At 35.5% G+C, this 288358-nt stretch overlaps 1 protein-coding gene across 1 annotated transcript; it reads left to right on the top strand.

Moving 5' to 3' along the window:
* The first annotated feature begins 16270 nt into the window (after positions 1–16270).
* LOC150099913 (ATP-dependent RNA helicase DDX42) lies at positions 16271–234275 on the top strand. Its single transcript, XM_090403173.1, has 13 exons — positions 16271–16392; positions 38839–39153; positions 68720–68885; positions 85595–85638; positions 106836–106989; positions 137782–138042; positions 144498–144605; positions 149209–149277; positions 156532–156660; positions 192006–192105; positions 209228–209275; positions 210338–210529; positions 234187–234275. Exons 2-13 carry the CDS (start codon positions 38861–38863, stop codon positions 234273–234275), a joined length of 1653 nt encoding a protein of 550 aa, XP_090259299.1. The 5' UTR covers positions 16271–16392; positions 38839–38860.
* The last annotated feature ends 54083 nt before the right edge of the window (positions 234276–288358 follow it).

A 288358-nucleotide genomic window follows, 5' to 3' on the forward strand; every position in this document is an offset into this window, starting at 1 on the left:
ACGAAAAAGTATTTGATTCAGTTAAAACATCTGCAACACTAAAAGCTCTTGAAACCCAGGGAACTGAGAAACACTAAAACATATTTCGAATAATGCAACTTCTGTAATTAAATTATATAAAAACAGTGAAAAGTTTCCAGTACAAAAAAGGCATCTGGCAAGGTGATACTATATATATCCCAAACTATTTACAGCTGCATTAGAAGTCTTTAGAAGCCTTGATTGGAAACAAAAAGAATACACATAAATGGAGAAAGGCTGCATCATATCATCTGAAATTTGCAGATGATATTGTCCTGATAGCAGATAATCTTGAAGATCTGTAAAAAAGGCTAAATAAGCTAAATGAAGCCTCCAGAGTAATTGGATTAAAAATAAATAGAGAAAAAACAAAAATAATGATGAATAAATATATTAACCATAGAACTGTCAAAATTGATAACCATGAAATAGAACAAGTTACTTCACATGTATATTTGGGACAATTGGTATCCTTTGAGGAGTGCCAAAGAAAAGAGATTAAACGAAGAATTCACCTTGGATGGATGGCTTATGGGAAAATGAGACATATCCAGAAGTGACTTCCCTATGAGTCTAAAAGGAAAGCTTTCGACTAGTGCATACTTCCTGTCCTAACAAATGGAGGAAAAACATGGACTTTAGCAGAAGTCATAAACAAAAAGCTGAGAACATCACAACATCGCATGGAAAGAAGTATGCTAAAAATAACATTAAGAGATAGGAAGACAAACACCTGGATAAGATCTCAAACAAGTGTCATGGATATTGTATTGTAAAATACATTAAAAAGGCTAAGTTGAGATGGGCTGGCCATATTGCCAGATGCAGTGACGGGAGATGGACTAGAAAAACAACAGAGTGGAGACCAATGGATAGAGGAAGACTGAGAAGAAGGTGGGGGGATGAACTAGAACAAATTGCAGGAGTGAGATGGATGGGAGAGGCAGAAAACCAAGTGATCCGGAAAATCATGGGAGGGACCTTCGTCCAGCAGTGGAGAGAATCAAAAGGTTGAAGAAGAAGAATTGAGCATGCTAGAGATTTTGGCGTTTTATGGTAGGTAGAAAGTTGAAGTTCAAAGGTCACGTAAGAAAATTTGCAAATACATACTCAGAGGATAATTGTGATGGAAATTATTTTGTCTTTTTACAAGGTCTTGATTCAACAGGAAAGATCCCACAAGAACGGAAGAATATATGATAGTCCCATTCCACAACGGTGGTGTAAAGACTAATACGACTGTTGGCGTCTGATAAAATGGACTACTTCGAATTACTTTTCGCAGTAGTCCAGGTACAGTCTGCTATTCTCAGATTTTTTCCCCTGGGTTTCGTAAGGATATAAGCTGCAAAGAGTAAAAAAAATGTTCTGTGGATTATGGAATGTAGATTGCGAGGCAAGATTAATATTATATGGATTTCATACTTTGGTAGACAGGATAAATGGATGGGATATGATCGAGGTCTATAAAATATTGAGAGGGCTTCGTGAGATACCGGTGAATACAATTTTTTACTATACTGAATATGGGAAGAAGACAAAGGGAAGTTGAGTTTGTGCAATTAAGTCATTTTGCCTATTGAAATAATAAGTGCATCTAGTGTGAATGAACTTAAGAGAAGTATGACAGCTGGGGTGGGGGATAGCCTCCCTCGATGAGTACTTAACTTCCTGAAGTTCTAATAATAATAATAGTTTTGCAAAAACAATTTCTAACACTCTATGGATTCCAAATATGCTCGGGCTTGGAATTTTGTCCTCATTTTTGGAGTTGTGTGCGAAATAGTTTCAGAAATATTCTTGATATCATGTGTCTACTCCATTTCTAAACTGATAATATATTTATTATTATTATTGTTATTATTATTATTATTATTATTATTATTATTATTATTATTATTATTATTATTATTATTATTATTATTAGTTGCAAGATAAAACGATAAAAACTGATATTCTGGGAACAACCCACTCTTATGCAGGAAGCATGGACAAAACACAAAATATTTAAGGTGAAACACTTATGCCACTACACAGTCATGTTAAAACACTACTACAGCCCAACATATAGAGTAACCAGAACAACATATCAAATAACAAGACCACAGTCAACAAACTACATAACATATAAGTACAACAATCACCACGGCAAAGCCACCCGAAACTTCTACGTACCTGACATGATAAACAAACTGCCGTTCGACAACAGAAACCTAGGAATATACAGAGAGCTGAAACAGGCACTATATAAATATTATAGCGAGAATGAAAATTAGAGCAATTCCTGTCTCTCTCTCCCCCACCACACATGCACACATACACACAAATCTATGACAACCCCCCCCCCCTTTCAAAAACTATCACTACAAGAACACAAAGAAACAAACACACCACGTCTAAATCCAACCCTACTTGCACAAAAATAAAAAAAATTAAAAAAAAGTTAAACTGTAATAGTCGAAGTCGAAGTCTTTCAAGCACGTACCAACAAACAGTAAAATCAACACCTGGCTTGTGACCAGTATAGGAACACAACCATGAAACCATCACCCTCTTTCAATTATTATCTTCCTCAGATAAGCTCTGCTAAGCTTCGAGGAAGAAAATTACTAACTTGCAAGAATCCGTTATACACACTTGTAATGCGTTATTAAAATTATATATATATAATTACTACAGCAACTATGAATGCAATTCATCTGAGACATAAAAAAAATAATGATAATAATAATTAAATGAATAAAATAAATAAATTATTATTATTATTATTATTATTATTATTATTATTATTATAAAATCAAAAATTCTGTATATGCCTTATAGTAATTACTGTAAATATTAATATTGTATGTAACTTATACTGAGACATAATAAATTGTTTTTTTTTTTTAAATAAAAAAAAATTTTAAAAAATAAAATTATTACTATTATACTCAAGATAACTATTGTATATATGTACTGTATCTGTAAATATTTTAGCAGTGAACAAAAATATTATTTATTTAAAAAAAAAATTATTATAGCTTTGCTAAAACATTATTTCGTTGCCAACTACAGGATAGTCAGAAATACATACCGTATAACAAGACCTCAGACTACTAATTATATCACACATAAATACAATAATCACTACGGAAAAGCCACGCGAAATTTCTACATCCCAGACATGATAAACAAATTACCTTTTGAATACAGAAACCTTACTAACTACAATAGCCTGAAAAGAGCTCTAAGGAGTGCGTGTTTCTTGTTCATACTATGAACAAGAAACACACTCCCAAAATACCATACAAACTTAATGAAACACAATATATTCGTTCAGGCTTCCAGTTCAGCGATGCATCAATACATTCCGAGTTATTGTGTGTGTGTGTGTGTGTGTGTGTGTGTGTGTGTGTGTGTGTGTGTGTGTGTGTGTGTGTGTGTGTGTGTGTGTGTGTGTGTGTGTGTGTGTGTGTGTGTGTGTGTGTGTGTGTGTGTGTGTGTGTGTGTGTGTGTGCGTGCGAATTTCTCAATCATAGATTTCGTAGCTTTCCAACACAGCAAAAAAAAAAACAATAAATAATAAATAACTAACTGGTGTCATCCTCAGATAAGCTTACATATAAGCTTCGAGGATGAAAGCAGAGAAATTAGTTCTCATCCAAGATGTATCATATGTAACCAAGTGCATGTAATGTACGTATCACATGAAAACCAAAGTATGTAATGTATGTATTATATGTAAACAAATGTATGTAATGTAACAATCATATGTAAACAAATGAAAGTAATGTATCATATGTAAAGAAATGTAAGTAATGTATCATATGTAATCAAATGTATGTAATAACTGTAACAAAAGTATTCAATATAGAGTGATTATATCCATTGATATTGTATATATAGAGTGTAAAATTGCAAAGAAACATCTGTAATAATCATCATTATGAATATTATAATAATATATGTTGTGAACAGTTATTGTTATTATTATTATTTTAAAAAAAACTTTATGTACGAGAAAGTATTTGTTATGCATAATTGTCTTCATATAATGTTTGTAATTTAAAAAAAAAAAAAAAAAAAAATCAGCTAACGCCTTTTTATTCCCGTATATACGGGAGTAGGCGAGGCCATTTAGCCCTATCTAACTTTTGGAGACTGAGTGGGCAGTTCAATCTCCACTGGTACCCAATCAGAGACAGATGGCCCAAGGCTATCACTAATTAAGCGGTACGCAGTGAAGAGAGACGGCTCAAATGTGCCGCCATCTCGTGGTCTCTAACCCTAACACAATATATTTAATGTCTGAAATAATGTGGGTTCTACGGTCGATTTTCTTGAGTTTACAGGACGAAAAACCCGAGTTTCTGGGAGGAAAAACCTGCTTACCCGTGCCAGAGATCGACTAACTCGGGAACCGGTCGAAAAAAGGCTTAGAAAAATTTCCTCTAGTCGCCGACTAGACTCGAAACCAAGACTTCCTTCGTGCGGCCTAGCGCGGTGGTGTGCAAACGCCACATCCACTGAGCTACACAGGCTCCTAATTTTGTAATTTATCTGAGAAATAATAATAATAATAATAATAATTTTTTTTTTTTTCTATTTTTTATTTTTATTTTTATAAACGACTTATTTATTTTTACAATGAAAATGATAAGGTTTACTATCACACAGAGTATCTGCACACACACACAATGAAAAACATATTATCTTTGCTGTACAGTACGAAAATTCGATATACAAAATGCAGAGTACATTTTATAAATATGAATATACATTTTTTTAAAATAGCTAAATATGGATTGGCACCAATATGCACACAATTCACGATACAATGCAGTAATGCAACATACAGACACAATTCACTACACAATTCAATAATAATAATAATAATTTTTTTTTTTCTAACATTTTATTATGTCTCAGTATAAGTTACATACAATAATAATATTTACAGTATTTACAATAAGGATTATACAGATTTTTCTTTTTTTTAATTTTATTTTTTTTATGTCTCAGATGAATTGCATACATAGTTGCTGTAGTAATTATATGTATATAATATTTATAACGCATTACAAGTGTGTATAACAGATACTTGCAAGTTAGTAATTTTCTTCCTCGAAGCTTAGCAGAGCTTATCTGAGGAAGATAATAGATGACAGAGGGTGATGGTTTCATGGTTGTGTTCCTATAGTGGTCACAAGCCAGGTGTTGATTTTACTGTTTGTTGGTACGTGCTTGAAAGACTTCGACTGCTATTACAGTTTAACTTTTTTTTTTTTTGTGCAAATAGGGTTGGATTTAGACATGGTGTGTTTGTTTCTTTGTGTTCTTGTAATGATAGTTTTTGAAAGGGGGGGGGGTTTGTCATAGGTTTGTGTGTGTGTGTGTGTGTGTGTGTGTGTATGTGTGGTAGGGGAGAGAGAAACAGGAATTGCTCTAATTTTCATTCTCGCTATAATGTTTATATAGTGCCTGTTTCAGCTCTCTGTATGTTCCTAGGTTTCTGTTGTCGAACGGCAGTTTGTTTATCATGTCAGGTACATAGAAGTTTCGGGTGGCTTAGCCGTGGTGATTGTTGTACTTATATGTTATGTAGTTTGTTGACTGTGGTCTTGTTATTTGATATGTTGTTCTGGTTACTCTATATGTTGGGCTGTAGTAGTGTTTTAACATGACTGTGTAGTGGCGTAAGTGTTTCACCTTAAATATTTTGTGTTTTGTCCATGCTTCCTGCATAAGAGTGGGTTGTTCCCAGAATATCAGTTTTATCATTTTATCTTGCAACCATTGTAGCCTGTTAAGTCTGTAGTCTGCGCAGAATGCGTATGATGTGATTGCATATCTTAAAATGTTTTCACATAATGCTTTATAGATTAGTATTTTTATGTGGGTTGGGGCAATGTCTTTTAATCTGTATAGTTTGCTTGCTATTATCCTAACCTTGGTATGTAGGTAGTTTGTATTGCTATTCCAACTTTGATCTGCATCGAAGTGAAGTCCAAGGTAGCGTATTGTTTTTACCTGTGTGATGGTTGTGATTTTAGGTTCAGCACTTTGTGTATAGGAGGATGTATGTTTGATAGTGAGATATTTAGTTTCTATGGGCAGGGTTTGGGGGTTTTTGAATATCATTAGCTTTATTTTTCACGGGGTTATATATATGCCATTTTCGGTTAACCAGTTAGTGATTTGATTGATGTCGTGTTGCATATTTTTGTAAGCGATTTTTGCAGTGTTGTGAATGGCTACTATGGCAGTGTCGTCTGCATACTGGAAGATTTTACTTTTTAGGGGGAGTTGGCTTATGTGGTGTGTGTATATGTTAAACAGAATGGGAGATAGGACAGCTTCTTGCGGTACTCCACAGGTTACATGTACCTCTTTGCTGTGTGCTGATCCTATACGTGTGATGTGCTTTCTGTTTTTCGTGTATGCTTTAAACCACTGGAGTAGACGACCTACAATTCCGATATGGGTAAGTTTCGTTAACAAGGTTTTATGTGTTAGTGAGTCAAATGCTTTTGTTAGCTTAATGAATACCACTAATGTTATTCTGTTTTTATCCAATGCAGCGTTTATTAGATCTCTGAAATCTTCCAGGAGTGTTGCTGTTCTTTTATTTTTTTGAAAGCCATATTGTGTTTTGGGTATGATTTGAAATTTTTCTACGTATGTGGAGAGTTTCTGATGTATACATTGTGCTCCATGATTTGGTTGATTACAGGCAGCGTGGCGATAGGTCTGTAATTACTTATTATGTTTCTTTTTCCCTGTTTGTGTATGGGTGTGATTAATGCAGTCTTCAGTGTTTCAGGTATGTGTCCCGTTTCGAAGATTTTATTTAACAGTTTTTGTATAACTGGAAGTAGGTCGGTTGAGTGTTTCTTGATGTCTTTTGGTCTGATTCCGTCTATCCCCAGTCCTTTGTTAGGATTAATTTGTTGAATTGCCAGTGATAGTTCTTCTTTTGTTACTGTGGGGAACCACATCGACTGGGTTGCTCGTGGACCTAGTGGAGAATGTTCGTATGTGTGAGGAAAGGTTGTTTCTTGTAGCTTTTGGACAGAGTTCACGAAGTGCTGATTAAAGTTGTTTGCCAACTGTTTGAGGGATTTGGGGTCGCAGGCAAAGCTGTGTTTTATTGTTTCTGTGGTAGTGGTTCTGTGTATATTGTCCAGTATTTCATTAATCAGGTGCCAGGTTTCCTTTATGTCATTCTGTGCTGTTGTTAATTTGTTGCTGTAGTAGTTTCTTTTTGCCGTTCGAATCTGGGTTGTTAGGAGATTCCGTTTTCTTTTGTATTCAGCTTTTAAAGCGATATTGTTCGGTGACTTCTTAAGTTGTTTCCATAGGGCATCTTTTCTTTGTATTTCTGTAAGTATGTTGTCTGTTATCCATGGATTTTGTTTCGTTTGGGGGCATATTTTTATTTTTGTTAATGCTTTGTTGTATATTTTGTTAAATGCAAGTCTAAGTTTATTATATACAGCTTCAGCAGAGTCTAAAGATGCTATCTGCATCCAGTCTGTTTTTCTGATTTCATCGTTCACTATTGCTTCGTTTACAATGCTATGATAATGTTTTGTAGTCTCAGTGATTTTTATGGGTTCTGGTTCAGTGTGTAACTGCAATGCTGTGAAATAATGGTCTGCTAGTTTGCTTGTTATGACGGCTGCTGTGTGGCTGTTTGGAGGGGCCCTTATATTTATATGATCAATGCAGGTTGAGGTTGTTGTGTTTCCGACTATCTCTTCTCCTGTATACGACTGTATGGATGGGGTTATGTTATATGCCGATAATAGGCCTAGGTATTGTTCTGTGTTGTTATTTATGTTCCTAATGTTTATATTAATGTCTCCTATTATTATCAAGTATTTTGAGGTGCCTACTTTCGTGGCTGAAAGCCATCTGTTTAGTTCTTCTAGGAATTTTTTGGTGCTTAAGTTGGGTGGTCTGTATATTGCGTTTAATATCAGGGAGTTTTCTTGTTTGATGTTTTTAATTTCGATGCATATGTTTTTTGCGTATTCTAATTTATAGTTTATTTCTGTTACTTCTAGTTTATGTTTGGTAAATATTATTATACCACCGCCTCGTTTTGTTTGTCTGCAGTGTTTGTGTTGTTGGAAGTGTGGCATTTGGTAGGAGGATGCCTCTTCGTTTGTCGTAGATACTTCAGTCAGTATTAAAATGTCTATTTCGTCTATATCTTCCTTCAGATAAGCTTGCAGGTTCAGCCAGTATTTTTGAATACTTCTGATGTTGATGTGGAGAATCGATAGTCCTTTTTTGGGGATTGTCAGTTGTTTCCATTCTGATATTGATTTCAGAATGTGGCAATTATCATGTTCCAGGGTGATTACGTCTGCTTGATGGTGTGCATTCATGTTGGTTGGGGTGCTGTTCCTTCTTTACGAGTTGTCAATATTCTTTTCAATGTGACAGCCTGTTGAGATCATCTACGGATTTTATTTCGATTGGTTTTGAGTCTTGTGTCTTTCTAAGGAATATTTTGCTGTCTCTTATCCATATAAACTGGTAATTGTTTTCTGTTTTTACTTTCCTTGCTTGGTAGAATATTTTCTGATAGTGTGGAGTAAGGTATTCAGACAAATATATTGAGGTGTTGTCGTGGTCTCCTTTCAGATCCTTTACTACTGGATTTTTAATCCTGCTAGCTTTTATAAGTGTAGTTTTTGTTAGGCTGTTGGTGAGTCGCACTACGAGGGGAGAAGGACGGGTATTATTTTCTCTTTTCCTTTTTTGTGGTAACCGATGCACTGACTGGATGTCTCTTGGTTCAATGGGGGAGCCGATTTTTTGGCTTAGTTGTATTACAGTGTCTCTTAGAGGTTCCGTAGCTATTTCTGGGAGACCATTTATGAGGAGGTCATTTTTGTGCTGCTGTTGGTTTGAGAGCTCGTACTGTTGCTTTAGAGAGTTTAGTTCTTGCCGTAGGTCCGTTGTCTCTTTAATTAAATTATGCTGTCTTTCATAATTTCGTAATTCTCGTAATTCATAATAAATTACGGGCAACTCCAAGGAGTCCTTGGAGTCATCGAGTGAGGCCCTAAACATCATTACAAGAACAACTATTCAACATCCCCACAGTATCTATCATACTTTACTTTGATCTCATTCATAGTCATGGCACCCACATCAGACTCTGGTAGTTTATTCCACTGATTCACCACTCTCCAACTAAAAAACCTAGTTCTAACACACTTGTTAACCACACTCTTGCACAGTTTCCATGGATGCCCCTATTCCTCCCACCAGTCCTGTTCTGAAAAATATCCTCTGAATTATTCTTATAGAAACCCTTCAGTAATTTGAATGTCTCAATCATATCACCCCTTTTCCCTATCATCCAATTACTGCAACCCACAAATCTTCAATCTGTTCTCGTAAGGTTCATTCTATAGAGCAGCTATCATCTTGATCACTCGCCTCTGGATCCTCTCTACCCCATTCCCATCAAGAATATACCCAGGGGCCCAGATCGGGGCACAGTAATCATGATGGGGTTTTATCAAGGCTCGATGCAGAATAACAATAACTTGCTTGTCTCTCGTCAAAATATTCTTCAGTAACCTAGTGATTTGATAAGCTGATTTAGCCATTTTCCACCAACACTCCCAAATCCCTGCCCTCGTCAATCTTCTGCAGCAGAATTTCACCAATGTGGTATACTGCTGCTAATCTGTTCACCCCAAAATGCATAACCTTACACTTTGCCACATTAAAATGACATCCATTCCCCTTAGTCCAGTCCTCCAATCTATCCAAATCACCCTGCAAAATTTTCACATCATGTGCATTCACTATTGCTGTACTCAACTTTGCATCATCAGCAAACAAATGAACAGTTCCTCTCAGATACTTTTCTATATCGTTAATGAACAAATTAAATAGTAGAGGTCTAAGTACAGAACCTTATGGCACATCACTAGTCACAGGCCGTCTTTTGGACTCTACTCCTGAATAAACTTCTCTCTGATATCTCTCCATCAACCACCCTCCTATCCATCTTACCAACCCTTATACCCATCCTCATATACTGCAGTTTACTGATTAAAATTTCATGTGGTATCCTGTCAAAGGCCTTAGCAAGGTCCAGCAGTAACACTGTAAACCAATTACCCTTATCCAGTTCAGCCGTCACTGTTATAAAAAACGTGATCAAGTTACTGAAGCATGCTCTACCCATCACAAAACCATGCTTTTCCCATACAGTATCCCATTTTCATCTATCTATTCCTGTATTTTTCTCTTGACTACTTTCTCCAAAACCTTGAGAACGACTCTTGATATTCTGATCGGTCGGTAATTTGCAACAGCATTCTTGGAAACTCATTTATGCAGTGGAAATATTTTACCATCTTTCCACCCCTTCGGGACTAACCCAGACCCGAGACTCAAATTAAACAAAATGGTCAAGGGTACTGACAGTCCTTTAGCTGCTTCACTTAAGACCCGAGTTGGTATACCATCCAATCCCTCAGATGTATTCACATTAAGCTTTTGTAAAATACTATTCACCTCCATTTCATTCACCTCAATTTACATATAAGCTATTGGTTCCTTCATTCCTGCAATATCACCACCTGGATGATATACTCTTGCAAAGTGCTAGGTCAGTAATTCCACTATATTACTGATTCAGTTACCTCCCTACCATCGGCGTTCCTTAAAATCATTCTGCCTTATACATTTTTTCTTTTACTTGCAGCATATCGAAAAAACTGTTTGGGATTCTCTTTAGCTTGCGTGGCTAATTTCTTTTCATAATCCGCTTTTGCTTTTCTTAAGCACTCGTTACCCTTCTGGCCTGTGCTTTATACTGTTCTTGTGTCTGCAGGTTATCTTCCTCATTAAATTCCGTCCGCAGTTGTTTATTTTTTGCAGCTGAAGCTTAATGCTGTTATTCATCCATTTAACTACTACTTGATTTACTATTCGGACTTTATGTGTACAGTCAGCCATTACCTCCATCAAGCGATCCTTTACCGCTTCCCATGCACTGAACCAAGCAATCTCCTAAGCTTCTCATACTTACCAGCCCGGTAACTCCACATGTACCCTGTCTTAATTGAAAATTTCAAGCATTTAGCCACCTCCCAGGTCAAGACCTTATGATCACTCCCATCAATTGGTGGCAACGTAGTCATATTGAATACAGTCAAATTCTCAGATGCAATTACTAGGTCATGCACTCTCGAACTGTTAGTATATTCCATTACATGCTGTCTCAGGTAGTTATCTCTTAATAACTTCATAAAATCCAATGCCTTCCTCCCATGTGTTCTCTCTTCCTTCCAATCAATGTTACCATAGATGAAATCTCCAATAATAATTACCCTTCTTCCACTCATTGCGTCTATTTTCTTATGCACACTATCAGAACCATCTATTCCATCACCTGGTCTATAGTAGCACCCAACTGTATATTTTTTGTTCTGCTAGTCTCAGTCTCACACCAAATAGCCTCAAATATGCTCCGTTCACTAACCTGCAGTTCAACTTCTATTCTCCTTGGCTGCAGTTCATCAGCTATCATCAATAACACTCCTCTCCCTCTTTTTTCCTCTCTGTCCCCCCTGAACACACTATACCCTTCACATTCTATCCCACTTGCTATATTGTCTTCTGTAAGCCATGTCTCACTAATGCCAATATCATGTGGTCTGGAGGAGCCAATCAAGGTAAAAAAATTTTCTTTCTTGTTCCTAATACTGCTGGCATTAGTATACATGAAGTGCGGAAGCCCGTTCGTTCCACCCCTAATTTGATACCTTATACTAACTATCCCATTCTGAATTTTTAACTATCCCATTCTGAATTCATATCCACTTTCACTTAATTCAGCAACACTTTTTCCAATCTCCACACACCAAATCCGTTCAGATGCAAACTATCCATCTTGTATAAGTCCTTGTGTATGGACTGTTCCACGTAATGCTGTTTTTTGTAGAGCATATGGGGTCACTTCGTTAATGTTTAATTGCTGTAAATAGTTGGATAGCTTCTTTGAAGTTGCACCAAGTACATCAATAACTATTGGGATGAATTTTGTGTGCTTAAGCCAGAGTCGGCCAACTTCGATTGCCAGATCTCGATATTTAGTAATTTTTTCCAGTGCTTTGTTGTTAATGTTGCTATCACTGGGTACTGCGATATCGATAATCCAAACCTGTCGATGTTCGATAATTATGATGTCAGATCTATTGTATTCCAAATGCCAATCAGTTTGTATTCGAAAGTCCCAGAGAATTTTTGCTGTTTCGTTTTCCAATACTGTCTCTATTTTATGCTGCCACCAGTTATCAGATTTAGGAAAACCATATTTTTTGCATAATGTCAATGAGTTATTTCGCCACTTGATCATAGCGGTATTTATAGTCAGTTTGAGCTATTTTGCTGCAGGCACTGATTAGATTTTCTACAGTCTCGTCTTTCTGATCGCATAATATGCGTTTGCTGTTATTATTGATGTTCAAAATTTTTGCATTCATTGCATTAGTTTGTAATGCTTGTTCTTGAGCTGCTAGAGTAAACATTTCTGTTTCTTTTTTAATGTATTGTAGCCATTGTCACGTCAATTCCAGTGCACATATCGGTTATTTTGCTGTTACTTTTTGTAATCGCATTTGTTTCCTTTTGCTTTCAGGAGGTCCTCTTGTGCAATTGCTTGAAACATTGGTTCAGAGCTATTGTCGATGCAACTTCTTAAACTAATTTCTTCTTCTTCCACAGTCTGTGTCACTTGCAGCAGATCCCGTCCACCTATTTTCCTCGGTAGGTACAACAGGTCAGATCACTTCGTGGATGTAATGCATAATGCATAGTCATTAGTTTTCTAATTTTGGTTTATCCAGGTCTTCTTTTGTTCAATCTATTATGCCAGCTGTGTATCAGATCAATGGTATAGCCCAAGAATGTATCGCTTTAATTGTGTTTAATCCATTTAGTTTTGTTTTCAGAATATTTCTAACTCTTTTGATGTATTCTGATGCTATCTGTTGTTTAATTTTCGAGTGGAGAATGTCACTGGCTTCTAATATTCCTAGGTATTTATGGTGTTAGTCAGCTGAAATTGCTTTTATATATTTCTCCTGATCAAAAATTAAAATTGCTAGTGTCGTTAATTTTTCCTCGTTTAATAGATAAAATTTCACATTTATCTAAATTCTAAACCAAATTTCGTTTTGATGTCCTACCTGTTCACGAACTATAAACTGTTCAATAAAGAGTCTATTTGCTGCGTCGATTTTCCATATAACTTCAAGTCATCCATATAGAACAGATGCGAAATTTTAATATTACATTTAGTAATTTCATATCCAAGTTTTGGTTTCTTCAGAATCATAGACAAGGTATCAAAGGAATATTGAAGAGCAATGGTGAGAAGGAATCACCTTGGCAAATTCCACGTTTAATGCTGATATCTCCGAATAGTTCATTATTCACTAATAAAGTGAATAATTCCATGATTTCATTGCAGCAGCCAGAAACGAACACATGTTTTCGCTAATTCCAAATATTTTTAGTGATTTTAGGATCCAGGCATATGGGAGGGAATCGAATGCTTTCTTGTAGTCTATCCGTGCCATGTTTAAGTTAGTTTTTCGTCTTTTTGAATTTCTGAGAATCATTTTATTAATAAGGATCTGGTCTTTTGTTCCTCCAGAATTTTAAAAATTGCCTTTTTATTCAATCGGATAAATCTGATTATCTGATAAGTAGTGGTATATGGAATTTGCTATGATTGCAGTGATCAGCTTAGGCACAGTTGGTAGATATGTTATTGGACGATAGATTCTTGGGTCTGAACCCTTACCCTTATCGTTCATGAAGAAAAAAGGGCGCCCAATTATCATTCATCTTCCACTGAGCCTGACTGCAACAAATAATTAAATTGTTCTGCCATTCGATCACGTAGAGGGGTTAGATGTTTTAACCAAAATCCATATAGTTCGTCTTTGCCAGGTGCACTCCAGTTTTTTAATTTTCTAGCTTGTGCACTGACCATTTCTTTAGTGATAATGACATTTTGCCTTTGTTTTTGTTTCATTTCTGTGTAATATATTTATTATTATTATTATTATTATTATTATTATTATTATTATTATTATTATTATTATTATTATTATTATTATTATTTCGGGCAACTCCAAGGAGTCCTTAGAGTCATCGAGGGAGGCCCAAACATCATATCAAGAACAACTATTCGGCATTCGTACTTTGCTTTGAACTAATTTAGTCATGGCACCCACAACAAATTCTGGCAGCTTATTCCACTCATTCACCACTCTGCAAGTAAAAAACCTAGTTCTAACACCCTTGTTAACTGCACTCTTGCTCTTTTTCCATGGATGGTGCCTAGTTCTCCCATTACCAGTCCGGTTCTGAAAAATTTCCTATTAATTAATCTTATAGAAACCCTTCAGTAATTTGAATGTCTCAATGATATCACCCCTTTTCCGCCTGTCAACCAATTTCTGTAACCCACAGATCTTCAACCTGTTCTCCTAAGGTTCATTCCATAGAGCAGCTATCAACTTGGTCACTCGCCTCTGGATCCTCTCTACCTCTTCCCCATCAAGAAGAATCCCAGGGCACCGATCTGGGCACAGTAGTCAAGATGGCGTCTTATCAATGCTCGATAAAGGGGAAGAATAACTTGCTTATCTCTGCTCGCCAAAGTATTCTTCAGTAACCAAGTGATCTGATGAGCTAATTTAGCGACTTTTGCTATGTGCCCCTAAACGTCAACTTCCTATCCACCAACACATTCAAATCTCTGGCTTCGTCAACCTCCTGGAGTACAATTCAACCAATGTGATATACTGCTGCTAATTTTCTTACCCCAAAATGCATAACTTTACACATTGCTACATTAAACTGACATCCATTGTCATTAGCTCAGACTGCCAATCTATCCAAATTATCCTGTAAAATTTTGACATCATGTGCATTTACTATTACTCTACCCTACTCTGCATCATCAGCAAATAAATGAACAGTTCCTCCCAGATCCTTTCCTATATCATTAATGAACAAATTAAATAGCAGTGGTCCATAAACAGAACTCTGCGGCACACCACTTTTGGAGTCCACTTCTGAATAAACTACTCTCTCTGATATCTCTCCATCAACCACCCTCCTATCCATCTCACCAACCCTATATCCATCCTACATGTGCTGCAGTTTACTGATTATAATTCCGTGTGGTATCCTGTCAAAGGCCTTAGCAAAGTCCAGCAGTAACACTATAAACCAATTACCCTTATCCAGTTCATCTGTCCCTGTGTTATACAACGTGAGCAAGTTACTGAGCATGATATACCCTTCACATAATCGCGCTGTCTTCCACACAGTATCCCATTTTTATCTTTCCATTGCCCTTGACTAATATCTCGAAAAAGTTCTAAATTATCTTCTAAATGTAAATGTAAAGTGGAAACAAATGCGAAAACGCTTGATATTTCCAAATTTTTAGTTTTCTTACAGTACAGATGATATAGCTCTAATATCCTTCAGATACTCCCTCAGAAGGCAATTGTAGGTTCAATGCACAGGATAAGGAATGATGCTTTGTGTACGATGCGATTACGAAAGGCACCTTTTTTTTATGATTATCTGAGATCATTTTCCTTGTCTTTTAAACGCACAATAAAATTATAAAACTAATTATTTTCAGTTTTAATATTTAAAGTAACTTAAATTATATCAGCAAAGGTTGGTCTATTGGCAGAGCTTTTGCTACTAATGGCTCACGCAAAAAGTTAAGCAAGTTTGAGCGTGGTTAGTTGGAAGGGGATTCGTTCGATGCTTGGCACAGTCTCCCTCAATGAGTCTTTGGACTTCCTGGAGGTGTCACTTGATAATAATAATACTCCCTCCCCCTTTTACTTTCATGAGTGAATGATCAATATTGAAGTATGGTGTTGTTTTAGTAGCACATGGAGTTTTATCCTGGCAGGTGGCAGTAAATTATAATCATGGCGTTTGTCTGAGTGAAATGTAATTGTCTGTTTGGTTTTAACATTTATATAATTTTTTAATTGAAAAAATACATTGTTTTTATACTATAGGTAAAACGTAAGCAGAACAGTTTTGTGGTGAATAAATGGATTCGTGAAGAATTTGTATTCCGTGGTTCTCCCACAAGGTGTAGTAAATGTTTCATAACTAACTTTCTAAATGGTTTAAGATAATGTAAACATCAAAATGTTGCTTTGAATCCCCCCCCCACCAAATTCTACATAACAAAGATTAATTGATTAGAAATCCTGTTACTTTATCTGTCCATTTATTCCGAGTTTCTGCAAGTATATTACTAGGGAAGTTCTGGCTCTATCACTTTTCGAGCGAAAAGTAATTTATTTATTTATTTTTTTGTTGCTGAGCATTTTAGCATTTTTTAATTATTGAAAACTTTTCATTATAGTGCTATTAATGGTTCAGATGCAAAATTTAAACCAGTGTTGACATATGAGTTAGTCTTATGATAGCATTTTTAAGTCCCGAACAGTGGTACGCTGTGAAGGAACTCAGGCATTATCGCATTTTATGTGATGTTGAGTAGTGAGGAAATATAATAGACGCTCCATATCTGTTCACACGTTGTGGTTAAACATTTAATATATATAGCTTTGTGTTGTAGAATTTCATCAGACACAAACATATCATATTTACATATATACACAGACCCTGCATAAGGTAAAAAGTTACAGTAACTATACTGTTAAATGCTTACTAAGAGTACTTGTAATGATCTTGACTATCAAGTTTATGGTCTTATAATGAAGGTTTTACAGATTTTAGGGACTTGAATATACAGTTTAATTTTCTAAAAAATTGACATTTTAATACTGAAGCTGATTGTAAGAAGATGCCATTTGCTTTATATCTGTTTCCTAGGGTAGTGGCTGAATCAAAACTGCTTTCTGTTATGCTCAGACCTGTTTATGTATATTTATGCTTATGTATGTATGTATGTATTATTATCATCATTAGAGACCTCCAGATTCAAGGACTCACTGAGGGAGGCCATACATCACTTACACACCTTCTCTTAAATTCATTATCACTAAATGTACTCAACAGGCTGACTATTCTACTTACTCGCTCATTCACTGCTCTGTTAGAGAAAAATCTAGCCCTTAGCCCTTTCTTAATTGTAACTTCCATGAATCCCCTCTTGTCCTCTCTACTTTACATATAACAAAAAATTTCATCAGCTGATATCCTATAAGAACCTTTCAGAAGTTTATAGGCCTCGACTACATCACTTCTCTTTACCATTGTCTGCATTCCACATATTTCCAATATATCCTTATAGTCTATATTCCACAATCCCAACCATCATCTTTGTAACTCTTCTTTGTATCCTCTCCACAGCATATTTCCCTCAAAACCAACACCTATATGACCTATGAACCTCTTATCCTCACCTCCAAAATCCCTAGCTTTGTTATAATTTCACCAGTATAATGTGCTGTTGGAAACCGCATCATGTCAAAGTGCATTGCTTTACACTTACAAACATTGAATTGAATTGACAGCCATTATCTTTTGCTCCCACTTTTAGCTTTTCATATCATTCTGTAAATGCTGTATATTAGTAGCATCCCTGATTGTCCTGCCTACCTTTGCATCGTCAGCAAACAGTTGAACACCTCCTGACAGGTCTTTTCCAGTATCATTCATGTGTGGATTGGCCAACAGTGTCCAAGGACTGATCCCTTGAGTATTCGATTGGTCACCTTAAATCTGGCAGATTAGCATCTCCTTCCCCTCTCTATATACCACTTTCTGATACCTATCCATCAGCTACTTATTTATCCAAGTTAATAGTTTATATTTCAATAAATATCCCATAACCTCCAATTTATGCAACAGCCATTTGTGTGGTATCCTGTCGAATACCTTAGCAGAACCCAACAGTATCACAGTGTATCCATTTCAGCCATAAAATTATTATAAGATATGAGCAAATTGCCCAGATATAAACTCCTTTTAATAAACTCATTGCCCTTTTCAAAGTATAGCTTGTATGTCAACCCATTTCTCTAAGTTCTTATCTCTAAAATCTTCACCACTATTTTATGCAACAGCTGTAGAACCACCTCATACACCTCTGGCTCCTTGTCTAATCTAGTGGTGGTACTGTGTTCTATGTTGCATACACCAGGTTTATAAACCCTAGTGAAATGAGCACATATTATTTGAACTGTTGCATCTGTTTCTGCATTGAGTAAAGTTATTCTTACACATTCTTTCTTTTTCTTGCAGAATAATGATAAAATTCTTTTTGGTTGTCTTTAGCCTGCACATCCAGTTTTACTCCAACACAGTTTCCCATATAATACTCATAAATTTTCTAGCCTATGGATTATATATTTCATATCCCCTCTCATCCTTATTCTCACTATACAATAGAGTGTGGTTATTCTGTCCATCAGGTAATCAGGGCAGCCATATTATCAGGACAAGTATAGTTGATCAAATACAAAAGTCGAATTTAATATGAATTTGCTTCATTTATTTGAAACATAATGCTGTTTATTTTGGCCAGTCGGTAACTTCTATCACATGGAGTATTAGAAATATTACATAATCTTCCTTCAAAATATTTAGTGCTGATTAACATCTGCAATGCTGGTGAAACAGAGCTAATTTATCATGCCACACTAGATAGTTCCCTGAATTATAAAAATGCTACACTGTTTGGATCAAAGAAAGCAATGGATCATGTAACAGTGTTATGCTGTTCACATATGTCAGGACTAATAAATAGAAGTTATTGGAAAAATGAGCCAGTCTTCAATGCTTTAAAGGGATTAAAATGGAGAGTTTACCACTTCAGTACAATGCCAACAAAAATGCATCGATTAGTTGGGACATAGAATAAATGGAAATAAGAAAAAATTGATTAGTTCATAACTGCTAAGAAGTTAATCTTTTATAAGCAATACAGTTTAAGGTTGATAGTTGGCTTTGAATCAGGAACAAGACCATTCTAAACTGTTTTGCTCACTTTTTATGCTTTCTGCTGTGATTTACATCTAATCGGATGTCATTTTTACTATCGGCTGTATCTGGCAAGTCTCTGACTGAATTTGCATCCATTGATTACAGTCTTCAGTGCTATAATGAAAATGAAGGTTTTGTGGAGAAAATTGCAGAAAAACAGCAGATGTTAGAAAAAAATAAAGGGATGAGGATGACTCTCCTGATCTTGAATGCATAACTACACAGGAAATTTATTGCTGGATAAAAAAAAATGAAGAGTGAAAAGATAAAAATTGTAAGTCTCCTGCTGTGCTGCACAAGTTGCAGCAGTTTGTGGACCTATGTCCTGTGAAGGATTGTATAAAGCTGACGAACTGTATCTAAATGATTTTGGTAGGTGTCTGGAGAGAGCTTTGTTCACCCAGCATTATGTAGTATATTGATGGTACCATACTGCAGGAAATGGATGAAAAATTGGGAGTGATAGTTGATAGTAGGTTGAAGTTGAGGGCATATTGCAATTGTTGCAAAAACTGCACATTGTAGTGCTGCTATGATAAGAAGTACTCTAACATGTAGGGATAAGAAAGTGGTTGTGCTACTGTATAAAGTGCTGGTCAGACCACACTTGGACTATTGTGCTCAGATTTGGTCACCTGGTTTTCAATGTGATGTGGAAACATTGGAGAGGGTCCAGAGATGACAGGAGCTTAGAATGCTGGCTCTGGAGAGAGGTTGAAGAAATGTAGATTGCTGAGTTTGGTGAATAGGAGGAAAAGAGGTGATATAATAGAGACATTTAAGTTGGTGATAAGATTTTATCAGATTAATCCTGAGGGAATTATAAAAAGAGTAGAAGGTGAAAGGGGAAAAACCAGAGGCCATCCGTGAAAATTATGTAAGAGTGAGGTGAAGAGGGTGTGAGGAGTGAATTTTTTTACATAGACAATTGTCAATGAATTGAATTACCAGAATATGTTGTTAATGCAAAGAGTGTTAAGGATTTAAGATTCAGTATGATAAATATGTTGTCAGTTGAATGAACCTCCCACGATGAGTCTGCCAACTATATGGAGGGTTGAATAATAATGATGAAGCTCAAATTCAATTTGAGCTTCATCATTATTATGGATAGATGCAGGTGAATGTGTGAAGGTACCCATAAGGTGAGTAAGTGTAATCAAGTGCAGAATCTAGTCTCTCAAGCATAAATATTGAATAGGGTAGTCAATTCAGGAACTAAAGGGATGCTTCAGTTTCTATATATAATACTAATGCCAGAAGTATCAGGAACAAAAGAGAGAAGTTTTTGGTATTGGTTACTGCAACCTCACCAAAAGTTATAGGCATTAGTGAGACTTTGTGAAGGGTTTAGTATTTTCAGGGAAGCTAGGTTAGGGAGAGAGGTGCTGCTGATGATAACAGCTGAATTTTAGCCAAAAAGGATAGGACATAGGCAGGTGGCTGTTCATGTGAAAGCAGTCTGGTGTGAGATCAAGGCCAATAAGACAAAATATACAGTTGGTTGCTGCTAAGGACCAGGGGATTCCAGGATTGAGTGGATGCAGATTGAGTAATTATTATTGGGAACTTCAGCTATGGAGATACAGACTGGAAGAAAGAGAGATCATATGACAGGAAGGAAATGGAATTTATACACCTACTGAGAGATAATTACTTGATGCAGCATGTGATGGAGGGGATTAGGTTCAAGAGTATTTGACCTGGTCATAGGATCAGAAGAGCTATCCATAACTGAAGTGGCCACCTTGTCTCTGGGGAAAGTGACCATGTGGTTTTGACTTGGGAGATTGTAAAAAATTAGGAATATTCTTTCAAGAAGGGGTACATGTGGAATTACAAGGGCAGGTGATCATGTGTGGAAGTGGTGAAAAAGAAAGAAGGAGCCTGTTGATGTGTTTTTTGAACAACTGGAGATTGTTGAAAACTGTGGGGACAATTGGTCAAGAAGATCACTTATCCACACAGTTTTTCTTGCACAGTCTTCCCCACAAGTGATCCTGACACTTGGGGAAGACTGTTCAAGAGCATAGAGGAGAAAGCATGAGAGAGGAGGATTAGAAATTAGGTGGTATGTTTGGAGCTGAAGATTGAATTGATCTTGATGGTTAGCTGCTTTTTTTTCCTTCTTTTTTCTTCTCAACCATAGCCAAGTTAGCTGGTCTTGGGCATGGACAGTAGGGTCCCCCCCCCCCAAATTTATCTAGGGTTTTCCATCTCGCAAGCAGGTAAACTGGCCCCCTGTGCACACAAGCTACAGTCATAGGATATAGTACTTAATCCCTCATTAGGAGGGCTCAACCAGTCCTAAGGAGTGATCTAGGAATGTGAGAAACCCCACATGAATGAATAAATAAATAAATTTACTAATGTACTGCTAATAGACACTTGATTTAATAAATTTGAATCCCCTGCCCCCACTGTCTTCGAATTATTCAAATTTACTGTGTGCAGGTTACTTTACATGGTAAGGAATAATCTACAAACAGTCCTTTCTTTCAAAATGTAATCTACAAACAGATTAATGGTACTGCTATGACCCCCCCCATATCTTTTTAGCTAACTTTTACATGGACCATTTTGAAAACAAAATACCATAGCTACATACAAGTTTTAGTTTGTCTATGCTTTGATGATGTGTTTGCCATTTAGTCCCACGGGTAAGACACTTTGGATTCTTTTGTTACCTACCTAAACAGCCAACACCCCAAAATTCACTTCACAGTAGAAAAAGAATCTAAGAACTGTTTGTCTTTTCTTGACATATTAGTCTCTTGCCTTTCTGATGGTTCACAATCTTTTTCCATTTATAGAAACTGTGTGTAGAGGCTTAAGTGCTGTGAGGATATCATGTTGGAGGCGTAATGGATTGTATACAGCACTCAGAAGGGATTAAAACAGAATTTAATTCTTCCTATATTTCGTCTCAGTCACTGAAACATCTTCAGGGATTACAAAAAAAACTAATGTAACATAAATACAAATACCAAACAATACTAAGCCCAACCACATGGAGGACACTAAAGTCCTATCTAGGTGGAGTGCCCTCTAAGGGCAGTTGTAGGTGGCCTGGAATGTAAAGTGGGACATCTAGCGATAAGCGTTTCCCAAATCTTAGGAAGCTTAATGCAACCAATTTGTTAAGATTTGGTTGATTCCTGAGAGCTGCTGCTGATTCTAAGAATAGTCTCTCTCTTTTGAATTTGCTGTGGTGGAGCATGGTGGTTTTTTCCCATGAGATTCTCTGGGTTGTATCCAAGACATGGTCAGTCATGCCTGGCAAGTAGGATTTCCTTCCAGAGATTCTGGTTTTAACACTGCATCTCAAGAAAAATTATCATAGAAAACACACTATTAGACAGTAATATTTATGTTAAGATTTAGGGCCATGAGATGGCAGCAGTTGTCTACCTTTCTCTCTGTCTCTCCTGAAAAGCTTTGATTTATTGATCAATAAATGCTTGAGGGATGGATGGACACTGACTGCCCACTAGTCTTCAAAACGTTAGTCCTAAAGGATCTCCACTACTCCCTTTGGGGAATAAAAGGCAGAGGATTTTTTTTTTTTTTTAATTTATTTTTAATCTTCCTTGCCAAAATCGGACTCTCCAGCACAGGGATTTGATTTCCATCCCACATATTTGAAACCTAATATCATTGGAGTTCCTTACAGATAACAGATTAACCAAGATGAAGAACAAATGTTGTCAAATGTTGGAGCAAAACTTGTTGATAAGAAGTTAGTAATGATGTAAACTTTTCATGTAATGCTATCATAATATCCTTTCTTTTAGGGTTACATGGTGATCAGCATTCATTTTAAAAATTTTATGGAATTTACAACTGTGTTAAAAAAAACTTTTTTATTATCCCGATGTTTCGATCTTCACATCAAGATCGTCATCTAGAGCATACATAAATATACAGGACAAGCTGAGTTACATCATTAACTGTAAGCTAGAGAAACAATGATTTGATCACATGTTATTCTACTGGCGCGACCTCTGGTGAAAAAAAAAAAAAAAAAAAATATATATATATATATAAATTACATCAAGCTAAATTCTATTTTATGATTACAGGAATAAACATTCTTTCAGATGGTTTTCTTTCAGAAACAATTGGTGTCCCCTATTTTAGTATTACAATTCTTATTTTTGATTTACAATACTGGATTTTTTTTCCCACAGTCCTGTTTATAGTTGTTCTTAGTGAGTAAGGTTCCGTGGGTTGAATATATACCTTCCATATGCTTAGGATTTTTTAGACCATCATTATTGTTCAGATTGGGGTGGTTGATAATAATCTCACAGGCTTCCTTGAATTTCCGTTCATACCATGTTTTAGTGTGATGTAGACAGCTAGTGGTTTTCCAGTCAATTTGGGTAAGGTATTCAGGGCATGATCAGAAAGGATCATGCCCTGAATCATTACTAACTTCACCATAATTATTATATTTAATGTGTCGTTTATGTTCCTTTTGTCTAATAGGAATTGTGCGTCCTGTTTCTCCTATATATGGTATGTTACAAGTACAATAAATCTGGTATACTCCAGGGATAATAAAAAAGTTTTTTAACACGGTTGTAAATTCCATAAAATTTCTATCATAATATCCTGCCCTCCCTCCCCACGGGGTGGTACATATCTGGAATTTGATGATATTTGTAATCTGTCCATCAAGATTGTTGACATGCTCAAGGATTATAACATTCAAGTATCATACAAGCTGATCCAAACAGTTCAAGCCATCTCAGATCTTCAGTGTTCGGTTTTACAAGCATCTAAGTCAGGGGTGGGCAATCTTTTTAAGTGTGCATGCCAAAATCGCCAAATCTTTGATGCAAAATTTTCTCACATGTCAACCGAAGTTTTGGGGAACATATTATTATTTGGTGTCTTTTAAGTAATGGGAGAACCTTTTCAAATAATCAAAAATCACACTAGAGCTGTAAAATCAAAGAATATTGTAAGAGTGATTATTGTAAGTCATATAAGATTGAATGAATGTAAAAAACTGAAGTCCTACCATGTTGATAGCATGGATATTTTTTATTTGCCTTTAAATGCAATTCTAGCTGCCACATACAGCCACACAATTTAAAAATGCAGTTTTTGACATCAGCAAAAGCGTAAACAATAATTCTGAATTTTTATATATACCGTATATGCTGGCATATAAGACGCACTTTTTTTTCTTTGAAAAAAGGTCTGAAAAACAGGGTGCGTCTTATATGCCGATACTCAGTTTTTTATTATTTTCATTTCTGGAAATTTTCTCTGTTCCAAATTATGCGATTTCTTTATTGCTTCCTTGCAGTCTGTGTGAGAGCATTCCAGTTACGTAGAGCAGTGTTTCTCAAACTTCAGACATCTCTATGATTGGTGCGGTATTAACAAAAGATCGTGCTACTAAATGACAAAGACAAGCTGACAGTTGAGTTGAAATGCTAATTCTCTTCATCCGAATTCCTTATATAATATCTGAAACACATTCACTATATATTTCTTAGTTTTAACACGTTCACTCAAACAAAACCATATTCTGCTGGTGCAACATATGGTTTTGCTTGAGTCTACTATACAGCATTTTATGTGGGAGGGGACGTGCGAGTCATTAGTTAGTGCCATTTTTATCCCAGTTGTCTCTAATTGCACTGTTTGTTAAGAAACATATTACATAGCTTGCAGATGTCTCTGTACCTTATTCAGTGATACAACAGGAATGTTTTACGATCTCGAACTTCACAGATCCATTAAATTTTATTCCGTGCATTAATGATGCATAGCCGAAAATTGCCACGGACCTGAAGACCTTTCATGTACCCCTGGGCGATGCATACCATACTTTGAGAAACACTGATGTAGAGTTCAATGGATGCACATGCACTGTCATCGATGATCACAGCTGTGTCCTGTTTGTGTAAACTTTCCAATTGTTGTCGCAGTTGTGAATGGTGATAAATTTCTGCCGTTAAATTTTCTCTAAATTTCTTGGCAAATTATGGCTGAAAACGTCGGCATTGTTACAGTATTGCATACAAGCTACGTGTGATTGCATATGCATGAAAACATGGAAACAGGGCTGCAGAGAGGCATTTCGGACCATCCCCAACTGAGAAAATGGTAAGAACTTGGCAGAATCAGGAAGAGGATTTAAAAAAAGCAACTCACAGTAAACATAACATACTAAGTGGAACTGCAAAATGGCCAGAACTTGAGGAAGAACTGAATACTTGGATTTTAGACCACAGAAAAGCAGGACTTTCAGTGTATAAAAAAATGATTATTCGTCAAGCGAAAGCCACTAACAGAGGGATCGCCAACTTTACTGGATCAACATCATGGTGTTCAAGATTCATGAAGAGAAACCAGCTATGTATGCTAAAACAAAAATATTACAAAAGATGCCATCTGAATATGAAGAAAAATGATTGAATTTCATTGATTCGTCATTAACGCAAGGAAACGAGAAAATTTTTAACTTGCGCAAATAGGAAACATGGACGAGGTTCCGATGACTTTTGATGTGCCCTCAAGAAAACTACAGATTCCAAGGGCACTGAAAGTGTTACTATTAAAACTTCAGGGCATGAAAAAACTCACTATAGGGTTGTTTTATCCTTCTGTGCTGATGGGGAAAAAATTGCCGCCACTATTGATTTTTAAAAGGAAGACGCTTCCCAAAAAAAAACTGCTTAAAGGAGTGTTTGTACATGTTCACGCAAAAGGCCAGGATGGATGGATGGAGGAGGAATGAAGTTATGGATAGATAAAATTTGGTCTAGGCGCCCTGGTGGACTGTTGAAGAAGCCTGCCATGCTAGTATGGGATCAGTTTCGTTCTCACAGAACAGACGATGTTACAAATAAACTCAAGGAATTGAAAACTCAGTTAGCTATAATTCCAGGAGGTCTAACTAGTCAGCTTCAACCTTTAGTTGTTTGTATTAATAAACCATTTAAGGGGTTTATGAAGGAGAAGTAGAACAGCTTGATGCAGTCTTCAGAATTTGAGATTACGTCAGGAAGAAGGAAAAGAGAAAAGACCTAGCATTTTGCAAGTTTGTGAGTGGGTCAAAGCTTCATGGGATGCTGTGAAAACTGAGACAGTGGTTAAATCATTTAAGAAGTGTGGAATTACTAATGCACCGGATGGTACAGAGGACAACTTATTGTACGAGGACTCAGATTCTGATTTAGTTAGGAGAGGTTTCAAGTGTCTCTTCATTTAGCTCTGAAGATGAGTTTCTGGGTTTTGACGATTAAAAGGCGGGTACCTTTTCCTAGTTAGATTAGGTATTTGTTGAAAGTAGAGCTACTTATTACATTATATTTGAAACACTGTAAATTCATTATAATATTCAGTGATAAAGTTTTTTTCCTAAAAAATATGTCCTATGCGCCTGTGCATTTTATACGCTGGCAAATACGTTATATATATATATATAAATATAAAGATCGATTAGACAAGTTTTTCCAATATGTTACAGTGCACAATCTCGTAATTGTTTTTCTTGAATAAAGCAAAATAAAAGAATAAAATTAAAGATATTCTTTTATTAATTCTTAATCCCTTATGAATAATACATAAAAATTACAGATAAAATAAAAGATTATTTTACCTATATAATATGTTAAACGGAAGTTAATCTTTACCAAAATATCAAATCAAAACTAGAGAAAGAAAAATAGTGGACTTTTTTTATTTAGCATCAATGAGACTTCTGCTGTTGCTTCACTGATGACAGATAATTTATATCAGGTTTATATTTTGTAACCTTTAGAGATATGCATGCATTACTAGTTTCATCTGTAAGGCTACTCCTATTACGAGAGTTTATCACTGCAAACAATGATTCACAAGAATATGTAGATGCAAAAATGATAGTAATGCTGTTGCAAGAGTTTTTAAACATACAAAAGTTTCTGGAATAGTATTCCAAGTCCTTAGTACCTCATTTTCCGCAGTTCTCTCTGTTACTCCTGTCTCTAATCACACCTTTTCAATATTTTCCAAGTCAACTCTGAGGTCAACAAATTTCTGCTTCCAAATTGAGCTACTTTGAAAATCAATCAACTTCATTTCAAAATCATCGATGTTTATCCACAAAAACTTTTGCTAATTTAATTCATCCAGTTTTATAGTATCTGGAAACTTAATGAATTTTGCAGTCTCTTTTAATTCTCTGAACTTAACAAATCTTAGAGAGAACTGCTCAACATTTGACACAATGCCATTTTTAAAAATAGCATTTGAAGACATTAGCAGTTTGTTTTGTCATCCTTTTGGAGATCATTGATGTATTTCTTTAGGTTTGGAAAATATTTGAATCTCTCACTGTCTATATCTCTCTTAAAAACTCGTAATTTCATTTCAAATGCATTTGTCATCAAACATAACATCCAGAGTCTTACCAGAGCCCTGTAGTTTAAGGTTCAAGTCATTTAAATGTTCGCAAAAAATCTGCAAAAAAAATATCAGTTTACAAACCCACATGATGTCATACATTTCTTTATAAGACATTTGTTGATTAGTCAAAAAGAGATTTATCTCATCCAGGCATTCAACAGATCATTTCAGAACAATATCTCGACTAAGCCAGTGAACATTGTTGTACATTATTAGTCCTTTGTACATCGAATCCACCTCATTCAATAGAGTCTGAAATTGTCTTTTATTCAAAGCATGTGCAGAAATGTAATTCACAACCATGGTTACTGTTTGCATCACTTCTTGAAGTTCCTTTAGTTTAAGATGTTGGATATATATATATATATATTTATTTATTTTTTAAGTGAGCCCTAGGTTACATGACAGAAAAAAGTCGTTGATGTGCCACGTTTAGCATGCGTACCAAGGGTTCCCCACCCTTGATCTAGGTGTTCATAGGATCCCATGTTATTGTGGTCCAGCTTATATAGGTGTCAGACACGAAGTTTTGAATTGTCCAAAAAAGAACATGTTAGCAGTGTTGATTGCAAAAGATAAAAAAAAAAGTCTGGCCTTGTTCATCATAGTAGTATACATTCATTCATTCAGGAACACCTTATCTTGAATGATGTCTGGAAATCACTCATTAGATCTTTGGACATCAGAATTTAACTTCTTCAACAATCATCTATAGACTCTCTAAAAGAGATAGCTGATGCATATCACACTACTATGGTCCCATTTAATATATTTTTATTATATCTGTTCTAATGATTTATTTGTGTTTTAATGTGGAGATTATATTGTGAGTGGTCGTGTAATTTAGCGCTCCTGTAAAATTGGAGATTTTTATCTGTTTTGTGTTTTTTCACTAGAAAATTAGTGTATTAGTGTAGATTTTCGTGTTTTTAGAGTATTTCATGTATTTATAACATTTTTATTGTGATATTGTTGGCATGGCACCAGTGCGAAGAACAATGGCAGCAATGACCATGTTGTCCGCCGATTTGAATTTGCAGGATTTTATTCAGTGCAGTTTGTGTGTGTGAGAAATGTATTTGTCGAGAAAATTAAAGAATATGTGGAAGGAAATTGAAACTTGAGAGAGAGAGAATGTATTAAGCATTTCAAAAGTGAGTGTCTGTTAGGTGATGAGAAAGCAGCAAATACCGACAGTAAGATGGAAAATGGTGTTATTAATGTCGAATGTGTGGCTGTGGAAATAGAGGAGAATGAAATGGACATTAATAACAAATAGTGTGCTTAAATGTTATCGTTCATAGGACATAGTGTAAAATTGAAAAATTGCAGAAGTGGCAAGAGATTAAATTTGCTGAATATATTCAATATTATAACCATTTGATTGACAGAAGTTCTTTCTGCAAAAAACCAAGATGAAGAACAAATGTTGTCAACAAGAACTAGTCAATGTGTTAAATCCTGAAATGTGGACTGTCATACATCACATCTCCAAAGTTGCAGCAAAAAAAGAATTTACAGAAGTAAAAAGCAGACACTTGAAGAAATATGAACTCTTACAACAGCGCCAACATACGAAGTCCCGTCCGCAACTTCGACGAGACCACGTGATCATAAACCTATATTAGGAAACACTCACTGAAGAAGCCAAAAATGCTCTCAGTCTAGGGCATAACTTTGCTGTCACACCCAAACAAATTCCTAAATTAGAAATTATGATGAAAGTAGAACGGGGTATCCACGATCTTCTGCCGGCAATGGCCGATAACGGGCGACTAGATTTAGCAAGTATTCTAAACAAGGCTAAGCCTCCAAAAAGCAATATGCCACGTAATCAAATAACTGCCCTAAAAAGTTATATAAGGATAAAAATATTATTATTACAAAAGCTGATAAAGGAAATGCAACAGTTATCATGAATCAAGAAGAGTATAATAGAAAAATGCAAGATTTCTTTTGTGACAGTTTCACATATCAAATTATACATCGCGACCCCATGATGTCTCAAAGGAAAAAAGTCTGAAAATTACTGAAAAAAGTGACGTCGTGGCAAAAAAAATCATCAGGAAATAAAACCAATTCATGTTAAACTACCCCATATTTATGGATTACCAAAAATCCACAAAACTAATATCCCCCTACGCCCCATAGTTGATAGCATAGATAGTGCCACATATAAACTGGCCCGGCATTTAGCCAAGTCACTTGCCCCCCCCCCTTACTGACAACTCCTCTACTTTTGTAAAAAATTTAGTCCATTTCAAAACACTGGTTAAAAATCTTATCCTAAAAAATTCGGACATATTGGTTAGTTTTGATGTCACCTCTTTATTTACCAATGTACTAGACACTCTTGATTTAATCAAGTCTAAATTTCCCCCTGATATTTTTGAATTATTTAAATTTACTATGAATGCAAGTTACTTTACATGGGGAGGAAAATTCTACAAACAGATTAATGATACACTTATGGTTCCCCCCCCGTTAGCAAATTTTTACATGGAACACTTTGAAAACAAAGTACTTACCACAGCTACATACAAGCCACAAGTGTGGTGTTATGCTATGTACATGATGTGTTTGCCATCTGGCCCCATGGACAAGACACTTTGGATGTGTTTGTCACCTACCTAAACAGCCAACACCCCAAAATCCACTTCACTGTAGAAAAAGAATCGAATAGCTGTTTACTATTTCTTGACACATTAGACACCTGCCTTTCAGATGGATCACTGTCTTTTGCCATTTACAGAAAGCCTACACACAGGAAAATATGTACATAAAGAATCACATCATCATCCAGTCCAACAGTATGGCATTTCAAAAACACTTACACACAGAGCCATTTGTTCTAATGATACATCTCTGACCACACAGCTCAAATATCTCCCTACAAAATAGATAAAATACTATATAGGACCATTACTCTGCCCTCCCCTAATACACAAGAACACACCCATTTCTATTCTCTCTGTCAGAGGTACATCAGAAAAGATAACCAAAGTGGCCTTCGCACCAGTTTCAAACCTCATGTCAAACTAGCAACTCTGATCCGCTTGCCTAAGGATAAACTTCGCCCTTTAGCACACCCAGGAGTGTATGAAGTTCCCTGTGACGTGGCCTATTATGGGCAAACAGGAGGATCAGTTAGCATCCACCTGGAAGAATATGAAAAATACATTCGCTACTATTATTACGGCAAGTCATGATTGGCAGACCATGCTTTGGACACTCCTTCGCACAAGATCAGATTTAGGAAAACGAATGTGCTATTTAGGCGTCTTTACAGATCTGAAAGATTATTTTTTGAGTCAGCAATGGTGTTGAAGAATTCTTTCAACCTAATTGGGAGACTGTTATCCTAAGAGAAATTCCCTCATAGCTGTTTTATTTTTCTTTCTTTCTTTTTTTTTTTTTTGTTTGCAGGTGCCAAAAAATAGGAGTTTAGATCTTTTGTCCATTCCAATTGCATTGTTTCGCTCACTCACTGTTGCGTGTACAAGTGTATTGTGCTCTAATGATGCCGAGTTGAAATTCAGGGAAATATTATTATTATCCAGGCCTCCATGGAGTCAAAAGACTCATCGTGGGAGGTCCTTCCTAAGAAACACAAAGTGTATCAAGACTCATCGAGGGGAGGACCCCCTAAGAAACACAAAGTCTATCATACCACTCCTTAAACTCATTGACTGTTCTCACTCTCACCACTCCATCAGTCAATGCATTCCATGGTTCAACCACCCTCCATGAAAAGAAACCACTCCTCACCCTCTTGCTCACGGTTTCCTTTCGTAACTTCCAGGGATGGCCTCTTGTCATCACTCCTTCCCTCTGTTCAACCAAGTGAAAGAACTCCCCAGTGTCAACCCTGTAACCACCTTTCAACAGTTTAAAAGTCTCAATCATATCACCTCTCCTTCTATCCATCAAACTCTGCAGTCCACTTTCCCTCAGCCGATCCTCATAACTAACATTGTACAGTCCTGAAACCATCTTTGTTATCTGCCTTTGTACCCTTTCTACAGTTAATTTATCCCCTTCAAATCCTGGGGACCAAATCTGAGAACAATTGTCTAAGTATGGTCTGATCAGAGTCTTATACAACCGAATGATAACCCTTTTATCTCTACAGGTCAGTGTCCTTCTCATTATTGCAGCAATCCTCTGTGTTACCTTCACCACCTTTGCAATTTGTCCCCTAAATTTCAGGTTTCTATCAATCATCAATTCCAGATCTCTTGTCTCCCTTACTTCCTCCAGTATAACTCTTCCCATAGAGTATGCAGCATCCAATCAATGTTTCCCAAACCTCAAGACCTTACATTTTGCTGCATTAAACTGACACCCCCCATTCATTTGCCCATCTGTTTAGCTTATTCAAATCCTCTTGCAGGACAACCACCTCTGCACTATTACTAATAATTCTTCCCAGCTTTGCATCATCCACAAACAACTGAATATCCCCTTGCAATCCACTGACAACGTCACGGATATAAAGGTTAAACAATATAGATCCCAGTACTGAGCCCTGTGGGACCCCACTTGTAACCCTCTGCCTCCTTGAAACAGCCCCACCATACACAACTCTCTGATACCAATCGGACAGCCAATCCTGAATCCAGTTGACCAATCTGACATCCAGACCCATGTACTGCAACTTAAATATCAGCTTATCATGTGGCACCCTGTCATATGCCTTTGCTAAATCCAGGAAAATGGCAGTATATGCCTTTCCCTCATCTACTGCTCTTGTAACTTTATTATAAAAGGCTAACATATTACTAAAACAAGAGCACCCCTTCAAAAATCCATGTCGACTCTCACAGATAACATCAACCCTCATCTGGCCAATGCTGCATATCGTCACTAACTAATTTCTCCAAGATCTTAACAACTACTGATGATGATTAACAACTACTGATATAATTAGACACTTCCAGTCTGCTATCGCCCTTACGCAATGGCACTCACTATCTTACCTTCCGTCCATTCCCTGGGACCTTTCTGGTAGCCAGATGTTCATTGAAAAGCCAGGTTAAAGGCACTGTCAGTTCCCTAGCACATTCTCTCAAAACTCCTGAAATACCATCCAGACCCACAGCTTTACTAACATCCAGAGTACTCAGTATTTGAAACACACACTCCTCCTGTTCCTCTAAACCTCGAACTTGCCCTATCCCTCTAGTATTAAAACTTACTCCTCCAGGTTGAAATACTCCAATAAAGTGTTCATTGAACAATTCCACTATGTCCTCTGCATCAGTCACTCTATTCCCATTTTTAAGCAGAAATATAAGCAGTTAATAAAACATCTCTTTGATAAAATTGTGTGGTGTTGTTAATACCGTTAAAAATAAGTCATGAATAACCGTCAACACCTAAGCTTATCTGTTAGATAGTATTACTAGTGTGCTCTTTAGATAAGAATATATATACACAGACATTTGGTTTATATTTTAAAGAAATCTACATTTGGAAACCTTACTGACAATTGGGTAATAAACATATCTTGATGCCCATTAATATTTGTAGAAATGCAAGTTCTAACTAAAAGACATGATTTTTTTATTCAACCCAAACACATTTTGTAACTAGATATTATGCACAAGATTGAGCCCAATCTATTAGATTTGTGAAGTGATTAGGTTGTTTAAACATCATGTCATCTTGTTTAATGCCAAGCTAACTCCTCCATATTTATTCGCTACTGGATTCTGTGTTTCACCTAAATGGAACTATCTTTTAACTATTTTAAAACTTGATATAGGAAAAGTTGTAGTGAGCATTGATTATGATTATTGTCCTCCTACAGGTTAGATCTGCATGCTAAGATATCAGTCATAACCCCACAAAAAAAAAAAAGTCTGTTTTCCTTCTGTGATGAATCTTCTGACTCCATTGATGCCTATAAATAATACAAATACTGTTGGGGCATGTGAGTTAAATAATGATTTAATGATTTTGGGTTTTCATGGTTGTTGTTTCAGATTAAGTTGAAATGGGAAGAACATGGAATGGATAGTAATGGATCGCTAGGCTATTCATACATATGGAGAATTAAAGCTGTTTCCCTGAAAAAAATAAATGTTGAGGTTCTCCATAATATGTGATGCAACTCTAGAAACATCTTTCATATTTGCATGCAAAGTAATTTGGCGTAGAGTCCAAAATTTTTTTTGGCCTTTTCAAGCTTTTAAGCAAGTGGTTGTGGTACTGCAAAGTACTCATATTGATAAAGTACTCAAAGCAGTTAAGGTGTATGAGATAGTTATCTTAAGTGACAAATCTGGTTCTGACAATTTCTTTCCAAAATTTGTTTTCAGTGATTTTTCTCAGATTCTTTTTAATTATATATTCTTATATAGATCTTGTATAAGAAACTGAATAAGGAAATCTTATAACTTCCAAATGCATTGCCAGCATCATTTATTGAATGGATTGCCAAGTTTTCTCTCATGTCATTCATATGCATAATGATGGAAGGTGTTCTTTCTTCAGATTTTTCTGTTAATGCACGTGTCCCTTAGGGTTCTGTTATTTCACCCACTCTCTTCCTCGTATACATAAATAACTTGCTATGACTTCAAATGATATTGGTGGTCTGATAGGTTTCAGCAAGTTATTTATGGGGAGTAATATCCCAGAAGAGGAAAGTCACTAGTGGTGTGCCTGAGGGATCTATTTTTGCAGTTTAACCTATATGATATTGGGGAGGATTTGAATGGGGATATTCATTTGTTTGAAGATGATGTAAAGTCTTGTGGCCTTACAAGAAGAGTAGGGTTTCTCAACATGATGTATACATACCCTTTGGTGGTATCTGGTAAAATTTTTTTTTTTGGGGGGGGGGTATGCCATGAGAGCTCAAAAGTCATTAGATCTAGTAACAAAGTCGTTAAGTTGGCAACACTGATACTGATTAATTTCTGAGAACTGAGTGACGAAGCTCAGTGCTGTAGTTCATGTCTTTACACATTTGTCAATCTTCCCTACCTGAGAGCCGAACCTACTCGAATAGCTGATTGCCCAGTCATAACATCCATTTTAAGTGAGTGAATGTGATTTATTTCACTTGCTGTGCTTAGTTATTTTTAGTCTTCAGTTTACTATGAAGTTAAATGTTTCTAAAAATGCCTTGAAACATGGATAAATGGATAATTAAGAAGAAAAGTAACATGGAGCCGATTGCTTCTACATCTATGACTATATCATCATACCATGGTAGTAAAGAGGTGGATTCAGCAGTAAGTAAAAGAACATTAAATGTTAAGCAATTAAGTGATAAAAAAAATTAAAAAAACATAAATATCATGAATCATATTTATAATTTGACTTTACATGGACAGGAAATTTAGCAGAACCAAATCCACAGGACATTTGCTCTGAAGTCCTATCACAAAATTCTATGAGACTGTCTCCTTTACAGTGACACTTTGAAACATAACATGAGCATTTAAAAAATAAGCCCTTAAGCTATTTTGAACATCTTTTGGAAGATTTGAGTAGTAAAAAACCCCCCATAATTTAACATTTTTCTTGCATAGAAGAAAATGAAAGTGCACTTAAAGTGTCTTACAAAAGTAAGCCTTCAAATTGCCAAAGCTTGAAAGGCTCACACAATAGGCGAGTCACTCATTCTTCCAGCTGAGGAAGAAATAGCTTCTTATATGTATGGTCAAAAAGAGGCAAACCTTGTCAGAACCATTCCTTTGTCAAACAACAGTTTCCAGGAGAATTATAGCCTGTAATATTAAGTACCAACTCATTCAAGCTATTCAATGTAGCCCATGGTTTTGCCATACAAGGGGACGAGTCGACAGACGTTGCTGGGCTAGCTTAATTACGTGGTTTTGTGTGTGTGTGGAAAATTTCAGGTTGCAATATTCGAAGATATTTTATTTTGTAAGCCTCTCAAAACTTCTACTACAGGTGAGGATATTTTTAATATGATTGATTCATTTTTTTGCTGAAAACAACCTTGAATGGGAAAATTGTATTTCTGTATGTATTGATAGAGTAAGAGCAATGAGTGATTATATCACAGGACTAGCAGGTTGTATAAAACAAGTTGCACCAGAATGTAAGTTCACTCATTGTTGTCTTCACCATGAAGCACTGATAGCTAAATTTCTCCTTGATGATTTATAGAGTTCTGGATGAAAGTGTACAAATGGTTAATTTCATCAAAACCTGACCATTGAATTCTTGACTTTTTTTCAATTATCTGTGAAGAAATGGTTAGCCTGCATAAGAGATTGCTGCTTCATACAGAAGTACGTTGGATGTCACGAGGAAATGTTCTTTGCCTTTTATTTGAACTCCACAATGAAGTATGCCTTTTTTTCATGGATCATGAGTTTCGACTTTCTTTGATACAAGGTTTAGAATGGCTTCTGCCGTTAGCATATTTAGCTGATATTTTTGAAAAAAATGAATATTTGGAACTTATCATTGTAAGGAGACAACATTGGTGTGTTCTATGTTGAGAAGAAAACAGAGGGCCATGGTAAAAAAAAAAAATATATCTCTGGGAAAATGAAATTAAAAGGAACAGCCGTGACCAATTTCAGTGACTAGATTCATTTCTTAAAGAAAATGATCAAATGATTGCAGACTTGGAAGACATTAGACAACAAATAATTGTTTTCACTTAAGCACTCTAAAAACTCTTATAAGGCAGTATTTTCCACCCATGATGAAATGCAAGAATGGATTCGAGACCCCCTTCACATTTGTTTTGGATAAATATAAGCTTCCATTGTCCAATAAAGAAGAGTTGAGATATCTTGTGACAATAATTTATAAAACATTCATTACAAAAAGCCATTAATAATTTTTGGATTGGAATGGAGAAGGAATATCCGACTTTGTCAAAAATTGCAGTCAAATCAAATATTTGTTACCGTTTACAACTTGTTTATGTGAACTGGTTTTTCATCTTTAACTACTTTAAAAAATAAATATAGGAACAGGCTAGATGTTGATGATGACTTACAACTTTACTTTAACAAGATAACCCCAACCATTGATGAACTGTGCAAGTGTAAACAAGTGCAACCATGTCACTGATTACTCAGTAAAATGTTTATAATTTTATAAGATTTGTTAAATTGTTTGTCACTCTTTGTGTTTATCGATATGTGTAATTTATGAATACAAAATTTAACGTGTGTGTATATATATATATATATATGTTTTATTTTATTCCCATTGTTGTTATACTATAACTGTAGTTTATCTATCTATACAAGGGGTATGCCAGTTACATACACATTTCCAGAGGATACATGAAGCATAAAAGGTTGAGAACCACTGAGTGAATGGGCATAGGATTGGGGAGGCCAGTTCAATGTTGCAAAATGTGAGGATTAAAAATTTTGAAAACAAAAATGGGATGTAGAATTTATTCTTGGTGATGGTATATAAGGATCTGAAATTTAGATGAGACATCATCAAAATTGTTAGGATAGCACAACAATTCTGGCAATGATGCAGAAGATACTGACTTATAGCAGTAAGGAGATTCTGGTTCCATTGTATAAGACCTTGATCAGGCCACATGTGGATTACTGTGCACAGATTTGGTTATCTGGTTTTCAAAAGGATGAAGCGATATTGGAAAGGGCTAGAGGGAATCGGGTCTCTGGAATGTATGTTGAATATGAAGAAAGGCTGAGAAGATGATGCAGTTTGTAGAGTTTAGTGGATAGGAGGAAGAAGGGTGATACAATAGAGATGTACAAGTAGTTATTATTAGGAGCAGGATTATTATTGTCATCTAACCTGAATGAAGTCAGAGACTTATTGTGGGAGGGACGCACTATTGCACACAATGCTCATCCAAACCATGCCTTAAACTGATTCATTGTGTCTACATTCACAACACTCGGACAATGCATTCCACTCACCAACCAATCTCCATGCAAAGAACCTGCTTCTCACTCCTTTGCTCCCCTCTTTATACAGTTTCCAGTGATGGCCTCTTGTTCTGCCTTCCCTCTCCCATTCCATTAATGTTGAAGAGGTTTTTCATAAAATAGTGGGAGGTAATGGGGGGGGGGAGAATAAGAGGTCATTCCTAGAAGTGGTATAAGGAGGGTATGATCAAGGGAGTGAGAAGCAGGTTTTTTGCATGGATAGTTGTGAATGTTTGGAATTCATTGCCTGAGAGTGTGGTGTCTGCAGAGAATGATGTGTGCATGACAAAGGGACTTCCTGCAATGAAACTTTGACTCCATGGGGATCTTGGGATAATGATAATATTCACAGTTTTGCTTATGATAGTACTCTTATCCTATTCATGTGGGAAACCTTGTAGTGCTCAAATATTTCAAGCTTCAAGGTCATTTAAATAAGTGCTCTAAACATTGATCTCCACATCCTGCAGTGAGGCAATAACAACCTAGTCACCTTAGATGATTCAACAGTTTGCCTTTATTCTTGCAAGAAAGACCTTAGTTTTCCACTTATTTTGATAATGCTCATTTTAACAGTCCAGACTATATCTCTTTTTTTTGACTGACTCTTACTCCTAGCCTTTCTTGGCATAATAATATCACTTCTGTTGTTTCCTTAGCTTCCAAAAACTTAGCATTCTCTTTCACTCAATGTTACTTTTCATCTGTCCAGCTACATACTCTGTATGGATCTCATTTCTGCTCAGCTGTAATATTGCTCTTTTCACTTGTTATTTGTTATGTGTTTTGTTATAAAACAAAGTGCATAATAAATGCGCTTTATTTTATAATAATCATAAGTGATAAATAATAACATAGAATAAATACAAGCAATGCTATCTTTGATAATATAAGTTAGGAATATTATAAAATATCTGGCAGATATGATGCATGTACTTGGCTTTGATATATGTGATTAGGGAATATCTTCCCTATGTCTTTGTCTTGTTTACAGTAGTATTCATTTTGTTCAATAAGTGATTTTGTTGATTTAGTGTATGAAATATTTATCCTTCTTCATTCTAGCAAAATCTTACCTGTGTTATTCCTCTCTTGGTACATTCTATTGGATGCCATGATTCATAGTGTGCATTCAAGAAGTGTATACAGTATTTAAAATGCCTTATTCTGTTTTATAATCAATCTTTTTTTTAATTAATGCATGTTTTACATCATATGACTTTATAGAAAAACCTTTTTGAAATTAATATACAAAATACTGTGTTAGCATAAATATTAAATGTTGCATAAAGTTTTAATTGATGTTTTCTATATATTAAATGAAATGCTTATATTTATGAAAAACCTGGGACTTTTTGAGAATTTTTACTATCATTAAAAATTCTGGCCACTAAAATTAGTGTACATATTGAAGTTAAATGTAATTTTCTAAATTGTTTTTTTTTTTTCTTTCTAGATTCATATCATACTTGTTAATCATGTTTCATAAGGGTGGTGATGGCCGGCCAAGAGGATTTGGTTTTGGTGGTTTTTCTTTAGGTGGTGGTGGAGGAGGAGGAAGCGATCGTGATCGTGGTGGAGGAAGCGATCGTGATCGCGATCGCGGAGGTGGTAGAAAATCTGAACCTGATATGAGTGATACTTCATTAAAAGCTGTTCCACCTCCTCCCATGGTCAACAAGCATGGGTATACAGGCCTTCAGGCCATTAGTCAGAATGCACTGGATGCTACTTATGGAATTCCTCGTAAACGGCCAAAGAGTGAGGAGGAGTAAGTAGTTTTTAATTTTTTTTTTCTTTTTCCGTTTGCCATTGAAATGATATTTTAAGAAATTCTGTTAATCACATGGATACACACAGATATATGAGATCCTGCCTGAAAGAAAATGAATGAATATTAGGTATTGTATCCATGCTAATACTGCATCTGTCATTCCAAGGGCAGTGATCATCTATCTAGGATGTGCTTTCGACTTGTTCTGCCAAAAAAAAAAAAAAAAAAAAGGATTAACAAGTTGTTAGGCTTGAAAATATGCATGACACATTGTAGAGTTATATTATATATACATGCACAGATTGTTATTTGTAAGTCTACTATTGATAGTCGTATCTTCTTTGTTGTAATGTCTTGTTTAAAAGAGAGAGAGAGAATTGAGGAATTTTCATGTTTTTTAGCTTCTTTTTGTGAAAAATTAGTTTTACTACCTCATGTCCATTTTTATTGCTGTTGTTTAAAAGTGCCATTCAGGTAAAATATATCATTGAAGCAAGAGAAATATACGTGAACTGGCACTAACCTTTCAGCAGAATACAAGAAGCAATACAAAAATAATGTATCCTTTTTCAATTTGAATATAACCAAAAGCTTTACACATTACTGCATGGACAGTACTGGTCTCCAGTTTGGTACAGTGACATGATTACAGCATTCAAGTTGTTCAAAACAGCAGCCAGTGTAGATGCACTTGTGAAGCAGAGAGTGGTGATTGAATTCCTTACTGTGGAAAATGAGCCTGATGGAAATTGATACATACTTGTTTGAAAAATGTGTATGGAGGCAATAATATTGATGTGAGTATACAGACACCAGGTCAGACACTTTAAGAGATGAAATTGCAGCAATGCTATCTTCACACCAGTTTATATACAAGGGATGCATTTGCAACATTTAGTTGTACTGATTTTCCTCTTACTATGGGTGTAGACAAATGGTGCCTGGATCTGCACCATTTGTCTACTTCCTGTTTGGCTCTCTGAAGGATGCATAATACGAATGCCATTTTATAGACAATGAGGAATTGAAACAAGTTGTTCATGAAGAGTTCAAACACCAAAATTAATGTTTTAGTCAGCATACTGATCTCAGTGATAGCAAGAGTGTATAGAATATCATGGAAACACTGTTGAAAAATGATGTATTTGTGCAAATGAAAGTTTAATTTATGTAAAAGCCATTGTTAATTAAATTAAATTTTATATTATTTTTATATTTATATTAAATAAATTATAGTTTCTGAGGAAAAGAATGTGGGATCATAGCAACATATTCAACGATATAGTACGCTGGGTGCATATATGCTTATTAGTCTCTTTAAATTCCTACCCAAACACATAATGCAGTTTCATTAATATTTTTTATGTGGTTCTTACCCCCTAAAAGGTAAACCTATAATATATTAATGCTATGGATTGGCTGAGCGATTTAATTTTAATTTGAATTAATTAGATATCCTGCAGTTTATTATAAATTTTATTACATCCTAATGTGCATGTTAAAAATATGAGGGTGGTCTGAAAATTTTGGGCTTCGACCATAGATGGCAACACTATCAGCAATATTTTTTTTTTCTAAGTTGGTACATCTGTCATAAGCATCCATGTGAAATTGCAAGTCATTCTATTAAGTAGTTTGTTTTATATAGCTGTCTGATGCAAAAGTGTTGTCTGTATCCCTTGAAATGGATAAAATTGAGTATCGTGCGGTTATAAAATTCTTTGTAAAAGAAAATTTAATGCCAGAACTTCATTCGAACTTCATAAAAGTTTATGGGCACTCTTTTCCTTCGTTTTCGATGATTAAGAAATGGGCTGCCGAGTTTAAACGTGGCCGTACCAACCTTGAAGATGATCCACGTGAAGGATATCCAAAAAGTGTAACAACACCAGAAATCATTGATCAAGTGCACAATATGATATTGAATGACTGGCGAGTCAAAGTGCATGAAATTGCTGAGACTATAGGCATTTGAAAAGAACGTGTAGGATATATTTTCCATGAAGAATTCACCTTGTGCAAAGCAAACGAAAAAGCTTTGCACAAGGTGGGTGACACGCTTGCTCACAGCAGATCAAAAATGCATTAACATGAAAATCTCTGAACAGTGATTGGAGCATTTTAACAAGAATAAAACTGATTTTGTGCTTTGATTTATTACTATGGATGAGACTTGGATTCACCATTACACACCAGAATCCAAAGCAGTGAAAACAGTGGACAGAAGCCAATCGTTCATCACCAAAGAAGACAAAGTCAGTTCCATCAGCAGGAACGGTCATGACATCGGTGTTTTGGGATGCTGAAGGCATTTTGTTTATTAATTATCTTGAAAAGGGTAAAACAATAACCAGGGAATATCATTCCGATGTTTTAACCAGACTAGGTGAAAAAATTCGTGAGAAAGACCCGATGTGCAGAAGAAAAAAAATCATCTTTCATCAGGACAATGCACCTGCCTTTTGGCAATGGGAAAATTAAGGGATCTGCACTATGAATTGTTGGAACATCCACCCTATTCCCCAGATTTGGCTCTTTCTGACTTCTATCTCTTCCCAAAACTAAAACTCTTCCTCGCTGGTCAGCGTTTTTCTTCGAACCAAGAGATGATTGCAGATGTAGAGGGGTATTTTGCAGATCTCACTGAGAACCACTACAGGGATGGGATAGTGGCTCTGGTTCATCACTAGAATAAATGTATTAGTCTTAAGGAAGATTATGATGGGGGGGGGGGGAATTGAAATTATAAATCGGGTTTTTCATTGTTAGGTCGAGAACTTTTCAGACCACCCTCGTATATATGCTTGAAAATAAATGCATTAAAATCACAATAATTGATGATCATAGCAGTAGTTACTGACCTATATAATAAGAAATTATATAGGTCTGAGAGAGAAAATGGTTTAAATGATAAAAATAATGAGGAATTATTTGTAGGAAGTGAGATCGCTAGGTTGCGCGCAGTGATACAAAATGCGCAGCGGCAATTAGAGCACCTGCAAAACTCTTTCCAGAGTGATTGGGATAACGTAAAAAAACAGTGCAAAAATGAGAGAGTTAATGAAATGAAGGAAAGAGTGTTGTATGGTGACTTGTTATTAAGAGGGGTGATAGATGGCAGTGTAACTAAATCGTACTTACCGGGTGCGAAATTTAAGGATGTAAGTGAGAGTATTAGAGTGCAAAAACATAGGGTGAAAGAATTAATAATTGTGGCGGGTACGAATGAATTGAAAGTTGATAAATTTTTTATGAGAGAGGACTTGAAAGTATTGTTAAAGGTAGTGAAAGAAAAGAGTGACAGAGTTAGAATGGTTAGTCTGTTGCCGCGGTATGACAGAGAGGAGTTTAGGAGCAGGGCCATAATTGCAAATGACATTATGCGTAGGTTATGCAGACGGTGTGGTGTGGAATGAGTTTGAAGGGCGAAAGGACTTATACAAGATGGATGGCCTGCATTTGAATGGACTTGGTGTGCGGAGACTGGAAAGAGTGTTGCTGAATGAAGGGAAAATGGATGTGCAAAACCAGGGAAACTAGAACTACAAAGGAGGGGGAGGAATGGATATGCAGACATCAGTGAGACAGATGAGTGTAAGAACGTATATAATGTACTCGAGCCAGCACTAAGGACAAAAATGGGAATGAGTCATTTAGAATAACGTATCAATATAGGGGTGGGACTAAGGGATCACTGCATTTCATGTATACTAATGCCAGGAGTATTAGGAACAAGAAGGAAGAATTTTTGGCCTTGATTGGCTCTTCCTGGCCACAGGTTATTGGCATTAGTGAAACATGGCTGACGGAAGAAGATATAGTTAGTGGGATAGAATGTGTAGGTTATAGTGTGTTTAGGAGGGACAGAGAGAATAAAATGGGGGAGGGGTATTATTGATGATAGCTGATGAACTGCAGCCAAGGAGAATTGAAGTTGTATCGCAGGATAGTGAAAGGAGCTCATTTGAGGCTATTTGGTGTGAGATTGAGACTGGCAGAATAAAATATACAGTTGGGTGCTGCTATAGACCAGGTGACGGAATAGATGGTGGAGATAGTATGCATAGGGAAATTGATGAAATGAGTGGAAGGAGGGTAATTATTATGGGGGATTTCAACTATGGTAACATTGATTGGAAGGAGGAGAGTACACATGTGAGGAAGGAAAAGGATTTTATTCAATTAAGGGATAACTATCTGAGACAGCATGTAATTGAAAATACTAGGGGTGTGAGAGTGCTCGACCTGGTAATAGCATCTGAGAATTTGACTGTAATGAATATGACCATGTTGCCACCTATTGGTGAGAGTGATCATAAGGTCTTGACCTGGGAGGTGGCTAAAGGTGTGGAATTTTCGATTAAGACAGGGTATATGTGGAATTACTGTGCTGACAAGTATGACAAGCTTAGGAAATTGCTTGGATCAGTGCCATGGCATGTACAACTGCAAGGGCTGGACATCGATAGAGCATGGGAAGTGGTCAAGGAGCATTTACAGGAGGTAATGGCTGATTGTATACCTAGGGTCCGAATAGTAAAACAAGTAGGGGTTAAATAGATGAATAACACCATTAAGCTTGAGCTGCAAAAAAAGAAACAACTGTGGAGGGAATCTAAAGAAAGAGGTGACCTGCAGGCACACGAACGGTATAAAGTGCATGCCAGAAAGGTAACGAGTGTGGTAAAAAAAGCAAAAGCAGACTATGAAAGGAAACTAGCTTTGCAAGCAAAAGAGAATCCAAAACAGTTCTTTCAATATGCTGCAAGCAAGAAAAAAACTGTACACGGTAAAATGATTTTAAGGAATGACGATGGTAAGGAGGTCACTGAATCAGTCGATATAGTGGAGTTACTGAGCGCGCACTTTGCAAAAGCATATCATCCAGGTGGTGACATTGAAAAAATGAAGGAACCATTAGTTTATTTGGGAATAGTGATGAATGAAGTGGAGGTGACTAGTCTATTACAGAACCTTAATGTGAACACATCTGTGGGATTGGATGGTATACCGGCACGGGTCTTGCGTGAAGCGGCTAAAGAATTATCAGTGCCCTTGACCATGTTGTTTAATCTGAGTCTCAGGTCTGGCTTAGTCCCGAAGGTGTGGAAAGAGGGGAAAATAGTTTCACTGCATAAAGGAGGATCCAAGACTACGGTTGCAAATTGCCGACCGATCAGCATATCAGGAGTCGTTGTCAAGGTCTTAGAGAAAGTAGTAAGGGGAAAAATACAGGAATGGATTGATAAAAATGAGATACTGTACAGGGGACAGCATGGCTTTGTGAAGGGTAGATCATGCTTCAGTAACTTGCTCAAGTTTTATAACAATGTGACGGCTGGACTGGATAAGGGAAATGGGTTTATTTACAGTGATACTGCTGGACCTGGCAAAGGCGTTTGACAGGATACCACATGGAATACTAATCCGTAAACTACAGCATATGGGAATGGATATAGGGTTGGTGAGGTGGATAGGTGGTTGGTTGATGGAGAGATATCAAAGAGTAGTTTATTCAGGAGTAGAGTTCAAAAGACGGCCTGTGAATAGTGGTGTGCCGCAGGGTTCTGTTCTTGGACCACTGCTGTTTAATCTGTTCATTAACGATATAGGGAAGGATCTAAGTGGAACAATTCATTTGTTCGCTGATGATGCAAAGTTGGGTAGGACAATAGTGAATGCAGAAGATGTCAAAGTCTTGCAGGATGACTTAGATAGATTGGAGTTCTGGGCTAAGGAGAATGGATGTCAATTTAATGTGACAAAATGTAAGGTTATGCATTTTGGGGTGAAAAGATTAGCAGCAGTATACCACATTGGTGGAACTGTACTCCAAGAGATTGATGAGGCCAGGGACTTGGGAGTGTTGGTGGATAGGGAGATGAAGTTTAGGGGGCACACTGCAAAAGTAGCTAAATCAGCTCATCAACTCACTTGGTTGTTGAAAAATACCTTGACGAGCAGAGACAAGCAAGTTATTGTACCTCTGTACCGAGCCTTGATATGACCTCATCTCGATTACTGTGCCCAGATTTGGTCACCTCGGTTCGGTTCCTTCTTGATGGGGAGGAGGTGGAGAGGATCCAGAGGTGAGTGACTAAGATGATAACAGGTCTATGGAATGAACCATATGAGAACAGGTTGAAGATTTGTGGGTTGCAGAAACTAGTTGATAGGTGGAGGAGGGGAGATATGATCGAGACATTCAAATTGCTAAAGGGATTCTATAGGATTAATTCAGAGGATATTTTTGAGATCAGGACTGGTGGTGGAAGAACTAGGGGACACCTATGGAAGCTGGGCAAGAGTGTGGTTAGCAGGGGTGCTAGAGCTGGGTTCTTTACTTTTAGAGTGGTAAATGAGTGGAATAAGCTGCCAGAGTCTGTTGTGGGTGCTATGACGGTGAACGAGTTCAAGACAAGGTATGATAGATACTGTGAGAATGTAATCGCATAGTTGTGTGGACATGATGTTTAGGGACTCCCTCGATGAGTCTAAGGACTCCTGGAGTCGCCCGAAATAATAATAATAATAATAAAAATTATACTTCACTTTTTTTTTTCTTTTTTTCTTCCATTAAGAAATTGCTTAGCTCTCTTATTAGCATATAAGTGGATTGTTTCACCATGCTACCGGCCAAGACGTATATATACATCCAGGTTATCATGGATGCAAAATGCATATTAAAATTGTAATACCATTGATATTAGATTGAAGTATGTGATGGATATGAAGCATATGAGGATGCGTATTTGATCCATAATGGCCAGTAAGGTGGTTTAGCTATATATAATTGCAAGGGCTGAGTTGTAGTACTGGAAGATATTTGACATAGCTTTGATGTATTGTTTGGTGTTGTCAGTAAAAAAAGTGAGCACCATCAGGACTTTAGGAAAAACAGTAGCTTCCTTGCTTCGTCCTTATTTGCTGTGTTAGTGCCTGTGTGCACGTGTCTTTATCTTAAGTTCCCATGAAGATGGCAACGTGACATTGCCGAAATATGGGAAATACATATTAAAGTTTAATTTAATTTATACTCTAATATACGTTGTGAATTCCTTAAGTTATTTAATAATCATGTTTAACCAATGTGTAAGTCTTTCTACATATATTAATATTAACATTTATATTTAGTTACAGTATTAGTGTTTTAATGAAATGCAAGCATAACTGTGTGTGGTTTGATATATTTTGAATTATTGAATTAGTTAGCACTTACAGTAATATAATGGAGTGGATAGTCCTTTATTTACTTTTGATATGAATAGTTCGTGTGTTGTGGCTTGTTCAACATGTATTTGTTTGACAGATGAGAAGATGGTATGAGAATTGTCAAAAATATGTGCTGATTATATAGGAATACATGGTTTTGAATACAAGTCAGCTTTCTAATGAAGGATCATATGAGCTGATTTGGCAAGTATTGACACATGCAAGAAAAAATGAGAGCATTGATCAATGTGGTTTCTGTTATGGATGCACCTACTGATCTCTGGTTAGAACTAGTAGTAACACTTATACGTTGGTTAGACATAACTGGTAATTAGTTTACGGAATTAACAACGTATATAAAGTATATTAATTAAAGGTAACTTTAATGAATAACTTCTATATTTCGGCAATGTCACATTGCCATCTTCAGGAACATAAAGATATGGTATGTGCACTCAGGAACTAACACAAAGCAAATGAGGAAGAAAGCAAGAAACTAATATTGTTCCTAAAGTCCTTATAGTGCCCTCTTGCGGGCTAATTTGGTAGTCTTGGCAGTTGGGCTGAAGTTCTCATAATGAAAGTCTCCCAAATTTGGGGCAGTTTCATGCACCCAAATTTGTTGAGGTTAGGAATGTTTTTTAGAGCTGCTGAAGATTCTTTGAATAATCTTTCGTATTTAAACTTGCTGCGATGGATTATTTTTGTTTTCTTCCAACGAATTTTATGGTGGGTATCTAAGGCATGGTCTGCCAGCCCAGAGCGGCTGTATTGGTGAAACCGGATGTAGTCTTGGTGTTCTGAAATCCTGATATTTGTTGTTCTGCCTGTTTGGCCAAAGTAGGACAATTTGCAGCTGCAAGGGACCTGGTATTCACCAGGTAGGTCTAGGGGAAGTGGTTGGTCTTTGGTAGAGCGGATAAGGGATGCCAACTTTTTATATGGTCTGTAACAGGAAGTAAGGTCATATTTTTTGAGGATATTGGTTATTTTTTCAGAGGTGCCCTGGATGTAGGGGATAGTGATAGACTTGGTGTAGTCTTTATTGTGGAGGGGGGTTGTGGTTTACAGGTTTTAGTATTTTTTGGATTTTTTTGAGGTTATAGCCATTGGCTAAGAAAGTGTTGAGGATGTGGTTTAGTTCAATAGTCAGGGCCTTGTCATCTGAGCAGATTAATTTTGCCCTGTTATATAGTGTTTTTATCACCCCATATTGTTGTGAGGGGGGGGGGGGTTGCTGGTGAATGTATCTGCCAATGTGGGTGGGTTTTCTGTAAACAGAGAAAACCAAAGATCCATCAAGCTGGCGGGTGGTTAAAGTGTCTAGGAAGGGGAGGGTGTTGTTTTCCTCTTTTTCTAAGATGAACTGGACTCTGGGATGTTGGTTGTTTAAGTGTGTTAGGAAGGAGTGGAGTGTGTCTGAGCCATGTGGCCAAATAGCAAACACATCATCCACATAACGAAACCAAATAGTGGGTTTTTGTGGGGTGGAGTTTAAGGCTTTCTCTTCAAATGTCTCCATAAAGAAATTGGCCAAGGGTGGGGAAAGTGGTGAACCCATGGCTGTCCCCTCTATCTGTTTGTAGAACTTTCCTTGCCAAACGAAATAGCCTGAGTTCATTGTGAACTGAAATAGGGCTGAGATATCGGGAGGAAACTTGGCTTGGATGAGCTCAAGGGTTTCTTTGAGTGGGACATTAGTGAATAGGGAGGAGACGTTAAAACTGACCATTATGTCAGTGTGTTGGAGTGTGAGGTTTTCTATACTGGCTTTAAAGTGGGCCGAGTTTTTTATGTGTGATGGTGTGTTGCCAGTGTAGTGTGTGAGCATTTTGGCTAAATGTTTGGCTAATTTATATGTGGGGGAATCAATGCTATCCACTATGGGACGCAATGGCACATTTTGTTTATGTATTTTTGGGAGTCCATATAATCGGGGGGGGGGTCTAGAGTTATAAGGTTTAAGTTTTTTGGTGGCTTCCACAGGCCAAGAAGTGACTTTCTTAAGGAGTCTGTGGATAGTTCTAATCTGAGAGCTGGTCAGATTATATTCAATGGGGAGGTAAGTAGTTCGGTCTCGTACTAAAGAATTTAGCTTACCTTTGTAGTCTTTTTGATTGAGTACCACAGTGGCGCTTCCCTTATCAGCTTTGGTGATTACTATTTTTTTGTTGTTTTTCAATTCTTGTAGGGCTGTATATTCGTTTTTGGATAAGTTGGATTTTGGTGGTTTGGCTTTAGTGAGAACACCGACTACATCCAGTCTCACGTTGTTGGCGATATGGTTAGGCAGGTTGCAAATTCCACGCTCTATTTGGATCATGATTTCTTCAGCAGGTATCCTTTTAGGAGCTAGGGCGAAATTGTGACCACGTGAAAGTGCGGTGAGTGCTTCAGGCTTTAAAACTGCTGACGAGAGGTTGACTACAGTGTTGAGTGGTGGCTGGGGTATAGAAGTAGAAGTCTTTGTCAGGTTTTCGTATTTTTACACGTGCTGACTATGTATTTTTTCGAATTCCTTTCTTGCCGATGCGCATGAGATGTCATGTAGTATAGACCATAGATCAAGGCCGAGTGTATTAGAAAGCTCTTCCTCTAGCGCCCGTAAGGTTTTGTTTTCATCGGCAATGAGAACGCGCGTCGCGGTAATTTGTTCTCTTAACAGGGCGAAGCTAGTGCGGTTATAAATGCGTAGAGCTTTCTTAGAAGTAAAACGGTGCTTCAACTGGTTAGAACTAATTGATCTTCACAATAGTGAAATGTGCTGAAAAGGAAATTTAAATAATTTACATAACTTTTATAAACTATTATCTGATTCACAAATATATATATATATATATATATATATATATATATATATAAAAAATTAAAAAAAAATCCAAGCAAACACTTTGTCATTTTTGGTAGTACTTATATGGATCAAGAGTTTTAAATGAAGTACATTAAAAATAAATTTTGTCACTAACTTAACACCAGATTTTGAAGCATTATGTGCTAGAATACAAGCTTGTTGCCCATTATGTTTTCTTTATTTTTTTTGTTGTTATTTTATGGTTATTATAGATGCAATCTTTCTGAAAAAGTTGTCATGTGGTTCCTCTAAATACAAATCAATATAACATTTAACATTGCAAAGCTTATTTTCTTAAGGAGCATCCCTCTTTATATATAATTATATTTTAAAAAGTATAATTTATTTATGTACACTTTATCATTTCTATGGTCCTATGGCCTTTTTTTTTTTTCTATTTTCAGTGTACATTTATATATGTAATATAAATATCTATATCTATCTATATTCCCCCCAAAAAAGGATGGGCACTCCTTATTTAAAGGATTAAATCACCATCTGAAGAATAAAATTTATTAACAAAAACATTATTTACACATGACATTTTAGCCTTCCTGTTGAAGTTATTTTCAGGGTATATATGCTGCAACACAAGCTTATGACAAAGTATCTTGTAAGCCGTGATAATTCTGTTCACTAACCATGAGAGAACCTTTCTCCTAGTGGAGAAGGGAAAAAAACAACAACAAAACATAAAAGAAGAAAATTTCACTGAATATTAATCTTAAACAAACAAGGAAATGAGATAGTTGAAGTCACAAAGATTCCCACTTGGCATTCTTATAATGCTAGACAACATGTTCAGAATGTCCGGTGAGTTTTGCTTCATGGAAGAAATCAAAAGTAAGTTATAATTATAATGTCTAGAGCAAGTAGGCTCAACATCGGGACTGGTGTCGAGGCTAGCTGGTGAACGGACGTGCTATCGGAGAGCTCTTGAGAGATTTGTGTTTTTTGTTGATTTATTGGTGTTTTGGATTGAATTTAATGGACTTAAGTGTTTAATTTTGGTATATTATTAGAGCTTTATTAACGTGGTTAGTGTACTAAAGTGTTTTATAACATAATCTATGTCGGGAAGTCGCCGCTAGATGAATTCGTAATGAGTAGTGTTCGTGCAAGCTCCAGATAAGATAAGTATCATTTTCAGTTATCGATACAAATTACTTAACATTGTGTAGTTTTGTTTTGTTTGCCTTGCGTATTTTAGTGCGTCTATTTTTGGTGTTATAACGTTTAATTTGACAAAACACGTTACAGATAAATATGGCACCTGTGCGTAGGAAAATGGCGGCCAGTAATGAAGGTTCGCCATCGTTATCAAAGAACGGTAGCATAAAAGAAATGGGTCAGTGTACTAGCTGTGAAATGTACGCTTTGCGGAGTGCGGTCGGAGTGTGGTTAGATGACGATCAAGGTTTGAATGTGTGTAGAAAATGTAGGGAGAATGCGGAATTGAAGTGTATTTCGGATCGTGAGTGTGATATTTTTGTCAACCTTCAGAATGAAGGAAATCGGGATATGACAAGAAACGGCTAGGTTGTACATGAAAATTGTGAGAGTGTGAATGTAGAAAGTGTGAATGATAGCATAAATGGTTTCTCAGAGAACAAAAAAGATGAGATAGATGCATTGAGTGAGATCGCGTTGTTGAATAGTGCGATAGAAAGAGCAAAACAGCAGCTAGAGTGCATGAACAAAAGTAGACTGAATGAACCAACCAATAATAAAAGGTATGACAGGAAAAATAGACGTATGAATGTGAACATGAACAAAATGAAGGATAGAGTGCTGTATGGAGACTCGTTAGTACGAGGTGTGTTAGTAGAGGATTTGACAAAATCGTACCAACCTGGTGCGACCATAAAGGACGTAACTGCGTCTATTAGAGAGCAAAAGGAAAGGGTGAAAGAAATGATTGTTGTGGCAGGTACGAATGATTTGAAAGGAGATAAAATGGAAATGATAGAAGACCTGAATGAATTGTTTGAGGTAGCAAAAGAAAAGAGTGAGAGAGTTAGAATGATTAGTCTTTTGCCACGGTATGACAGTGAAATGTTTAAAAGGAGGGCTATAATTGCAAATGACTTTATGCGTGGGTTATGTATGACGAGTGGTGTGGAATTTGTGGATGTGTGGAGTGAGTTTGATGGGCGAAAGGATCTATATAAGATGGATGGCTTGCATTTGAATGGTTACGGTGTAAGAAGACTTGAGAAAATGTTGCTGAATGTAGTGGATGTGCAAATTCAGGGAAACTAGATTTGTTAGGGGGGGGAGTAGAGATACAGTCCTTATGGAGGCAGTTGAATGTAAGAATGAATATAATATTCCAGAGCAAATAAGGACAACAAATCAGAGTGGGATAGTTAATATAAGGCATCAAGGTAGGGTTGGGGCTAATGGGGGTCTTAAATTCATGTACACTAATACTAGGAGTATTAGGAACAAGAAGGAAGAGTTTTTGGCCATGGTTGGCACTTCCAGACCACAGGTTATAGGTATTAGTGAAACATGGCTGACTGTAGATGATATAACTAGTGGGATTGAATGTGATGGGTATAGTGTGTTCAGGAATGACAGAGAGAATAAAATGGGGGGAGGAGTATTGTTGATGATAGCTGATGAGCTCCAGCCAAGGAGAATAGAAGTTGAATTGCAGGATAGAGAAAAGAGCACATTTGAGGCCATTTGGTGTGAGATTGTGGCTAGCAGAACTAAATATACAATTGGGTGATGCTATAGACCAGGTGATGGAAAAGATGGTGGTGACAGTATGCACAAGCAAATAGAAGAAATGGGTGGAAGGAGGGTGATTATTATGGGAGATTTCAACTATGGTCGCATTGATTGGAGTGAGGAGAGGACACACGGGAGGAAGGAACTGGATTTTATGCGGTTATTAAGGGATAACTATCTGCGACAGCATGTAATGGAAAATACTAGGGATCAGAGAGTGCTTGACCTAGTAATTACATCTGAGGATTTGGCTGTAACAAATATGACCACATTGCCACCAATCGTTGAGAGTGATCATAGGGTCTTAACTTGGGAGGTGGCTAAAGGTGTAGAATTTTCAATTAAGACAGGGTACATGTGGAATTATCGGGCGGGAAAGTATGACAAGCTTAGGAGTTTGATTGGTTCAGTGCCATGGCATGTACAACTGCAAGGACTAGAAGTTGATAGTGCATGGGAGGTAGTTAAGAAGTGCTTGCATGAAGCAATGGCTGACTGTATACCTAGAGTCCGAATAATAAATCAAGTAGGGGTTAAATGGATGAATAACACCATTAAGCTTGAGTTGCAAAAAAAGAAACAACTATGGAGGGAATTTAAGGAGAAGGGTGACCGGCAGGCACATGAACGGTATAAAGCGCAGGCCAGAAGGGTGACGAGTGTGGTAAGAAAAGCAAAAAAGGATTACGAAAGAACATTGGCTATGCAGGCTAAAGAGAATCCTAAACAGTTTTTTAGATATGTAGCAAGTAAAAGGAAAAATGTACATGGCAGATTGATTTTAAAGAATGCCGATGGTAGGGAGGTAACTGAATCAGTTGAGATAGTTGAGTTACTGAGTGAGCACTTTGCAAAAGTATATCATCCAGGTGGTGACATTGCAGAAACGAATAAACCAGTAGATTATACGGGAATTGTGGTTAATGAAGTGGAGGTGAGTAGTCTATTGCATAACCTCAATGTCAATACATCTGTGGGATTGGATGGTATACCAGCTCGTGTTGTACGAGAAGCAGCTAAAGAATTGTCAGTACCCTTGACCATTTTGTTTAATTTGAGTCTTGGGTCTGGGTTAGTCCCGAGCGGGTGGAAAGAGGGGAAAATAGTTCCACTGCATAAAGGTGGTTCCAAGACTGCTGTTGTAAATTACCGACCGATTAGCATATCAGGAATCATTGTCAAGGTCTTAGAGAAAATAGTCAAGAGGAAAATACAAGATTGGATAGAAGAAAATGGGATACTGTATCGGGGACAGCATGGTTTTGTGAAGGGTAGGTCATGCCTCAGTAACTTGCTCACGTATTATAACACAGTGACGGCTGAACTGGATATGGGTAATGGGTTTACAGTGATTCTACTGGACCTTGCCAAGGCCTTTGACAGGATTCCACATGGAATTCTAATCAGTAAATTGCAGCATATGGGAATGGACATAGGGTTGGTGAGATGGATAGGAGGGTGGTTGACGGAGAGATATCAGAGAGTGGTTTACTCGGGAGTAGAGTCCACAAGACGGCCTGTGACTAGTGGTGTGTCACAAGGATCTGTTCTTGGACCACTGCTGTTTAATTTGTTCATAAATGATATAGGAAATGATCTGAGAGGAACAGTTCATTTGTTTGCGGATGATGCGAAGTTGGGTAGGGCAATAGTGAATGCAGATGACGTCAAAATTTTGCAGGATGATTTGGATAGATTGGAGGTCTGGGCTAAGGAGAATGGATGTCAGTTTAATGTGGCAAAATGTAAGGTTATGCATTTTGGGGTGAAAAGATTGGCGGCAGTTTACTGCATTGGTGGAACCCTGCTCCAGGAAATTGATGAGGCACGAGATTTAGGAGTGTTGGTAGATAAGGAATTGAAATTTAGGGGACACATTGCAAAAGTGACCAAAACAGCTCATCAAATCACTTGGTTGCTGAAGAATACGTTGACAAGCAGAGACAAGCAGGTTATTGTTCCTCTCTATCGAGCCTTGATAAAACCCCATCTAGACTACTGTGCTCAGATTTGGTCACCTAGGTTTCTTCTTGATGGGGAGGAGGTGGAGAGGATCCAGAGGCGAGTGACCAAGATGATAGCAGGTCTGTGGAATGAACCGTATGAGAACAGGTTGAGGATTTGTGGGTTGCAAAAATTGGTTGATAGGCGGAGGAGGGGAGATATGATTGAGACATTCAAAATTACTGAAGGGTTTCTATAAAATTAATTCAGAAGATATTTTTGAGAACAGGGCTGGTTGTGGGATGACTAGGGGACATCCATGGAAACTGGGCAAAAGTGTGGTTAGTAAAGGTGTTAGAGCTGGGTTCTTTACTTTTAGAGTAGTGAATGAGTGGAATGCGCTCCCTGAGTCTGTAGTGGATGCTGTGACAGTGAATGAGTTTAAGGCGAGGTATGATAGATACTGTATGAATGTCAAATGGTTGTGATGAATATGATTTGGGCCTCCCTCGATGAGTCTAATGACTCCTGGAGTTGCCCGTAATAATAATAATAATAATAAATAATAATAACATATAGCGCACAGGCCAATTCTGGCCCATGTCATTTTAAACAGCTTGCCAGTTTATATCAGAATTCAAAATTTCATAAATTTTATAGTGGATAAAGATTAAGTACTTTAAAAACAAATTCTGTTATTAATCTATAGACAATGACTTTCAAGCAATTTGTAATGAACTTAATGAGATTTTAAAGTATCATGGGAAAAAGTAGAAGATCAGCCTGCCTATTAATGTTTTCTTTATCTAATTTTTAAAATTATAAATATAAGTATGTTTTAATTAAAGTTCTCATTGCCTTTATTTTATAATTATTATGTTATAAATATATTATTATTATTATTATTCAGGCCTCCATGGAGTCAAAAGACTCATTGCGGGAGGTCCTTCCTAGGAAACACAAAGTCTATCAAGACTCATTACGAGAGGTCCCTCCTAGGAAACACAAAGTCCATCATACCAATCCTTAAACTCATCAACTGTTCTCGCTCTCACCACTCTATCAGGCAATGCATTCCATGGTTCAACCACTCTCCATGCAAAGAAACCCACTCCTGACCCTCTTACTCACAGTTTCCTTTCGCAACTTCCAGGGATGGCCACTTGTCATCACTCCTTCCCTCTGTTCAACCAAGCGAAAGAACTCCCCAGTGTCAACCCTGTAACCATCTCTCAACAGTTTAAAAGTCTCAATCATATCACCTCTCCTTCTTCTATCCACCAAACTCTGCAGTTCACATTCCCTCAGCTGATCCTCATAACCAACATTGTACAGTCCTGAAACAATCTTTGTTATCTGCCTTTGTACCCTTCCACAATTATTTTATCCCCTTCAAATCCTGGGGACCAAATCTGAGAACAATAGTCTAAGTGTGGTCTGATGAGGATCTTATACAACGGAATGATAACTGTTTTATCTCTTCAGGTCAGCGTCCTTCTCATTATTGCAGCAATCCTGTGTGTTACCTTCACCACCTTTGCAATATGTCCAAAACCTGAATTTCAGGTTTCTATCAATCATCAATCCCAGCTCTCTTGTCTCCCCTACTTCCTCCAGTATAGCTCCTCCAATAGAGTATGTAGCGTAACATCAATGTGTCCCAGACCTCAAGACCTTACATTTTGCTGCATTAAACTGACACCCCATTCATTTGCCCACATGTTTAGCTTATTTATTCAAATCCTCTCGCAGGGATACCACATCTGCACTATTACTAATAACCCTTCCCAGCTTCACATCATCTGCAAACAACTGAATATCCCCTGCAATCCACTGATAATGTCATTGATATAAAGGTTAAACAATGCAGGTCCCAATACCGAGCCTATGGGACCCCACTTGTAACCCTCTGCCTCCTTGAAATTGCCCCACCATACACAACTCTCTGATATCTATTGAACAGCCAATCCTGAATCCATTTCACCAACCTTAACATCCAAACCCATGTGCTGCAACTTAAATATCAGCTTATCATGTGGCACCCTGTCAAATGCCTTTGATAAATCCAAGAAAATTGCAGTATATGTCTTTCCTTCATCTGTTGCTCTTGTAATTTTATTATAAAAGGTTAGCATATTACTAAAACAAGAGTGCTCCTTCACAAATCCATATTGACTCTCACAGATAACATTACCCTCATCTGCCCAATGCTGTAAATGGTCCCTCACTAATTTCTCCAAGATCTTAACAACTACTGATGACACACAAACTGGCCTATAATTAGATACTTCCAGTCTGCTACCGTCCTTATGCAATGGCACTATCTTACCTTCCTTCCATTCCCTGGGTACCTTTCCCGTAGCCAGACTTTCATTGAAAAGCCAGGTCAAAGGAGCTGTCAGTTCTTTAGCACATTCTCTCAATCGTGGTGAAATACCATCCAGTCCCAGAGCTTTACTGACATCCAGAGTACTCACCATTTGGAACACACTCTTCTCCTCCACCTCTAAACCTCTAATCTGTCCTATCCTTTTAGTACAGGTAACCCTCGTATAATGCAGATGTTAGACTCAGATCACATAGAAAAAGTAGGGTTATGTTCCAAAATCTTTTTCTTTTTTTTTTTAAATTATATAAACAACAATGACATATCTAACAAAAAAATATTTTTATTTAATTCAGGTAGTTCATGTAAGGTAAGGAAACATATAAACTATGAAACAAATACATAGTTTAAACTTACAAAATTACAAATTGTACGTAAACTTCGTTGCACATTATGCATAAATGTTTTAGGCGAAATAAAATGAAGTGCATATTTTAATGGTCATCGCTGTCTTCAAAACGAACATTTCATAGTTGTTCTTTATTTACGAGCGGCCAGACGTTGTCATCACTTGAAATCTCTTGGATATCATTTGTATAATTCTCATTGCATATTTTGGCTGGTTTAGTTCTCAAGAAGTCAGTAATAAGACCTTGCTTACCACTATGTTGCAATTTTTTTATTAAGTTCATAATATGGAGGCTAAACAAATATTGAATTGTCTCGTGAATTTTCTAGTCCGCTCCGTTAAGGGATCATTATCTGTAAAATAACTTCCTAACTTTCTTGCCACCTTCTGCTAATTTCTTTAAACTGAATTCTTTAACAGATTCATCATAATCAGAATCTTCGGCAGAACTTTTCCCGCCATTTGCTTCGACCTCATTTATTAATTTTACCAGTTCATCCTAATTTAAATCTATTTCCCCATCAATTAATTCACTAATTTCGCTTTCAACCATATCGCAAAAGCCCTCTAAGTGGCCATTACTATAAAAATAAATTTTTTTCATAAAAAAAGCATTATGTATTGTATTGAATTCGCCAGAAAATAAAGTGCTCAGCTTGAGATTAATATACTTATAATTTTTAATGTGCTTTCCTGGCAGAAAACGAAGACAATTTTCAACAATAAACACTTTATACGGTAAACATTTGATGTACATGCGTGCTAAAGGGTATTTCCCCTAATATAAATTCGTTACTTATAACTATATGTGCGATATGGGCAGACGCAAATTTAACGAAGATAAAATTTGATTTTTAAGTCTTGCGGTGAAAAATATATGAAAAGATAAAGGGTTACTACAATTTGTAGACCGCATTATACGAGAGTTACCTGTAATAAAATTTACTCTTCCAGGATGAAATACTCCAATAAAGGGTTCATTGAACAATTCCACTATGTCCTATGCATCAGTCACTCTATTCTCATTTTTATCCCATGACATCATTCTTCCACAATCATTTCTCCTCCTACTTGCCATAGCTAAAAAATACTCTAGGATTTTCTTTGGATCTTAGGACCAGTCTCTTCTCATATTCCAGTTTTGCCTTCCTTACCATACTAGTCACTCTCCTGGCCTGTGTCTTATATTCTTCATGCATCTGCTCTTCACCTTTTGCCTTATATCTCTTCCATAGCCTCTTTTTCACATGCAGTTCCTGTTTAATATTGTTTGTCCTGTTTAATATTGTTTTTCCTGTTTAATATTGATAAAATCACATTACACCAAATTGTGTACTCTTCTTTACTTGGGGAATAAAACTTACTATTGCTGCTAACCAATATTCCTTCACAATTTCCCAAGCACTAATGATATCCCAGCCTTCCAGTTCCTCCCTCCATGAAACTTCCCCAAGTTGATGTCTAAGACTATTATAATCACCTGCTTATAATTCCACATACATTCCCATCTCTTTGATACTCCTGCACGTCTATTCATCTTCCAAGTCAAAACCACATGGTCACTCTCTCTGACTGGTGGGAGAGATGTCATCTCAGTTATTATTAAATCTTCTGATGCTATGACCAAATCCAAAACTCTTGAACCTCTTGTTCCCTCTATTACATGTTGCCTAAGATATTTCTTCCTCAAGAATTTTAGAAATTCCATTCCCTTATTTGCTACATGCATCTTCCTTTCCCCAATCTATACTACTGCTGTAGTTAAAATCTCCCATAACAGTCATTCTTCTTGCACTTGCCAAGCTCATCTATCTAAACAATATCCTGGTCCCCACCCTCTGTGCTCCTTGGTTTTGTAGCAACACCCCACTAAATATCCTGTCTTGCCCACCTCTACCTCACACCATATGCTTTCAAAATCATTAGTGTCACTGCCTTCCAAAGCCTCCACTCTTAGAGGACATAAGTCGTCACTTATCATGAGCAGTACTCCACCACCACACTTTCCCTTCCTATCCTGCCGAAAAATGCTGTACCCTGCTACTTCTGTTCCTGTTATTATATCCTCTTCTGTCAACCACGTCTCAGCGATCCTAATAATCTTTGGCCAGGCTGATGCTATTAGCGCCACCAATTCCTCCCCTTTATTCCGGGTACTGCTAGCATTAGTATAAAGCATAAAAATGCCACTCTTTCTATACCCAGCATTATCCCCTTTAGATTCCACTGGGCTCAGCGTTACCTGATGTCATACCCATTCCCACAAGAGGCCACTCCTGCTACCATCCACCATGGGCATTCTAGTTTCCCTGCATTGACACATTGACTCGTTCAGAACAGCAGTCTCTCCGGATGCTTACGGCTTTCCTCATTCCAATGCAAGCAGTCTCTCGCATACAATTTCTTTCTGTCCTCAAACACTCTCCAAGCATCCACATATTCCAATCCTCTCTTCTGATACATTCTAGCTGTTATGTTATTCAGTATTACTGCTTTTCTGCTCAGCTCGTCACTATCATACCTAGGCAACACTCATACTATCTTTCCTCTGTGCGTCTTCTTTCGTACAACATCTCTTGCTGCCCAATTTACATTACCTCTCAAGTCATTTGTTCCTACCATCACAATCATCTCATCCACCCTTTCGTCCCTCTTAATTGCCATAGCCACACTGTCTATCATTCCTCCAGGCAAACTTTCCTCACTAATCCTATCTTGCACATCATGAGTCATCGAGTCCCCATATATTACACCTCTTATCACCCTGTTCCTCGATTGCTCACATGCATCCCTCACTCTCTCTCTCTCTCTCCTCTAACACTTCCTCTCTGTGTTCCCCTACTTACCTGCATTCCCGACATCGCTCTATCCGTTGTTCTAGTGCTCCCTCGCATTCTTCTTATTCTCTCTCTCTCCTACTATTTTCCATTCTCTCCTCTTCTATCATTCCCATAACTCTCTCTCATTCCCTCTCGTCTACTGTTCCTATTCGCTCCTCTTCTATCATTCCCATAACTCTCTCATTCTCTCTCTCTCCTACTGTTCCTATTCTCTCCTCTTCTACCATTCCCATAACTCTCTCTCTCTCTCATTCCCTGTCTTCTACTGTTCCTATTCTCTCCTCTTCTATCATTTCCATAACTCTCTCACTCCTACTCTGATTCACCTTGCATTTGTCTCTTCCATTTGATCTCATCTTTCACACTTCTCATCTCATTCCTTAGAGATTCCACCTGCTCTTTCAGCTCATCTATCTCTCTTTCTCTGCATGTCAGCCACTCTTATTTGCCATTCATCCTCCCAATTGAGACCATATCCGAAAACTTCACAATCATTCAACCTTTCCATACTCCCCAATCTCATTATTTTATTCATATTTCTCTCGCTATTCTCGTCCTCTATCATACCACTCATTTCTCTGCGTGGAGAATCTCCTGCCTCTGACTCAGTGAGGTCAGTTATAGTCATCTCTAACTCATCAAGTTCCTCCCATCGCCTGCATTTTGCACATATACGTATTTCCCCTTCTCTCACCTGCCACATATACAACTGCTGGGATGCATACATTCCACAAGTCCCGCATTCTACAAAATCCCATATGATATCACAAAATGGAGTCCTTAAATGGGGGAGGACTTGGTGATACGCCATTTGCAATTTTAACTGCCGTTGCAACCATTATTCAAAATAGTGTTAAGGAACTATTACAACTAAATGCTAAATAAGTATAAGGGAGTATAACTATAGGTATAACTATATAAGTAAAATTAGAAACAAATACAAACAAAACATTTAAGTATACTAAATATAAATAAAATAAAACTAAATAATGAAAACTTGTGCACCTTGGTCTAGAGAACAGCATATATATATATATATATATATATATATATATATATATACATATACAGGGTGTTCGGGATAAATTTGACAGTTTCGTAAGGAAAAAGAAAATCTTCTTTGTATCTATTAAATTTAATGAATTGACAAAAAAACATTACAGGCAGAGTTAATTACAATACTATCAACAAGATTTACTCAAAATAACCACCATTAGCATCGATCACAGCTTCAATTCTGCTTCGGAACCTCGAACAAGCTGATGCTACAGTCTCCCTGGGAAGGGCCGCAAAAACTGTTTTAATTTTATCCATTAACTGGGCTTTTGTATTACTGGAAGTGCGATTGGTGTCTTTTTCAACTGCGCCGCATACAAAATAATCCATGGGGTTAAGGTCTGGGGAGTTTGGAGGCCAAACATTTGGACTGGTGAAGTCGTAGAAATTTTCAGACAACCATTTTTGACTTTTCCCAGAGGTGTGGCAAGGGGCCGAATCCTGCTGCCATACATACGGCCTACCATTGGCTACCCTTGTTATCCAGGGCTTGACTACAGTTAGCAACTCCACGAACAAAGCCCGAATTCCAATGCCAGGGTTCTTCAACACCTGTTCCTGCAGATTTGCGAGGAATTCTGCTGTACGAACGCAATCAGATCGTCTGCTAGGGATCTTTCTTCTTGCTACATCCTCGTAGTCACCATTGCAAGTCTCTAGTTCATGCCTGATTGTTTTTACTGTATTCAGGGAGCATTGGGCAGCAGTCGTAATATCCTTATTTTGATGGCGGGCACGAATCATCATGATACAAGTTATTCTCTTCCATGATTCAGGTGGGTTCCAGCTATCCATCCTTTCTGACATCTTGTATATGAATGAAGAAGGGTCCAAACTTTTAAATGAAGAGAAGTGTGTGTTAATACATGTAACTTACGGAAAAATATAATTAATTATAAATATGTCAAATTTATCCCGAACACCCTGTATATAGTATATTTATAAAAATTAAACATGGAAACTTAAGCTTACATAAAATCAATTTATTAGCTGTAAAATTTCACATATGTTTAAGTTTCTTTGTTTAATTTTTCTAAGTATATCGACTTACGTACTGATATTAAAGCAAATACATGGTTACAAATGGATGGTTAGCATAACCAGCTGGCTATAGATTTCGATCCTACTATGAGCACTGATGTTTGTAATGGTGTTTAAATGAGAGATGAATCATGAATGGTGTGAGACCACTGTCCCACATAATTATTAGAGGCCTAAAATGGCTTGAAAAAAAATTCTGTGTTTTTGTCTCTAGAGCCAATTTCCTGATTATGTGAAAAATAAATAAAAATGCTAAAAAATTTTAAAAATAGAAAAAAATTTTTTTACTCCATCCACTATGCTAATATGCTATAGGTTTATGTAAATTTTCATGGGCAGAAGTCACATAATGCTTGAATGGTTGCTGTCGAGGGAGAGATCCAGAAAGAGTGCTTGGAGAGTGGTTAGGGCTATCTGGTATTCTGATAGGCATGTGAAGCTTTGTGTAATATAATATGATTACTGATAGCAGATGTCTTGATATTTCTGTGCTTGGTCATAGTGGAAAAAGAAGCCAGTTGGAGTTGTAAATTAAAAAAAAAAAATTGAAGGAAGATTACTATTAGGAAAGTAGGACTGGAGGAAATTGGCATTTTAAAAAAAAAAAGGGAATCAAGAAGTTCAGGATGGTTGATTTCATTAGGAGATTAATAGAGACAGCAAATGAATATGATAAAATGTTGCAGAATATAGCCAAAGAAGGTCAAAATTAGGAGATTCTTAGTTGGATGCCATCTGACATGGTAAATCAGAATAAACATGCTTATAAACATGTGCATTCTTTGAGATGAAAAGTGTCAGTATGTAATTGAGAAAGCTGATATGGATGGTGCTTGAAGCTGAAATTTGAGTTTCTTTTAAGAAACTCAAATTTCAGAATTTAAGTAAGAAAAATAAGTGTTTTTCAAATAGATGAAAATAAACATTATTGAGAAGGAACTTTGACCATGTACATTTGAGAAGTGAATCTTAAAGGTTTGATTTTTTTTATCTGCATATAATCTATCTATCTCTACTTGACTTTTTCTGATTGATTTGAAATTGGGAGAGAGAGCCAAAATATATAATAGTTTTTAAAAATATATAATAGATGAAAATAAACATTATTGAGAAGGAACTTTGACCATGTACATTTGAGAAGTGAATCTTAAAGGTTTGATTTTTTTATCTGCATATAATCTATCTATCTCTACTTGACTTTTTCTGATTGATTTGTGAAAATGAAAATAAACATTATTGAGAAGGAACTTTGACCATGTACATTTGAGAAGTGAATCTTAAAGGTTTGATTTTTTTATCTGCATATAATCTATCTATCTCTACTTGACTTTTTCTGATTGATTTGAAATTGGGAGAGAGAGCCAAAATATATAATAGTAGATCTTTTCCTCTGCTATGCATTTGGAAAATTTCACCTAGCTCCTCTACAGTTGTGACCTCAGCACTATCCTCCATATACCTTTACTTGGACTCTCAAGAGACAGCTGGCAGAATAGTGGCAGCAAGGTTATTTGCTAGTTAACCTACTCTACAGTGTTACCATTAGGTTCAGTCCAGTAACTAGTGGCTAATCTGTGCAATAATTTTTATAGCTGTACCTTCAAAAAGAAAGGAGAAATTTTAGGTCATGACTAAACAAACACACATAATAACCACAGTAATAAGTTTTAATAAATAATAAGCTCTTACCTCCTTAAAATGTAATAAAAACATCATCACCAGAGCTGACAAGGGAAATACCACTGTGGTTCTAGATACCAATTCATATGACCGAAAAATGAATTTACTACTCTGAGATCGAAATACTTATGCCAAACTTGATTATGATCCTACAAAAAGACAGCTCAAGAAACTGAACAAGTTACTTGATGAAACCACTTCCTTAGATGAAGAAACAATAAAAAAAACTCAGGACATACCTTGCTAGACCTCCTAGAATATACGGCTTACCTCTAAGCTTCATAAGAATAACGTTCCACTCAGACCCGTCTTGGATTCAATTAGCAGCCCAACATACAAGTTATCAAGATTTTTATCTAACCTTCTCCATCCTCTCAGCCTCATCAATTAAAAATTCCACAGAGTTTCATGCAAAAATAAAACATTCAACTATTGGAAACTGACACGCTAACTAGCTTTGACATTGTCTTCCTCTTCACTAACATTCCCCATAAGGAAACGGTAGACTTGTTAACTCAAAAATTTCCATCTGATATTGTTGGATTATTCAAATTTGTTATTACGTCCGGTTACTCGCTTCGAAAAAAAAGTACAAGCAAGAGGAAGGAACAGCAGTGGGGTTTCCCTTATCGCCAAACTTAGCAAACCTGTTTCTAGAATATCTTGAAGAAAAAATTTTCACGTTTAAACCCAAACCGAAAATTTGGCTACTATATGTCGATGACATCTTTGCTGTCTGGGGCGTCATTCCGAACAAGAATTACACCTGTTTCTAGATAAAATAAACCTCCTTCACCCTCGCATCACACAAGCCGACATTTTCAGGTCGCTACATTCACAATTCTTCTGCTTATCATCCATCTCAAAAATTTGGCATCATTAAATCATTAGTAACCAGAGCACACAGATTCAGCTCCTCTGAAGAATCTCTAAACCAAGAATTGGAAATAATCAAAAATACAGCCATACTAAATGGATACAATCTTAAAACAACTCAAAAAATCATCAGTCACTTTCCCACACATCAACGTAGACAAGAACAAGCCCATAGGATTCCCATACCTTATGTTAAAGGCATCTCTGAACGTCTTTCAAAAATTATGAAGAAATACAAACTTGCTACTATCTACAAACCCATCCACCAAATCTATAACTTGTTACCATCAGAGGTGAGACAAACTCTCACCTCTGATGCTACCTGGCTTGTACAAGGTTCCATGCTCCTGTAAATTGTCTTACTATGGACAGACAGGTAGATCTGTTCAGAAACATATTTCAGAACATCAAGACCATATCCATCTTATCAAACCGCAGAAATCTGGCCTCGCTCAACACAGTGTTGAAAACCCAAACCATAGGATCCATTGGGAAAAGACTAAACTTTTACATAGATTTTACAATATATATAAATTCATGTTTATACTTTATATAAACATGAACGTTTATATAAGGAAACTGCTGACACCCTACTTCACAGACCAAATCTAAATTGTAATGACGTTCTTGCTATTCCTAAAGTATGGGAAATTGTCATACAAATATAATTTGTATGACAATTACTTTAAATGTGTTAAATAATTTCTTTATATATGTTATCTTATTTTAATGTAATTTTTTTTTTTAAATTCTATAACACGCTACTGCACACATATTGGGATTCCATTGTAATCATGCGCTCTAACCAATGTTCCCGCTAAGCTGCGTGCATGTGCGTGTGCACATATCTTTTACAACTAGCGCACAAAGCAAAAAATATGTGCATACTAGATTTTCAAGATGAAATTAAAATTTATTAAAGAAGTTCCACCTAAACATTAACCTATAACATTTGTGTACACGCATTGAGATACAACCAAGTTAATTAAATCTAGCCTCTAGGCATATCTTTTAGCTCTTGTGTTGCCGTGTACACAAATGTTATATTAACCTATAACATTTGTGTACACGCATTGAGATACAACCAAGTTAATTAAATCTAGCCTCTAGGCATATCTTTTAGCTCTTGTGTTGCCGTCGACAATGTTTAGTGTTCGTTCAGCTTTTGCCTTGCCAAGTTATTCAGTGAATAGTGTACATTTGTAAATTTATAAAAACAATAAAAAACATTCTTCAAATAACAAAATTGCAAAAAACTGATGCACCATGTCAAATTCAAAGGAAGCAAAAGGTGTGAAGCAAAAACGAACTGCTAGCTGCTTTAAAAGTGAATGGCTGGATGAAATAGCGAAAACTGCTACGCCAAAAGCTCACGAGTTGATAAACATTCAACTGCGTGAAATATTTATGCATGATGGTACAATTGGTGTTGTTTGTATTTATTGTCGTGATGCAAAGGTTGCTGGTGATTTTCCTAATGGGAAGAAGTTTGATGTCACTTGGAAGTTAGACTTTTTGAAATGCCATTTGACAAGTAAAATACATCTGGATGGTGTACACAAGCTTAGGCAACAAAATTGTTCATTGCCAGCTACAGGAGTACTGCATATACTACGTGAGAGTTCAAATGACCGAGAGAGAAAACGATCAAACCCAGACCAGATTAAAGTTCTTATTGACAGTGTCTTATTAGTTGTTAAGATGAATAACTCTTTACTTTCAGTTCAACATATTAATGAACATATGGAAGCAAAGCAAAAATTATGCATTTGATTTTCTGGAAACAATCAATTTAATTGTTGAAAATGACATGTTTGAGCAAATTGCATCTGCAAATTTCCACACCTTAACCATTGATGAAAGCACTGATATAACTGTTAACAAATGTCTCATTCTCTATTTTAAGTTTAGACCTAAAGATTGTAATGAATATCAAACATATTTTGGCAGAATAATTCAGTTGCAGGCATGTGATGCCTCCTCCATTGTGTGAGCTATTAAACAGTTTTATCAAGAAAAGAAACTTGATCTCCAAAAAATTGTGATGTTTACCTCTGATGGAGCCACAGTGATGCTGGGCAAAGTTAATGAAGTTGCTGCATAACTTAAATTAGAAGATCCATATCTTATCCAGCAACACTGTGTAGCTCACCGTGAGGATCTGGGGATCCATGATCCGTGGAAGGAAAGTAAACTAATCAGAGATATTGATACATTAATGAGAACAATGTACACACTCTTTTCTCATTCCACAGTGAAAAGACATGAATTTAAAGAAATTGTCGAGGTGTCTGAAAATGAAGCTATTGCCTTCAGACCAATCAATGAATTGCGGTGGCTATCCAGACATCTTGCATTATAGGCAATAATAAGAAACTATGAGGGACTGATCTCATATTAAAAATGACAAATCAAAATCCCGTGGTTAATTATTGTCGCAATAAATTAACTAACGTGACCTTCAAAGTAGCTGTTAATGTTTTAAGTGATGTTTTTGAAGAAATGCCTTCCCTGTGCAAAATCTTACAAAGGAGTAACCTTACACCACTAGACAGTCATCATTTTGCCAGAGGGAAGATTAACAAAATCAGGAATCAGTATTTAGAAGGTGACGCTTGCTGGAGTGACAGAGTAAATGCTTTACTTAAACAAGAAGAGACTGAACCAGTAGATACTAGGCCCTTGTTAAATTTTATAAATTGTTTATGTACACATTTAGATGACAGATTCCCTGAGAATGAGATACAAGAATGGTCAGTGTTTGATATCTTGATATCTCCTCTATTTCACATTGTGATTTCTCATTTTGTAGTGAACATGTTAATGCCCATTGTCTTAAATATCATCATTTTCTGGATGATACTACAGAAATAATTAGTCAGTTTAATGATTTCAAATTTTCTGTACAAGAAAAAATAAAATGCAAAATGATATCAAATTTTACACAAATGGTTGTATTTGCTCTTCAAAATGAGCAGTTTTTTGATTTGGCAAAGTTGATGGATATTGGATGAACCTTCCTTGCATCTAGTGCAGACTGTGAGCGAGGTTTTAATCTAATGAATCAAATAAAAAACCAACTTAGAAACCGTTTAGGAGAATGTCATTTGGATATGCTGATGAGAGTGAAAAGTTATCAATTATATGGAAATTCAATTAATTTAGATAGTGTGTATAAAGAGTGGGTGAATGCCAAAGACAGAAGAGAGAAAAAATAAAGCGATAGAAGCTAGAACTAAACAAGATGAGAATTAGTAACGGACTTATTATGAATGTTTAACAAGGTGAGAATTAGTAATGGGAATATTTTATTATGTATGTTTAGAGTTATTTGCAAAGTTAGAAAATTTAATTAAAGGCAATCAGTTACTAGTGTTACCCTTTTTTTACTTTATTTCTTACTTCTAATCAGATCAATATTAAATACATATAAAATATTTATGTTAGCTCTGTGATTGATGTCACACAACTTACTTGGTGATGGTAATAACTGACACACTTAGAATCCTATCTAGTACAGTCGGTATCGTGTTGGCCTCACATGCGCGAAGTCCCCGGATCGAGTCCTGCCCAATGCTTGTGAATCATGATTTCCGACAGTTTACTGGGGAGGCTACTGCTGTGTGTGGGAACACGGTGGGGAGTTGGGGTGACCTGGCTGAATTCCCATTGACACCAGAAGGTAAAGAGTGAACTAAAATCTTTTAAGTTTTTTTTGCTTAAATGATCAGTATGGTGACTCGTACGAGTGCGCACATACTTTTCAAAAGAAGGCAAATTTTGCACACACAAAATTTTCTGCGCACACTCACAGCAAAAAATTAGAGGGAACATTGGCCCTAACTGTATGTTATTCCTAGTATTGTTTGAATTAACTCTACGATATCCTAAGATACTTAGGATGAAATATTTACTTATTAAAACTTATTACTGTGGTTATTACGTGTGTTTGTTTAGTCATGAATTCTCCACAGAGTTCATTATATAATAAAATTTTAGGTCATGTTTGACATAAATTTCAAAACATCACTCATTGTGTTTGTGCTCTTATAGAAATAGTGAAAATAAACTACATCTTTGCTCTAGAATCCAAGCATCTTTTTAGACTTCCTCAAGCTTCCAGTAGGCAGCAGAGTATTACAAAATATTACATTGGGCATTGGGATGAAACTTAGATAAGTTTAGATAGTTTGCTTCAGTCTGATTGTTTAATGTCTACTGGCTGGAAGATATATTCAGGGCCCATAAAGGACCTACCAACATTAAGATGTAGGCAGAAGTTTGGAATACCCTGAACAACATCAGTTCCATCAGCTTTTTAGGTTTAGCCCTAGATGTTATAATCATGCATTCTGTCTTTGCTGTTGTCTTCAGTCCCCTTTTAGGACTTTTTCTTGTAGGACTGGTGTTATGCACATTTTGTTTACATGCATTTTTCAGTTCTCCTCCTCTAGAGAGAGAGAGAGAGCATTGCAAATGTTTTTTCATCCTGCCAAACCATAGACTTATAAATTGCTAGACCTAACTCTGTGAGTGACATTGCATTTAATAGGTACATGTTATTTAGCATTCACAAACATTTTGTGTAGGTATTTTGAACAAGATGATGACGATGATGGCAACGGTAGTAATCTAGCTTATATTCCTGCTCCTGGGAGTCCCACTTTAGAGAACAGAAATTTCAACCAGAATAATAATAATAATAACTCTGATAGTGAAGAAGATCCTTTGGATGCTTATATGGCAGGAATCGAGGTAATTTTTGTTTTGTATGTTGCATAAGTATTATGTTATACACAATTTGATATAAGTAAGACATTTTTATGAAACTTTCATTTTGGTAGTTGGCTAATTTTAAGTTCTTAAGTTATTCAAATTTTATAAAGCTAAACTTTTTGTTCTTTGAAAATTATTATAGAAAGATTTGAATATGAAATATTAATGTTTTCTGTTTTCCCCAAACATTTAACTTTTTGAAGTTAGTGTAATACAGAGAAAATTGAGCAGTGTGATTTGTAACTGCTTCAGTTCCCTTTCAGATACCATGATTGAAGATGTAGATGATGTGTATATATATATATATGTATATATATATATATATACTATGCCAAAAATAAGATCACGCTTCAACAACTATAAACAACCTAACAACCTTCTACAATTCCCAGGTGTATACAAGGTCACTTGTGAATGCGGAAAGCCTTACTATGGGCAGACAGAGAAATCTATCTTACTACATCTCGAAGAGCACCAGCGCGACATTGCTTATAAAAGAACCAGAGCAACTGCTCTGTCAAGCCATGTCCTGTTTTCAATAAACACGAACAACGAAAGCCACCAACATGAAATAAATTGGACATCAACTTCAAACCTACACATCTGCCATGATGAGGTAGAGCACCGCATTGTCGAGTCAAAGGAAATCACCTTGGACCCTTTTCACATGAATAACAATCTTAGCTATAATTTGCCTGACTCTTTCAACTCTACTATTAGATACTGGAGATCGCGTGATTCCACACACGCACAGGTGTAAAACAATAGAACTTTAACTCGGACTGTAGTTCAAACTCATAATAACTGTAATTTACAGTCGAATATTATGGCTTTATAATTGTATAGCTTTAGAGTGTGTCAATGTTAATTTCAGTGTCTTTTAATATCTTTCTATGTTCTTATCGCCTGATGAAGTCATTCTTGACGAAACATGTTGCGTTTTTTCAAATAAATGTCATTGTGTTATAATTCTCGGGTTTTAAGTCAGTTAATTTAGAAAAATGAACATATCCCAACCCCGAGTTAATAGTACTAATCATATATATATATATATATTTGTGTGTGTGTGCGTGCACACGCTCAATGTAACTATTATGGAGAAGTCCTGATCTTGTCCCATAGGTACAGTGCTATTCTAAAAAGAATTTATATCAAACTATCTGTTGTAGCAACAATTCCCATAGTCTCTTTTTTGCTTTAGCAAAAGTTGAGAGTTGAAAAAGTTGCTGTAGTGAAAATACCTATTAGAAATAGTATTTGAACAAGAATTTGACATAAAAAGTAATTACTATATTAATTTTGAAAGTTCTGAATAGAATTGACCACACAAACATGCATATGGATCCAAATATATCAATTAATTTATACTTCATATCCATATTATTTCAGTTTCAAAAAAGCATTTCACATCCATGTAATTATCGGCATGTAAATGTATTAAGGCCACTTAGATGGTTAAAATGAATATCATAGAAAAAAAAAGGAGATGAGCTTTCCCATGAGCAGTACAAGATATAGGCAAAGAGAGTAATCTGTATGATAAGGAAAGCTAAAGCTAATTATGAGAGGAAGCTAGCTGATGAATCCAAAAGATACCCTATGGAGTTCTTTCGCTATATGGCAAGTAAAAGGAACAATAACCATGGAAGGATTACTTTAAAAAGTGTTGATGGTAGGGAAATTACAGAAGCAAATCAAATATGGAGTTGCTTAGTGATTATTTTGTAAAAGTGTACCATCTTGGTTGTGATATTGTAGTGTCTAATGTGTCATTGATTTCATCTATCTATAGATGAAATAGAGGTGCTTAATATATTACAGAACCTTAATGGGTTAGATGGCATATTGGCCCATGTGTCATGAGAATCTGCAAGAGAATTAGCACCTCCTCTAACCACACTATTTAATTTAAGCCTCAGTTCTGGTAAAGTACCAATAGAGTGGAAAGAGGGGAAAATAATTCCACTGCATAAGGAAGGCTCCAAGATGGAAGTTGCAAATTATAGACCAATCAATATATCTGATAACACAGTGGTAAAAAAATTCAACAGGCATACAATCTGAAATACATATCCATACTTGAAGTAGGAAAAGCCATCAAAGGCTTGAAATGTGGAAAGGCAGCAGAAGTAGATGATATTCGACCAGAAATGCTGAAGTATGGTGGTATAAAAGTCTTACAGTGGCTGCACTGCATAGTTCAGAAAGCCTGGACAGAGGGACAAATTCTTGATGATTGGAGTACAGCTCTCATAGTACCCATATATAAAAAGGGAAATAAAACTGAATGTGAGAATTAGAGGTATTTCCCTACTGAGTGTTCCTGGCAAGATCTATGCAAGTATACTTGAGAAACGGTTGAGAAGAATTGTGGAAGAAAAGCTTGGTGAAGAACAAACTGGATTCAGGGGCTAAATAGAGGCTGTCAGGATCAGATCTTCACTTTACGACAAATAGTTAAGAAAGCATGGGAATATAACAAAGATCTGTATTTAAGTTTTGTTGATCGGGAAAAGGCATATGACAAGGTTCCAAGAGAGAAGCTATTCAATACTCTTTAGTTATATGATATCAATGGGGCATTATATCAAACAATACTTAGTCTTTATTTGAGTTGATATTCAGCAGTTAAAATTGAAGGAAGTACAGGAAGATGGTTTAATGTTAAATCTGGTGTCAGACAAAGATGTACATTAGCCCCTCTGTTCATTATCTATATGGATCATATTATGAAGGAAAGTGGTATTAAACCTGATATCAAAATTGGAGATGTTAACGTTAGCTCTTTGCTTTATGCGGACGATGTTATACTTCTAAATAAATCCACTACAAGTCTGCAAGATTCCCTGACTAAATTGAATAACTGTTGTAATAGATATGGTATGAAGGTCAGCAATAAAAAGACAAAGACAATGAAAATAGGTAGTGTTATAACATTGTAGTATTTAATATTTACTTAATATGGTTTATCTCCTTTTCTTAACTATCTCCTGAATAATTTGTCCTATCTCAGCAGCGCCTATATGTGTCTGCCATTGCCTTGCTATTATATACTTCAGTCTCTTAGATGATCACGTGCACGAGTCTGATCTACAAAGGGATTGTCTCAAGGTTAAGCCAACTCCTTGGTAACAAAGCTTCTGAAGTTAACTTCTCTTAAGGTTCTGGGAAAATTTGTTTGTTCTGCTGCGCCACCCAGAACCCTTAGATTGGAAAAAACCTCTCAGTCAAGGAATGAACCTTCAGATATGCACATGGTTAATCTAATCTATTTCTATACTAAGTTATCAATTATCAATACCTTCTATAATCAACCATGTTTGCAGTCGTGGTCTTAATTAACAATCATCTCCTGCTTAGATCCGAATAATTTGAGTGGTGCATTGGATTCTTAGACACAGACAACCAAATTAATAAGAGCAAAAAGTTTATTTAACATAATGATCATCATACAGAATAAAGAACTTTCAATTATCACTGTACTACTAGATTACAAAGTAAAATTAATCAATCTATATCACACAGTAATTAATACTACAAAAACAATATGTTCAAAGATTCAAATCTCACATTCTTAGATTATAAAAATTAATAATGACTTTTAGGTGTTAATCAAGCAGTGTGGATCAACACAAGTACAATTATAATACATAGCACATATTGCTCACCGACTATGATTAAAATATCACAGTTCTGTTTTAATTTTAGATAGTCTCAAAACTTTATAAAGGTCTATGATTCTTAAGTTACAATTATCTTCCTCTCACACATTACTTGATTAAAGGTTTACTATACCGAACTCGAGGATTCCTCATGCTTGTCCTTTCGATTCTTGGGTTCTTTTCAAACGTTTTCTTCCCTCTATGTTAAGGCTAAAATTCCTGTTAGCTTAGGTTGGTCCTCATGGAGTCTGCATATCGATCATCTATGCCTAGAATATTCTTAGCTTGAGGCAATTCTGCATCCATAAGGCACACTACCTGGCCACTGTCTTTTCCAGGAGTTGCCTGTTGCTTCGAAAATCCTCTATTCGTTCATCGTAGGGTTGGAATCCGTGATCCCTCTAATCACGACTCGACACCTCCGACTTCTGTCACTGAGAGTGAACAGAGACTCCAGACAAAAAGGCTAAAAGTTCTTTAGGGGGGGGGGGGTTCATCCCTTTTATATCAACCCCTACCGGGACTACTTGTAACCCTAAATTTTCACCTGATACGTTATTCCTTTGCACTTGTGGGCCTTGCTTTTTCGTAGCGTCTTCCCCAAAAACTTGGGTCGCCACATGCCGTATGCATGCGTGACTGCTTGAGGCCATTTACTAATCCAGTGTCTTGCCCTGCACTTTGACCTTATAATCTCAGTTGGTTATATGCAATTTACACAGTAATTCTTTTATATCAATTCTAACAGAAAATATATATATAACAAATTCATTGTCTAACATACAATTTGGTAGGTATTCTACACGGGAATATTCACAAGTTTTACACTAATTACGGTATTCAATATTTGTCAGGCTATATACAACTTATACTAAAATACAAGCATATCCTTTTTAAGGGTTTTAACTTGTTAAATTATGAATGAAACATTCCTTAGTGAATTGTATTCATTCACAATTTAACAAAGGTTTTCCCTCCTTTTTAAAAATTTTTCTACTATTTTTTTTTTTTTTTCTGTTCCGCCTTTCAATTTGGGGTGGGTTGAATAAATCTGTTTCAAATTGCCATTAGCCATGACTATGTTTTCAGAATTCCTTCCTTCTGTTTTTTTCTCTCACATCATGCTGTGAACTCCTCTGATTATAAAAGTAACGTATATTACCTGTTTTTTTTTTTTTTTTTTTTTTTGTAAAATGCTCTGAATATGATTTATCTCACTGCAGGCTCTCCTAATCCTCTTTTTGATGCGAACATAATTAACCTCCAGCACTATAGGTTGAAATTCTTCCAAACTTATTTAGTCGCTATTTATTTCTGATACTCTTCCAATTAACGAATTATTGCATGCCGGATGACCTGTCTCTTCTGACAAAGAGGCCTTCTCCATGCTCAGTTGATTATATACTGGGTAAATCTCAGATCTATCAGCCTGCTCTTCATTACTCTGTTTCTGAAGCTTAAAGCTGAATGAGTTCTTGTCATCCCTGTAAGACCGTGATTTGCAATCTTCCTTGGTGATTCGCCTTCTTCCAAGAAGACATATCTTCCTCCTTGCATAATTACATGCGAAGTTATATCTTATCAGGAAATCATTCCCTAGAATCAACTTTATGTGTGGGAGAGAACTTCTACGCAGAACCAAAAACTCATGCCAAACACACAGATTGAATTCAGGTAAGTTTATTGACTTGGTTGCGTGAATTGTAGAGGCTGTAATTCCAGATATTCTCACGGATTTCCTGAGATACGAAACTTCCCCTTTTACATAAGGCACCAATATTCTAAAATAATCCCCTGAAATGATGGAGGTCTGAGAACCAGTGTCTATCATAGCTTACATCATTTCCCACAGACGCTTCCCTCTACTATCATTCCATATGATTGCCCTTTACGTCTTTGACCTCTATTCCAAGTCCTATTCACGTATACATGGGACCTAGGCTCCTCATTGTAACCTTTGTTGGAGCGCCTCTTACTGCTGAAACAATTGCAGGCAAGGTGCCCAATCTTGTCACAATTGTAACATCTTGGTGGTTCTCTCCTTTCATTCTGATCACTGGTCCTTCTTAGATTTGATGAATGTTCAGAGATGTCCTATACGGTCACTGCTGTCAGTTTCTGCATGACTGAGTCCAGCTGATCAAGCAGAGGCTTTTGTAACTTCTCAACCGTTTTGCGAATCCGCTTTGTAGTTCCTTCGTTCATGTTGCTGGATGGTTCTTGGGGTCTCATGGATATTGCTCCCAGTTGTTTCATTACTTCGTCTAGTCTTTCCATAACAAGTTGCTGGAGACGTTCTACTTCCTGTTTAATTATAGATCTGACATTACATAATTCAGGAATGGTTTCTGTTAATCGATTGATTGTCTCAATACCATTTCCCTCACTTCCCCTTTTATTCTTGGACTTATCCTCCCTACTTTCTTTCTCCTGTTCTTGTTGTTTAATTGAGCTGCAATCTTCCTCAACGATGTTAATAAGGCCGGCAGCAGGACGGATGTCCCCAAGCATCTGCTGCCTTTCTTTCACAGCATTATAGCACTCATCCAGATTGGATATTCCTTTGCTGAAAGCTGTCTCTCTTAACTCTTGTCTCACCCCCCAGTCTGAATTGTTGGAAGACAGCCCAGTCCAAGTGGGGGTCTTTCCTCATTCGAGACGTTCAACAGTTAACAATCTGTTCTGAAAATCGGACACACTTTTACTGTCCTTTTGAGAGCATCTCTGGAGCTTCCACAAGTTAGGCCCCAAACTTCTCAATTTAGAGAATTGAGAGATTAGGACTTCTTTAAATTTAGAATATTCCAGAGTCTCTTTAGAACAGGGGAGGAGTATAGGAAGGTTTTGGCCTTCCCTACCAGCTAACTGCAGAGTAGCACCGGTAGCTGAAAGTGTCCATCCTCCAGCCTTTCTTAGCTCTTCAATATAGGGAAAGAACGCTATGACGTTGTCTGTCTTTTCCCCCGAAAATTGCCGGAACACCTGTTGTGGGTTTATACACCTAAAGAATTCTGTATCGTTCATTCCTGAACTACTAGTAGGAGTGGACGTGCTTATACCTGAGTTTACAATGTACTACACTAGAAAATATTCAAATTACTCAAAACTTAACCTTTGCTCTTCAAATGCTTGGTCAGAATCCAAAACCTACTCACTGTGAACTGTCTAAGATTTCAATTTAATAGTACAATTCACATCCTACTGGCTGAGCCATTTGTTATAAAGTTGTAGTATTTAATATTTACTTAATATGGTTTATCTCCTTTTCTTAACTATCTCCTGAATAATTTGTCCTATCTCAGCAGCACCTATAATGTGTCTGCCTTTGCCTTGCTATTATATACTTCAGCCCCTTAGATTTTCACGTGCGCGAGTCTGATCTACAAAGGGATTGTCTTGAGGTTAAGCCAACTCCTTGGTAACAAAGCTTCTGAAGTTAACTTCTCTTAAGGTTCTGGGAAAATTTGTTTGTTCTGCTGCATTAATCTAATTGATTTTTATACTAAGTTATCAATTATCAATACCTTCTATAATCAACCATGTTTGCAGTCGTGGTCTTAATTAACAATTATCTCCCTCTTAGATCCAAATAATTTATGAGTGATGCATCAGATTCTTACACAGAGGCAACCAAATTAATAAGAGCAAAAGGTTTATTTAACATAATGATCATCATACAGAATAAAGAACTTTCAATTATCACTGTACTACTAGATTACAAAGTAAAATTAATCAATCTACATCACACAGCAGTATTAATTACTACATAAACAATATGTTCAAAGATTCAAAGCTCGCATTCTTAGATTATGAAACCAATAATGACTTTTAGGTGTTAATCAAGCAGACTGGAATAGACATCTCTACAGCAAGCTAGCAATCAACACAAGTACAATTATAATGCATAGCACATATTGCTCACCGACTACAATTAAAATATCACAGTTCTGTCTTAATTTTAGATAGAGTCTCAAAACTTTATAAAGGTCTATGATTCTTAAGTTACAATTATCTTCCTCTCACACATTACTTGATTAAAGGTTCGCTATATCGAACTCGATGATTCCTCATGCTTGTCCTTTCGATTCTTAGGTTCCTTTCCTTCCAAACATTTTCTTCCCTCTATGTTAAGGCTAAAATTCCTGTCAGCTTAGGTTGGTCCTCGTGGAGTCTGCATACCGATCATCTATGCCTAGAATATTCTTAGCGCGAGGCGATTCTGCATCCATAAGGCACACTACCTGGCCACTGTCTTTTCCGGGAGTTACCCATTCTTCGAGAATCCTCTATTCGTTCATCGTAGGGTTGGAATCCGTGATCCCTCTAATCACGACCCTACACCTCCGACTGCTGTCACCGATAGTGAACAGAGACTCCAGACAAAAAGGCTAAAAGTTCTTTGGGGGTGGGGTTTCAGCCCTTTTATATCAACCCCTACCAGGACTCCTTGTAACCCTATTCCTTTGCACTCGTGAGCCTTGCTTTTTCGTAGCGTCTTCCCCGAAAACTTAGATTGCCACGTGCCGTATGCGCGTGTGACTGCTTGAGGCAACTTACTAATCCGGTGTCTTGCCCGTGTACTTTGAACTTATAATCTCAGTTGGGTATATGCAATTTACACAGTAATTTTTTTATATCAATTCTAACAGAAAATATGTATATAACAAATTCATTATCTAACATACAATTTAGTAGGTATTTTATACGGGAATATTCACAGGTTTTACACTAATTACGGTATTCAATATTTGTCAAGCATATCTTTTTAAGGGTTTTAACGTGTCAAATTATGAATGAAACATTCCTTAGTGAATTGTATTCATTCACAGTTTATTAGTAGAATCGTTGAAAATGTCAACTGCATTGTGAACGGAGAACATGTGGAACAAGTAAAACATTTCAGCTACTTATGCACGATTTTTAGTGAAGATGGTAAATTAAAGGAAAAAAGAAAACCAGGTTGTCCTCTTAAACGATTCGATTACTTCTAAGGCCGGAACAGGCCATGCTAGGCCTAAATCCTTGATACACATGATGATGGTAAATTAAATATGCAAATAGACAACAGAATCAACAAAGCTGGTATGGTAGGAATCAACTGAATAAATTTATATGGAATAAGAGAGAAATTAGTCAGAACACTAAATTAGCTGTATACAAGACAGTGTTCAAACCAGTTTTAACTTATGGATCGGAGAGCTGGGTCAGAAGTAAAACACTTGACCAAAGACTAGAGACCGCAGATATGAGAGTCCTGAGAAAGATTAGAGGCGTGAACAGATGGCATCAATGGCAATATCATATTAAAAACGAAGATATTAGGAAAGAACTTGACATTGTCAGCATCCAGGAATGTGTTAGCAGAGCTAATCTCAGGTGGTATGGTCACTTAAACAGAATGGGCGAGGAAAGATTAGCAAAACAAGTGTTCTCTGCCAGGTTGGCAGGAAAATGACCCAGAGGAAGACCAAGATATGGATAGATTGATACTGTACAAAGTGCCTTAGACCATAGAAATATAAGATTTGATAATGTTGGAGCCTTAACAAGTTACAGACTGATTTAGAGGAAAATTGTAGATAAGAAGTTAGTAATGATGTAAATTTTTCATGTAGTACTATCATATCCTGTACACCCCTTGAGGATACATGTCAGGAATTTGATGATGATGATCAATATATCTGGAGAGACCTACCCTTCACATGGTTTTGTGAAGGGTAGGTCTTGCCTCAGTAACTTGCTTACTTTCTGTAATAAAGTAACAGTAGAGTTGGATAAAGGAAATCCTTACTCAGTGATACTGCTGGACTTTGCAAAGGCATTTGACAGTATTTCACACGGAACTCTGTTGCATAAATTAGAGCAAATGGGATGGATCCGAAGCTGGTGATTTGGATTAGAGGGTGGCTGGTGGATAGATATCAAAGAGTGGTTTATGGAGGCGCTGAGTCCAGGAGAAGGCAGGTGACTAGTGGTGTACCTCAGGGCTGAGTGCTTGTTCCTCTATTGTTTAATTTGTACATATTCACGGGTTCAGGTATTTTTTACAGTTTGTGCATTTTCAGCCAAGGAGACTTGGCATTAAAAAGAATTTTTGCACACTCGAATCCTGTTAGCTGTTTTTTGGGGTAAAGAACGAATACCTCTGTCTATGCTATGGAAAAAATCTATTATGGGTACCTTATTCAGAGCAACAGCAAAATTATGACTTTTTGACATAATGAAACGTTTGCTGTCTGTTAGTGGGCAGCTGGACACATTAATAACTACTCTATCCGTATCACTGACAATATTGCTTGATTTGGGGTGGCTCACCAGTAAATCAAACTTGTGTTTTAATCTATCACGGGAAGCATTAAAAACCTTTCGGTATGATGTCGATCATATGCGTAAAATGGTGTTAAATTTTTCAGCCTCTAATACTGGTTCTATAGCTTTATTGATGCCTACTATTTCTTTATTCAAGAGGGCAAGAGATTTCTTTGCTTCTTGTAGCTGATAATTTAACAGTAACCTACTGGCCTTTAAATAAATCCGATGGGCTCTTTGAGACCTCAAAACTTCTTTGTCTGCTCATGGTATTTCCTTACTGAAACTTATATCCAGTTGTTTTTACAGGGATGATTGTATATTATACTTGACAAGAAATTAGTTTTGATGGCACTTATGACATAATAAAGTTCATTACACACACACACACACATTCACAAGAATAATAAATTTATTATTGCAAATATTTCAACTAGAAAGTAGCTGGTACTATTCTGATATGGAGTATTTTGAAAAACATGCTCTTGATGCTGCCATTCTCAAACCTTCTATCTGGCTAAAATACATGAATGATGTGTCCTCCACCTCAAAAGCCAGCATCCCAGAATCTAGTTCACTGTAGAAAAAAGAAAATAACAATACAGTTTTTAATGGCACTTGCAACATAATAAAGTTTATTAGAGACATGTATTCACAAGAATAAATAATTTTTATTATCAAATATTTCTACCAGAAACTAACTAGTCATCTTTAGTACATCAGCATAATAACAAGGTGAAGCTAGAACAAAGAATATTAATCCTATTTAAAGACTGAGCCACATGCTGAAATTCCATGTTGCGGGTGGTTACAAAATAACATAAGATTACAATATATGCCAAACTTAAGTGATTGAAATAAAACTTAAATTTAGATAAGGAATTGAATGACACAGCATTATATTAGAGACAGTATTATTATATTGAATGACAGCATTATATCAGCATAAAAGGAGGAGGGGAGGAACTCACTATTTTTTGCCATTTAAGATTATGAAACTTCTCCAGATTTTGGTAAGAGAAGTCATTCCATTTAAATTTGGGCAACGTATAGAAGTGTTTCAGCTATCTTTAAATAACCACTCAAACCTAAACCTGCACTGATGCAAAAGGCAAGTATTGGACCAGAGTATTATTGTGGTCATTATCCACTCCATGGCCAAAGCAAGGCCAAATTTTTCAGGTTTATTCTTGTTGATATAAGATTGATGTTCTTATGTTGTTTTTCAACAGAACATCCTGTTTGTCCAAAATATGAGTTGATTCATTTATCGAGGTGAGTGAAAATACTAATATTGGTTTTCATTCAGTGCCAAAGTAAAAAGTAAATGTTTTTTTTTTTATCTGCAAATGTGCAAATTATCCATTGGAGCAAAAAAAAAAAAAAGCTTAGTCTGTAGGAAATATGGAGGTTTCATCTAAGCCTACATGAAAAAATGCATTTTCTACTCCTTTTTATTTTATTATTTGTATATATTATTATTTTAATATTTTAGCGGCTGAAATGAGGTTCCTTCGAGGGGTTGTGGGGCTGACAAGACTCGACAGAGTCAGAAGCTCTGCAATTCGGGAAACCCTCAATACTCAACCGCTGATTCTCCGTGTTGAGAGATCACAGTTACGTTGGTATGGGCACCTGGTCAGAATGCTACAAGAGAGGCTCCCTCAGCAGGCCCTCTTTGCCAAACCAGAGGGTGGAAGGCCAAGGACTCGCTGGATAGATTATATCCTAAACCTTGGGTGGACACGTTTGGGAATCCCACCAGAACACCTGAGCTTGGTTACAGAAGATCGTGACCATTGGAAGTTCCTCTTGCAGCTGTGTCCCCACAACCCAATTAGGAAAGGTAGGCCTTGAAGATGTATGTATGTTTATTTTTATTTTATTATTTTGTTTATTTTATTTTATTATTTATATTATTTTATTTTATTTATTTTATTTTATTTATTTTATTTTATTATTTATATTATTTTATTTATTTAATTTTTTGTTTAAAAACTAACATCTGGACATCTAGACAGGGCTTGCACTTCCCAAAATTTGGTGAGCTATAGCTTCTTTTTATTTCATGAAGAAAATAGCATAAAAGAAATATCCATTTGTTTTTATTTACCAAATGAAAAAACTATTGTATTTAAGGATGTTAACAAAATTTTGCATGTCTTAGGATTATTATCGTCTTCTTTCTCAGCCATTTTCTATCCACTGCTGAATGAAGGCCCCCCCCCCCCCCCCATGATCTTGCAATTTTCCTGGTCTTCCTCCATCCATCTCTTTCCAGCCAGTTTTTTAATTTCATCTGCCCATCTTGTTTTTTGGGTGTCCTTGTCTTTTCTTTCTGGTTGGTATCCAGTCTGTTACTTTTCTGGTCCATCTATTGTTCTGTCTCCATTTGGATGCTTTTACAATTTCTATTGCATCCAAGGCTTTTGTCTGTGATCTAATCCATTCCTTCCTCTTTTTTTCCATTAGTATTACTCCTAGGGTGATTCTCTCCATTCTTCTTCATAATTAGCCTGGTATTTCCCAAATAAATACCAGGCTAACTGTATTCTTCTTTTAATTTCTCTCTGTAATCTGTTTTCAATGTCAAAAAGTTGCCCCAAGTACACATAAGGAAGACTATTTCTGTTGTCTCATCATGTTTTATTGTTTTTGATCTTATGTACCTACTGAACATAGCTTTTGCTTTTCTCTATTTATTTTAAGACCTATCTTCTTGCTTTCTGTGTTCAGTATATTTATCATTTCCTGCAAGTTTTGTGCTGATTCTGAAATTAATAAAATATAATCTGGGAATCTTAAAGTGGTTAATTTTTCACTTTTTGTTGTCATGCCTTTGGAACTCTAGTTAATTTTTTGAATCATCTCCTGAAGTGCTGCTGTAAACATTTTAGGAGATATAGAATCTCTCTGTCCCCTTTTGTTAGGGATCTTGTTGCTTTCTATTTGTTGTCTTATAGTTGCTCTTCCAGTTTTGTATATTTCTTTTAACAGTTCCACATATTCACTTGGCATGGATTGATTTTCTAGTTTCTATTATTGCAGAAGCTTTGATGCTGTCAAAGGCTTTTTCATAATCTATAAATGCTAAGCAGAGAGAGTTTTTTATATTCTTCTGTTTTTTCCATGATTTGCCTCAGTGCATGTATATGGTCAATTGTACTATATCCTTTTCAGAATCCAGCCTGCTCTACTGGTTGTTTTAAATCCAGAATAGGTGTTATTGTTTTTGTATTTTATACAGAACTGATAATAAGCTAATTGATCTGTAATTTTTGGCTTCTTCTTTATCTCCTTTTTTATAAATTAATGTTAATATTGCATTATTCCAGATTGTACATATTTTCCCTTTATTGTACATATTTTCCCAGATTGTACATATTTTCCCTATGAGGTTTGTTAGATGTTTTATTAATTCTTCACCGGCAATCTTTATTAACTCAATCTGGATTTCATCTTCTGGAGTTTTTCCAGTTTTCATTTGGTATATAGCTTCATGTACTTCTTTATAGCTTATTGGTAGTTCAAAATTATCGTCAGTAGTGGAGTTACTTCAGTTATTCTGTTATTCATCTTTATAAAGTTCTTTGTAAAGTTCTTCCAGTCTTTTGATAATTCCTTTTGGATTTCTTGTTTTACTGTATTACTGTACCATTCTTTTTTTTTTTTATTGCTACTAAGTGTTTGTTTCCAATCATCAGGCTTCTTCTTAGAATTTTCATATTTTTGTTATTTTCTATTATTTGTTTGATTTTGTTAGTGTTTTTAGTGAAGTAGAGTTTTTATCTTGTTTCATATCTCTTCTCTTTTTCATCATGTTTATGGTTTCCTGTGAAAGTATGTGTTCTTTATTCTTTGATGATGTTCTCTTAAAATTATTTGAAAATATTACTATGATATCTGTTATTGCTTGATTTAGTTTATCAACATCCTCTTCAAAAATGTTTATCTGATTTTTTATTTATTGTGTTTCTATATTTTTTTTAGTTTTCAATTATTGTTTTAGGGTCAAGTTTTTCTGGTTGTATTTACTAATTTCTTTCTTTCTGATTTGATGGGCAGCATAACTTATCTCTTATTAGTCTATGATCACTTCCTGTTGTGAACTGATTTATGACTGATACATCATATATTATATATTTCCTGTTGCAGAGGATATAGTCTATTTCATTTTTGACTTCTCCGTTTGAACTTCATGTCCATTTCTTTTTGGGGGCATTTTTTAAAGAATGTGTTCATGAAGTAGGGTCTGCTGGCTTCTGTAAATTCTATTAAAATATTTCCATTTCTCTCCCCTAAAGCATGAGTTTCAATTTAGGAAAAGTTTTCTCCTATTTTTGCATTAAAGTCTCCCATTATGATCAAAAAATGTTTTTTATTATTATCATAGTATTGTTTAAAAGACAGTCTGAAGAATCCATATGTGACATAATGGAATACTTAATTAAAACACTAATAAAAGGTAAATATATGTACTCTTTGGAGTTTGTCTTTTAATGTATTATCAAGGAAACTCAAGGAGCTTCCTTGATAGTACATTACATTGATAATAATACATTGAGTTTTTTTTGCCTAAAGTTTGTAAAATTAAGCTTTTGTCACTTTGCCTACTGGATATAGAAAACAAATAGATATTTATTATCATCATGGTCATCATCATCATGCTTATCAAGGATTTAGGCCTAGCATGGCCTGCTCAGGCCTTAGAAGTCATCGTTTAAGAGGACGTCCTGGTTTTCTTTTTCCTAATGGCTTGTACTTTAAGGCTCATTTTGGTAATCTTTCTATTTTCATTCTTTGAATGTGTTCCCATCCATTTATGTTTATATTTTTTAATTTTTTTTATTACTGGTTCTTGGTTTAATTCTTTCATAATTTCTTCGTTTCTTTTGTGATCAAATAGGGTATACCTTGCAGTTTTTCTCATAAACTTCATTTCTGCTGTTCTTAATCTTTGTTTGTCTTTTTGTTTTATTGTCCAGATTTCGCTTCCATACATTAAGACTGCTAGGGTTAATATATTGTATACTTTTAGTCTGGTTTGTTTTTGAACTAGGTTTGGTTTAAATATAGAGTTAATTACACCTGTTATTTTTAAATATTTTTACGTTTATATCTTTTTCATTTTCGTATGTGATCATACATCCTAGGTAGTTAAATGAATTCACCTGGTCTAAGATCTTGTTATCTATCACTGTTTTAGTTCTTGTTGGATCTTGTCCTTTAAAGGCCATAGTTTTTAATTATTCTGTTGATATTATCATACCATAATCTTTGGCTATCTCATTTAAATCTAAAATAGCTTTCTGTAAGTTATCTTCAGAATTTGTAATTATTATTTGGTCGTCGGCAAAAAGTAGAGTGTTTAAGTTCACTATAGGAGAAAGTTTAATTCCTTGATGTAAATTTTTATTCCATTTTATTATTATTTCATTTAAGTAGACATTAAAAAGAGTTGCTGAGAGGGGACATCCCTGTCGAACCCCTTGGTTTATCTCTCTTGTATATGATAGCTCGTGATTTAATCTTATTTGTATTTGATTATTTTCATATATACTTGTGATAGCTTTTAGGATATTATTTGGTATTTGTCTTTCTTTTAATATGTTAAATAATATGTTTGTTTTAACTTTGTCAAATGCTTTTTCAAAGTCAATAAATGCAATATGTGTTTCTAAATTGTATCCTCTTCTTTTTTTTTATTATTAATTTTAGGCAAAAGGCCGGGTCTATACATGATCGTCCTTTTCTAAATCCATTCTGTACTTCTAAAATAAAGTTTTTGGAATATTTCATTAGTTTGCTATTTAAGATTTTGCTATATATTTTGTAACAGGAATTTAGTATACTGATACCTCTATAGTTTTTAGGGTAATCTCTATTACCTTTTTTAAAGATAGGAATCACAATTGCTTTTCTCCATTATATTCGTGGAATACCAGTTGAATAAATTTTATTTAAAAATAATAAGAGTCTTTCTTTGAATCTTGTTCCTGCATATTTATATAGTTCTGAACCTAGCTTATCTTCTTTAGGTGATTTTCCATTTCTTGTTTCTTTCAGGCTGATTTCTAATTCTTCTTTAGTTATTTCCTTTTCATTTTCGTTAATTGTTTGCCAGTTGTCTTTTTCAAAATATTTATCTGTCCACAATTCTGCGTAGTAATTTAGAAATTCTTCTAATTTCAATTTGGTGTTTAATTTTATGTTTTCTTTGGTATCTGCATTTAAGTGTTTCAAAATCTTATATACATTTTGTCTTATTTTATATAAATCATGTTCTAAATTAGAAACAAATTTGTTCCATGATTCGCTATGTCTTTTTCTGACTTTTCTTTTAGCTGTGGCTCTTATTCTTTTATATTCTATTTCATCTTCTAATCTTTTACTGCTTAACCATTTGTGATAGGCATCTTTTTTCTTTTTGATTATTTCTTTGATTGTATCATCCCAGATCTTCAGTTTTTTCCTTTTATTGAATTTTTTGGTCTTTCCTTAGCTTTCATTTGCTGCTGCATTTAGTATCGTTTTTATATTAAGCCATATTTATTATCCTTTCTTTTAATATTGGTATTTTATCTAAATATATATTATGTGAAATACCATTGATAGCATTTATGTGTTTAAAATTTTCATATCTTTCAGAATTGTTTGATGTTTTATTTTACTTGTGTGTGTGTTTTAATTACAAACTAATGGAATAATTGATTCTAGAAAGAAGTACTGAAGGAAAAAGAGAAACCTGAAAAGAATCTAAAGTAAGTTTTTAAATTATGCAGTGAAGTTAAAAACTCTAGAAAATACTCTGAATTATGGTATTATTCTCTGATTTGGTATTTACTTTACATACCATAAAATAGGATAGAGAAGGGTGATTGAAGGAGGGAAAAAAAGTTTTTGATAATGTGTATCTATTAAGTTACCCTAAATTCCAGTGTGTTTTTTTGTATAATTTTGAGGAATTTTTAATATAATTTTAGTAATTTCTTCCTTGACATTATCATTTTTTCCATAATAATTAAGTTAAAAATATAAATGTTCATTTACTGCATTCAAATCATGGATACTGAACAAATACCGAAGCACAGTTTTGTTTTTGATTCAAAAAAGATAATTAAATGCTTTTGCTTTTAAGATTTCCCCAAATCTTTTGTTTTCTTTTTGTTTTTTTTAAGAAGTCACCTTCCTACCATGAGCATTGCTTAATGTCATTCTATCATAGTCACTTTTCCTTTTACTTGCTACATAATGAAAAAAACTCTTTTGGGTTTACTTTGACCTCTTTGGCTAATTTTCTCTCATAGTCTGATTTGGCCTTCCTTACCATACTGGTCACCCTTCTTGCTTGCACTTTGTACTGCTCATGAGTATGCTGATCACTTTTTTTTCTTATATTTCTCCCACAATGTTTTTTTGCAGCTCTTGCTTTATATCCCTACTTAATTTCACTTGGTTTATCCTCCTGACCTTGGGTATGCAGTCTGATACTGCTACTCTCAAGCAATCTCTGACTACTTGCCATGCACTAATAACATTCTTTCTTTGTAGCTTCTCAAGCTATAGCACTCTTCCAGGATGACTCCTGAGGCTCATAATCACCAGCCTTATAGTTAAACATAAACCCTTTTGTGACTCCACAGGTTTGGCAACTTCCCAGAACAAGACTGCATGATCACTCTCCCAAAGTGAGGGACAGAGTGTCTGCCTTGGTTATGGATATATCTTCTGATGCTATTATCAGATTCAACCCCCTCAAACCGCTTGTTCCCTCTATAACATGTTTCATGTTATCCCTTAGCAACTGTAATGAATCCCACTTCCATCTTGCCATGCCCCCTTTCTTCCCTCCAATCGAAATCCCCATAGTTAAAGTATCTCATAATAATTGTTCAGCTTACACTCATTGTGATGATTTGCTGATACATGGTATCTACATCTTCTTGTGGATCTCCCTGGTCTATAGCAGCACCCAACAATGTATTTTGTCCTGTTTGCCTCTATCTGACACCAGACAGCCTCAAATGAACCATCTCCCTCAGAATTAAAATCCTCTTTAACTTCTAATTTTGATGGTTATAATTCTGCCACTATCATCAGCATTACCCGCACCTCCTGTCCTGTTCCTTCTATCTTCCCTGAAAATACAATACCCTTTACATTCTATCCTATCCCTGTAACTAAATCATTTTCAGTCAACCAGGTCTCACAGATTCCTATAATTTTTGGCCAAGTCAAACTTACCTATGCCAAAAAAACTCCTTACCCTTATTCCTAATACTTCTTGCATTTGTGTACATGCATTTCAACATCCCTTTGTACCCATAGTTATCCTTGTGAAAGTCATTACCAACCCATTTTTAGGTGTATTTTTATAAAGAATTTTATTGATGGTATTTTTGATATAGCTATTGTTTATAAATGTATTGTTAATAATTTGTAACTCTTGTTTAAGAGCTGGCTCATTAGAACAAATTATTATCATCATGATCAAATTCCTGCCATGTACCCCTCAAGGGATGTACAGGATATGATAGTACTACATGAAAAATTTACATCATTACTTACTTACTATCTACAATTTTCCTCCAAATCGGTCTGTTACTTGTCAAGACTCCAACATTATCAGATCTTACATTTCTATTGTCTAAGGCACTTTTTACCGTATCAATCAACCTATATCTTGGTCTTCCGCTGGGTCGTTTTCCTGCTTACCTGGCAGAGAACACCTGTTTTGCTAATCTTTCCTTGCCCATTCTGTTTAAATGACCATACCACCTGATATTAGCTCTGCTAATGCATTCCTGGATGCTGACAATGTCAAGTAATTTTTCTTAATATCCTCATTTTTAATATGATATTGCCATTGAAGCCATCTGTTCATGCCCTTAATCTTTCTCAGGATTCTCATATCTGCAGTCTCTAGTCTTTGGTCAAGTGTGTTACTTCTGACCCAGCTCTCAGATCCATAAGTTAAAACTGGTTTGAACACTGTCTTGTATACAGCTAATTTAGTGGTCAGACTAATTTCTCTCTTATTCCATATGAATTTATTCAGTTGACTTCCTACCATACCAGCTTTGTTGATTCTGTTGTCTATTTTGATATTTAATTTACCATCTTCACTAAAAATCATGCCTAAGTAGCTGAAATGTTTTATTTGTTCTATAGGTTCTCCATTCACAATGCAGTCGTTCATTGTCTGTCTTTTTATGACTGATTTTCATACCAAATTTATTACAATAGTTATTCAATTTTTGTCAGGGAATCTTGCATACTTCTAGCAGATTTATTTAAAAGTATAACATCGTCTGCATAAAGCAAAGAGCTGACATTAACATCACCAATTTTGATATCAGGTTTAATACCACTTCATAATGTGATCCATATAGATATGAATAACAGAAGGGATAATGTACATCCTTGTCTGACACCAGATTTAACATTAAACCATCTTCCTGTACTGCCTTCAATTCTAACTGCTGACATACAACTCAAATAATGACTAAGTATTGCTTGATATAATGCCCATTAACACCATATAACTGTAGCGTACTGAATAGCTTCTCTCCTGGCACCTTGTCATGTGCCTTTTTTCAGATCTACAAAACAAATACAGATCTTTGTTATATTCCCATGCTTTCTCAAATATTTGTTGTAAAGTGAAGATCTGATCCTGACAGCCTCCATTTGACCTGAATCCAGCTTGTTCTTCACCAAGCTTTTCTTTCACAATTCTTCTCAACTGTTTCTCAAGTATACTTGCATAAATCTTACCAGGAACACTTAGTAGGGATATACCTCTGTAATTCTCACATTTAGTTTTATTTCCTTTTTTATATATGGGTACTATGAGAACTCTACTCCAATCATCAGGAATTCATCCCTGTGTCCAGGCCTTCTGAACTATGCAGTGCAGCCGCTGTAGGACTTTTATACCTCCACACTTCAGCATTTCTGGTCGAATATCATCTATTCCTGTTCCACATTTCAAGCCTTTGATGGCTTTTTCTATTTCAAGTATGGATATGTATTCCTGACTGTATGCCTGTTGAGTGTTTTTTTACCACTATGCTGTTGCTGCTTGTTTCATTTCGCAATTTTTCGAAGTAATTACTCCATACTTCAAGGATATCATTTTCTCCTGTTTTCATGTCACCTTTATCAACTCTAATTCCTTTTACAACACTCTTTTCTTCATTTCTGAGCTTCAACAACCTGCAGAATATCTTGCCACCTTCTTGATATTTATTTTCTATGTTCGTACCAAAGTCTTCCCATGCCTTTTGTTTAGCTAGTTTTACATAGTGTTTAACTTTCTTACATTTGTCTCTGTATTCTCTAAGAGCACAAGCTGACTTATTTGCCAGGAACTTTTGATATGCTTTCTTTTTTTCCTTCACTGCCTCTTTAACTTCCTGTGTCCACCATGGGGTTATGATTTTTCTATCCTTGCAGACAACCTCACCACATGCCTCTCTGGCTGAATCAATCAATGTTTTCTTCAGGATTTGCCACTGACTCTCCAAGGTTTGGTTCCTGTTCTCAAACTCTTTCATTTCATATAACAAATTATTATAGCTCTGTTTTTGAAGGGGTTAATTTTGTAAATGGTTGTGGTAAGAGTTAGCATGTATTTATTAGTTGCTATATAGGCATCGGGTAGAGAGTGAAGGATAGACATGTGACCAACGTATCCAGGGGAAAAAAGTGAACTTTGATTTTCAGTTTCAGTGGTAAATTGTATGTGCTCATGTTGTTTGTTCAGATGGCTGAGGAAGGTGTTTAAAGTTTGATGGCCATTTGGCCAGATAAAAAAAAAAAAAAACACAATGAACATATGTAAGCCAAGCTGTAGGTTTTAAAGTAAAGGAATCTAGAGCACATTGCTCGAAAGCTTCCATATAAAAGTTAGCAATTGGGGGAGGGTGATAGTGATGAGCCCATGGCTGTACCTTCTTTTTGTAGGTAAAAATTTATTTTCCCACACTAAATAACCAGAATGTAGTATGTAGACAAAGAGAGCCATAATATGTGTATGTGGAAATTTGTTCTGGTTCTGTAAGAGAATTGTATCACTGATTGGGACAGTTGTAAAAAGGATAGAAATGTCAAAACTGATTAATAAATCATGTTTTCCATGCATTATGTTTTTAATTTTGTTTATGAAGTGTTGTGTGTGATTTTATATAGTAAGGGGAATGACCTATCTATTTCTTGAGTATCGACGCTAATTTCTTAGCTAGATGATAATTAGGGCTATATATATTTTCCACTATTGGCTGAAGTGGAACATTATGTTTGTGAACTTTGGCATAAATTCTGGGAGATCAGTCATAATGTCGTAATAGCTTTTTAAAGTTTCTTATGGCTAAGAAGTGCCACCTAGGTAATTTAATCCTTAGTTGGATTATAGCTCAGAAGTTGATAAGTGCAATTTATTAACAGTTCTAGGTTCTACTGCAAAGTTTATGCTTTTAAGAAATATAGCCAAATTTTCTTATAGCTAAATTTCATATATTAAAACAACGGCAAAATTTGAATGTCAGTGATATAAATATCATCTTCTTCTCTTCCTCTCATGGTGGGTTGAGTTCCTCAAAGACGAATTTTTGCCATTTCTTTCTGTCTGCTGTCTTTTATGAAGTTCTATTATGAAGTTTAAGTAGGTGCTTTCTTTAATGTTGTCAGTCCATTTCTTTCTTAGTGTTCCTCTGCTGGGCTGTCCTTCAATTCTACCATTTAATAATATGTTTGCTAGTCTTTCTGGGTTCATTCTTGAAACATGTCCAAAGCAGCTTAGTTGGCTCTTTTTTAGTGCTGCAATTATTGTTTCTTTAAAGTTAAGTTCTGCTCTGACTTTTTCATTTGCTTTTCTTTCTGTTCAATTTACTCTATTGATTTTTCTTAGGCATTTCATTTTAAAAGCATTGAGTTTATCCATTTCTTTTTTTTTTCTTAAGATCCAGCATTCTGAGCCATAGAGCTGTGGGAATTATCATTGTTTTATATATCTTTAATTTGAGTTTGCTTAATCTTTTATTGTTCCATATTTTTTGTAGTCTGCCCATTGTTATCCATCTATTATTGATTCTGTGTTTGATGGTTTTGAAATAGTCTAGATCAGGAGATGGCAATGCAGTGCCCGCAGTAAATTTTTAGTGTGCCCTCAGAGAAATTATTGTACACTGCTTTATTTGTGCCTATTAAGACGAGAGACCACTGATCATAAATAGTTTGAGTTGTTGACGTCATCTAGTTATCAATGCGACCACTCTCACTACCCTTCACACCACTTCTAAACGTTGTTAGAACCCTTTGTTTTTTAGTATGTGCGTTTGTTGAATCACTCCTGCTATCAGTGCAAATATGAAATACTTTGTTTACAAAGATATTTTTAACCCTTTATAATGGATAAATGTGAAAGGAAAAGAATGTACTATTTTAATGACGATTGGGAGGAAGAGTATTGCTTTATCAAACTTAATGCCAAATGTATTTGTTTATTTCTAAAAAAAAAGTAATATAGAAAGACATTTCAAAACCATTCATGTCAATTTTAATTTTGTCTATCCATTGAAATCCAAAATAAGAAAAAAAAAAAAAAAGAATTTATCTTTGAAATCATCCATTACTAAACAGCAAAGTTTTTTTATTAAACCGTTGCAACAGTCAACATCTTTTAAAATTTCACAGCAACAGTTGCATCTTTTAAAATTTCTTATTTGTTAGCTAAGAAGAAAAAAACGTTTACAGATGGAGATTTAATTAAAGAAGCTCTGTTAGAAGCTGCAGATTCACTTTTTGAAGATTTCAAAAATAAAACCGAAATAGTTTTTGATATAAATACATTGCAGTTATCAGCAAGAACTGTAACTAGAAGAATCGAATCAATTGCAGTTTATTTAGAAACAGAATTAGCAAATGATATGGGAAAAATGTGTTTTCTTTTCGCTATAGCAGGATGAATCGATAGACATAACAGATACATCACAATTAGCAATTTCAGTGAAAATGGTATTTGATGATTTTTCTACAAAAGAAGAATTTGTTAAAATTCTTCCATTGAAGGGGCACACTAGAGGAGAGGGTATATTTTCCCTTTTTTAAAGATTTTGTACTAAACAAAAAATTACCAATTCACAAATTAGCTTAAATTACTACTGACGATGCACGAGCAATGTTGGGTAAGGAAAATGGATTTATTGGTTTGTGCAGACAGGACCCTTTATTTCCTAAATTTATTGCATATTATTGACTTATTCATCAGGAAATGTTATATGCTAAAACTGTCGATTTTAAACATGTAATGTCAATTGTAACAAAAATTATTAATTTGATAAAATCAAAAGCAACTCAACACAGATTATTTAAATTGCTTTTGAAAGATGAAAACGCTGGAAATGATGACCTACTGTTACATACTGAAGTGAGGTGGATGAGCAGAGGTAAAATAGTTGAGCGATTTATTATTCTTTTGCTGCAAATAAAAGAATTTATTACATCAAGAGGCGATTTTTACAAAGAATTAGAAAATAAAAATTGGTTAATAGATTTTGGATTGCCATTATAACAGATATAATGACAAAGTTTAACGATTTAAAACTACAATTACAAGGGAAAAATTCCAATATTGCTGATATGATTAGTGCAGTCAATGCTTTCAAGTGTAAGTTGGAACTATTGAAATCCCATCTGATGAAAACTTCATTATCACATTTTCTAAATGTAAAACATATCAATAAAAGTTTGAATAATGAAACATTTAACACTACATCATATATAAAAATCATAGACACACTATTAGAAGAGTTTTCTTCCTGCTTTCAAGATTTTGCGACTTTAGAACCTGTTGTTAGATTTTTCCTAAATCCGTTTAACATTACTGAAGGTGATATACCTGCTAAAATTTCCAATTACTTCAAGCCAAGTAATACAGAAGACTTGGAAATAATTAATTTACAAAACAACATAATTTTAAAAGCTCATCATGATGACAAAATGTTCTGGAAGTTAGTAGATAGAAATACTTTTCCTATTCCGAGAAAATGCTCACTAAAAATGTATTCATATTGTGCAACTGCGAGACCCTGTTTTCAAATATGGCATATTTGAACTCAAAATATCGATCTCAACTTACAGACTCACATTTGGATAATTGTTTAGGAGCAGGTACTTCAAACTATATGCTTGATTATAAAAAATTAGCTGAGTATGTACAATTTCTCATTAAATCCTATTGAATTTATATTTTTTGTATTCATTTATTATTTTATTTTTTATGGTATTTTATATTCATTCATATATGACAAAAAGATGTTGTAAAAGCGAGTTAAATAAAATAATGTTAAAATTTGAAATCTAATTGTTTCTTAAAAACTACTAATCATAGAATCTCTTAAGCACTGAAATGAGAGAAAAAATGCCTGTGTCATGAACCATCCGTAATTTTCAAATTTTATATTGCACTCATCCTATTAAAAAGGTTGCCAACCTCTGGTCTAGATCTTCAGCGATCATTGATCCTAGGTAATTGAACTGCTTTACTTGTTCTATATTATTGTTTCCTATTTTCATTTGGATTGCTTCCCTTTTTCTTCCTATTACCATTAGTTTTGTTTTGCTAAAATTGATTTTCATATCATATTTGTTACTTGTTTGATGCAGCTTGGTCAGGATATTTTCTAATTTTTCTTGGCTGTATAGCTATATATAACTATATCATGATATAAATATAACCAATCAAGATATTGCTTCCTTGGTGTATCACTCCAGGAGCAGCCAACAAACCACAAACAAGGGAGATGGGGCGCGACCAACTATCTGCAAGTATTGGCCATGTTGTCAACCTATCAACCTATCCACAATCTAAATAACTATGAACTCTTGCTAGTTCATAAAGGCATATACTTCACTGATCGAAAGCTGAAAGTACTCCCTTTTTCCTATCTTGAGCCTTTCTATGCCACTGAGTTCCAACCATCTCTTAAATCTCATTCTCCAACTGTTTCTTTGGTCGTCCTGTAACTCTTTCCATCTCTGGGATACCATTCCGAGATCACATTTGTCCATTGTTGAGTGTTACTTCTCACATTATGACCTGTCCATTATAATGTCTCATCCAAGTCTGAGGTCTGACCCAAGTGTTGTCCTTTCTGTCTGCAGTGGTAATACCAAGTAAAGATCTTTTCATTTTCCTCTAGGTAATCCTCAACTTGTTGTCCAGATTTTTTAGTCAGTCCACATTTCACTTCCATGTCACAACTGGAAGTAAAGAACTGTTGAATATTTTTCTTTTAAGGCAGATATAATGGGTTGTTTTCTTCAAGTGCTTCACAGTGTTTTCCAAAGACTATCCAACCAAGTTGAATTCTATGTATAATTTCTTCTTCACAGTTCCCTCTACTGTGATATTTTGTCCTAGATAAACATAGGAGGTTACTATATCAATTTCATGGTGTTTCATTTGTACTGGCTTTTTGGTGATGTGTTTATCTTTCATTACTTTTGTTTTGTCTTTGTTTATATTTAATCCTTTCTTTTTACTTTCTGCATTCAGTTCATTGATGATTTGTTGAAGTTCTTCTGCAGAGTTTCCTAAAAGAATGGCATCAGCAAATTGTTTCTGTTTTAGTTCTTTTCCATAGCAAAACAAGTGTTCTCTGCCAGTTTGGCAGGAAAATGACCCAGAGGAAGACCAAGATATAGGTGGATTGATACGGTACAATGTGCCTTAGACGATAGAAATATAAGATCTCATAATGTTGGAGTCTTGACAAGTAATAGACTGATTTGGAGGAAAATTGTAGATAGGGAGTTAGTAATGATGTAAATTTTTCATGTAGTACTATCATATCCTGTACACCCCCTTGAGGGTACATCATCAGGAATTTGATGATGATATAATTCCTTTTATTTTTCCACTCCAGATTTTTAAAATTTTTTTCGATTGCTGCTGTAAATAATTTAGGTGAAATGGCATCTTCCTGTGTAACTCCCAGGAAATTTCATATTTCTTCTTGATTTTAAAGATTCAGTTGAATTTTTATATATATGGCTAAGTATATCAATGCAAGTTTTTTCATTTCCTTGATTTTCAAGTGCTTCTTAAATGAGAATTAATCAAATGACTTTTCAAAATCAATAAAATGCTAGACCTAATAATCCTAATATACCTAATAGACCTAATATTCATTTTGTCTTTTCAATGATTTGTCTTATTACATAAATATGATCAATAGTACTATTATGTTTTCAAAATCCTGCTTGTTCTGGAAGTTGGCAAAAATTTAGTTTGTTTTGTATTCCGTTGCTGATGATTTTTGTATATTGGTATATTGTTGAAAGGAAAATGATAGAGTGGTAATTTTTTTAATATTTTCTCTGTCTCCCTTTAAAAACTATAATAAAGATAGCATCATTCCACTCTTTGGTATTCTTTTCTGTCTTAGGCAGCATGTATAAATTTACTTAACATAATGACTGGTTCACTACCTGCTTCCAGAACTTCTATTGGTATCTCATCTTCACCTGGTGTCTTTCCACTCATGCTACCTATTGCATACCAAACTTTTAAAACATCCCACAATGAGTCTCTGGACTCCATGGAGATACTGTATAATAATAAACATCATGGCACATTTCTTTCTCTTCTGTTGAGGATATTACATTTTTGTTTTTATATTGGCTTAAGTCTTGGGAATCGTATAATTTGGCATAGAAGGATTCTATTCTAGAGACCAAATATGGAAAAATTTCCATATTTGGTCTAGAGTAGGGTTTCTGAATTATGTAAAAAATAAATAAAAACATAAACATCATATAAAATTAATAAAGATAGCAAAAAAGAAAAAAAAAATGACACACTTTATGGATCAAGATAAAGAATATGATAAGGTGCATTTTTGAAAATTATGGAGACAACTACCATGTTTGAATAAAAACTTTAATATAACTAAAATCTACATTCGACGTTTCGACCTTTATGTCAAGGTCATCTTCTGGAGCATACAACTATACACAGGAAACAAGCTACACTACAATCAAACTGGTTTGTTAAAGACACTGACCAACCGCTACAACAGTTGTTGGCCTGACCTCTGGTGGAGGAAAAAAAAATTATACATCAACACTAGAGTCCTATTATTAGTGTTATCTGTTGGTTGTAGAAATACATTGGGCACAACAACAAGTATCTATCTATATACATATATTAACATCATGTACACATTCCCGCCAGTTGGTAGTTCAGTCCTTTATTCAGTAGCGTAAGTTCGCTGTTGTTCAGGGTGTGGCTTGATAGGTTAATCACATGATTCTTGCTTGTCAGTGATTAGTCGCTCCTTGTCTCCCTTGTTTGTTGTTCATTGTTGGTGTTTATTGGGGAGGAAGTCCTCTGATTGAATGGATTCCTGTGATTGGCTGCCATATTTTGCCGTTGTTTCAAACTGTGGAATTTCGTCTTGAGTTTTTCTTTATTTTTTTCAGGTACTTTATTCTTTCAAGTACTTGTAGAATGTCTGGATTAATATAGTTCGGATTGTAATTTTGAAACCAGATTTTATGTTGTAGCTAGGTTTTGGGCTGTTTGAATCTGTTCTCTGAGCATTGCTTTTTCTGTGCGGTCATAAATACGGAGTGCCTTAGCGGACGTAAATTTCTTTTTTAGCCTGATGCAGATCTGATATTGTCTCTGCATCTCTTTAAAAAGGCCAGCCGATTGATCAAGAGAGAAATACAAATCTTTAGCTTACCATAGCGATTGCAGCACTTGTGGGTATCATTTCCATGGATGATCTGAATCCTTTCTTTTAGGCTTACACGGCTATCTGACTGTATTTTTGAAAATTATGGAAACAACTGCCGTGTTTGAATAAAAACTTTAGTTTAATATAACTAAAATCTACATTTGATGTTTTGACCTTTATGTCAAGGTCATCTTCTGGAGCATACAACTATACACAGGAAACAAGCTACACTACAATCAAACTGGTTTGTTAAAGACACTGACCAACTGCTACAACAATTGTTGGCCTGACCTCTGGTTGGGTGGTGGGGGGGATTATACATCAATGCTAGAGTCCTATTATTAGTGTTATCTGTTGGTTGTAGAAATTATGCACAACAACAAGTATCTATCTATATACATATATTAACATCATGTACGCATTCCAGCCAGTTGGTATGGAATGGTTTCTAATACTAGCTGAGGATTGGCTAGAGTCCTGACTTATGCTGGATCTTATATATTAGGTAGACTGAATGTGTGCCATCCAGATCCTTGGAATTTTCATGCCATCTTTGTTGTTGATATTTGGGTGGTTTATCAGGATTTCGCAGGCTTCCTTAAATTTCCTTTCGTACCAAGTTTTTGTGCAGTGTAAAGAGCAGGTGCTTTTCCAGTTGATTTGGTGTAAGGTGTTGAGTGCGTGGTCTGAGAGGCCTGTTTCACCATAATGGTTATATTTAATGTGTTCTTCTTGCGTATAGGGATTATCTGTCCTGTTTCACCAATTATTATTATTATTATTATTATTATTATTACGGGTATCTCCATGGAGTCAGTAGACTCATCGCGGGAGACCCAAACTAGCAAAACAATATCTGTCATATCTCTTCTTGAATTCATTTACAGATGAAGAGCTCACAACAAAGTCAGGCAATGAATTCCACTCATTCACCACCCTCCAGGCAAAAAACCTTGTTCTGACACCTTTGTTAACCACACTCTTCTTTAATTTCCAGAGATGACCTCTTGTTCTTCCATCACTATCACACAGCTGAAACATTTCCCCTGCATCAATCCTATAAAAACCTTTTAGTAATTTGAATGTTTCTATCATATCCCCTCTTCTTCGCCTATCAGCCAATCTCTGCAATCCACAAGCTCTCAATCTATCAATGTAGGGAGCATTTTTTATATCACTCACCAACTTGGTCACTCTTCTCTGAACCCTCTCCACAGCCTCCTCATCTCCAAGGAATCCAGGTGACCAGATCTGAGCACAGTAATCCAAATGTGGAAGTATCAATGCTTTATAAAGGGGAATAATAACCTCTTTATCTCTGGATGTCAGTGTGTTCCTCAACAACCAAGTAATCCTATGTGCAATCTTGGACACCTTAGCAATGTGTCCTCTGAACTTCATCTCCTTATCTACCAATACCCCTAAGTCCCTAGCCTCATCAATCTCTTGGAGTACCTTTCCATCTATGTAGTACACAGCTGGTAATCTTTTAATCCCAAAACGCAAGACTTTACACTTTTCCACATTGAACTGACATCCATTTTCTTTTGCCCATTTTACCAGCTTATTTAAATCCTCCTGCAAACTTTCAACATCAGCTTGATTTTTTATTGCACTACACAACTTTGCATCATCAGCAAACAACTGAATATCTCCCTTTAAGCCGTTTCCTATATCATTTATATACAAATTAAACAACATTGGCCCAAGCACAGAGCCCTGAGGCACACCACTGGTCACCTGCCTCATTCTGGACTCGGCTCCTCCATACACCACCTTATGGTATCTCTCCCTGAGCCATTCTCCTATCCATATCACCAATTTAATATCCATTCCCATCTGCTCCAATTTGCGTAACAGTGTTCTATGGGGTATCCTGTCAAAAGCCTTAGCAAAATTCAAGTACGGTAAGTTACAAGTGCAGCGGATGCAATAGACTCCAGGATGTGCTAATGGGAGGAGAGGCTCCTTAGAGGAGTTGAATATGGTTTTAAGTTTAGTGGGTGGTTTAAAGGTGGCATTGAGGTTATAATGTTGTAGGAGTCTGTTGATTTTTTCCGATAACCCTTTAATGTATAGGATGGCTATAGTTTTACTGTAATCTAGATTTGTTTTTGTTGTAGTTTTATGGAGTATTTTATTAACAGTATTTTTGTTATATCTATTATTTATGAATGATTTTTAGAGAAACAGAGAAACTACTCAAGTCCGTCACTTCTTGGCCACCAGACACGGTTAAAAAACGCAACCCCCCCCCCCCCCCCCAGAATATATGGGGTTCCGAAAATACACAAACAAAATGTGCCCCTTCGACCAATCGTGAAAGGAATAGACAGTCCCAATTACCACTTAGCCAAGAAATTAGCGGCAACACTCTAGGAATTGGTAGGTCATTCCCCGTCCTACATAAAAAACACACAACACTTTATAAACAAAATTAAAAACATAACACTCGACAAAGACGACTTATTAGTCAGTTTCAATGTTTCTGCCCTTTTCACCAATGTCCCCATCAATGACACAATTCTCCTACTACAGAACAAATTTCTGCCCGACATTACGGCCCTCTTTGCCCACGTACTACAGTCCGGTTACTTCGTGTGGCAAAACAAGTTCTACCTACAAAAAGAAGGTACAGCCATGGGATTGCCACTATCCCCCCCCCCCCCCCCCCAATCGCTAACTTCTACATGGAAACATTTGAGCAAAGGGCTCTTGATTCCGGCACGCTAAGACCGACAGTCTGGCTTAGATACGTTGACGACGTGTTCGCGATCTGGCTGCACGGGCGACAAACGCTAAACGCATTCCTTAGCCACCTGAACAAACAACACGAACGCATACAATTTACCATCGAAATCGAAAACCAAAATTCGCTCCCTTTCCTAGACACACTAGTCACACGTCTTCCTTCAGGCGGTCTATCCTTCACGGTCTACCAAAAACCGACACACACTGGCCAATACATACATGCTAATTCATACCACCACCCATCACAAAAATATGGAGTCATTAACACCCTTAAAAACAGAGCTACAAGAATTTGCTCTAACCAGCAAGCCCTGAAACAAGAACTAAAAATCATCAGCGACACATTCATAAATAATGGCTATAACAAAAATACTGTTAATAAAATACTCCATAAAACTACAACAAAAACGAAGCTAGACTACAGTAAAACCATAGCCATCCCATACATTAAAGTGTTATCAGAAAAAATCAACAGAATCCTACAACATTATAACCTCAATGCCACCTTTAAACCACCCACTAAACTTAAAACCATATTCAACTCTTCTAAGGATCCTCTCCTCCCATTAGCACATCCTGGAGTCTATTGCATCCGCTGAACCTGTAACTTACTGTACATTGGTGAAACAGGATGGACAATCCCTATACTCAAGAAAGAACACATTAGACACATTAAATATAACCATTATGGTGAAGCAGGCCTCTCAGACCACGCACTCAACACCTTACACCAAATCAACTGGAAAAGCACCTGCTCTTTACACCGCACAAAAACCTGGTACGAAAGGAAATTTAAGGAAGCCTGCGAAATCCTAATAAACCACCCAAATATCAACAACAAAGATGGCATGAAAATTCCAAGGATCTGGATGGCACACATTCAGCCTACCTAATATATAAGATCCAGCATAAGTCAGGACTCTAGCCAATCCTCAGCTAGTATTAGAAACCATTCCATACCAACTGGCTGGAATGTGTACATGATGTTAATATATGTGTATAGATAGATACTTGTTGTTGTGCCCAATGTATTTCTACAACCAACAGATAACACTAATAATAGGACTCTAGCATTGATGTATAATTTTTTTTTTTTTTTTTTCCCCCCACCAGAGGTCACGCCAACAATTGTTGTAGTGGTTGGTCAGTGTCTTTAACAAACCAGTTTGATTGTAGTGTAGCTTGTTTCCTGTGTATAGTTGTATGCTCCAGAAGATGACCTTGACATAAAGGTCGAAATGTCAAATGTAGATTTTAGTTATATTAAACTAAAGTTTTTATTCAAACACGGTAGTTGTCTCCATAATTTTCAGAAATGCACCTTATCATATTCTTTATCCTGATCTGTAAAGTGTCTTTTTTTTTCTTTTTTGCTATCTTTATTAATTTTATATGATGTTTATGTTTTTATTTATTTTTTACGTTATTCAGAAACCCTACTCTAAACTAAATATGGAAATTTTTCCATATTTGGTCTCTAGAATAGAATCCTTCTATGCCAAATTATACGATTCCCAAGACTTAAGCCAATATAAAAACAAAAATGTAACATCCTCAACAGAAGAGAAAGATATGTGCCATGATGTTTATTATTATATAGTATCTCCATGGAGTCCAGAGACTCATTGTGGGATGTTTTAAAAAATTCAGTATGCAATAGGTAGCATGAGTGGAAAGACACCAGGTGAAGATGAGATACCAGTAGAAGTTCTGGAAGCAGGTAGTGAACCGGTCATTATGTTAAGTAAATTTATACATGTTGCCTAAGACAGAAAAGAATACCAAAGAGTGGAATAATGCTATCTTTATTATAGTTTTTAAAAAGGGAGACAGAGAAGATATTAAAAAATTACCACTCTATCAGTATTCAAACACGGTAGTTGTCTCCATAATTTTCAAAAATGCATTTGGATCACTGTGTAAGCCTAAAAGAAAGGAATATGATAAGGTGCTGATCAAAAAGCTGTTCTGAATGCTAGACTTCCCATTTACATTGTATGATGTAAATGGCACATTAAAGAGAAAATATTTCTTATATTTAAGATGTAAATTAGCAGTTAGAAATAGAGGATGTGTAGGGGCTTCTTGTTTGTTCTTCTTGAGTCTTCCACAGAATATATAGTTCAGTCTTGCAGACAAATTGCTGTATGCCCTCTTTGCTGGGCCTATTAGTATTTTTTCAGGTTATAACCATGTAATCTTTATTTTTGGTTCTTGTGTTCAGCCAGTTTTATATTCTCAGTTTGATTTATTTAGGGTTTACTAGTGCAAGGACAGCAAAGGGCATATTTTTGTCATTACAAAGATTAAAAGCATTATACAATGCAATAAATAACATCTTATGTACAAAAAAAAAAAATTAGAAAAGAAGTAATCTATATACAGTCAGTAAATGTGATTTATATATACAGTCAATATAAAATTTATATATGATTATAAATGTTAATATTTTGTAGAAATTTAAAAACAAATATTGGAGAAATTGGATAAAATGTATCAGTGTATATCAGGCAGGTTATTAAAAGCACAAAAAAAAAAAAAAAAAAAAAAAAATATATATATATATATATATATATATATATATATATATATATATATATATATATATATATATAGTGACTACACTCATTGATAAAATAAGGACATTTGACTAGTATATGCATGATGGATTAACCAGAACCATAGAACTTACACATAGGCATAATATCACCTCAGTAGGAAAGAGTGTGTGAGATGACTGCCCTATCCAGAGCTTAGCACAAACCATCTTCTCTTTATGGCCCATGCATAGACTAGACGCATAATTTAATTTCAGGAATGATCTAGTAGAGCTTGTTATTTGCCCCATTCAATAATGCCTGCCACAGGATAATAGTTTTTGTCTTTGTAACGCACCTGTAATCATGATGGTATCTTGGAGAACAGTCATAGCTGTGGTATCTGCAGTCTCATAGTCTCATTTCCCTTGATCCCAACATGGATAGACAACAGAGGTGCGCATATTATGGGTGGGGCCTCCATAATAGAGAATAAAAGATGATGGATTTGAGAAAGCACTAGATATTGTTAATATACCAGACTTCTTATTGCCTGTTGTGAGTTTCTTGAGTTGATAGATAATACACTCTTGGTTGTGTTTCAGTTTTATGTAGTGTAGTGCAAGCTCTATGGCACGCAACTCGGAAGTAAAGTTGCTACATTTTAGCAGGATCTGATTAGATATGCTCTCTGAAAAAAATAGTTACAGATCCCACTAGACTCTTTTTGAATCTGTGTAGATGGGTATAAACTCAAAGTATTCTTTTTTTGAAAGAGCTGCTAGTAGACAGCTGGAAGGACATACAGCATTTTGATGAGTATTGTATGAATTGTTTCAGTGGATACAAAAAATTGGCCATATTGGGATAGTCTGGCAGAGATTTTATTTTAGCCTCCTATAATAGGGACAGCTGTTGACTTTGAAATTACAAAAATGATTCATTTACTTCATTGTAAAGACTAAGAATCAGTGAAATGTCCCAGTTTGCAAATCTGATTGCTTGATAGTGCATAGGATTCAACCATCATAGTGTACTGTCTCTGACAACTTGGAACCCATGATGAAGATTGATCTTTAAGTGCACAATGCAAGTGGGGCATTTGTTGACATCCATTTCTCTGTTAATTTCCATCTGTCACTTATCTTGTAACATACAGGGTGTTCGGGATAAATTTGACATATTTATAATTAATTATATTTTTCCGTAAGTTACATGTATTAACACACACTTCTCTTCATTTAAAAGTTTGGACCCTTCTTCATTCATATACAAGATGTCAGAAAGGATGGATAGCTGGAACCCACCTGAATCATGGAAGAGAATAACTTGTATCATGATGATTCGTGCCCGCCATCAAAATAAGGATATTACGACTGCTGCCCAATGCTCCCTGAATACAGTAAAAACAATCAGGCATGAACTAGAGACTTGCAATGGTGACTACGAGGATGTAGCAAGAAGAAAGATCCCTAGCAGACGATCTGATTGCGTTCGTACAGCAGAATTCCTCGCAAATCTGCAGGAACAGGTGTTGAAGAACCCTGGCATTGGAATTCGGGCTTTGTTCGTGGAGTTGCTAACTGTAGTCAAGCCCTGGATAACAAGGGTAGCCAATGGTAGGCCGTATGTATGGCAGCAGGATTCGGCCCCTTGCCACACCTCTGGGAAAAGTCAAAAATGGTTGTCTGAAAATTTCTACGACTTCACCAGTCCAAATGTTTGGCCTCCAAACTCCCCAGACCTTAACCCCATGGATTATTTTGTATGCGGCGCAGTTGAAAAAGACACCAATCGCACTTCCAGTAATACAAAAGCCCAGTTAATGGATAAAATTAAAACAGTTTTTGCGGCCCTTCCCAGGGAGACTGTAGCATCAGCTTGTTCGAGGTTCCGAAGCAGAATTGAAGCTGTGATCGATGCTAATGGTGGTTATTTTGAGTAAATCTTGTTGATAGTATTGTAATTAACTCTGCCTGTAATGTTTTTTTGTCAATTCATTAAATTTAATAGATACAAAGAAGATTTTCTTTTTCCTTACGAAACTGTCAAATTTATCCCGAACACCCTGTATATATATATATATAAAGTAGAAAAGTCAATTTAATGTCAAATATGAACCTCAACAACATAGACTAGATGCATAATTTAATTTTGGGAATGATCTAGTAGAGCTTGTTGTTATCCCCTATTCAATAATGCTTGCCACCGGGATAATAGTTTTTGTCTTTGTAATGCACCTGTAATCATGATGCTATCTTGGAGAACAGTAGAAAATAGGCTTCTGTTTATACTGGAATTAAAGGTTGTCCTAGTCTTAGTTCTGGATCAGAGTGTACAGCAAAAATGCACCAAGCAATCTTCTGTGATGAAAACCTGAACCATTTGCAAGTGCCTGTTGCATCTGTCTCTTTCCGAATTCATATTGCATAAATGACAAGATGATAAAGTCATCTATGTAGAAGGAATTACTTGCAGTTGAAGGGAGTTGTTCAATTATCAAGTTTACCTTGATTGCAGAAAGTAATGCTTTATATATATATATATATATATATATATTTCAAATCAAAAACATCAGCTGATGCCTTTAGTAAATATCTTTAATATCTTTAGTAAATGCTTCATGGTGAAGGCTGTTCAATGGAACTGAGGGGTAAATGGAATAAAAGATGACAGAGAGTAGTTGGTTCAGTGAGTGCATTTCAGCTGAAAAGGATATTGGGCAGCTGTAGCAACATGAGCAATAGGTTAAGTAGAAAAAGGGGAGCATAATGAATTGCTAGTTCTTCTGAACAACAGGCATAGAAATATTTGAAGAAACAATGCAGAAAGTGAGACAGTGGTTGAAGAGAGTCTGAGAGACTGGAGTTGTCAATCAGCCAGACTTCTCTTTTCTGAACAGCACAAATTTTTGAGAGATTTTAGATGCATCATTAGATGCACTCCAAACATGAGAGCAGTATTCCAAGGTTGGATGGATTTGAGATTTATACAGAATAAGTAATTGGACAGAAGAAAAGTAACATCTTGACTGAAAGAGGATGCCAAGATTTCTGAAGTCTGAGATGATTGCTATAGAAGTGAGGTGATTATGCCATGAAAGGCTAGGAGTATGTGATTATGGGATGAGCAATCTGATCTTGACTGTTAAGTTGAGTATTGTTAAAGGTATGGGGAGAAGAATATTTTTTTTTTCTTTGAATTTTCTTTCACAATAGAAAATTTCAAATTTTTTATTGTGTCTGGATTTGTGTGAAGATATTCTATCTACAATAATATAATCAGGGAGATTTTGCAGCTCTGTGTGTGTGTGTGTGTGTGTGTGTGTGCGTGCGCGCACGCGCCTGTCTCATGCTGGATTAGTAACCTCAAGATGCCAGGTCTTATTGTTATTATTATTTCTTCTGTCCTTCACTCCAGTTCCCCAAAACATTTATGCACATTTGGCATTCATTTCCTGACCTGCTGTTTGCTATCAGCAAAACATAATACAAAAATTTCTTCCTTTCTAGGCAGTGTTCTATTTTGAAATTTTCTCACATGGATTCAACATTTAGCTGCATGTTTAGCATTAAATATTGTAGCTATTTCTCTGTTTCTTATAATAGATCATTTTACAGTTATTATTTAAGCCCAGGCAAGCCAACCTTTTGGCTTGCCTGGGCCACATTGAGCGAAGAGGAATTGTCTTGGGCCGCATATAAAGTGTATAATATAGTTAATGTATATAAGTAACAAAACTTCCTTTATTTTTAAAATTTTTTTATTATAACATAAGAGGGCAACATAATCAGAAAACTAGATATTTGGCCTTGTTTATGTGAAAACATTGCATCAATGTCTGGTTCGATGGAAGTGGTTACAATTCGTAGTGAGCTGTCAAGGTTCTCTGTCAGAAATTTTGATCTACCTTTACTCTTCATATGCTTCATTCTTGAAAGTAGTTGTTCACAAATGTATGTACTACCAAAAAGCGATGACATGAATAAAGCGTAATTGTGAAGTGAAGGATATTTTTTTCTGGAAAGATAGATCTTATAAAAATCTTGCAAAGAGACATAATCTGATTGCAATTCTATACATTCCGTTTGAAGGTAATGTATTTATGTTGACTGAAAATGGAGTCGTAAATATAGAAAAAAATTGATAATTTTTTCTGAAATCTTTAAACCTATTCTCAAATTCCTGTATCAAAACAGAAAGAATAACAGCATATTTTTCACATCACATAATGTTAAAAGTTTAAGATCGTATGGGGCCGCATTACTAACAGTTCAGGGCTGCACACGGCCTAGGGGCAGTGGATTGGACACCCCTGATTTAGGATATCACTTATTTATAATTTAGTTTCTCACCCTTCTTTATTCCTTATTGATACCTTCTTTTAATTATACCCACTTCAGTTCTGTTGAAGATGTCCCAATAATTGACTTCACAATTTTTTCTGGTAAAGTAAGTCATATTAACTAAACAGTAACCCAACTAGTATATGTTTTTAGTTATATGCACTATTTAGGTAAAATTTAGGTTTCAGCCAATATAAAATACTGTTAGGTGGCCCATTTCCAGTTGTCATCTCTTTATCCCTAAGTGGTTTTTTACTAATGGAATGTAACAAGAAGATGAGAATTGGATATAGCATGAAAAGGCAGCTATCTATATTTCCTATATGAAATGTGGCGAGAAGACTACTAATAATTTAACTCTTTTTATGTGCATACAAGTGCAGGTATGCACTTAAGGTATGTATTAAGAATGTTATTGGCAATAATCAATAGATGTATTGGATTTATAAGGTGCATCAGAGACATCATTTTTAGTTCTTTATTGCATTCAGTTGAGTATAGACCATGCTCATATGTTTTTATTTTTATATTGTATTTGCAATCAGAATTTTTTTCTTTGTAAATTCTTTGTCTGTAGAGGAATAAGGGATGACATTGAAAATGAAGATGATGAAGAATCTTATTACCGTTACATGGAAGAAAATCCAACTGCTGGAGTTGATAAAGAGGACAGTGATATAGAACTTGAATATGATGAGGATGGTAATCCTATTGCTCCTGCAAAATCCAAGGTAAGTGATGTGTTTATTGCAATTAAGATACACACAATATTCCCCTCCCTCCCCCCACAACAAAGATTACTCTAAATCCATCACCATTCCCTACATCCGAGGCACCTCAGAAAAGATTACCAAAATCTTAAAAAAACATGACCTGACCTCCTGTTACAAACCTTACAGAAAATTGGCATCCCTTATCCGCTCCACTAAAGACCAACCACTTCCCCTAGACCTACCTGGTGTTTACCAGGTCCCTTGCAGTTGTAAACTGTCTTACTTTGGCCAAACAGTCAGGACAGTGAATATCAGAATTTCGGAACACAAGGACTACATCCGTTTTCACAAATACAGTCATTCTGGGCTTGCTGACCATGCTCTGGATACACGCCACAGAATACGGTGGAAGAAAGCTACAGTGATACACCGTAGCAAATACAAATTTGAAAGACTCTTTATGGAATCAGCCTCAGCCCTGAGAAATTCTCCAAACCTCAACAGATTTGGGTGTATGCGACTGCCCCAAATTTGGGAGACCTACATCTGCAGACCTTCAGCCCAACAGCCAAGAACACCTACTTAGCCCGCTAGAGGGCACCATCAGGACTGTTAGGAGAACAATAGCTTCATCTTTTCATTCCCAGTTTCTGTGTTGTAGTGCCTATGTTGCACGTAACTTTTTTATGTAAGTTCCTTTAGAAAATGGCAATGTGACATTGCCGAAATATCGGAAAATATTTATTAAAGTTTAATTTAATTTATATTCCTAACTACGTTGTTCTATTCCTTAAGTGTTTTAATAATGCATAACCAACGTATAAGCCTGTCTACGAGAATCACGCAATAGTGTAGTTAGAAAGTTGATTTTCACAGCTTCCAACTTTGAAACTAACAGCTTTTCTCTGTTCTTGTGCATCATTAAGGTTGGGTGCATTGAGAGAATAAAAAACTACAAGTACCCAGCATTGCCAGTGAAAATTTGTCCATGTTTATGTGGATAGCCTGCCGTGATGGCTGATTTTTGCCAGCCAGTGATATGATGAGTGGTACAGTTGAAATTGTTTAGTTGCATATTCTGTTTTCTTGCACCTCCCCTGTTCTAGCATATTTTCTGAGGTGGTGTTTCAGAATGGGGCTTCACTTAGTGATATGTTGCAGGTCCTCATCTGTACTTCTTTATAATTGTTAGGCATCATGCCCAGTGTATTGTTTCACTTTATATTAGTACTGTATGAATCAAATTTTTGTGTCGATGGTGATAGTTAATGCTAACTCCACAGTCTCTCTGTCTGTCACTGTGTGTTCTATATGGATTTCCATCTGCTGGGACACCTGTTTATGCTGGAGATGCCTAGTGATGATATATTGGCCCTTTTCATTTTTCCTCTTTTTCTATAGTTTTCTTTCTATATTCTTTGTTCTACTTCTCCTGAGTCTTTCAAACTATCCTATTTTTCATACCACTCTCATCAGGATCCAATGCCTTGCTGCCATGCTGTGCAGTTTGTGGACATCTGGAAGGGGGGAAGGGAATCCTTGCAGTTTGCATTACTTTCATCTCTGCTTCAGCAAGAAGGATGGTTCCAGATGTCCCAGGCAGGATTAATTGTCTAGTGAGCTTCCCTCCAAGGTTCATTTATGTTGCAGTAAGCCTCTTATGCCATGTTCTGGGGATAAGGCCCAAGGTCTTGCTATGTTGCTAGTATAGCATTACGGTTATCCTGGCATTCTGCTTCCAAGCACATTTATTACTTGCTGAATAGTGGGGATCCCTGGCTGGAACCAAAAAATCCTTTCATAATGAATCCATCATCCTTAAATTTTCCCTTGCTCTCAAGGCCCTAACCAAGTACAGATACTATAAATACATCAAGGTTGTGTAGTGTCTGATTACTTTTTAACATAGTCAATGATTAGATTATGAGAAAAGTTACTGGTATAAGAAGAGAAATTCTGCTATAGATATTTTTGTGAGTGCTGCTTCACTGAACTTTCTGCTACAATCCCTCTGCTTTTCTCTACTTATATAGGAACATGAGCTGCTGCCAGTCAACAACCATATATACAGTTCAACTCTAGACTCATTGAACCAATTTCTCATTATCTGCCTACACTTCTGCTCTTTGGAACAGTCTTTCCCTGCTGATTACAACTCTCAAGTCTTCATAAAACACATCAGCAGATTCCTTTCTTCCTTCTAACTACTTGCCCACACACATGGCACTGTTATGTCTTGTATCAAGACCTCATGTGAGGCAGATATAATTTAAAAAAAAAATTAAATGGAATCCTATATCACAGCTGGAAGATCTAGATAATGCAGATGACAAAGTTTTCATATCAAAATATACTGATAAACAAGCAAAATTGGAAGCATTGTATAAAACAAGTGAAAAAGTTTGTTTTAAAATAAACATGAATAAAACAAAACTTCTGAAATTGAACAGAAATGCCAGAAAGCAATTAAAATTGATCAACATGCTGTAAAAGAATTTTACATACTTGGGAGTTAATGTTGATAATGAAGATGAAACTGAGGAATATAATGCAAAGATTGGCAAAGGCAAATACTGCTTTCAAAAAATTGAATAATATATGGAAATTATCAAAATATTGTAATAAAAAGATTTTCAATAGCATTGTTAAGGGATCATATTAGTATATGGATCAGAGATATAGACATTGACTAAATAAAAGAGGGGAAGATAATTTTAAGATTTTTCCAACAGTTTGTACGTGAAATACATCATCATCATCATCAAATTCCTGCCACGTACCCACAAGGGGTGTACAGGATATGATAGTACTACATGAAAAAATTATATCGTTACTAACTTCCTATCTACAATTTTCCTCCAAATCAGTCTGTTACTTGTCAAGACTCCAACATTATCAGAACTTATATTTCTATCGTCTAAGGCACTTTGTACCGTATCAATCCACCTATATCTTGGTCTTCCTCTGGGTCGTTTTCCTGCCAACCTGGCAGAGAACACTTGTTTTGCTAATCTTTCCTCGCCCATTCTGTTTAGGTGACCATACCACCTGAGATTAGCTCTGCTAACGCATTCCTGGATGAAATACATTGTGGCCGAAATAATGATAAACATGATAACTTATATAAATGGACTAACCAAAAAAATAAAAAATTATCCCCAGTGAAATAATAAAAAAGATGCAGATGGAAATTGAGAATGGACAGGAGAGAGATTTCAAGGGTAGCTTTGATATGGATCCCAGAAGAGAAAAAAATAAAGGGTGAAAGCCTATACTAACTTGGTAGAAAATGAAAAAAAATGAAAGAATTCTTGTGGGGATAGTTGGTGAGCAGCATAATTAGTTGCGCGAGAGAGAGAGGAGTAACTGGAGGAAACTGATCTTTATGCTCTGTGAGACAGAAAAGGAAAAGTTAGTAATGCGAGAACTCTATCCCAGTCATGAATTTGACCTGTCCATGCTATCTGAATTATGCCGTTCAGCCACATAGACCTTTTTACTTCCATATTTGAGCATCTCTGATCAAGTATCATCTTCTTTATCTGCTTTCTCACATTTCAGGTTTTTGATGGCTTTTGGAATTTGGAATGAGAGAGGACAAAAGCTGATTGATTTCTGTAACAAGCACAGTCTCATCATAACTAACACTTATTTTGAGCAAAAACCAACAGCATGATACACATGGGAAATTCCGGATGGAAGATACAAAAAATCAATTAGACTATATTCTAGTCAGTAAACATTACTTCAATGGAATACGGAACTCAAAGGTGATGCCAAGTGCTGACTGTGGGTCTGATCATAGACTGATCTTAATGAAGATGAATATTTGCCTGAAAACAATAAAATTTAAAAGAAGTCAACCCCTAAAATGGGATCTGCAAATGGTACAAAATCTGATAGTAAAATCAAAATTTAATGAAAATATTTCAGAACTGCTGTCTGCACAGTTACAAAACGAAAATGAATCCTCTAAATGGAATAGACTACAAGCATCTATCATAACATCTGCTAAAAACCACATCAATAAACAAAAAGAAAGAAATAAAAAACCATGGATAACTCAAGAAGTAATCAACCTTATCGATGAAAGAAGAACATGGAAAAGAGGAGCAAATGAAGAACAAAGGTTAAGATGTAAAACTTTGGATAAAAGAATCAAACAGTTATGTAGAAGATAGATAAATAGGCAGTGCACTGAGATAAAAGAATTACAAAATAGGAACAAAACCAGAGAAGCATTCCTGAAAGTGAAAGAACTTAATGGAAAAGCAAAACGTACACAGTCTAATAACATCAAGGATAAAGATGGAAACATACTCATTGATAAGGAAAAGATAAATGGAAGATGGGTGGAGTACTTATCAGATCTCTGTGATGATGGTAATGGTAACATATTAGATGATTCATGACACCTTAAGCTAAATGTAACAACAGATACCACTCTACCTACAAGAAAGGAGGTGGAACACATAATTAAGAATTAAGAAACTAATAATAAATCCCCTGGGTGTGATAATATCCTGGCTGAGCTGCTGAAAGCTTTGACTGGCAATAATAACAACTATTTAGTGAAATCCATTCAGGACATCTATAAAACAATATAATTACTTGAAGTTTTTACAACATCTATCTGCATTCCAATTCCAAAGAAAAAGAATGCACAAAATTGTGAGGATTACAGAACTGTGAGCCTAATATCCCATGCATCTAAAATTATTTTAACCATCATTAACAAACAAATTGAAAGAGCCTTAAGCGATGAACAACAGAAAGGCTTCAGAAGAGGAATGGGAACCATTAATACTATCCTGGAACTAAAAATACTAACAGAAAGATCACTTGAAAGAAATAAGAAGATTTATATATGCTTCATAGACTTTCAGAAGGCCTTTGACCAGGAAAAACATAACAAAACATTCAATATATTAGATAAATTAGACACAGAAGATCATGTACTTAAGATTATAAAAATTATTTACACCAAACAGAAAATGCAGCTGTTTAACTCTGAGGCTTCTGCAGTGAAAATAAAAAGAAGAGTTAGACAAGGTTGTATCCTTTCACCAAATCAAATCTATTTAATATCTATAGTGAGACAGTGATGAAAAAGATTGAAAAACAAAAAATAGGAATTAGTATCAATGGTATAAAATACAACAATCTTAGATATGCTGATGATACCATTCTAATAGCAGAAAACAAACAAATTAATCAAATTGCTGAAGCTACTAATTGAAGGTAAAGAATTTGGATTAGATACAAATGCAAAAAAAGACCAAATTTATGAAAATCTCAAAAGAAAGCAGATCTGAGCCAGAAATATTCATAAACAATATGAAAATTGAACATACAACAGAATACAAATATTTAGGCACCTACTTTACTGCAGATGGAAAGCAAGATAAAGAAATAAAAATTAGAACAGCCACAGCTAAAGATGCATTCTGGAAAATTAAGATCTGCTCAGAAGTTCTGTGAGTATTGCGACAGAGAAAAGAATGATGAGAACATTAGTGCGGCCAATTTTCACATATGGAAGTGAGACCTGGATATTCAAGAAGAGAGTAAGGCAACTGATAATGGCCTTTGAAATGTGGTGCTATAAGAGAGCTCTGAAAATCTCATGGACAGAACATGTGACAAATACAGATGTCCTACAGAGAATGAGAACACAGAGATCTTTATTACAGGAAATGATCCAGAGAAAGATGAGATTGGCAGGACATGTACTGAGAGGTTCAGCAGGACAGAGGATACTAACAGTTTTAGAAGGAAAAATTATGGGAAAGGATCAAGAGGCAAAAAACGAAGGACATGGCTTGAAGATATAAGATCATGGACAGGATCACATGGTTATGCAGAAACAAAAAAGGAACCAACAGAGAGAACTGGAAGGACGTGGTGCTGCACCCTCTCACTGAAGGTACAGCACCATGTATTGATATGTACTGCTGATTTTCCTTCTTCTTCATTATATTTTACCCATTCTGTCAATTTTTTCATTTGTCATTCAGAGTAATTACTTAGGACCTCCAGAATAGATCCATCTTCAGTTATCATATCTACTTTATTATCTGATTCTTTTATAGTACTCTTCCCTTCATTTCTTATATTTGTCAATATTCTCTGAAACATTTTGCTACCTTCCTGATATTTATCCTCAGTAGTCTTACTAATAGCTTCCTATGACTGTTCATGTTGAAAAATCCCCTTCTCAAAATGGGTATCCTCTAAACTTAATAATATAATAAATTTAGTTTAATCCTTTATCCAAGTGTGAGCAAACAAAGTTTGCACCTGAAAATATCTTCAGGACTGAGGTAAGGTAGTACAACACTGGGTAACTCGCAGCAAAGGTGGATCAAGCTCTGAACTCCTTGTCTCAGTATCTTCCATAATGCACAGCACATCTCCTTGTGGACATATATACTGCTATGCATTAAGGGGGGGCACTACCCATACCGGTTTCAACCTTTATTGAGGTCTCGTCAGTGCGAGCCAGGGCCAGAGTGGAGATACTAAGGCAGAAGTAATAGGAGAGGTCATCCTTACCTATAGGAGTTGCTAAAAGGTGTACCACCTTATTAATCAATAAAATGCTCTATAAAAACAACCTCCAGCAACAACGTATAGCAACTCAGCACATATCAACCATTGTCATACCCTATGTTGGTTTAGTCTCCAATAGAATAGCTAGAATTTTAAAATCTTATAATATCAGAGTGATGTTTAAACCGACCACTACCACTAGACAGCTTTTAAGATCTCCTAAAGGCAGTGTACTTTTTTCAAATATGCAGGTGTTTACTGCATACCTTGTACATGTGGACTATCATACATAGGCCAAACTTCGAGAAGCTTAGAAATTAGACAGAAGGAACATGTCTGAGATGTTAATCATAACAGAACAGACATCTCAGGTTTGGCACATCACTTCTCAACGTCAGACCACGCTATAGATTGGGATAACAGCTCAATGTCATACATGGAGGAAGATTACAGATGTCGAATACCAAGTGGTTACTTACACTTGGATTTGCCGATAGTTTTTCGGTATGAAACTCATAGATCTTAGTCCTAGTTCTTAGAGTTTCGCTTGCAGATAAACATCAAAGGATTTGTATCCCCTTCATTATTATGAACACTAGAATATTTGCAAAACTGTAAAATTTATAATGTTGGTGAATTCATTGACCTGCAACGCATAATAACCACTCTTATGTATATCAGATAACATTGTTTGTTTTCTATTTTCAGCCATTTCAGTGATTCTTCGATGAACTGTACTATTTTACAGGCAAATCCAATTAAAAGACCTTCTTGCATTATCTCTGATCATAATTTCTGTTAATATTTTTGCTGCAGGCTTGACCAAAGTTTCATCAATTGTTTCCGCTGCACCACTTTTTGCTATTAATATCAACACACAATATGAAGCTTCTAAAGCCTTCATATTTTCACTTTCTGATATGATTGACATCATTTTTTTGAGATTCTTTTAAATTTTTTTAGTTTATTTTGGAAAAAATTCTACAGGTTTGTCCTTCCTTGTATTCATTATGTTTTGATTCAAAATGGCGATTTAAATTAAGCGCCTCCGTAGCACAATTGGAAGAATGATGGTACGTTGCGCCATTCAATTGGAAAACGCCTAAGTTCGAGTCTCGTCACAACGGGAGGAATCTTTATGTGGACTTTTTCAATCGAAGGTGAGTTAGCCGATCTCATACGGAGGTAGCAGGGTTTTTTCTCCTGGAAACTCTGGTTTTTCATCCCGCATACAGACAAATCGACCCTTTAGAACACACGCAATTTACAGACAAAAAAAATACTAGTTGTGGTGGGCAGTAGATGGTGCTGATGTAGATGATTGGTAGTAGAGATTCGGTGTAGTGGTGGAGATGGGGAGTTGTACAATGGGTGTCCTCCCGCGGTGAGTCTTCAGACTCCTTGGAGGTGTCACGAATAATAATAATAAATTAGATGGTTTCATGCTTTCATTTTTTAAAGTTTCACCACAAATGACACATAATGGAATAGGTTCTCTTCATTCCCATGAAAATCCACATTTCAAGTAATTCATATCATATCATACTTACGAAATTTTTTTATCTTCTTCCTAGTTGGTTCTTTAGAGATGTCAGATGACATACCCTTATCAATTTCATTTGATCCAGATACAATATCAACGTTTTCTTGTTGCTTACAGCTACTTGTATCTGCTATATTGCTCTCTTTTGTGCGTTTTATAAATCCAGTCTTGGATCAATTCTTAAATATGGATCAATCTAACCATTGATCCATATTTAAGAATTTGAAAGCTAAAAAAAATTACTATATTTACTTATAACTTGTACTTTTTTCCAAAATTAAAGCTAAAAAATCTTGCTGCAAGACTATGCAGGGATTTTCGGAAACAAAAGTTTTCAGAAAAAAAACTGAAAATGGGTATGATTTACCAGGAAGCTCCTATTCGCTGCCACTACTTCCAGCCTCGAGAGCAGTTTCCTTGTGTGCATGTCAAGGTCATCTACCCAAATAGCATCATCTTCTTTCCCATTATTTAAAGCAAAAATTACGAGTAATTTACAAGATTTGAGATATCTAATGAACAATCCTTCACAAATGAATAATGAGAAGTGAAGCAGAACGCAAAACAGACAACAATAGTAAGCCAGTAAAGATAATGCAGCTATGAAGACGTGCATATGATTGGTGCAATATAAACAAAAGATTGCGTGACTCAAAGACAAAGGCAAGCCAACAGTTGAGTAACACGTTCATAATGGGGTTGTGCCAAGCAAAACCATATGTTTGCCGGTACAACATATTGTTTTGCTTGAGTCTATACAGCAGTTTCTGTGGGATGGGACATGTGGTTCATTTAGCTGTTTTTATCCCAGTTGTCTCTAATTGCACTATTTGTTGAGAAATATATTATACAGTCTGCAAAAGTCTCTGTACCTTATTCAGTGATACAATAAAACTACTTGTTTTTCTTGCATCTGCAGTATAGTGGCAGTTGGAGAGGGCGTGTTGTTGTTTACCTCAGGAAACGAGTTACTATTGTCTTGACGTGAATGTCGGGGTGATAGTAACGATACTCGCAATTTGAGTAGGAGAATTCATACATAATATATAATTTATTGAGAAATATATATGTTTAAAATAATTATTTTTTTCTTAATAATGATTCCATGTGTTAATGATGCATAGCCGAAAATTGCTACATATCCCCTGTGAAGACCTTTCACACTGAGAAACACTGTCTTACCTGATTAGTATTGCCTATTTTGTCTTCTTTCTTTGGTAACTGAAATTACATTGATGGGATAGTTTTCTAATTCTTCTGCCAGTTCTTCTACTTTTCTGTTAATACTTCTGACTTTGATGGTGCCCATCTTGAATTCTGCCAATATTGAGTTTATTCCAGTATCTTACTTTTCACCGTTAGCCCTGATTCCCTGAAACATTAGGGCATGAGATTTCATCTTACACTTAGTAAGCGATAATTGTGTGTTATTCATAATTCTGCATAAGTTACATGGAGAAGACACAGATTGAAAAATTATCTAATTATTATTCTTATTATTATTAAGAGAGATCTCCAGGGAGTCGGGGACTCATCGAGGAAGGTCACATACTACACGCACCAGCTATCATACTTATTCTTGAATTCATTCACTGCTTGCACTCACCACATCTAATGGCAGGCTATTCCAATCATTCACCACCCCATGAGAGAAAAATCTTGCCTTCACCCCCCCCCCCCTTTCTTAGTGGCATTCATTTTCAGCTTCCAAGGATGCTGAGAATGAATTGTCTCTTGTCCATTACCCATCCTCCATAAATTGAAAAATTCCATTAATTGAAATCTTGTATGATCCTTTCAGAAGTTGGTAACTCTCAATCATATCAATCCCCCCTCTTTCTCCTGTTTGCTAGTGTCTGCAGTCTACAAATTCTCAATCTGTCTTCTTAATCAGTATTCCATAATCCTGATATCATTTTAACACTCTCTTTTGCACTCTCTCCAATATATTAAAATCACAACAGAAACCTGGCAACCAGACCTGTGCACAATAGTCCAAGTGAGGTCTTATCAAGGCCTTGTAAAGAGACAAAATGACATCATTATCTTTATATGTGAATGTTCATTTCAGCATTGCAGTTATCTTTTGAATTATATTTGCAATCTTTGCTATATGTCCCTTGGCCCTGAACTTCAACTTCCTATCTATTAACACTTCAAGATCTCTAGCCTCATCAGTTTCCCCTAGCCTAATCCCACCAATATAATACGACGTTGGATATCTAATCATGCCGAAGTGAATGACTTTATATTTACTTACATTGAACTGACATCCATTTTCCCATCACCACTATTCCAGTCTATTCAAATCAATCCTCAAAGACTGCATATCAGCAGCATTCCTGATTACCCTACCTATCTTTGCATCATCAGTAAATAGCTGTATGTTGCTTGTCAAATCCTTCCCACTATCATTAACATATATATTGAATAACAGTGGACCAAGTACTGATCATTGTGGTACACCACTGGTTATTTTTTATTTATTTATTTATTTTTTTAAATTAATCTTTGTACTGGTTATGGGCAGTACTACCCTTATATCACATCCACACTTGATATAGTCCTAAGCCTTTACAAGTGTTTTACCCTATACCTGTTCTAGTTATCATTGTAGTCATTCTCTGGTTGCAACGCCATGCCACCAGCGTGCCCTGTAGAGCCCTCAAGAAAGAACTTTTATATCCTTCTGCAGAGGCTGTTTTAAGTCCTTATAGCTATCTGCGCTCCATACACCATGTAAAAAGATGGTGGCACTGGTAAACCTCGGAGTTGCCCCATGCTCCTCCCGTACCTTACTAACTAGATCTTGGTTATTCTTGTAATAGTTTACATTAGTATTATGGCAATAGGCTAGTGGGCATCCTGTTCCCACTACCTAGGCATCAACTACCCAAACGTCACCATCTCTTTTAATCACTAAGTCTGGCTTACGCAAACCCACGGAGATCCTATAATGTGGTTCCGCCATGGTCTCCCAACCTTTGTTCTTAAAGCGGTTGTTCAGAATGGAGACCATGGTGCGAAGGTCTCCACGGAGACCACCGCACGTGGATCCCATGGGTGCGGAAGCAACACTGGGCTATATGAGACAATGTTTCGCTGTAGTGGCAGCCAGCCCTGTAGTTTGAGTTGTCACTACCTCCACCAAGCTGTGCTCAAGCAGGCAGGGCATTGATCCTCGTTCTGATAAGGTCAATATACTTGAACCCAGGAAAGAGTCTAGAGCCATCCTTTACCCAATCATGCTGGGGAGGCATCAGATATGACTCTTTTAAATGAGCACCATCTACAGAACAGTGCAACAGAGATGTCCACCTCTTGTGTTCTGCAGGTGCTGACTTAGTTAAGGTACCTTGATAATGGGATCAGCCTTTAGCCCACCTCAAGCCTTCTTGTATTAATGTGCTATAGAAAGCCTCTCTGCAGATAGGGGAAGAAGATAGTTCTAACTTTGCGATACTTGACAGCCGCAGGCGTGGGATCAGCCATCTAAGTGATGGAACCCCGAGCCCACTATCCTTCACCCTCGCATGGAAATATGCAGTAGGGGTGTCAGGCAGCAGTCTCACGGCTAAACGGATAGCCCTGTCTATTCGTGACAGTACCTCACTTTTACCAACTTGTGGACCAAAGCGAGGTAGGAGATAGTGGGAAAGGAGAAACAGTCTTTGCTGGGGTTTGAGAGGAGCGATCCCAGCTTCTAGGATAGAAGGGACAGAAGACCTATCCTTTGTGGTGAACATGATACCAAGGTATCTCCACTCTTCCAGGATGGTCAAAGCATTCAACAGCCTCCCGTGCAGGGAAAACTCTGTAGTCTCGACCTTAAGCTTCTTGTCATGACTAGAGGGGGACAAGAGCTAAAGAGCAGGACCTCTACATTAATAGAAAGACCTCGAATAGAGAAGAAGTCAACTGCTCAGTCAAGGAGTTCCTGCAAGCCTATCTTAGTAGAGGCTACGAGAATAAGATTGTCCGCAAAGGCCATAGCATTAAAGGAAGAAGCGCCTAGAGAGTAGCCTATATGGCTAGGAAAAGAGTGAAGAAACTCATCTATGACACAGTTAAAGAAAAGGGGAGATAGAGGATCACCCTGGTGAACACCCCACACTTGCAGGAATAGAAGTTGCACGGGGCCCTGTAGTGATAGTGATGGAGCTACCCAAGTATAGCTACATAACATAGGAAAGAAAGGGTTCTGGACATCCAGCAATAGACAGCGCTCGAAGGGAGACACTATGAAAGGCCTTTTGGAGGTCCAGCGACGCCATATATAGAGGCTTAAGGTGGCACTGGGAATCAGAGGGAAAAGAAGAAAGAAGATATATATTCTCGGCACAGCTGTCTGAAGGGACAAAAGCTCTCTGTCTATAATCGTGCTGTATATGTTACTGAAGTCGTTTAACTAAGATTTTATGATAGAGTCTAAGTATCACAGGGGAGATGGTAATAGGTCTAAAGTCTGATGCACAGCTTGAAGTTTCATTCTTCGGAATGAAGATAGTTCTTGAAGCATGTAGGTATGGTGGTATTGCTTTACTGGAAAGAAGAATGTCCACTAAGTCTTGAAGACTCTTTAATGGCACCTTCCGAAGCCTAGACACAGGAAGGCCATCAGGTCCATAATCCAAACCCATATTCTCCAATTTATGCAACAGTTTACCATACTGTATTCTGTCAAAAGCGTTAGCAAAATCTTCACCACCACTCCTGAGATACTACTACTTCTTTTCTTCTAGCTTTACAACTCAGAGTTTTATCTTGTAAAACAATTTTTAGCCATTCTTTTTTTTTTTCTGTGCAATATTCTTCCACTTCTCAACTTTTAAAGTTGTAAGATCTTTTTGTACATCATCAATCCATCTTTTTTCTTTGTCTACCTTTCTTCCTTTGTCCTAATGGTTTCCATTGAAATATTTTTTTAACTCCTATCTTTTTCCATTCTTTCTATATGCCCCGACCATGCTATTCTTTGTGTCTTTATATATCTTCACATTAATTAGTTGTTCAAGTTCATTATTTGTTTTAATTCTCCATATACCATTTTCTTCTTTTATTGGTCCATATATTTTCCTTTCAAACATTCTGCCTATATCCTTTTGTGTTAATGGCCATGTTTCACATCCACATGTTGTTACAGGTCTTATAATTTTTTTTTTTTTATAAAGATTTAATTTAGAATTACGGTTAAGAATTTTATTACTCATTAACTTTTTATAAATATAATAACACTTATTTCCTGCCATGATTCTACTATTTCATCAGATATATTATTGTTTTTTTGTTATTAATGAACCTAAATATTTAAAACTATCTACAATTTCAAAACTGTATTCACCTATATTATATCTTGTAATATTTTTATTTATTGTCTTTTCACATTGCATATATGTAATGTGGAAAGACAATAAACTTCTTCAGTGTTTCTATTAAGTTCATCAAACTCCTGAGATACTAATTGGTCGATAGTTGGATACATCGGTCTTTGCACCACCCTTGTGTCATGGAATTACTATACATTCTTTCCATTCCTGCAGAATCTTCCCTGTTCTGAGACTGATATTAAACAACCTGGTCAAAGGAATAGCGAGTTCAGTTGAACACTCTTTTACTGCACATGCTGATATCCCATCAGACCCAATTTCTGAATTCTTATTCAGTTTGTGCAACAGCTCTAATACCTTGACTTCATACACCTGAGTTTCTTCATCTAGTGAAGCGGTAGCAGTGAGCTCAATATTGCGTACAACAGGTTGCTAGCTTTTAACAAAATGGGTACTCATTAGTTGAACAATCTCTTCTGCATCTGTAACCCTCACGTCATCTTCATTTAGAAGAGTTATTCTTTCATATTCATTCTTTCTTTTACTTGCAGCATATCAATAGAATTCTTGTGGGTTGTCTTTAGTACACAGAGCCAGTTTCTTTTCATATGCAGACTTTGCTTTCTGTACAACAGTTGTGACTATTCTAGCCTGCCACTTATAATTTTCATAATGCACATTATCCTTATGCATACAGTATTCCTTCCACATCATCCTTTTCTTACGAATCTCTTGCTTAATAAGATTACACATCCATTTCACTCCTACCCTATTTATTCTTTGAACTCTCTGGACACACTCTGATATTGCATCATTTAAATATTGTTTAAATGCTTCCCATTCACTGTTGATATTCTTCCCATCCATCAACTGATCCCATTCCACTGAACTTAGTATACTCCTCAGTTGGTCATAATTTCCTGCTTTGTAGTTCAGCATGTAATCTTTTCTGAATGGAACATTCATAAACTTAGTCACTTCCGAAGTGAGTACCTCATGGTCACTGTCATCAGCAGGAGGTAGAATAGTTACATTTTTAACTGAAACACAATCTGACATTATAATCAAATCTAGCACTCTTTGACCTCATGTTCCTTCTGTCACATGCTGCTTGAGGAAGTTGTCCTGCAACAGCGCAATAAATGCATTTTTATTCTTCTCGTGAGATTCTACTGCTACCCAATCGGTATTTGGATAATTAAAGTCTCCCATTATGATTACTCTTTTCGCACTCATCTTTTCTAATTGGTGATACATTTCTTCATCACTAGCAACCGATCCACTAACTAGGTCTGTAATAACACCCCACTATATAATTGATCTTGTTTGATTCCATCTTACACCAGATGACTTCAAACTCACTGCCACATGAAATATTATTAGCAGTACTACAATCATAGGTCTCAACTCTAATTGGATTCAAGTCATCCGATATCATTAGCAGCATGCCCTTCTCTCCTATCTTCTCTATCCTTCCTAAAAATAGTGTACCCTTTACACTCGATACCATTTAGTATGTCTGATTCTGATAGCCAGGTCTCACTGTGTACAGACATAATAATCTACCTGCATGTTGTGTTTTGTATACTATTGTGTGCAGTTTGCATCACAGTTAGTTGGACAACTTGCAGATCTCTATTCTTCTCTAGTGCCTTATACATGTAGACATCTTTGTACACGTTTGATGGATCTGAACCGGATGAACACAGAGTCGAAATCATTCTCTCCTCATTATCGGTTGATAATGAGGAGAGAATGATTTCCATGAAAAAGCCCATTCCCATCATTAACACAGTTTTATAACATTATCGCTCTTACATTCACATTCTCACCATTCGTCCCTTTATAATTTAGTTTCCCTGACTCTGTATTAGGTCTCATACCAGTTATTAGTTTTTCTAGATTCCTATACCAAACACATTCAGGTGTAGGCTGTCCCTCTTATACAAATCCAATCTTCACTCAGACTCACTGCACACATCTAAAATTCTCATCTATTCTTTCTACACAGCCTATGCATCGAATCGTTTGCCATCATAGCCCTTCTTAATTCATTTTATCATATCGAGATAAAATACTGATGATTTTCCCTTTCTTACTCTTCACTCTCGCCTCTTCCAACAACAATTTCATGTCCTCTCTCATACTGAACTTATCGCTAGTTAAGTCATTAGTACCTACTACAATTACTATTTCATTTACTTTTTTTTTTTTTTTTTCTGTTTTTGAATTGCTTCCTTTATATTCTTAATTTTCGCCCCAGGAAAACTCGAAGTTATAACTCACTCATCAATTATTTGAGATTCAGCATATCAAATAACTTTCTTTTTTTACTAACAATGTCACTTACCTGATTTCCTTTACTTTCTGATTTACCTATTTCCGTGCTTTCTTGTTTCTTACTTTGCTGCTTAATTTTCATTTTCTCCCTATACTCATTTAAACGCCTCTCAACTTTTTGTAACACCCGCATCGTTTCTCTGATGACCTGCTTTAATTTTGCTAATTATGATAGATTAATTACAAATTTTTGATTCACATATCTTGGATCATCATCATCTCTGTAATACAGTTGGAAATTAAACCGCAATAGATATATGGCAATTATTTCGAAAAATTGCTAAATGAAACAAGTAGTGACAACACAGTGGTAAAAAAACACTGAACAGGCATACAGTCAGGAATATATATATCCATATTTGAAATAGAAAAAGCCATCAAAAGCTGGAAATGTGGAAAGGCAGCAGGAGTAGATGATATTCAACCAAAAATGCTCAAGTATGGAGATATAAAAGTTTTGCAGTGACGGCACTGCATAGTCAGATGACCTGGATAGATGGATAAATTCCAGATGATTGGAGTAGAGCACTCATAGTACCCATATACAAAAAGAGAAATAAAACTGAATGTGAGTATTAGAGGTATTTCCCTACTGAGTGTTCCTTTTAAGATTTATGGTAGTATACTCGAGAAATGGTTCAGAAGGATAGTGGAAAGGAAGCTTGGAAGAACAAGTGGATTCAGGCAAATAGAGGCTGTCAGGATCAGATTTTCACTTTATGACAAATAGTTGAGAATTCATAGAAATATAACAAAGATCTGTATTGAAGTTTTGTAGATCTGGAAAATGCATACGACAAGGTGCTAAGAGAGAAGCTATTCAACATGCTACAGTTGTATGGTGTCAGTGGGGCATTATATCAAGCAGTGCTTAGTCTTTATTTGAGTTGTAAGTCAGCAGTTAGAATCGAAGGAAGTACAGGAAGATGGTTTAGTGTTAAATGTGGTATCAGACAAGGATGTACATTATCCCCTCTGTTATTCGTTATCTATATGGATTACATTATGAAGGAAAGTGGTATTAAATCTGATATCAAAATTGGAGATGTTAATGTCAGCTCTTTGCTTTATGCTGATGATGTTATACTTCTAAATAAATCTACCACAAATCTCTAAGATTCCCTGACTAAATTGAATAACTGTTGTAATAGATATAGTATGAAGGTCAGCATTAAAAAGACAAAAACAATGAAAATAGGCAGAAGCATTGAAAATATCCACTGCATTGTGAATGGAGAACCTATAGAACAAGTAAAACATTTCAGCTACTTAGGCATGATTTTTAGTGAAGATGGTAAATTAAATATGGAAATAGACAACAGAATCAACAAATCTGGTATGGTAGGAAGTCAACTTAATAAATTTATATGGAATAAGAGAGAAATTAGTCAAAACACTAAATTAGCTGGATACAAGGCAGTGTTAAAACCAATTTTAACTTATGGATCTGAGAGCTGGGTCAGAAGCAAAACGCCTGACCAAAGACTAGAGACCGCAAATATGAGAGACCTTAGAAAGATCAGGGGCATGAACAGATGGCATCAATGGCAATATCATATTAAAAAAACGAGGATATTAGGAAAGAACTTGGCAATGTTAGCATCCATGAATGGGTTAGCAGAGCTAATCTCAGGTGGTATGGTCACTTAAACAGAATGGGAAAGGAAAGATTAGCAAAACGAGTGTTCTCTGTCAGGTTGGCAGGAAAACGACCCAGAGGAAGACCAAAATATAGGTGTATTGATATGGTAAAAGGTGCCTTGGAAGATAGAAATATAAGATCTGATAATGTTGGAGTCTTGACAGGTAACAGGCTGATTTGGAGGAAAATTGTAGATAGGACATTAGTAATGATATAAGTTTTTTCATGTAGTGCTATCATATCCTCTACACTCCTTGAGGGCACATTTCAGGAATTTGACAATTATGATGATATTCTTACTGGAGTGTTCCCACAATTTGTTTAACTAATTTTACGAATTGCTTAGATCTCCTACATTTTTTGTCTGTATTCATGTAGGCACTTGCCAACTTACTTGCTAGTGACTTTCAGTCTGCTTTCTTATTTTTCATAACTTCTTTTCTCCATCATGGTGTTCTTATTTTTCTTGCACACATCACCACATGCCTCCCTAGCTGAATCAATCAATGTCTTCTTCAGGTTATTAAAAATTAAATGGATATTGAATACCACATTATTTCTTAGCCGAATAAGAAACTCAAAAATTAAATGGATATTGAATACCACATTATTTCTTAGCCGAATAAGAAACTCAAAGATAGAAAATCTAACCTAAGAGTTTGAAGCCCGTTGGCTCTTATTTTCAGTAATTGTCTTCTTCAGAGTTTGCCACTGAGACTCCAAGGTTTTGTTTTTTTCAAACTGTTGTATTTTTTCTTTAATAATGTTGTATAATCGAGTCTAGGTTTTACATGTAGAAGCTGCTCACAGGTAAACTGTAGGCTCAAGTATAATTTTTTTTTTCTGTTTCCTAATTTGTGTGTTTATTTCTTGAAATGTTACTTTTTTTTTTTTTTTTACTTAGATTAGTAAAAAAAAAAAATTAGTCTACTACAGGCTCTGTAGACTAATTTTTTTTTTTTTATATAAGATTAATTTGTACAAACTGTGATAGTGTGGTTAGGGAGTAAGACACTAAATTTAAGGATGTTTGTTTATTTTTGTCACCCCGACATAATAGGGGTGACTGAAACAAAAAAGATCAAAACTGGTGAGATCTTTCTGAGCAATAAATATAAAATGTTATATTCAGGCAATGACAATCAAGGGAAAGAAGGAGTAACCATAGTATTCAACACAAAATACGAGGCTAATCTTCTTGAATGGCAGTCAGTCTCAAGTAGAGTAATGTGGGCAAATATGAGAATGGGGAACTGGACAATGAGACTTATTTGTGCCTATGGTCCCACAGAAGGTTCTACTAAGGTAGAAGTGGAGGAATTTTTTGAGGCTTTAGAAAAAGCAACTGACACAAATAAAAAGGAAAAGTTGGTCCTTGTTGGGGATCTAAATAGTAGAGTAGGAAATGATTGTGAGACATACAAAAATATTTTGGGAAAATTTGGAGAAAAGAGCAAAGCTAATAGTAATGGCAAATATCTGTTGGATTTCTGCTCAGGACATGGACTGGTTATTACTAACACCATGTTCCAACATAAAAATGTGCACAAATTCACATGGAGAGAAGAGGCTAGGAATAAGAAAAGTCTCATTGACTATGTTATTGTTGATAGTGATGTTTTCTCCCTGGTGCAGGATACCAGAGTGTACAGAGGATTTGAAATTGGAAGTGATCACTATTTAGTCTTGAGCAGGATAAAATTGAATTTCATATTGAAAAGAATAACATGTAAGAAAGTTTTAAAGCGAATAAAAGTTGAGCAGCTCTCAGATGTGAACTGTAGACTAAAATACAGAAATATTATTGAAAAGAAAATGAAAGAGTTTGAGAACAGGAATCAAACCTTGGAGATTCAGTGGCAAACTCTGAAGGAAACATTGATTGATTCTGCCAGAGAGGCATGTGGTGAGGTTGTGTGCAAGGATAAAAAAAATCAGAACTCCCTGGTGGACACAGGAAGTTAAAGAGGCAGTGAAGGAAAAGAAGAAAGCATATCAAAAGTTCCTGGCAAATAAGTCAGCTTTTACTCTTACAGAATACAGAGACAAATGTAAGAAAGCCAAACAGTGTGTAAAACTAGCTAAACAAAAGTCATGGGAGGACTTTGGCAAGAATATAGAAAATAAATATCAAGAAGGTGGCAAAATATTCTGGAGGTTGTTGAAGAAGCTTAGGAATGGAGGAAAGAGTGCTGTAAAAGGAATTAGAGATGATAAAGGTGAAATAAAAACAGGAGAAAAAGATATCCTTGAAGTATGGAGTAATTACTTTGAAAAACTGCTAAATGAAACAAGCAGTGATGACAGCACAGTGATAAAAAACACTGACCAGGCATGCAGTCAGGAATACATATCCATGATATGTATTCTACTTTCTACTTGAAGTAGAAAAAGCCATCAAAGGCTTGAAATGTGGAAAGGCAGAGGGAGTAGATGATATTCGACCAGAAATGCTGAAGTATGGTGGTATAAGAGTCTTACAGTGGCTGCACTGCATAGTTCAGAAAGCCTGGACAGAGGGACGAATTCCCGATGATTGGAGTAGAGCTCTCATAGTACCCATATATAAAAAGGGAAATAAAACTGAATGTGAGAATTACAGAGGTATTTCCCTACTGAGTGTTCCTGGCAAGATCTATGCAAGTATACTTAAGAAACTGTTGAGAAGAATTGTGGAAGAAAAGCTTGGTGAAGAACAAGCTGAATTCAGGCCAAATAGAGGCTGTCAGGATCAGATCTTCACTTTACGACAAATAGTCGAGAAAGCATGGGAATATAACAAAGATCTGTATTTAAGTTTTGTCGATTTGGAAAAGGCATATGACAAGGTGCCAAGAGAGAAGCTATTCAATACGCTGCAGTTATATGGTGTCAATGGGGCATTATATCAAGCAATACTTAGTCTTTATTTGAGTTGTGAGTCAGCAGTTAGAATTGAAGAAAGTACAGGAAGATGGTTTAATGTTAAATCTGGTGTGAGACAAGGATGTAATTCTTGTTGTCAAATTTGATACAACATCAAATTCCCGAGATCAATGCTGACAGAAGGACCTCCACTACGATAGCAAGACTACGAACAGGACATTATAGAGGAATGAAGATCAATACAGATGATACGAGAACATATAGAAACTGCAACAACTGCCCCAATACGGAACTGACACCCACTCACATCTTTACCTGTCCAGCAATTACAGCAGCCTTGCAAGAAATAGATCCTAATCCTGAACAACAGCTCTATACAAACAAAATCACAGACATAGCCAAAGCAGTACAAAGAGCGCACGGAAACATCTAAGACTCTTCAAAGGACAAGACAACAACAACAACAACAAGGATGTACATTATTCCCTCTGTTATTCATTATCTATATGGATCACATTATGAAGGAATGTGGTATTAAACCTGATATCAAAATTGGAGATGTTAATGTCAGCTCTTTGCTTTATGCGGATGATGTTATACTTCTAAATAAATCCGCTACAAGTCTGCAAGATTCTCTGACTAAATTGAATAGCTGTTGTAATAGATATGGTATGAAGGTCAGCAATAAAAAGACAAAGACAATGAAAATAGGCAGAATCATTGAAAATGTCAACTGTGTTGTGAATGGAGAACCTGTGGAACAAGTAAAACATTTCAGCTACTTAGGCACAATTTTTACTGAAGATGGTAAACTAAATATAGAAATAGACAACAGAATCAGCAAAGCTGGTATCGTGGGAAGTCAATTGAATAAATTCATATGGAATAAGAAGGAAATTAGTCGGAACACTAAATTAGCTGTATACAAGACTGTGTTCAAACCAATTTTAACTTATGGATCTGAGAGCTGTGTCAGAAGTAAAACACTTGACCAAAGACTAGAGACCGCAGATATGAGAGTCCTGAGAAAGATTAGAGGCGTGAACAGATGGCATCAATGGCAATATCATATTAAAAATGAGGATATTAGGAAAGAACTTGACATTGTCAGCATCCAGGAATGCGTTAGCAAAGCTAATCTCAGATGGTATGGTCACTTAAATAGAATGGGAGAGGAAAGATTAGCAAAACAAGTGTTCTCTGCCAGGTTGGCAGGAAAACGACCCAGAGGAAGACCAAGATATAGGTGGATTGATACGGTACAAAGTGCCTTAGACGATAGAAATATAAGATCTGATAATGTTGGAGTCTTGACAAGTAACAGACTGATTTGGAGGAAAATTGTAGATAGGAAGTTAGTAATGATGTAATTTTTTCATGTAGTACTGTCATATCCTGTACACCCCTTGAGGGTACATGGCAGGAATTTGATGATGATGATGTTTATTTTTGTAATCTGTCACTATTTTTCGGACACTTAAGATACTCATCCATATTAGGTATTATTATTTATTTTTTTCACTGAACTAATTCAGATGAAGTGCTATCAATTATAGAATACTGGTGTATTTTGTTACTGACTCCACTATTCTTGCAGAAGAAAGATATTTTGATACCTATTATTGTTTTACTATGGTGGTTTAAGATTGTGCACCTCTAAGTAATTATATAAAAAAAATAGTAAAATTGCATAAATCCTTCATGTTGTAAATTAGTTTTAGGCCAAACTCACATCTGCAACTGAAATGCTATTCTTCACCTAATTTCCCAATACTGTATTTTATTATTTTATGAAACAAAGAACTTTTAAAATTGATATTTGATATTTGTCTTCTTGACTGGAGGGAGGAAAAAAAAATGTATAGAAGCATTCTCCTAAAGTGAAATACATAGTTCATTCTCTTGTAAACAGAGGATCTGAAATGTAATCTAACTGTAATCAGAAATATCTGTAGTTAGAATTGTTAGCTAAACAGTTGGCCAGGTGGTTATAGTGGTTAATGTACTTGCTCTTTGACCACCTAGTTACTTAATTCTCACAAGAGAATTAACTGTGTATTTCACTTTGAGTGCATTCATCTGTATACAGTTATTATCAAATTTCTTCGTTTCATATGTCACTACTATTGAAAATAAAGTGAAGACTAGTATTTTAGCTGTAGATGAGAATTTTACCTTAAGCTGCACAGTTAGCCTAGTGGCTGTGCGCTTCACAGCCATATGCCTGGGGGAACGCGTGTCCTAGATTCGATTCCCATCGGAGATGTGAGGAGTTGAAGGAATTTTCTTCAGCCATAGCCAAGTTAGCCGTTCTTGGGCGTGGACAGTAGGTTTTTTCCCCCGGTTTATCCTGGGGTTTTTCATCCCACAAACAGGCAAACCTGACCCGTGAACATACAGGATACAGCTATAGGATATAGTATGGCAAGGAAGGCAATGGGGAACCACCTTGCTCATAGTCACTGCCCCTACCATCCGTATGGATGAAAAGGAAACTAATCATCATCATCATATTATTATTATTACATAACACCTCTAGGGAGTTCCATGACTCATTGAGGAAGGGCACTCTATGACTGTCTCCACTGCTCAATCCACCAACTATCATTATCACCAGTGCCATCTACCGACCATCATTATCACCAGTGCCATCTACCGACCATCATCATCACTAGTATTTTCACAGACAATCACAAACATCCATGCCCACGGCAGGATTTGAATCTGCAGCCTTTTGGCTGGAGAGCAGATATGCTGACCACTCAGCCAACCAGGCTGGCAGTATCATGAAAGAATTTATGTAATTTTACTGTAATTTTCCTTAATACAATTACTCACAGCTGTATGTTAAAATAGTCCTCAAAAACAACTTTCAAAATCTCTTTAGTATGCAGAAAAGTGGAGTCAGTTCCAAAATACACAGTTATGCCATAATTGAAGCACCTCATATTCTGTTCAATAATTAGTTCAATAAAAATATATATATATATATATATTATTGTAGTTATCAACTTATTGCAGTTATTGTTTTATGCAGGTGTAGGATTGACTGAGCTAGTTAGTTTGTAAGTAAATGGTTTTTCTTTTATTTTCTTTTATTATTTTTGTATTTTTTAAATACGATATTGTCAGCATGGCACCAGTTCATTGATGAACAATGGCTGCAAAGACCATATTGTCGGGCGATTCGAATTTGTGAGCTTTTATTCAGTGCATTGTGTGTGAATGTATTTGTCGAGAAAAATTAAAGAATATGTGGAAGGAAATTGAAACTGGAGAGAGGTGTGTATTTTGTTTCAAAAGTGGGTGTCTGTGGGTATTGAAGAACACATTAACAAGTAGAGATAAGGAAGTTGTTATTCTTCTTTATAAGGTCTTGATATGCTCACATCTGTATTACTGTGCTCAAGTCTGTTCCCCTGGATTTCTTGTGGATGAGGAAGCAGTGGAGAGGATTCAGAGGCAAGCGATGACCAAGGTGGTGAGTGGCCTGTGGAATATTCCCTATGAGGATAGATTGAGGGTGTGTGGATTGCAGAAGTTGGTTGATAGGAGAAAAAGAAGGGATATAATAGAAACATTTAAGTTGCTTAAAGGGTTTTATAGGATTGATGCAGGGGAAATGTTTCAGTCCTTGGCTAGAGAGACAAGAAGAAGGGATCATTAATGTAAGTTGAATAAGGGTGTGGTTAGTAGGAATATGAGGACTAGATTTTAGCTTGGAGAGTTGTGAATGAGTGGAATGGGTTGTCAGAGTCATTTGTGAGTGTTTTGTCTATTAATGGGTTCAAGGAGAGGTATATGATAGCTTGTGTGGATAAATTGGGTCTTCTGCGATGAGTCTTCTTACAACATGGAGGTGTCCATATTATAATAATATCACATCTGGATGGTCTTAAATGCATAAAAAAAATAGTGAAAGATTACAAAAATAAACATTCTTAAATTTTGGTGGCCTTATCTCCTAACCACCCTATCACAGTTTTGTAAAAATTATCATGTCTTCATAGCCTGTGGTATCTAAGTGGGGAGGGTAACATCTTAAGAAATACACAGAAATTTGGGAACTTGCCAGTTAGTAAAATACAAAATATTAATTTCACAGAATTAAATATTACAGAAAGAAACTATCTTTTCCAAAAATATTTCTTGTTTTTCCTTTCTTTTTCATATATGTGTATCATGAAATATTATTTATATTTTCCCTGCAAAGAATTTTTCTTTTAAGGATTGTTGGTAAGAATTTTCCTATGAAGAATTATGTGGACCCAGAAAAATTGTGGAAGACAAATTTGAAGAACAAGCTGGGTTCAGGCCAAATAGACTTTGTCATGATCAGGTTTTCATGTTTTCATAAATAGTTTAAGATTTGTAGGAACAATGACTATGGGAAGAGATAAATTTCATCACCCACAGTGTGAAATTTACCACTACCATGCTTATTGGAGGCCTGAAGTGATTTGAAAAAGTTCTGTGTTTGGTCTCTAGAGCAGGATGTCCAGACTATATAATTTTTTTTAAAAAATACAAAAAATATGAAATTTATAAAAAATATAAAAAATCCTTAGCCCACCCATGGTACAGAATATACTATAGGTTAGCAAATAACCTTTTGTGGGTGGGAGCAACATAAAATAAAATAAAAACTTCATCATCATCAAATTCCTGATATATATACCCTCAAGGGGTGTACAGGATATGATAGTACTACATGAAAAATTTACATCATTACTAACTCCTTATCTACAATTTTCCTCCAAATCAGTCTGTTACCTGTCAAGACTCCATCATTATCAAATCTTATATTTCTATCTTCTAAGGCACTTTTTACTCTATATCCACCTATATCTTAATCTTCCTCTGGATCTTTTTCCTGCCAACCTGGCAGAGAACACTAATCTTTCCTCTCCCATTCTGTTTAAGTGACCGTACCACTTGAGATTAGCTCTGCTAACCCATTCATGGATGCTAAAAATGTCAAGTTCTTTCCTAATATCCTCATTTTTTAATATGATATTGCCATTGATGCCATCTGTTTAAGCCCCTAATCTTTCTCAGGACTCTCATATCTGTGGTCTCTAGTCTTTGGTCAAGTGTTTTACTTCTGACCCAGCTCTCAGATCCATAAGTTAAAACTGGCTTGAATACTGTCTTGTATACAGCTAATTTAGTGTTTTGGCTAATTTCTCTCTTATTCCATATAAATTTATTCAGCTGACTGCCTACCATACAGTTTTGTTGATTCTGTTGTATATTTCCATATTTAATTTACCATCTTCACTAAAAATCATGCCTAAGTAGCTGAAATGTTTTACTTGTTCTATAGGTTCTCCATCCACAATGCAGTTCATATTTTCAACATTTCTGTCTATTTTCATTGTCTTTGTCTTTTTAATGCTGACCTTCATACCTTATCTACTACAACAGTTATTCAATTTAGTCAGGGAATCTTGCAGACTTGTAGCAGATTTATTTAGAATTATATCATTATCCACATAAAGCAAAGTGCTGAGATTAACATTTCCAATTTTGATATCAGGTTTATACCACTTTCCTTCATAATGTGATCCATATAGATAATGAATAACAGAGGGTAATGAATAACAATGTACATCCTTGTCTGACACCCGATTTAACATTAAACCATCTTCCTGTACTTCTTTCAATTCTAACTGTTGACTTACAACTCAAATAAAGACTACATATTGCTTGATATAATGCCCCATGGACACCATATAACTGTAGCATTTTGAATAGTTTCTTTCCTGGCTCCTTGTCATATGCCTTTTCCAAATCTACAAAACTTCAATACAGATCTTTGTTATATTCCCATGATTTCTCAACTATCTGGCATAAAGTGAAAATCTGATCCTGACAACCTCTATTTGGCCTGAATCCCGCTTGTTCTTCACCAAACCTGTCTTCTGACTTTCACAATCCTTCTCAACCTTTTCTCAAGTATAACTTGCATATATCTTACCAGGAACACTCAGTAGAAAAATACTTCTGTAATTCTCACATTCAGTTTTATTTCTCTTTTTATTCATGGGTACTGTGAGAGCTCTACTCCAGTCATCTGGAATTCATACCTCTGTCCAGGCCTTCTGAACTATGCAGTGCAGCCACTTTAAGACTTTTATACCTCCATACTTGAGCATTTCTGGTCGAATATCATCTGTGATGGCTTTTTCTACTTCAAGTTTGGATATGTATTCCTGACTGTATGCTTGTTGAGTGTTTTTTACCACTGTGCTGTCATCACTGCTTGTTACTTAAGTTTTGTAAATCTGGAAAAAGCGTATGGCATGGTGGTCAGAGAAATTAACATTATTCAAGGCAATATACAGGGTCATTAAAAAGTCTTGTGTAGTTTTAATTTTCATAACTTCCTTTCTGTACATGATAAAAATCAATCTATAAAAACATTAGAAATGTGATTTATTGAAGTTTATTATGTCCTAAGAGTGATTCATTTATTTTATTGCAGTTTAACAAAGAAAAATGTTTTTTTTTTTGTTAAACTGCAAAAAAAATAAATGTTGTTTATTTTTTTTGCAAAAATAAATGTTTTTTTTTGTTAAAAAATGTTGTTTTTTGTTTTTGTTAATAGTGAAAGTCATTTGGAAATGCTGCAGAATTACTTTATTCCTGAACTAACATGTTTAAAACTTATAGGTGATAGTGTTTCAGCAAGGTAATGCATCTTTTCCTAACACCTCTTCTTAGTGTTAGGAAAATTTCATTCAGAAACTGCCTAACAAATGGATTGGAAGAGTGGATTTGAGCCCATTGGATTTTTTTCATTTAGGGACATGTTAAGACTACCATTTTTTCAACAGCACCATGCTTTTTGGATAATTGGCGAACTAGGATAACTAACGTAATTCAAGGAATTGCTGAAAATCAAACTGAAAAATGTATTTGTAGAACTTCAGAATCATATTGTGTGATAGGTATGTTGCTAGTTGAGTGGGCCTCCCACAATGAGTCTGTTGAGTACATGAAGGTTTCGAAAATAATAATAATAATATCTTGGTTTATGTATATAATGAGAGTGGACATATTGAGAATTAACAATCCTATGAATAAATATATGTGAAACTGTAATAAATTCTTTCACTTACCCTTTTTTCAGATTGATTTTATCATGTATAGAACAGAAGTTATGAAAATTTAAAACTACGCAAGGTTTTATAATGATCCTGCATAATCTGTATTTAAATTGTAAGTCAACAATTATAATTACAAGTACGAGAAGATAGTTTGATATAAAATCAGGTGTAACATGAGGGTTCACACATATCAACTCTTATTCACATAAATAGAGTATTGTGAAAGAAAGTGACATTAAACTTGATATTAGAACTGGAGATATCAATCTTTGCTCTGCTTTATTCAAATGATGATAAACTCCTAAGACCAGGCTATTAAAATAGTTAAAAAACATTGAAAACTTCAACTGCATTCTTAATGGAGAACTTGTAGAACAAGTAAAACATTTCAGCTATTTAGGTATACTTTTTAGTGAAGATGGCAAATTAAATATGGAAATAGACAAGAGATTAAACAAAGCTGGTACAATGGGGAGCCAGTTTAATACATTTATATGAAATAACAGAGAAATTGGCAAAAAGACTAAATTTCCAGCATACACAGTGGTGTTTCAAACTAATTTTACCTTATGGATCTAAGAGTTGGGTTATAAATAACACACTTGATCAAACATTAAGAGACACAGATATGAAAGTTCTAAGAAAACTTAGGGGATTGAACAGATGGCATCACTAGCAGTATCAAAATTATTATTATTATTACATCCTCCATGGAGTTGACAGACTCATCATGAGAGGTTCATTCAACTGACAACATATTTATCATATAGAATCTTAAAGTCCTTAACACTCCTTGCATTAACAACACATTCTGGTAATGCATTCCATTCACTGACAATTCTCCATGTAAAAAAAACTACTCCTCACACCCTTCTTCACCACACTTTTACATAACTTCCAGGAATGACCTCTGGTTCTTCCCCTCTCATCTTTTACTCTTTTTATAATCCCCTCTGGATTAATCTAATAAAATCCTCTCACTAACTTAAATGTTTCTATTATATCATCTCTCTTCCTCCTATCCACCAAACTCTGTCCAATCCACATCTCTTCAACCTCTCTCCATAGCCAGCATTACAAAGTCCCGATATTGTCTTAGTCACTCGCTTCTGGACCCTCTCCAATGTTTTCACATCACATCGAAAACCAGGTGACTAGATCTGAGCACAATTGTCCAAGTGTGCTTAACTATGACCAGTGCCTTATGCGGTGGCACAACCACTTCCTTATCCTTGCATGTTAGAGTACTTCTTATCATAGCAGCACTATGATGTGCAACCGTTGCAATCCTTGCAATATGCTCTCTAGTCTACTATCAACCATCACTCCCAAATCTCTAATCTCATCCACTTCCTGCAGTATGGCACCATCGATATAGTACACAGCCTTATAATTCTGCACTCCAAAATGCAACACCTTGCACTTATTGATATTAAAACTACAATCCCACTCTTTTGTCCAAGTAAAAAGTCTATTCAAATCTTCCTGAAGGGATTCAGCATGAGCAATAATACTTTTAATTCTTCCCAACTTTGCATCATCAGCAAATAATTGAAGATCCCCAGTCAGTTCACATGATATATCGTTTACAAACAAGTTAAACAGCAGGGGCCCAAGAACAGAACCCTGAGGCATGCCACCGGTCAGCCTTCTTTTTTGAGACACTGCTCCATCATACACAACCTGCTGGTATCATTCAGAGAGCCAATATTTGATCCATCTAACCAATATACTGTCTATTCCCATCCTCTGCAGCTTGTACACCAACTTATCATGTGGTAATCTATTAAATGCTTTTACAAAGTCTAAGAATATCATTGTATATGATTCTCCCTTATCTAACACACTCGTCACCTTATCATAAAATTAAAGAAGAGATTAGGAGGGAACTTGACATTGGGCAAGGATAGGTTAGTAAAACAGATGTTTGATGCCATTGGCAGGTAAAAGACCCATAGGAAAAACCAAGATCTAGGTGGATTGATTTAGACAGAAGTGCCCTAGAAGATTTGAATATAAGATATGACAATATTGGAGTACTGGCAAGTAGTAGACTATTTCAGAGGAAAATTGTTTTTAGCAGATTGACAATGTAAACTTAATCACATAGTGTGCAGACAAACCTATACTTATGAACAAGATAAAAACACTGAATGAGCTAATAAATTACATTTCTGTTCATTTAACAAACACAGAATTCTGTGTTTACAAAATTTTATGATTCCTGAACTTTAACCGATACAGTAGGATTGTTAAACCTTATATCTCGTGAAAAAGATGTAAACAATACATCTTGTGAAAAATAAAATAAATTCAGCTTACGAACATTCAACTTATGAATATATTTCAAGGAGTGTACATATCAGGAAATTAATGGTGAGAAACGCATTTAATTTCCCCTCCCCAAATAAAAAAGCACATACTGTTAATGAAATTACTCTTATAAACTAAAATTTTTTGATTGTTTTTGAGATATACCAAATATATAATTATTTGATATATTTCTCAAAAAAAAAAAATATATATATATATATATCAATCAATCATTATCTTCAGCCATTAGCTATCCTCTGCTGGATCAGTAATGCCTATCCAAGGTAACTCGAAGACCATCTGTTAAGAGCTTTTTTCCCCCTGTATTGCTAAGGCAAATTTGATGGTTTCATCAATCCATCTTGATTTTAGTCATTGTAGAACAAAAGCACTGGAATTCAATCTAGTACTGCTTTTGTTTGTTATTGGTCTTGTCTTTGAGCAATATGCCCAGTCCATTGTCACCTGAGATGTTTCACTCTTTCTATGTCAGTCTTTTTTTGATTTCTTATCCAAGTATTCATTTCATGATACCAAGCATACATTTTTCCATACTAAATTGTGTTGTTCTTAGTTTTTGAGTTGATTTAAATTTAATATTCAACAGGCATATGCCACTACATGGAAAACACACTGGTTATAAACTTTGCTTCTTAGGCATAATGGTAATCTGCTTTTTGAATATCGATTATAATTTTCCAAATGCTTTGCAGCCAAGTTTGTTCTTTTGACTTCTTCCATGGTATTTTGATTATTGATATCCATTGTCCTAAGTGGATCTATAATTCACTTGTTCAATTTTATTATCATTGAATTTCATTACTTCTGGTTGCACATATATATTGAACATAACTTAAAGTTTTTTCTTTAGGTTTATCTTTAATCCAGCTGTTCTGCTAGTAGTTTGAGTTCAAGATACAGGTCTGTAGTTCATGTGGACTTGAAGTAAAGATTGTCTTCTGCATGGCAGATGGCATGTTTATATGTGTGTGTCTGTGTGTGTATGAAATTATGCATAGTTATATTAGAAAATATTTGTCCAATGCAATATAATAGCTGATATATATATAGCACTCTTTATTTTTTGTATATTTATTATTTTTTGTTTATTTTCAGTACATTGATCCTTTACCACCCATTGATCATACTACAATTGAATATGTGGACTTTGAAAAGAATTTTTATGATGAACATGAAGACATAACACGCTTGAATGTGTTAGAAGTAGAGGAACTCAGAGATAAACTAGGAATTAAAGTATCTGGTGCTGCTCCTCCTAAGCCTGTTACAAGTTTTGGACATTTTGGTTTTGATGAGAAGTTGATAAAAGCAATTAGAAAATCTGAATATACGCAGCCAACACCTATTCAGGCACAGGTATGTTTGTTCTATGTATTATGCTTTCAGAAAAGCACATGCAATTGAAAAACAGAAAAGAAAAGTAAAAGCAATCATAATTGTAGTAGGTACTAATGACTTAACCGTGATAAGTTCAGTATGAGAGAGGATATGAAAGGGTGGTTGTTGGAAGAAGCGAGAGTGAAGTGAGAAAGTAAAAATCATAAGTATATTACCTAGATATGATAAAAATGAATTAAGAAGGTGCTACGATTGCAAACGATCTAGTTTTTGGATGTGTGGAGCAAGTTTTAGGGAAGATTAGATTTGTATAAAGAGGGACAGCCTACAATTGAATGCATTTAGTATCAGGAGTCTTGAAAAACTAATGATAAGTATGATACCTAACACAGAGAGAGAGAGGGAAACTAAATTATGATAGGAGGAATGGTGAGAATCTGTGTGAAAGAGTAACAGTGTTACATAACTATGTTAATAAAAAGGAATGGGCATTCTCATGGAAATGATTATGAAGGAGAGAACAAATTCAATTTTGCATTTGTCTGGTTCAGACTTATCAAGCATGTGCAAAGATGCCTGTATAAATAAGACACTAGATAAGCAGCAGACCTGACGAGTCACAGCTGTTGTACAGAAAGCTAATTCTGAGTATGAAAAGGCTCTGCAAGCTAAAGACAACCCTAAAGAATTCTGTTGTTATGCTGCAAGTAAAAGAAAAAATGAATATGATAGGCTAACTCTACTGAATGCAGATGGTGTATGGTGGCAGATGCATAAGTGGTTGTTCAACAAATGAGTGTCCATCATACTAAAAGCTATCATACTGGTGTATGCAACATTACACTCACTGCTGCCTCTTCAGTGAATGAAGCAACTCAGGTGTATAAGGAACAAGTATTAGATCCATTGCACAAACTGAATAAAAATTCAGCAATAGGGACTGATGGAATATCAACATGGATGTTAAAAGAGTTCAGCTGAACTGGCTATTCCTTTGACCAGGATATATATTTTGAGTGTCAGAACAGGGAAGATTCCACTGGAGTGGAAAGAATGTATGGTAATCCCATTACTGTTGCAAAGACTGATCTTTCCAACTATTGACCTATTAGTATCTCTGGAGTGGTGGCGGTGCAGATTTTGGAAAAGTGAGTTGGGGTTTGCATTCAGAAATGGGTTGATAGAGAATCTCTAATTTGCAACGAACAGCATGGGTTTACTAAGGGAACGTCATGTTTTAGCAACTTGCTCACATTCTGTAATAATGTTACCATTAAGCCAGACAAGGGGGTGGATATACCATGATACTTTTAATTTTGCTTAAAGCTTTTGACAGAATACAGCATGGAAGACTGTTCATAAATTGGAGAATATGGGTTTGGATTACAAAATATTAGTGTGAATAAAAGGCTGACTGACTGACAGATATCAGAAAGAGGTATATGTGGGATGGGAGTCTGCAAGATATAAGGTAAGTAGTGGTGTACCACAAGAATCAGTACGTGATCCACTGTTATTCAATTGTACATTAATGACATTGGGAATGATTTGACAGGCAACATACAGCTATTTGCTAATGATGCAAAGATATGCAATATAATCAGGAATGTGGCTGACATGCAGTACTTGCAGAATGATTTGAATATGCTTGAATTGTGGGCATGTGAAAATGTTATTTAAATGTAAATGTAATCACTTTGGTGTGATTAGAAATTCAGTGTCATCTAGGTGGGATTATGTTACAAGAAACTGATCAGGCTAGGAATTTTGGAGTGTTGTAGATAGGAAGTTGAAGTTTGAGAGCCATATAGCAAAAATTGTAAATACAACTCAGAGATCAATTGCAATGCTGAAACAAACTTTGACATGTAAAGATAAGGATGTCATTTTGCCTCTATACAAGGCATTGATAAGACCTCACTTGAACTTTTGTGTGCAGATCTGGTCTCCTTGTTTCCATGGTGATTCTGATACAATGGAAAGAGTGCAAAGAAGAGGGTTAAAAATGATATCAGGATCGTGGAATACTGATTATTAAGACATATTGAAAATTTGTAGGCTGCAGACACTAGCAAACATTAGAAAGATGATGTGATTGCAATTTGCAAACTTCTGAAAGGGTTGTGTCAGTTGATAGAATTTTTCATTTTATCAAGGATAGGGAAAGGGCATGAGGGCATCCTTGGAAGCTGAGAATAAATGTTGCCAAGAAGAGGGGGTGAGATCTAGATTTTTCTCTCGCAGAGTAGTGCATGATTGGAATGTATTGCCATTGGATGTTGTGCCTGCAAGTCATGCGAATGAATTCAAGAACAAGTGTGACAGCTGGTATATGTTGTATGTGGCCTCTTGATGAGTCCTTGATTCCCTGAAGGTTTCTCTTAATAATAATAATTACCACTTCCTATCCAATGATATATTGGAGAGGGAGATGGGGGAGGAGTAAATTTTGCAGTTGTAGATTGTCTCACTTTTCCTACAATGTGGAAAGGAAGTAAAAAAAGTGACCTGGGTTCTGAACTGATATCCAGTCCTAATCTTGTGATGATAAATGAATACCACTTGCATAAATAAAGATGGACAGAAAATTTGGGAATTACCAGAGTAATTTGATTAAACAACATCATTATGATGGTACACCAACTAGTGCATCGCTCAGTGAATGTCCTTGCTATATATTATGATAGTACAACAAAAACTGCCAGTTATCGTGAATTATCATGAACATGAAACAACCCTTGAAGATCTAGAAAATTGGATTAACCATGATATGTTGAGACCAAATAAGTGGTTTAACAATAATGGTCTTAAAATTAATACCGATAAAATGAGATATATGTACTTCATGTTAACAGATAAGCTAGATCACAATATAATCATAAAATGGCATGAAACGAAATGTAATGATATCCAAAACTGTAACTGTAGCTTAGTCAAAAAAACAATCAGCCAAGTATTTGGACCTCCACATCAGTAGCGACTGAATGGAACTCCCACATTATTTTTAACAAATAAGTTCAGGTTTGTAATTAACAGAATATATTATGTTAAAAAATTTGTAAATGCAGCATTCTTAAGATGCTTATATTATTCTTGGGTAAATTCCTCACTACAATATGCTATCACCTGTTGGGGGTGGAAATTACAACAACCTGCTTCCTTTGATAGAAATACAATATAGCCATTACCACACTTCTCCCATTCAACCAATGATCTGTTTGCCATTCGCAATCTTTTGCCATTACAGAAACTCCCTCTCTATGGTTGTATGTTATATGTAAGAAAGAACGTTGTAATTTTTAGTTTATAACATAGACTATGGTTTATGCTGTGGCCAGAACTTGCTGGTAGTACCCAAGGCAAACAAAGAAATTTTTCATAAATCCTTTGAATACCTAGCAACAAGCAGCTACAATAAACTCCCAAATGAAATAAAATCAATAACCCCAGAATATGCTTTCAGAAAAAAATTGAAACACTACCTCATAGGACTAAATAAAGATCAACATTAATTAGAATCATAATTGGACATGATATGTATATTCTATAACTTATTCTATTATTCTATCACTATAACTTACATATCATGTCCAATTATGATTCTAAGATATTACAAGTATATACCATGTTATGTGAGCCCTCCTACATACAAGGCTTGGGTAAATTGGATGTCACTGGATACAGTCACTGGATTTTGCAGTGACTGTATTGCACAAATTTAATTTTCTAGTAACCAGTATGATGGCCCTTGGTTACACACACAAAAAAAATAGTAAAAATTCACTAACTTATTTTAATTTTAAACATTTTTATAAACTATGAAAACTATCTGATAATGTATCTTATTCTATTTATATATATATATAAGGAAAATATTTTTATTTGTATATAATAAAATAAGCAGTCCAAAATAAATGTAAAAACGAACATAAAATATGATAGTAACACTTGAAATGTATATTTATAAATATTCTGTATATGTGATGGGAATAATAAACGTCATTTAAAAAAAAAAAACACTTCTTTGTAATTTTATTATTATTATTATCTGAAACTTCCAGGGAGTCAAGGACTCATTAAGAGAAGCTATAAATCAACCAAACCAGCTCTCATACCTTCCCTTACATTCATTCACACTAGATGCACTCACTGCTCTCTGGAAGAGAAACCTAGCTCCTACCCCTTTCTTGACTGTGAACAAACTTAACTTCCATGGATGCTCCCATGTTCTCTCACTCCCTTCCATATAACGAAAAATTTCATCAGCTGATATCCTATAACACCCATTTAAAAGTTTATAGACCTCTATCATAATCACCCCTCTTTCTCCTGTTAACCAGAGTCTGCAACCCACATACTCACAGTCTGTCCTCATAATCTAAAACCCATAATCCAGATATAATCTTTGTAACTCTTCTTTGCACCCTTTCCACAGCTTCTTTATCCCTTTGGAACCCGAGAGACCAAATCTGCACACAATAATCCAGGTGTGGTCTTTTCAAAGCCTTATAAAGAGGCAATATGACTCTACTTATCCTTACATGTCAAGGTTTGCTTCAACATCACAGTTATCCTCTGAGTTGTATTTGCAACTTTTGCTATATGACCTTTGAACTTCAAATTCCTATCCACCAATAGTCCAAGATACCTTGCCTCCTCAGCTTCTTGATCTCTGTTAATATAATATGCCACTGGAACTCTTGTCATGCCAAAGTGCATAACTTTACCCTTATTAACATTAAACTGATAGCCATTTTCGTTTGCTCAAATTTCCAGCCTATTCAAATCATTTTGTAAGTGCTGAATATCAGTAGCATCCTTGATTGCCCTGCCTATCTTTGCATCATCGACAAACAATTGCACATCTGATGTTAGACCCTGCCTGATGTCATTAATGTATAAATTGAACAATACTGGCCCAAGGACTGAACCCTGAGTACACCACTGGTCACCTTAAATCTGGGAGATTCACATCCACTCTAAACCACTTTTTGATATCTGTCTGTCAGCCATTCCCTGATCCAAGTCAAGAGTTTATATTCCAATCCCATATTCTCCAGTTTATGCCACAACCATTTATGTGGTATCCTATCAAATGCCTTAGAAAAATCCAGCATTATCATAGTGTATCTATTCCCTTTATCCAACTTAGACGTAACATTGTTATAAAATGAGCAAATTGCTAAAGCATGACCTTCCTTTAGTTAGCCCATGCTGTTCCTTACAGAGTATAGCATGTTTGTCTACCCATTTCTATATGCTAGTTCTTACCAACTTCTCTAAAATATGGTAATTAGACATATCAGTTTTTGCACTACCCTTGTACAATGGAACTATCATACATTCCTTCCATTCTTGTGGTATCATTCCTGAGCTGGAACTCAAATTATACAAACATGTGAAAGGCCTAGCCAATTCGTTTGAACATTCCTTTAGCAAATAGGCTGATATTCCATATGTCCCTCTGAACGAATTCTTATGCAACAACTCTCCAACCTCATTTTCATTTCGTTTCATTTACCAAGAAATTATATACCTGGTTTAATCCTTTATCCAAGTGATGTCTTTAATTGGTATCTTTAATTTATAGTATAACAAAGTGGAAAAACTTCCAACAACTTTCTCTAATCCAGAGTATTTTAATAATAAGGTGTGACACCTTTTGGCTACTCGTATATGAAAATACAATTTCTGCATTACTTTGACCTTATGATCACCTCTGGGTCTGGCTCCCACTGATGAGACCTCAATAAAGGTCGAAACTGGTCTGGGTAGTGACCCCTTCCCATAATGCATATCAATATACATGTCTACAAGGAGATGTGCTTTGCATTATGGGATACTAAGGCAAGTAATGTGAAGTCATTAGCTTCTTTATACTAGTTGCCCCAGTCCTGAAAATAGTTCAGGTGCAAACTTGTTTGCTTACACTTGGATAAAGGTTAAACCAAGTATATAATTTCTTGGTATCTTTAATTTATAGTATAACCAAGTGGAAAAACTTCCAACAACTTTTATTCAGATATTTCCATGGTTGCACAGAACTCATCAATCATGCTCCATTTCTGCCAAACCTATAGAAACATAAGGAACAGCTGTTCAACATTCTTGTACTGTTGATTTCCTGGCTCATTCCTACTTCTCCCATTCATCTTTTATTCCACCTACCTCTGCTCTGTGGAACAGCCTTCTTTTCTTATGAAGAATTCTGCAAAGACTACAACCTCCAGCTCTTTAAAAAGAAAGGATTACTTTTCTCTAGCTTTCTGTTCACACACAGCATTGATTTACTATAGGTTTCGCTTCTCATATGGATTTTTATATATATATAAAAATCCAATGTAAATAAGTAGAAATAAAGGATAATGAACCGCTTTCATGTGATGATCATGTAAGTACTTTTTTTTGCAAACTAATCATATTATTTACATTGTCATAAAATTACTATTGTATTTGTATATTTTGATTTGTAGGGAGTACCAGTTGCTTTGGGTGGAAGAGATCTGATTGGAATAGCCAAAACAGGTTCCGGAAAAACTGCAGCATTTATATGGCCTATGTTAGTTCATCTTATGGATCAGGTATCAGTTATTTTCATTAATTTATTAAAATTTTGATTTTGAAATAGTACTGTTAGTAGTAGTGAAACTTATTAAATCTCATAAGAGCATTTTAACTGATGAATAAAATTCTCAGATTGACTCTGAGAATTTTATTCATCAGTTTTATTCATGATTATTATTTTAAAACATGTTTTAAAATAATAATCATGTATACAAATTCATCCATCCAAGATTAAACATGTTTTTCATTTCATTTGTAAAATTCAACTTCAGTAAAATTTTCTTTTAAATATAAATATTTGTCAAATGACTATATATGTGTAAAGATTTTATGCTTATAAATTTAAGGAAGCCTGTGAAATCCTGATAAACCACCCAAATATCAACAACAAAGATGGTGTTAATAATTGGTGGGTTTTTATATAGATAGAGTATTCATAAATATTATATCTTAATATAATTCCTACCATAGAGAATGATCTCTGTTTCTAACAATTATTTTTTTAATTCCGAGTGCACCTATATGTTATTATATGCACAAGGATTCACTCCAATTGGTGCAATGATCTTAACTCTTTCTTTCAGAATCCAAATAATCACTGACTTAAGACCAAAATACAAAATAAGCACATTTAATAAAACAAAAACAATATATATACACTTCAAAAAACTTTAATAACTAACAACAAATTAATTGGATCCAAGGCCTTTTAAAAAATAAACTTACACTTAAAACTAAACACTTTGTTTGCACAATCACAAAATGTTCATAGCCAGTTTCTTTCTCTGTCAAGGCCCTTTTCAATAGATATATGACTCTATTCCTCATTTTTACAGAATCCTTTCTCATCACTTATGTAGCACACAAGAATTCTTCCTAACTCAGTTCTGTATCTTTTTAGTAGAAATAATAGTTAGATCCGGCGTCCTTAATCTTCCTAATCAGAGTTTTCTCGAACATTCCTTTAGAACGTAGATAGCAATTTCTTCTTTTATTCACTAATGCTTATTGACAGTCTTAACTCTTCCACTTTAAAAAACACAGTTTTAAGATTCCCTTTTCGGAATCTACTATTAATCTTTCAATTAGTGTTTCCTCCAATATTCCGTTTAAAATGCATATAGCAATATTTTCTTTTATTTATCCACAATAAAACTTAATAGTTTCACGATTCCTTTTTCGGAATATACTATTAATTTTTCTCCGACTGTCATATAAAAAAACTTTAAGTTCCTCCGAACCTAAATATCTGCCGGCCTGTGTTCTAAATTCCTTCCGAACGCTCTCTTGTTTACAGCCGTTACTCAAATACCGGACGCTTTCTTGTCAGCTGTCAATCACTCATCAAACTTCTCCGCGAGCATGTGCACTCCTTGGCAAGCGAGAAACTAAGTACTGTATAATGGCTGACACGTTGTCTCCGTTAGCGACAAGAGAATGTCCTCATAAAACACAAAACTTAATATTTCAAACCATAATAAATTTGTTTAAAGTAACACAACTAATCAAATCCAGTAAGTACATTAAATTTTTAACTGTTTTACATATCACTTTTAACAAAACAATTTCCATAATTGTTTTGTTAAAAGTGATATGTAAAAATCACTTTTACAGTGAATTATTCTGTAATTCACTGTAAAATGAATTTTACAGTGAATTACAGTAAAATTCACTGTAAAATTTCCATCTGGAGAATTGGACAACAAGAATTATTTTGTCTATAATCCCATAGAAAGTTCTAATGAAGAAGTGGAGGAATTTTGAATCATTAGAAAAGGCAGTTGACATAAAGAAAAAATTGTTCTTGTTGGAAATCTAAATAGCAGAGTAGAAAATGAATGCCAAATATCACAGAAATGTCTGGAGAAAATTTGGAGAAAGGGCAAAACATAATAATTATTGTAAGTACCTGCTGAATTTCAGGTTGAGACATGGACTAGTCATTATGGAGTATAATCATGCACAAATTCACATGGAAAGCAGATACTGTTTCACAGCTATATCTTCATGCTAGTTCAAGACATAAAAAGTATACAGAGGATTTGAAGTAGGAAGTGATGACAGTTTAGCTTTGAGCAAGATTAAAATGTCATCACTTCCTACTTCAAATCCTCTTGTATACTTTTTATGTCTTGAACCAGCATGAAGATATAGCTGTGAAACAGTATCTTCTCTCCATGTGAATTTAGAGGTAAATTGTGGATTCAAATGTTCAAATATTATTTAAGAAAATATGAGCTGTTTGAAAACAAGAACCAAAATTTGTAGACTCGTGGCAAAATATACAGAAAACATTGATTCAGTCATTGAGACATTTTGTCAATTTGCAAGGATAGAAAAATCTAAACTTTATTGTGGTCTCGAAATTTGAACAAGTCCTAGAAAAGAAGAAATCACATTGAAAATTCTCAGTAAGTCAATTAGCAGTTGCACTTAGAGAATGCTTAGCATATTGTAAGAAAGCTAAACTGTGTGGAAAAAGTATCTGAACAAAAGTCATGGTGCGACTTTGATAAGAATATAAAGGCTATAAATATCTTTGTGGTGACAAAATGCTCTGTAGCTATTGTCTATACCACATGTAGACTCCTTTTAGAAACAGAGGAATAAGAAGTTTAAAAGGAATTTGAATTTAAAGGACAATAACAACCTAGTCATCTTCAATGCTTCCAAAGACAGTTTTGCTAATTTTCTCAGAAAAAAAAGACCTTAGTTATTCTCCACTTTTGAGAATAACTAAGGTCTCAAGTTAACAGTCAAGGCCACATCTCTCTTCTTGGACAGACTCTTATTCCTAGTTTTTACTTATAAACTCTTGCTGCTTTCCTGGCATAATCACATCACTTCTATAGCATTCTCAGCTTCCAAAAGACTTAGCACTTTTTCACTCAAATGTTGCTTTTCTTCTGTTCAGTTGCTTACTCTGTACACATGTCAAGTTTGAATAATTTAAATATGTTAAATAAGGCCAAGGGTCTCTGTCAGTGGTACATTGGCTGTTCTTTTTATTTTTATATTTTAATCTTTTTGAAGCGAATAGAATTTTTGATAGAGGAGGGGTGGGGGGATGACTGTGACTTTGCCTTCTGTGCACAGGCAGGAAGATCTGTTAGTATCCACCTTGGAGAACATAAAAAAATACATTCACTACCATTATTATGGCAAGTCAGGACTGACAGACCATGCTTTGGACACTCCTTCCACAAGATTAGGTGGAAGAAAAGTAATTTGCTATTTAGAAGTCATTACAGACCGGACACACTTACCACTTAGCCAATTAGCAAAATAATTGCATTACATGTATGGTGGGGTAGTGGAAACATTATGTATGAATAATAGTGTTATCTGGGTCTGCTGTCTTGGGATCCAAGACAGCAGACCCAGATTACACCAATACTCTAAACAGTATTAATCTGTATAGAGTATTGGTCTGTTTCATATTTAATAACAGAATAAAGAAATTACAAATAATCTTGACTTTCTTTCTTTTCTGACAAGCTTAACTGGATGAGACCAGAAAGAGAATTGAAACTTGGAATGTAATCATCAATATGTCATGCTATTATCTCTCTCTCTCTGGTTAGTCTGTGGACTAAAGGATTAGCTTGATATTGTTATGGTGGAAAATTTGCTCTAGCAAATTCACTTTAAAATATCATTGTTACACTGGTGTTCTGTACATGAAGAGTTGATTGTATCTCGTAAAGTGTCCTTGAGGGTTCAAGAGCCAGTGCGACATGCACAAATTGGACACTCCATTCTTATGAAACTGGAACATTAACTCAGTGCTTTAACCGAATCATTTGCATATTATATATCCTGGCTCATCATACAGATCATTATATATGAAAGAAGCAGATACTATCTCTCAAGGCAGTAGTGGCATGTTAGTGAAGACTATGTAAGATGCTCCTCTCTTAAAATGATAGTATGAATAATTCTGGCTAGAGGACAAGGAACATTAACATGCTATACAAATAGGTGCTTTTGCAGAGTTTGTGTCTCAGGATTTCAGCAGAAATTGCAAAGTGCATATTTCAATGCAAACAGTGTCAAGAACTATGTGTATTCACATCTGTGAGACACATATTATGGGATACCATAATATATGTCTCACAGATGTGAATTACATCCCACACACACCCTTTCATCTCTCAGCAAACAGTAGTGGCAGAGGGTACTTGAATCAAAATTCTACTCATCTGCAGTGACTGAGAGACCAGAGTTTAAAAAATTAAAAATTAAAAAAAGTCATACAAAAGTTTGGATCCACAAGCATAAATTGCCTGTATTGTTGAAGCATTAGTGGGTCTATCATGATCTTGGAAAGCTTTTATTGAAAGAATCTGTCTGTCTCTTGATTATTATGTTAGGCAAGTGTGGTAGTTTATTGTGGTATACATCTCATTACACATGGCATTTGCTGTAGTGAAAGTCAATTTAATGAACAATATAATTCTAGTCATTTTATTAATTAATCATGTATTCATTACCCTTGTTTAATATTTACTAAATGTATAAATTATTTAAGGAATGTTTTATCAGATTTGCATAAATGTATGTGTTTAATATATTTTATGCATTTGTATCATATATTTAATAATGAAAATAAATTTTCAGAGAGAACTGGAAACAGGTGATGGTCCTATAGGATTAATACTTGCACCTACTAGGGAATTGGCACAACAGGTATCTATGTTTTATGTTTTATTTTTTGCTTCCTTAACTGGACCACTTATTAGTCTAATTAGGCAGGTAAAATAACTATTTGAAAATCCCCACACTCATAATCTCTTTAACATGAAGGGGTGATATGGAAGAAATGCCTTTTTTTTTTCTTCTTTTTTTTTTCCCTCCACAAGTTAGCTTTCAAGTCTTATGAATGTAACACATAAGTAATCAGAATGACCTGTTAGCAGAGAGTGGTGGCTGAATTCTGGACTTGCTGGAGAGAGAGGCTTGATCAATTCAGAATGGTATGTGGAAATGTTACAGATATATATATAAAGTATCCATTTTCTCACCAGAAACATGAATGAGGTCCTCCTTTTGTTGTGGAAAACTCCCACTAGTTTGCACACAAGGGAAGTACCTGCAACATTTGGCTGGACTGTTCTTTCCTATCTGTCCCGATCCATTACTCTGTTACTGCCACCTGTTTGGTCCTCTGAAGGATGCTCTAAGAAGACACCGTCTTGCAGGTGATGAAGAACTGAAACAAGCTTTTTGATAAGAGCTCTGATGTTGGAGTAAAGACTTCTACAGCATTCACATGCTGTATCTGGCTCAGCGATGATGTGTAGAGAATGATGAAACTGTTGAAAAACAACAGTCTTCAACAACAACATGTCTTAGTGATTTGTATCCAAACAGATAACAGGACTCTAACTTTGATGTAGTCAAGTTTTTTTTTTCTTGAAAGTTTTTACACTTGGTTATACTATAAATTAAAGATACCAAGAAATTATACTCTTGGTTTAATTCTTTATCCACGTTTTTAAGGAAACAATACTTGCACTTGAAGTATCTTCACAACTGAGCTACTTGGGTATAGAGGCTAATGACTTCATATCAGTTACCATAATATCCCATAATGCAAAGCACACACCCTTTGAGACATCTATAATGCTATGCATTATGGGAAGGGCCACTACCCTGACCTCAACAAAGGTCAAAACTATATGGTTGTGACCTTTATTGAGGTCTCTTCAGTGGGAGCCAGACCTGGAACAGATGCAAGGTTGAAATAATGCAGAAATCATATATTATCCTTATACAGTATCGATTATGGATATTGTATAGATACAATACAGATATTTTATGGATTGGACATTAGGTCAGATACCCTAGTTAGTTTTCTGCATTCCTTAAAAACAATGTGGAGGTCTCTTCTTAGTTATTTGGTTTTGACCCATAAGCAACCCTGGCTTTTTATACCTCAAGTATTAATATGTGCTCTTGAGTGCATTTCTCTTGAATATTCTCTGCCACTGCTCTGTTAATGCTGGTTTTATTTACCCATCTTTCAAAGTAGTTGTAGAATTAATAAATATTAATAATTTGTCTGCTGTAATTTATAATGAAAGTGATTACTCTAAACATTCAGAATATCTTTAATTTTTATATCTACTTCGTCTTCTTTGATTCATTTTACAATTTTACAGGACTTTTTCCTTCATTTTTCGATAGCTACGAGAATTTTTTGTCAATTTTATCTCATATGTTCTTAACCAGTCTTCCAATGAGTTTGATTTTACTGCTTTTGTACACAGCTTAGCTTTCTTTCTTTTTTTTTTTTTTTTTTCCTGTATTCTATAAAGGTTCTTCCTGACTTTCTTAACAGGAATTTTCAGTATGATACCTTCTTTTCCAGATCTGTCTCTGATACCTACAGTCCACCCTGAAGGATTTTTTTTTAAAATTATTTTTGCACATTTCTTTCTATACATCATTCTGAAAGCTTTCTGACTTTCATTATTTTTAAACTTTCTTTTTTAATACACTTTTCTTTTATAGTATGATATTCATTTCCATCCTGCTAAACATTAAATATTGATCATCTCCTGTTTCAAGTCGCCTGTGTACTCTTGTTTGTGGCCTGAACCAATGTGAAGGATATCCCTGCCAAGTATAAGATAGTCATTGGCACTTTTCTTATTACTTTTGTCTTTTCTCTATGTAAATCTTGTGCTTATTTTGAAACATGTTATTAGTAATGATTAGTCCATGTTCTGCAAACAAATTTAATAGGTGCTTACTGTTATTATGTCGGGTCATTTATTCAAATTTTTTTCAAAATATTTCTGTTATATCTGGTTTTCATTTAATATGTTATTTAGATTTCTACCAAGGATCAACTTTTCCTTTTTTTTTTGTTAGGGGACCTTCTCTAATGATCCCCCAAACTCCTCCATATCTTATTTTGTAGAGCTTTCTATGGGACTATAAGCACAAGTAAGTCCTGTTATCAAATTCCTCATTTTAATGTTTAATGTGCACATCACTACTTGAAATTGTCTGCCACTGAAGATTATCTTCATGTTTTTTTTATGTAATTCTTACCAGTGAAAGGTTATAAACCTATAGAACATTAATACTGTGAGTGGGTGAAGGATTTTTTTCTCATCATCATCATCATCATCAAATTCTTGCCATGTACCCTCAAGGGGTGTACAGGATATGATGGAAAAATTACATCATTTTTCTATTTTTATTAATTAAATTTTATTTTTTGGTATTTATTTATTTATTTTTTACACGGTCCTCTTGACTATAGAGACCAAACAAGAAATTTTTCAAATTTCTTTAATTCCTCCAATAAGTGGGTCTCACACAGGGCAATGAAATTCATCTCCCACCTAAACGCAATCACAAACATTCATGCCTATTATGGGATTTGAACAGTCATCCCGTTCATTGGAGAGCAGATATACCAACTATTCTGCCAGCAAGGTTAGCATACTATATGGACTTATTATTTAGAAGAATCTTGTTATTTAGAAGACCCTTGCATGTTTTTGTCTTTTTTTGTTCGAATAACATCCCAACATGGTTGAGATCAAGGGGAATTATAGCACTCCCTTTCCAATGGAGTATGGAGTAAGAAAGGGGTATACATTATCATCAATGATAACTGTTTCCTTGAATATGTTGTAAATGAAGCCCTGGAGAACTATGATATTGGAGTGAAAGTAGGAGAAAGAAGAATAAAAAATCGAAAGTTTGCTTATGATATTAATTTTTCAGTGGAAATCAAATCAGATCTTCAGGAAATCACTATAAAATCAGCTTATATGCTTAAAAAATATTTGGGGTACTTAACATAAGTACCCCAAAATCGAAAACAATGGAATATCTGTGCTTCTGACCAAGAAGGAAATGCTGTAGCAGAAATGGATAAAATTCAATTTTAGATACACCCATAAAAGAAGTTGATTAGTTTAAAAACCTATGCAATATCTTTAATAAAGATGGCAGATATTAAGGTAGAAGTGGAGGAATTTTTTGTGGCTTTAGAGAAAGCAACTGACACAATGAAAAAGGAAAAGTTGGTCATTGTTGCGATCTAAATAGCAGAGTAGGAAATGATTGTCAGGCATACAAAAATATTTTGGGAAAATTGGGAGAAAAGAGTAAAGCTAATAATAATGACAAATACCTTTTGGATTTTTGCTCAGAACATGGACTGGTTATTACTAACACCATGTTCCAACATAAAAATGTGCACAAATTCACATGGAGAGAAGAGACTAGGATTAAGAAAAGTCTCATTGACTATGTTATTGTTGATAGTGATGTTTTCTCCCTGGTGCAGGACACCAGAGTGTATAGAGGATTTGAAACTGGAAGTGATCACCATTTAATCTTGAGCAGGATAAAATTGAATTTCATGTTCAAAAGAAGAACATGTAAGAAAGTTTTAAAGCGAATAAAAGTTGAGCAGCTCTCAGATGTGAACTGTATACTAAAATACACACATATTATTCAAGAAAAAATGAAAGAGTTTGAGAGCAGGAACCAAACTTTGGAGATTCATTGGCAAAGCCTGAAGAAAACACTGATTGATTCAGCCAAAGAGGCATGTGGTGAGGTTGTCTGCAAGGATAGAAAAAATCAGAACTCCATGGTGGACACGGGAAGTTAAAGAGGCAGTGAAGGAAAAGAAGAAAGGATATCAAAAGTTTCTGGCAAATAAGTCAGCTTGTGCTCTTAGAGAATACAGAGACAAGTTTAAGAAAGCCAAACACTGTGTAAAACTAGCTAAACAAAAGTCATGGGAAGACTTTGATAAGAACATAGAAAATAAATATCAAGAAGGTGGCAAAATATTCTGGAGGTTGTTGAAGAAGCTTAGGAATGGAGGAAAGAGTGTTGTAAATGGAATTAGAGATGATAAAGGTGACATGAAAACAGGAGAAAAAGATATCCTTGAAGTATGGAGTAATTACTTTCAAAAATTACTAATTGAAACAAGCAGTGATAGCACAGTGGTAAAAAACACTCAAAAGGCATACAGTCAGGAATACATATCCATACTTGAAGTAGTAAAAGCCATTAAAGGCTTGAAATGTGGAAAAGCAGCTGGAGTAGATGATATTCGACCAGTAATGATCAAGTATGGAGGTATAAAAGTGGTTGCACTGCATAGTTCAGAAGGCCTGGACAGAGGGACGAATTCCCAATGATTGGAGTAGAGCTCTAATAGTACCCATATATAAAAAGGGAAATAAAACTGTATGTGAGAATTACAGAGGTATTTCATTACTGAGTGTTCCTGGTAGGATATATGCAAGTCTACTTGAGAAACAGTTGAGAAGAATTGTGGTAGAAAAGCTTGGTGAAGAACAAGCTGGATTCAGGCCAAATAGAGCCTGTCAGGATCAGATCTTCACTTTACGACAAATTGTTGAGAAATCATGGGAATATAACAAAGATCTGTATTTAAGCTTTGTAGATCTGGAAAAGGCTTATGACATGGTGCCAAGAGAGAAGTTATTCAGTACACTACAGTATTTATGGTGTTAATGGGGCATTATATAAGCAATACTTAGTCTTTATTTGAGTTGTAAGTCAGAAGTTAGAATTGAAGGAAGTACAGGAAGATGGTTTAATGTTAAATCTGGTGTCAAACCAAGATTTACATTATCCCCTCTGTTCTTCATTATCCATATGTATCACATTATGAAGGAATGTGGTATTAAACATGATATCAAAATTGGAGATGTTAATGTCAGCTCTTTGCTTTATGCAGATGATGTTATACTTCTAAATAAATCTGCTACACGTCTGCAAGATTCCCTGACTAAATTGAATAACTGTTGTAGTAGATAAGGTATGAAGGTCAGCATTAAAAAGACAAAGACAATGAAAATAAACAGAAATGTTGAAAATATGAACTGCATTGTGGATGGAGAACCTGTGGAACAAGTAAAACATTTCAACTACTTAGGCACGATTTTTGGTGAAGATGGTAAATTAAATATAGAAATAGACAGCAGAATCAACAAAACTGGTAGGAAGTCATTTGAATAAATTCATATGGAATAAGAGAGAAATTAGTTGGATCACTAAATTAGCTGTATATAAGAAGGTGTTCAAATCAGTTTTAACTTATGGATCTGAGTGCTGGGTCAGAAGTAAAACACTTGACCAAAGACTAGAGACTTCAGATATGAGAGTCCTGATAAAGATTAGAGGCTTGAACAGATGGCATCAATGACAAACGAGGATATTAGGAAAGAACTTGATATTGTCAGCATCCAGGAATGCTTTAGCGATCTCACGTGGTATGGTGACTTAAACAGAATGGGCAAGGAAAGATTAGCAAAACAAGTGTTCTCTGCCAGGTTGGCAGCAAAACGACCCAGAGGAAGACCAAGATATAGGTGGATTGATACGGTACAAAGTTCCTTAGACGATAGAAATATAATAGCCGATAATGTTGTAGTCTTGACAAGTAACAAACTGATTTGGAGAAAAATTGTAGATAGGAAGTTAGTAATGATGTAAATTTTTCATGTTGTACTATCATATCCTGTACACCCCTTGAGGGTACATGGCAGGAATTTGATGATGGCAAATCAAGACAGGATGTTAGAACAAAAATTGCAAAAGCAACAACAGCACTCCAAAAACTAAAACCACTATGGATAGATAATAAGCTTACAATTAAAACAGATTATGCCTTATTAAATCACTATTTAATTCAGTATTTCTACACAGAAATGAATCTTGAGCCTTCCTAATAGAAGATGAAAAGAGGTTGCTAGCTATTGAAGTGAGGTATACTATAGATAACTCTTAAAGATACCATACAGTTATCACTTCAAAAATTTTGAAGTAAGACAAAGAATCAGTTCTTTCGAAGGAAACAACTTATCTGGCTTGGTGACATCAGCAGATGAAATGGTCTACCAATGCAAGTTCTTGAAGGACTTATTCCAGGAACTTGAAAAAGAGGCAGACCTAGAATAAACTGGATAGAGAATATAAAAAATGGGACTGGTGCTTCTCTTAGAGCTAAAAGCAAAATTTCAAACAAGGACTGAATGGGAGATTTCTGTAAGGAATATTTCCTAATATCTACTGTATGGCCCTTTGTGAACTATGCGATGAAGAACAACATTGTGATATAGTACTTCCCTAATTTTTCTGCTAGTTCTACTTCTTTTTCCATTGATACTGTTCATGTTGAGGGTACCTGTCCTGAATTCTACTGATGTTGAGTGTGAGTTAGTTCCCATAGCTGATTTTTCACTTATTTGTCCTGGTTCTGGATGAAGCCAGTGGGGAGAGAGGCTTGTTTAACTCAGCGAGGTCTCAGCCAGCATGACATGATATACAACATAAGACAGTGCAGTAGAGAACACAATTTGGTCTACAAAGTCCCAAATTACCACCCTGTCCTAGGTCATTCAGTAGTCTGGTGGACACTTGCTAACATAGCATATAACAAGATCATATATCATGAGCATATATCGTCAGAACTGGTTGGTTCTCAAGGTTCTCTGATTGATTCCTTGCAAGTTATGTGGAGGTTTTCTCTGTTTTCTGGCTTTGGTCCTTATGCAACTCTATATTATTGGTCATAGTGATTATTAATTGTCTATTTTATTTTATTATTATTTTCCTTCATTATAAATAATATTTTTTACCATAACATACTTCTGTGATGTAGTTGGAAAGATGCATGATACTTTGGTTATCATGGATAATGGTTAAATGAGTTTCTAGACAGGAATTTTGATATGCTTATGCAGTTGAAATCACAAAACTGAAGCATTAGTGAGAATTGATTTGCTGAAACATTTCAAGTACACAGATTTTAGTTTATGTAGGTGATGATTTATCAGCTATGAAATTTATTATTTCTATGTAATTAAAGACATCACATTTGCATTTGTGAAAGTTTATCTGTCATTATATATGCACATTTGATTATAGATATATACAGAAGCCAAAAAATTTGGAAAAGTATATAGCATTCATGTTGTTTGCTGCTATGGTGGTGGTAGCAAATGGGAACAATCCAAAGCATTACAAGAAGGAGCAGAAATTGTTGTGGCAACACCAGTAAGTACTCCTAATTATTGAACACTTATTTTGTTATTCTGTTTATCATAATATGAACTTACATCTATTTTCCTTTATTATTTTAAATAACGTTCTTTTACTGTAACATACTTCTGTGATGGTTGGAAGGATGCATGACACATGGATTCAGGTCTCACTACAGACATGAGTATCTTTTTTCCATCTTTTAACATTAGTCCCCAAGGTAATAACAGATCATCCTCTAACACTTCTGTAGTATTATTGCACTATTCATTCTTCAGTTACATTAGTAAACCTAAATTCACCCATGTAGGATTATGAACCTTTAGGATGGACGTCAAGCCAAATCAAAGACGATCATAAAATTTCTTATAATACACAGTATATACCATTATCTCCTGGACATCCAATTGATAAAAATACCTATCAAAGAAATATACATTATTATCATCTTACTTAGCAGAGATATCATATAAAACCATGTTTGTTTGGTCTCACGAGTAGGATGCTAGCTTATCTAACCTTTGGCTTACAATCATAATGCATTTGTACTGAGGTTTTCAACAATTAGATGGAGAAAAAACTCTCAACTGGTTTTGAAGCTGATGAATCTAATTAGTCTGCATTTACTGTAAAAACAGTCTGATTCAATAGTTTTATTTCCAGTGCTTTTATAATTTATTTCATATATAATGTAGGCAGTAATAACAAAAGCAGTTCAGTAAACCTCATAATCAAATTCCTTTGAATTTGATGATGATGATGAGCTAAGAATACTTAAATTAAGAATAATAAGAATACTGTTTGAGAATACTTAACTTGGAAAATAAAAAGCCTGATGGAATTTCTCCAATTATGCTCAAACATTTGCCCCAGAGCCAACAGCTGTCCTGTGCCATGTTCACAATCTCCTGTACTGGAACTTATCACAAAGCATCGAAGCAGTTACGTATCTTGTCTATTCTGTACGAGGTAGATAGAAGTTTACTGTTAAACTATTGACCAATTGCCATACCTCAATCCTCTCCAGAATAATGGAGAAAGTCATCAATAATCAACTTCTCCACTACCTAGAAGTTCACTAGTTAATCAGTGACAGCCAATATGGATTCTGCCATTCAATATATGGATTATGTTGCAAGTTTGAGGAAAAAAATAGAGTGACATTAGCATCATTGAGGCAGTTGTATTAAAATCTGAGGCAGTTGTATTAAAAGTTGTAATAAAATTGTCCGCGTGGTTAGCCTAGTGGCTTTGCGCTTCGCAACCATATGCCTGGGGAAGGAGTGTCCTAGGTTCGATTCCCGTCCACGACGTGAGGAGCTTAAGGATCTTCCTCAGCCATAGCCAAGTTAGCCAGTCTGGGGCATGGGCAGCAGGGTTTTTTCCGCCAGTTTATCTGGGGTTTTTCATCCCGCAAGCAGGCTAACTGGCCCCGTGAACACACAGGGTACAGTCATAAATACTTACGGCAAGGAAGGCAACGGGAAACCACCTTGCTCATAATCATCTCTCCCTAGAATGGTAGCATATAGCTACCCTCCCCCGGCCGTATGGCACATGGGAACCAGAAGAAGTATTAAAATCATATTAAAATGAAGATATTAGGGAGCATCTTGAATTGTTATCATTAAAGAATGTGTGAACAAAGCTAATCTCATGAAGACATATTCACTTGAACTGAATGGGAAAGGATAGAAAAGCAAGTGTTGGATGCCAAAATGGAAAGGAAAAGATCCTGAGGAAGACCAAGATTTAGGTGGATTGATGCAGTTAGAAGTGTCTCAGAAGACTGAAGTATACAATCTGACACTCTTGGAGTCCTGACAGATTAATTTCAAGGAAAATTGTTGATAGGAAGTTATTAACAACAATATATACTTTTCAATATATACACGAAGGAAACAAGGTGTTTTTCTCTGGTCCAGACCATAACAGTGAAAAGGGAGTTGCCATCATTGTTAATAAATAAAAACATTAGTAAAGCAGTAAAAGGATACAACCCAGTCAGTGACAGAATCATAACAGTATGATTAAACACAATCCCAATTCCAACAACACCGATACAAGTTTATGCACCCACATCGAATGCAGAAGATGAAGTAAGTGAGGAATTCTACAAAGACCTAAATGAAACTATGGACCAAGAAAGGATATTCGAATAGTTCTAGGAGACTTCAATGCTAAGGTGGGATTCAATACACGTGATGATCACTTATATGGAATCATTGGAAAATACGGACTGGGAATAGAAACAAATGAGGAGAAAAACTATTGGAGTTCTGCATTGAAAGGGAATTTGCAATCACTAACACAATGTACAAACAGCACAAGAGGAGACTATACACATGTAGCACCTGGGAATTGATGTAAGAATCAAATTGACTACATTTTAATTGACAGAAGATGGAGGACATTAATCAATAATACCAAAACACTGCAAGGAGCAGATTGTGGATCAGACCATCAATTATTAATCTCTAATTTAAAGATCCATCTGAAAGCAAATAAGAATAACAGCAACAAAAGATATGACTTTTCACAAATGGACAACAAATTTACAATGGACATTGAATCAGAGCTCTTCTTCTTCTTATTGTGCTATCTTCTATCGAAGGTCAGCAACCATCTTGGCAAACAAACTGCGCTCTTGTGCTAATCTGAGCGGTTGTGCACTGCTCTTTCCTGTCCATGTCTTGATGTTGTCAAACCATGATATCCTTTTTCTTCCTCTAGTTCCTTTGCCATCAATTCTTCTTACCAAAATAGTTTGTAGAAGTTGGTATTTGCTGTTTCTCATGATGTGGCCAAGATATGATGTTTCTTGATTATTTGTACAAGATGTTTAGCTTTGCCAATGGATTTTAAGACATCTTCATTGGTAATTTTTTCTGTCCATGATATCTTTAGCATTCTTCTGTATAGCCACATCTCAAAGGCTTCGATTTTCTTGATGGTTGTCGCCTTCAATGTCCATGTTTCAACTCCATAGAGCAGAATAGACCACACGTAACATTTCAGCATTCGGCATCTGACTTCCATGTTTAGGTCTTTATTGCAGAATAGTGTTCTCATTTTCATGAAGGACTGCCGTGCAACTTCGATCCTTGTCTTTATATCTATTTCTGGATCCCACCGTTCATTAAGCCAGCAACCAAGATATTTATATCTTGACACTTGATCAATATTTTTCCCATTGTTATCAGTTTCATTGATGAGGCTGGATGTTTGTTGATGATCATGTATTTTGTCTTGTTGATGTTTATATTTATTCCCATTCTTTGGCTTTCTATGTATACTCTGTCAACGAGTTTTTGGAGATCCATAATGTTATCTGCAATTAGCACGGTGTCATCTGCATATCGTAGGTTGTTAACAATCTTTCCATTTATTGTGATTCCCTCTGGACATTCTTCCAATGCTTTTTTAAAGATTACCTCTGCATATATGTTGAACAGGAGTGGTGAGAGCACACATCCTTGTCTCACTCCTCTTTTGATGTTAATATCACCGGTGGTAATGTTGTCTAATTGAACGGTAGCTGACTGATTCCAATACAGATTTGTTATTAGTCTTATGTCTTGTTCGTCTAGCCTTATTTGTTGAAGGACTTCTATTCAGTTAGTGTGTCTGACTTTGTCAAATGCTTTTTCAAAATCTATGAAACACATAAAGACAGATTTCTGTTTTTCTGTGCATTTTTGTATCAATATTTGGGTACAGAAAAGGGCCTCTCTAGTACCAAAACCATTCCGAAAGCCGAATTGTGTTTCACTTAGAGTTTCTTCACTTTTTCTATAAATGCGATTCTGAATTACTTTCAAAAATATTTTTAATGTTTGACTCATTAGACTAATAAGTCGGAAGTCACCACAGGAATTCGCTTTGGGTTTCTTTGGGACAGTGATAAATGTAGATTTGAGCCAATCTGATGGAAATTCATCACTTTCATATATTTTATTAAATAGTTTTTCAAGAAGTTTGATGTTATCTGGTTCTATTAATTTTAAAATTTCTGTTTGCACACCATCTGGTCCACTGGCTTTTCCTGTTTTACTTGTTCGTATAGCATTCTCTATTTCGCATTTCATGATTGCTGGTCCTTGAATGTTATCTTTTATATTTATAGGTTTCTGTCTAGTATCATTGAAAAGTTCTGTTACATATTTTATCCAAATCTGTGCTTTATTCTCTTCTAGAACTATTTTTCCATTTTTGTCTCTTAGAGACACTATTTGCTTTTTCCTCAGTTTTCTGGAAATTTCGTTGATTTTCTTATACAGATTGGAATTATCATGTTTCTTCTGAAGCAGTTCAATTTCAGTACATAAATTTTTCATCCAATTTTCCTTATTTTTTTCTTGATGATGTTATGTGTTTCTGTATACCTGGCTAGGTCTTTGTTTTTGTACATAAGAGAAAGAATCTCATCTGTCATCCATTCCTGCTGTTTTATATTATTCACATAACCTACTTCTTCAATACTTGTTATTACGATGGCATTCTTTAAGCTATTCCAAAGAGATTCCACACTTTTATTTTCTTCTAATCAGAGCTCAAGAAACAAAAAAAGCACACCTCAGGAACAAAGCATTGAATCATATTGGACACACCTAAAACAAACCATTGCAAAATCTGCAGCCAAACACATCCCAATAAAAAAGAAGAATGGTAGTCCATGGATTACAAAAGAAACCCTAGAACTAATTGAAAAAATGAAACAAATTGGCAAAACCCAAATTACCTGATCCTGAATAAAGCTATTAAGAAATCTTGTCAAAAAGATAAAAATAGCTATATCCAAAACATCTGTAAAGAAATAGAAAGACACTCCAACTCTAATGAAACAGCAGATTTATTCAACCAAAAAATTCAAACCAAAACTTAATATAATTGCAGAGGAAAATGGCAAGATCTTAAATGACACTAATGACATAGCCAGAAGATGGAAAGAGTATTGCACTGAGCTTTACAAGGATCCAGCTTTTCAACAAGAAGACGAAGGAGCTATGGAAAACATGGAAACAGAATCGGAGATCCTCATGAGTGAAGTAGAACAAGCAATCAAAAAATTAAGGAAAAACAAGCCCCGGGTCCTGATTCAATACCAAGTGAAATGTTGAAAAACCTTGGAGAGAATGCAGTCAACTGGATACACGATTTATGCAACAAAATCTAGAAGACTGGAAGATGGCCGAATGACTGGACCAATTCCACCATTATCTCAATCTACAAAAAAGGCAATCACAACAACTGTGAAAACTACCGCACCATTGGCCTTATCTCACATATACCAGCAAGATTTTACTATACATTATTAAGGAGAGATTACAAAGTTTTATATACCATCAGATCCCAGAAGAACAATCAGGATTCAGAAAAGGTCGAGGGGCTAGAGATCATATATCTAACATCAGACAAATAATTGAAAAAACAAGGGAATTCAACTTAAGCCTTTATCTATGCTTTATAGATTACTCCAAGGCCTTTGACTGCATGAGGTGGGATATCTTATGGGATATCATGCAAGAATCAGAAATACCAAACCATCTAATAATCCTCATAAAGCACTTATATCAAAGAAATCAAGCAACAGTAAGAATTGAAAACTCACTGTCCCCTGCTTTTCAATTTGAAAAAGGATCAAGACAAGGATGCATACTCTCACCATTACAATTCAACCTTTACAGCGAAACTGTAATGAAAAGATCTCTAGAAAAGTGGAATGGAGGCATTAAATTAGGTGGCTGAACAATCACTAACCTACGATATACAGATGACACAGTGATAATAACAACAAGCGAACAGGAATTAAAATCCATCCTGAATCATTTAGAATGGGAAAACCTAAGCCACGGTTTAAGAATAAATCAGGACAAAATGAAAATAATGATTTTAAACAACACAGAAGAGATAGATGTTGAGGGAATTGAAATTGTTGACCATTTCAACTACCTTGGAGTGATGATAACAAAAAATAGATGGATGTAAAAAAGAGATAAGAAGAAGAATAGCACTAGCTAAAAAATGACTGATTTAACCAAGATCTGGAAAGACAGGCACATCTCCAAAAAGACAAAAATTAAGCTTGTAGAAACCTTAGTTTTTTTCAATCTTTCTCTATGCTTCTGAGTCTTGGACTATGACAAAAGATGACAGAGGAAGAATTGGGACATTCGAGCTCTGGTGCTGGAGAAGATTGTTAAGAGTGTCTTGAACAGAAAAGAGAACAAACAAAAGTATTCTAGAAGAACTGATTATCCACACAAGACTGATAAACATAATCGAAAAGTCAATACTCCAATATTTTGGACACATATGTAGAAGGGAAGGCAACTACCTAGAAAAAGTAATCATCCAAGGTAAACCGTGTTGGAAAAGAAAAAGAGGAACCCCCCCCCCAACAGGTAGATTGATCAAATATCAAGAATCACTGAACTTAAACTAGAACAAGCAATAAGAGAGGCACTGGAGAGAAAGAAATGGCAAAGCATCATCAGGAAGGTCACGAGTCCCCAGACATGAGGAGATCCAAGAGAGAGAGAGAGAGAGCGATATGCTTTTCATGTAGCACTATCATTGTATTCTGTTCAGCCCTTGAGTGTGCATTTTGGGTTATTATGTAAGACCTCCAGGAAACCAAGGACTCATCAAGGGAAGCTATAAATCATCCAAACCAGCTGGCATACCTTAAAATCATTCGCACTAGATTCACTCACAACCCCTAAAGGCAAACTTCCACTCACTCACTGTTCTCTGGGAGAAAAACCTAGCTCTTACCCCTTTCTTGACTGTGAACAAACTAGGCTTCCATGGACGTTCCCTGTGTTCTCTTCCCACCTTCCATATAACGAAAAATTTCATCAGATATCCTGTAACACCCATTCAAAAGTTTATAGACGTCTGTTATATCACCCCTCTTTCTCCTGTTAACCAGAGTCTGCAGTTCACATACTTGCATCCAGATATAAACTTTGTACTCTTCTTTGCACCCTTTCCACAGTTTCTTGGAACCTGGGAGACCAAATATGTGTACAGTAATCCAGATGTGGTCTTTTCAAAGCCTTATAAAGAGGCAAAATGATTTCTTTAATCCTAACATGTCAAGGTTTGCTTCAACATCGCAATTATCCTCTAAGTTGTATTTGCAGTTTTGCTATGTGACCTTTGAACTTCAAATTCCTATCCACCAATACACCAAGATCCCTTGCCTCCTCAGTTTCTTTAGCATAATCCATGCTAATATAATATGCCACTGGAACTCTTATCATGCCAAAGTGCATAACTTTACACTTATTAACATTAAACTGACACTGCCATTTTTCCAGGCTTATTCAAATCATTTTATAAGTGCTGAATATCAGTAGCATCCCTGATTGCCTTGCCTAACTTTACATCATTGGCAAATAATTGCACATCTGATGTTAGACCCTGCCTGATGTCATTAATGTATAGATTGAACAATACTGGACCAAGGACTGAATCCTGAGGTACACCACTGGTCACCTTAAATCTGCAGATTCACACCCACTGTATACCACTTTTTGATATCTTTCTGTCAACCATCCTCTGATCCAAGTCAAGAGTTTATATTCCAATCCCATATTCTCCAGTTTATGCAGCAGCCTTTCATGTGGTATCCTATCAAATGCCTTAGAAAAATCAACATTATCATTGTGTATACATTCCCTTTATCCAACTCTGCTGTAACATTGTTATAAAATATGAGCAAATTGCTAAAACATTACCTTCCTTTAGTAAACCCATGCTGTTCCTTGCTGCGTATAGCATGTTTGTCTACTCATTTCAGTATGCAAGTTCTCTAAAGTTTCTCTAAAATCTTCACTACTACACCAGAGATACTGATAGGTTGGTAGTTAGACACGTCAGTTTTTGCACCACAATGGAACTGCCATACATTCCTTCCATTCCTGTGGTATCATTCCTAAGCTGAGACTCATTATCATCATTATCAAATTCCTGACATGTACTCCCGAGGGGGGTACAGGATATGATAGTACTGCATGAAAAACTTACATGATTACTAACTTTCTATCTATGATTTTCCTCCAAATCAATCTGTTACCTGTCAAGAACTCCAACATTATCAGATCTTATATTTCTATCTTCTATGGCACTTTTTACTGTCTTGGTCTTTTTCTTCCAACCTGGCAGAGAACACTTGTCTTGCTAATCTTTCCTTTCCGTATTTCAACATCTCTTATTATCTAATGTTTACGTCTATCGTGAGGGTAATGATCACTTTTAGGATGATGAACTTTTTGCAACAAACCCTTCGCCCGATGATTTACGAAACATTGTGATAATGAAATCAGAAGATACCACCTGAGATTAGCTCTGCTAACAATGTCTGAGCTGATACCCAAGTTATACAAACATGTAAAAGGCCTAGCCAATTCATCTAAACATTCTTTTAACAAATGAGCTGATATTCCATTTGTCCCTGTAGACAAATTCTTATGTGAGAAATCAGGGAGAATTGTGTTTTGGCTACATTGAAAGTGACTACATTTTACTCAACCCCCATTAAAAAATGAAATGAGTGTCTGTGTTTAAGGCATATAGAAAATCTTGATGCTTGGAATGTTTGTTTACTGCTAATTTGTCAGATGAGTAGGAGAAGCATGTACTGTCATCAGAAAAATTATGTATAAAGTTGTCAATGAGAAAATGCTATTTAGAGAAGAAAGAGAAGGTAGGCAGTAGAACAGTCCTAGATAATCCAGCATTAGCATTGGTAGAGAAGTCCAAAAATAAAAGCCACCCATTGTGATATTGCAGCAGTTGACACCAGAGAGACTGGTCAGAAAAGCAACAGCATGTTTTACCCAAACCTGCTGTTGATCTTGAGTGGCAGAATTCATACTGGTTGTCATTGGCTAGCTGATAGACTTCCACTATTTTAGAGAGTAGAGAGAACAACAGATTTTCCATTTGATGCAGACTTATTTTTGCATGTGCTTGAATATGCTTTCATGTTTGTAGGATTGATAAGATGACACTCTAATACAGAAAAGTGTAGAGATGATATTGGATGGATATTTCTTCTGCAGCACAACTTGTATAGATGGGGAAATGCTGTTAGAATTAGAAGACTTTTTAGTATCTGTGTTAAGATTTTTCTGGCAAACATAAGCAAGAAGCATATGGTGAGGGTGAGCCATTTCTGATATGGCTGGAGGTGATTTGTCTTCTTCATCTCTGTAGAAGTTGGAGGAGAAAAATGTTGCCAATGTCTGCTGCAATCAGCACTCACTATAGCTAAAATTCCTATAACAGACACACTTGCTATAACAAACGACTGAAACCCCAACCAATGCAGTATAGATACATTGTCATGCTAAAATAATTCACTATATCAAACGATCTGCTGTAAAAACTGTTCCTCTGGTCCCTATGAGTTTGCTCTGTAGTTAGTCAACTGTTTTTTTTTTTTTGTTTTTTTTTACAGTGGGTGTCATTTGGATGAGAGTGTGGTGGAAGTACAGATATGCATATGTTATGGCTATTTGCCTTGCGAGGGAACTGAAGATACGACTGCCATTTTTTCATTTGGCTTTTTGAGACTCAGATTTGGATTTGATGGTTATCGGGTATCATTATTTAACTTTTTTTTTTTTTTTTTTTACATTCTTTGTTGTTATCTGAGAATGACATTACAGTTTTTGCCTCGAGTTTCTTACGGTGTGCTAAATTTTTCTCTTGATCTGTCATGGAACTCCTATTTGCTCTACAAGCCATGGTTTCTAAATTATGGCTTGTAGAGCAAATGAGAATTTTGAATATAGTGCAGAATGAAGTCTTTTATTCTGTGAGGATAACTTCAGTAATTTGTTTGGACTAAGCATGGAACCCTCCTCCTTTATTTGGTTCCAAGCCCGGAAGGAGGAGGAGGAGGGTTGCACAAAGGCTAATCATCCTTTCCTGTAATTATACTCTAATATTATGATAGTAATAGAAATGCTTAAAACAACTAAAGAAATTGCTACTGATAAATTGCAACTGATTTTTAACAGTGTGCTAGAGACTGAAAGTATATTCACACAGTGGAAGAAGCAATAACAACTATAATTCCAAAGAAAGGAGATTTTATTGGATGTGGGAATTGGAGGGGAATTAGCCTACTATCTATATGTGCCAAAATTTTCTCTACAATTGATAAATAGAATTAAAAGTAAAATACTAAAGATTTTAAGGCATTAGCATGTTGGTTTTAAAAAAAAGGTGTTAGTACTGTACATCACATTTTTACATTCAGGGACATTCATTGAACAAAGCATAAATGGCTCTTATTCCTAAATTTTATGTCTTGCCAAAGCATTTGACAGTATTGATAGAGAAACATTATTGGTAATTATTTGATGCTATGGATTTCTGACAAATGTGAGAATAATAAAAGAAATGCATATTCTCATTTGTGTCTGCAATAAAGTTATTGCAGACACAAATGAGAATGGCTGGAGATAAGGACCAGTGTAAGATAGGCTTATATAATATCTTGTAGTGTTCATATGAGAAAGTTACAAGGGTAAGAAGAGGAATTAAATGGAATTGTATATCAGAGATTGAAGATCTAGATTATGCAGGTAGTAGGTTTGATATCCAAGCAAAATCAGAAGCATTGTATAAAACAGCTGAAATGGGTGGTCTTAAAATAAATTATTAAAACATTTTTAACAAAACAAAAATTCTTAAATTGAACATCAAATGCCACAAAGAAATTAAAATTGATGAATATTCAGTAAAAGAAGTTAAGAATTTTACATACTTGGGAGCAAATGTAGATAGTGAAGGTGGAACTGACAGTGATATAGTACAAATATTAACATAAGCAAATACTGCTTTCAGAAAACTGAATAATATATGGAAATCATCCAAATATTGTAATAAAATCAAAATAAAGATTTTCAATAGCAGTTAAAGTCATATTGTTATATGGATCAGAGACATGGAAATTGACCTAAAAACAAGAAGCTAAATTAAACAGTTTTCAAACAAAATGTGTTTGCATAAAGTATTAAAAATATTTTGGCCTCAACATATAGCAGATGATGATTTATAAAAAAAAAAAAAGCAAAAAAAAAAAAAAAAATATCACCAGTAAAATAAATAAATAATAAAACACACGCACACTATGGATTTGACATGTACTGAGAATGGACAGCAGAGAGAGAGAGAGAGAGAGATTCCAAGAGTAGCTTTGACATAGATTCCAGAATGCAAAAGATTAAGGTCTAAATTAACTTGGTAAAGAATGACAGAAAAATGAAAGAAGAATGTCTAGTTTGTATGAGCTGGAGTGAAGCAGAATTAGTGGCACCAGAGAGAGGTGTCTCAAAGAAATGGATCTTGGTTATGTGCTGTGGGGCACAAAAAGAATAAGTAAGCAAGCAAGCATGAAAAAGGAGTCCTGGAGTTCATTCTACTTAAGGCTTTTGTAGTGCCAGAGGAACACAATATTCAGAAAGACTGAGAAATGTTCTATGGAAGAGTAAACCTGTGAAAAATTCTGGTCAGAGTTACCAAGAGGAGATATCTACAGTATATTAGATAGAACTTGTTAAGAATTATCTGGACATTAGACATGGAGAAGGTCATCGTGTATTCTGGGTCAGTGAATATTTTGCCTTAGGTCATTGCTTATAGCAGCCACATCTCTTCCAGCTTGATTGGTGGAATTGGAAAAGGAAAGCCATTTGGAGTAGGCTCTAAAGTCACCTAAGAAGACAACTCTTCTGTTTGAGTATGGCACATAAAAAACCTTGAGAGGTTGGAGGTTTAAAAAACAAAATGATTTTTTTCCGCCAATTTTCTAGAGCAGTAAAGACAAACAGATGAGTAAAATTAAAGAGTCAAGGAAACCTTAAGCTAGAGAAAGTCATAAACAGAATTCTAGATTTGCTATTCTCTCTGGCATGGAATATTTGATCATAGAAATGTTTATGATCAAATATTATGGGGTACTTAAGGGTCAAAGCTGCATAACTGAGAGGAGACCTCCACATAGATTTTAAAGGAATGCGGAGAACCGACCAGGGCTTCTGGCCTAATGTGCAATCCTCACTTTCTCGTGGTGCACCCTGTTGGGTATCTACTTGGATACTGAATGAACGAGGATGGGCTGGCAATTTGGGATTTAGCCGACAAAATTGTATTCTTATTGGTTAAACCAACATAAAAAATGATGGTACAACATGACAAAATTTCATGCCGGCTGGGGCGTCGCTCGGTTAAACAACGTCCCCGTTGTTTTTGCCAGGCCGAACAGCGATAAGTCAGCTACTGGAACAAATCTGAAAACCAACCCCAACTCAACATCACCAGAGTTAAAGATCGGTACTATCAATGTAAGAAGCCTGAATGGCAAAGAAATGGAGCTAGCTGAGGAATTAGATAAGTACCAGATCGACATAATAGGGGTGACTGAAAAAAAAAGACCAAAACTGGTGAGATCTTTCTGAGCAATAAATACAAAATGTTATATTCAGGCAATGACATTCAAGGAAAAGAAGGAGTAGCCATAGTATTCAACACAAAATACAAGGCTAATCTTCTTGAATGGCAGTCAGTCTCAAGTAGAGTAATGTGGGCAAATATGAGAATGGGGAACTGGACAATGAGAATGGTCCCACAAAAGGTTCTACTAAGGTAGAAGTGGAGGAATTTTTTGAGGCTTTAGAAAAAGCAACTGACACAATTAAAAAGGGAAAAGTTGGTCCTTGTTGGGGATCTAAATAGCAGAGTAGGAAATGATTGTCAGACATACAAAAATATTTTGGGAAAATTTGGAGAAAAGAGCAAAGCTAATAATAATGGCAAATATCTGTTGGATTTCTGCTCAGGACATGGACTGGTTATTACTAACACCATGTGCCAACATAAAAATGTGCACAAATTCACATGGAGAGAAGAGGCTAGGAATAAGAAAAGTCTCATTGACTATGTTATTGTTGATAGTGATGTTTTCTCCCTGGTGCAGGACACCAGAGTGTACAGAGGATTTGAAATTGGAAGTGATCACTATTTAGTCTTGAGCAGGATAAAATTGAATTTCATATTGAAAAGAATCGCATGTAAGAAAGTTTTAAAGCGAATAAAAGTTGAGCAGCTCTCAGATGTGAACTTTAGACTAAAATACACAAAGATTATTGAAGAAAAAATGAAAGAGTTTGAGAACAGCAACTAAATCTCGGAAATTCAGTGGCAAGCCTTGAAGAAAACCCTGATTGATTAAGCTAGAGAGGCATGTGGTGAGGATGTCTGCAAGGATAGAAAAATCAGAACTCCATGGTGGACACAGGAAGTTAAAGAGGCAGTGAAGGAAAAGAAGAAAGCATATCAAAAGTTCCTGTCAAATAAGTCAGCTTGTGCTCTTAGAGAATATAGAGACAAATGCAAGAATGCTAAACGCTGTGTAAAACTAGCTAAACAAAAGTCATGGGAGGACTTTGGCAAGAATATAGAAAATAAATATCAAGAAGGTGACAAAATATTCTGGAGATTGTTGAAGAAGCTTAGGAATGGAGGAAAGAGTTCTGTAAAAGGAGTTAGAGATGATAAAGGTGACATGAAAACAGGAGAAAAAGATATCCTTGAAGTATGGAGTAATTACTTTGAAAAACTGCTAAATGAAACAAGCAGTGATGATAGCACAGTGGTAAAAAACACTCAACAGGCATACAGTCAGGAATACATATCCATACTTGAAGTAGAAAAAGCCATCCAAGGCTTGAAATGTGGAAAGGCAGCAGGAGTAGATGATATTCGACCAGAAATGCTGAAGTATGGTGAAATAAGAGTCTTACAGTGGCTGCACTGCATAGTTCAGAAAGCCTGGACAGAGGGACGAATTCCCGATGATTGGAGTAGAGCTCTCATAGTACCCATATATAAAAAGGGAAATAAAACTGAATGTGAGAATTACCGAGGTATTTCCCTAGTGAGTGTTCCTGGCAAGATCTATGCAAGTATACTTGAGAAACAGTTGAGAAGAATTGTGGAAGAAAAGCTTGGTGAAGAACAAGCTGGATTCAGGCCAAATAGAGGCTGTCAGGATCAGATCTTCACTTTACGACAAATAGTCGAGAAAACATGGAAATATAACAAAGATCTGTATTTAAGTTTTGTCGATTTGGTATGATAAGCTGCCAAGAGAGAAGCTATTCAATACACTGCAGTTATATGGTGTCAATGGGACATTATATCAAGCAATATTTAGTCTTTATTTGAGTTGTAAGTTAGTAGTTAGAATTGAAGGAAGTACAGGAAGATGGTTTAATGTTAAATCTGGTGTGAGACAAGGATGTACATTATCCCCTCTGTTATTCATTATCTATATGGATCACATTATGAAGGAAAGTGGTTTTAAACATGATATCAGAATTGGAGATGTTAATGTCAGCTCTTTGCTTTATGCGGATGATGTTATACTTCTAAATAAATCCGCTACAAGTCTGCAAGGTTCTCTGACTAAATTGAATAGTTGTTATAATAGATATGGTATGAAGGTCAGCAATAAAAAGACAAAGACAATGAAAATAGGCAGAATCATTGAAAATGACAACTGTCTTGTGAATGGAGAAACCTGTGGAACAAGTAAAACATTTTAGCTACTTAGGCACGATTTTTACTGAAGATGGTAAATTAAATATAGAAATAGACAACAGAATCAGCAAAGCTGGTATGGTGGGAAGTCAATTGAATAAATTCATATGGAATAAGAGAGAAATTAGTCGGAACACTAAATTAGCTGTATAGAAGTTAGTGTTCAAACCAGTTTTAACTTATGGATCTGAGAGCTGGGTCAGAAGTAAAACACTTGACTAAAGACTAGAGACTGCAGATATGAGAGTCCTGAGAAAGATTATAGGCGTGAACAGATGGCATCAATGGCAATATCATATTAAAAACAAGGATATTAGGAAAGAACTTGATATTGTCAGCATCCAGGAATGTGTTAGCAGAGCTAATCTCAGGTGGTATGGTCACCTAAACAGAATGGGCGAGGAAAGATTAGCAAAACAAGTGTTCTCTGCCAGGTTGGCAGCAAAACGACCCAGAGGAAGACCAAGATATAGGTGGATTGATACGGTACAAAGTGCCTTAGACGATAGAAATATAAGATCTGATAATGTTGGAGTCTTGACAAGTAACAGACTGATTTGGAGGAAAATTGTAGATAGGAAGTTAGTAATGATATAATTTTTTCATGTGGTACTATCATATCCTGTACACCCCTTGTGGGTACATGGCAGGAATTTGATGATGATGATGATGATGAGAAATGTTTATTCTTTCGCCATCCTTGCTCCTGAAGCAGTTATACAAATTGTGATCTGAGCCCAAGATTTACAGTGGTTACTTTGAAGTTGATATTTAAGGGTTAGAGTCCCCATAGTTTGTTTGACGTAACCCTTGAAAAGTGTCACCATGTCTTTAAAAAAAAAAAAAAAAAAAAAAAAAAGGCAAGAGAGGGGTTATAAACTGCAACCTGCTATTGTAGACCAAACATGGCATCAGCTACTACAGGCCTCTGCTATGCAATGTGAACTTTCACCAGATAGTGGAGTTCCTGTTTACCAGGTCTAGTGGCAAATTTCTCGATCACTCAATTGCCAGAGTTTCTTTTGTCAAAACAGGCCAGCCCAGAAACAGTTGGGGTGAGGTGACATCTGTGTATTGCTTCACCTGCCCATCAGAGGCCTAGTGTTTTTCACTTCTATAGTTTCCTTCATTCTGTTGGTTTATTGTTTGTTAACTTGCAGTTTTGTCCCGTTCTACTAAAAAGAGATCCTTCAATATGTAGGCAGAAGATTTGGTTGTTGCAAGTGGGCCAAACTGCACCATACAGGCTTGCCCGCATTTACCAAATGTCTTTCCTTTACATACAGACTTCACCATACACTTACATTGTAGTTGATCTAAATGTGGTTCCATCGGTGTTTTAGACCTCTGAGATTTAGTCCTAATTAGATACTGAAAATCATGCATTTGGCATGATTTTCTGTCTGGCATTTGGAAGAAGAATATTTACATCTATACCTTTCTGTTTTACACATTGACATTTATAGATGTAATATTTTAAACTTTGAATATATAATGACCAAATGAAAATCATTCATCTTTTCATTTCACATTTAGTATTATTTTGTGTAAAAATAATAAATGTTGAACATAAATATCTTTTACCAGCTTGATTGGCTGAGTTCTGCTCTCCAGCCAGCAGGCTTTGAGTTCAAATCCCACAACATGGATGTTTATGAAAGTCAAGGCAGTAGATACTTTTCATGTACTATGAAGCAACCACTTTACCTGTTAGAGGCTTGAAGTGGCATAAAAGGTCCATGTTTAGTGTAGATAGATTATCAGCTTACCTGGCAATTAGCCCACTCACAATTCTGATATGCTATGCTACAGATTTTCATGGGCAGGATTCACATAAAAATACAAAAATAGGGCCACCATATCAGATATGATTGCCTATCTGTTTATTGTTAAATTAGTAATTCTTAATTAGTGTGTCATCAGTTGGCTAGCAGGCTTGTTTGCAAGGATCAGTGGAGTTGTAGTAAGTCTCCTCTACCCATGGTCCCAATCCCAAGACAGAGCCCCCATGTCTTTGCTCTGGTGCTGGTATGGCATCTAGTCATTGGTGCTAAACCCTTTTGAGAAAATGTAATTTTTCATCCTAATGTTTACAGGGACCCTCAACAAGTCTCAACCCAGTACAGAAATCACAGTAACATTAATAGACATCAAGAACAAGAATCTTCAGCGTCAACACAAATATACCATCTTTTCTTATTACATGCATCAAATGAATGACCAGTGGGGAAAACCACTTCCAGATAAAGAAGGGAAAATGTTACCCTTTATCTGGGAGTGGTGCCAGGATCCCCAAAATCAGAAAAATTCCATTCAGGAAACATTTTCATTGCAACATTCCTCCATGAAACAATCAAAGCAACATCACTTTAGGAAATACCAGTCATGGTAACCCACCACACATACACAAACTTTGAACTTTCCATGAGGAACATATCAGAGTGGGACCTCAACATTCCACATAAGAAGATTTCCTTAAAAAACCGAGTAACAGCCATAAGAAGAAGAATCCTCATATGTGGTGATGGTCTTGTGGTTCTGACAAGTAATATCATCCTTATATTTTAACATCCCAAAATCCCATCAGTGAAATCATGATATCTTATCTACACTGTTAGGTGCTATTTCGGGTGACACTGTAACCTCTAGAGAGCGCGTCCCCTGGGTGGCGGATAGGGGAACCTACCATATATATATATGTGGTGGGGTGGTTCGAATATACTGAATAAGGACTCATGGACCAACAGGGCCATAAGGAGCGATCATCTTCATTGTAAGGAAAGTGGCACTTCCACGGTCCCCTAGCTGGATCTATCCTCTTCTTCCACTACTTTGATAAAGATCCACTCAGTTTAATCTTTCCTATAAGGCCTTATCAGCCAACTCTTCTTATTTTATGACCCTTATGCCATTAGAGTACTAGAGGGCCATTGGGATCTTTCCATTTCTGGCCTTATATACAGGGTGTTCGGGATAAATTTGACAGTTTCGTAAGGAAAAAGAAAATCTTCTTTGTATCTATTAAATTTAATGAATTGACAAAAAAACATTACAGGCAGAGTTAATTACAATACTATCAACAAGATTTACTCAAAATAACCACCATTAGCATCGATCACAGCTTCAATTCTGCTTCGGAACCTCGAACAAGCTGATGCTACAGTCTCCTTGGGAAGGGCCGCAAAAACTGTTTTACTTTTATCCATTAACTGGGCTTTTGTATTACTGGAAGTGCGATTGGTGTCTTTTTCAACTGCGCTCCATACAAAATAATCCATGGGGTTAAGGTCTGGGGAGTTTGGAGGCCAAACATTTGGACTGGTGAAGTCGTAGAAATTTTCAGACAACCATTTTTGACTTTTCCCAGAGGTGTGGCAAGGGGCCGAATCCTGCTGCCATACATACGGCCTACCATTGGCTACCCTTGTTATCCAGGGCTTGACTACAGTTAGCAACTCCACGAACAAAGCCCGAATTCCAATGCCAGGGTTCTTCAACACCTGTTCCTGCAGATTTGCGAGGAATTCTGCTGTACGAACGCAATCAGATCGTCTGCTAGGGATCTTTCTTCTTGCTACATCCTCGTAGTCACCATTGCAAGTCTCTAGTTCATGCCTGATTGTTTTTACTGTATTCAGGGAGCATTGGGCAGCAGTCGTAATATCCTTATTTTGATGGCGGGCACGAATCATCATGATACAAGTTATTCTCTTCCATGATTCAGGTGGGTTCCAGCTATCCATCCTTTCTGACATCTTGTATATGAATGAAGAAGGGTCCAAACTTTTAAATGAAGAGAAGTGTGTGTTAATACATGTAACTTACGGAAAAATATAATTAATTATAAATATGTCAAATTTATCCCGAACACCCTGTATATGTCCCCACTATAAACCTCTACATAATTCTACTCTATCCTATTATAATCTACTCTTTCCCCTTCAATATACCCTATTCCTCCTATGGGTTTAAATTTGGAAGAAGGCTAGTCTAGAAGCCTTAAGGTAGCAGCCCTACCACTGGACTATCCATCGGCAAGCTAGTCACCTGATATGGAGAACATTATTCTACTTTTAAGCCTAAAGAGAAAACTAATTGGAATAAATCTATGGAAAACGACTCAGAAATGGAAAAGGGAAACAACAAAATATAATACATATAGCAAACTGGAATGCAAGAGGAATAGCACATAAAGAAATAGAATAAGACCAAATATTAAATGAAGGAAATTTTCAAATATCAGTAATCACTGAAACAAAAAAGATATTAAAAGGAACTATGAGAACTGAAAATTTTAATGTAATATATAGTGGAGTTGACAGAGACCAAAGAGCACAAGCAGGAGTTATGATTTGGATTCATAACTTCCTTTCAAAACAGTTAAAACATTATAAATCATGGAATGAAAGAATAATAGAAGCTAGAATAAAAATAGATAGAGGTTATTTAACAGTAATTGGTTTATATGCCCCAGAAGAAGGAAGAAAACAGGATAATATTGAATTTTATAATCAGTTACAAAATATATATAATAAAATAAATAAAAATGATTATGTAATTAGCAGGAGACCTTAATGCAAGAATTGCATTAAAGTCTCCTGCTAATTATATAGGAATATAGGAGAATATACTCTAAACAGGAATGGTAAAAAAATTGATCGACTTTGTAGTTTATAATAACCTTAAAATAGTGAATTCTTTCTACACATAAAGTCTTACATAAATTTACTTGGGCAGCAAGAGGATGGAAATCAATATTAGATTACTTTATCTTAAATGAAAAGACATCAAAGTTCTCTTTAGACATTAGAGTTCACAGAGAATATGAAATAAGTAGTGACCACTTCCTCATTAAAATAAAATTAAGATTACCACCTAAATGGCTACAGATAACAAGAACAGAAAGAAAATTTAAAATATTTGTTTATAAAACTAGATTATTAAATGTCACAAAAAGAATGGCTATATGAACAAAGAATTAACCAATATTTAGATAAAATGAAACAAAATGAAGAATGGAATGCCTTAATGTAAAAACTAGACTAAAATGGAGCAGCAAATGAAAGCTTAGGAAAGACCAAAAAATTCAATAAAAGGAAAAAACTGAAGATATTGGATGATACAATCAAAGAAATAATCAAAATGAAAAAAGAAGCCTATCACAAATGGTTAAGCAGTAAAAGATTAGAAAATGAAATAGAATATAAAAGAATAAGAGCCACAGCTAAAAGAGAAGTCAGAAAAAGACAGAGAATCGTGGAACAAATTTTTTTCTAAATTAGAACATGATTTATATAAAATAAGACCCAATGTATATAAGATTTTGAAACACTTAAGTATAGATACTAAAGAAAACATAAAATTAAACACTGAATTAAAATTAGAAGAATTTTAAATTTCTATACAGAATTGTAGACAGGTAAATATTTTAAAGATAACTGGGAAATATTTAACGAAAATGAAAAGGAAACAACTAAAGAAGAATTAGACATCAGCCTGAAAGAAACAAGAAATGGCAAATCGCCTTAAAAAGATATGTCATCATCATCAAATTCCTGCCATGTATCCTCAAGGGGTGTACAGGATATGATAGTACTACATGAAAAATTTACATCGTTACTAACTTCCTATCTATAATTTTCCTCTAAATCAGTCTGTTACTTGTCAAGACTCCAACATTATCAGATCTTATATTTCTGTCATCTAATGCACTTTGTACAGTATCAGTCCACTTATATATCTTGGTCATTTCCCTGCCAACCTGGCAGAGAAAACTAATCTTTCCTCACCCATTCTACTTAAGTGATCATACCACCTGAGATTAGCCCTGCAAATGCATTTCTGGATGCTGACAATGTCAAATTCTTTCCTAACATCCTCGTTTTTAATATGATATTGCCATTGATGCCATCTGTTCATGCCTCTAATCTTTCTCAGGACTCATATCTGCAGTCTCTAGTCTTTGGTCAAGTGTTTTACTTCTGACCCAGCTCTCAGATCCATAAGTTAAAACTGGATTAAACACTGTCTTGTATGCAGCTAATTTAGTGTTCCGACTAATTTCTCTCTTATTCCTTATGAATTTATTCAGTTGACTTCCTACCATACCAACTTTGTTCATTCTGTTGTCAATTTCCATATTTAATTTACCATCTTCACTAAACATCATGCCTAAGTACCTGAAATGTTTTCCTTGTTCCACAAGTTCTCCGTTCACAACGCAGTTGACATTTTCATCTATTCTGCCTATTTTCATTGTCTTTGTCTTTTTATTGCTGACCTTCATACCATATCTATTACAACAGTTATTCAATTTTGTCAGGGAATCTTGCAGACTTGTAGCGGATTTATTTAGAAGTATAACATCATCTGCAAAGAGCTGACATTAACATCTCCAATTTTGATATCATGTTTGACACCACATTCCTTCATAATGTGATCCATATAGATAATGAATAACAGAGGGGATAATGTACATCCTTCTCTCACACCAGATTTAACATTAATCCATCTTCCTGTACTTGCTTCAATTCTGACTGCTGACTTACAACTCAAATAAAGATTAAGTAATGCTTGATACAATGCCCCATTGACACCATATAACCGTAGCATATTAAATGGCTTCTCTCTTGGCACCTTATCATATGCCTTTTCCAGATCAACAAATCTTAAATATAGATCTTTGTTATATTCCCATGCTTTCTCAACACTCTGTCGTAAAGTGAAGAACTGATCCTGACAGCCTCTGTTTAGCCTGAATCCAGCTTGTTCTTCGCCAAGCTTTTCTTCCACAATTCTTCTCATTCGTTTCTCAAGTATACTTGCATAAATGGAAATACCTCTGTAATTCTCACATTCAGTGTTATTACCCTTTTTATATATGGGTATTGTGAGAACTCTACTCCAATCATCGGGAATTCGTCCCTCATTCCAGGCCTTCTGAACTATGCAGTGCATGCACTGTAAGACTTTTATACCACCATACTTCAGCATTTCTGGTCGAATATCATCTATTCCTGCTGCCTTTCCACATTTCAAGCTTTTAATGGCTTTTTCTACTTCAAGTATGGATATGTATTTCTGACTGTATGCCTGTTGAGTGTTTTTTACCACTGTGCTATCACTGCTTGTTTCATTTAGCAATTTTTCAAAGTAATTACTCCATACTTCAAGGATATCTTTTTCTCCTGTTTTTATGTCACCTTTATCATCTCTAACTCCTTTTACAGCACTCTTTCCTCCATTCCTAAGGTTTTTCAACAACCTCCAGAATATTTTGCCACCTTCTTGATATTTATTTTCTATATTCTTGCCAAAGTCCTCCCATGACTTTTGTTTAGCTAGTTTTACACAGCGTTTAGCATTCTTGCATTTGTCTCTGTATTCTCTAAGAGCACAAGCTGACTTATTTGCCAGGAACTTTTGATATACTTTCTTCTTTTCCTTCACTGCCTCTTTAACTTCCTGTGTCCACCATGGAGTTCTGATTTTTCTATCCTCGCAGACATCCTCACCACATGCCTCTCTGGCTTAATCAATCAGGGTTTTCTTCAAGGCTTGCCACTGAATTTCCGAGATTTAGTTGCTGTTCTCAAACTCTTTCATTTTTTCTTCAATAATTTTTGTGTATTTTAGTCTACAGTTCACAACTGAGAGTTGCTCTACTTTTATTCTCTTTAAAACTTTCTTACATGTTATTCTTTTTAATATGAAATTCAATTTTATCCTTCTCAAGACTAAATAGTGATCACTTCCAATTTCAAATCCTCTGTACACTCTGGTGTCTTGCACCAGGGAGAAAACATCACTATCAACAATAACATAGTCAATGAGACTTTTTTTATTCCTTGCCTCTTCTCTCCATGTGAATTTGTGCACACTTTTATGTTGGAACATGGTGTTAGTAATAACTAGTACATGTCCTGAGCAGAAATCCAACGGGTATTTGCCATTATTATTAGCTTTGCTCTTTTCTTCAAATATTCCCAAAATATTTTTGTAAGTCTGACAATCATTTCCTACTCTGCTATTTAGATACCCAACATGGACCAACTTTTCCTTTTTCATTGTGTCAGTTGCTTTTTCTAAAGCATTAAAAAATTCCTCCACTTCTACCTTAGTAGAACCTTCTGTGGGATCATAGGCACAAATAAGTCTCATTGTCCAGTTCCCCGTTCTCATATTTGCCCACATCACTCTACTTGAGACTGCCTTCCATTCAAGAAGATTAGCCTCATTTTTAGTGTTGAATACTATGGCTACTTCTTCTTTTCCTTGATTGTTATTGCCTGAATATAACATTTTGTATTTATTGCTCAGAAAGATCTCAACAGTTTTCAGTCATCCCTATTATGTCGATCTGATACTTATCTAATTCTTCAGCTAGCTCCATTTCTTTGCCATTCAGGCTTCTTATGTTGATAGTACCGATCTTTAACTCTGGTGATGTTGAGTTGGGTTTGTTTTCAGATTTGTTCCAGTAGCTGTCTTTTCACTGGTTTCCTGGCGAAAACAAGTAGGAGCCTTGTTTAATCGGGCGATGCCCCAACCGGCATGAAATTTTGTCATGTTGTACCATCATTTTTTATTTTGGTTTAAGCCAATAAGAATACAATTTGGTCTGCTAAATCCCAAATTGCCAGCCCATCCTTGTTCATTCAATATCGAGGTAGATACCCAACAGGGTGCCCCACGAGAAGATGAGGATTGGACATTAGGTCAGATGCCCTGGTTGGTTCTCCGCATTCCTTTAGAGGCTATGTAGAGGTCTCCTCTCAGTTGTATAGCTTTGACCCTTAAGCATCCCCTAAAAAAAAAAAAAAAAAAAAGATAAGCTAGATTCTGAATTATATAAATATGCAGGAACAAGGTTCATAGAAAGACTCCTATTATTTTAAAATAAAATCTATTCAACTAGTAACTCCTTAATACAATGGAAAAAAGCAACTGTGATCCCTGTGTTTAAAAAAGGTAGCTGAGATGACCCTAAAAACTATAGAGGTATAAGTATACTAAATTCCTGTTACAAAATATGTAGCAGGATTTTAAATAAGCAATAAATATCCTGACAACTTTATTTTAGAAGTACAGAATGGATTTAGAAAAGGACGATCATATATAGACCCAGCCTTCTGCCTAAAATTAATAATATAGAAAAGAAGAAAATACTACTTAGAAACACATATTATATTTATTGACTTTGAAAAAGCATTTGACAAAGTTAAAAGAAGCATTTCATTTAACATATTAAAAGAAAGACAAATACCAAATAATATCCTAAAAGCTATCATAAGTATATATGAAAATAATCAAATACAGATGAGATTAAATCATGAGCTATCATATGCGAGAGAGATAAACCAAGGAGTCCGACAGGGATGTTCCCTCTCAGCAACTCTTTTTAATATTTACATAAATGAAATAATAATAAAATGGAATAATATTTTCCATCAAGGTATTAAACTTTCTCCTACTGTGAACTTAAACACACTCCTTTTTGCCGATGACCAAATAATAATTACAAATTCTGAAGATAACTTACAGAAAGCTATTTTAAATCTAAATGAGATACCCAAAGATTATGGTATGATAATGTCAACAGAAAAATCAAAAATTATGGACTATAAAGGACAAGATCCAGTAAGAACTAAAATTTTAGAAGTGACTAAGATTTTAGAAGTGAAATCATTTAACTACCTAGGTTGTATGATTACATGCAAAAGTTAAAAAGATATAAATCTGAAAATTGCAAAATATTTAAAAATAACAGGTGTAATTAACTCTATATTTAAATCAAACCTAGTTCAAAAACAAACCAGACCAAAAGTATACAATACATTAGTCCTACTAGTCCTAATGTATGGAAGTTAAATCTGGACAATAAAACAATAAGACAAAGATTAATAACAGCTGAAATGAAGTTTATGAGAAAAACTACAAAGTATACTCTATTTGATCACGAAAGAAATTATGACAGAATTAAACCAATAATCAGTAATAGAAAAAATTAAAAAATATAAACATAAATGGATGGAACATGTTCAAAGAATAAAAACAGAAAGAATAAAAAAAATGCCTTAAAGTACAAAAGTGCTTAAAGTCTGTTTGGCTCTATATCCTGAAACGGTTGTACTGTTTAACTGTCAGAAATATTGTTATTCTCAGGCTGCTGGTTAAAGCTTTTGCCATTTATGCCAGATAATGGTATAAAAACAAAGACTGTAGGTGCAAAACAATGAGATGACCTAATTATATGGGAGAACATCTAGCCTACTCCTAAGTATACCAAAGGTGGAAGAATCAAAAGGATATTAAAAATATGAACACTAAGCTGAACATTCTGTATCATGAGGCAAAGAGGAAGTATAGCATCAACACCTAATGGAAAATCCTTTTATGCTGAGAAGGCAACTATAACGGAAGTGTTGGAGAAGGTCTTAATGATTTAATTGCAATTGGCATAAAGCAAATCTAAGAGTGAATGAATATGGCCTCATTCCTGAAAATACACAATAAATAATTCCACTACATGGAATCTCCTCATTGTTCTTCACAAGAAGGTTTACTCCAAATTGTAAGACCTAAGGAGTGACAGCCATAAGAAGAATCCTCTCACATAGGGATGGGCACCTGATTTTGACTCATCCTTAACATTTTAGCATCCTGAAATCCCTATCATTGAAATCAGGATATCTCATTTGGACTGTTAGGCTCTATATCCTGAACCTTTTGTGCTGCTGTAAGTGCCATTGACATAACAATTTGTTCACTCTCTCTCCCTACTGTTTAAATGAGAAATTGATATCTTATATGTGTGTGATCTGATCTCCCTGTTAATATCCAATTTCTGCATGGGAGACCATATACTGCATCAGGAATTTCACAATGGAAAATAGAGCAAGCCAGCTGGCTCAGCTTCTCTTCCATAGCAGAAGTAAAAAGTGAATTGTTACAGAATGTATTATACAATCTCTCATAGTTGCAATACCTAAAATATCTGGTCACTTTCCACTTTTCCCTAAACCATGGTGGAATGCTGAATGTACAACACAACAACAATCTCAGATCTGATTGGTTTCAAACATGCTCAAGCAAGATATATCTTTTTTAAATAACAAAACCTGTGATGCGTTCATAATTAGAAGAAACACACGTATAAACCACAGTGAAAATTATTTAATTGTAAATATTTCATCCTAAGTATCTTAGGACATCATCAGTACAGTATTTAAACAAAATTAGGAATAACATACAGTTAGGGTGCATGATTACAATAGAATCTCATGAAAACGTGCGAAGTAAAAAAAAAAAAAAAGTTAATTATTTAACACAATTTTGTATGATAACTTCCCATACTTTAGGAATAGTAAGAACGTCTTTGCGGTTTAGGTTTGGTTTGGGTAGTAGGGCTTCAGAACTTTCTTTGTATAAACGTTCATGTTTAAATGAAGATCTATGTAAAAGTTTAGCCTTTTCCCAATGGATCCTATGGTTTGGATTTTCAATTCCGTGTTGAGAGAGGCCAGATTTCTGCAGTTTAAGAAGACGAATGTGGTCTTGATGTTCCGAGATGCGTTTCTGAACAGACCTACCTGTCTGTCCAAAGTAAGATAATTTGCATGAGCATGGAATCTCGTAAACACCAGGTAACATCAAGGTGAGAATTTGTCCTTAGGAGAAGGTAATAAGTTGTAAATTTGGTTGATAGGTTTGTAAGTAGTGGCAAAATTGTATTTCTTCATAATTTTAGAAAGACGTTCTGAGATGCCTTTAACGTAAGGTATGGGAAGCCTATGCACTTCTTCCTGTCTGGTTTGATGTATGCAGAAGTGACTGATGATTTTTTGAGTTGTTTTGGGATTATATCCATTTAGGATGGCTGTATTTTTGATAACTTCTAATTCCTGGTTTAAAGATTCTTCAGATGAGCAGAATTTGTGTGCTCTGGAAACTAGTGATTTAATAATGCCAGATTTCTGAGATGGATGATGAGCAGAAGAATTTATGAGGAAAAAATATTCTTACCAAAGTCTTCCCATAACTTTTGTCTAGCAAATTTGTTTCTAGAACACCTTGAGGAAAAAATATTCACTTTTGAACCCAAACCAAAAATTTGGCTAATATATGTCGATGACGTATTTGCAGTCTGGAATCATCCCGAACCTGAATTACAACTGTTTCTAGACAAAATTATCCTTCTTCATCATCGCATCAACTTTACGTTAGAAAAAGAATCTCCACAGGGTATCTCTTTTTTGGATTTACACATCCAAAGAAAAGAAGACGGTTCCATCTCCACATCCATCTTTCGCAAGCCTACATTCTCAGGTCACTACATTCACAATTCTTCTGCTCATCATCTATCTCAGAAATCTGGCATTATTAAATCACTAGTTTCCAGAGCACACAAATTCTGCTCTTCTGAAGAATCTTTAAACCAGGAATTAGAAGTAATCAAAAATACAGCCATCCTAAATGGATATAATCCCAAAACAACTCAAAAAATCATCAGTCACTTCTGCATACATCAAACCAGACAGGAAGAAGTGCATAGGATTCCCATACCTTACGTTAAAGGCATCTCAGAACGTCTTACTAAAATTATGAAGAAATACAATTTTGCCACTACTTACAAACCTATCAACCAAATTTACAACTTATTACCTTCTCCTAAGGACAAAGTCTCACCCTTGATGTTACCTGGTGTTTATGAGATTCCATGCTCATGCAAATTATCTTACTTTGGACAGACAGGTAGGTCTGTTCAGAAACGCATCTCGGAACATCAAGACCACATTCGTCTTCTTAAACTGCAGAAATCTGGCCTCTCTCAACACGGATTTGAAAATCCAAACCATAGGATCCATTGGGAAAAGGCTAAACTTTTACATAGATCTTTATTTAAACATGAATGTTTATACAAAGAAAGTTCTGAAGCCCTACTACACAGACCAAACCTAAACCGCAACGACGTTCTTACTATTCCTAAAGTATGGGAAATTATCATACAAAATTGTGTTAAATAATTAACGTTTTATTTTTTTTATTTTTTTTTTTTTTACTTCCCACGTTATGCACGTTTTCATGAGATTCTATTGTAATCATGCGCCCTAACTGTATGTTATTCCTAATTTTGTTTAAATACTGTACTGATGATGTCCTAAGATACTTAGGATGAAATATTTACAATTAAATAATTTTCACTGTGGTTTATACATGTGTTTCTTCTAATCAAGATATATCTGTCATCTTCTTGATCCAATACATATTCTATATAACCAGATCGACCAATACTAAGATTAAACAAGAAAGCGATAAAAACAATAAATTCTGTCCTATTCCCACATAGACCATAGAACAAATTCACAAATCCATGTGAATTTGTTCACATTTTTATGTTCGAACGTGGTGTTAGTAATGTCCATGTTCTGAACAAAAATCCAGCAGGTACTTGCCATTATTATTAGATTTACTCATTTCTCCAAATATTCCCAAATTGTCAGTCCATCCTCATTCTTTCAGTATCCGGGTTGATACTTAACAGGCTGCACCATGAGAAGGTGAGGATTGGACATTAGGTCAAAGGTCCTGGATATGTATTCCTGATTGCATGCCTGTTGAGTGTTTTTTTACCACTGTACTGTCACTGCTGGATTCATCTAGGAGTTTTGCAAAGTAATTATTCTATGCATCGTGGATATCTTTTTCTCCAGTTTTCATGTCACATTTACCATATCTAATTCCTTTTACAGCACTCTTTCCTTCATTTCTGAACTTTTTCAACTGCCTCCAGAATATTTGCCACTTTCCTGATATTTATTTTATATGTTCTTACCAAAGTCTTCCCATAACTTTTGGCTAATTTTACACAATGTTTAGCTTTCTTACATTTGTCTCTATATTCTCTAAGAGCACAAGCTGACTTATTCGCCAGGATCTTTCGATGTGCTTTTTTTCCGTGACTGCCTCTTTAACTTCCTGTGTCCATCATGGAGTTCTGATTTTTCTATCCTTGCAGACAACCTCACCACATGCCTCTCTGGCTTAATCAAACAGTGTTTTAATAAATTTAATCCTTTATCCAAGTGTAAGCAAACAAAGTTTGCACCTGAAGTATCTTCAGGACTGAGGCAACTCGTAGGAAAGGTGGACCAAGCTCTCATCACTCTTTGTCTTAGTATCTCCCATAATGCAAAGCACATCTCCTTGTGGACATGTATAATGCCATGCATTAAGGGAAGTGCCACTAGCCAGACCGGTTTTGATCTTTATTGAGGTCTCGTCAGAGGAAGCCAGACCCAGAGGTAGCGATACCAAGGTGGAAGTAATGGATAAGTCATATTTACTTATACGAGTTGCCAAAAGGTGTCTCACCTTATTATTAAATTACTCTGGATATAGAGAAAGATGTTGGAAGTTTTTTCCCACTTGGCTAGACTATAATAAATTTAGTTTAATCCTTTATCCAAGTGTAAGTAAACAAAGTATGCAAACACTGGGATTAAGGATTAAACTAAATTTATTATAGTCTAACCAAGTGGGGAAAACTTCCAACAATCAATGTTTTCTTCAGAGCTTGCCACTGAATCCCCCAATGGATTCATTTATTTATTCCTAAATTATTATTATTATTATTACGGGCAACTCCAAGGAGTCCTTAGACTCATCGAGGGAGGCCCTAAACATCATGTCCGCACAACTATTCGGCATTCTCACAGTATCTATCATACCTTGCCTTGAACTCATTCACTGTCATAGCACCCATAACACTCTGGCAGCTTATTCCACTCATTTACCACTCTAAAAGTAAAGAACCCAGCTCTAACACCCTTGCTAACCACATTCTTGCTCAGCTTCCATAGATGTCCCCTAGTTCTTCCACCACCAGTCCTGATCTCAAAAATATCCTCTGAATTAATCCTATAGAAACCCTTCAGAAATTTGAATGTCTCAATCATATCACCCCTTTTCCTCCTATCAACCAATTTTTGCAATCCACAAATCTTCAACCTGTTCTAATAAGGTTCATTCCATAGACCTGCTATCATCTTGGTCACTTGCCTCTGGATCCTCTCCACCTCCTCCCCATCAAGAAGAAAATTTGGTGACCAAATCTGGGCACAAATGCCCATATTTGTCACCAAATAATGTTTGTGTATTTTAGTCTGCAGTTCACATCTGAGAACTGCTCAACTTTTATTTGCGTTAAAACTTTTTTACACGTTCTTCCTTTCAGTATGAAATTCAATATTATTCTACTCCAGACTAAATGATGATCACTTCCAATTTCAAATCCTATGCACGCTCTAGTGTCCTTCACCAAGGAGAAAACATCACTGTCAACAATGACATAGTCAATGAGACTTTACTTCTTCCTTGTCTCTTCTCTCCATGTGAATTTGTGCATATTTTTATGTTGGAGCATAAAATTCTGTTAGTAATAACCAGTCCATGTCCTGAGAAATCCTACAGGTATTTGCCATTATTATTCTGCTCTTTTTTTCCAAAATTTCCCGAAATATTTTTGTATATCTGACAATCATTTCCTACTCCTATTTAGATCCCCAACAAGGATTAACTTTTCCTTTTTCATTGTGTTAGTTGCTTTCTCTAAAGCCTCAAAAAATTCCTACTCTTCTACCTTAATAGAATCTTCTGTGGGACCGTAGGTACAAATAAGTCTCATTGTCCAGTTCTCCATTTTGATAATTGTTCACATGACTACTTGATATTGCCTGCCATTCAAAAAGATTAGCCTCGTATTTAGTGTTAAGTACTATAGCTGCTCCTTCTTTTCCGTGGTTGTTATTGCCTGAATATAACATTTTGTATTTATTGCTTAGAAAGACCTCTCCAGTTTTCAGTTTTTGTCTTTTTTGTTTGAGTTACTCCTGTTATATCGATCTGGTACTTATCCAATTCCTCAGCCAGCTCCATTTGTTTGCAAATCAGACTTCTTATTTTGATAGTACCGATCTTGAACTCTGGTGATGTTAAGTTGGAGTGTGCTTCAGTATTTGTTACTGTAGATGACTTTTCGCTCTTCTCCCTGGTTACCTGGCGATAATAACAGGGGACTTGTGTAACTGGGCGACGTCCCAGCCAGCATGAAATTCTGTCATGTTGTACCAGCATTTTATTTGTGCTTTAAGCCAATAAGAATACAATTTGGTCAGCTAAATTCCAAATTGCCAGCCCATCCTCGTTTGCTCAATATTCAAGTAGATACCTAACAGGAATCGCCACAAGAAGGTGCGGATTGGACATTAGAATAGAAGCCCCCTGGTCGGTTGTTCGCATTCCTTTAATATGTGGAGGGCTCTCTTAGTTATACAGTTTTGACCCTTAAGCACCCCATGATGATAGATGAATTCCAGCCAAAAACATTGTGAAGACTGGGGATATCCAGGTAGTGATTTGGGGTTATCCACCATCTCGACATCCAGAAGCTCTCAGCAAAGCAAATCCCCAAATGTTTGAATGCTGACCAAAAGAGAGAATGTGTGCTTGCTGTCATCTCAAGGGGTTTAGTTTTATTTTAAGAAATCAGGTGCAAATTTTTTTGGCTCATATTTTGATTGTTGATAAAACATGGTTTTATCACTATGACCTAGAGACCAAACAAGTCACTCCCCCCCATATCCCTAACCTCATCAGTTTCCTGCAATCCATTATCGTTAATGTGATACACTGTTTGTAATCTTTTCAACCCAAAGTTTGCATAATCTTACATTTTGCAAAATTAAATTAACAACTATTATCCTTTAATTACAATGCCAATTTGTTTAAATCATCCTTCAGGATATCTCCAATCCTCACCCCCATTTTACATTATCAACAAATAAATGAATATCCTCCCCTTTAACTCATTCCCTATATTATTAATATATAAATTAAATAGCAGTGTCTCTAGTACAGAGCCTTGAGGCTCCTCACTAGTTGCCCTCATTCTCCTAGATTCCACTCCACCATATACCACTCTCTGGTGTCTGTCTTTCAGCTATCTCCATCTCCTTATCATGTCACCAGCCTCATATCCTTTCCTATGTGCTCTAACTTATGTAATAGTTTTTTTATTCAAATGTCTTTGCAAAATTCAACAGTACCTACCTTTTACAAAGCCGTGTCCACCATAGGATGTCGTGTTCTTGTCCCCCCCCCCCCCCATTTACCTTTTACCAACTTTTCCAATACTTTTACTGCCACTCTGAGATATTAATTGATCTGTAATTTGCTGCTTCTCTCTTAGAGCCACCATTTATGTAATGGAACTATCTTATCCTCTTTCCACTCTCTTGGAATCTTGCCAGAGTGGACTGAGATTAAACATTATCACCAAAGGCATTGCTAATTCTCTTATACATTGTTGTAGCACATCAGTTGGATTTATTTTGGCCTGCTTAGCTAATTTTGTTTCATAATCTGAATTGGCCATTCTTATCATACTAGTGACCTCCTTGCCTGTACTTTGTACTGCTCATGAGTATGCTGATACTTTTTTCTTTATATTCCCTCCACAATGTTTTTTACAGCTTTTGCTTTATATCTTTACTCATACACCTAACTCCCTCTCCACATACACACTTGATTTATTCTCACAATCATTTGTATGCAGTCTCTGATACTGCTTCTCTCAAATAATCCCTGATCACTTTCCATGCAATACTGTCATTCTTTTCTTGTTAGCTTCTTAAACCATGACACTGCTCCAAGCTGATTTGTAAGTCTGTCAGAATTATCAACTTTGTAATTCAACATAAATCCTTTCTTGACAGAGAATTCCATGTTTTCAGCAAGATAAGAATAAGACTGTGTTCACTTTCCCCAATCGGAGACAGAGTGTTTTGTACCTTGGTTATGAATTCATCTTCTGGCACTATTATCAGATCCACCTCTCAAACGGCTTGCCCCCCTCCCCTCATGCTGTTTCAGATAATTATCCATTAGTGAACTGTATAAATAATTGCTTAGCCTTCACCCATTTTGCTAATCTGCAAATAATACATAATATCCACATCTTCATTCTCACTATTTTCTTATCATACAATTTTGGGTTAATCAAGTTTGGCACCAAATACTTGCCATCCCTACTTTTTAAAAATACTTACCCAGGTATATCATTTAAATTCTCTCTTAATATAATTTATAAAAAATGTGTACTAGTTGGAACTAAATTTATTCTTATGTGTAGAACATGTGGCATCTTCTGTTGTTAGTTATTAGCTACATAAAAAAAAAAAAACGTTTAAAAAATCTCAAACATTAATCATATCCATCATCATCAAATTCCTGATATGTAACTTCAAGGGGGGGGGGGTGTACAGGATATGATAGTACTGCATGAAAAACTTACACCATTTTAGGATTTGTTCCAGTAGCTGACTTTTTGCTGTTTGCCGTGGTTCCCTGGCGAAAACAACAGGGGCCTTGTTTAACCGGGCAACTCCCCAGCAGGCATGACATTCTGTCATATTGTACCATCATTTTTATATTTTGGTATAAGCCAATAAGAATACAACTTGGTCGGCTAAATCCCAGATTACCAGCCCATCCTCATTCGTTCAGTATCCAGGTAGATACCTAACAGGGTGCACCACGAGAAGGTGAGAATTGGACATTAGGTCAGAAGCCCTGGTCTGTTCTCAGTATTCCTTTAAAGGCGATGTGGAGGTCTCCTCTCAGTTATATAGCTTTGACTCTTAAGCACCCAATTAATTATATTTAATTTTTTAGAAGCATTGCCTTTGTTTGTTTCTCTGTTATTCTGCAAAATAATACCCTGTTTCTGTGTTAAACGTTTTATATTGAGCTTCTGAGTTTGCTTCTACTTTGAAAATTTTCCTAACTTTTGACATATTTAAATTTTTTTTTCCTGCTTATCCTTTTTGAACTTTATAAATCATGAGTTTGAAAAACTCTTGATTTATAAAGAGTTTTTCAAAATAGAACTTCTCAATAAAATTAACACATTCACAACCACCCAGTACTCATGCTACACTTAGTTTCCGCAACACATGGGCTGGAAGAATAAACATTGGAACTGCAAATTACTGTGTGTTTCACACACACACACACACAGACTTTGATTTTAAGTGTCCAGAAAATTAATGATTTTTATGAACTGAATGTTAATAAAAATTAACATTCAGTTAGTCCTGATCAAAATTTTTTGAACTGTCAGTTGTGCATGTGTTAAAATATATATATATATAGCCAAACAAGGTTAGATATTTTTGAAATCCAAATTCAGCATTATGTATAGTGTTAGAACTGCAGATACAATGAACAGAGCATTATTAGCAAAGGTAAACAAGAAGTACAAGTAATAAAAACCAACAAAATTCAAGTTTTTATTTATTAACTTTTTTATCATCATTATCATATTACAAAATTTGGATATGGATTGTTGAGTTTTACATCAACTTATAGAGTTTAAGTAAACATTATGACTCACAAAGTATGGGTTCTTGGACTTGAAAAGTTATTCCTGTACACTCTAGATTAATTTGAAAGAAAACTGTTGATTGGCATCTAATAATAATAATAATATAAGTTTAATGAAAATATCTTTATTGACAGAAATGAATGTCCCACGTTTGGTTTTAATAACCTTTGGCACAGTATAGAAGACTACTAATTTGTGATAGAAATATCCTGTATACACTCAGTGTACATATCAGGATACGTTGCTTAAAAACTTAAAGCAGCATAATTATTTGGTTAATTGCTCCTGCACCATGGACAACAAGAAAACTTAAATTTTACTGGAGTTCTAAAAGCCAAGGCAGCCATATTTGATTAATCGCATCCTGCTATCTTTGTGTTGTAAGGATTAACTATCCAACCGGCCATGATGTGTATATATGTCAAAGTTACCATGGATGTGAAGTGCATATTAAACTTGTAATACCATTGATATTGCATTGAAATATATGATGGATAAGAAGTTTATGAGGAGTCATGTATTTTATTCACGTTGACATTGATGGTTTTTTACCTAAACAGTTAATTAGAATATTTAATTTTACTACTACTTCAAATCTTTTGTGTGATATTTAACCATATATTTTAGGTTTTTTTTAGATTTAAAATTTCACAAAATTTCTGGTTTTCTTTCAGTGCTGCTCACAATTGAACTATGTTCAACTGTGAAACCTTTCCAGTGAAACCATTACAAAATGCACTAATAAAAGGTGAACATATGTACACTTGGGTAGTAGTCATGTTCTTTTAAGTAGGGCAAGCTAAGACAACTATAATGCTAAGGATTGTATTCCCATAAGCTCTCTAAGTCAGAATTTCGAAACTTCCAAAGTTTCTACATATAGTCATCTTTGAAATAATGTTGGATCTTTAATATCTACTATTTCTATATAATACACTATTTGATATTCAAATGATCTAAAATGAGCTCCTGTATTTTTCCTTTTTAAAAGTTAAAGTGCTAACTTTTAAAAGCTAAACTTTTAAACCTTTGAAAATCTTATTTTCAACATATGCCTATTTATTAGGTACTGAGATGGAATTATCCTTACTTAAAAAATATGAAGTTAACTGAAATTGTTTTACTGGCCTGTAGATAAATTTGATTACTTGAAAGGCAGTATTTTTTCTCCCTCTTCCAGTGATAACATTGTGATTTGAATATTCTTGAATTAAAATCATTTGAATGGCTATTCTACAGAAATAAGAACTTTTAAAATATCCCCAAAAAACTTTACAAAACTGTTGGTTTGTAGGGTCGAATCATTGATATGATCAAGGCAAAAGCTACTAATTTACAGCGAGTGACATTCCTTGTATTGGATGAAGCTGACAGAATGTTTGATATGGGATTTGGTAAGTTTTTTAGTTGCACCTTTCAGGTATATATGCTCTCTAGTCAGTTTGCCATTATCTAATATACACTATCTTAGCAAAAGTCATGGAATACATGCAGATATGAACAATATGTCTTTATTGACAAAATTAATGTCTCACTATAGAAGACAGCAGTCTTCTATGCTGTGAATTTTTGATAAAAAGCTGGTAGTATTGTTTTCTGCACTAAGCATTAATAGGTTTCACTAATCAACACTAGCATCTTGACCATAACCTAATTCTATATTCTTGTTTGGTTTCAAGTTAATCTAGTGCAATGTTCCAGTATTATTGTCTTCAAACCATTTGAAGAGAATTGTTGTGTGATTTAGAGTATTATTGCTAGGATGGGTACTGTAAAATTGTCGTGTGGACATCAAGCCCTCGATATCAGTGTAGGTCTAGATCCTGATCGGAAGTTATCATCCAGAACACCAGTCCCGATTGTAGATGTGGGAATACTTAATTGCTATGCACTACACATACCTGACATTCTTCTCTGAAATTCACCTCTTTCCACAGCTTTTCTCTATGCAAGATCAGAATGACTTTTGATTGAATTGCTGATCTCCTTCATATACCATACAGTTGTATTGATTTTTTCCATGTTTAGATAATGTACTATGACTTTTGGTAGGATAATGTATGTTGTTCTTTTCATAGACTGGTTAACTGTGAAAGTGCCACTAAACATAATGTTAAATTCTGTGTTTAAAAGTAGATAATTATTATTTCTAGACCTCCCTAGTGTCATTGGATCATCATAGGATGTCTTCCATTCTACATACACAGTACTAAAGGTCAAAACTGGTCGGAGTAGTGACCCTTCCCATAATGCATAGCATTATACATGTTCATAAGGATATGTGCTTTGCATTATGGGATACTAAGGCAAGGGATGTGAAGTCGTTATCCGCTATATACAAGTTTCCCAGTCCTGAAGTTTCTTCAGGTGCAAACTTTGTTTGCTTACTCTTGGATAAAGGATTAAACCAAGAATATAATTTCTTGGCATCCTTAATTTACACACAATTCCTTCTGTCACAAGGGAGGTGCTTGTGCCTTTGTATGATTTGATATTCTTTGCCAAAGGATGCTTAATATAGAAACTCACATTTTTACTTTCTTGGCTTAAGCTTCACTTGCCACATTTTGTATCATTCATCTGTGGTCTTTACTATTCTTCTATTTCTGAAACTGGTTCCCTTTATCCAATTGCATCATTATCATATTCCTGATATATACTCTCAAGGAGTGTACAGGATGTGATAGTACTACATGAAAAATTACATCATTACTAACTTCCTATCTACAATTTTCCTCCAAATCAGTCTGTTACTAGTCAAGACTCCAACATTATCATATCTCATATTTCTATCTTCTAACACACTTTTTACTGTATCAATCCACCTATATCTTGGTCTACCTCTAGGTCTTTTTCCTACCAACCTGGCAGAGGACACTTGTTTTGCTAATCTTTCCTCTCCCATTCTGTTTAAGTGACCATACCACCTGAGATTAGGTCTGCTAGTGCATTCCTGGATGCTGACAATGTCAAGTTCTTTCCTAATAACCTCGTATTTAATATGATATTGCCATTGATGCCATCTGTTCATCCCCTAATCTTTCTCAAGACTCTCATATTTGGTCAAGTGTTTTACTTCTGACCCACCTCTCAGATCCATAAGTTAAAATTGGTTTGAACACTGTCTTGTATACAGCTAATTCAGTGTTTTGACTAATTTCTTTCTTATTCCATATAAATTTATTCAGTTGACTTCCTACCATACCAGATTTGTTGATTCTGTTGTCTTTTTCCATATTTAATTTACCATCTTCACTAAAAATTGTGCCTAAGTATCTGAAATGTTTTACTTGTTCTATAGGTTCTCCATTCACAATGCAGCTGATATTTTCAATGCTTCTGCCTATATTCATTATCTTTGTCTTGTTATTGCTGACCTTCATACCATATCTATCACAACAGTTATTCAATTTAATCAGGGAATCTTGCAGACTTATAGCAGATTTATTTAGAAGTATAACATCGTCTGCATAAAGCAAAGAGCTGACATTAACATCTCCAATTTTGATATCAGGTTTAATACCACTTTCCTTCATAATGTAATCCATATAGATAATGAATAACATGGGTGATAATGTACATCGTTGTCTGATACCAGATTTAACATTAAACCATGTCCCTGTACTTCCTTCAATTCTAACTGCTGACTTACAACTCAAATAAGCATTGCTTGATATAATGATCCACTGACACCATGCAACTGTAGCGTTTTGAATAGCTTCTCTCTTGGCACCTTGTCATATGCCTTTTCCAGATCGACAAAACTTAAATACAGATCTTTGTTATATTCCCATGACTTTTCAACTATTTGTCATAAAGTAAATATCTGATCCTGACAGCCTCTATTTGGCCTGAATCCAGCTTGTTCCTCACCAAGCTTCTCTTCCACAATCCTTCTCAACCAGTTTCTCAAGTATACTGGCATAAATCTTACCAGGAACACTCAGTAGAGAAATACCTCTGTAATTCTCACAGTCAGTTTTATTACCATTTTTATAAATATAGATACTATGAGAGCTCTACTTCAATCATCTGGAATTCGTCTTTCTGTCCAGACCCTCTGAACTATGCAGTGTAGCCACTGTAAAATCTTTATACTTCCATACTTTATACCTCCATACCTCCATTTCTGGTCTAATATCATCTACTCCAGCTGCCTTTCCACATTTCAGACTTTTGACACATTTCTCCAATTGCAATGACCTAAAATAAATCATCTTCCTACCAGAATTCCTGACACTCCTCTTCACTTACCCAACACTCTGTATCTCTTCTTAACTAGTTCCCTTTCCAGTACACTGTTCAGGTGACAGCTCTTGATAATTCAGTTCACAATTTCACCCAAGTGTCATCTCTGATGGAATGTCCTTTCCTCAACCATTCACAGTCTATTATACTCAGGAATAAAAGTCAAACTACAATAGTTTGACTTTTCACTTAGACTTGTGTAACGTTTGCTCCTCCTTTCCTTGGTCATACTATTGTTTTCATTTCTCATATCTGATTTTTTTATAGAAATAATCCATATTGAAATGGAAGCTTTTGTTCCTCACTTTGTTCAAAATTTCCACCCTATCTAAAGCATGGTTTTCCAACAAGTGTGCCAGGGCAGTTCAAGAAATAGAAAAAAAAACTTAGCATAAGTGGCTTGACATTGGAACCCCAGCTTCCCTTACAGCCTACACAGTTGCCTGTAGCACTTGTAAAGCCATTATTAAAAAGACTGTCTGATTTTGATAAGGTTAAATGTATGAAACTTGCCACTTATTGATCTCTGATTTTTAGGCAAGAGTTTGACAGGAGATTTTTATCTCTTGCCAAAGCTGTTTGGTGCAACTTTTGTCCATCTATGCTACCTCCACTTTCTCACCTAATGGCAGCATTGCATCGTCGCCTAAAGACAAGACTGGCATCATTCTTCTCTTCCAGTTCCTCCATAGATGACCAAAGCAAATTATCTCCTTCTTTGCCTAGAACATTGCATCACATGCCTTCTCTGACCTTCCACTAGAAAGATATCAGGAGAATCTTGAAAAACCTGGATACCAAAAATGCAGATGATCTTGATGGAATTCCACATATTGTGCTCAAGAAATGGGCACAATATGTGCCCGTTTCCTGAACTAACATCTGTTCTTTATACTGAGTTGGCATTCAACCTATTGCTCCCACTTAGTTTTTGTCCAGAGTAATAGAGAAAATTATCAAGCGTCAACTCCTTCGACGCCTGGAAAACTGTTGGCTAATTAGTGACCAGAAGTATGATTTTGCAAATCTAGATCTACAGGAGATCTACTAGCCTACATCGCCCACTTCTGGCCTTGTATCATGGAAAGGTTTGAATTCGTGTGTAGAGGCTTAAGTGCTGTGAGGACATCATGTTGGAGGCTTAATGGATTTTTTACAACACTCAAAAAGGATTAAAATAGAATATTTCGTTTTATATTTCATCCTAGTCACTAGGACATCTACAGGGATTACAAAAACAACTAATGTAACATGAATACAAATATCATACAATACTAAGCCCAACCACGTGGGTGACATTAAAGTCCTATCTAGGTGGAGCGCCCTCTAAGGGCGGTTGTAGGTGGCCTGGAATGTAAGGTGGGACCTCTGGTGATGAGTGTTTCCCAAAGCTTCGGAAGCTTAATGCAACCGTATTTATTAATATTTGGTTGGCTTCTGAGAGCTGCTGCTGATTCTAAGAATAGTCTCTCTTTCTTGAATTTGCTGTGGTGGAGCATGGTGGTTTTCTTCCATGATACCCTGTGGGTGGTGTCCAAAACATGGTCAGCCAGGCCTGAATGACCATAGTTGTGTTTACAAATGTAAGACTTGTGTTCCTCCAGGCGGATAGATGCTGATCTGCCTGTCTGTCCAAAGTACGCCAGCTTACAGGAAAAGGGTACTTTGTAAACTCCAGGCAGAGAGAGAGGAGGGAGCTGATCTTTCGTAGAACAGATAAGGGTAGAAAATTTGCGGTGGGGCTTATGTGCTGTGTGTAGGTTGTACTTTTTTAGAATCTTGGCTATTTTTTCGTTGTGCCACGGATAAATAATCCGAAGGGTATCATGGAAGAAAACCACCATGCTCCACCACAGCAAATTCAAGAAAGAGAGACTGTTCTTAGAAGCAGCAGCAGCTCTCAGAAGCCAACCAAATCTTAATAAATACGGTTGCATTAAGCTTCCGAAGATTTGGGAAACACTCGTCACCAGAGGTCCCACCTTACATTCCAGGCCACCTACAACCGCCCTTAGAGGGCGCTCCACCTAGATAGGACTTTAGTGTCACCCACGTGGTTGGGCTTAGTATTGTATGATATTTGTGTTCATGTTACATTAGTTGTTTTTGTAATCCCCGTAGATGTCTTAGTGACTAGGATGAAATATAGGAAGTATTAAATTCTATTTTAATCCTTTTTGAGTGTTGTAAAAAATCCATTAATCCTCCAACATGAGGAAAGGTTTGAAGAAAGCCTTTATCAATAACCCCTCTCTTCAGTCACTGTTTCATAGAAAATTAGTTTTCATGGTGTCTCTTCTACAGTTATTTTTGTGGTTCCTGAAGCAAAACTAGCATCCATTATGCCTTCCATTTTTGCCAGATCTACAGGAACTTGAGCAAAAGCTGCTCAACATCCTTTTACAGTTAGCTGCAGACTCATCAAACCTGCTACTCCAATTGTCATTTTAGCCCTCTTTGTAGCAATAAGAAAAGAAGTACAATAAGTTAATAATCTTTTGTGGGCAAGATTCACATTATAAAAATAATTTTCAGTAAAAATCCTATTCTAGCACTGGCAAATTGGACAAATTCTATTCTTGCCTTTCAGATAAGATACTGTATATGTATCTCCTCTGTCCATTGCATTTGTTGTTGACAAATTATGATAATTAACCAGATTACTGAAACAAGATTGCCCTTCAGCAGACTGCTGTTCTATATAGATTTCCTATTTTCTTCAGTCCTTTTATATCAGCCTCTCTGCAGTGCAGTCTGTTTGATGGTTATTCATCACCCTGAATTTCTAAGATGAATGTTAGAATGATATGTTTTTCTTTCTTTCTTTTTTTTTTTTTAATTTCATTTCCAAGCTGCAATTTACATTATTCACTTCTTATCCTTTTAAATACCATTTAAATTATATACTTTTGATTTTATATTATTATTCAAGTATACTTGGGTTATATTCATTTTACTTATCTTTTTTAAGTTATATTTTTTGCTTTAATAACAACAAATTATAAAAATGAAGGAAAACTCATGTTAAAACTTGTTTATTTGTAGAATTTTCACCTAAGTTTCATAGTTCAAATAATAACAATAAAATTCTAAAAAAGTTCTACTTTAGTAGCTAATGTAAGACAACTAAAACAGTCAATATTTTCTTAACTGAAAAAAAATAAACATTGTGTGTATATATATATAACAGCAGTACTTTTTAAATCTGCTAATCTTTCCTATCTCCCCTAAAGGAGATGAACATATACTATCAGATCTGTTTAAGTTAGTACAGTGGAGTAATGTTTCTTTATGGATTCCTGTCTTGTTCCCATGAAGTCTGTTTAGTGGAGATAGAATGCTCAGAGTGATATAAGGCTTACGTTCTTCAAGATGAATAAAAACAGATCTTCCAGTTCATCCAAAATAAGACAAGCCACAAGAGCAAGGAGTCGAATCATTGATATGATCAAGGCAAAAACTGTTAATTTACTGGAACTCACTGAAAGTGAGTTCACTTGAAGAAGACAAAACAAGAATCCTTCATAAAAGTCATTTCCTCATGGAACATCTTTATAAAGAAATGGGTGAAGCATTACTTCATTGACCTTACTTAAACAGTTTCAATGGTCTAATTCTATCTCCTTTATAGGGAATAGTACTTTTTAAATATGCTAATTTCAGTTAGGAAAACATTGACTATTTTAGTTGTGTTACATTAGCTACTAAGATATCACTTTTCTGAATTTTCTGTTATTATTTGATTGCTGTTCTACAATTATGTACTGAAAATGACTATGAAACTTAGGCAAAAATTCTACAAGTAAGTTTTAACATGAGTTGTTCCTCCATTTTTATAGTTTGTTATTATTTTTACAACTGTTTGTTTCAATAATTCAAGCACATATTTTTTGTGTATGCTTGATTAGTTTATTCTTAATCTACTATCCATTACTCACCTTGAGTATTTTGCAAAACAAAAACCAAACCTTGGAGTCTCAGTGACAAACTCTGAAGAAGACATTGATTCAATTAGGATAAAAAACAATTTAAAAAAAAAAAGAACCCCCATGGGGAACATGAAGTTGAAGACGCAGTTCTGTAAAAGAAGAAAGTATACCAGAAGTTCCTAGTAAATAAGTCAGCAGATGCCTTAAAAGAATACCGAGTAAAATGTAAGACAGCTAACCTATGTGTAAAAGTAGCTAAACAGAAGTCATTCGAAGACTTTGGTAAGTATATAGAAAATAATATCAAGAAGGTGCCAAATGTTCTGGAGGCTTAGAAATGGAGGAAAGAGCACTGTAACAAAAATCAAAGATGATAAAGATGACAGGAAAACTGAAAATAATCATCATCAAATTCCTGCCATGTACCCTCAAGGGGTGTACAGGATATGATAGTACTACATGAAAAAAAATTACATCATTATTAATTTCCTATCTACAATTCTAATCCAAATCAGTCTGTTACTTGTCAAGACTCCAACATTATCAGATCTTATATTTCTATCGTCTAATGCACTTTGTACCGTATCAATCCACCCGTATCTTGGTCTTCCTCTGGGTCGTTTTCCTGCCAACCTGGCAGAGAATACTTGTTTTGCTAATCATTCCTCACCCATTCTGTTTAAGTGACCATACCACCTGAGATTAGCTCTGCTAATGCATTCCTGGATGCTGACAATGTCAAGTTCTTTCCTAATATCCTCATTTTTAATATGATATTGCCATTGATGCCATCTATTCACGCCTCTAATCTTTCTCAGGACTCTCATATCTGCGGTCTCTAGTCTTTGGTCAAGTGTTTTACTTCTGACCCAGCTCTCAGATCCATAAGTTAAAACTGGTTTGAACACTGTCTTGTATACAGCTAATTTAGTGTTGCGACTAATTTCTCTCTTATTCCATATGAATTTATTCAGTTGACTTCCTACCATACCAGCTTTGCTGATTCTGTTGTCTATTTGTATATTTAATTTACCATCTTCACTAAAAATCGTGCCTAAATAGCTGAAATGTTTTACTTGTTCCACAGGTTCTCCATTCACAAGACAGTTGACATTTTCAATGATTCTGCCTATTTTCATTCTCTTTGTTTTTTTATTGCTGACCTTCATAACATATCTATTACAACAGTTATTCAGTTTAGTCAGGGAATCTTGCAGACTTGTAGCGAATTTATTTAGAAGTATAACATCATCCGCATAAAGCAAAGAGCTGACATTAACATCTCCAATTTTGATATCGTGTTTAATACCACTTTCCTTCATAATGTGATCCATATAGATAATGAATAACAGAGGGGATAATCTACATCCTTGTCTGACACCAGATTTAACATTAAACCATCTTCCTGTACTTCCTTCAGTTCTAACTGCTGACTTACAACTCAAATAAAGACTAAGTATTGCTTATATAATGCCCCATTAACACCATATAACTGCAGCGTATTGAATAGCTTCTCTCTTGGCACCTTGTCATATGCCTTTTCCAAATCGACAAAACTTAAATGCAGATCTTTGTTATATTCCCATGCTTTCTCGACTATTTGTCGTAAAGTGAAGATCTGATCCTGACAGCCTCTATTTGGCCTGAATCCAGCTTGTTCTTCACCAAGCTTTTCTTCCACAATTCTTTTCATTTCCTTCATTTCTCAAATGAAGGAAAGTGGTATAGATCTCAAGTATACTTGCATAGATCTTGCCAGGAACACGTAGTAAGGAAATACCCCTGTAATTCTCACATTGTTTTATTTCCCTTTTTATATATGGGTACTATGAGAGCTCTACTCCAATCATCGGGAATTCGTCCCTTTGTCCAGGCTTTCTGAACTATGCAGTGCAGCCACTGTAAGACTCTTATACCACCATACTTCAGCATTTCTGGTCGAATATCATCTACTCCCTCTGCCTTTCCACATTTCAAGCCTTGGATGGCTTTTTCTACTTCAAGTATGGATATGTATTCCTGACTGCATGCCTGGTCAGTGTTTTTTTACCACTGTGCTGTCATCACTGCTTGTTTCATTTAGCAGTTTTTTAAAGTAATTACTCCATACTTCAAGGATATCTTTTTCTCCCGTTTTCATGTCACCTTTATCATCTCTAACTCCTTTTACACACTCTTTCCTCCATTCCTGAGCTTCTTCAACAACCTCCAGAATATTTTGCCACCTTCTTGATATTTATTTTGTATGTTCTTGCCAAAGTCTTCCCATGACTTTTGTTTAGCTAGTTTTACACAGTGTTTAGCATTCTTGCATTTGTCTCTGTATTCTCTAAGAGCACAAGCTGACTTATTTGACAGGAACTTTTGATATGCTTTCTTCTTTTCCTTCACTGCCTCTTTAACTTCCTGTGTCCACCAGGGAGTTCTGATTTTTTTATCCTTACAGACAACCTCACCACATGCCTCTCTGGCAGAATCAATCAATGTTTTCTTCAGAGTTTGCCACTGAATCTCCAATGTTTGATTCCTGTTCTCAAACTCTTTCATTTTTTCTTTAAAATAATCTTTGTGTATTTTAGTCTACAGTTCACATCTGAGAGCTGCTCAACTTTTATTCGCTTTAAAACTTTCTTACATGTTATTCTTTTCAATATGAAATTCAATTTTATCTTGCTCAAGACTAAATAGTGATCACTTCCAATTTCAAATCCTCTGTACACTCTGGTGTCCTGCACCAGGGAGAAAACATCACTATCAACAATAACGTAGTCAATGAGACTTTTCTTATTCCTAGCCTCTTCTCTCCATGTGAATTTGTGCACATTTTTATGTTGGAACATGGTGTTAGTAATAACCAGTCCATCTCCTGAGCAGAAATCCAACAGATATTTGCCATTATTATTAGCTTTGCTCTTTTCTCCAAATTTTCCCAAAATATTTTTGTATGTCTCACAATCATTTCCTACTCTGCTATTTAGATCCCCAACAAGGACCAACTTTTCATTTTTCATTGTGTCAGTTGCTTTTTCTAAAGCCTCAAAAAATTCCTCCACTTCTACGTTAGTAGAACCTTCTGTGGGACCATAGGCACAAATAAGTCTCATTGTCCAGTTCCCCCAACTGAAAATAATGTTATCCTAAATGCTGGGAGTAATTACTTTGAAAGACTGTTAAATGAAACAAGCAGTTTGAGAACTACAATAGATAATTTTCAAGAGAAATGCAAACGATCAAGGTAGTAAAAGCCATTAAAAACTTGAAATGTGAAAAGGCAGGTAGAGCAGATGATGACTAGAAATCTCAAATATGTAGCTTTAAAAGTTTTGCAGTGACTGCACTGCATGATTCAGAAAGTCTGGTCAGAAGGTTGAATTCCAGATGATTGAAGTAGAACTCTCATAGTAGCCATCTTAAAATAGGGAATCAAGTTGAATGTGAGAATTACAGAGGAATTTCTCTATGAAGCATTCCAGGTAAGAATTATGCAAGCATACTTGAAAAGGAGCTGAGATAAATTGTGGAAGAGAATCTTGGAGAAGAATAAGCTGGATTCAGATCAAATAGAAGCTGTCAGGATTAGATTTTCACTTTACAACAAATAGTTGAGAAATTGTGGGAATATGACAAGGATCTGTACTTAAGTTTTGTAGATCTGGAAAAGGCGCAAAACAGGGTGCCCAGAGAAAAGCTTTTCAAAATATTTCAATTATGTGGGATGAATGGAATGTTATACAGAGCAATGCATAGTCTATAATTAAGTTGTAAGTCAGCAGTTAGAATTGAACGAAATATCGGAACATGTTTAATGTAAAATCAGGGGTAAGACAAGGATGCACGTTTTCTCCACTTTTATTATCTATGTAGTTCACATTATGAAAGAAAGGCATTTGATATTAGATGATTTTAGATGATGATATTAGAATTGGATATGTCAAACTTAGCTCTTTGCTTTATGCAGATAATGTTGTACTCCACAACACATCTGGTGCAAGTCTCTAGGATTCTCTAACTAAATTGAATAACAGCTGTAACAGATTTGGCATGAAAATTAGCAGTAAAAAGACCAAAACTATGAAAATAGACAGAAACACAGAACATATCAACTGCATTCTGAATGAAAGTTTGGAACAAATAATATATTTCAGCTATTAGGCACAGTTTTTAGTGAAGGTGGCAGCTTAAATCTGGAAATAGACAACAGAATAAGCAAAACTGGTATTATGGAAAGTCAGAATAAATTTGTATAGAATAAGAGAGAAATTAGCCAGAGATTTTTCATGTCATGAAAAAATCTCTTTTACCTTCGAACTGGAATCCAGTGACTGCCTCCCCTTTCTAGACCTGAAACTTACCAGATGTGCTGAGAGTATTAAAATCTCAATTTTTAGAAAGCCTACTCATACTGATAGATACCTTCATGCTTCATCCTATCGCTATCCCCCACAAAAATTTGATATTATTTCCACCTTAGCTCACCGAGCCAATTCTTTACTTACAGAAGAAACAGAAATTAAAAATGAACTTCCTTTTCTTAAAAAAACTTTTATTAATAATGGTTTCTCTCCTAAGAAAATTGATGAATTTCTTTCCCCCAGTCACTCAACTACTCCTGAAGATCTCTCTTTGCCTTACATCAGCTCTCTTTCACCAAAACTGGCAAAAATTCTCAAGAAGTTTAACTTCAGAACTTGCTTCACTACGCTCCCAAAACTTAGTTCAATACTTAGTAAACCTAAAGAGAAACATCTTCCAACTCAGTTTCCTAGAGTGTATAAGATTTTATGTGATTGTGGAAAGCCATACTATGGCCAGACTGCTAATTCCATCCTTCTATGTTTGGAAGAACACCGTAGAGATATCATATCTCCTATAACAGGACTAGAGCCAGCGCTCTCTCTAGCCACGTTCTCTTTTCAGTTAACTCAGACGAAGTCCGCCAACACATTGTGAACTGAACTCAAACTTCTAACATCGATGTGTGCTATGATGAGCTCGAAAGAAAGATTGTCGAATCTAGAGAAATTTCTCTAGATTCTTCTCATATCAACAACAGCCTAAGTTTCAATCTCTCTGATGTACACGTTGCCTCTCTTCAGTATTGGTGCACTTGCGACAGCGTGTAGTATACGTTTGTGAACTCAAGCTCACATTTTGTTTTCAAACATGCTACTGTCTTTTTGTACTTGTTCTGTTATTACAATTTTAAGTCTCTGTAATTCTTTATATATTTCTTTGATTGTGATACCCGAAGATGTTGATCTATTCAACGAAACTTGTTAACTAGTAGTATCTTTTTAAATATACCATGTCATCTTTTTATCTCTCGGTAACAGTCATTAAAGTTTTTCGAATATATATATATAATATTTATTTAATTTTCTTTTATGCCAACAGCCTTGAAAAATTTCCTCACTTTGTTCTTAGTAAAACCTTTTATGGTACCATATGCACAAATGTTTCATTGTCCGATTCCTCATTTTGAAATTTACTTACATATCAACACTTGAAATTGCCTGGTCATCAAGAAATTTATCTTTATGTTTGGTATTAAATGCCATCTCTGCCCCTTCTTTTCTATTATCACAATTGCCTGAATGTAACATCTTATATTTATTATTTAGTTGTATCTCACATGTATGTCTTCTTTATCTCAGTATCAATGATTATGGCCACAAGATCTAATTAATACTTGTTTCCTCTTTTTCTAATATAGTTGGCACCTAATTAGGATCTTGTGTTGTCCATTACAATTTTTTAAACTAGTCTCACTGTTATACCAAAGCTGATTTGGTTGCTGACATTTCATTATTCACCCTGGTTTCTTGACAAAACCAGTGGGCACCTTGTTTAACCATGCAGTGCCCCAGCAAGCATAAAAGTCACCATGTTGCACTATCATGTTTGTTTATTTGCTTTTGGTCTAAGCCAATACAGAATACATTTTGGTTGGTTAAGTTTCAAATTGTCATCCCACCCTCTAGTTCATTATCCTGTAGATATCTACTAACAGGATGCACCATGTGAAGGTGAGGATTAGACAAGTCAGTTCTCTGCATTCCTTCATGGTCATGTCTTCTCCCAGTTATCTAGCTGACTCTTAAATGACCCCACTCATGCCAACCAGCACGTTTCATGTGTATATTCACTTTTCCCAAAAGCTGGCAAGTGTCTTCTTGGCTCTTGCACATCACATTAATTTTCTCTTGCAAATCATTATACTGCCTTCCTTTCAGTCTTCTATTGATTTCATCCTTTCACATTAATTGCCTTAATATACCATAATGCAAAGCACACATCCTTTTGGGTGTGTATAATGCTGAGTATTATGAGAAGGGCCCCAGACCAGTTTCGACCTTTATCAGAGCTAGTTGTTGAAAGTTTTTCTAATTAAAGATTGGAAATTAAATTAAAGATGCCGTGCATTATTTCAACTTTGGTATCATTTCTGGGTTGGCTCTCACTGATGAGACCTCAATTAAGGTCAAAACGGGTCTTGATAGTGGCCCTTTCCATATAGGAAGGGCCACTATCAAGTGTGAAGTCAGTAGCCTCTATGTACAAATAGCTTAGTTGTGCAAATATCTCACGCAGAAACTTTGTTTGCTTACACTTAGATAAAGAATAAACCAAGAATGTGATTTCTTGGCATCTTTAATTTAACTTATAACCAAGTGGAAAAACTTTCAACATTCACCTTTTTTGCTGACACCATTTCACTCTCCAATTTCTACCCATCCAGTTTTATCTAGGACATTGTTTGTCATCCTTTTGTCATTACTAACCACACTCTTAACTTCCAGGGGTAACCCCTAGTTCTTTATTTGTCACATATTGAAAATTTTATTTTCTGTCATGTCCCCTCTTTTTCACTTATCAACTAAATTTTGCAATCCCCACCCTTCAGTCTATCCACATAGGGAGATTAGCCTCACTTATCTCTGAATCCTCAGTGATTAATGATTAGATAATTCATTTATCTAATGAATACATCTTACATACAATGACTTTAGTGGGTAAGCTAATAAAGTCTGGGCTGACAAAATATCGGCACCATCTTAAACTCAGCCATTCTTTTAACACTAGCAGTTAAAGAAAAATAACCAAGAAACAGCCCAGACATAGAAATTGCTCACTTTTTAACCAGAATCCAAAATAATACTATCTCACACACAAATAGTTTTTTTTTTTTTTTAATGAAAACCTTTTTCCCCTCAAGAACACTTGCCAATACACTAAAGCTGATATACTTAAAAGTAACCTTTCAGTTGAGTACAGTTTGAGTAATAAGTGTAGTCACCATTTTTTCTAATCCAATGTATACAAAGATATTTGTGCTTATATTGCTTTGCAGTGTGTCAGTTGACTGAAAGAGACATGGGTTCATTTCTTGCCAATGACAGAACTTGTGTAACCTGTTTTAACAAAACTAGCAAGTCAGCTGATGTAAGCTGAAGACAGCCTGTGTGTCTCTCTCTCTGTAATGTGTGATTTTCCTCTCCCAAGCAAGTAAAGCAGCTTATGGAGTCCAATAGTTGTTGGATGCAAGATTAACTATAGCAAAAATGTCGTTTATGGGTGCCAAGTTTACTTGGCCAATAACACATAAACACTGAGAAATATCAACTTGGGAATGTGCTGTGTCATTCTCCTGTGGATGAATGACATAGTTAAGGTTCATATTGGATGAGATTCTTAGGATCATTATGGCTTTCTTGACATTTAGGTACCATAATTACAAGAATGTAAACTACAGATCTTAGATTGCTCTAACTTTCTCTCTCTCACGTTATGTTTAGTGGTATTAACTCCATATTACGACATTAAACTGAACTTATTAAGTCTGCTGATGATATTTTGCTGGATTCAAACTAGCATCCTCAAATCCCAAACAGTTGTTAGAAGCACACTTCAACAATATATATAGCGGAAACAGCCGAACGGAAACAGTTGACTGAAAGAGACATGGGTTCATTTCTTGCCAATGACAGAACTTGTGTAACCTGTTTTAACAAAACTAGCAAGTCAGCTGATGTAAGCTGAAGACAGCCTGTGTGTCTCTCTCTCTGTAATGTGTGATTTTCCTCTCCCAAGCAAGTAAAGCAGCTTATGGAGTCCAATAGTTGTTGGATGCAAGATTAACTATAGCAAAAATGTCGTTTATGGGTGCCAAGTTTACTTGGCCAATAACACATAAACACTGAGAAATATCAACTTGGGAATGTGCTGTGTCATTCTCCTGTGGATGAATGACATAGTTAAGGTTCATATTGGATGAGATTCTTAGGATCATTATGGCTTTCTTGACATTTAGGTACCATAATTACAAGAATGTAAACTACAGATCTTAGATTGCTCTAACTTTCTCTCTCTCACGTTATGTTTAGTGGTATTAACTCCATATTACGACATTAAACTGAACTTATTAAGTCTGCTGATGATATTTTGCTGGATTCAAACTAGCATCCTCAAATCCCAAACAGTTGTTAGAAGCACACTTCAACAATATATATAGTGGAAACAGCCGAAAATTTTCATGGAAAAAGGAAAGAAGTGAAGTCCAGCAATAGTCTTCCAAAAATAGAAGTAAAGTTCTGCTGTTTTGAGCTAAAGGTAATCTTAGAATTAGTCTCCCAAATTTTAGGTCAATTAATGCAGCTGTACTTGCTGAGAGATTAAGAAAGTGCTTCATTGTTGCTGCTGATTTGAAAATTAGTCTCATATTTGTAACAGCATTTATTTGAGATTGTTATTCCTGCTCTAAACTTGCATGAAGAGATATCCCAAACATGGTCTGTTTAGACTTGACTTGCCATAATGATGGTAGTGTCCTTTAAGGCAGATATTATTTCATCCTATATGTCCAATTAATTTGCATGCTTTATACATAGCAAACCACTATAATGAAATGATGTGCTATATTTCTGATTGTCTTTAGGTAGGTGATGAGATTCATCTCCCACCTAAAGACAATTTGAATCCTGCCTTGGACATGGAAATATCCATGTCCAAGGCAGGATTCAAACCTGCAGCCTGTTGGCTGGAGAGCAGATATGCTCTTAATCAGTCCAGCAGTGGAATGAATGGATGCATAGATAATTTGTTATTCGTAGATTTCTTAAACTCTACAAATTAGAAATTATAAAGGAATGGTATTGCTAGGATCTTGTATCATTGAAAGGATGAAGATTCTGGTTTTATTTGTTTTTTGAGTTTTTATCTATTAGCTAAAAGAAAGTGTGGCACAGATAATTGAGTTCAGGGGAAAGTGTTGCATCATTGGATCAAATAGCCTTGGCCCTGTCTGTTAATGTTTCAAGAGTACTGTATTGTTGGGATGTGTGAGATATGATTGTTCTCTTAAGAGGATATTTAACTAAAGTGTATCTAGGAATGGCAAACTGTTGTTTGATTTTTTTATACTTTTATTATTATTTTATAGTTGTATCTGATGTACCTGACAAAGGCTAAATAACATTATCACAATTTGGCTCAGCTGCATCATCAATGTAGTGTAGCCAAACTATGACTAAAGGTGGGGAAGGAGAGTCTAAATTGTTTGTGCATTTATCTTCTTGTGAAATAAACAGCACAAATGGTGAATTTAAATAATTGTAAATTTAGGAGAGGGATGAGACATAATAAGATCAGCTCTCTTTTTTCATACATTTAAAAAAAGAAAGAAAGAATGTCAAAGATAATCACATTAAAAAAGGATTGGGTTGGCTTTAGATTTAGTTGTTTAAATGTGCAAACTCACTTATAAATTCCGAAAGTTTGGAGACTATTTTAAGACTTCTTTAACCAAGTCTAACTTCATTTCTAACCTCAGAGGACATTTCCTGTTGTTTTTTTATAATAATTTAAATTTTCTGCTATATACTTAAGGGCTTGTGTTTCTGATAAGTATGTTTTGCTTCATGGATACACATTTGAATCGAGCAAAATGTCATCAGACTTAATAACTATGTAGTTTATTTTGTCCTTATATGGTGGTGTGAGTTGTTACCATCAAAAATAATATGAATGATAACCAACACCTAAGACGTTTTACACATTTTTCTCTCTCAGATATACAGCAACAAACTGAATACTATGAGACAAATATTTGTTGAATGATCTAATCAATTCAACTTCTTCTTCTCCTTTGAGTGCTGTCTCCTATCAGAGGTTGGTGCCCACCTTGGTAAATTCAACAATGACCACATTGTTGACATTTTTTTCCCAAAAAAATTTCCTGTGTTTTTTGCAGGTTTATTATGCTTAATATTTTAAATTATTTAGTGTTAGTTATATAATTCTAGGTAAAGTCTAAAGAATCCGCTTTTTATCCTCCTTTCAGAACCTCAGGTTCGTTCGATCTGTGACCATGTTAGACCAGACAGACAAAGTAAGTATCTCTTTGTGTTGATTTTTTAATTTTAATTACTTTATTATATTTAAATAGTCTGTTTTCTAATTCTCGTTATAGATACATATACAGTGGGTATCTGTTTGCCATCATTAATTTTGTGTTTCATTATGTTGCTGTTATAAAGATGTATAATGTTTTTTTAATTAAGAATGTGACAAAAAAAAAGTGTTCATTTCATCACCTTTTCAAGAAAATATGTGTAAAAATAAACACAGCTGTAAATTGCATGCTTTATAAAAATTTTAAACATTCAACAAAAATTAAAAAATGTAATTTTTTAACACTGAATTTTATTTTAAAGAAACTTAAGAATTATAACAAAAGTGAAATGAAAAATTGTTAAATCAGCATGAAAGCAGTCACATATTTGCTTCTTTCAGCTTGTTTAATCATATGAAGTTGCAGAAGTTTTTTGTGGGTACATGATAATTAGGTAAACAGTTTGTCAATTCAAAAAATTATATTGAATGACTAAAATTTGCTTTTAATAATAAAATTGTTTAAATGTTCGGAAATTCCAAAATAGGAAGTATGTATGTATGTACATCTGTATATACTCTGAGTGCAAGATTTTGATTGTCATGCATGACATGATCAATGAATGTTTTCTGGCATTTCTTTTTCACTTTGGTGCTATCCTCGTGATATATCTTGCTACCATACACATGATGAGATGAAAAATCAAAGATTTGCTCTTACTCTGCTGACCTTTATTAGAAACAAAAAGAGATCTAACAAATACATAGATATGCAAAAAGTGGATCAAAATTTGGTGGACTTAAAAATACATTGAGTTCACAATATATTTATGTTTAATATTTATTTTATGGCATGAATCTTGTAGGTTTCATGCTTTACTCTCAAGTACATACTTGAGAGTAAAGTATGTAAATATATCGATATATATTTACATCGATAGGACTCAAAGTGTTAATGCATTCCGAACTAAAAATCAGTAAGCAGTATTCACAGTAAGCAGATACTCACTGTAGAAAAGAAAGAAATTATATGCAAACTAAGTTGCATTTGATATTTTAGCATTAATGTTCAGTGCAACATTCAAGAAAAAAGTGGAAAAACTTGCCAGGGATGTTTTGATAGATCCTATACGTATAGTCCAAGGAGAGCTTGGAGAGGCCAATGAAGATGTTACCCAGATTGTTTTAGTTATGCCTTCTGGTCCTTCTAAGTGGACTTGGCTCACAAACAAGCTAGTGGAGTTTACATCAAGTAAGTATGTTGGTGTAATTATATTTGTGAATATATCAAACATATATATGCAGTTTTAAAGTATGATTAAGATTTTTTCCTTAATTTTTTTATACAAACAGATGGTTAGATTATATTTTCTCTCTAAGAGAGAGCTCATATTTAGTTCTAAGGTAAACAATAGTGATTCACTTGGTTCAAAACTATTTCATCTCTGCTGATTGTGTCTGTGAAATTTTAAATCTATAAAATTTTTGTTCATTACATGCTATTTAGAAAAGAGTAAATGCTCATAGATCTGCCTGTCCAGAGGCATTAGGTAGCAGCCCTACCATTAGACTTACCCAGCGACAAGCTAGTAACCTGACCTGGGGAAATTCAATATACTTTCAAGTCTCATCCAAAGGAAAGCCGGATGGATTATCAGGGAAAAGATGACGATTCAGGAAAAGGTGAAAACGAAATTGGAAAACGGAACACAATGAAGATGGCAACACAGAATGTGAGAAGCATTGCATACAAAGAAGAGGAACTTGATAAACAACTAAACCAAGCTAACATAAAGATATGTATAGCATATTATGTATGTATAAGAGAAACAAAGAAAATACAAAAAGGTACAAAAGAAACAAACTATATACAAATCTACAGTGGGGTAAAAAAAGAAGAAAGAGCAAAAGCAGGTATAATGATTATGGTACACAAATCTCTAAAGAACAATATTGTATATTATAACTATTTGAACGAAAGACTAATAAAAATTTGACTCAAGACATTAAGAGGCCACATAACAATAATTGCTAAACAAGCAATTATTGTTATGTGGCCACCAGAAGAGGGAAAAGAAGAAGACAGTAATATATTTTATAAAGAATTACAGAATGCCATAGATAAAACAAACAAAGCTGACTATTTACTACTAGCATTTACAATGCCAGAATAGGAAACAAAAAATACAAAACAAACATAGGTAAATTTGGTGAAGATACATGTAATCAAAATAGTAACAGAGTGTGAGATTTTGCAGATATAATAATATAAGAATAATGAATTCAGTGTTTAAACACAAGGAAATTCATTAATATACTTGGTCAATCAGAGGATGTAAATTAGTAATTGACTATGTTATTGCAGTTTTTAAATTAGCAGCATTAATTTTAGATGTAAGATCATATCGAGGCTGTGAATTAAACTCTGATCATTATATGGTATCAGCAAAAATTCGATTTAAACCAAAGTGACTAAAAATACATAAAATTGAAAATTCTTAGCAACCAAGTTACAAAATTTCTTCATTACAGGATCCCCATTTTAGATAACAATATCAAAAATGTACAAACTCAAAAACAGAAACCACACATGAATCAAGTGATAGAAGAGCAATGGGAAAATTTGAAATAAATTCTCATAAAAGCAGCAACAGAAAACTTAGGAATAAAGCACGAATGGATTAGAAAAAGAGGACTATGAGATTGGAACAAAGAAAGAGAAAATATAATAAAAAACAAAAAGGATAGTTACCAGAAATGGCTAAATTCCAAAATATTAGAAGCAGAAATAGAGCATAAAAGAAACAGTGCAATTGCAAAACGTGAATTAAGGAAAAAACATAGAGAGAGATGGAACAATTTCGTAACAGAACTAGAAAAGGATATATTTAAGCCACAATCCAAATTCTATAAAGTAATAAAATATATGAATAAAGAAATAAAAGATAAAAATACAAACAATAGATTTAGAAAAATGGGTGACCTATTCCAAAATCTCTGGACAGATGAGAACATCATCATCAAATTCCTGACATGTACCCTCAAGGGGTTTATATGATATGATAGTACTACATGAAAAATTTACATCATTACTAACTTCCTATGCAATTTTCCTCCAAATCATTCTATTACTTGTCAATACTCCAATATTATCATTATCAGATCTTATATTTCTATCGTCTAAGGCACATTGTACCGTATCAATCCACCTATATCTTGGTCTTCCTCTGGGTCGTTTTCCTGCCAACCTGGCAGAGAATACTTGTTTTGCTAATCTTTCCTCACCCATTCTGTTTAAGTGACCATACCACCTGAGATTAGCTCTGCTAACGCACTCCCGGTTGCCGACAATGTCAATTTCTTTCCTAATATCCTTGTTTTTAATATGATATTGCCATTGATGCCATTTGTTCACACCTCTAAACTTTCTCAGGACTCTCATATCTGCGGTCTCTAGTCTTTGGTCAAGTGTTTTGCTTCTGACCCAGCTCTCAGATCCATAAGTTAAAACTGGTTTGAACACTGTCTTCTATACAGTTAATTTAGTGTGCTGACTAATTTCTCTCTTATTCCATATGAATTTATTCGGTTGACTTCCTACCATACCAGCTTTGTTGATTCTGTTGTCTATTTCCATATTTAATTTACCATCTTCACTAAAATTTGTGCCTAAGTAGCTGAAATGTTTTACTTGTTCCACAGGTTCTCCGTTCACAACACAGTTGACATTTTCAACAATTGTACCTATTTTCATTGTCTTTGTCTTTTTAATGCTGACCTTCATACCATATCTATTACAACAGTTATTCAATTTAGTCAGGGAATTTTACAAATTTGTAGCGGATTTATTCAGAAGTATAACATTGTCCGCATAAAGCAAAGAGCTGATATTAACATCTCCAATTCTGATATCATGTTTAATACCGCTTTCCTTCATAATGTGATTCATATAGATAATGAATAACAGAGGGGATAATGTACATCCTTGTCTCACACTAGATTTAACATTAAACCATCTTCCTGTACTTCCTTCAATTCTAACTGCCGACTTAAAACTCAAATACAAACTAAGTATTGCTTGATATAATGCCCCATTGACACCATATAACTGTAGCATATTGAATAGCTTCTCTCTTGGTACCTTGTCATATGCCTTTTCCAGATCGACAAAACATAAATACAGATCTTTCTTATATTCCCATGCTTTCTCGACTATTTGTCGTAAAGTGAAGACTGATCCTGACAGCCTCTGTTTGGCCTGAATCCAGCTTGTTCTTCACCAAGCTTTTCTTCAACAATTCTTCTCATTCGTTTCTCAAGTATACTTGCATAGATCTTGCCAGGAACACTCAGTAGGGAAATACCTCTGTAATTCTCACATTCAGTTTTATTTCCCTTTTTATATATGGGTACTATGAGAGCTCTACTCCAATCATCGGGAATTCGCCCCTTTGTCCAGGCTTTCTGAACTATGCAGTACAGCCACTGTAAGACTTTTATACCACCATACTTAAGCATTTCTGGTCGAATATCATCTACTCCTGCTGCCTTTCACATTTCAAGCCTTTGATGACTTTTTCTACTTCAAGTATTATTATTATTATTATTATTGTTCTGGGCAACTCCAAGGAGTCGACAGACTCATCGAGGGAGGCCCTAACATCATGTCAAGAACAACTATTCGACATTGACACAGTATCTATCATACCTTGCCTTGAACTGATTCACGGTCGTAGCACCCACAACAGACTCTGGAAGCTTATTCCACTCAATCACCACTCTCCAAGTAAAAAACCTAGCTCTAACTCCCTTGTCAACCACGCTCTTGCCCAGCTTCCATGATGGCCTCCTAGTCCTCCCACCACCAGTGATATTTTCAAAAATATCTTCTGGATCAATCTTATAGAAACCCTTCAGTAATTTGAATGTCTCAATCATATCACCCCTCCTTCACCTATCGTCCAATCTCAGCAACCCACAAATCTTCAACCTATTCTCATAAGGTTCATTCCACAGACCTTCTATCATCTTGGTCACTCGTCTCTGGATCCTCTCCACTTCCTCCCCATTACGAAGAAACCCTGGTGCCTATAACTGGGCACAGTAGTCAAGATGGGGTCTTATCAAGGCTCGATACAGAGGAACAACAACTTGTTTGTTTCTGCACGTTAAAGTATTTTTCAGAAGCCAAGTGATTTGATGAGCTGATTTAGTCACTTTTGCAATGTGCCCCCTAAACTTCAGTTCCCTATCCACCAACACTCCCAAATCCCTGGCCTTATCAATTTCCTGAAGTACGGTTCCACCAATGCAATATACTGCTGCTATTCTTTTCACCCCAAAGTGCATAACCTTACACTTTGCCACATTAAATTGACATCCATTTTTCTTATCCCAGTCCTCCAAACTATCCAAATCATCCTGTAACATTTTGACATCCTGTGCACTCACAATTGCTCTACCCAACTTTGCATCATCAGCAAACAAGTGAACACTTCCTCTCAGATCATTTCCTATATCATTGATGAACAAATTGAAAAGCAGTGGTCCAAAAACAGAGCCCTGCAGCACACCACTAGTCACAAGCCGTCTTTTAGGCTCCACTCCTGCATAAACCACTCTCTGGTATCTCTCCTTCAACCACCCTCCTATCCATCTCACCAACCCTATATCTGTCCCCATCTGCTCCAGTTTACTGATTAGGGTTCCATGTGGTAACCTGTCAAAGGCCTTGGCAAGGTCCAGTAGTATCACTGTAAACCCATTATCCCTATCCAGTTCAGCCATCACTGTGTTATAAAACGTGAGCAGGTGACTGAAGCATGATCTACCCTTCACAAAACCATGTTGTCCCCCATACAATATCCCATTTTCATCTATCCAATCCTGTATTCTTTTCTTGACTAATTTGTCTAAGACCTTGACAATGATTCCTGATATGCTAATTGGTCGGTAATTTACAACAGCAGTTTTAGAACCACCTTTATTACATTGGAAATATTTTCCCCTCTTTCCACTCCCTTGGGACTAACCCAGACCCGAGACTCAAATTAAACAAAATGGTCAAGGGTACTGACAATTCTTTAGCTGCTTCTCGTACGACACGAGCTGGTATACCATCCAATCCCATGGATGTATTGACATTGAGGTTATGCAGTAGACTACTCACCTACACTTCATTCACCACAATTCCCGTATAATCTACTGGTTTATTCGTTTCTGCAATGTCACCACCTGGATGATATATACTTGCAAAGTGCTCACTCAGTAACTCAACTATATCAACTGATTCAGTTACCTCCCTATCATTGGCTTTCTTTAAAATCATTCTGCCATGTACATTTTTCCTTTTACTTGCTACATATCTAAAAAACTGTTTAGGATTCTCTTTAACCTGCGTGGCCAATTTTCTTTCGTAATCCTTTTTTGCTTTTCTTACCACACTCGTTACCCTTCTAGCCTGTGCTTTATACCGTTCATGTGCCTGCCGGTCACCTTTCTCCTTAAATTCCCTCCATAGTTGTTTCTTTTTTTTTTTTTTGCAGCTCAAGCTTAATGGTGTTATTCATCCATTTAACCCCTACTTGATTTATTATTCGGACTCTAGGTATACAGTCAGCCATTGCTTCATGCAAACACTACTTAACTACCTCCCATGCACTATCAACTTCTACTCCTTGCAGTTGTACATGCCAACGCACTGAACCAATCAAACTCCTAAGCTTGTCATACTTTCCAGCCCGATAATTTCACATGTACCCTGTCTTAATTGAAAATTCCACACCTTTAGCCACCTCCCAAGTCGACACCCTATGATCACTCTCACCAATTGGTGGCAACGTGGTCATATTTGTTACAGCCAAATCCTCAGATGTAATTACTAGGTCAAGCACTCTCTGACCCCTAGTATTTTCCATTACATGCTGTCACAGATAGTTATCCTTTAATAACCGCATAAAATCCAATTCCTTCCTCCCATGTGTCCTCTCCTCACTCCAATCAATGCGACCATAGTTGAAATCTCCCATAATAATTACCCTCCTTCCACTCATTTCTTCTATTTTCTTGTGCATACTGTCACCACATCTTTTCCATCACCTGGTCTATAGCAGCACCCAATTGTATATTTAGTTCTGCTAGCCACAATCTCACACCAAATGGCCTCAAATGTGCTCTTTTCTCTATCCTGCAATTCAACTGCTATTCTTCTTGGCTGTAGCTCATCAGCTATCATCAACAATACTCCTCCCCCCCCCATTTTATTCTCCCTGTCATTCCTGAACACACGATTCCCATCACATTCAATCCCACTAGCTATATCATCTACAGTCAGCCATTATTCACTAATACCAATAACTTGTGGTCTGGAAGTGCCAACCATGGCCAAAAACTCTTCCTTCTTGTTCCTAATACTCCTAGCATTAGTGTACATGAATTTAAGACCCCCATTAGCGCCAACCCTACCTTGATGCCTTATATTAACTATCCCACTCTGATTTGTTGTCCTTATTCGCTCGGGCATATTATATTCATTCATACATTCAACTGCCTCCCTAAGGACTGTATATCTACCCCCCCCCTTAATAAATCTAGTTTCCCTGAATTTGCACATCCGTTACATTCAGCAACACTTTCTCAAGTCTCCTTACACCGTAACCATTCAAATGCAAGCCATCCATCTTATATAGATCCTTTCGCCCTTTGAAATCACTCCACACATCCACAAATTCCATGCCACTCGTCATACATAACCCACGCATAAAATCATTCGCAATTATGGCCCTCCTTTTAAACATTTCACTGTCATACCATGGTAAAAGACTGATCATTCTAACTCTCTCACTCATTTCTTTTGCTACCTCAAACAATTCATTCAGGTTTTCTATCATTTCCATTTTATCTCCTTTCAAATCATTCGTACCTGCCACAACAATCATTTCTTTCACCCTTTCCTTTTGCTCTCTAATAGACTCAGTTACATGCTTTATGGTCGCACCAGGTTGGTACGATTTTGTCAAATCCTCTACTAACACATCTTGTACTAACGAGTCTCCATACAGCACTCTATCCTTCATTTTGTTCATGTTCACACTCATACGCCTATTTTTCCTGTCATACTTTTTTATTATTGGTTGGTTCGTTCAGTCCACTTTTGCTCATATGCTCTAGCTGCTGTTTTACCCTTTGTATTCCACCATTCAACAAAGCGATCTCACTCATTGCATCTATCTCATCTTTTTTATTCTCTGTAAAACCATTAATACTATCATTCACACTTTCACAATTTTCTGATACCACCTCGCCGTTTCTTGTGATATCCCTATTTTCTTCATTCTGAAGTTAACAAAAATATCACACTTACGATCCGAAATACACTTCAATTCCTCATTCTCCCTACATTTTCTACACACATTCACTCCTTTATTATCATCTAACCACACTCTGACCGCACTCCGCAAAGCGTACATTTCGCAGATAATACACTGAATCATCTCCTTTTCATTACCATTCTTGAAAGAAGATGGCGAACCATTATTACTGACCGTCATTTTCCTTCGTACTGGAGCCATTACTAGTAACGTCTTTTATCAAATTATAAATTATAAACACCAAAAACACACAAACAGACGCACTAAGACATGCAAGGCAAACAAAACTACGTAATATTAAAGTAAATTTATCAACGATAACTGAAAATAACACTTATCTTATCTGGAGCTTTCACAAACACTACACATTACGAATCCCTCTAGCAGCAACTTTCCGACATAGATTATGTTATAAAACACTTTAGTACACTAACTACACTCGTATGGATATGTGTTCCTGACTGTATGTCTGTTGAGTGTTTTTTTACCACTGTGCTATTACTGCTTGTTTCATTTAGCAATTTTTCAAAATAATTACTCCATACTTCAAGGATATCTTTTACTCCTGTTTTCATGTCACCTTTATCATCTCTAACTCCTTTTACAGCACTATGTTTTCTATGTTCTTGCCAAAGTCCTCCCATGACTTTTGTTTAGCTAGTTTTACACAATGTTTCGCTTTTTTACATTTGTCTCTGTATTCTCTAAGAGCAAAAGCTGACTTATTTGCCAGGAACTTTTGATATGATTTCTTCTCTTCCTTCACTGCCTCTTTAACTTCCTGTGTCCACCATGGAGTCCTGATTTTTCTATCCTTGCACACAATCTCACCACATGCCTCTCTGGCTGAATCAATCAGGGTTTTCTTCAATGCTTGCCACTGAATCTCCAAGGTTTGGTTCCTGTTCTCAAACTCTTTCATTTTTTCTTCAATAATGTTTGTGTATGTTAGTCTACAGTTCACATCTGAGAGCTGCTCAACTTTTATTCGCTTTAAAACTTTCTTACATGTTCTTCTTTTCAATATGAAATTCAATTTTATCCTGCTCAAGACTAAATAGTGATCGCTTCCAATTTCAAATCCTCTGTACACTCTGGTGTCCTGCACCAGGGAGAAAACATCACTATCAACAATGACATAGTCAATGAGACTTTTCTTATTCCTTGCCTCTTCTCTCCATGTGAATTTGTGCACATTTTTATTTTGGAACATGGTGTTAGTAATAACCAGTCCATGTCCTGAGCAGAAATCCAAAAGGTATTTGCCATTATTATTAGCTTTGCTCTTTTCTCCAAATTTTTCCAAAATATTTTTGTATGTCTGACAATCATTTCCTACTCTGCTATTTAGCTCCCCAACATGGACCAAGTTTTCCTTTTTCATTGTGTCAGTTGCTTTTTCTAAAGCATCAAAAAATCCCCCCCCCCCGCTTCTACCTTAGTAGAATCTTCTGTGGGACCATAGGCACAAATAAGTCTCATTGTCCAGTTCCCCATTCTGATATTTGCCCACATCACTCTACTTGAGACTGCCTGTCATTCAAGAAGATTAGCCTCGTATTTTGTGTTGAATACTATGGCTACTACTTCTTTTCCTTGATTGTCATTGCCTGAATATAACATTTTGTATTTATTGCTCAGAAAGATCTCACCAGTTTTGGTCTTTTTTGTTTAAGTCACCTCTATTATGTCGATCTGGTACTTATCTAATTCCTCAGCTAGCTCCATTTCTTTGCCATTCAGGCTTCTTACGTTGATAGTACCGATCTTTAACTCTGGTGATGCTGAGTTGGGGTGTGTTTTCAGATTTGTTCCAGTAACTGACTTTTCGCTGTTGCCCTGGTTCCCTGGCGAAAGCAACGTGGGCCTTGTTTAACCAGGCGACGCCCCAGCTGGCATGAAATTTTGTCATGTTGTACCATCATTTTTTATTTTGGTTTAACCAATAAGAATACAATTTGTTCGGGTAAATCCCAAATTGCCAGCCCATCCTCGTTCGTTCAGTATCCAGGTAGATACCCAAAGGGGTGCACCACGAGAAGATGAGGATTGGACATTAGGTCAGAAGTCCTAGTCGGTTCTCTGCATTCCTTTAAAGGCTATGTGGTGGTCTCCTCTCAGTTATACAGCTTTGACCCTTAAGCACCCCAGATGAGAACAATGAAATAAAATTTTATAAAACAAAGAATGACCTAACCGAAAATATCACAATGTTAGAACTGAAAAATACAATAAAGATGAAAAATAGGGAAACACCATGAGAAGACAATATAAATATAGAACTATACGAAAATGTATGTGAAAAATTTAATGAAAGACTTCTGAAATTTTTTAATATGGTTTGGATGTCTGGAAAAACTCCTAGCTCTTGGAAAAAAGCACTAGTTATCCCAATCTATAAAAAAAAGGAAATAAAGACGATTTCAATAACTATAGGGGAATTAGTCTGAATACAGGATATAAAATATATGCAGGAATTTACTAAAATAAAGAGCCGAAAGGTTTCAGTTTGGCAATATATATCTTGTATAAATCAAGTGGATATTGTCCACTTATAAATCCAGCATTATTTCAAAGCCGAATGTAATAACTATGATAAAAAGTTGACCAGAGAGCTTATGGGAATACACTCGCTGGCATTCACGAGTTGTTCTAATGCAGACCACTTAGAAAACATGAGCGCTTGCCCAAACATCCATATATTTGCCTTCTATTGGTCCATTTTGATAAGGTTTCGCTGGCCTGGCAGCTGTTTCGTACTGGTGCATATAATGCTGGATTTAATATCCACTTGATTTATATAAATTTGCATTGCTGAACTGAATATACCTCTCCGACATTTCAAGTTCCTTAGCACTCAACGAGAGTTTTTTGCTCTTTTAAGGTTTTTGCCTGGTCTCTGAGGAGAACCAACCAGTTTGAAAGAGCTGTCATGCCAGTTGAAACCTTATCAAAATGGACCAATAGAAAGTGAATATATGGATGCTTGGGCAAGCACTCATATCGTCTTAGTGGTCTGTGCTAGGGCAATTTGTGAATGCTGGCAAATGCATTCCAGTAAACTGTCTGGTCAACATTTTTTTTTTTTATGAAACTTTCATAGTTTCTACATTTGGCTTTGAAATAATGTTGGATTTAATATCCGCTTGATATTATATAAATATGCAGGAATATTAAAGGAGAAGCTAAACAATATTGTAAAGGACTGACTGATCAAGGGCATGACAGCAAGATGTGCAGCACATCGAGGGCACATTCCTGACATCTAAGGGACTTGTGGCCAGCTGTCGTGGAAGAGATCAGAGCCTCACCACATATTTATCCATTGTCAACCATGAAACACACCATGTTACAATATGAAATTAGAGATGTGGTTGAGACCCCTGCAACCATCAGCTTTATATCTGTGAATTGTAAGACAAGAACTACTAAGGTAGTGTATGAAGATAATATCCCAAACCCTCCAGGGAGGATATTCTCAGATGTCCCTTGTCTGAAAACCAGGAGCAATCTCTTGAAAATAGTAACATGGAATGTCAGAACACTCTACGAGACAGGCAAATTAGATAATCTACTCCAGGAATTAGAAGTGATGAAGGCCGATATTGCAGGTATCAGTGAAGTGAGGTGGACAGATACAGGCATAATAAGAAGAAAATATCACACTATAATCTACTCTGGCAGTGACTTACACCTTAATGGAGTAGCGCTTGTCCTAAGTAATAGAATTGCAAAATCTCTACAGGGATATTGGAACATAAATGACAGAATCATAACAACCAAAATAACTGCACAACCATTCAACCTGTATATTATCCAAGCATATGCGCCAACCCAAGATCACCCAGATGAAGTGTTGGAACAATTTTATGAAGACATCAAACTGCAATCTCCAGTGCAAAGTCAGATGATGTTATTATAATGATGGGCAACCTAAATGCAAAAGTGGGCTCAGAAAAAATCTCATTTTGCATGGGAAACCAAGGGCTTGGAATCAGAAATGAAAGAGGTGAAAGATTAATTCAATTCTGTGAAACCAATGACCTAATAATTGCCAACACTGTTTAAACATCCTCCTAGAAGACTATATACCTGGAAAAGCCCTGGGGACATCTATAGAAACCAAATTGACTATATAATAATAAGCAAAAGATTCCAAAATGTAATAACACAAACAAAAACATATCCTGGAGCAGACATAGGATCAGACCACAACCCAGTGATTGCAAAAATCAAAATAAAACTTAAGATACCAAGCCAACCATTCATAAGAGAAACTTATAATTCAGACTCACTTAACAACCAAGAAGTTAAAGACTGCTTTATAAAAGAATTCACAAAATCCCTTAACAAGTCTGACACCACAACTCACACAGAAAATAGAACACCAATTGATGAAATTAACATGAACTGGCAAACATTCAAGAATAGCATCAATGAAGCAGCCAAAAATACACTCCCACAATTGAAAAGGAATAAACCTTGAATGAATGAAAAAATACTGACATTGATGGAACAAAGAAAAAAGTTAAAGAACAAACCTGAATATAAAAGCATGAATAAAGAAATAAAAAAAGAATGAAGGAAAGCCAAAGAGGAATGGATTAAATATAAATGTATAGATATAGAAAACCTTGATAGAAAACACAGAAGCAGAGAAATGACAAGTAGAACAAATACAGAAAACCATGCAAGTGTCATTAGAGACTCAAGAGACCATATTCTAATGGTTAAAAAAGAAATCATGGAAAGATGGATTGGATACATAAGGAAATTATATGAACAACAAAGAAATAATATTCCTGAACAGACTGATTTAGAAGGACCATCCATTTTACTCTGTGAAGTTGAAAATGCCGTCAGAAAACTAAAGCCACATAAAGCTGAAGGAATAAATAACATCTTGGCAGAATGGTTGAGGGCTCTCGATGAAGGAGGACTGAAATTTCTAACAAAATTATGCAATAAAATATACGAGACTGGATTTCTACCCAAAGATAGTAATCTTTTTTTTTTTTTTTTCTCACATTCAGTTTTATTTCCCTTTTTATATATGGGTACTATGACAGCTCTACTCCAATCATCGGGAATTCGTCCCTCTGTCCAGGCTTTCTGAACTATGCAGTGCAGCCACTGTAAGACTTTTATACCACCATACTTCAGCATTTCTGGTCGAATATCATCTACTTCTGCTGCCTTTCCACATTTCAAGCCTTTGATGGCTTTTTCTACTTCAAGTATGGATATATATTCCTGACTGCATGCCTGGTCAGTGTTTTTTATCACTGTGCTGTCATCACTGCTTGTTATATCACGCAATACTTAGTCTTTATTTGAGTTGTAAGTCAGTGGTTAGAATTGAAGGAAGTACAGGAAGATGGTTTAATGTTAAATCCAGTGTGAGACAAGGATGTACATTATCCCCTCTGTTATTCATTATCTATATGGATCACATTATGAAGGAAAGTGGTATTAAACCTGATATCAAAATTGGAGATGTTAATGTCAGCTCTTTGCTTTATGCAGATGATGTTATACTTCTAAATAAATCCGCTACAAGTCTGCAAGATTCTCTGACTAAATTGAATAGCTGTTGTAATAGATATGGTATGAAGGTCAGCAATAAAAAGACAAAGACAATGAAAATAGGCAGAATCATTGAAAATGTCAACTGTGTTGTGAATGGAGAACCTGTGGAACAAGTAAAACATTTCAGCTACTTAGGCATGATTTTTAGTGAAGATGTAAATTAAATATAGAAATAGACAACAGAATCAGCAAAGCTGGTATGGTGGGAAGTCAATTGAATAAATTCATATGGAATAAGAGAGAAATTAATCGGAACACTAAATTAGCTGTATACAAGACAGTGTTCAAACCAGTTTTAACTTATGGATCTGAGAGCTGGGTCAGAAGTAAAACACTTGACCAAAGACTGGAGACTGCAGATATGAGAGTCCTGAGAAAGATTAGAGGCGTGAACAGATGGCATCAATGGCAATATCATATTAAAAATGAGGATATTAGGAAAGAACTTGACATTGTCAGCATCCAGGAATGCACTAGCAGAGCTAATCTCAGGTGGTATGGTCACTTAAATAGAATGGGAGAGGAAAGATTAGCAAAACAAGTGTTCTCTGCCAGGTTGGCAGGAAAACGACCCAGAGGAAGACCAAGATATAGGTGGATTGATATGGTACAAAGTGCCTTAGATGATAGAAATATAAGATCTGATAATGTTGGAGTCTTGACAAGTAACAGACTGATTTGGAGGAAAATTGTAGATAGGAAGTTAGTAATGATGTAATTTTTTCATGTAGTACTGTCATATCCTGTACACCCCTTGAGGGTGCATGGCAGGAATTTGATGATGATGATGAGATATTAATCACTCAATTTTCGTTCCAATTCCCAAAATAACAAAAGCTACAAGATGTGAAGAGTTCAGGACAATCAGCTTCATCAGTCAAGTATCAAAAGTCCTCCTATACGTTATTCTTGAAAGAAATAAAAGAAAAATAAAAATAGAAATAAATGATACACAAAGTGGCTTCAAGGAAAATGTAGGTACAAGACAAGCTATTGTCAACGTCAGAACCATCATAGAAAGATATCTAGAAAAACAAAAAGATGTGTACCTCTGCTTCATAGATTACAAAAAGGCATTCAACAATGTCCAACATGAACAATTAATTGAAATCCTTTCAAAAATAGGCATGGATGGAAAAGACATTAGGCTATTAACTAATCTTTACTGGGAACAGACTGCATCTTTGAGAATAAATAGAGAGACCTGATAAGAATTCCCAGTTCAGAAAGGTGTGAGACAAGGCTGTGTCTTTTCTCTGATTCTCTTTAACCTGTACACAAAAGAAATAATTAATAAAATTAGTAACCTCAAAGGAATCACTTTAGGGGGCAGAAATATTAATAACATATGATATGCAGATGACACGGTTCTTCTAGTTGAAAACAAATATGACCTCAAAACTCTTATAGATGAAACCTTCAAGTATAGTGAACAGAATGGCCTCAGTTTCAACTTTAAAAAGACAAAAATCATGATAATTTCAAGAGAAAAGAAAATACCAAAACTATGCATCAATATAAAAGGAAATAAATTAGAACAGGTGCAAAAATACATATACCTCGGACACTTGATCACAGAGAATGGTAGGACAGAAGATGAAATTAGAAAAAAGATTGAAATTGCAAGGTCAACTTTCAGCAGTATGAAAAATCTACTAACATCTAGAGAATTAAATCTGAAAATCAAGACTAAAAATCTCCAAATGCTACATATGGTCTACATTATTATATGGAGTAGAGACATGGACACTCTCCAATCTGAGTTTGAAAAAACTGGAGGCCTTTGAAATGTGGATGCTGCAAAGAATTATAAGAATATCATGGAAAGACAAAAAGAGAAATGAAGAGGTACTAGAGATGGCAGGCGTAAAGAGAAAGAGAGGAAAACAAAGACTGGACTGGATGGAAAATATAGAAGACTGGACCTATCTCTCATATGAGGAATGCAGCAGAGAGGTGCAGAATAGGACATGGTGGAGACACACGGTAGTCAATCTCCTGGAGGGAGAAGATGCCTGACAGGAAAGGACAAACTACTAGAACAAAACGGTTTTCGAAAAGGTTGATCATGCATAGATCCAATTTTTACTCTAAAATTATTAATAGAAAAGAGAAGAGAATTTCAAAAAGAAACACACATAGCCTTTATTGATTATGAAAAACCTTTGACAAAATCAGTAGACAAAAATTGTTTAAAATATTAACCAATTTAAATATTTTTTTGGAAGTTTATTTTGCACTTGGTTAGACTATAATAAATTTAGTTTAATCCTTTATCCCTTTTTCCAAGTGTAAGCAAACAAAGTTTTGCGCCTGAAAATATCTTCAGGACTGAGGTAAGGTGGTGCAACTCCGAGCAAAGGTGGACCAAGCTTTCTGCCTCCCACTGACGAGACCTCAATAAAGGTCGAAACCAGTCTGGGTAGTGGCCCTTCCCTTAATGCATAGCATATACATGTCCGCAAGGAGATGTGCTTTACATTATGGGAGATACTGAGACAAGGAGTGATGAGAGCTTGGTCCACCTTTGCTCGGAGTTGCCTGGTGTTGCACCACCTTACTTCAGTCCTGAAGATATTTTCAGGTGCAAACTTTGTTTGCTTACACTTGGATAAAGGATTAAACTAAATTTATTATATTGCAATTTAAATATTCAAACCAACTTTTACAATCCATTAAAAAAATATACATAGGAAATTAAACAGCAGTTAAATTAGAACACATCTCAGAATGGGAAGATATATTAAGAGGAGTACGAAAAGGATGTACCCTCTCATCTCTGCTTTTCAATATATATATAAATAAAATTATAATAGTCTGGAAACAGTATAACTTATTTGTATACCAAATAAGTAGATAGATACACTACTATTTGCAGATGATCAAATAGTATTAGCTACATCAGAAGATGATTTACAAAGATTATCAAAATCATTAAATGATATTTCAAAACAATATAATATGACAATGTCTAAAGAAAAAACAAAAATAATGGCATTCAAAGGAGAAAACCCAATAGGAAGTAAAATAGTGATAGATAATAAAATATTAGAACAAGTAAATACTTTTAAATACTTGGGATGTGATGTGGGCTTGATGTTCAGAGATACGTTTTATTTATAGATCGTCCTGTTTGTCCATAGTAAGACAATTTACACAAATGTGGTACTTCATGTATGCCAGGTAGCACAACTGGTGAGAGTTTGTCTTCTGGAGAAGATAGCAAGTTACGAATTTCGTTGAATAGCAATGAGTGGATATTTTTTCATAACTTTGCCACACTTTCAGAGATGCTATTAATATATGGTATAGGAGTCCCGTGAGCTGCTTCTTGTCTGGGTCGATTTTTAGGAGATTGGTTGATTATTTTTTGTGTTGTTATTGGATTATATCTATTTATTAAGGCTGTTTCTTTGACAATTTCCAATTCTGTTTTAGAGATTCTTCCAAACAACAAATCTTGTGTACTTCGGATATTAAAGATTTTATACTGTATTTTTGGTTTTCAGTAGACAGAAGTGGAAATGGATCTATCTTGCTTATGTTGGATGTATACATCAAAACAGGAAATACTGTTTGATTATTCTTTTTCTAGTGGGAACTTGATATGAGGATGTAGGGTGTTGATTTTTTTGTAGAAATGTGTAGAGTTCTGATTCTGTGTGGCTCCAAACTGCAAAAAAAAAAACGTCATCCACATATCACGGCCTCATTGTTGGTTTTGGGTCGAGAGTGAAAATTTTTTCTTCTAGGTGTTCAAGAAAAAAGTTGGCTAGATTATATGATAGAGGGTGAGTGATTGCTGTTCCTTCCTCTTGTTTATATATTTTATCTTTCCATGTGAAGTAGCCTGATGTGATTGCAAATTTGAATAATTCCACTATGTCGAATGGAAATTTTTGGGTTAGAATTTCTATAGTCTCTTTCTGAGGAATATTAATGAAGAGAGATAATGTCAAAGCTTACTAACATGTCTGTATCTGCCAGTTTTTAATGTCTTTTATTCTTATATGAAATTCTATGGAATTTTTTATCGAATAAGCTGAGTGGCCAATGAGGGGATAGAGAAGGTCACACAGAAATCTTAGATATTTTATACATGGGATTGCCTATAGAATCCACAATGGGTCTAAGTGGACAAATTACTTTTATGTAATTTTAGTAAACCATATATTCTAGGTCTTGATGTTGTATATGAAATCTAGATAGGGAATACGTTTTGGCATAATTGCAAACTTATCTTGTGGTAGTACATTCAGCTCATCTTCAGTTAGAGGATGGCCAGAGAAGTTTACAACCCATTTTTCAGTATTTTTCTTAAATCATTCTAACAATGTAAAGTGTTTTTTTATCAAGATTTGCGATACTTTTTTCAAATGCTTTAGTGCCTACATTTTTTGAGGTATTACTAATTGGATGCAGTAAGTCTAGATTTAATGTATTTGACAGCTCAGCTTCCAATTTTGTTGTTTTTATGATATTTAATTCCAATTCCTTTTTTGAAACAAGTAACTGATTAAGTAAAAAGGAATGGCTAGCTTTTTGATAAATTTTGAGCACCTGGTGATTTAATGACTTTCTTTAACTTAGCAAAAGTGGGAATTGCATTAGCACATCTGCACTTCTTTAAAAATGAGATTCTGGCATGTGGCTTATCCTGCAAATGGATATAATCCAATAATAACCCAAAAAATAATCAACCACTCTCCTAAAAATTGACCCAGACCAGATGAAGCCCACAGGACTCCTATACCATATATTAAAGGTATCTCTGAACATCTAGCAAAAATTATGAAAAAATATCAACTCATTGCTACCTATAAACCTATCAACCAAACTCACAACTTGCTACTTTCTCCAGAAGACAAACTCTCACCAATGATGCTACCTGGTGGATACGAAGTACTATGTTCATATAACTTTTCTTACTATGGGCAAAAAAGGAAGATCTATAAATAAACATATCTCTGAACATCAAGACCACATCAATCTTATCAAACCTTCCAAATCTTGTCTTGCACAACATGGAATTGAAAATGCTAACCACAGAATCCAGTGGCAAAATGCTAAGCTGCTACATAGATCAATATATAAACATGAATGTTTATATAAAGAAAGTGCTGAAGCCTTACTTCATAGACCTAACCTTAATCAGAATGACTGTCTCACTATTCCAAAAGTTTGGGAAATTGTTATCCTCAATTGTATTAAATAAATTTGTTATATTTTAATTTAATTAGTTTTAACTCATGAACACTTGTATACGTAGAGAGATTCCAATTTAAGCATGTATGCTACTGTTTTATAATTCAATTTATATTGTTGTTTGATAATTGTACTGTGTAGAAAGAAGAACATCAAAGAACAGAAATACGAGGTATATTCAAAAATCAGTAGACCAATTTTCTTATCAGCAAAATTTCTCATCTGTACTATCTACAAAAGACAATTGCCAACTCTATCTTTAGCTGGTGTTTACCAGATTCTTTGTGAATATAATTTGACATACTTTGGGCAGACAGGCCATTCTAGAAAAAAGAATTAATGAACATCAATACTACATTGAAGATGTGAAACCTAAAAAGTCTGATCTGGCATAGCATAGTATTGGGATGAAGCTTGTCTTCTCCTTAGAAACAGTTTTAAATATCATCATCATCATGCCTATCAAGTATTTAGGCCTAGAGTGGCCTGTTCCGGCCTTAGAAGTCATCATTGAATCTCTTAAGAGGACGTCCTGATTTTCTTTTCCTAATTGTTTGTAATTTAAGACTTGTTTTGGTAATCTTTCTGTTTTCATTCTTTCAACATGTTCCATCCGTTTGTGTTTATATTTTTTAATTTTTTTCTATTACTGATTCCTGGTTTAATTCTTTCATAATTTCTTTTGTGATTGAATAGAGTATACTTTGCAGTTTTTCTCATAAACTTCATTTCAGCTGTTATTAATCTTTGTCTTTTTGTTTTATTATCCAAATTTCACTTCCATACAATAGGACTGGTAAGGCTAATGAATACCTTTAGTCTGGTTTGTTTTTGTAGTAGGTTTGGTTTAAATATAGAGTTAATTATAACGGTTATTTTTAAATATTTTCCGATTTTAGGTTTATATCGTTTTCATTTTCATACGTACTCATACATCCAGGTAGTTAAATGAATTCACCTGTTCTAAAATCTTGTTATCTATTACTGTTTTAGTTCTTACTGGATCTTGTCATTTAAAGGCCATTGTTTTTGATTTTTCTATTATTATCATCATTCCATAATCATTGGCTATCTCATTTAAATTTAAAATACCTTTCTGTAAGTTGTCTTCAGAATTTATAATTATTATTTTGTCATCGGCAAAAAGGAGAACGTTTAAAAGTTCACAGTAGGAGAAAGTTTGATACCTTGATGGAAAATTTTATTCCATTTTATTATTATTTCATTTAGATAAATATTAAACAGAGTTGCTGAAAGGGGACATCCCTGGGACATCTCGTATATGATTATTTTGATTTTATTTTATATAATCAAATAATTAAAATAATGATTTTAATTATTTGATTATTTTCATATATACTTATGATAGCTTTTAGAATATTATTTGGTATTTGTCTTTTAATATGTTAAATAAAATGCTTCTTTTAACTTTGTCAGATGCTTTTTCGAAGTCAATAAATGTAATATGTGTTTCCAAGTTGTATTCTCTTCTTTACTCTATTATCAATTTTAGGCAGAAGGCTGGATCTATACATGATCATCCTTTTCTAAATCCATTCTGTACTTCTAAAATAAAGTTGTCAGGATATTTGATTGCTTATTTAAAATTCTGCTATATATTTTATAACAGGAATTTAGTATACTTATACCTGTATAGTTTTTAGGGTCATCTCTGCTACCTTTTTTTAAAGATAGAAATCACAGTTGCTTTTTTCCATTCTATTAGAGAGTTATTAGTTGAATAGATTTTCTTTAAAAATAATAGGAGTCTTTCTTTGAACCTTGTTCCTGTATACTTATATAATTCTGAACCTAACTTATCTTTTCCAGGTGATTTGCCATTTCTTGTTTCTTTCAGGCTAATTTCTAATTCTTCTAATTTTAATTCGGTGTTTAATTTTATATTTTCTTTGGTATCTGTACTTAAGTGTTTCAAAATCTTATATACATTGGGTCTTATTTTATATAAATCATGTTCTAATTTAGAAAAAAATTTGTTCCATGATTCTCTGTCTTTTTCTGACTTCTCTTTTAGCTATGGCTCTTATTCTTTTATATTCTATTTCATCTTCTAATCTTTTACTGCTTAGCGATTTGTGATAGGCTTCTTTTTTCGTTTTGATTATTTCTTTATCTTCATCCCATATCTTCAGTTTTTTCCTTTCATTGAATTTTTTGGTCTTTCCTAGCTTTCATTTGCTGCTGCATTTTAGTCTAGTTTTTACATTAAGCCATTCTATTTCTTCATTTTGTTTCATTTTATCTAAATATTGGTTAATTCTTTGTTCATATAGCTGTTCTTTTTGTGTCATTTAATAATCTAGTTTTATAAACAAATGTTTTAAATTTTCTTTCTTCTTGTTATCTGTAGCCATTTAGGTGGTAATCTTAATTTTATTTTAACGAGGAAGTGGTCACTACTTATTTCATATCCTCTGTGAACTCTAATATCTAAAGAGAACTTTGATGTCTTTTCATTTAAGATAAAGTAATCTAATATTGATTTCCATCCTCTTGCTGCCCAAGTAAATTTATGTATGTCTTTATGTGTATAGAAAGAATTCACTATTTTAAGGTTATTATAAACTACAAAGTCAATCAATTTTTTTACTATTCCTGTTTAGAGTATATTCTCCTATATTCCTATATAATTAGCAGGAGACTTTAATGCAATTCTTGCATTAAGGTCTCCTGCTAATTACATAATCATTTTTATTTATTTTGTTATATATATTTTGTAACTGATTATAAAATTCAATATTATCCTGTTTTCTTCCTTCTTCTGGGGCATATAAACCAATTACTGTTAAATAACCTCTATCTATTTTTATTCTAGCTTCTATTATTCTTTCATTCCATGATTTATAATGTTTTAACTGTTTTGAAAGGAAGTTATGAATCCAAATCATAACTCCTGCTTGTGCTCTTTGGTCTCTGTCAACTCCACTATATATTACATTAAAATTTTCAGTTCTCATGGTTCCTTTTAATTTCTTTTTTGTTTCAGTGATTACTGCTATTTGAAAATTTATTTCATTTAATATTTGGTCTAATTATATTTCTTTATCTGCTATTCCTCTGGCACTCCAGTTTGCTATATGTATTATATTTTGTCGTTTCCATTTTTGTTTTGCCTTTTCAATTTCTGGATCGTTTTCCATTGCTTCATTCCAATTACTTTTCTCTTTAGGATTAAAAGTAGAATAATGTTCTCCATATCAGATGACTAGCTTGCCAATGGATAGTCCAGTGGTAGGGCTGCTACCTTAAGGCTTCTAGACTAGCCTTCTTCCAAATTTAAATCCATAGGAGGAATAGGGTATATTGAAGGGGAAAGAGTAGATTATAGTAGAATAGAGTAGAATTCTAGTAGAAGTTTAGAGAAGGGACATAGATATATATGCCAGAAATGGAAAGACCCTATGGCCCTCGAGCACTCTAATAGCATAAGGGTTATAAAATAAGAAGAGTTGGCTGAATAAAGCTTTATAGAAAAGATTAAAGTGAGTCTATCTTCCTCAAATTAGAGGAATAAGAGAATAGATCCATCTAGGGGACCATGGGAGTGCCACTTCCCTTACAATCAAGATGATTACCCCTTATCTTAAGGCCCCTGTTGGTTCATTAGTCTTTATTCAATATATTCGTATGACCCCACCACATATACAGGGTGTTCGGGATAAATTTGACATATTTATAATTAATTATATTTTTCTGTAAGTTACATGTATTAACACACACTTCTCTTCATTTAAAAGTTTGGACCCTTCTTCATTCATATACAAGATGTCAGAAAGGATGGATAGCTGGAACCCACCTGAATCATGGAAGAGAATAACTTGTATCATGATGATTCGTGCCCGCCATCAAAATAAGGATATTACGACTGCTGCCCAATGCTCCCTGAATACAGTAAAAACAATCAGGCATGAACTAGAGACTTGCAATGGTGACTACGAGGATGTAGCAAGAAGAAAGATCCCTAGCAGACGATCTGATTGCGTTCGTACAGCAGAATTCCTCGCAAATCTGCAGGAACAGGTGTTGAAGAACCCTGGCATTGGAATTCGGGCTTTGTTCGTGGAGTTGCTAACTGTAGTCAAGCCCTGGATAACAAGGGTAGCCAATGGTAGGCCGTATGTATGGCAGCAGGATTCGGCCCCTTGCCACACCTCTGGGAAAAGTCAAAAATGGTTGTCTGAAAATTTCTACGACTTCACCAGTCCAAATGTTTGGCCTCCAAACTCCCCAGACCTTAACCCCATGGATTATTTTGTATGGGGCGCAGTTGAAAAAGACACCAATCGCATTTCCAGTAATACAAAAGCCCAGTTAATGGATAAAATTAAAACAGTTTTTGCGGCCCTTCCCAGGGAGACTGTAGCATCAGCTTGTTCGAGGTTCCGAAGCAGAATTGAAGCTGTGATCGATGCTAATGGTGGTTATTTTGAGTAAATCTTGTTGATAGTATTGTAATTAACTCTGCCTGTAATGTTTTTTTGTCAATTCATTAAATTTAATAGATACAAAGAAGATTTTCTTTTTCCTTACGAAACTGTCAAATTTATCCCGAACACCCTGTATATGGTGGGCTCCCCTATCTGCCACCCAGGGGATTTGCTCTAGAGGTTACAGGGTCCCCAGAAAGGCAATTTTAAATATGAATGCCTTTTCAAAGAAAGTTGTCCAAGCCCTTTTACATCAGCCTAACCTGAATTGGAACAATTATAATTGTTATTTTCTGTAAACATCAAAAATAGTTTTAATATTAATATTAATTTCTAGCTCACAGCAACATTTTTAATTGGTAAACCAATCGCTGCATGTACCTTGTGTTCCTATTCTGTGATTTGCTTGCTTTTACATACTGATGATGCACTATTATTTTCAGTACAAAATATCTGTACTTGCATTAAATTTTATCGCTGTGGTTATTGTGTACTTTTGTTGTTTAAAGTTATGCCATAGGTACCTTTAAATATTAAAAATTTGATTTTTTTTTTTAAACAGAAATAACTGCCACTTTGCATGAAGACCAATATATATTTTCTACTTCACAAGTGAAAAATGTATAAAAGTGGAAAATGTATATCAAGTTACCCTTTGGAGGCAGTGATTTGATTTGTTCCCTTTGGATATAGTCATGCCTTTATATATGAGATTATGTTTATTATCACATATTTATGCTTGCAGTGTTATGTTGTACATACATTTCTTCTTATGGGCTTATTGCTGCTTGACTTTTACTGTTCATTTAAAAATTTCCAGAAGAGCATAAAAATAAAAATCATTGCCAAGTGCAGTTAACAGGAAGAATTACAACTGGAGATCACTGTATAATCTGAATAAGGATGTTATGTGTCTAAAAAAAAAAAAAGTGTTACTGTATACTGCCCAACATCATATCAGACTGTTTTCTTATATCAGAAATTATAAATAACCACACAGTATTCACAGAGTCTGCAGAGCTAGGTCTCCAAAAGTTATTCATAAATAAGAAAATCAGTGAATTGCAGAAAATGGTTGCATAGAGCTCTTATCAAAATTCAAACTTAATGTTGCTAAGTTTTAATTTTTTCATTGAATGATTTTTTTTTTTTTTAATGTTAGATTCATGACCACAAAATAGTGGAGGTAGTGTGGATGAAGTTGATAACACAGAAAATATACTTGATAACACAGAAAAAAAAAAATCTTTTTGCAAATCATTTTTAATAACTTTTTTTTTTAAATGTTTTCTCTTTAGCTGGCAGTGTTTTGATATTTGTCACCAAAAAACTTAATTCTGAAGAATTGGCAACCAATTTGAAAGCAAAGGAATTCACTGGTAAGTAAACAGTTCAATGCAAATAATTTGTTTTTTACAGGTATATACAAATTATGTTGCAGTGTGATGTTAACAGTATTTTTAACTAACTTATATTATCCAGTAGAATTCAGTTATTGTTCTGATTAGTATAGATATATAGTATTAACTAGATACCTTTGATACAATATTTATTGTACCTTATAAAAATACTGTTTAACTTTCACTGTAGTGAACTCAAATACCACTATAAGTACCATAAGTATAGTTTGTTATGGATAGTTTGCGATGATGAATTTTCTTTATTATAGTATTTTGCTAATGAAATTTCAGCCTGATTATTACAGGCCATCATCAGTGGCAATAATAGTTAATTATAAAGTAGAGTGCGAACAATGGATTGATTTTAAAAACGTGTTTTTTGAAATTGGAAAAAAGAACTATTGTTGTCACTGATGATGGCCTGTAATATTTAGGTTGAAATATATGGCCTTAAATAAATAGTATGAATTATATTCCTTGTGTTTTTTTTTTCTTTTCCATGTTAATTTAAAGAAAAAAGAGACAAAATAACAACTGAATATTATAGCGCATGTTATAGACATGATATTGAATGCAGCAGGAGAGCTCAATCTGTAACCATTAGATAATTGATAATTTTGTCTTTTCCTTCAATTCTGAGTTTCAAGCTTTTCGCCTGCATCTGCTATCATATATTTTAAAATGCAATATAATTTTCAATTGTTATTCTGTTTTATTTTGTCTCTTTAACTGTACTAATACCTTCTGTACAACTCTAATCTTTGTAATGGTGAAATTCTGCTTGTATTAAATATGTATTTTCAGGATAAGTAAATTCTATATTTTATTTGCTTAAATGTTCAAGTATTTAGTAATTCTGTTCCAGTTTTCCAAGATGTTGGCATTTCACTAGTTACATTCTTGTGTTAGCAGAAAAGATTTTTGAATCTGATTCTTCTTCAGACTTTTATGAACATTTATTTATCCTAGAAAGTTGTTCTACCTCTGTCCAAAATAACATCTGTTCTAAAACTCCATTGAAGTCATCCTCAGTATTTTTCCAAATTCACTACATTAGCTGAAATATTCTTTTCACAGGACCAATCTACTCCAATAAAATGAATATTTAGAAGATTGTAGTAATACTGTTACATTTGGGTAGTTTACTATAACGTGTAAGTTCATTATAAAGTGTCTGCAATAGTAAGTTCTTTAGATTTCAGAATACCTTGCTATAAGTATATAACTCTGTGTTGAAGACAATCAGTATATGCACATGGATGTTCTACAGCAGTGGTGGCAAACCTTTTTATGTGCGTGGGTCAAAAATTTACAAATCGAGTTGCTGACGTGCCAGGCAGTTTTTCTTCTTCTTATTGTGCTATCTTCTATCGAAGGTCAGCGACCATCTTGGCGAACAAACTGCGCTCTTGTGCTAATCTGAGCAGTTGTGCACTGCACTTTCCTGTCCACGTCTTGATGTTGTCAAACCATGATATTCTTTTTCTTCCTCTAATTCCTTTGCCATCAATTCTTCCTACCAAAATAGTTTGTAGAAGTTGGTATTTGCTGTTTCTCATGATGTGGCCAAGATATGATGTTTCTTGATTATTTGTACAAGATGTTTAGCTTTGCCAATGGATTTTAAGACATCTTCATTGGTAATTTTTTCTGTCCATGATATCTTTAGCATTCTTCTGTATAGCCACATCTCAAAGGCTTCGATTTTCTTGATGGTTGTCGCCTTCAATGTCCATATTTCAACTCCATAGAGCAGAATAGACCACACGTAGCATTTCAGCATTCGGCATCTGACTTCCATGTTTAGGTCTTTATTGCAGAATATCGTTCTCATTTTCATGAAGGACTGCCGCGCAACTTCAATCCTTGTCTTTATATCTATTTCTGGATCCCACCGTTCATTAAGCCAGCAACCAAGATATTTATATCTTGACACTTGATCAATATTTTTCCCATTGAGTGTCAGTTTCATTGATGAGGCTGGATGTTTGCTGATGATCATGTATTTTGTCTTGTTGATGTTTATATTTATTCCCATTCTTTGGCTTTCTATGTATACTCTGTCAATGAGTTTTTGGAGATCCATAATATTATCTGCAATTAGCACGGTGTCATCTGCATATCGTAGGTTGTTAACAATCTTTCCATTTATTGTGATTCCCTCTGGACATTCTTCCAATGCTTTTTTAAAGATTACCTCTGCATATATGTTGAACAGGAGTGGTGAGAGCACACATCCTTGTCTCACTCCTCTTTTGATGTTAATATCACTGGTGGTAATGTTGTCTAATTGAATGGTAGCTGACTGATTCCAATACAGATTTGTTATTAGTCTTATGTCTTGTTCGTCTAGCCTTATTTGTTCTTCTATTCAGTTAGTGTGTCTGACTTTGTCGAATGTTTTTTCAAAATCTATGAAACACATAAAAATAGATTTCTGTTTTTCTATGCATTTTTGTATTAATATTTGGGTACAGAAAAGGGCCTCTCTAGTACCAAAACCATTCCGAAAGCCGAATTGTGTTTCACTTAGAGTTTCTTCACTTTTTCTATAAATGCGATTCTGAATTACTTTCAGAAATATTTTTAATGTTTGGCTCATTAGACTAATAAGTCGGAAGTCACCACAGGAATTCGCTTTGGGTTTCTTTGGGACAGTGATCAATGTAGATTTGAGCCAATCTGGTGGAAATTCATCACTTTCATGTATTTTATTAAATAGTTTTTCAAGAAGTTTGATGTTATCTGGTTCTATTAATTTTAAAAATTCTGTTTGCACACCACCTGGTCCACTGGCTTTTCCTGTTTTACTTGTTCGTATAGCATTCTCTATTTCGCATTTCATGATTGCTGGTCCTTGAATGTTATCTTTTATATTTATAGGCTTCTGTCTAGTATCATTGAAAAGTTCTGTTACATATTTTATCCAAATCTGTGCATTATTCTCTTCTTCTAGAACTATTTTTCCATTTTCGTCTCTTAGAGACACTATTTGCTTTTTCCTCAGTTTTCCCGAAATTTCATTGATTTTCTTATACAGATTAAAATTATCATGTTTCTTCTGAAGCAGTTCAATTTCAGTACATAAATTTTTAATAGGCAGTTTTTATTAGGGGAAAAATTAATCTAACTTAATTTATTTATAAATTTATAATATATATATTTATTTATAATATTTATTTATATATAAACTTATAATATTATTCAGTGTAAAATTGATTATTGTATTATTAAATTGATTTTCATTATGTTGGTTAGAAAGAAAAAAAACACAGTAGTGAGAAAAATATTTATGCATTGTAACTCACCATCAAAGTTAGCTGAGCAAGGGAAGCAGCAGAAGGATGTCAACTTGTTGGCGAAACGCTTACCATATTTATTCGAAAATAACTCACCCTCACGTATAACTGGCACTCTTGATTTTACTTTATGAAAAAAAAAAAGACATTAAAAAGTATTGCATATGCCTCGTACACGAAAAATGTTTAAACATGTTTACATCAAGGCAATAGTAACTCACTTCCTGCAGTTAACAACATGCCCTCCCCAATAGCCATTATACTGCGGATGCAAGAAAAACAAATAGTTTTGTTGTATCCCTGATTAAAGTACTGAGGCTTTGGCAATCTGTATAATATATTTCTCAACAAATAGGGCAATTAGAGACAGCTGGAATAAAAGCGGTGCTCAATAATGAATCACATATTCCCTCTCACAGAAACTACACTGTATAAACTCGAGCAAAACTATATGTTGTACCGGAAACACGGTATCTAACTAAAAACTCTTGTCCAATTTTTCAATTACATGAAATAAGTGTTTGTTTTTATTGCATTTGAAATTCTCACTGTCATTATGACAGATCACAAAGTCTAGCTTCAAATAAAATTCTACCACGAATTGAAGTATGCCATATAATGCATGTGTGAGTTCTTGGGCTAGCTCAAACGCAAACAAGCAGCAATAAAATTCAGCCAAAGGTTGAAACTTTGTGTGAGTTGAGCCCACTGATAAAGAGAAGTTCCGTCAGAACGATAAATGACACCCCGTCGTGTATGTGTTAAAAACTAAGAAATATATACTGAATGTTGTTATGACAGTTTCGCATGTTATGGAATTCGGTTGAAGAGAATTAGCATTTCAACTCAATGGTTGTAGGTTGCCTTTGGGTCGCGCGACCTTTTGTTAATACCGCACCAATCATATGCACATCTTCATAGCTACTCTCTGGTGTAAAATAAAGTTTAACTTTTACGTATTGTAACAATTAAAGAAAAAGGGTTGAATAATTTATAAGCGTATAAAAGGATATCACCCGTAAATCGGTAATGTGCCAGCAAATTTCTCGGACGTGCCACCTCTAGCACGTGTGCCATAGGTTCGCCATCTATGTTCTACAGTATTTTAATTTAATTGAATAAATGTAAATCCGAATCTCAATATTCTAATTATCAGTTTCTGTTGTTTTGTTAGTGTGTTTATATTGTGATAAAAGCACAGAATTAATTGTAATTTCATTTGTATAGTACATTGTTAATATGTCTTGTTTATGCGTTGCATTAAATTTTAACAATGTGAACTTACATAATTGTAAGTTGATATATCCAATATAAGAATTACGATTTAATATTTCATCATCATCATATTCCTGACATTTACCCTAAAGGAGTGTACAAGATGATAGTACTACATGAAAAATTTACATCATTACTAATTTCCTATCTACAATTTTCCGTCAAATCAATCTGTTACCTGTCAAGACTCCAACGTTATCAGATCTTATATTTCTGTCTGCTAAGGCACGTTTTACTGTATCAATCTACCTATACCATGGTCTTCCTCTGGGTCTTTTTTTCTGCTAATCTGGAAGAGAACACTTGTTTTGCTAATCTTTCCTTTCCCATTCTGTTTAAGTGAACGTACCACCTGAGATTAGCTCTGCTAACAATGTCAAGTTCTTTCCTGATATCCTTGTTTTTAATACGATATTGCCATCAGTGCCCTTAATCTTTTTCACATGTTTGTGGTCTCCAGGCTTTGGTTAAATTATATATATATTTCTAGCCCAGCTCTCAGATCCATAAATTAACATTGGTTTGAGCACTTCCTTATATACAGCTAATTCAGTTGACTTCGTACCATACCATACCAGCTTTACTAAATATCGTGCCTAAGTAGCTGAAATGTTTCGCTTGTTCCATAGGTTCTCCATTCAGAATGCAGTTGATATTTTCATTGTCTTTATCTTGTTATTGCTGATTTTCATACCAATTTATTTATGACACCAGTTATTCAATTTAGTCACAGAATCTTTCGGACTTGTACTGAATTTATTTAAAAGTAAAACATCATCTGCATAAAGTAAACAGCTGAAATTAACATCTCCAATTTCGATATCAGGTTGAATACCACTATCCTTCATAATGTGATCCATATAGATAATGAATAACAGAGGGGATAATGTACATCCTTGTCTGACACGAAATTTAACATTAAACCATCTTCCTGTACTTCCTTCAATTCTAAGAACTCAGATGATGACTAAGTATTGCTTGATATAATGCCCCATTGACATCATATACCTGTAGTGTTTTTAATTGCTTTTGTCATGTGCCTTTTGCAGGTCTGTAAAACTGAAATACATATCTTTGTTATATTCCCATGATTTCTGAACTATTTCTTGTAAAGTGAAATTCTGATCCTGACAGCCTCTATTTGGCCTGAATCAGCTTGTGATTCACCAAGCTTCCCCTTCCACAATCCTTCTCAACCATTTCTCAAGTATACTTGCATAAATCTTACCAGGAACAATTAGTAGGGAAATACTTCTGTAAATCTCACATTCAGTTATATTTCCATTTTTATATATGGGTACTATGAGAGAGAGCTCTACTCCAATCATTTGAATTTTGTCCCTCTGTCCAGGCCTTCTGAACTATGCAGTGAAGCCACTGAAAGACATTTATACCTCTACATAAGCATTTATGGTCGAATATAATCTAATCCTGCTATATTTCCACATTTTAAGCTTTTAATGGCTTTTTCTACTTCAAGTATGGATATGTATTCCTGATTGCATACCTATCGAGTGCTTTTTACTATTCTGCTGTCACTACTTTTTTTCATTTAGAATTTTTTCGAAGTAATTATTCCACACATTAATGATCTTTTTCTTCAGTTTTCATTATCATCTAATTCCTTCTACAACACTCTTTTTTTCCATTTCTCAGCTTTTTCAACTGCCTCCAGAATATTTTGCCAGCTTCCTGATATTTATTTTCTATTCTTTTTACTAAAGTCTTCCCATGACTTTTGTTTAGCTAGTTTTACATAGTGTTTGGCTTTCTTAGATTTGTCTCTGTATTCTCTAAGAGCACAAGCCGTCTTAATTGCCAGGAACTTTCAATGTGTTTTTTTCTTTTCTTGTTTTCCTTCACTGCCTCTTTAACTTTGATCACAGAGATCTGATTTTTCTTTCCATACAGACAGCCTAACCACATACCTCTTTGGTTGAATCAATCAATGTTTTCTGCAAGACTTGCCACTGAATCTCCAAGGTTTGTTACTGTTCTCAAACTCTTTAATTTTTTCTTGAATAATATTTGTATATTTTAGTCTACAGTTCACATCTGAAAGCTGCTCAACTTTTATTCGCTTTAAAACTTTCTTACACGTTATTCTTTTCAATATGAAATTCAATTTTATCCTGCTCAAGACTAAATAGTGATCATTTCCAATTTCAAATCCTCTGTACACTCTGGTGTCCTGCACCAGGGAGAAAACATCACTATCAACAATTACATAGTCAATGAGACTTTTCTTATTCCTTGCCTCTTCTCTCCATGTGAATTTGTGCACATTTTTATATTGTAACATTGTGTTAGTAATAACTAGTCCATGTTCTGAGCAGAAATCCAACAGGTATTTATTGCACTTTTCTCCAAATTTTTCCCTATAACAATCCTTTTCATTTTTCATTGTATCAAATTCCTCCACTTCCACCTTAGTAGAACATTCTGGATCATAGGCACAAATAAGTCTCATTGTCCGGTTCCTTATTCTGATATTTGCCCACATCACTCTACTTGATATTTCCTGCCATTAAAGAAAATAAGCCTCATATTTAGTGTTAAATACTATAGCTACTCCTTCTGTTCCCTGGTTGTTATTATATGAATGTAATATTTGTATTTATTGCTTAGAAAGATTTCACTAATTTTTGTTTTAATCATCCCCTATTATGTCGATCTGGTACTTATCCAATTCTTCTGCTAGTTCCATTTCTTTGCCATTCAGGCTTCTTATGTTGATAGTACCGATCTTGACCTCTTCTGGTGTTGAATTGGGATGTGTTTCAGGATTTATTTCAGTGGCTGACTTTTCACTGTTTGCCCTGGTTTCCTGGTGAAAACAATGGAGGCCTTGTTTAGTTGGGTGGCTCCACAGCTGGCATGATTTTTACATTGTGGTTTAAGCCAATAAGAATACAGTTTGGTCTGCTAAATCCCAGATTTCCAGCCCATCCTTATTTGCTCAGTATCCAGGTAGATAACTAACAGGGTGCACCATGAGAAGGTAAGGATTGGACATTCAGTCAGAAGCCCTTATCAGTTCTCTGCATTCCTTTAAAAGTCATATGGAGGTCTTCTCTCAGTTATACAGCTTTGACCCTTAAGCACCCCTAGGTTTTATATAAATATAAAAAATATATGCTATCTATAAATAAAGAAATACTGTGGCATTCTCCTCACACACTAATAATATTTAGTCTTTGAGCACATAAAATCAGTCTATTTTTTATGCCCTCTTCTGGATGATACTGAGAGATCTTGGAGAGAATTTTGGTGCACCACCCAAAATTTGTGAGCAACACTCCATGGGTGGGTGGATCTGAGACCTGTATAGAGTTAGCAGCTGCAAAGGTGTGAAGCAGCATCATGATCTGAAAAGCATACAGAGTTTGCCAGCGGCTACAGAAGTCTCGACTGCAACACACTTGTTCCTGGAAAGAATGAATGTGAAGGCCAGTCGAAGAACAGAAATCCTATTGTGCCAGGATACCTGGGTATTACTGAAAGTTATTGGAAGGAATGCAAGATCTCCCCCTCAAGAAATCAGACAGGCCTGATTTTTGGTGGCAATGGTTGTCCCCACCCCACCGAAATACTACAAGATCGAAACCTGGGTCAGTGGTCATGGTGGATCCCAAGGGTTCTAACAACTGTACACAAGGTTTCTCAAATGAAAAGAAGGAATAGAGCACACATACATCTGCAAAACTCTAGGTAAGAGCAGGTCACCTATATACAGACCACAGAATGGCAGGTTTGCTAAGTAGGCCCCTGTGCCAATGTCAGTTATGATAATTATAAACAGCAGGCCAGAAGAGTCATAAGTGTTGTATGGAAAGCTAAGTCCGAGTATGAAAAGAAACTGGTTCTGCAAGTTACAGATGCAGAAGAGATTCTTCAACTAATGAGTGCCCAATTTGCTAAAAGCTATCAATGGTGTATGCAACATTGAGTTCACTGCTAACTCTTCACTTTATAGGAAACCCGTGGATGAGGAGGAGGTATTAGAGCTGTTGCACAAATTGAATAACAATTCAGCAATAGGGACTGATGGGATATCAACATGGATGGTAAAAGAGTGTTAGCTGAACTAGCTATTCCCTGTATAGTTTGAGTCTCAAAACTGGGAAGATTCCACAGGAGTGGAAAGAATGTATGGTAATCCCATTACAAACGCAGTGCAAAGACCAATGTATCCAACTATCGACCAATCAGTACTTCAGGAGTGGTGGTGAAGATTTTGGAAATGTTAGTTAGGACTTGCATTCAGAAATGGGTTGACAGAGAATCTCTACTTTGCACTGAACAGCACAGGTTTACTAAGGGAAGGTCATGTTTTAGCAACTTACTCACATTCCATAATAATGTTACCATTGAACTAGAAAAGGGGAATGATATGCCATGATACTTTTGGATTTTGCTAAAGCTTTAGACAGAATACAGCATGGAGTACTTTTGCATAAATTGGAGAATATGGGATTGGATTATAAACTATTGGCATGGATAAGAGGCTGGCTGACTGATTGATATCAAAAAAGTGGTAGATGGGGGTCTGTCAAGATTCATGGTAACCAGTGGGATGCCTCAAGGATTTGACATGTGACATATAGCTATTTGCTGATGATGCCAAGATAGGTAGGGTAATCAGGAGTGCTGCTGATGTGTAGTACTTGCAGAATGATTTGAATAGGCTTGAATTGTGGGCAGGGGAAAATGGATGATGGATGTCATTTCAATGTCAGCACTTTGGCATATCCAGTGTCATTGGTGGAATTATGCTTGAAGAAACTGATGTGACTAGGGATCTTGGAGTTTTAGTAGGCAGGAAGTTGAAGTTCATGGGTCATATAGTAAAAATTGTATATACGACTTAGAGAATAATGGCAATGCTGAAATGAACCTTGACATGTAAAGATAAGGAAGTCATTTTGCCTCTTTACAAGGCCTTGATAAGACCTCACTTGGACCATTTGTGTACGGGTCTGGTCTCATGATTTCTGTATTGATTCTGATACAGAATCAATACAGAAGATTGGAGAGAGTGCAAAGAAGAATGTTAAAATTGTAGAATGCAGGTTATGAAGGATTGAAACTTTGTAGGCTGCAGACACTAGCAAAGAGAAGTGATATGATTGAAACTTACAAACTTGAAGTTTAGAATACTTGAATATTGCAAAGAAGAGGAATGAAGTGGTATCATCAGCAAAACTGTTGTTAGAATTTGAGGTTAGTCAGAGAAGGTTACTTACATATACAAAGATGAGAGTATTAGAAAGTATGGAATCCCAGTGTGTTCTGGTATTGGTAGGGAAATCTGAACAGAGGAACTTATTCCCCATAGCATTTTGTGAATGACTGTCAGGAAACTGATCAGTTGTTTACCAAGGTGGAAAGTAAGCCATGAGATGATGATTTGCTAAACATGTCTCTGAGACAGATGTGATCAGATATTCTGAAAATTGATACAGAATATTCGGTGGTCAAAAATGACCACCGAATATTCTGTATACCTTTCCATTACTTTTGTCCACTAGGAGATCTTCTGTGAATGGCAGAATCCATATTAGTGGTCACTGATTATTTAATGAACTGCTGGGTGTCAAAATGGATCATTATCGACCTTCTCCATTATTTTTGAGAGAACTGAGATAAGGGTGGTTGGACATTAGTTTGGCATCATGCTTTTATTATCCTTTATTTATTTATTGGCTTTGAATAGAGGCTTCTTTCAATGTTGTGAGGTTGGTAAGATGCCAGATGCACTTGAAAGATTGTAGCGATGATATAGATGGTTGGTGTAATTCAGGAGCAAATTGGAGTGCCACCAATTTTGCTCCTGATTTTCAAATTTTCCAAAAATTTGAAAGAAAATAGGGTAAAAAAAATTAGAGCCCTAGTAAATCATAAAGAGGGAATTCTCTGGCATAGTTATCAGATTACATCACAGCTGAAACAGAAGATCACAATTTGAATATCTGAAAGCTATAGTGTACATCATGTATTTATGTTTAGACCAAAAATTGCTGCTGAAACATCCGTTACTATTTGAATTACTTGTGGTCTCCCATCCATAAAAAGTTGTAAACCTAATAGTATATTAGTGTTAGCACTGTGAGTAGGCTAAGGATTTTTATCTGTCTATCAATCATACTAATACCATATTTGTACTGTGGATAGGCTAAGGATTTTTATCTATCTATCAATCATACTAATACATAAAAGGCAAAGCAAGCAATACTGGTTAAAATATTAATGGACATGTCTTCCATACCGAGAGTAACCAGTTTTCTGGTCATATGGCCTTGACAGTGCCTGTTCCCAAAAAAAAATTACAATATTTGGATGCCATTTTAGTCACAGCCTGATGTCATAGGTGGTTGTAGGATTATATGCTAGCTGAGTAAATCTTGAGTTTTACCATTAGTCCCATGTACTATCTAGTGTCTGGGAGTTGAACTGTTTTACTGTAATGTCCTTAAATGGGGGGGGGGGATTTCTAAATCTCCATAGATAGAGGCAATACTCCAGTCTGAACCACTTTGGATCTCAGTAAACACTGAGGTGGTGTTTCACTTAATGAAGATCGTCTACTTCATTATTATAATAGGAGACTAAGTAAGCATTTCCTCTGGATAGGGAAAGTGTGCTTTTGTTGCAGCTCAGGATCATTTGGGTTGCAGTCCAGTGATTCAGCCAGTGAACTATATTCAGATTATCTGCGTAGAAAAATTTCTGAGTGATCTGTGTCTTGTGTTCTAGCACTCAAGATTTGTATGCATATGAAATGTGAGCATAAAGGGATGCACCAGTTGGCATTGACAATACTATACAACTAGGTTATGGCATTTAGGCAGCAAAGCAGTAAATCCCTCTCCCCCATCCCATATAACACTACATCTGGCTTGCTTCTATCTGGAATGATAAGTTTATTGATTCATGCTGCTGTTGAGGTGACTTTTTCGGTGTCAGTGTTCCTGTGCCCATCCATTGTGCTTAAGGCCACTTGTTTTTAATTAACAGAAGTGAAACTTGGTGAGGTCATCTGCTACTATATCCCATCCATGATGTGTCTAATATGCTATGCATTCCAGTATTCTTTTCAGCACATCACTTATTACACTGCTATTTGAACATTCGTGGTTTGTATTAGGCTACATGAACCACCTTGCTCTCGCATCAAGAAACCTTCCATGCCATAATCTTTCTTCTAGCTGGACATTACTAGTTGTTGGACTATTTGAAGACTAGACACTCTTGTGAATGAACTCCCCAACAGGATGGCAGTTTCTGTGATACTTGTGCTGCTGATCCATGATTGCACTGAATTTATTTAGTCTTTGATGAGTAGAATCCACTGCTTATCATAATCCCCTCCCTTCACTGTTATATAAAATATAAATAGTTTAACTAATGGGGTGCTTAAGGGTCAAAGCTGTATAACTGAGAGGAGACCTCCACATAGCCTTTAAAGGAATGCGGAGAACCGACCAGGGCTTCTGACCTAATGTCCAATCCTCACCTTCTCATGGTGCACCCTGTTAGTTATCTACCTGGATACTGAGCAAATAAGGATGGGCTGGAAATCTGGGATTTAGCAGACCAAACTGTATTCTTATTGGCTTAAACTACAATGTAAAAATCATGCCAGCTGTGGAGCCACCCAACTAAACAAGGCCTCCATTGTTTTCACCAGGAAACCAGGGCAAACAGTGAAAAGTCAGCCACTGAAATAAATCCTGAAACACATCCCAATTCAACATCACCAGAGTTAAAGATCGGTACTATAAACATAAGAAGCCTGAATGGCAAAGAAATGGAGCTAGCTGAGGAATTAGATAAATACCAGATCGACATAATAGGGGTGACTGAAACAAAAAAGACCAAAACTGGTGAGATCTTTCTGAGCAATAAATAAAAAATGTTATATTCAGGCAATGACAATCAAGGAAAAGAAAGAGTAGCCATAGTATTCAACACAAAATATGAGGCTAATCTTGAATGGCAGTCAGTCTCAAGTAGAGTGATGTGGGCAAATATGAGAATGGGGAACTGGACAATGAGACTTATTTGTGCCTATGGTCCCACAGAAGGTTCTACTAACGTAGAAGTGGAGGAATTTTTTGAGGCTTTAGAAAAAGCAACTGACACAATGAAAAATGAAAAGTTGGTCCTTGTTGGGGATCTAAATAGCAGAGTAGGAAATGATTGTGAGACATACAAAAATATTTTGGGAAAATTTGGAGAAAATAGCAAAGCCAATAATAATGGCAAATATCTGTTGGATTTCTGATCAGGACATGGACTGGTTATTACTAACACCATGTTCCAACATAAAAATGTGCACAAATTCACATGGAGAGAAGAGGCTAGGAATAAGAAAAGTCTCATTGACTACGTTATTGTTGATAGTGATGTTTTCTCCCTGGTGCAGGACACCAGAGTGTACAGAGGATTTGAAATTGGAAGTGATCACTATTTAGTCTTGAGCAGGATAAAATTGAATTTCATATTGAAAAGAATTACATGTAAGAAAGTTTTAAAGCGAATAAAAGTTGAGCAGCTCTCAAATGTGAACTGTAGACTAAAATACACAAAGATTATTGAAGAAAAAATGAAAGAGTTTGAGAACAGGAATCAAACCTTGGAGATTCAGTGGCAAACTCTGAAAAAAACATTGATTGATTCTGCCAGAGAGGCATGTGGTGAAGTTGTCTGCAAGGAAAAAAAAAATCAGAACTCCCTGGTGGACACAGGAAGTTAAAGAGGCAGTGAAGGAAAAGAAGAAAGCATATCAAAATATCCTGTCAATAAGTCAGCTTGTGCTCTTAGAGAATACAGAGACAAATGCAAGAATGCTAAACACTGTGTAAAACTAGCTAAACAAAAGTCATGGGAGAACTTTGGCAAGAATATAGAAAATAAATATGAAGAAGGTGGCAAAATATTCTGGAGGTTGTTGAAGAAGCTTAGGAATGGAGGAAAGTGCTGTAAAAGGAGTTAGAGATAATAAAGGTGACATGAAAACTGGAGAAAAAGATATCCTTGAAGTATGGAGTAATTACTTTGAAAAACTGCTAAATGAAACAAACAGTGATGACAGCACAGTGGTAAAAAACACTGACCAGGCATGCAGTCAGCTTTGATGGCTTTTTTCTACTCCATACTTGAAGTAGAAAAAGCCATGAAAGGCTTGAAATGTGGAAAGGCAGCTGGAGTAGATGATATTCGACCAGAAATGCTGAAGTATGGTGGTATAAGAGTCTTACAGTGGCCACACTGCATAGTTCAGAAAGCCTGGACAGAGGGACGAATTCTCGATGAATGGAGTAGAGCTCTCATAGTACCCATATACAAAAAGGGAAATAAAACTGAATGTGAGAATTACAGAGGTATTTCCCTACTGAGTGTTCCTGGCAAGATCTATGCAAGTATACTTGAGAAACGGTTGAGAAGAATTGTGGAAGAAAAGCTTGGTGAAGAACAAGCTGGATTCAGGCCAAACAGAGGCTGTCTGGATCAGATCTTCACTTTACGACAAATAGTCAAGAAAGCATGGGAATATAACAAAGATCTGTATTTAAGTTTTGTCGATTTGGAAAAGGCATATGATAAGGTGCCAAGAAAGAAGCTATTCAATATGCTGCAGTTATATGGTGTCAATAGGGCATTATATGAAGCAATACTTAGTCTTTATTTGAGTTGTAAGTCAGCAGTTAGAATTGAAGGAAGTACAGGAAGATGGTTTAATGTTAAATCTGGTGTGAGACAAGGATGTACATTATCCCCTCTGTTATTCATTATCTATATGAATCACATTATGAAGGAAAGCGGTATTAAACATGATATCAAAATTGGAGATGATAATTTCAGCTCTTTGCTTTATGCAAATGATGTTTTAAATAAATAAATAAATAAATTCTAAATAAATCCGCTACAAGTCTGCAAGATTCTCTGACTAAATTGAATAGTTGTTGTAATAGATATGGTATGAAGGTCAGCAATAAAAGGACAAAGGCAATGAAAATAGGCAGAATCATTGAAAATGTCAAGTGTGTTGTGAATGGAGAACCTGTGGAACAAGTTAAACATTTCAGCTACCTAGGCATGATTTTTACTGCAGATGGTAAATTAAATATAGAAATAGACAACAGAATCAGCAAAGCTTTTATGGTGGGAAGTCAATTGAATAAATTCATATGGAATAAGAGAGAAATTAGTTGGAACACTAAATTAGCTGTATACAAGACAGTGTTCAAACCAGTTTTAACTTATGGATCTGAGAGCTGGGTCAGAAGTAAAACACTTGACCAAAGACTAGAAACCGCAGATATGAGAGTCCCGAGAAAGATTATAGGCATGAACAGATGGCATCAATGGCAATATCATATTAAAAACGAGGATATTCGGAAAGATCATGATATTGTCAGTATCCAGGAATGCGTTAGCAGAGCTAATCTCAGGTGGTATGGTCACCTAAACAGAATGGGCGAGGAAAGATTAGCAAAACAAGTGTTCTCTGCCAGGTTGGCAGCAAAACGACCCAGAGGAAGACCAAGATATAGGTGGATTGATACGGTACAAAATGCCTTAGACGATAGAAATATAAGATCTGGTAATGTTGGAGTCTTGACAAGTAACAGACTGATTTGGAGGAAAATTGTAGATTGAAAGTTAGTAATGATATAATTTTTTCATGTAGTACTGTCATATCCTGTACACCCCTTGTGGGTACATGGCAGGAATTTGATGATGATGATGTGATGATGATAGTTTAACTAAACCATTGCCCTGCTTATTGGAGGTCTGAAGTGGCTTGAAAAAATTCCATGTTTGGTTTCTAGTGCATGATTTTTTGGACTATGGAAAAAAAACTAAATAAATATACTGTGTGTGTGTGGGGGGGGGGTAAAATTTATAAAAATAGAGAAAAAATTATTACTACACCCACTGTACAAATGGATGGCAACAAGAGAGAGAAAGAGAGAATTTTATATTGATGTTGTTGTCTTGTCCTTTGAAGAGTCTTAGATGTTTCTCTGTGCTCCTTGTACTGCTTTGGCTATGTCGATGATTTTATTTATATAGAGCTGTTGTTCAGGATTAGGATCTATTTCTTGCAAATCTGCTGTAATTGCTGGACAGGTAAAGATGTGAGTGGGTGTCAGTTCAGTATCGGGGCAGTTGGCAGTTTCTATATGTTCTCGTATCATCTGTATTGATCTTCATTCCTCTATAATGTCCTGTTCGTAGTCTTGCTATCGTGGTGGTGGTCGTTCTGTCAACACTGATTTCGGGAATTTGATGTTGTATCACTGATTTCAGTAGAATTAGTTTAGCTTTTGCTAATGCATTGGCATCAGCAAGACTTATCGTATGAGTTTCTTGGTTGAGTTCTCTGGCCTCTTTTGCTAATTTATCAGCTGCTTCATTGTAATCAATGTCTACATGAGCAGGAATCCATTGTAAAATGCAACTTTTACCTAAACACTTTAGTTGATTTAAGAGTTTATGGATGTCTTGCGTGAGCTTGGTATTGCCAGTTTTGATTGCCTCCATAGCTGATCTTGAGTCACTGTAAATTATAATTCCTTCAGATTGTTGAGATGATGACAGTTTTAAGTAGGCTTCTAGTGCTTTATTTATTGCGTAGAGTTTGCTGGTAAAATTGGAAGCGATTCTCCCAGATCCAACTTTTATTGAAAGTTTTTCACCTTTCTGGAGTAGAAGAACACCCGTGCCTCCATTAATCATATTGGTGTCTGATGATCCATCGGTATAACAAATAACCTGTTTGGAGGATGAAAGAAGGTTGATAGTATTTAGGCCTTTTTCTTTGAGCATTTCTTTTGGTTCTTTTTTTGTACAGAGTTTGGTAAGGTTTAGATTTATGGAGGTATTTGAAGGTAAAGGACTGGAAAATAGAGGTGCTTTGTTTATGTGGGCATTTAGCTGATCAAGACCTATTTCTTTCCTGATAGTGTCATCATATTGTAAAGTTGATGATCTGTGAAGTCTGCATTTTTGGTTCCAATGTTCATAAGTTTTTAGTGAGATATGATCACTTTGGTAGCTTCCGATATTATTTATGAATTTTATGGCGGCAAATTTTCGTCTGTCCTCCAGCAGGTCAAGCCCACATTCCTGTTGGGCTCTGATGTTGTTAGTGGATGAAACTGCACCAATGATAATCTTGGATGCTTTTGCTTGTATTTTGTCTAATTTTTTCTTTACCGATGAGGCTGAAGGTGACCAGATAGGTACTGCATATTCCATTATTGGCCTTATTAGTGTAGTGTAAGTAGTTTTGAGGATTTTTGGCTTTGCACCCCAATTTGTTCCACGAAACCTTTTCAGTATATTTAATTTTTTTAGAGCTCTGTTGGAAGTGTTAGAGATGTGTTGTGTAAAGCGTAATTCCTGATCAAGCGTAATACCAAGGTATTTTGGATTTGTGACTTTTTCAATTAGCTTGTTGTTGATCATGACTTTGGGATTGTAGGAACGTCTATTTTTCCTGTCTGTACTAAAGGTGCTTAGTTTTGTTTTGGCTGGGTTGATTTTGAGTTTAAGTTCATCTGACCATTTTTCTAATCCTCTCATGGATTTGTTTAGAATCTCTTCTGATTCTTTGATTTTAGCACTAGTGTGCCAGATGGCTATATCATCTGCATAGCAGGTTACTTTTGTGTCTTCTGTAAGGTAGGGATGAATGTTATTGACATATAGAAGGAATAGTAAGGGACTGAGTCCTGGGGAACACCAGCCCAGGTTCTCTGCTCTTTTGATATTGCTGCATTGATTCTGACTTTGATCTCTCTTCCTCTAATGAAATCAGCAATCCAGATTAAAGCGTTTCCTCTAATTCCAATATCATGTACTGTTTGTATTAATTTTTTGATCCAAACACGATCGTAAGCAGAGTCATATCAAGGAATATGGCAGTTGTCTTTTTTGTTGGTTTTTCCTGAAATGAGTCTATTATTGTTTGGCAGAAGTGGAATAATTGATCTGTTGTCGAATGACGAGTTCTGTAGGCAGTTTGGTAGTAGTTGATTTTGTTATTTTTTGTCAGCCAGTGCATAAGCTTGGAGTGTATGATTCTTTCAGTAATTTTACAAAGTATGGTCTATAACTTTGACATTCTGCAGCATTTCTGTCAGGTTTCAGGATGGGTACAATAACTGATTTTTTCTATTCTTTTGGAAGTTTGCCTGCTTGCCAAGAGGTATTGAGAATGTCCAGAAGTTGTTCTTTGGCAATTTTGCCAAGGTGTTTGACCATATGACCAAAGATAAGATCATTACCAGGAGATTTATTAGGTGCAGTTTTCTCGATTGATGAATTTAGTTCACTTAGTGTAAATTCTTCGAAGAAGATGTCATTATATCGGTATGTTCTTGCTTGTTTTAGTATTTTACTTGTGAGTTTATTGAGGGTCTTGTCCTCTCTGTTATACTGAAGTTGGAGTTGTTTGAATGGGTTTTTGCCAGTGTGTTTGCAATTTCTTGATCTGTAATAGCTTGTTTCCCAGCATTTATGATGAAGTTTGTTTTCTGTTAGTTCTCTTTTTTGATATTGTTGTCTAGGATTCTAATAATGTTCCAGTGTTGGCTGTCTTTTCTTGGATCCAGGTTACTGCAAAACTCCACCCATTTCTCTTGTTTGCACTTCCAAATTTCCTGCTCTATTTTGTGTGTTATGTCCATTAATTTCTTTCTGTATTCATCAGTTTTATTAATTCTGAATTGTTCATTGATATTGTCTCTTTCTCTAATCATTGAATCAATATTGTGATCTTTCCAGTATGGTATCCAGGTATTTTCCGCTTGCCTCTTGGTATTGTTGCTTTGGCAGCTTTACTGATGTGTGAAGTAAGGATTTGTAATTTTCTGTCGAGGTTTCCAGAGACAGGTTCATCTTGACAGAGGCTCCAAGGTTTGAGTAAACCTTGTCCAGTTGGCTTTTCTGAAGTTCTGTTTGATTTGCTGTTCTTGATCAATCTTGAAGTTTAGTGTTGTTATTATGGGTCTGTGGTCACTGATGGCATTTCCCAAAATTTTCCATTGCGCACTTGATGCAATACTATAATTAATAGCTGTGATGTCAATAGCAGATTCAGTTCCCGTAGTTTTAGAGAGATAGGTGCTCTGTCCATTGTTAATTGTTGTGAGTTCCAAATCTGCAAAGAGGTCTTCCAATTGTTGACCTTTATGGTCTAAATCGGGGGAACCCCATGTTGGGCTTTTTGCATTTAGGTCACCAAGTATAATGGTTGCATCAGTTAGAGATTCGCTTAGCTTTTCAATGATGTCTGTATCAATATTTGTATTATCAGGATGGTAGACGTTTGTGATTGAAATAGAATGGTTTGGTAGATGTATTTCAACAGCTTGAGCTTCTGTCGAACTGTAATTATTTAAATATTGATTTAGGGTGATTTCTTTGAATTTGATTTCTGGGGTCTTCAAAAGGATAGCAAGCCCGCCACCTGCTCTTTCCTCTCTATCCTTCCTAAGAACTGTGTATCCTTTGATGTTGAAGTTCAGATTTTTATTTAGTTTTGTTTCTTGTAGACAAGTTATATGGATATTGATTTTGTAAAGCATGTATTTGAGTTCATCCATTTTTCTCTGAGTACCATTGATATTGAGTCGCAAAATGTTAATATGAGTCCTCGTAGCATATTTATCATCAGGAGCCCGGACTGCAGCCCCAGACGCGTCGGCTGCCCCGGATGCAGTAGCATTGGTTGATAACTTTTTATGACTCTTCATTAGAAAATGGTTGCCGTTGCCACATTAGCCACCTTGAAATCGGACCATAAAAAATTTGGTCAAGAGCTTCAGGGGGGGGGGGGGGGGAGGTGTGGTCGGACTTCTCATTTATCAGTTATCAATTTTATATTGATAACTGACAAAATACAGCAATACCTCAAATAGTAAGGTTAATGTGTTCCAAAAATGTTAAGTGCTAATGAGACAAGCAATACTTAGTCTTTATTTGAGTTGTAAGTCAGCAATTAGAATTGAAGGAAGTAGAGGAAGATGGTTTAATGTTAAATCTGGTGTCAGACAAGGATGTACATTATCCCCTCTCTTATTCATTATCTATATGGATCACATTATGAAGGGAATTTGTATTAAACCTGATATCAAAATTGGGGATGTTAATCTCAGTTCTTTGCTTTATGCAGATGATGTTATACTTCTAAATAAATCTACTACAAGTCTGCAAGATTCCCTGACTAAATTGAATAACTATTGAATAATTTAGTAGTTAGAAGCATTGAAAATATCAACTGCATTGTGAAGGGAGAACCTATAGATGAAGATGATAAATTAAATATGGAAATAGACAACAGAATCAACAAAGCTGATATTGTGGAAGTCAACTGAATAGATTTATATGGAATAAGAGAGAAATTAGTCAAATCACCAAATTACCTGTATACAACACAGAGAGCTGGGTTAGAAATAAAAACTTAACCAAAGAATAGAGACTACAAATATCAGAGTCCTGAGAAAGATTAGGGGCTGAACAGATGACATCAATGGCAATATCATATTAAAAATGAGGATATTAGGAAAGAACTCGACATTGTTAGCATCCAGGAATGTGTTAGCAGAGCTAATCTTGGGTGATATGGTCACTTAAACAGAATGGGAGAAGAAAGATTAGCAAAACAAGTGTTCTCTCTCAGGTTTGCAGGAAAAAAGACCCAGAGGAAGACCAAGATATAAGTAGATTGATACAGTAAAAAGTGCCTTAGAGAATAGAATTATAAGATCTGATAATGTTGGAGTCTTGACAGGTAACAGATTGATTTGGAGGAAAATTGTAGTTAGGAAGTCAGTAATGATATAAGTTTCATGTAGTACTGTCGTATCCTGTACACCTCTTGAGGGTACATGTCAGGAATTTGATGATAATGATATAACTGCACTGTGTAAAGCAGTATATAAAGAGTTTCAGTGTAATTGCATTCCAGATAATGGTTCATGCAAAAAAAGAAACATGATTAGATAGATCCCTAATAGGCATTTTATGTATGAAAGAATTTAACATGATTAAACGGATTGATATAACATCTCAGTTCAATATCGAAATGTATTTTGAATAGACCATAGTCACAATTAAAAAATAAAAATAAATTAATATTTTATTGCTTACAATTGAATTAATATGTACAGTGCATGTTGTATACAAGTTCAAATTTTTTATGTTGCTTGCCCCAGGAAAGATTATTTGCAAACCTATGGTACATTTTGCTTTGGGTCCCATGCTACCAAACGCGTCCCCGAGTTGTGGATAGGGGAATGGCCTCTGGATACAGAAGTTAGCTGCGAATAAACAGGGAATCCTGTGAATAAGCAGTCGTGGACAATGGGATGGCATCTACCAACAGGAAGTGGTGAGATAGACAGTGGCATGGTTATCTCTATAAAAAGCCACACATTTCCACTGATGGGGATGCAACATGGCGAGATGTAACCGCCATTAAATAAGTTACAGCCCGCTGGAAGTTGGGGCAGCAACAACTTTCATCCTGATCAGCGGAAGATCACCATAAGTGACAACGGTGTAAAGGATACTGTGGTAGGCAGATAATCATGAGGAATTAGAAATGGCTAGCCCACTGAGCCTCTCTAGAAGGCTATTGCTGGGCAAGGAAGGCAAGGGGATACCACCTTGTTCTCTTTTTCCCTCATAAGATAGCAGTATGGATGGACATTCTAAAAGATAGTAAAGCGCACAATGGCTCAGAACTTGTGCACGGCAGGGGAAGAAGCAAGGCTTCCCAGGTCGTAAATCAGCGAAATCCTTGTACATTCATTGGGACGTGGAATGTGAGAACCCTCCTACAAATTGGAAAATTTGAAGAGAGAAATGGATAGATTAAAAATAGACATATTGGGAATTAGTGAAATGAGATGGAGTGGTGATTACAGAATCATTTATTGAGGTAATGAGACAGCAAAAAATGGAGTCGCGGTGGTTCTCAATAAGGAATGGGGAAGAAGAGTAATCAACTCAGTAAAATGTAGCAGCAGATTGATAATGGTAAAACTAGAAGCAAAACCCACAAATATTATAATAATACAAGCTTACATGCCTACTAGCGACCACAGTGATGATGACGTTGAGAGAGTATATGTAGATATTGAGAATCTAATCAAACTGACCAAGAAGGAAGATAATCTTATTGTCATGGGGGACTGGAATGCAGTCATTGGTGAAGGCAAAGATGGTAGAGAGGTGGGAAAGTATGGACTTGGATGCCAAAATGAAAGAGGAGATAGACTTTTGGAGTTCTGTCACCAATTCAATCTGATCATTACTAATACCTAGTATGAGATACCAAAAGAAGAAGGTATACTTGGAAAATGCCAGAGGATATAGGAAGGTACCAAATAGATTATATTATGACAAGAAATAGATTTAAAAATCAAGTAAAATCATGCAAAAGTTACCTGGGAGCTGATGTTGATAGTGACCACAATTTGGTTTTATTGAAATGTAATCTGAAATTTAAAAAGTTGTCACAACCAAGGAAAAGTCCCAAATGGAACATAAGTAACCTGAAAACAGAGGAAAACCATAGAAACTATAAACAGCAAACTGATGAAAGCATTAAAAACTGGAGAGAGGGAAAAGAAAAACATAGAGGAAAAATGGACTCATTTGAAGGATACAATCATCGAGGCCGCCAATGACTGCATAGGATTAAGGAAGAAGCAAATAAAAAAATCATGGATCACCCAGGACATTCTAGATCTAATAGATGAAAGAAGAAAATACAAAACCTCCCTAAAGGAAGAAAGCAAAGACAAATATAAACATATAAAAAATATGATAAACAGAAAGTGTAAAGAAGCAGAAGAACAATGGTATACAGAGAAATGTAAAGAAATAGAAGATCTAACAAAGACTGGAAGAATCGATAAAGCTTATAACATTATAAAAGGAATAAGCCAGCAAAACAAGACAAGAAGTGCATCATCATCATCAAATTCCTGCTATGTACCCTCAAGGGATGTACAGGATATGACAGTACTACATGAAAAAATTACATCATTACTAACTTCCTATCTACAATTTTCCTCCAAATCAGTCTGTTACTTGTCAAGACTCCAACATTATCAGATCTTATATTTCTATCGTCTAAGGCACTTTGTACCATATCAATCCACCTATATCTTGGTCATCCTCTGGGTCGTTTTCCTGCCAACCTGGCAGAGAACACTTGTTTTGCTAATCTTTCCTCTCCCATTCTATTTAAGTGACCATACCACCTGAGATTAGCTCTGCTAATGCATTCCTGGATGCTGACAATGTCAAGTTCTTTCCTAATATCCTCATTTTTAATATGATATTGCCATTGATGCCATCTGTTCACGCCTCTAATCTTTCTCAGGACTCTCATATCTGCGGTCTCTAGTCTTTGGTCAAGTGTTTTGCTTCTGACCTAGCTCTCAAATCCATAAGTTAAAACTGGCTTGAACACTGTCTTGTATACAGCTAATTTAGTGTTCCGACTAATTTCTCTCTTATTCCATATGAATTTATTCAATTGACTTCCCACCATACCAGCTTTGCTGATTCTGTTGTCTATTTCTATATTTAATTTACCATCTGCAGTAAAAATTGTGCCTAAGTAGCTGAAATGTTTTACTTATTCCACAGGTTCTCCATTCACAACACAGTTGACATTTTCAATGATTCTGCCTATTTTCATTGTCTTTGTCTTTTTATTGCTGACCTTCATACCATATCTATTACAACAGCTATTCAATTTAGTCAGAGAATCTTGTAGACTTGTAGCGGATTAATTTAGAAGTATAACATCATCCGCATAAAGCAAAGAGCTGACATTAACATCTCCAATTTTGATATCAGGTTTAATACCACTTTCCTTCATAATGTGATCCATATAGATAATGAATAACAGAGGGGATAATGTACATCCTTGTCTCACACCAGATTTAACATTAAACCATCTTCCTGTACTTCCTTCAATTCTAACTGCTGACTTACAACTCAAATAAAGACTATGTATTGCTTGATATAATGCCCCATTGACACCATATAACTGTAGCGTATTGAATATCTTCTCTCTTGGCACCTTGTCATATGCCTTTTCCAAATCGACAAAACTTAAATACAGATCTTTGTTATATTCCCATGCTTTCTCGACTATTTGTCATAAAGTGAAGATCTGATCCTGACAGCCTCTATTTGGCCTGAATCCAGCTTGTTCTTCACCAAGCTTTTCTTCCACAATTCTTCTCAACCGTTTCTCAAGTATACTTGCATAGATCTTGCCAGGAACACTCAGTTGGGAAATACCTCTGTAATTCTCACATTCAGTTTTATTACCCTTTTTATATATGGGTACTATGAGAACTCTACTCCAATCATCGGGAATTTGTCCCTCTGTCCAGGCTTTCTGAACTATGCAGTGCAGCCACTGTATGACTTTTATACCACCATACTTCAGCATTTCTGGTCGAATATCATCTATTCCTGCTGCCTTTCCACATTTCACGCCTTTGATGGCTTTTTCTACTTCAAGTATGGATATGTATTCCTGACTGCATGCCTGGTCAGTGTTTTTTATCACTGCTGTCATCACTGCTTGTTTCATTTAGCAGTTTTTCAAAGTAATTACTCCATACTTCAAGGATATCTTTTTCTCCTGTTTTCATGTCACCTTTATCATCTCTAACTCCTTTTACAGCACTCTTTCCTCCATTCCTAAGCTTCTTCAACAACCTCCAGAATATTTTGCCACCTTCTTGATATTTATTTTGTATGTTCTTGCCAAAGTCTTCCCATGACTTTTGTTTAGCTAGTTTTACACAGTGTTTAGCATTCTTGCATTTGTCTCTGTATTCTCTAAGAGCACAAGCTGACTTATTTGACAGGAACTTTTGATATGCTTTCTTCTTTTCCTTCACTGCCTCTTTAACTTCCTGTGTCCACCAGGGAGTTCTGATTTTTTTATCCTTACAGACAACCTCACCACATGCCTCTCTGGCAGAATCAATCAATGTTTTCTTCAGAGTTTGCCACTGAATCTCCAAGGTTTGATTCCTGTTCTCAAACTCTTTTATTTTATTTTCAATAATCTTTCTGTATTTTAGTCTACAGTTCACATCTGAGAGCTGCTCAACTTTTATTCGCTTTAAAACTTTCTTACAAGTTATTCTTTTCAATATGATATTCAATTTTATCCTGCTCAAGACTAAATAGTGATCACTTCCAATTTCAAATCCTCTGTACACTCTGGTGTCCTGCACCAGGGAGAAGACATCACTATCAACAATAACATAGTCAATGAGACTTTTCTTATTCCTAGCCTCTTCTCTGCATGTGAATTTGTGCACATTTTTATGTTGGAACATGGTGTTAGTAATAACCAGTCCATGTCCTGAGCAGAAATCTAACAGATATTTGCCATTATTATTAGCTTTGCTCTTTTCTCCAAATTTTCCCAAAATATTTTTGTATGTCTCGCAATCATTTCCTACTCTGCTATTTAGATCCCCAACAAGGACCAACTTTTCCTTTTTCATTGTGTCAGTTGCTTTTTCTAGAGCGTCAAAAAATTCTTCCACTTCTACCTTAGTAGAACCTTCTGTGGGACCATAGGCACAAATAAGTCTCATTGTCCAGTTCCCCATTCTCATATTTGCCCACATTACTCTACTTGAGACTGACTGCCATTCAAGAAGATTAGCCTCGTATTTTGTGTTGAATACTATGGCTACTCCTTCTTTTCCTTGATTGTCATTGCCTGAATATAACATTTTGTATTTATTGCTTAGAAAGATCTCACCAGTTTTGGTCTTTTTTGTTTTAGTCACCCCTATTATGTCGAACTGGTACTTATCTAATACCTCAGCTAGCTCCATTTCTTTGCCATTCAGGCTTCTTACGTTGATAGTACCGATCTTTAACTCTGGTGATGTTGAGTTGGGGTTTGTTTTCAGATTTGTTCCAGTAGCTGACTTTTCGCTGTTCGCCCTGGTTTCCTGGCGAAAACAACGGGGCCTTGTTTAACCGGGCGACGCCCCAGCTGGCATGAAATTTTGTCGTGTTGTACCATCATTTTTTATTTTGGTTTAACCAATAAGAATACAATTTGGTCAGCTAAATCCCAAATTGCCAGCCCATCCTCATTCGTTCAGTATCAAAGTAGATACCCAACAGGGTGCACCACGAGAAGATGAGGATTGGACATTAGGTCAGAAGCCCTGGTCGGTTCTCTGCATTCCTTTAAGGGCTATGTGGCGGACTCCTCTCAGTTATACAGCATTGACCCTTAAGCACCCCATGAAGTACAATTATCAAAAATAAACAGTGGGGGAACATACTTATAGATAAGGAAGAAATTTCAGAAAGATGGAAGGAGTACTTAGAAGATCTATATAGTGGAAAAGATCTAGATGCCAAGGCTATAGAAGATGAAACAAGACTTGATATGGAAGAAATTGGTCCAACTATATTAAAAGATGAATTTGAATGGACACTGAATGAATTGTCAGCCAACAAGGCACCAGGCACTGATAACATCCCTTCAGAATTAATAAAATACTCAGGAAACATAACTAAGTCATACCTTTCAAGATCATAAAGGATATTTATGAAACCGGGATCATCCCCAAAGATTTTACACAATGCTCTATCATACCCATTCCTAAAGTAAATAATGCAAACAAGTGTGAAAATCATCGAACAATAAGCTTAATATCACATGCTTCAAAAATACTACTCAAAATCATAAAAAACAAAGACTAACAACGAAGGTTGAAGAATATGTTGGCAATGACCAGTTTGGATTCAGGAAACAGCAGGGGACAAGTGAAGCAATCCTAGCTCTAAGAACAGTTATTGAAAGAAGATTGGAGAAGAATCAAAATACTCTGATGGTCTTTCTTGACTTGGAGAAAGCCGATAGTCATCAAATGGAATCAAATGTTCCCTAAAAACAATAAAGGTAGATTGGAGAGATAGAAGGCTCATATTTAATCTTTACAAGCATCAGGAAGCCCTAATAGAAGCAGCCAGCAATACAAAAAAAAACGCAATAGCAAAAATACGTAGAGGTGTAAGACGGGTGCTCTCTTTCACCCATATTGTTTAATCTGTACATTGAAGATGCAATAAATAAACTGAAAGAACTAATAGAAACCGGATCTAAGATAAATGGGATTGATATTAACTGGCTGTGGTTTGCGGATGATATAGCAGTTTTAGCTGATAACGAAAACAAACTGAAAGCAAACAAAGATGGAAGAAATCTTCACACAGTACAGCCTAAAAATTAATTATAAGAAAACAAAATTATTAATTACAAGTAAAGCAAATCCAACGAAAATAAACCTGGAAATAAATAATAATCTACTACAACAGGTATCCTCTTTTAAATATCTTGGAAGTCTTATCACAGAAAATGGAAGAAACCAATCAGATATTAAAGCACGAATAATCCTAGCCAAAAAAGCATTCTATAACAGAAGAAACATTTTTACCAGTAAAGGACTTAGCATCCAGCTCAAAAAAAGGCTAGTGAAAACATACATATGGAGCATTGCATGATATGGTTGTGAGGCCTGGACTCTAACAAAACAAGACATGAAAAAGTTGGAGGCATTTGAACTTTGGTGCTGGAGAAAGATGATGAAAATTAGTTGGACAGAAAAGAAAAGTAATGAGGAAGTTCTGAATATAGTTCATGAAGAGCGGTCATTAATGAAACACATCAATAAGAGAAGAAAAAGCCTAATTGGACACCATTTGAGGCATGGGGGACTGATTACAGAATGGAGGGGACTGTAGAAGGAAAGAGGCCACGAAGCAGATCAAGAATTTCATATATAAATAACATAATGATGCTAACTGTATGAAGAGATAAAAAGGAAGTCACAAGACAGGATGTTGTGATGTGCTACTATATTTACCAATTTTCGGATTGATGTACCAAAGAAGAAGAAGTGAAGGTACATTTTGAAATTTTTTGAAAGATCATAGAGTAATAAGGAATTTTTTTATCAATTTAATTTATTTTTACATAGTCTAGAAACGCTGCTCTAGAGACTAAACATGGAACTTTTTCAAGCCATTTCAGGCTTTCCAATAAGTGGGGTGGTGGTGGTCTCACTATAGGCAATGAACTTCATCTCCCACCTAAGGGCAACACAAACATCCATGCCCAATGCGGGGGTTCGAACCTGCAGCCCTGTTGATTGGAGAGTGGGTATGCTCACTACTCAGCTAACCTAGCTGGCAAATTGTTTAGAAAAATACAATGTAATCTGCACATACAGTATTTTCTTTCCCCCCCCCCTCTGCTTACACATCTGTAGCATTGAATAACATTTTTTAAAGTTTGCCACACTGAATAAGACAAGAATGTTCAAGAACTGCTTGGAAACGCATACTGCCCTAATTTTGTAACACATTTCTACTTGAATGCAATGAATAACTATTCATTGCATTGTATAATTTAATTAATAGAATTGCCTTTGTAATGAAATTACAATAAATGTACTATAATGCATTTTGCACTAATTGCAAACTGCATTACAGTGAAACCCATGCTCTTTGAATCTGCACTATCTGAGGTATTGCTGTAGTTATATTCAAAAAATTTCAGATGATCCAGTTTCTTTCATTTGTTTATTCTTTTGATTGCAAAATTATTGATTATTGATTAAGTTATTTGAATCATTTACTTATACCTATTGCAACCTATAGCTCTTGCAGAGAGCTGTGTTTATATAATGTTCTGTTAATTATGACTGATTTGATACCATCTAAGTTTGCTCTGATTGTTATATTCCACTAATCAATAGTTATTCTGGCCCTCTTTGTCCACGTACTACATTCCGGTTACTTCACGTGGCAAAATAAAATTTACCTACAAAAAGAAGGTACGGTCACAAGCTCACAGTTACCCCCCCCCCCCCCCCCCAATTGCTAACTTTTATATGGAAGCTTTTGAGCAAAGTGCTCTTGATTCCTTTACTCTAAAACGTACAGTGTGGCTTAGATATGTTGACGATGTTTTTGTTATCTGGCCACACGGTCGACAAGCGTTAAACACATTCTTTAGCCACCTGAACAAACAACAAACGCATATGATTTATTATTGAAATTGAAAATCGGAACTTGCTCCCATTCCTGGATACACTTGTCACGCGTCTTCTCTCAGGCAGTCTATCCTTCATGGTTTACTGCAAACTGACACATATTGGCCTATATATACATGCTAACTCATATCACCACCCATCGCAAAAATTTGGAGTTATTAACACCCTTAAAAACTTAGGTATAACAATTTGCTCTTATCAACAAACTCTTAAACAAGAATTAAAGATTATTAGTAATACATTTATAAATGATGGCTATAACAAAAATACTATTAATAAAGTTCTTCATAAAACTTCATCAAAAAAGAATATAGGTTACAGTAAAACCATAGCCATCCTAAACCATTATAATCTTAATGCCACTTTTAAATCACCTATAAAATTAAAAAACATATTCAACTCCTCTCCTCCCATTGGCACATCCTGGAGTATATATTATCTATTGCTGCACCTGTAACTTACCTTATTTATTATTATTATTATTATTCATGACACCTCCAAGGAGTCCGAAGACTCATTGTGGGAGGACATCCACTGTATAACTCTCTGTCTCCACCACTACACCAAACCTCTGCTACCAATCATCCACATCACCGCCATCTACCGCCCACCACCACAACTAGTATTTTTGTCTGTGAATTGCATGAGTGGCCGATTTGTCTGTATGCGGGATGAAAAACCTGAGTTTCCGGGAGAAAAAACCCTGCTACCTCCGTATGAGATCGACTAACTCATCCTCAATTGAAAAAGTCCATATAAAGATTCCTCCCGTCACGATAGGAATGTAACTTAGGTCTTTTCTAATCAAAGGTCACTCTTTCAATTGCGCTGCGGAGGTCCTTAATTTGTTAATAAAAGGCGCTTATATTGGTGAAACTGGACATGCAATCCTTATACGTAAAAAAAAAAAAGAATGCATGTCATTAAATATAACAATTTTGGTGAAACAGGCCTCTCAGATCATGCTCTCAACACCTTACCAAATTGAAAAGTACCTGCTCTTTACATCATACAAAAACTTGGTATGAAAGAAAATTTAAAGAAGCCTGTGAAATTCTGATTAACCACCCTAATCTCAACAATAATGGTGGCATAGAAATACCAAGAATTCGGATGGCACATATTAAGCCTACTTAGTTTCCAGTATACTTTACGACTTTAAGCAATTTTCAGCTTGTATTGGAAACTATTCCATACCAATTGGTTGAAATTTATAGGTATAATCACATAGTTTATATATATATATATATATATATATATAAACATGTTGCTCTCCAGCCTTATTTAATTTTTAATTTTGTAACCTAATAGATAATAATAGGACTCTAGCTTTGATGTAGTAAAGGTTCTTTTTTTTTCTCACCAGAGGTCAGGCCAATTATTGTTGTAATGGTTGGTCAGTAACTTTAGCAAACCATGTAGATTATAGTGCAGCTTGTTTCTTTGTATATATGTGTATGCTCCGGATGATGACCTTGATATGAAGCTCAAAATATCGGGTGTTCATTTTGGTTTATATTAAACTAAAGTTTTACTGTAACACAGTAGTTGTCTCCATAATTTTTTATAATGTATTCTGATCACCGTGTAAGCATGAAAGAAAGGAAAAGTTTCTTTGCATGACTTCCTTTTCCTTCAAAATGACTAGATTTAAATATCGAGATGTAAGCAGACAATATAATAAAATTAAAGTAACAGACAACATTTAGGAAAAGTGTCATCAAAAGATTGTGGAAAATCTTTTGAGATTGCCAGGGAATTCTCTTGGTTGACTTGACCACCATGAATCCAGAATATTATGCTTCACTCCTGCACAAACTGCACAATGCCATAAAGGAGAAGAAATGAGAGTCGTGGTGTTTGCCTGCTTCTCGATAATGCTCCAGTCCATATGGCTCTTGTTGCGAAGGCTTCAGTGAAGGATTGTGGCTTCCAGGACATTGAACACCCACCCTGTAGCTCAGATCTAGCACCCAGTGACTATTACCTCTTCTCAAAACTAAAGAACGACTTCTGGGGATTTGCAGATGACAAGGAGCTGAAAGGTGCTGTTTTAGGCCATTTTGCAGGCAAAAGTACAGACTAGGAAAAGTGTCAGAAGAAAATTAAAATATTTTGGACACATAGAAAGGATGGAAGGAGGGCTTCTCGGAACAGTAATAGAAGATAAAGTTCCTGGAAAAAGAGGCAGAAATATCTTTAAATTAATATAATAAATTGAAATATCTTTAAATTAATAATTAAAGATATTTCATATCTTTAAATATTAATTTAAAGATATGAAAAGTGTGAAGTAAAGGGAGATTATGTTGAAAAGTGACACAGTTACTTTCTATCACCTCTAAAAGTTAGTCAAGTAGCTAGCTGAATAAAGGTTTGAAAGTGGCAAATGGAGATCATATTTGCAGAGAATTTTGTGTATTTTTTTTTATTTTTTTATTTTTAAAATAACGAAACCTGTGGTGCAATCATAATTAAAAGAAACACACGTATTAACCACAGTGAAAATTATTTAATTGTAAATATTTCATCCTAAGTATCTTAGAACATCACCAGTACAGTAGTTTTAAACAATAATAGGAATAACATACAGTTAGGGTGCATGATTACAATAGAATCTCATTAAACGTGCATAATGTGCTACAGTAGTTCAAAATATTTTTGAACTACTGTAGCACGTAGTGCTACAGTAGTTGGTTAAGATATGTCGACGACGTATTTGCAGTCTGGGATCATCCCGAACATGAATTACAACTGTTTCTAGATAAAATTAACCTTCTTCATCATCGCATCAACTTTACGTTAGAAAAAGAATCTCCACAGGGTATCTCTTTTTTGGATTTACACATCCAAAGAAAAGAAGACGGTTCCATCTCCACGTCCATCTTTCGCAAGCCTACATTCTCAGGTCACTACATTCACAATTCTTCTGCTCATCATCTATCTCAGAAATCTGGCATTATTAAATCACTAGTTTCCAGAGCACACAAATTCTGCTCTTCTGAAGAATCTTTAAACCAGGAATTAGAAGTAATCAAAAATACAGCCATCCTAAATGGATATAATCCCAAAACAACTCAAAAAATCATCAGTCACTTCTGCATACATCAAACCAGACAGGAAGAAGTGCATAGGATTCCCATACCTTACGTTAAAGGCATCTCAGAACGTCTTACTAAAATTATGAAGAAATACAATTTTGCCACTACTTACAAACCTATCAACCAAATTTACAACTTATTACCTTCTCCTAAGGACAAAGTCTCACCCTTGATGTTACCTGGTGTTTATGAGATTCCATGCTCATGCAAATTATCTTACTTTGGACAGACAGGTAGGTCTGTTCAGAAATGCATCTCGGAACATCAAGACCACATTCGTCTTCTTAAACTGCAGAAATCTGGCCTCTCTCAACACGGATTTGAAAATCCAAACCATAGGATCCATTGGGAAAAGGCTAAACTTTTACATAGATCTTTATTTAAACATGAATGTTTATACAAAGAAAGTTCTGAAGCCCTACTACACAGACCAAACCAAACTTAAACCGCAACGACGTTCTTACTATTCCTAAAGTATGGGAAATTGTCATACAAAATTGTGTTAAATAATTTTTTTTATTTTATTTATTTATTTATTTTTTTTTTGTACTACTGTAGCACGTTATGCATGTTTAATGAGATTCTATCGTAATCATGTGCCCTAACTGTATGTTATTCCTATTGTTTTAAAACTACTGTACTGATGATGTCCTAAGATACTTAGGATGAAATATTTACAATTAAATAATTTTCACTGTGGTTAATACATGTGTTTCTTTTAATTAATTTTGTGTATTTTTTTCGGATATACCCTTAACATGTATGCAATGGGAATGATTTTGCTGTGTATTGGGTGTAGGAGGGATGGGGAGGTACATGCAATATTTTATCTATTTTATATGGAGCCATTGGCTAAAAAAAGGTGATGCAAAGCTTCCTGAGCTTGGTTTCAAGGGATGTGTCATTCGAACAAATAACTCTGGATCGGTAAGTGTTTTGAGGATGCCATACTGTTGGAAAGGATAGTGGTGTGATTGTTTATGTAAATACCTTACTGTATGAGTGAGGTGAGTTTTCTGTAAATGGAGAAGGATAATGAGCCATTAGGAAGTCGCATCACTAGTGTATCTAAAAAGGGGAGACAATTGCTACTTTGTTTTTCTATGGTAAAGTTTATTTTAGGATGTTAACTGTTAAGATGTGCCAAAAATGTATCTGTGTATGGACTATAAGGCCAAACAACAAACACATCATCAATGTAGCACAGCCAAATTGTTGGTTTAAAATAATTTATTTAAGCAGGATATTGTCTTTTATCTACAACTATGGGGGATGATAACTCCATAGTTGTAGATAAAGTTATCCTACTCCAGTTGATACATATATCGACATGTGCTTGTAATATAAGTGTTGTTCTTATTGCATTTATCTCTTTTTAACCATATTGATAATAACATGAAACCTAGCCGAAAATTCTGAAGTATTAAATTTTTCCTTGCATAACTCATTTTCATCAAATTCTTGACATATACCCTCAGGAGGGAGTGTAGAGGATATTATGTTAGTACTACATGAAAAAGTTATATCATTACTAACTTACTATTGACAACTTTCCTCCAAATTTATGTGTTCTTTGTCAAGACTCCAGTATATCCAGTATTATCAGATTTTCTTTCTCTCTTCTAAGGCACTTTTTATTATATCACTCCATCTACATTTTGGACTTCCTTTGGGTCTTTAATCTACCATCCTGGCAATAACAATGTCAACTTCTTTCCTAATACCCTCATTTTTAATATGATATTGCCATTGATGGCATCTATTCACTCTCCTGATCTTTTTCAGAACTCTCATATCTATGGTCTGTAGTCCTTGATCAAGTGTTTTATTTCAAATCCATAAGTTAAAATTGTTTTGAATACTGTCTTGTAAACAACTAGTTTAGTGTTTTCCCCCCCCCCCCACCCCCCCCCCCCCCCACCCCCCCCCCCCCCCACCCCCCCCCCCCCCCACCCCCCCCCCCCCCCACCCCCCCCCCCCCCCACCCCCCCCCCCCCCCACCCCCCCCCCCCCCCACCCCCCCCCCCCCCCACCCCCCCCCCCCCCCACCCCCCCCCCCCCCCACCCCCCCCCCCCCCCACCCCCCCCCCCCCCCACCCCCCCCCCCCCCCACCCCCCCCCCCCCCCACCCCCCCCCCCCCCCACCCCCCCCCCCCCCCACCCCCCCCCCCCCCCACCCCCCCCCCCCCCCACCCCCCCCCCCCCCCACCCCCCCCCCCCCCCACCCCCCCCCCCCCCCACCCCCCCCCCCCCCCACCCCCCCCCCCCCCCACCCCCCCCCCCCCCCACCCCCCCCCCCCCCCACCCCCCCCCCCCCCCACCCCCCCCCCCCCCCACCCCCCCCCCCCCCCACCCCCCCCCCCCCCCACCCCCCCCCCCCCCCACCCCCCATTCAAAACATTGCGTTTTGCAGTATCAGTCTCCATGATACTGCCATCATGAGTCTGGGCGACTCTGCTATGCTGTACACAAGGAAACTTCGGTTGCTCTGTTGTCCTATTATCAGAGTTCAATGTTAGTTTTATCTGGAATAAATCATATACATGTAATTTATGTTATTCTTTATATCAGTTATTTTCACCACTCTCTCTCTCTCTCTCTCTCTCTCTCTCTCTCTCTCTCTTTCTCTCTCTCTCCATTACCCATTTAACTGCTTTATTTAAGTTGTACTGTTGTTACTTGCGAAGCGATGGGTTCACCGGTTGACAGGCGTCTATCTAGTTACGTGGCTTTTATGTATTCATGCCTAATTAGAAAACTAACATGCGTGCGTGAGTGTAGTAGGCTGGTTCGAATGCCTTCAGAGATACCAGTAAAACATTTTCTACATATTTTCAACTGAAACTAAGTTATTCGGTTTCAGATGGCAGTAGATTTTTTTCCCCCCAAGGAACTAGGGTTTTCCTTGTGGAAAGTAAACAAACCGAGTGAAACACAGGTGATTGATTGACAACACAGACGCCTTATATCCTTAATTACCTTAGTTAAATTCTAATTAATATAGTAATTAATTAACAGTGATTAATAAATATTAATATCAGCAATATTAATATTAATATCAACTCAATATTAATTAATAACTATTGTTAATTACCATTAACAATAATCCCCTTGATTGAAGGGGATTATTGTTAATGAAGACCTGGATTGATTTGATACTGGTACTAGAGGAACGTTTATACGAAATTTAAAAACAGTGGTGATCTATTCCTCATACCTAATGTGCAAATCGGGCGGAAAACCCAGGCAGTTTACAGACAAAACGTACTTCCTTCCCCCCTATGAAGTTGCTTCTGCGTAAGATGAACTGATGAACAGCCAACTACCCTTGATCGATTTTTTAATACCTTAAGCTAGTATCAATCACTAATTTTAATTAAGATATTATTTTATACTGTGATGAAAAAAAAAATGTTTTACTTGATCTGGCTTGAGATTTTCTCTTATATACGCTCTAAATAGAACTACAATTTATAATTCTTGTCCACAGAGCAAAATAAAATTATTATTGTTAAGCGGTTGAAAAATTTCGTCTAGAGCAGGGTTTTCTGATTATATAACACTCAGGCTAACCACGGTATAAAAAAATAAAAATAAAATGTACAATACAGTGGCGGCCAGTGAAAATTTTAAGTGGAGGTGCTGCATATACAAAATAAAAAAATAAATAAAAATAAATTCTTTTATTCCTAATCAGTAACCAATTTATTAATAAATAAATTTACATATTAAAAAATTACTTTATTAAAAATATTTCACCCAAGGCACGAACAAACACCAATAATAAAAATTTCTTTTCAATAGCAATGACAAGCGCAAGCGAATATTGGCGTTAGATCGCAGTGCATTTGTTTCGTGTAACGATAATTGACAAAATATTTTCAACAGTGACACTCGTCATAATTCAGCCTTGTATCTATAATAAATAAATAATTATATGTTATTTTAACAAAATAAAATAAGATTGAGAAAAAAATAGTTCACCACAAACATGCACCAATAATAAAAGTTTGTATCTCACAGAAATAACGCGCGCAAGCATACGATACACTGCTCAAACGAGCAGTGTCGGATCACCTTGTAACGTGCAATGAGAAGCGCAAACGAATATCAGCGAGACTGGCTGCAATTGGCCTAACGTGATAATTCTGACACTGCGTTAGATCGCAGTGCATTTGTTTCGTAATCTAAAGCGTTAATCGAACAATTCCAATTATTAACTATTCAATCAATGTCAAAACATAAGCGCTAACCTTTAACATGTTGTACTGCATTTATATAATGTTGTAAGCATTGTTATTATTTATAAACACAAACAAAATTTAATTTTTTCATTTTTTCCCTTGGGGTGCTGCAGTGTCGCAGTGCTTATGTACGAGCCGCCACTGTTAGATAGCACAGGATATGGTTGAGGCGTGGGCCTCTTCGGATCATGTGGGATCATAGTATGCAGCACTGTTTTCAGTGCGAAGTTAAAAATAATAATAATTTACAGCGTTATTGTTGTTATGAAAATGTTATGTCAGGCCTATCCTTGATATCAAACAAGAAAAACTGTTTTTACAATTTTGTAGAAAATTAACGATAACAAGAATGATAATTATTATAAATTAAAGATAACAAGAAATTATATACTTGGTTTAATCCATTATCTAAGTGTAGGCAAACAAAGTTTTCGCCAAGTATTTTCAGGACTGAGGCAACTCGTGGTAAAAGTGGTATGACATCACATCACTTGCCTTAGTATCCCATAATGCAAAGCACATCTCCTTACGGACATGTATAATGCTCTGCATTAAGGGATGGGTCACTACCCAGACGGGTTTCGACCTTTATTGAGGTGTTGTCAGTGGGAGTCAGACCCAGAGGTGATACCAACGTTGAAATAATGCAGAAGTCATATCTTTATCTACGAGTTGCCAAAAGAAAATACAAGCTAGTAATTTCTTTGTTCACTTCAACTTTATTACATTTCCCCCGCTTAAAAACTAAGATTTTAAAGTTGCAATTATCTAACTGTAATTTATTAGTTTAATAGCTGATTAAAATGTGTTAATACATTGATATAAAACGAACAGAACTGTAACTTGCATGTGGTTATTGTCGTTATGGAAACTACGTTTGCAATACTAAGATAGGTTTGGCACAAATCCTGAACATTTGTGGATCGACGCTGGCTGCGATGATGCCTCAAAATTGTCAAGTTTTTCAAAGGCTTTTAGGAACTGATTTGAAAAAGTATAAAAATAAATACGAATTTGTAGTTATGAGATTTATGTTTATATTTTATTTTTCTGACGCATTAAAATTTCAATCCTTATTATTATTAAGCCTAGTTGCGTGCAGTGCCACTGTTTTCGAAACCTTTCTACCATCTTCTCCTTTAACATTGGATTCTTTACTTTCTTGGTCCATCTGTTATTTTGCATTATTTGTATACGAATATTCCATTCTATTTTTTATTTGGATCCAATCATTATGGCTATATTTTGCAATTATCTATGATTTTTGAGTTGCTAATTTTGTTTAATATTGTGTAGCTAAGTGGAATTGGCGCTTGCATCATCTGCGCTAGGCCTCCTGAAGGTAGTCTAAATTCAAATCTAGTCGCTGAACTGGAGGAACTTTTTTTTTAAGTCTTTCTTCGATCGGTTCCAGAGTTAGTCGATCTCTGGGACTGGCCAGTGGTTTTTCTCCCGGCAACTCGAGTTTTTCGTCCCGTAAACTCAAGAAAATCGACCGTATTCTAATAATTATTACAGCAAGGTGACAAATGCCTTAGATTTAAGAGTGCATACACAGTCGTATGTTTAGATTTTGCAAAGGCTTTTGATAGATTGCTACATGACAAGATAATACAACATGATAATTAAAATGGAACACATGGGGTTGGATAATTGGTGCATTGAATTGGAGATTTGTCTATCTGATTAGATATCAACAAGTGGAGTATGGGGGAGATGTGCTGGAAGAGGACAGTCACTACTGTGCCCTAAGGATCTGTTTTGGGGGCCATTGCTGTTAAACTTGTAGGTTAATGATACCAGGATAGGAATGAATGGGGACATGCAATTCTTTGCGGATAATGCAAAGTTTAGAAGCACTATGAGGAGTAGAGCAGATGTGGACTTGAACTTGGTAGGCCTGGTTGGTGGAGTGGCTAGCGTATCTGCACTTCAACCAGCAGGCTATCGATTCAAATTCCATCATAGGCAGGGCAGATTTGAACCTGGTATTTTCCCAGTGTGAGATCGCTTCCTCTCATATTGGAGGCTTGAAGAAAGGCTTGAATAAGTTTCATGTTCGGTTTCTAGAGCCTGTGTCAAAGATCAACTGGCTCTGGAACAGACTAAAAAAAAAAAAAGTCTCGAAAATGTTCCTGCAGTTGATTATTAAAATCGAATTTATCAAAGTTGCACAGGCATCCCAAATTAATTAATTAATAATCAATCCAAAATATTTTTGATAAACTTTTGTAAAACTGTTCAAAAAATTTAAAAGAAATAAACATATTCATGCATTAAGAAAATTAAGAAAAAATAAAGATAATTCAGTTAATAAAATTACTAGAAGGTATTGATTATAAATGGCATTTTCAAAAAAAAAAAAAAAAAGAGTATTTTTAAAAGGAATTTTTAATTTTATTATACGAGTTATTGGGACAAAAAATAAATAAAATAAATGAATGAAAAAATAGCTAGTTGCGTAGATAACAAGCGTACTCTGCTTCTTTTAACAATGCTGTAATTCTGTGATTCTGATTAGGGAACTATGAGAATGTCACAAATATTAAAGAACCATACGCATGTCGGAAATTATGCAGACTCGTATAGGAATTTGACAGTGATAGAGCAGTGTGTCAGTAAGAGTAATTATACGATATTGTTGAATAAAATCTTGAGGGACATCACATCTCTCTCGAACCTGTTTCGATAGCAACATGAAAATGTGGAGAGAAGTGTTTTTTTTTTCTTGAATAGCAATAGGAAATATTCGAAGAAAAAAAAAATATATATATACATATAAATACAATAATAAAGGGAAAATTGACATTATAAACCAGGAGAAAAAGTACAACCTGTTTGTAATTTGCAGGAAGAGAGAAGTACAATACATAGCACGGAAGCAAGTTATCGAATAAGTAATTGAAGACGAGGAAAAAAAATACGAACTGGTAGTGAGAACTTAAAATATAAAGAACTCATAAAGAAAACAGAAACTCTTCAGAGCGCAAAATAATAATAAATATACAGTACCTGCATTTGAAAGTGAAGCAAGACAGATTATTTCAGTATTATATGTAGTTATTTATCTTTTGAAATACAGTTCTGTTTGTTTGTTTATTTCTGTAATCTGCCTGTTGAATGTTATGTATCTCCGTTTTTTTTTTTTCCCTACCGGAAGTTGCTTATTTCAGTTAGTGTTCAACAACATGGAACGGTTTTTATTACATACAAAACGTTAGTCTGACGCAAGATTAGGAAACTTGTAGTTAACTTTTGTTATGTTGCTTCAACCCACCCAATTCTGAATAAAAGCATTTCCTTCCATAGTTGTTGAATGTTTCAAATCAGCTAAAAATAAATAAATAAATCAGGAATTATTTTTATTAATAATGGAAGGAATCTAAGCAAAGCAGAAGTGACCAGTTTTTTGAAATGAGAAAATTAAAAAATAAATAAATGATGCTTCTTCACTATTTTTAAGCCTCATGCAATGGACTGACGAACATAATTAAAAAGTCGCTTTTTTTTAGAAAGCTACAGATATTAATGGATGTAGAGAAAGAAAAACTAGTGATATCAATTAAAAAACAGAGCAAGTGAAACAAAAAACAATACTACCTCTGAATAATATTATCTACACATCACAAAGACATTTGTGTGTTCTTCTGCATGATTTTCCTTTTTTTGCGGGATGAAAAACCTGAGTTTCTGGGAGAAAAAGTCTTCCATTTCTGTATGAGACCGGTTAACTCACCTTCAAATGAAGAGCCTGATCTTCGTGTCATAGACGTGATTCGGACCCAGATATTTCTACCTGAAAAATAGGGTCGAAATCGACTGAACTACAGAGGTCCAATGACACAAGAAAAATAATTATTATAATGTCAATTTATTCGGCACGAAACTCTTGTAGTTTCTCTATTGAGCTTTGAAATAATGTTGGATTCAATATCCAATTAATTTGAATAATAATGTCAAATCGTTTTGTAAATAAAAATGGAATTGTAACAAAAAAAAAAAAAAAATCAGGCTCCTCATACAGTCAGCCAGCATAATTGTCAAGGTGGACAGTTTCATTGTATAGTATAGAAATACTACCCTGCTCATCGGAGCACTGAAGTGGTCCGACAAAAAAAAAGGCTCTATGGAATAGTGTTACTTCTTTGTAAAAATCCTCTGAAGAATGTGTCCAAAATTATTATGCATTTGACTGAACTTCGATCCATTTTTGGCCTATATACTCAAGACATATGATATTATTTTGCTTTTGTGTAATTATTCTACAACAAATGGTTCGATTGAAACTAAATATTAAAAAGGATTTGACAAAAATATCAAAATTGCACCAGCCAGTACAGAAATTATTAATATCATTTCGAATCGTTTAAAAAAAAAAAAAAAAAAAAAAAAAAAAAAAAAAAAAAAAACCGCTGATTGCATCACGTGAACATATTTGTGTATTATAAATCTTAAATTTTATTAATTTTCTTCAGTTAGAGAGGAGTTTCAATATACATTTCGACATGTTTGGTTCCTTTGTGTCCTTACAAATAGTCTGAGAGACACAAATATTGTAACAGTTTGAGAAATGTTTTCAAATACCAAATAAGAATAAAATTTGTCCGCAAGGTGTCATAACTGGAATAACTTATGGACAAGACAATTCTAAGAGTCTTAAAAAGCACACAAAAATTTCAAAAATTTTGAAATGGCATATTCGCCGGAAATTCTTGATCATTTAATAATGTTATAACTAGAGTGGCGCTTTCGTTCTCATCATCTCCTTGAGCATATCATTACGGGGATGCGCCTAATATTAATAGTACAACACAGTTGGATTTTCATGACCAACTTGCTTATCAATAGCCTTTTTGTTTCGAATTAGTCTATTATGTATCAGGTCTTTGATTTTGAAAAGAGATCGAAATGTTTTTACATTTCGATCTCTTTTCTCCTGTCATTTTTTTTTCGCCTTAAATACTTGTTTTGCTGATCTCTCATCTTTCGTTCTAAGTGATCATACCATCTTAGAACAGCTCTGCTTACTCATTCCTGAATATTAATCAATATCAGTTGTTTCCCGATATATTTAGGTAAGCTTCGCAAATATATACTGTAGGTACTTTATAAGTCATTTTATCCGTACACATATACGCAAATTATTCCAAGACCAACTGGATGAATTTTACAAAATTTGGTACCTTGAATCCTTAAAAAAAAAATTATCAAAATAATGGAAACACCTACAAATTTTTTGGAGATTTTTTATTAATAAGCTGTAGGCCCACCTCAGGCTATTAGAACACCATGAATTCGAGGTGGAATTGATGATATAAGTCATATAACATAAGATAATGGAGTTTGGGAGATTCTTCCTGCAAAATATGTCCGGATTGTGCCAGTGATGTTGCTTGCAGAAAATGTGATAGCACATTGGAGAACCGATTGAAGACAACGCCTTGTCTGTTTCCATAATCTTCGAGACTGTGGCTCATGATACACCTATGATTTCTGCCGTTTTGGTTACGGCAGCTCCTGCAAGCCGCACTCCAATGATCACGAACACCAATAGAAAAAGAGTGCATGCAATGCGGCGTTTGCAAATCACAGAGACAACTTTATCCCCGATGTGAGGTATATATAATACGGTTCAGTATGATATCGGCTATCACATAGCAGTACTATAGTCGATGTTAAATTAGCTGTTATGCAGTTAGTGTGCAAAATGTCAGACCTCGGTGACCTCCCACAAAAAAAAAAAAAAAAGTATGATCATTGTAGTGTGGCTTGCAGGTGCTGCTGTAACAAAAACGGCAGAAATAGTAAGTCTATCATGAGCCAGAGTATAGAAGATTATGACAAGGTATGAAAATTGACAAGATGCTGACCCCAATCGGTTCGCCATGGTTCGATCACATTTCCGCCTGCAAAATCACTAGCACAGTTGAGACATATTTTGCAAGAAGAATGGTCCCAAATTTCATTATCTTATGTACATGACTTGTATCAGCCAATTCCACGTCGACTTCATGGTGTTTCAACAGCCTACAGCTTATTAATAAAAAAAATCTCCAAAAATTTGTAGGTGTTTCCATTATTTTGATAACCCCCTGTATATTGCTAGTACAATGTTTTGACTCTTATTCCATACAAATTTATCCAACTAACTCTCCACATGCCAGCACTACTTATTCTGTTAATTCTGTTATCTGTATTAGATATAGTCTTTGCAATCTTCACTAAAAATCTGTTGTGTAGGGTTACTACGAAGAATGCAGCTGATAATTTCTACCTTCCTACCTATTTTCATCATTTTATTCTTTTTATTGCTGAGTTTTCGTTACCAAATTTGTTACAGTAGTTATTTAATTTGACTAGAAACTCTAAGACTTACTTTACAGCAGATTTATTTAAGATGATAGCATCATCTACATCGAGTATATTATGTCATCTTCATAATCTTCCCTATACTTGTTAAGCCCAGTGGTCTATTAGGGCCAATATATTAATGCTCAGATAGGTGCGGTTAATCCTATTTGTATAATTTGCTGTATCTGTCAGTTACTGTGGCTGAATTATTGGCTTGAGAGATGAAAAACTGAGTTTAGGAAGACTGAAAAACTTTTTTCTCTAAAAAAGATGCTACAGGTTTAGTTATTTAAGTTATTATTGATTTTTAGAATTTAATTATTATTACTTATCGGAATTTAGAAAATAATTAGCCGATGTCCCCCTCTTTTTTCTTTATTCATTCACCGAATGAGTTTAGATGCATGAACAAGTCTCACTGCCGAACAAAAAACTATAGAGAGGTACTCAGTAATGATGTTTTGAACACGGAGTATTTTTAAAATTGTTTCTAAGCAGTGTGTGCATGAACTGGCGAAGTGGTCAATTAATCTAGACTAATTGTAGACCTTTCCAGACTCTTCTGCTGACTTATCCATCACTTCAGGATGTCCTACATGGGTTCGATAGGATTCAGGTCAGTGAACTGTGTTGATTATGATACGTGCTGTTGTGTGAACTCGCATCATGCCTCCAAACCATTCTTGAAACCTTTTTCGGCTCGGTGAGCAGTGTTCAAAATCTTCATCATTCAGAAAAACTACGTCGTGGAGGATAGCGTTGTTCCTATAAGTTGTACATAGACAGCAGCCATGTGTGGCTAGAAGGTTATACGACCATCAAGAGATACTGCAATGTCCTTTCCAACAAGACTTTGATCATCACAGATCTGCCACCAACTTGAATTGGGTGGGGGTGGGGGAGTTGTTGTTGTTTTCAATTACGGAAGAGGCAACTAAGGTTAAGAAGCCTAGTGTATTATCTAATTACGTGTGTTTCTCTGGCTGGTTTGAGGGAGATGAAGAGCCCGAGTGTCCTGAAGTGGAGAGGACCTTCCACCACTGTATGAGACCGGTTTTTCACATCCTAGATGGTATTCAAAATCATGACTTTCCACCAAAGATTATCGTCTATACCTACTTACCTTACCAAAATCTGTGCTTCTGAGACAGCTTTAAATAAGCGTCGGTTTTTTTTTTAATTTATTATTTTATTTTTATTTTTACTTTACTAACCTTACGTTCAAGAAGTCACAAAAACCTATAACAACTGTGCTGGGTGTAGGCAAGTAATTAAAGACAAAGAAGGAATCTGATATTTTCTAGTTTCTGCAGAGACGAAGAATTTCTAAACAGCAAACAGTGCGAATTAATTTCTGTTTATGCTATCAGTTATGGTTTAATAAACATTTTGGAATCACTACCTTTGTGGCAATCGTCGATAATAACTCCGGTGGTTTGCGTATTTACAAAATCGTAGAAAGTTAGCTTTTTAAATTGAATTAATTTTTTTAGTAATGCAGAAAGACAATCCAGCCTTAGAACACACGCAATTATTAGAAAGAATATACTCGTCAGCAGTACCGTCGACAGGGTGTAACATAGAGGCAGCCTGCCTCACGGCCCGCCTTTATAAGGGCTCTCGTTCAGCCATATTGGGGTAGGCGCCGTCGCCAAGCTAACAATTACCGTTAGCGTAGCAAGTGCAGAAAGAAATTTTTCCAAGTTTAAAATTATTAAAAGATTAAATATTATTTGCGAACAGCAATGACCCAAGAAAGATTGGTTGGTCTAGCAATTATATCGATCGACAGAGGCGGACATTGCTTATAATTGAAATTTAGAAGAGCTTATAAACAGCTTTATTGTGCGATATCCCCGTAGAGCAAACATTTAATTAATATTATTATGTAATTGTTTTGCATTAATGTTTTTCTTGTAATAAAAACAAAATAGCAATTGGAGTTTTCTTATATTTTTGTCTTATAATCCATCGGGGCGTGGGGGCGATATTTAATTGTTTGCCTCCGGGCGCGATCTAATCTGGCGACTGCCCTGTTCGTCACTAGACTATAGTTCCTAAATGACAACGATAGACACTGCCTTCCGTGACATATTCACTTAAAGTCACGATTGCCTTCAGGCATGTTCCAGTGCGGGTTGCACAGCTCTCTGGAAGTCATTGGTTTCAACTTGTTCCCTCCATGCTATTAGCCATAATATATTGACGGATTTCTGTCATTTTTCTAATTCAGCATGTTTTGTTTAGACACTGCATAAAGTAATGTATGTCATTGAAATGGTGAAAAGGTGGTGCGTTTACCAAATTCAGTTTGCACTAGGTAAAAATCAGAATGCAATTTTAATAGCATGTAATGTCTTTAGCTCTGAATGAACGGTAGAATATATTGAAAATAATGTACGCAATGGCTGGGAAGAGGAGAAGACAAAAATCGGTGTTTTACCACTGCAAATAAGAATAAAATACTAGATGATAAATGTGAAGTATCCAAGAAATTTAATATCAATTTGCATCATTTTCCAGTCGTGATAAGCGTACCTCCATCATGAAACAAGCTCCTTTTTTTTTTTAGGAGATATAAAAGTCTTTTGGTGCTAAATGATTTTCACCGCCCGGTGCGAGACTACCATCCGTTCACTGAAAAGTTACATGTTTGGTCGGAGCAAGGTCTGTAGATTAGTCTTAGTCTATTCATGTTACTCTATATACTATAGGTTACCAACGTTCATGCGTGAGAATAATATAACCGAAACAAGACTAAATTAACAAAAAAAAAAATGTGGTCTTAGATCACTCAACGTTAGTTTCGTTAACAACTCAAGCAGATTTCTGCGCGACCTTAATTGAATATTTGTGTCATTTTTCAAAATGTCTTTTTGCAAATGTCTTATTTTATTATATTTTTAACTGTTTGATTTAAAAAAAAAAAAAAACTCTTCGGTTTTCATGAAAATACCGGAGTGCAGTCTAGTGATGGTAGTAACTGGTAATAAAAAAAAAAAAAAAAAAAAAAAGTTAAAGTTAAAAAAACAGGTTAATGTAGGAAAGCTGAATACAAATACAAAAAAAAAAAGTTGTAAAAAAATTCTAAAAAAAATCCTTAGTCCAGCCATGGTATTTAATGTAGTTTAGTCTATAAGAGTGCAGCTTTTCGTTGGTGGCAGTCGCATGAAAGAAGAGGAGAGAGAGAGAGGCTGAAAGACGCTCTTCTAAGCATCTACTGATTTGCGTAGTAAGATGCAAGTCTCAAATTGAAGATGGAAATAGCAAAGGTAAAGATTAGTCTATCATCTCAGTAGCATATAAAGCTAATGATGCAAGAAGTATTCCTCTAATCTATGCAGTCACACAGATAATTCTTAATTATTCTACAGAATTCTTTTTAATGTACTTTCGTATGCATTATTCATATATCCTTAGTCCAAATACGTGACAGAATTCTGCATCTATAGCTAACTGCAATTTAAAAAAAAAAAAAAAAATTACGCAATGCCTTGTTGAAGTGAACAGTTCCTATAAGAAACTATTTGTTAAGGAAGGAGCGAGTTTAAAAGTCCCAACTTTTGCCCTAAGTCAAGACGGATTTTTATTATTTCAACAATAATGTATGTCAGAGAAAGTGACCTTATTTTTGCAACGCCCTCTTCTATATGTATTCGGTCTGATCATGCTGACTTGGCTATTCTTCGTCACGCTCTTTTCTCAAGGGGGGCCACAAAGTCACGACTTGTTGAGTCCGTTATACGACTAGATGAATGCGGAACCGTTTTCACCATATTTTGCAGGATGATTTGGATAGATTGGAGGTCTGGGCTAAGGAGAATGGATGTCAGTTTAATGTGGCAAAATGTAAGGTTATGCATTTTGGGGTGAAAAGATTGGCGGCAGTTTACTGCATTGGTGGAACCCTGCTCCAGGAAATTGATGAGGCACGAGATTTGGGAGTGTTGGTAGATAAGGAATTGAAATTTAGGGGACACATTGCAAAAGTGACCAAAACAGCTCATCAAATCACTTGGTTGCTGAAGAATACGTTGACAAGCAGAGACAAGCAGGTTATTGTTCCTCTCTATCGAGCCTTGATAAGACCCCATCTAGACTACTGTGCTCAGATTTGGTCACCTAGGTTTCTTCTTGATGGGGAGGAGGTGGAGAGGATCCAGAGGCGAGTGACCAAGATGATAGCAGGTCTGTGGAATGAACCGTATGAGAACAGGTTGAGGATTTGTGGGTTGCAAAAATTGGTTGATAGGCGGAGGAGGGGAGATATGATTGAGACATTCAAATTACTGAAGGGTTTCTATAAAATTAATTCAGAAGATATTTTTGAGAACAGGGCTGGTTGTGGGAGGACTAGGGGACATCCATGGAAACTGGGCAAAAGTGTGGTTAGTAAAGGTGTTAGAGCTGGGTTCTTTACTTTTAGAGTAGTGAATGAGTGGAATGCGCTCCCTGAGTCTGTGGTGGATGCTGTGACAGTGAATGAGTTTAAGGCGAGGTATGATAGATACTGTATGAATGTCAAATAGTTGTGATGAATATGATTTGGGGCCTCCCTCGATGAGTCTAATGACTCCCTGGAGTTGCCCGTAATAATAATAATAATAATAATAATAATAATAATAATAATAATAATATGGCGTCACTTATACCTGTCTACCGAAAAGGGAAAGCCACGTGCGAATGTAGATAAGTTTAAATGATATTATTAGCTGTCTATCAGTCAGGGGGATATTTTCAAATGAAAATCTCTTGCCAATCTCTTAGGATCCGAACCAAAATAGTTGTCACACTTTAGCTACGACATTACATAATTCATTATAAATAAATAAATAAATATGTACTTTCTCCTGTTTGAAGAAAAAAACGAAATTCTTTTCGGGAAAAAAATAAAAGTTTATTATTAGACAAAGATATGTAAATAAAGATATTTTTTTAAGTTTAAAACATTTTTGAAATTACCTCTCCCAAAACAATAATTTTGTAAAAATAATTTGAAAAATACTTTTCTTATACTAAAGACCGTAAAGGATTTGCCATAAATAAGATATTAAAATACAGGCTGTTATGGATCCATATATATATTTTATAGCCAAATACAGAAAAAAATATATATATAATATGGATAGAGAGAACCTATGAAAATATAACCTTCGTCAATGGAGTTGATTTGGTTTGCACTACTTAAAAGACGTGAAAACTCTGCCCAGAAAGTCCTATGTTTACCTTTTATTATTGCATAAATTAAATTTCACTGGCTTGACAACTGTCTGTCAACTCCATACGTTGCTGTAGGTATAATAATGGTTTTAAGGACTCCTAAAAGGTAAGCATAGAGGCTCCTGAGCAGAGTTCGTGTCATTTAAGTATTGCAAATTAAAGCAACTCCGATGCCAAATGTTATATTCCCATAAGCTCTATGGTAAAATTCGAAACCTCTAAGTTTCTTTCTATATTTGGCTATAAATTATGAATGGATCTATAAAACTCTATATTTTAATACTTTTCTTATTTTTATAATTTTTTTGAAAATGTGATTGATCTAGGCTAATGAACTTTTATGCATGAAATTCCCATGAGATTCTGAGAGAATCATTTTCATTCTCTGGAAAAATATCTTCTTTTTATACTCTATATTTATACTTCTGAAATTCACTGGAAGACTCAAAGTGGATCAAGTAGTGCCAAACGAGTCAAATATCGCTCCTACAAGTTACGCATCAGGTTGCAGACTAGTATCCTGAACAGTGGAAGGTATATGTGCAGTATAAAACGCTAGAAAAAGCCTCTTAAATTAATTACAGCTGTAGTTAATGGCCACGTAGCATGTCCAGCACATATGTAGTTCTCTAACTTATATCATTGCAAAATTTATATCGACAAAATTGGTTAGTTCGATGTCAGCCCCGTTTTCCGATTGCATAGATAATGAGCAACACACAATCATCGGATTTTTGTGGTTAAAAGGGATCCGACTTCCCGAGATTCACAGACGAAGGTTAGTTGAATTAAGGTGAAAAGCCAAAGGGTGTGAATGGATGGAACGGTTTCAAAAAGTAGCAGAATAATTTTGGTTGACGAAGAACGAACCAGACCATCCTTGAACTTTAACAACAGCCTATATTGTAGATCGAGTTAATACTCTCACCAGTTGGTAAAAGTCATTGTTTGTTTGCTTCAGAGACTGCGATTCGAATTCAGCATGAGATATAGGCGTTAAAGTCTGTTCTGGACATTCTTGAATAATTTCTTGAATTATTGACGCTTGTCTTTAATTTTTTTTTTTTTTTAAGTGGGCCACCGTTGCTGTTATTGTCAAAGAGTTAATCAAAGTGCTATAGTATTGATCATGTAAAAAAATGCCTAGACTTCAGTTTTTTATGATGACGAAGTCAGTGAAGTATCAACACTTCGATTATAGGAAAAACAAACAGACAACCGGAAATGTGCTTGTCAGATGAATTAAAGAAACTTGGTGGGGGTGGGGAGGGGGTAAAATTTTACAAGTATTTGAAAAAACAAAGAGAAACACAGAAGGAAAATAAGTCATGAAAATTAAACTGCCTTTACTTTTTTTTTTATTTATCCTCATAGAGTAGTATCACTCCTGTGTTCCACACAATTTGTGAATAATAAATACTGATAAAGTATTAGGAAATGAATTGCGAAAATTTTTTTCAGCAACCATCTAACTATTCCTATCTGCATTATATCATTGCCACAATGTACGTATTGCCAGGATTTTTTTAATAGCATTGCAAAACAACAAACTATTTTAAGTTGCTAAGTATATATTGGAATCGGGACGGTTGTAACAGTCACTAAAAACAGTCGGTGTTTGCATTTCTTAAAAATAGAAAAATATTGATCATTTGGAAATAAATTCAAGAAATTATCATGAATCATATAGAGAAATAGTTAGACGAGGTATGGCTAAAAAAGTAGAAAGAGAACAAACATAATAGACATATATACTTTTGTTAATCGTTGGCCTAACACCGTAGTTGGGCCAAAGGTTAATAATCCAGAAACTTGCTAGCTAAAGTCCAACATGTTATTTTCATTTATAACTAATTCGCAAACATTGTAAACACATGCTGCATTGGGATTCCAATTCCATAACCTGTAGGTTGAAAAATAGAGACCAGACACCATTCACTCGATTTGGAAACACTAAATTCGAATCCTGTCGACACGAGGAACCTTTATAAGGAATTTCAGCTACAATCTCATAAGGTGGTGGCTGGTTTTCCCTTCTGGGAAAAAAAAAATTCTACAATTGTTCATAAATATTAGTCAAATCTCTCTCTCTCTCTCTCTTTCAAAGTCATCTTTCTTTTGAAGATCACCAGTCTGCTATCAGATCTTTGTTCTTCAATATATCTTTCAGTCTTGAAAAAAAAAAGAAAGAAAAGAAAGTTAGTACTTATTCGCAGGCGATTCTGAAGAATACGCTGTGGAATGACTTTTTGTATCCAAAATCTGTTCACTAAAAAACGCTGAATCTGATCTGGTGTGTTTGGCCATGGCCTACATTCTCTACAATGCCATGGCATTGTAGAGACGATTGTAGTGCTGTAGTCATAGAGGTTTTCCAAAATTTGTAGTGCATGGGTCAAAAAATATTGCAAAAATCTTCTGAAATCAATTTGGTGTTTTCTATCTTGGCATTCCACAAAAAAAAATAAATCGTGTACATAAAAATGATTTTTTTTTTTAAATTATTTTTTTTTATCCCAAAGAATGATCCCTCATCTTTATGACAACAGTGTAAAATATGGTCTCTCCTTGACAATGGTTACTAGCGGTAGCCTTCTTCGGTTATTATTATCAGGACGGCCCCTAGGAGTTTTTCCGCCTCGTACAGTAACATATTTTTCCGCCCCTTTCCTCTTATTTTTCGCATAGTTTATACCAATTTTGTCGCCCCGTGAAATGCACGCCTAGCAACTTCGGTGAAGTCGGCCCTGATTATTATTATTATTACTATTGTCTCTGAATACAGCTCCCTGTGGAGTACCACAGGGAGCTGTACTCTCCCCAACTCTATTCAACATTTACACGAACGATATTAATCATCTACCACTCAAAAGCAAGATATTCCAATACGCAGACGATACAGCAATAATATCCATCCATAATAACGCAAACATAGCCCAAACAATATGCAACATGACATAAATCTGATCATAGACTGGCTCACGAAAAACTCCATACACCTAAACTAATATTCAGAAATCCACTGACTCCGCCAGTTGATAACAAATATATAACCGTCCAACATCCACTTTCCAACATAAAAAACACACAGAACAGCAAAACCACTACAATCACTCAGGTTGAAACAATACGATATCTTGGAATTTACTTCGATGCAGATATGAACTGGAATAGTCACATAAACCATCTACACAACAAACTCCGAACAATAAGTGGCAAACTCTACAGGTTAAAAGACATAGTTCCCATACGCCTAAAAACACTAATATACAAGCACTATGCCAAAATATACTAAGATACGCTATAACAACGTATGCCTTCTGTGCACCCTACAAATTAAATAGATTAATGTCGCTACAGCACAAAATGATAAACCTGATCTTTTGGGAACAAAGAGAAAATAACGACCTTATTTACATTGCAATGTCAGAACACAAAATACTGGCAGCAAAACATTTATGTCACTATGCAGCTTTGCTAAAACATCATTTCGATGCCAACTACATGAGAGTCAGAAATACATATCGTATAACAAGATCTCAGACTACTAATTATATCACATATAAATACAATAATCACTACGGAAAAGCCACGCGAACCTTCTACATCCCAGACATGATAAACAAATTACCTTTTGAATACAGAAACCTTACAAACTACAATAGCCTGAAAAGAGCCCCCTAAGGACATACTATGAACAAGAAACACGCACCCAAAATACCATACAAACTTAATGATACACAATATATTCATTCAGGCTTCCAGGTCAGAGACACATTAATACATTCCAAGTTATTGTGGGGGGGGGGGGGGTGCGCGCGCGCGCGAATTTCTCAATCATAGATTTCGTAGCTTCCCAACACAGCAAAAAAAAAAAAAAAAATGGTGTCATCCTCAGATAAGCTTACATATAAGCTTCGAGGATGAAAGCAGAGAAATTAGTTCTCATCCAAGATGTATCATATGTAACCAAGTGCATGTAATGTACGTATCACATGTAAACCAAAGTATGTAATGTATGTATTATAATGTAAACAAATGTATATAAAGTAAGTATCATATGTAAACAAATGTAAGTAATGTATCATATGTAATCAAATGTATGTAATAAATGTAACAAAAGTATGCAATATTGAGTGATTATATCCATTGATATTGTATATATAGAGTGTAAAATTGCAAAGAAACATCTGTAATAATCATCATTATGAATATTATAATAATATATGTTGTAAACAGTTATTGTTATTATTATTACTTTAAAAAAAAACTTTATGTACGAGAAAGTATTTGTTATGCATAATTGTGTTCATATAATGTATGTAATTTATCTGAGAAATAATAAAATGTTTAAAAAATAAATAAAAATAAAAATTATTATGGCGTGACACTTCCAAGAAGTCCAAGGACTGATTGCAGGATGGCACTCTGCATCTCTGCAACAAGGTGATGGATCAATAAAGTTAAAATGTAGAGAAGAGTAAGTGGAATAGAGGAAAATATTCAAGCGTTCGCCGGAAAATATAGAGGACCATGAATATTTTGCCATTCTCAATGTCTCATGGCTTGGTTCATCTTCCATTTTTAATAAAGTGTAATTCATCAATTGAACACCATAATAAATGGTTACTGTTATGACAAATAAAATAAATTAATTAAAAAGAATACAATAAAAAAAATAACTAAAGATTCAATGTCGTGTACGCTATAGTCACCATAGGAACATCCCAGGTGGGATGAATAAGTGAGTAGCCATTTTCCGAGTTATCTTACTATTAACAGTATTGTTCATAAAAGCATCTTTCATTATTAAAAAAAAATTATTTTGAAATTGTTATTTTAGTATGTTAAAAGTTAACTTGTTTATTTGATACAAGGTATTAAAAATATTAAATCAAAAAGCTATATAAATTACCTTATATTCCATTTTGATTTCTTTTAAATTTTATATACGTTCTTTATTTTATTTATATATCGTGTACTTTTCATTTATTTAACAGTTCTCATAGCCTACCAAATATAAGCAAAGCAGAATTGCAACTCTAAACAGTATGAAACTGGCAAACGTTCTGTGATAAGAACAGATGTGTGTTTTTGCAACTCTTTTTTGTATGATTACATTCCTGCAATGTTACTCAACACACGTTATCGTGAGAAATAACCGATGACGCAAAAATACTGCTCGACACTTACTTAATGAAACCTTTATCACTATATCAAGCAAAACGAAAATTATCCGTCTTGAATTCCATAAACAAAGCATCGTGAATATTACAGAATTTTTCAGAAATGAGGATTTAAAAAAATATGAAATTAATGGAAATGATAGGTGGTAGTTAATAAGAGATTGTAGTAGTGCTGTCAATTATACAACAGTACTAGTATTATAAAAAAATACCTATCCTATAGTATATAAAATGATAAGCCTTTTTATGAAACGTTTTTGTGTCATCTTTTTTTGTCAAATTATTTGAAACGTTTTGAAACTCAGGGGGTTTACAGTGATACTGCTGGACCTGGCAAAGGCGTTTGACAGGATACCACATGGAATTCTAATCCGTAAACTATAACATATGAAAATGGATATAGGGTTGTTGAGATGGATAGCTGGGTGGTTGATGGACAGATATCAAAGAGTAGTTTATTCAGGAGTAGAATCCAAAAGACGGCCTATGACTAGTGGTGTGCCACAGGGTTCTGTTCTTGGACCACTGCTGTTTAATCTGTTCATTAACGATATAGGGAAGGGTCTAAGTGGAACAGTTCATTTGTTCGCTGATGATGCAAAGTTGGGTAGGGCGATAGTGAATGCAGATGATGTCAAAGTCTTGCAAGATGACTTAGATCGATTGGAGTTCTGGACTAAGGAGAATGGATGTCAATTTAATGTGACAAAATGTAAGGTTATGCATTTTGGGGTGAAAAGATTAGCAGCAGTATACCACATTGGTGGAACTGTACTCCAAGAGATTAATGAGGCCAGGGACTTGGGAGTGTTGGTGGATAGGGAGATGAAGTTTAGGGGGCACATGGCGAAAGTAGCTAAATCAGCTCATCAACTCACTTGGTTATTGAAAAATACTTTGACGAGCAGAGACAAGCAAGTTATTGTACCTCTTTACCGAGCCCTGATAAGACCTCATCTCAACTACTGTGCCCAGATTTGGTCACCTCGGTTCCTTCTTGATGGGGAGGAGGTGGAGAGAATCCAGAGGCGAGTGACTAAGATGATAGCAGGTCTATGGAATGAACCATATGAGAACAGGTTGAAGATTTGTGGGTTGCAGAAACTAGTTGATAGGCGGAAAAGGGGAGATATGATTGAGACATTCAAATTGCTAAAAGGATTCTATAGGATTAATTCAGAGGATATTTTTGAGATCAGGACTGGTGGTAGGAGAACTAGGGGACACCCATGGAAGCTGGGC

Source organism: Typopeltis vanoorti, chromosome 13, assembly GCF_054136105.1.
Source record: "Typopeltis vanoorti isolate ZY-2024b chromosome 13, IOZ_Tvanoo_1.0, whole genome shotgun sequence".
Taxonomy (NCBI): Eukaryota; Metazoa; Arthropoda; class Arachnida; order Uropygi; family Thelyphonidae; genus Typopeltis; species Typopeltis vanoorti.

Coding starts and splice junctions, on each gene's coding strand:
- LOC150099913 (XM_090403173.1), top strand. CDS start 38,861: ATGTTTCATAAGGGTGGTGATGGCCGGCCAAGAGGATTTGGTTTTGGT. Junction 149,278..156,531: donor CTAGGGAATTGGCACAACAG/GTATCTATGTTT, acceptor ATTTGATTATAG/ATATATACAGAAGCCAAAAA. Junction 192,106..209,227: donor AATGTTTGATATGGGATTTG/GTAAGTTTTTTA, acceptor TCCTCCTTTCAG/AACCTCAGGTTCGTTCGATC.